This window comes from Panthera tigris, chromosome C2 (genome assembly GCF_018350195.1).
Source record: "Panthera tigris isolate Pti1 chromosome C2, P.tigris_Pti1_mat1.1, whole genome shotgun sequence".
Classification (NCBI taxonomy): domain Eukaryota; kingdom Metazoa; phylum Chordata; class Mammalia; order Carnivora; family Felidae; genus Panthera; species Panthera tigris.
This window is the reverse complement of record NC_056668.1, coordinates 120966423-121254780: the sequence shown is the minus strand read 5'-3', so window position 1 is coordinate 121254780 and position 288358 is coordinate 120966423. Positions and strand designations below refer to the sequence as shown.

Below are 288358 nucleotides of genomic sequence, written 5' to 3'. Positions count from 1 at the left end.
TGCAGGGCCTCTACATGGAAAACTACAAAACATTTTCAAGAGACATTGAAGAAGCCCTAAATAAATGGAGAGATATACCATGTCAATCAGAAGATTCAATATTGTTCATATGTTATTCTTCCCAAAATGATCTATAGAGCCAATGCAATAGCAATAAAAATTCTGAGTTTGTTGTAGAAATTGACAAGTTGATTCTAACTTCATTTGGAAATGCAAAGGACCTAACACAGCTGTAATGATCTGAAAAAAGAAAAGCAGAGTAGGAGGACTTATGTTATCAGATACTGAGAGTTGCTATAAAGGTAAATTAAAATGGCTTGTCAGTGGCATTAGGATGAACAAAGAGTTCAATGACTAGACTAGAGGTCAGAAACAGACCCACACTTGCCTGGTCAATGATTGTGTCACTGAATTTCAGTGAGGGAAAGATGGGCTTTTTCAATAAGTGGTGCTGGGTCAGGATGCCTAGGTGCCTCGGCCGGTTCAGGGCTTGACTTTGGCTCAGGTCATGGTCTTACAGTTCATGGGTTCGAGCCCCACATCAAGCTCTCTGCTGTCAGCGCAAAGCCAGATTTGGATCCTCTGTCCCTCTCCCTCTCTGCCCCTGCCCCCCTCAAAAATAAAAATAAATGTAAAAAAAAAAATAAGTGGTACTGGGTCACTCGGATATCCATAATGGAAAAACCATGAATCGTCACCCCTGCCTCACATCACAGACAAAAATTTACATTGAAAGTGATTAGAGGCATAAACACGGAAGTAAAACAACAACATATGTTTTCTAGAGAAAGCAAGCAAAGCTTTCTTAGAAGCACAGAATGCAGTAGCTATAAAGGAAACGATAAATATATCATACTTGATGAAAATTAAGAACCCTTCTTCATCACGGGACAGCTTAAGAGAATGGAAAGGCAAGGCACGGTCTGGAAGAAGCTGGTTGTAACACACAGAACTGGGTGCATCGTGGCTATTCTTAACAGGCCCAAATTGGAAAAAAAACAAATGTCCATCACCGGAAGAGAAAAATAAATTGCGTCATATTCATACAGCGGAATAGTATGCATATAATGATTTTTAGTAAAAAAAAAAATGGACTATTGCTACGTATGACTGAGTGGATCTTGTGACAATGATGAATGAAAGAAGCTAGACACAAAAGAATACATAATTTCAGGGGTACCTGGGTGGCTCAGTCAGCTGAGCATCTAACCCTTGATTTGCAGCTCAGGTCATGATCTCACATGAGTTCGAGCCCTGCCTCAGGCTCTGCATTGACAACACAAAGCCTGCTTGGGATTCTCTTCCTCTCTTCCTCTGTCTCTCTCTCTCATTCTCTTAAAATAAATAAGTAAACATTAAAAAATACATGACTTCATTTAGGTGAGTTCAAAAACAGGCAAACATACCTCTGACTGTACAAGTCAGAATAGTGTTGCCGTCATACAGATATCCAAAGGAGGGGATCGGGCATGCCACCTGTCTTGGGGATAAGCATGAGAGAGCTTGCTGGGGTCCTGGAAAACTTCCACATTTTCACCTAGGTGATGGTTACACAAATATATACATACGTAAAAATTCACCAAACTATCTACATAAGATTCACGTACTTTGTTTATATATAGGATACCTGAATTTAAAAAAAAAAAAAAAAAAGGAGAGAAGGAGCTTAATGCCCCCAAAGCAACTTCCTTCTCATTGAAAATGCTTTGGATTCAATGCAATATTTCCCTTGACATCAACTTGTATGGTTATCGCATCTGAGAAGAAAAAGGAGGAGGAGGAAGGAGAAGAGGAAGAAGGAAGAAGCATAAGAAGAAAAAGAAAAAGGAGGAGGAGGAGGAGAAAGAGGAAGAAGGGAAGAAGGAGGAGGGGGAAGGAGAAAGAGGAAAAGGGAAGGAGAGAAGAAGGAGAAAGAGAAGGTGAAGAAGGAGGAAGAGGAGGAAGAGAAAGAGGAAGAAGGAAGAAGGGAGAGAAGGAAGAGGAGGAGGAGGAGCAGGAGGAGAAGGCAGTTGCTGAGAGATTTGAAGGTTTTAAAGAACAAAGAATCCCATTGTCTCGTGAAAACATTTTCAGAGAGCTGAGGTCCTAGAAGCACTCCCAGGAGCGCAACATCTGTTCAGGGATCTCCCATACCTAGTGGCCTCCTATAAAAGCAAGTGTGGATGCCCTTATGAGCCCAAACGCACACAGGGGAGAGGTTGCACGTTTCCATCTAAAAATGCACATTTCTTTCCTGGATAATAGTCATGTTACCTAACAGCCCCTGGGACTGTCACATAGAGCTTAATCGGATATCACTGCCCACTAGCTACAGAAAAATCCACCTTTTTTTTTTTTTTTTTTTTTTTTTTGTAAACAGAGAAAACCAGCCTTTTTCCTCTCCTTAAGAAAAATGTCTTGAAATCGCTTCTCCTTTATCAATGTGTGGGCAGTCCTGCATTCCTCCCAAACTCCTCCAAGATTTTCAGATGAAGTTGCCAGGACTGGTTCTGAATTCTTAGAAATTTAAAACAGAGACTGAAAATAATCTTTTTTGGTAGAAATACAAACAAATAGTTCCAGATGGAATCGCATGATGCTGGGGCTGGAGTTACAGGGATATATAGATGAGACAAAACAGGCAATGAGTTGAAAACTGTTGAAGCTAAGTAATGAGAACACGAGAGTTTATTATACAGTGTAGTCTACTCTTATTGTTTGAAATCATCTACCATAATAAAAAAAAAAGAACAGATTCTCTGCAGGTGAATTGATTTGGATGGATGAACATTTACATCTGATCACATGAATTAACAGGGAGATTCTGACTGCTGAAAGCCACTTGCCATTTCTCATCCACCTTTGAAAATGCAAGTGACATTTCCTGATTTGCACTCCAGGTCACTAATAATTTTCTACCATCCATGTGTCCTTCACTAACTGGAGTCTAAGCCTGGGGTTTAAAAGTTTGCAGTTTTCTTTTTTGATCATTCAGATATATTTGGTTTTTATCTGCTCTTTTTTATCTGGATTCTTTCATTCAGCATAATTATTTTAAGATGCATCCATACTTCTTTTTTTTTGTTGTTTGTTTACTTATTTTTGAGACAGAGGGAGACAAAGTACAAGTGGGGGAGGGGCAGAGAGAGAGGGAGACACAGAACCTGAAACAGGCTCCAGGCTCTGAGCTGTCAGCAGAGAGCCCGATGCAGGGCTCGAACCCACAACTGTGAGATCATGACCTGAGCTGAAGTCGGACTCTTAACCGACTGACCCACCCAGGCACCCCCTCCCCCCTTTTTTAAGATGCATCCATGCTTTTATGTGCAGCAACAGTCCATTCCTTTTTCCCACTGAGTAGCATTCCGCTGGGTAAATACACCACAGCTTGTTTATCCATTGATGGACATTTGGGTTGCTTCTGGATTGGGGCAATTACAAATAAAGCTGCCACAAACATTTATATGTGGGCATATGCTCATTTCTCTTGGGTAAATACATAGGAGTGGAAGATTGGATCATATGGTGTATAGGTGTATGTTTAACTTTTTAAAAAACTGACACATTGTTTTCTAAGTTGGTTGGGACATTTTACATTCCCAGTGTGTGAGTTCCAGTTCCTTCACATGATCGCCAACATTTGATATGATCAGCCTTTACAATGTTAGGTGTGCAGTGTTATCTCACTAGGGTTTTAATTAGCAGATCGCTAATGATCTTGAGCTTCTTTTCACATGCTTATTTACCATCCATGTATCTTCTTTGCCGAAATATCAGTTCAAATCATTTTTACATTTTTAATTGGCTTGCTTGGTTTTCATTATTAAAATTTGAGAGTTCTTCACACATTCTGAGTGCACATTCTTTATCAGATGCATCCTGTATTTTCTCCCAGTGTGTGGCTTGTCTTTTCATTCCCTTCGTAGTGTCTTTTAAGAGCAGAATTTTTTTTCACTTCTAAGAAGTCCAAATCATTAATTTCTTCATGTATAGTTTGTGCTTTTGGTGTCTTATTTAAAAATCTTTGCCCACACTTACAAAGGTTTTATTCTATGTTTTTCTTCTAGAAGTTGTATAGTTTTAGGTTTTACATTTAGGTTTTGATCCACTTTGAGTTAATTTTTGTATATTGGGTAAGGCATTGATCAGAGTCATGCTATTGCATATAGATATCCAAATGTTTCAGCACTATTTGTTGTAAACATTATCCTTTCTCCACCCAATTGCCTTTGCATCTTTGTAAAAGTGCAGTTGTTCATAAATGTGCGGTATTTTTCTGGACTCTGTATTCTGTTCCATTGATCTATTTGTCTATCTTGGTGCCAATACTCTACTGTCTTGACTACTATAGTTTTGTAATAAGTCTTGAAATCAGTATTAGTTCTCCAACTTTGTTCTTTATGAAATTCATTTTGGCTATCCTAGGTTTTTTGTAGTTCCATATAAATTTTAGAATCAACTTGTTCATTTCTCCACAAGAAAATTTGCTTGGATTTCAATAGGATTGTATTGAATCTATAGATCAATTTAGGAAGAAATGACATCTTAATACTACTGAGTCTTCCAGCTCATGAAAAACATATATCTGTCCATTTATTTAGGTCTTCTTTAATTTCTCTCAAAAGTGTTTGATACTTTCAGTGGATAAGTCTTGCGTATCTTTTGTGAGATTCACCCTCTCAGTATTTAATATTTGTTGCTATGTTGTAATGTTTAAAAACAATTTCTACTTCAGATCACTGGTACCTAGTGTATAGAAATACAATGGATTTTTTCGGGGCGCCTGGGTGGCTCAGTCGGTTAAGCGGCCGACTTCAGCTCAGGTCATGATCTCGCGGTCTGTGAGGGCTGTGAGTTCGAGCCCTGCGTCGGGCTCTGTGCTGACGGCTCAGAGCCTGGAGCCTATTTCAGATTCTGTGTCTCCCTCTCTCTGACCCTCCCCCGTTCATGCTCTGTCTCTCTCTGTCTCAAAAATAAATAAATGTTAACAAAAAATTTAAAAAAAAGAAATACAACGGATTTTTGTATATAGATCTTGTGTCCTGCAATATTGGTACACTCACTCATTAGTTCCAGTGTCTTTTGTAAATTTCAAGGTACGAAGTTGAATAGAAGCAGTGAGAATAGACATTCTTGTTTTGTTCCTGATCTTAAGGGCATAAGTATCAAGTTTTTCACCTTTTAAAAAAAATTTTTTTAATGTTTATTTATTTTTGAGACAGAGAGAGACAGAGACAGAGCTTGAGCGGGGGAGGGGCTGAGAGAGAGGGAGACACAGAATCTGAAGCAGGCTCCAGGCTCCGAGCTGTCAGCACAGAGCCCGACGCAGGGCTCGAACCCACGAACCGTGAGATCATGACCTGAGCTGAAGTCGGTCGCTTAACTGACTGAGCCACCCGGATGCCCCAACACCTTCTTATTTTTCTCCTTCATCACCCCAACTCCGTGGCCCTGATCAGGCTGGACATGCAGTAGGTGTTCAGTGTGTTATTGGTCTATGGCAGGAAGATGTATTGGAGTGTTCACTTCTCATATTCTCTTTGTGGTAGGAAACTCTCCCAAGGAGGAAAAGGTCATTTTTCTCTCTTCTCTTGCCTCTCTTAACAGATAAGAGCAGACAGGGTCTAGACTCCTTCGCCTCTGGAGGTATTGATAGATTCTGGGTTTTAGAGCCCAGAACAGAAGCTGCCAGGAATTTTAGTTTGGAGTCCCCAGAAGCAGACCCCAAGACGAAGATTTGCACACAATCTAGGAGATGATCCCAGGAGTCACATGTCGGGGAGCAGAGGGAAAGGGAGCCAAAGTGGGTATGTTAACGAGTGGGTTACCACTTGGGACACCTGGGCTCATCCTACTTGGACCTGTGGGAGATTGTGGGGAACACAGACATGCACTGTCTCACCCCAGGGGCCCAGAGCCGGTGTATTTACCCACCAAGTGCTATTCATCACTGGTTGAAGTTGTTCTCGAGACATTAGCTTCTGGGTACTTCTGGCCCGCACCCTGGGCCAGGCACACCCCTGTGCCAAGCAGCTGGAGAAGTCCCCGGGCAGAGTGTCGGGGGCCTGCAGGAAGGTGCTGTTGGCTTCCCCAGAAAGGTGAGCTCTGGGGTTAGGGGCAGTGTACCTACAGTGACTGCTACATCTAAAACCTAGAAGATGGCCCCTCCTCACTGAGGGGTTAAGCTTGGTTCTGCCTGGTGGGAAGGAATGGAGGCTAGAGCTTGGGGCTTTGGGTGACTTGTGGGGACAGAGGGGAGGAAGGTGAGTCCGTGCAAGGTGAGAATGACACCTCACGTTCACAGCAGGGCCTCTGGGGGTGGCACACAGATGCTGGGTACTGGGCCCTCACGGGTATGACTCTGGGGAACAACAGCGAACAAACGCTGTGCCCAAGCTGGAGGAGGAAGGAACACCACCCATTGTTTGTTTGTTTTTTAATGTTGTTTATTTTTTGAGAGACAGACAGAGATAGCACATGAGCAGGGGAGGAGCAAAGAGAGAGAGAGAAAGACAGGATCAAAGCAGGCTCCAGGCTCTGAGCTGTCAGCACAGACCCTGACACGGGCTCAAACCCCTAAACCATGAGATCATGACCTGAGCCACAGTTGGACGTTTAACCAACTGAGCCACCCAGGCGCTCTGGAACACCATCCATTATAAATGGGCAACATAGGCCATGAGAATCTCAGTGGTGGCCGTGATGGCCTGAAGACCAGAGATGCTTCCTCACGTTTCCAGAACTGTGCAAGTTCCACTGGCTCCTTGGGTGACCCCGGGGAAGAGAGAGTGTCCCCAACAATGGGTGATGTTGGGCATCTCACTGCCCTGGTAAGTAGGGGCTGAGATGCAGATTGAACTTGATCAGGAGAGGAGAAGTAATGTGATGCTTCTTGCTTTTGAGTGTTGGGGAGCAAATGCAAACCGATTTCAGTGGTTGTAGTGAATAAAGTTTTGAAATCAGAGGGGAAAGAAGCCTGAAACATGGAACCACAACCCCAAGGGTGAGCAATTAAAGTTAAATGCTGTGTGTCCAGCACATACACACAAAAAGAAGGGTCCCCTCTTCAGCAAGTAAAATAACATCCTGGGGCCACAACACACGGCAAGGCGATTTTTAAGTGGCAGAGACCAAAAAAAAAGCGCCTCTTCATCCTTAAAAACTCATGAAGCGTGTGTGAAGTCATGGAGAAGATGAAGAGTAGAACTTGGATCTTAGGACAAAGTCTAGACACCCAAGGGAACTTTAAAACACAGAGTAGGACATCCTGTTTCCCCAAAGGCAGCCTGTCACTTTGACAGATGGCACAGGCTGGAGATGGAGACAGGTTCAAGAAAGGCTGGAGGAACTCACAATTCACAAAGGCTGGCATGTTCCTTGGGGAATGAAAAGTGTAGGGTAACCGTGCGCGATTGAAGGACATTCCTGACCTTCACAAAGCCACCACAGCCAGCAAAGCCACATGGAAGTGGCCCTGGGTGCCAGTCTATAGGGATATCACTCTATATCCATGCTAAGATACCAATGGAATAAATTGAAAATATGATACCGGGAACTCAGATGTCCACACTTGACCAAATGTACCGCGGTCCTGCTTTTGTGGAGGCACCCAGCACGCTGGAGGGGAAATTAAAAATACCCATAGACTGCATCCACCTGCTACATGTGGAACAAATGTTGTTAAACTATCCAAGGGGTCCCTGCGTACCAGCCTCTCTGAGACACGCACATGTCTCAGGCCAGCCCCATTATAAAAATTCCAACCCCTGAATGGTGGCAGGATCTGTGTGGAAGCAGGGTCTGAAAGGCATCCATGCTCCCAGCGGGGCCACAGTGGTGGGGGGGATGGTGGTGCAGAAGAGAGCTCTAGAAGCAGGTGGGGTCTGGTCGGGGAGGCTGGGAAATACAAGAAGTTCGGCGTGGGTGAAAGTGCAAGTTGGAAGTTTCAGGATATGAAGTTAGAGATATAAAACAAAGGTCAGATCGCAGTGGGCCCTATCTGATGATATGATGCTTTCAATTAGGACACTTCTTAAAAACTAACTTTTTTTATTTTGAAGTAATTATAGATTTATATGCAGTTGTAAGAAATAACACAGGCAGGTCCTGTGTACCCTTTACACAGTTTTCCCCAGTGGTAATTTTTACACAACCGTCGTACAACATCACATACAGGATATTGACCTTGATACAGTGAAGCTCAGACCGTTCCCATCACCACAAGGACCCCCAATACTTCCCTTTTGTAGCTACATCTGATTCCTTTCCACTTACTGTCTCTTTAACCTCTGCCAACCATTCATCTCTTGTCTATTTCTATAATTGTATCATTTTGAGAATGTTATATAAGTGGAGTCATACAGTGTATAACCTTTGGGATTGGCTTTTTGCATTTAGCATCATTCTCTGGAGATTCATCCAGGTTGTCACATGGATCGGCCATTCACCGTTTTTTAAAAAAACTTTTTTTTTTAGTTTTTATTTATTTTGAGAGAGAGAGAGAGAGAGCAAGCAGGGGATGGGCAGAAACAGAGAGACTCCCAAGCAGGCGCCACACTGTCAGCACAGAGCCCAACATGGGGCTCAATCTCATGAACCATGAGATCATGACCTGAGTCAAAATCAAGAGTCAGATGCTTAGCCGACTGAGCCACCTGGGCTCTGTGACAGTTCACCCTTTTTTATTGCTGAGTAGTATTCCATGTTTATTTACCCATTCACCTGTTGATGAACATCTGGATTATTTCCAGGTTTTGACTATTGTGACCACAGCTGCCATAAATATTAGTTTAAAGGTTTTTATGTGAAAATGAGTCTTTATTTCTCTGGAATATACACCTAGGAATGCAACTACCAAATCTTAAGGAAGTTGCATGTCTAGTGTTTTGAGAAACTGCTGAAACTGTTTTCCAGAGTTCAAGGAACTGTATTTTATTTTACATTCCCAACAGCAAATGAATGATCTAGTCCTGCACCCTCACCAGCATGTGGTGTTGTCCTTATTTTTTTTTTATTATTGAGAAAGAATTTACATAGAGCATCATGTAAGTCTAATGTGTAAAACACATTGATTTGACACATTTATAGTGTCATGTGATTGCCATGTAGTGTTAGCTAACGACTCTATCAGGTCACATCATTATCATTTCTTCTAGTAGTGGGAACAATTAAGATCTTGTCTGTTAGCAAATTTAATGTTTATGGTATGGTTTTGTTGCCTGTAATCACTATTCTGTGTCTTAGAGCTCCAGAACTCATTTGTCTTCTAGCTGCAAGTATGTACCCATAAACAATACATCCCCAATCCCTCCATCCCAGCCCCTGGTAATCACCGTTCCATTCTCTGCTTTTCCAAGTTTGTTTTCTTTAAGATTCCGCATATAAGTCATATCATGCGGTATTTGTCTTTTCTGTCTGACTCATCTCACTTAGCTCAGTATCCTCGAGGTCCATTCATCTTGTTGCAAATGGCAGGATTTCTCTTTTCCTCATGGTCGCATAGTATTCCAATTGTATATACAGACCACATCTTCTTTATCCATTCATCCATTAATGGATGTTGTTTCCAAATTGTGGCTATTGTGAATAATGCTACAATTAACATGGGAGTGCAGATATCTCTTTGATAACCTGTTTTCATTTCCTTTGAATAATTACCCAGAAATGGGTTTACTGGGTTGTATGGTATTTCTATTTTTAATTTTTTGAGGAACCTCCTACCGTTCTCCATAGCGACTGAGCCATCTTACAATGCCACTAACAGTGCACGAGAGTTCTCTTTTCTCCGAATCCTCGACAGCGGTATTGTCCCTCATTTTTATTTTAGCCACTCTGGTAGGTATGCAGTGCTGTTTTATTGTGCTTTCAACTTGTACTTCCCTAATGGCTAATAATGTTGAATGCCTTCTCATGTGTGTGTTTGCCAATTACATATCTGCCTCAGTAAAATATCTGTGTATGTCTTTTGCTCACTTTCAACGGGATTGTGGTGGTTTTTTTAACTGTTAAGTTTTGAGGGTCTTTATACATTCCAAATACCAGTCCTTGGCTAGATACGTCATTTGCAAAGATTTCTCTCACTCCGGAATTTGTGTTTTTATCCTATTGTGGATCATGCTTTTGGTGTCGAGTCTAAGAATTCTTTGCCTAGCCTTAGATCCACCCAAGACGCTCTTGAGAGCAAATAGGAATAATGGGAATAAACCACAACTGTGCAGGGAAATCAGAATGCATGGTGACATTATCTGCAAGGCACGCTAAATAGCCTGTGCTTAATTCTGTAGCTAACAGGACATAACAAGATAAGATTTAGGTAAATGGATTGGCAGCTCCAAACCTGAAGAGTCAGCCCCTTGAGGGGTCGGGAGAAGGGTTCTAAAACTCAAAGAACCACAGGATGACAGTTTGGGAAGAGGCCTCAGAAATCATTGATTCAACCTTCCCAATATACGGATGAGTACATTGGGGCACAGAGATGTGCCCCATCAGCAGATTCTCAATCACACATGATGAAGAACTTCTATGGATCGTTGAGAAATCTGTTAGAGCTTCATAACTTCAGTGCAAGATCAGGCCACTGGGATCTTGTTAAAATACACATTCCGACTCAGTAGGTCTGGGGTAGGGCCCAAGAGTCTGCATTTTTAATAAGTTCTCAGGTGATGCCTTTGTTGCTTGTCCATGGATCACACAGAGAGGAGCAAAACTTAGAGAACATGAATAGCTCACAGGGGCGCCTGGGTGGCTCAGTCAGTTGAGCGTCTGACTTCGGCTCAAGTCATGATCTCACGGCTAATGGGTTCAAGCCCTATGTTGGGCTCTATGTTGACAGCTCAGAGCCTGGAGCCTGCTTTGGATTCTGTGTCTCCCTCTCTCTGCCCCTCCCCAGGTCCCTCTCTCTTACTCTCCCTCTCTCTCTCTCTCTCTCTCTCTCTTTCTCTCTCTCTCTCTCAAAAAAAAAAAAAAATAGCTCACAGAATTTCCAGGGGAACCAGAAAACCAAGCAAGGTGGCTTCATGGTCAGATGGACTCACACTGGGGAACAGGCACAGGCACTGTGGGGGCCCTATTGGGGCCATTGTTCCATTGGGAACAATGACACTGAGCCCCCCATTGCTGCCACCTTGGCTGAGTGGATTGCATGGGGGCCTGTTTCTTTACACCATGAACTTCAGATTCCAGTTTGCCATGGGGCATCTGACTGGCAGAGTGGGGATCAAGCTGGTCCCTCACTTCAAAGGAAGCTGGGAAAGAGACCTCCCCTAGCTCTTGTAGTCAGGAAGCCCTGACCCACACAGTGGAGGATCGCCTAAACTCAGTTCAAAGGCACTAGGTGGCCAGAAAGAATGACATCCCCCTCTTGGGGACAAAGTGTACAATCCCCTAAAGTCCAATAAGATGTAAAACACTGAAATTTCTGGGAGGAAGGACACATTAACTCAAAGGTGTGGGGGCCAATAGTAATTTTTTATTCCTCTATTAAACAAACATGTGGCGGGGCACCTGGGTGGTTCAGTCAGTTAAGTGTCCAACTTCAGCTCAGGTTATGATCTTGCAGTTCATGAGTTCGAGCCCCACATCAGGCTCTGTGCTGATAGCTCAGAGCCCAGGGCCTACTTTGGATTCTGTGTCTCCCTCTCTCTTTGCCCTCCCCCACCCCCTGGCTTGCGCTCTGTCTCTGCCTCTCTCAAAATTAAATAAACATTTTAAAAAATTTAAAAAAGAGAAGCATGTGGATATTTACTGAGCGCCTACTAAGAGCAAATCACCAAAGGGGCAGTATTCTGTGTTCATATTACTATCTTGCTAGGAACTAGGCTCCAAATATCTCTCCACAGTTTTCCCAAGGTTTATGATTTTTCTCTGACCTGCAGAAATATGCGAGTGGTCTCTTTAGAAAAGAGAAGTTTCCCTAACATCCACGATCCCCTTGAACTTCTGTTCAGATGTCAATTCATTTGTGCCCAATTGTTAAACTCCATTTTTTCATCTTATCAGCAGGCTTCTGGCACATTCTCTTTCATACAGAGGGTAGAATGTGCTATCTTTCTAAAACATTCCAAAGCATATTTGAAGAAAATGGTGATCTTATAGAAATCAGAGAGGGACATGACACATCACAGATGGAAAGAGCCTCAAGATGTTCAATGCTTGCAAAGTAACAAACAATGGAAAGAATGAAAGATAGAAATGGGATTTGCTAACAGATGGTCAGTATGAAAATATGCAATCCTAATTCAGATATGCAGATCTGTAACTTTGTGAAGAAAACTGGAAATGGTAACTAAAAGGGTAAATATGTAAGATTTTTTCTTATTTAAATCTTATTAAAAGATAATTATCCAACCAACAACAACAACAATAACAACAAAACACAATGGTTTGTGGGGTTTATAATATGTGTATAAATAAAATATATGGCAACAAAACACAAAGACTAGAATGGGTAAAATGAGAGCATAGGATTATAAGATTCTTATACAATATAAGTAGTAAAATATCACTTGGAGGTACAGCATAAGTTAAAAATGTATAAGCCTTAAAGCAACCACTAACATAACAAAATAAAAGGCTATAGTTTATAAGTCAAAAAAAGGAGATAAAATGAAGCATAAACAATACTCAAGTCATCCAAAAGAAAGCAGAAAAAGAAGAAAAATGGAGCAAAGAACAGATGGAACATGAACTCCCCTTAAACACACACACACACACACACACACACACACACACTTCTGGTAGGCAGTATAATGTTTAAAGTTGGGCTTGCTTTTTTACCCACAGGGAAGAATCCAGGCATGGATGAATTCACTGATAAATTTTATGAAACATTAAAGAAAGAAATAATACCAATTCTACACAAACTTTTCTAGAAAATTGAAAAGGAGGGAATCCTTTCCAGCTCATTCTATGAGGTCAGTATTATCCTGACACTAAAACCAGAGAAAAGACATTATGAAGAAAAAAAAAAAAGGTACAAACTATACCCCTCACAAAATGAATGCAAAAATTTTAAACAAAATGTTAGTAAATCAAATTCAAAAATAATTAAAAATGGATAATATATCACTGGTGAGTTTGTCCCAGGAATGCAAGGCTGGTTTAATATGTGTCAACTGATCGATACAGTTAACCATATTAATAAACTAAAAAAGAAAAACCATATAATCATCTCACTATAGGTGGAAAAACATTTGACAAAATTTAACATCCACTCCAGACAAAACTCACAGCAAATAGCAATTCTAGATGGAACTTTTTCAACTTATTAAAGAACATTTATGAAAAACCTATAGCTAACATCTTAGTTGAAGGTGAAAAACTTGGGGCGCCTGGGTGGCTCAGTCAGTTGGGCGTCAGACTTCGGCTCAGGTCATGATCTCACGGTTCGTGGGTTCGGGCCCCATGTTGGGCTCTGTGCTGACAGCTCAGAGACTGGAGCCCATTTCAGATTCTGTGTCTCCCTCTCTCTCCATCTCTCTCTCTCTCTCTCTTAAAAATAAACATTAAGAAAAAAATTTTTTAATGACCCAGATCTCAGGAAAAGAAAACCAACATTCAGGGATTAGGAATGAACATTTGGGGAGAACCTAGTTTCTGTCATGTGTCTTACGCTCGCAGTCTCAGGCATTTATTGGGGAAGTTGGGGCTCAGAGGAATGCAGGCACTTGCTCAAGCTGACAGTCACGCGGTCCAACCTTGGGGTGACTAGACATTGGTCAGCTGCCCTGATATGGGGGATCTGGGCCACTAGGAGGGGACATTGCCAACGGCAGGCCCCACCTTGGACAGGACAACAGCAGGATTTCTCTGCCTTGACTGAGCTTTTTCAAACCATGCACCCCAGTGCCACATCCTCCTCCCAGGGAAAGTGTGGTGCAGGGAAGATGAAATGAACACTCATGAAATGCGTAAACGACAGCGTGGGTAACATCTTATTCATTGCCCACCTGAGTGATCCAGGGATTCCTAGGGGTCATACAGAGCAGAGAGAATTGGTGGGCACCCTCTCTGTATTTAAGTCAACAGGGTCAAAGTCGCTGCAGTTAGGGACCCAAAGGCCTCCCAGACCCATTATCCGTGGCCGTCACCTTATTCTGCTCTTCTCACCTGTAAGTTGCACGAGAGGGCCTGGCGTGGTTGAAAGGCCTCGCTGAGACAAAGCGCAGGCTGTGTTTGTTTGCACGGTGAGCACCATCTCAAAGACACAGTCTGTTTGGAGCTTGGTTTCCCTGGCTTTCCTCTTCTAAAGGCCAAGAGCTTGCAAACACTGCAATGTGAATGATGCATTAAAGTTTTATACACTAATATATATTTTACTGAACTTTTTAATAACCCGGGGAGAAATGGCTTTAAATAATTCAATATGGTGTTGGCCCCGAGCTGAACCATGCTACAAGTAACCATGTATAAAATATGACACTAATATAGCATACCTTAATATAATAAATGTTTATCTTGATAATAAGCCATTTGAATTCTAGTAATGTGGGAGTTACGGTTGCCATGGCATGGTCTTGTTAAGTTTTTAAATGAGACGTCAACAGCAACAGCCACATAAATGCATACGTTCACCTACTTGCTGTTTATAAACGAACCAACTGGACAGTGAATGGCTTATTCATCAATAAAAGTTTTAAATGCTATTTATGAAGCAATTGAATGACTGGAGGAAGTGTGTTGCCATAATGTATGTTCCTTCTCAGAGCCAGCTTTGGGATTTTACAGAAAGTCCGGCACGAGGCCCGAGGTCACCCTCCCCGCCCGACAAGAAGGCCATTGTCAAAAGAAGGTGCCACTGGCACATAGTAGGTGCTCCATAAATCCTTGTGGGACAGATCTTTCAATGGCTGCCTCAGGGAAAAGAATTCAAGAATCTGAGTGGTTTCCAAACCTGGCATTGTATCAAAACCACCTGGACATTGCATTAAAAATACAGACTTGTGAGCCCCACCCAGACGCAGAGTCAGAATCTCCAGATTTGCAGCCCACGAATCCCACCCCGAGTCTATGGTAAATTTGCCTTTCATTAAATTTCTACAAGATTTTTAGGCAGAGGATCTTAGAGTTGGAAGAACCCCTGGAGATGACCTAATTCAACCCTTAAAATCACATAGCAAGTTTGTGGGAAAGCTAGGACCCAAATCCAGTCTTCTGGCTCCCATGCCAAAGCTCTGAAATTCTTTCCAATAGGCCTGGCCTCCAAACTGGAGCACATCTCCACCAGTTGAATGAGTCAGAACGCTTTTAGTTACACGTGAAAGAAGCCTCATGCAAACCAGTTTAACCAAAAAATTACCTGGCTTCGGGTGCAGCTAGATCCAGGGACTTACATGGCCCATTGGGACTTTGCCTCTTTCCATGTTTCAGCTCTGCTTTCCTTTGGGTTGGCTCATTCCCAGGCAGCTTGACTAGGTGGCCTCAAAGCTTCCAGGCTGTCTCCCAGCAATTGAGCCATCCCAGCTGAAATAGGCCTTCTCTGTCCCTACAGCAGCAGCCGACCTCCCCAGGGTGATACTCATTGGCTCACCTTTGGCCACGTGTTCACTCCTGACGCAATCGCCATGCTCAGAGGAATGTCACCTAACTTACAGGTCCACCCCTGTGACAGAGGGCACTGTGGAGGGAGAATGGGGGGATGGTTCCCTCAAGGGGAAACCGAGTCACTGGCACCAGAAAGGGATGGAGGCAGGGCAGGAAAAACAACAGAACAGATGTCTTCTCACTGAGACTGTACCGACAGAAAGCAAAGTCACAGGGAAATTCAGGCATCTCTCTGCAGCTTCTATTTTACTCACAGAAAGTAATTTCACATGCGATGTTACATTAAAACGAGCTCAGAAGTAGAGTCAAAATTCTCATGAATTTTTAAGATGAAACAGGTAATTTCAAAGAGCCCTCGAGCTCGTAAGCGGCTGAGGCTCACCCAGACTCCCAGGGGCCCCAGGAGGGAACTCAGTGGACACGCTCACTGATGGAGTCTGGGAAGCTTGAACACAGGGTCTGGCCCTGAAATGATCCGCAGGTTTGAATTATTCATTATTTGTTCTCATGATGGATCTAATATCTCCCCTGCTCCCCACGCCAGCTAGAAGTCCCCAGTGGTCATGCCTGTCCCTTATCCCTCCTTGGCTATGGGGAGCAGATCTTCCTTTGGGTAGAAGGACCTGGAAGGCTCCACTCCCACCTCTGGCCTCAGGTACTTTGGCAACACTGGGTCCCATCAGAGGGCAGAAATGGCATAGTCAAGTGGCTCTGAGCCCAAGCAGAAGAGAGCTAGAGGCCAAAACAAGTTTAGCCTTGCCCTACCATGCAGGCTATGCAGTGCAACTCCTGATTCCTTTTCCCTAACCCTGGCAGTTGAGCTGGAGAACATGAGTGTGAGGCCATCCATTCATCCTGTTGAGTAGCAGACCCTGTTCCGGGGCAATGGGGTGTCAGAGATGAGTATGATAGTGTCTTTGCCCTAAAGGTACCCCTAGGCTGAGCAGAGAACAGTGCAGGTTCTCAACCATCAGGATCACCATGTATGGTTGTGCAAGTTGAGCACTGAACAAAGACCTCCAGCTGAGGGGTGAGTGGGGCTGAAGCCCGGTCAGCACTCTGCTTGCTTATCTGCGACCCCCGGCACAGGGCTATAAAGAGGCACAAAACCAGTCTGTATGCTAGTGGCAAATAGGAAGGGTACCATGTTCCCAAGACCTGAGTCAGATCTGAGGAGGAAGCTGGGAAGCAGAATTGTGGGGGTCTGATGTGCTGGCCCCAAAACTGGGTCTCCAAACCCAGCGGCAGGGAGAGCAAGAGCAACTGTGTGTCAGTGACAAAAGTAAAAGCCGTAGTCAAAAAGACCCTGGAAGCTGAAAGAAACAATAAGGCAGAGGAAGCAGGCAGTGGGGGAAGGCTGGAGCAATCTGTCTGGGAGGTAAACTGCCCATGTGCTCTCTGACCTATGCCCTGGCCTTCACCTGCCCTGCTCTGTGTTGCAGGGACTGCCTTCCCTGGGCCCCTTGCCCTCTGGCTGCTAGATGGTGTCCTGTGCTAACTGCCATTCGACCCAGACAGCATGCCCCTCCCTTCCTCTAGATTACCCTTCTCCACCAAGCCCAGGTCCTTCAGAACTCAAAGCAGAGGTTGCCTCCTCTAGGGAAGCGGTTCGTTTTGCACAGAGGGAATGGCACGGCTCTCCTCTGGCTCCCATAGCCCCCCATGCTTCCCTGGAGTAACAGACATGCTGTATTGTTGTAAATCAACTGAGATGTATCAGTCCCGCCTCCCCCCCCCCTCCCCCAACCAGGGCTCTGCACTCTCAGAGGGCAGGGTGTCATCTCCCGGTTTCTGCATCCCAGCATCTGTACTGGTGCCTGAACAGGAGGAACAAATCATGTCTGAGGCTCTCTGTTTGTAAAAGGATTTGCATACCTTCTCATTGAATAATCAACCAACCTCTCATGGCAGAAACTGTCATTCTCATTCCACACATGAGGCTAAGTGACTTGCTCAAAGTCACCCTCTTAAACAGTGGTTCTTGAATCTAAGTCCCCTCTCACCCTGTCCTCAGCTCTTCCTAACTCCTGGACAGCTTCTCCTGCTTGAATATTTTTCTAAGACCTTTTAGAATAAGCACAAACCCTCCCCAGATGGATAGCTTAATTGTTAACCTCAGTCTTGAGACCTAAGAGTTTTCTGGAGTCAGATTGCCTGACTTCAAATCCTAGGTCGGTTCCAGTAATCTTAAAACAAAATTTTTAAGTTTATTTGTTTATTTTGAGGGAGAGAGAGAGAGAGAATGGGGGAGGGGCAGAGAGAGAGGGCGGTGGGAGAGAGAGAATCCAAAGCAGGCTCCTCACTGTCAGTCCCCAATGTGAGGCTCAAACTCATGAACTGTGAGATCATGACCTGAGCCGAAACCAAGAGTCAGACGCTTAGTGGACTGAGCCACCCAGGCGCCGCCCCCCACCCCCCCAGCCCCCAGCGATCTTAGGCAAGTTGCTTGATCTCTCTGAACTTAGCCTCTTCATCTGTAAAATGGGTTCAGTAGGGTCCCTACTTTGTCAAGTTGTGTGAAAGTTGAATAAGACAAGACATGCGAAGTCTTAGCACACAGCCTGGATCACAGGAAGGATTTTTTAAATGTCACCTAGTAGTAATAGGGTCAGTTGATTTAACAGATGATGTATTCTAACTCCCTGCTTCTCAATGTTAATGTGCATGTGAATCACTTGGGAGCTTTCTTAACAATGCAGAATCTGTTTCCAGAAGTCTGGAGGGGAACCCACGATTCTGCATTTCCAGTAAGCTCCCTGGTGATGCCTGTGCTGCTGGCCCAAGGACCACACTTTGAGTAGCAAGGCTCTAGGTCAGGACGGAGCAGGACCTTGAGGGCTGGGGTTTGCCTGAGGAGTAGTGGTGTGTTATTTTGGAATGGGGGACCCTGCCGAAGGTGGGAGGAATCTGAGGACCTGTGTGGGGTTTGGGGTGGGCAGAAAGGCGAGTAGTAGAGGGGGCAAGAGGGGGCCCTGCAGACCAGTATCCTCAGCTCTTCAGATTGGGGCACAGGGGAGGAGAAAAGGATCGGGCTTCCCTTCCGGGGGGATTGGCCCTCCCCCTACAGATGACAGTCTTTGTGCTACATTGTGTCTGCCTGCCAAATGCTACCTCCATCTGTCCTCAGGGAGGAATGCTGAGACCGTGGAAGGGCCCAGGGGCTGGGAACAGCTGGTCCAGCAGGCAAGTAGCTCTGGGTTCCTGTTCACTGAGCAAGAATGACCCTCCCCCTGGGTTCCCCCACCCTACCACCCAGCTAGGGCTGTGCAGGACCTGTGGGACCCCTGGATTGCTGGGCTCCCACTGTCCGGGATGCGATCTGGCTCCTGCCCTGCCCCCCACAGACAGCACACATCTGCCATCCAGGGAAGCATTCTCAATCCCCTTCTGACCTCGACAGCCACCTTCTAGCTTTGGGACTCCGCCTGGTCACCCCTCTCAGACCTCACCTGATAAGATCCAACAGGGGAGAGAGGACAGGTTTTTTAGAGAGTCTGAATCACAACAGATTTCTAAGCAAAGCGTGTCTGTCAATACGTTTTAAATTTCAAGAGCCACTACTGAAGGGACTGCTTTTAAATAGTTCCCCACCTCATGCACTTTAATCATGAAAAAGCTCCTTTTGCTGGTTTTAGGTTTTTAGCAGATGCACATAGTTGATAAAATGTCAAGGAGCACGGAAAAGCTTGGAAAGGGAGGCCCAGCCACCCTCGCCACCTGCTTGCAGTGGGGCCATTCTGAACCCTTCCAGGTACTTTTGCTGGGGGTTCGTTCCTTATCTCAAGACAATAGGATTTTCTTCTCTGCATTGACTTGTGGACTTTGTTCTGCCAGAGTCCTCTCCCGTTTGCTCTCCAGTTTATTTACTCAGATGTGAGTGGTATCTTGTTGTAAACATGGGACAAGGTGAGTCTAGAGTTCTACTCGGCCATCTTTCCAAGCCTCTTTGAGACAATATGACTTTAACATGCTTTCTAGACTTATCAATTTTAATTTTTTTTAATGTTTGTTCATTTTTGAGAGAGAGAGAGAGAGAGAGCAAGTAGGGGAGGGGCAGAGACAGGGAGACACAGAATCTGAAGCAGGCTCCAGGTTCCAAGCTGTCAGCACAAAGCCCGACGCGGGGCTCGAACTCACAGACCATGAGATCATGACCTGAGCCTAATTCTGACGCTTAACCGACTGAGCCACCCAGGCACCCCTAGACTTAACAATTTTCGACATTATCTGTTAGCTTCCTGATTAACCCTAGCTTAAATAATCTGAGGCATTCCTCATTTGAATGCCTTTGTGAGTGTAAATACTACCTTTATATGTCTGCTCTTAGGCCCATCAGCCTTCCACAGTATATTTCGACTCTCCATAGGTCAAATGAAGACACTGATTTCTCGCTTTATTCCTTCCTATCAACCCTGGTCAGCTTTACTTTTTACTTTCCTTCAAAGTTTATTTATTTGTTTTGAGAGAGGGAAAGTGTACATGCACAAGCTGGGGAGGGGCAGAGAGAGAGAATCCCAAGCAGGCTCCATGCTGTCAGCACAGAGCCCGATGCTGGGCGCAATCTCATGGACACTGTGAGATCATGACCTGGGCAAAAATCAAGAGTCAGACTTTCACACGATGGTGGCACCCAGGCACCCCTGGTCAGCTTTGCTTTATGTTTTCAAGACTGACGTGCTATTACACAACTGCAAATCAGGTTTCTGTTCTTTGTTTACAGGCTGAATCTAAAAATTGAAAATCAGGAAACAGTGTTTACATGATTATTACTAGGCAAATATTGATGGTGGCTCAGCCAATTATGGTAACAGACTATAAGCACACTGTCTTTCTTATAAGTTTTTTGTTTGTTCAGGAGTTTCTTTTCTATTTGCCTTTCATTTCTTCACCCTATTTGCCTACATCATATCCTAGTTTTCTTTCAAACTTTCCATCACATCAGACATTCTAACAAGCAGAGAATTATACTAAAAATATTTAATCACAAACCAACTGAATTTAATTCAATATATGGGGATGATTCATAGCAGAGAGCAATCAATGGACAAAGCATGAGCCATCAAAGCACAGGGTAGGTACTGGGAGCCTCCTGCCATGCTGAGCATGAACTCCTCAGCACCTAGACCACGGTGAGGTCCAGGGGACCCAGTAAGAGACTGGGCGGTGGAAGAAGGGTGGCTCATGTCAGCTGCTATTTAACAAGCAATTCAGAAGTACTTCAACTGGCACATCAGGCCTGCTAACAAGTCGTTTTCCTCTGAATCATTCAGCCATCAGCTTCGTCTGAACTGGCTGCTTTCTGGTCCTGCTGCCTATCAGCCATTCTGGACCTCCTTCCACCCTGCCGTGCTATGGGATCCCCCGTGTCCTAGATCCCGTGTGTTCTTCCTTGTGTTACCCCCTTGTGTTTTAGCCCCTCGTTTTGCTAAATGTAATACCCAGTTTTGCCATTTGATATTAAATTCAGGGTATGCTATTAAACATATTTAACCACCGGGGCACCTGGGTGGCTCAGTCGGTTGAGCATCTGACTTCAGCTCAGGTCATGATCTTGCGGTTTGTGAGTTCGAGCCCCACGTCAGGCTCTGTGCTGACAGCTCAGAGCCTGGAGCCTGCTTCGGATTCTGTGTCTCCCTCTCTCTCTGCCCCTCCCCCACTCACATTCTGTCTCTCTCTCCTTCAAAAATAAATAAACATTAAAAAAACACATATTTAACCACCAACTCACTCAAAAATTTTAGTCACTTGACATCTTGTTACAAAGTGACACAAAGACTCTGATATTTGAAAATTTCACTTTTCTAAAATGAGCATCAGTGACATACTATAGTGGAAGTACCATATTTGCAATTGCTTGAAAGCCAGCAAAGGAGGGCGGGGCCCTCAGGAGTCCATTTGACCTGCTCTCAGGCAGCCTCAGGTGCCAGGAGCAATGCAGGACCGTCCAACACATCAGCTGTGTCATTAGCAATCTAGAGATAACTAATTATGTTCTTATTATTTAATTAAAAAAATTTTAAGTTTACTTATTTATTTTGAGAGAGCACACGCATGTGCGCAAGCAGGGGAGGGGCAGAAAGAGAGGGGAGAGAGAATCCAAGGCGGGCTCCCACCTGTCAGTATGGAGCCCCACGTGGGGTTCAAACCCACGAACTGCGAGATCATGACCTGAACTGAAACCCAGAGTCGGTTGCTTAACCAGCTGAGCCACCTAAGCACCCCTTATTTAATGAAAACTTAAATGAAAATAGAAGTTCTAAAATTGTCCTCCTGCATGCCAGTGGATTGTCTTGCACGAATCCTGAGGTACCCAGCTCTCACTTTGGGTGCCACTGCTTTATTCAACAAGTATTTGCTGAGTGTCTCTACCACTCCAGTCTCCTGTGCTCAGAAAGCTCACTGTTTAGAAGGGAATATAGGTAAGAGAAGAGAACACTACAACCAGAGTGATAGGTGATGGGATAGAGGGAACACACATGACTGTGGGGCACTAAGGAGGGACTTCACCCAGAGGAAAGATCATCTAAACAACTGCTTAGATGGATGTACAGGTAAGTGGGTGGATGGCTGGCTGGATGATGGATGGATGAATACACAGGTGGGTGGATGGATGAGGGGACGAATATGTGGGTTGAGAGGTGGGTGGATAGGTTGGTAGATGGATGGATGGATGGATGGATGGATGGATGAGTGGATGAATGGGGGGATTGGTAGGAGGGTCCACGAGTGGATATATGGGTGAGGTGACATCACAGAAGGCAGTGGGAAATGACAGCACAGTCCTGATTGGGGCAATCATCCTTTCCCTCAACTCTGCACATCTGAAAGATGGGGAAAATATCTGAGTCATCTCTGTTTTTCTGTGCCTGACAGAGGCCTAATACACAGTAGGTATTCAATAAATGTTTGTCAAGTATGTGAATCAATGAAAATTAATAATAAGCACCAGCCAGTTCAAAGAGGTCATGTAAGTCTCTTCCCCTTTCTGGGCCTCAGTTTTTCTCTGTAAAATACCTGCCACCCAAACTTATAGTGCCGTCAGTGCTGCAAAGGGAGACTGTGCTTGGGGACCTATTTTAGATATCACCATGTGACAGACCTCAGGTACCTGGCGTCTTTAATTTACCACTTTAGTGTTCACACTGTGCCACTTTATGTGCATGCATGATTGTATTCAACACTGGCATAGGTATTGTTATAATTATGTCCATGTAGCAGACAAGGCTGCTGAGGCTCAGAGAGGCTAAGAAACTTTGAAGTCGGTTTGATTGGGATTGCAACCTTGCAAACTTGGCAAGTCACTTCCCTTCTCAGAACCTCTCAAAGATGGAACGGTAAAATGAGATAAAGCATGTAAAGCATCTGCACACATGAGGTAATTAGTGGTGATTCTCTTTGTTGGTCAAGCCAGGTAGTTGCAGAGAGGGGATTCAGTTCATTCTATCAATCGTGCTGAGGACCTCAAGTTAACTAACAAAAAAGATTAGGGGTGCCTGGGTGGCTCAGTTGGTTGGGCGTCCGACTTCAGCTCAGGTCATGATCTCACGGTTCGTGAGTTCAAGCCCCGCGTCAGGCTCTGTGCTGACAGCTCAGAGCCTGGAGCCTGCTTCAGTTTCTGTGTCTCCCTCTCTCTTTGCCCTTCCTCTGCTCATGCTCTGTCTTTCCGTCTCTCAAAAATAAATAAACATTTAAAAAAAGAAAAAAAGATTAACGTCCTGCTTAGTGTTCCAGTGTATGTAAGGAAGAGTCCAAGAACACATTTTGTAACTTGTATTGTGTAGCGTAACTAAAATAATCATGGTGATGGGCATTAAGGAGGGCACTTGTTGGGATGAGCCCTGGGTGTTATAAATAAGTGATGAATCACTAAATTCTACCCCTGAAACCATTATTACGCTGTATGTTAACTAACTTGGATTTAAATTAAAAAATAATCAGTGAACAGCTGTGGCCTTCCCCAGTCCTAAGGCAACGAGTTTCCCTAGCCATTCAGGGTTCTGCCGCCTCCTGTGTGGCCTTAGGTGTCATTTCTTTCCCCCGCCTGTCCCCTGGTGGTAAAAATGGGCACCACAGGCTCAGCTTCCAGCCAATATTCCATCCAGAGTAGCCCGGCTCGCCGCTGTCTCGCTACGCCATCTAGTGACTGTTGTTAACACTGCAGAACAAGAAAGGGATTCTAGGAGTTGGACCCCACTCCCCTGCGCCACCACCCACTGCGCGATCTTGAGCATATGGCTTAACTTCCCTGAATGTTAGTCTCCACATTGGTAAAATGAGTAATGCACCTACCTCAAAGAGTTTTTGTGATAAATAAGATAATTGGGGTAAAACACCTAGCCAGAAACAATGATCCATGGAAATTTAGCCCCTCTCAATAAAATGAAAAATTAAATTGCACGATTAGATTCTTACAAGCTGGATCATTGGCTTTGTAAAAGAATAAAGGGTCATAAAGCAGGTGAGTTTTGAAGGCATGGAGAAAAGGGCAAAGGGAATTGTTAGGACGATGTGGGACGTAGGCCATGACTCAGGAGTGTAGATGTGGAGTCAAGTGGACATTCAAGAGCCAGTGGATGACTTTGAGAAGCAACCTATGCTTGTGTCCTTAGGATGCAGATATGTGAAGGTCACAGGACACAGCAGAGCAGAAGCCATGAACAACAGCAAATTTTCTAGTGGGGCCAGGCCAGTCAAGGAGGGCTCCCTGGAGGAGAGGATATTTAGTTAGGGTAGGATCTGGAGAATGAGGAAGGGCTCAGGGATGGGCTGGTGGTTCTAGACCAGGAAAGGGGAGAAAGGAGAGGTGTGAGCAAAGGGCCCAGGGGCTTTGTGAAAGAGACCAGCCAGAGAGAAGCAGGAGCAGGAAGTCAGACTAGACCACTCTAGGGCCAGGAGCTTCACCTGGACCCTCTGGAATGGGAGGAGCCCACAAAAATATTCAAACACAGACTGACGTAAGGCAGATGCTGTGTACAAATTTGACATCTCCGTGCAAGGTGAATGGCAAGAACAGTTAGATTGGTCGAATGCACAAAGAATTCAAAGCAACAATCCCTGAAACGGGTATTAGGTGGGAACAGCCGTCTGGTGGCACCAGCACTTTTCAGCAGGCTCTGCTGGCCCTACTGCCGGGTAGGATTGTTTCATACTCAGCCAGAGCCCTCCTCAGGCTGCAGCTGCCTCCTCAGAGCTAATCAAGCGGCCCATCCTCCCTGCCGTATTAGGAGAAGCGGCAGCTCCTATCAGCCAGAGGCGGCCAGACGATGTAGGGCCAATCCTACACCCGCTGAGCATCAGAATTACCCGGAGACCAGGGGCGCTTGTGAAAAACCAAATTCCCCAGCTTCAGCCCAGAACGGATCGGGTAGAATCTCTGGGGTTTGGTCCTAGAATCAGAATTTTTAATAGCTCAGCAAGTGTTGGAGATATGTCTCCAGGCTTAGGGGTACCGGTGAGGAGAAAGAGCAGGGATTTGGAGTCAGACAGACCCAGGGCAAATCCCAGGCCCATTCCTTTGCAGGGAAAAACTTCTTTACCAAAAAACTACTTTAAATATAAAGACATCAATAGATTAAAGGAAAAAGGATAGAAAAGGATGTACCATACTAACCAAAAGAAAGCTGGAGTGGTTGTGTTAATATCAGATGAAGTAGATTTCAGATCAAAGAATATTTGAAGGGATAGAGAAAGTGTTTTCATAATAATAAAGGGACAATCTATCAAGTATCCATAACAATCCAAAACATGTATGCATCTAGTAACAGCTTAAAAATACACGAAGTAAAAAAAAAGTACACAAAGTAAAAACTAATAGAAGTGAAAGGAGAAAGAAACAAGTATGTAATTACGGTAGATGCAACCTCTCATTCAATAAGTGATAGAACAGGGGCGCCTGGGTGGCTCAGTCAGTTAAGTGTCCGACTTCGGCTCAGGTCATGACTCACGGTTTGTGGGTTTGAGCCCCGTGTTGGGCTCTGTGCTGACAGGTCAGAGCCTGGAGCCTGCTTCAGATACTGTCTCTCTCTCTCTCTCTCTCTGCCCCACCCCTGCTCACACTCTCTCTCTCTCTCAAAAATAAATAAAACATTAAAAAAAAGAGACATATCAGGGTTCGTTTCAGCTCTCAGACCCAACGGATTCAACAGGGGCTTAAACCCACAGCCATGTTCTGTTTTATGTTTTTCTTCTCCCAAAAGAAGTCCAGGTGGGCACTCCGGGCAGGTGTTGAGGCTCTAGCAAGCTCTCCAGCACCCAGACCGCCCCCCATCTTTTTGGCTCCACCGCACGTGAGTACGATCGTTATAATTGCCTCAAGATCCAAGACGGCAGTGGAGTTAGTCATTACATCTCCTTCCAGCTAGTGGAAAGGAAGAAGGGGGAAAAGGAAGACTGGATGTGAGTTAAGCGAGCCTCTTTTTAAGTAACCTTCTCAGAATTTCTCCATGATGTGTTCACATCTACTGGCCAGAACCAAGTTACATGGCCACAACCACTTCCAAGAGAACCTGGGAGATACCTTCCTTATTGTGAACAGCCATGTACCCAGCTAAATACCAGGGATCTGTTACTACCTAAAAGGGGGGAGGATAGACTGCCCAGAACTTTCCAGGGAGAGGTGTGGCTTACGAAAAGATGGTTATTCACTGCAACCTTACTCAGGAGAGTACACATACTGACAAGGTGCCTGATGTCAGTCCTGCAGAACTACCACTTCAGGGACCTTCCGAGGAGCCTGCGGGAGAGCCTGAGGGAGGAAGAGCTGGAGCCCGACCGGGAGGAAACTTCACAGAGCTAGCGAGCCAGAGGAGCTGGGGCGGGAGAGGAAGGGCATGTTCACAGCTTGAAAAGCAACGCAGACCTATAGAAGCACGGGCTTCTGAGCAGCTGAAGGATTTCACTCCGGAGCAGTCACCCGAGCTGGAAACGGAGCAGGTCTCAGGGTGGGTGGCATCGGAGGAAGCCAGCTGGAAGAGTCAGGACAGAGAATGCCTCCACCATGAGCAGGGATGACTTCTCCAGATCCCGGAGGAGAACAAGAGGAGAAAGGTAGGGCAGTGGTTGGAGATGGAAGAAGAGATTGAAAGAGGAGTTTTTTCCTTCCCCAAAGGACTGAAAGAGAATTAGGAGCAGATGGGAAAATGGGGCGCCTGGATGGCTCAGTGGGTTAAGCATCAGGCTCTTGATTTCCGCACAGATCATGATCTCACGGTTTGTGAGATAGAGCCCCACATCAGGCTCTGCGCTGACAGCACAAGGATCCTCCCCCTCTTTCTTCCCCAGCCCCCATCTCTCTCAAAACAAATAAATAAACATTTAAAAAATAATAATAAATGTAGATGGGAAGAAGCCAGTGGAGAAAACAGTTAAATAAAACCTGGAGAAGAGGAGAAAAGTTGAAGTCTGGAATTCTCCCCTCCTGTCTTGCCCGCAGAATTCCAGACTCAAGTGACTTGCTTCTAGGAAGGAGGGCACCTCTCCACTGGGGACTGGGGGGCAGGGGCAAGAGGACAGACCTGGGCAGGGGGACACAGGACACAGATGTTACAGAGAAAAGCTGACTGTGATTCCTTTCCCACCACCACACTCTCAGATCAGAGGGTCAGAGAGGAAAGTGATTACTCCCCTCTTCCTGGCAGAGACTGGTGGTTAAGAGGTTAATGGAGACTTTAGAGGCTCCTGGGATGTGCCCATTGTTTTGCTGACTATATCAATGGATGTAAAGGGAGGCCTGGGGCAATCTAGGTGCAGAGGCAAGAATGGGCTACATTGCTCTGAACCAGAAGGTGTGGAGGTTGTGGTTGCTGGACTGTGAATAAAGACAAAACAGGGCAAGGAAGAGGTGGGGTCCAACTGGCGAAAGCAGCTGAGGGAATTTTTAAGAACAGGAAATTCTAATGTTTGATTTTAGGCTGTTTGCGTTTCTGTGCTGTAAATTCCACTGGTCTCCAAAATGATCGGTAAAATCTGCCATACCTGCAAATGCTTTGTCTGAGTGGTGAGGGAACCCTCTGGGATCTGGATCTCCCTTAGACTCCTGAGGAGGTTCTGGCAGGATGCTGAAAGAGCCCCCTCTGAGAAGTGGCGGCAAAGTCACCTGCTGAGAGTGTGAGTGGGGCAGGGCTGGAGCCCGTGGAGGGATTTGCAAAGAGCTGCTGTGGCACCTTGGGGAAAGAACTCCTGGTGGCATTGAGGACCCAGCTGAGTTGAAGTCACAAGGTTATAGTCTCCCAGCCCGAGACCAACAGCTCTAGGCCACATGGAAGTGGCACAAAGGGGCAGACAATTGGGTTTCTTAGGAACTGGGGACCTTGGGGGATGGATAGGACAGCTCGACAGAGGGGCAAAGAGTTTGAAGTTACCACAAGAGGTGGAAAGCTTGGCCTGAAGAGCAGTGGAGCCTGGAGGGGTTGACAGGGAGAAGCTCAAGTCACATCAAAGTCTTCCAGATCTCACTGAGGAGAGCCAGAGGGACAGGGACTGTCTGTACACTGGGCAACATGTGGACTTAAGATGCTCATGGTCAGGGGCCTGTGGCTCTGTGATGGAGAGGTCTGGAGTATAGTCGTGGGAACCAGTGGCTCAGGGAGAAGAGGGGTGAAGATTCTGGGAAACATGGCTGTCTAGGGTCCGAGAGGCTAGGGCACATGACAGGTCATCCGTGTAGGCACTGGAGTACCCCGGGTGAGGAGGAAGGCAGTGAGAGGGAGGTGCCTGGCAGGGTAAGTCAGCCCCCAGCAGGGGAAGAGGGCTGCATGGTTATATGGCAGAACCCCCAAGGGAGCGGGGGATTTCTTGCGGCAGGGGTGGGGGGCTGGGGGCAGGGGGGCGGCAGCTTGGTAAGGGCATGGAGAATAGGGAGGCCTGGGGTATCAGGCACAAAGGAGAATGCATCAACGGCATTGAGGGTTTCTGCAGAGGAGCAGTGTCCTGGGGGCCAAACGGTGAAGGCAGATGGTGCAGGAGGTCTTTGGTAAGAGGGTTAAGGACAAAGGGTTTCTTTTCCCCATGAAACAGGAGTAAGCAAGGGCTCATTTTGAGGGACAGGGTACTCCTCACTGCCATGTAACTGCCTGGCTGCTCGGTCCCTCTCTTAAGGCAGACATAGTTAGGGGTCGTTACATGGAAGGGTCGTCCCCTTCCATGGGGGACCCTGAAGGGGCCTCCAAACCCTCAACACCGCTTTCCTGGGGAAGTCGCCACCAATGGATTAAGTCAGGGGTTGACAAATTACAGTCCACCAGGCTAAATGTGACCTGCCACCTGTTTTTTGTAAATGAGGTTTTATTAAAACACAACCAGCCCATTCATTTATGTAGTGTATTGTATGCATGTAATGTATTATCTGTGACTGCTTTCATGCTACGAGGGCAGAAATGGTACAGATATGATACAGCCCATAGAGCCTAAGATCTTTACTATCGGGTCCCTTAAAAAATGTAGCTCAATTAGAATCTAGGTGAGACATTAAATGCACTTGTTCTCCCTGGATCTTGTTTTCCCTGATCAAGACTAACTGCATTCCTTAAATGAAAAAAAAAATCCTATTTTTTTTCTTTGTCAATATTCCTGTCTTGTAATAAATTGCAAAACAGCATGCTACTTTTCAAAGTTGAGCAAATGAATTTTTACATATTAATATATTCATGTAGCCACCACCCAGACCGTGATAAATTATATATCCAGCCCCCAGGAGGTCCCTTTGTGCTCCTTCTTAGTCAATATCTCCACCTCTGTTGTGACCTCTATCACTGTTAGTTTTGCCTGTTCAAGTTCATATGAACAAAACGATACAGCAGGTAGCCTTTTGTGCCTGACTTCTTTAATTCAATATGTGTCTGTGAGATTCATCCCCATTGCTGCATATATCCATACTTTATTCCTCTTTACTGCTGTGTGGTATGCCATTGCCTGGCCATCCACAGGCTTGTGGGTTTTTTTTCAATTCATTCTTCTATTGATGCACAATTATTGTTTTGTTTTAGTTTGGGGCTATCATGGAAAAGGTTGTGATGAACAATCATATATGTGTCTTTTGTCAGACGTATGTTCATTTCACTTGAATATATGCCTAGAAATGGAATTTCTGGATCATGGAGTAGGTGTTCATCTTTAGTAAATATTCCATACAGTTTTCCAAAATTGAATCAGCTTATACCGATCTGTAGACTGCATTTAAATGGCATGAGAGCCTTAGCTACAGGAGTGATGGCTCCTAAGAGCAAACTCTCTGGTGTTAGCGAAGAAATAAGGGAAATACCAGAACAAAATTTCCTGGAAATCATAGCACGAAGGTTTGTGGTGCTCAACTGGTGCAGATATGGATCAGCGGGATGTCATTTTTTTTTAAGTTTATTTTTATTTTTTATTTGTTTATTTTTTTAAATTTCATTTTTTAAAAATTTACATCCAAATTAGTTAGCATATAGTGCAACAATGATTTCAGGAGTAGATTCCTTAGTGCCCTTACCCATTTAGCCCATCCCCCCTCCCACAACCCCTCCAGCAACCCTCAGTTTGTTCTCCATATTTATGAGTCTCTTATGTTTTGTCCCCTTTCCTGTTTTTATATTCTTTTTGCTTCCCTTCCCTATGTTCACCCGTTTTGTATCTTAAAGTCCTCATATGAGTGAAGTCATATGATTTTTGTCTTTCTCTGACTGACTCATCTCACTTAGGGTAATACCCTCCAGTTCCATCCACGTAGTTGCAAATGGCAAGATTTCATTCTTTTTGATTGCCGAGTAATACTCCATTGTGTGTGTGTGTGTGTGTGTGTGTGTGTGTGTGTATCACCTCTTCTTTATCCATTCACCCATCGATGGACATTTGGGCTCTTTCCATACTTTGGTTATTGTGGATGGTGCTGCTATAAACATTGGGGTGCATGTGTCCCTTCGAAACAGCACACCTGTATCCCTTGGATAAATGCCTAGTAGTGCAATTGCTGGGTCATAGGGTAGTTCTATTTTTAGTTTTTTAAGGAACCTCCCTACTGTTTTCCAGAGTGGCTGCACCAGCTTGCATTGCCACCAACAATGCCAAAGAGATCCTCTTTCTCTGCATCCTCGCCAACATCTGTTGTTGTCTGAGTTGTTAATGTTAGCCATTCTGACAGGTGTAAGGTGGGATCTCATGGTGGTTTGGATTTGTATTTCCCTGATGATAGATGATGTTGAGCATTTTTTCATGTGTCAGTTGGCCATCTGGATGTCTTCTCTGGAGAAATGTCTATTCATGTCTTTTGCCCATTTCTTCACTGGATTATTTGGGTTTTTTTGGTGTTGAATTTGATAAGTTCTTTATAGATTTTTGGATACTAACCCTTTATCTAATATGTCGTTTGCAAATGTCTTCTCCTATTTTGTCAGTTGCCTTTTAGTTTTGCTGGTTGTTTTCTTGGCTGTGCAGAAGCTTTTTATTTTTATGAGGTCCCAGTAGTTCATTTTTGCTTTTGTTTCCCTTGCCTCTGGAGACGTATTGAGTAAGAAGTTGCTGTGGCCAAGATCAAAGAGGTTTTTGCCTGCTTTTTGCCAGGATTTTGATGGCTTCCTGTCTTACATTGAAGTCTTTCATCTGTTTTGCGTTTACTTTTGTGTATGGTATAAGAAAGTTGTCCAGGTTCATTCTTCTGCCTGTCGCTGTCCAGTTTTCCCACCACCACTTGCTGAAGAGACAGTCTTTATTCCATTGGATATTCTTTCCTGATTTGTCAAAGATTAGCTGGCCATATGTTTGTGGGTCCCTTTCTGGGTTCTCTATTCTGTTCCATTGATCTGAGTGTCTGTTCTTGTGCCAGTACCATACTGTCTTGATGATTACAGCTTTGTAGTATAGCTTGAAGTCTGGGATTGTGATGTCTCCTGCTTTGGTTTTCTTTTTCAAGATTGCTTGGCTATTTGGGCTCTTTTGTGGTTCCATACAAATTTTAGGATTATTTGTTCTAGCTCTGTGAAGAATGATGGTGTTATTCTGATAGGGATTGCATTGAATATGTAGATTGCTTTGGGTAGTATCGACATTTTAACAATATGTGTTCTCCCTATGCAGGAGCCTGGAATCTTTTTTTCATTTTTTTTGTGTCTTCTTCAATTTCTTTCATAAGCTTTCTATAGTTTTAAGTGTATAGATTTTTCACCTCTTTGGTTAGATTTATTCCTAGGTATTTTATGGTTTTTGGTGCAATTGTAAATGGGATCGATTCCCTAATTTCTCTTTCTGTCACTTCATTGTTGGTGTATAGGAATGCAACCGATTTCTATACATTGATTTTATATCCTGCAGCTTTCCTGAATTCATTAATCAGTTCTAGCAGTTTTTTGGTGGAATCTTTTGGGTTTTCCATTAGAGTATCATGTCATCAGCAAAGAGTGAAAGTTTGACCTCCTCCTGGACAATTTGGATGCCTTTTATTTCTTTGTGTTGTCTGATTGCAGAGGCAAAGACTTCCAATACTATTTGAATAACAGTGGTGAGAGTGGACATCCTTGTCTCGTTCCTGACCTTAGGGGGAAAGCTCTCAGCTTTTCCCTGTTGAGGATGATATTAGCATTGGGTCATTCATACATGGCTTTTATGATCTCGATGTATGACCCTTCTATCCCTACTTTCTTGAGGGTTTTTATCAAGAAAGGATGCTGTATTTTGTTAAATTCTTTCTCTGCATCTTTTGAGAGGATCATATGGTTCTTGTCCTTTCTTTTATTGATGTGGTGAGTCATGTTAATCGTTTTGTGGATACTGAGCCAGCCCTGCATCCCAGGTATAAATCCCACTTGGTTGTGGCGAATAATTTTTTTAATGTATTGTTGGAGCTGGCTGGCTAATATCTTGTTGGGGATTTTTGCATCCATGTTCATCAGGGAAATTGGTCTATAGTACTCCTTTGTAGTGGGGTCTCTGTCTGGTTTTGGAATCCAGGTAATGCTGCCCTCATAGAAAGAGTTTAGAAGTTTTCCTTCCATTTATATTTTTTGAAACAGTTTCAAGAGAATAGGTGTTAACTCTTCCTTAAATGTTTGCTAGAATTCCTGTGGAAAGCCATCTGGCCCTGGACTCTTGTTTTTTGGGAGATTTTTGATTACTGATTCAATTTCCTTACTGGTTCTGGGTCTGTTCAAATTTTCTATTTCTTCCTGTTTCAGTTTTGGTAGTATATATGTTTCTAGGAATTTGTCCATTTCTTCCAGATTACCCATTTTATTGGCATATAATTGCTCATAATATTCTCTTATTGTTTTTATTTCTGCTGTGTTGGTTGTTATCTATCTGTGTTGGTTGGTTCTATCTGTGTTGGTTGTTGTTATCCACTTTCATTCTTGATTTTATTTATTTGGGTCCTTTCCCTTTTCTTTTTGATCAAACTGGCTAGTGGTTTATCAATTTTGTTAATTCTTTCAAAGAACCAGCTTCTGGTTTCATTGATCTGTTTTACTGTTTTTTTGGTTTCGATAGCATTAATTTCTGCTCTAATCTTGATCATTTCCTGTCTTCTGCTGGTTTGGGGTTTTATTTGCTGTTCTTTTTCCAGCTCTTTAAGGCGTAAGGTTAGTTTGTGTATCTGAGGCCATTCTTCCTTCTTTAGGAAGGCCTGGATTGCTATATACTTTCCTCTTATGACCGCCTTTGCTGCGTCCCAGGGGTTTTGGGTTGTGGTGTTATCATTTTCATTGACTTCCATATACTTTTTAATTTCCTCTTTAACTGCTTGGTTAGCCCATTCATTCTTTAGTAGGATGTTCTTCAGTCTCCAAGTATTTGTTACCTTCCTTTCCAAATTTTTTCTTGTGGTTGATTTCGAGTTTCATAGCATTGTGGTCTGAAAATAGTTTATTTATTTATTGTGAGAGGGGGCAGAGAGACAGAGAGAGGAGAAAATCCCAAGCAGGCTCCACACTGTCAGCACAGAGCCTGACATGGGGCTTCATTTCATGAACCATGAGATCATGACCTGAGCCAAAATCAAGAGTCAGATGCTCAACTGACTGAGCTACCCAGGCACCCCTAGATGTCATTAATGCCACACAAAATGGAGGATGCCTCCCTGGGCTACCAGAACTGGGAGAATGCAGGCTTGGGCTGAGGCCTCACAGGCCACTCAGAATGATGTCTGCCAATGTTTGGCTTATGCTAACCATACTCATAGGAGACTGATGTACCCCCTTCTCCAAGAAGGAGGTGTATTCACAGCACTGAGACCCTAATCTGGAGTCAGGAAAGTTCTGAATGTGTCAATGTGCTAAGATGGTAAAGTATTAGTCATTCAGCTGCTTAGGAACTGTGAGCCCTGAACCAGAATGTCCTAAAACAATCTCTTACTCCAGGGCTGAGGTTCCTCTCTGGTGGCAGGACTCCCCCGAACCTCTCTATCCAGGGTCTCTCCTTTTTGGACAGTAACCTACTTTTCTCTCTGAACCCCAGGTTTTCTCTGCTGCATGATTCTTGAGGTGGGTTCATGCCCCTGAATTAGCTGTAGTCTCTCTGTGCTACTCTGCCTATCCCAAGAGACATTCCCTGCAGATTCATCAGATCTTACAATTCCAAGGACTTGCTATTGTATTTGCCTTAAAATTTGGTTTAGGAGAGACTCAGTTTCTATATCCCATATGAATCTATCAGGAAAATAGACACACAAGTCAAGAGCTTAGGAGATCTTGTTGGACTGGATTCAGACTTGATAAAAGAAGTAGATGAGCTCATTGAGGTACGTAAAGCAGAAGGCTTAGAAGTTAACCTCAGGGAACACATCAAAATTTTAGGGCAGATGGAGCAGAGTACCAAGATCTAGAAAGAAACACATATTTTTTGAAAATAAGAACATAATCCTGCCAACATGCAATACTGTTCAATAGATTGGAATATTTGTTTCAGAAGGCTTTGTGCTGTAAGTATTGGTACCTATAAGAGCTTCCCCAGGACTTAAGCCCCAGAAGGACTTTGGAGTAGATTCTGAGATCTCTGACTACCTGCTCTGACCACATCCATCTCAGAGAGTTCTTTGAGGGTATCTCTTGGATTCTGCCTCTGCAAGCTGGGGAGCAACATTTACCTGGACATCCCCTAGCCAGTGTGAGATGTGTTACTGCAGAAATGAGAGCTCAAGGGTAGTGGAGGAGATGGTGCTTTGGGATCATACCCAACTTTGTGTGGAGAACAAAGTTTAGGCTAGATGAGGACAGTGGCCAAGTCTGCCTCATCTCCACTTTTCTATTACAATGTTTGGCTCTGTCGGGTACTCAATACATATTTGTTGAATATATGTATGGATAAATAGATAAATGAATGGGTGCGTGAATTAGTGGATGAATGGATGAGAGGATGGATTGATGGATGGATGGATGGATGGATAGTGGGTGGATGGAGGGTAGGGTGAGGTTTCAGTCAATATTGGTTTTCCAATATCATTAGGTTTGCTGCCCTCCCCCTTTCCCACCGCCCAAGCCAGCAGGACTCCTCTGAAAAAATATGGAGGTCCTTTACTTAATCTTTCAAACTTCAGGGATAATAATACAGATTTCTCTTTCAACCCTGAGGTTTATGTTTACTTAACAAAAATATTGTACATGTGGACTCAAACCTTACCAGAAAATAAGATCGAGGGATTGATATATGTGGATTTATAAAACTTCTAATATATTTAAGTAGCCTCTACAAAAACACAAGAGTATCACTCAAAACAACAACTACTACTACCATCTTAATGGCATTTAAAATATTTTTTTATTTAAAAAAAGTTTTTTTCATGTTTATTTATTTAAAAAAAAAATTTTAACGTTTATTCATCTTTGAGAGACAGAGAGAGACAGAGCATGAGCAGGGAAGGGGCAGAGGGAGGGAGACACAGAAGCAGGCTCCAGGCTCTGAGCTGTCAGCACAGAGCCCGATGCGGGGCTTGAACTCACAAACTGCGAGATCATGACCTGAGCCGACGTCGGATGCTCAACCGACTGAGCCAACCAGGCGCCCCAATGTTTATTTATTTTTTAGAGAGAGAGAGAAAGAGCGAGTGGGGGAGCAGCAAAGAGAGAGAGAGACACAGAATCTGAAGCAGGCTCCAGCTCTGAGCTGTCAGCACAGAGCCTGACATGGGGCTTGAACTCATGAACCGCAAGATCATGACCTGAGCTAAAGTTGGCTGCTTAACTGACTGAGCCCCCCAGGCGCCCCTAAAACATTTTAGATTGGCAATAATGTGCCATATATAATTAATTCACAAAAAATATTTTCAGGATCTTCCTTCTCTAAAATTTCAAAACAATAAAAAGTGGAGGTGGGAGGATTCCTATACATCCACTTGCCTTGCTGCAAATACTATGCATCTAAAAGCACTATTTTTTATCTCCATGCAAATATTCAAAGCCTTTCTGACATTATGATATGGGTCCCTAAATCATAACTGGAGTGACTCACCGTTCGTTCTGCCTCCATTGTAATGGTTTCTGATTGTGAAAAAAGGACTCAGACATCCAGCCACGTAGTTCAGCATTTTGATCTAGAGGGATGCAAAACTGAGGAGGAATTTCTGTACCTACCCCGTCTACTTTACAAGGTTTCTAGAAGAATCCCCAAAGAAAAATAGATGAGAGGCCCTTTGTGACTCTCCAGGCTCTGTGTAGCTTCATGCAATTCGTGTTGTATGTATTAGAAAACAATCAACCTTCCACAGAGACTCTCACAGGTCAGATCATGTCACTCACCTGCTCAGAAGGCTCTGGCACCTCCACTCACATGGCACGTTTGAGCAAGCCCTGCCCACAACCTGCAGGGCTACCTGTGATCCAACCATCCCAACCATTAAGCTCAGCTCTTACAATAACCCTTCTACCAAGGGATTCGACTTGCCAAACTTGATCCCACCCCAGGACCTTGGGACTTGCCATTCCTTTTGCCTGGCATGCTCTTCCTCCTGATATTCCTACTTCTTCAGTTCTCTGATCAAATGCTTTCTCTGCACAGAGAACTTTCTTCACCAGCCCCATCTAAAATACCATCCATGGGGCTCCTGGCTGGTTCCATTGGTAGAGCATGTGGCTCTTGATCTCGGGGTTGTGAGTTCAAGCCTCACATGCAGTATAGAGATTACTTTAAAAAAATGTTTAAAATACCATCCACCTCCTATTCTAGTCCCTCACCCTGATTTTTTTCTCTTCATGGCAATAACTTATTAATTTATTTATTATGTGTCTCCTCAACTAGGAGGGAACATCCACAAAGGCAGAGAATTGTCTGTCTTTTTCACTGGTGTGTACATGGCACTTAGAACATCAGTAGGTGTTTTTATTAGTTATCTGTTGCTGCATACACAAAGGTAGTGGCTTAAAACGACACACATCTATTACCTCAGAGTTTGTGTGAATCAAGAATCCAAGCATGGCTTAGCTGAGTCCTCTGCTTTGGGACTTCTCATGAGGCTGCAGTTAAGGAGTTGGCTAGGAGTTGGATTCTTATCTGAAGATCTGATTGGGGAAGAATCTACCTCCAAGCTCATATGGTTGTTGGGAGGATTCAGTTCCTTTGGGTTGTTGGACTCAGAGTTTCAGTTCCTTTCTGGGTATTGTCTGGAGTCTGCCCTCAGTTGCTTGCCAGAGGGTCTATCCACAGCTTAGCTCACAATATGGCATCTTGCTTCATCCAAGTGATCAAGGGAAAGAGTCAGTTAGCAAAACAGAAGTTACGTGTTATGTAATATAATCACAGAAGCATCGTCTTGTCACCTTTGCCATATTGGTTAAAAGCAACTCACAAGTCCTGCTCACCTTCAAAGTGAGGGGGTTATACAAGGGTATGAATACTAGGAGGTGGAGATCATTGGGGACTATTTTAGAGTCTATCTGCCACATTACTTGCTCAATAAACACTGAATATTTTTAATCCAATGTACAAATTGACACTGGGGAAGGAAAGCTGTAAGATTCAAGATTCTTGCAATTTATTTCTTGCACAATGTAGAACTTCTGTGAAATTTACTTATCCTTTTCCCAACTTCCCTCTGATGTTCTATGACCAGCCTGGTCTGCTTGCCTGCATGAGCTGCCCCAGGCTTTGAAGATTCACCCAAGAGAAGTGACCCACACACAACCCAGACCCTTCAAGAATCTATAATCTGAAACTCACCATTCACAGAGTTTATTCCTTATCCACAAGGATCCCTGGAATTGGTCAGTTGCGTCCTTATACATTACAAGCTGGAAGTGGTGTCCTTGAATGGTTACTTTGCATTTATGAGGTCTTGCTGCTAGCCAAGTTAATAATGCATCTAATAAAAAGAAAGAAAGAAATATATTGTTCAGTAAGGTAGATATTATTAATATGATTCTGTTTTAAAAGGGCCATTACTTCAGAGTCTTGATGTCTGGCATGCTGTTAAGAAGTTTTTTTTTAACGAATCGCCATGACAACAGAGAGAGCCCCACTTCCCCTGAGTCGATTACAGATTTGTCCATGTAGGGAATTGGAACACATCCAGCTTACTGGGAATCCTTTTCTGTCTCCTTTGGCAAAAGCCCTGGCTTATCATCCAGAGTGAGCAGGAGTCTCAAATCCATCAATATTCACTAATGAAGTCGTCGCCATTCATTAACAGAGACTTGATCAGCAGACGTTTATTGATTGCCAGGCACATGCAAGGCACTCTGGAGGATTCAGAGACATTGCTGTCTGAAGGATTGATGTGTCCACTGCGTGACAAGTTCCAGCCCCTCCAGGCAGAAGGAGCCATGTGGGACTGAGCTCTGGGTGGGACAGACCCTGCTCAAGGACCTGGGACTTAAACGGTGAAGAACCGTGATGTCATGATGTGCACATTGGACAGTTCTGACCTGTGAGGGGATTCCTGGTGTGCAGGGTTGGGCTGCATGGATGAGAGACCTAAGACAGTGGGTGAAAACCTGCCCTGGGTCTTAATTTTATATAAACTCTAACTCCAAATTGCTGGGTCACCTTGGGCATGCCACAGGACCTCTCTAGCCATTACTTTCATCCCTTACATGAAATAGGATTACATTTCTTCTTGGTGAACCTGCAGTGATCACATTGTGATCTGTTGCTTGTTTGACCAGACAGGCCTTTGAACCTGCTCAGGCAGTGATGACCCACTGTTGTCTTAGAGGTGCTCAACACAGTGCTGGGCATGCCCTAACACTCAACAAGTGAATGAATGAGAATTGAAGCCTTCCTGCAACCACTCCATTCTTTGCCAACCCCTCCACACTGCTATTATACTGGCCTCTCACTCTTCCAAAGGAAATCCAGGACAGTAGAAAGCACCCTAGTGATCCCAGGCCTGCTTCCCACCCCAACCTATGGCGCAACTCAACTTTTCTACTTTGGATAATTTTTCAACCCAGGAAGGGTCCAAAGGAATGGGATAAGGTGTTGAAGCCAGGTATGATGGATAGGGAGAAGGGGGCAGGGGAGGAAGGAACAAGTCAGAACTGTTTTGCTTCCTGTAAGATGTGTGAGAATATGTTGGATGCTCTGTGCAGTGAGGGAGCAGCTCCATACTCAATTGGCAAGATGAAGAAACAAAAAATGGAATGGTACAAATAAAAAGCAAATAGTAAAATGGTAGCATTAAACCCAACCAAATTATTAATCTCATTAAATTAAAATAGTTTAAACACTTCAAACAGAAGGCAGAATGTCAGATTGAATAAAAAAGGAACATACAACTTTATGATGCTTACCAAAAACCTACTTTAAATATAAAGACATCAATAGATTAAAGGAAAAAGGATAGAAAAGGATGTACCATACTAACCAAAAGAAAGCTGGAGTGGTTGTGTTAATATCAGATGAAGTAGATTTCAGATCAAAGAATATTTGAAGGGATAGAGAAAGTGTTTTCATAATAAAGGGACAATCTATCAAGTACCCATAACAATCCAAAACATGTATGCATCTAATAACAGCTTAAAAATACACGAAGTAAAAATTAATAGAAGTGAAAGGAGAAAGAAACAAGTATGTAATTATGGTAGATGCAACCTCTCATTCAATAAGTGATAGAACAGGGGCGCCTGGGTGGCTCAGTCGGTTAAGTGTCCAACTTCGGCTCAGGTCATGATCTCATGGTTTGTGGGTTTGAGCCCCGTGTTGGGCTCTGTGCTGACAGCTCAGAGCCTGGACCCTGCTTCAGATTCTGTGCCTCCCTCTCTCTCTGCCCCTTCCTCACTCAGGTTCTATCTCTCTTTCTGTCTCTCAAAACTAAATAAACATTAAAAAAAATTTTTTTTTTAATAAGTGATAGAACAAATAGAAAATCAGTGAGGATTGGAAATCAGCTGACTTAATTCAGTCAATCAGCTTGACTTAATTCATATTTATAGGACACTCTACACAACAACAGCAGTAGGGACATTCTTTTCCAGAACATTATCAAGTTAAACTATATTATGGGCCATAAATAGGTCCCAATAAATTTCTTAAGAATCAAAGCCTACAAAATAGGTTCTCTGACCACAATGGAGTAAAATTAGAATTCAATAACAGAAATATAGCTGGAAAATCCCCACATATTCAGAAATGAAACAGACTATTAAATAACCCATGGCTCACTCTCTGCCTCTCCCCCGTTCATGCTCTGTCTCTCTCTGTCTCAAAAATAAATAAACGTAAAAAAAAAAAAAAAAAATTTAAATAACCCATGGCTCAAAGAACAATCAGAAAGTATTTTGAACTGAATATAAATGAAAACAACACATCAGAATTTCTGAAACACAGTTAAAGCAATGATTAAAAGGAAATTTGTGCCACTAAAAGCCTGTATTAGAATATAAGGAAAGTCTTAAATCAGAGACCTAAAATTTTACCTTAAGTTATCAGAGGGAAAAGGAGCAAAGTAAATAAGAAAGTAAATAATAAGTGTAAGAGTAGAAATGAATAAAACAGAAAACCAAGAGAAAACCAATGAAAGCAAAAGATCATTTTTGAAATGCTCAATAATATTGATAAACTCTAGCAGAGAGAAGAGACAGACAAAATACAGAAACAAACTACCAACAACAGGAATGAGAGAGGAGAAATCATTACAGATCCTACAGATATTAAAAAGATATGAAGGGAATATTGTGAACAGCCTTATGCTAATATTTTTGACAACTTAGATGAAATTGACAAATTACTTCAAAGACACAAACTACTGAATCTCACTGGAAAAGAATAGATATTTTGCACAGTCATATCTACTTATGAAATCAAATTCATGGTTTAAAAAAATCCCATAAAGGAAACTCTAGATCTACATGGCTTTCATGGTGATATCTACCAAATATTTAAGGAAGCAATAACACCTGTTTTACACAAAAATTTCCAGAAACCAAAATAGGAATGAACACTTCCCAACTCATTCTATGAAGCCAGCATTGGCCTGACATCAGAAACAGAAAATTATTTCACAAGAAAATTATTAATATCACTCATGAACATAGATGCAAACATTTAATTTTTTTTAATTTTTAAACATTTATTTATTTTTGAGAGAGAGAGAATGAGAGGGAAAGGGGCAGAGAGAGAGAGGGGGACAGAGAATCTAAAACAGGCTCTGCACTGACAGCAGCAAGCCCAACGTGGGGCTCGAACTCATAAACTGTGAGATCATGACCTGAGCCAAAGTCGGACGCTCAACCAACTGAGCCACCTAGGTGCCCCAGATGCAAACATTTAAAACAAAATTTTAGCTAATCAAATTCAGCAATGTATTAAAAGGATAATGTATCGTGATCAAGTGGATATTATCCCAGGAACCCAAGGTTGGTTTAACATTTAAAAATAATGAGTATAGGGGCACCTGGGTGGCTCAGTTGGTTGAGCATCTGACTCTTGATTTTGGCTCAGGTCATGATTCTAGGGTTGTGGGATGGAGCCCCACATCAGTTTCCATGCTGAGTGTGGAGCCTACTTGAGATATTCTCTCTCTCTCTCTCTCTCTCTCTCTCTCTCTCTCTCTCTCCCTGTCTCTCTTCCCCACTTTTCCTTTCTCTCTCTTTAAAAAAAAAGTATAATTCACTATATTAACAGAGAAGAGAGAAAAAATTGTATGGTCATCTCAGTAGATGGATAAAAAGAATCTGACAGAATCCAACATCCATTATTGGCAACAACTCTCAGCAAATTAGAAATAGAAGGGAACATCTTCACCCTGATAAAAAGGAAACTATGAAAAGCCCCTAGCTAACATCATACTTAATGGTGAAAGACTCAAAAACCCTTTAAAATCATAAATATTTCCACTCCTCTTTTTTAGCATTTTACTAGAAGTTTAAACCAGTACAGTAAGAACAAGAGATTTAAAAAGCATAGAGTTGGAAAGGAAGAAGAAAAACTGTCTTTATTCACACATGACATAATCCTCTCCATAGAAAATCTTAAATGGATCTACCAAAAAGCTGTTAGAACTAATAAATGAGATTAGCAAGTTTGCAGGATACAAGAGCAATATATAAAAATCAATTGTATTTATATCAACTACCAATGAACATTTGGACATTTTTTAAACAACACCATTTATAACAGCATCAAAAATATGGAACCATTGGGGATAAATTTTTTAAAAATGTGTAACACCTGGGGGAGGCTGGGTGGCTCAGTCAATTAAGCATCTGACTCTTGATTTTGGCTCCGATCATGATCTCACAGTTCAAGCGTTCAATCCCCACATCGGGCTGTCAGCACAGAGCCGCTTGGGATTCTTTCTCTACCTCTCTCAAAATAAATAAATAAGCTTCAAAAAATGTGTAATACCTGTACAATGAAAACAATAAAACATTGTAAGAGAAAGTAAAGAAGACCGAAACAAATAGAAATATAGGGTGTACATATTTCAGAAGACTTAATATTGTTAAGTTCTTTAACTTTCCCAAAGTGATCTATAGATTTGTTGCAATCCCAATCAAATTCCCAGCAAGTGTTTTGTAGAAATTCACAAGATGATTCTAAAATGTATGTGGAAATGTGAATGACCTAAAACAACACGATTCTGAAAAAGAAGAACAAAATCAGAAGTTTGTGCTACCTGGTATTATGATTTATTATAAAGCCACTATAATGAAGACCATGTGGTATTGCCATAAAGATAGACATATAGATTAATGGAACAGAGTAGAGGGGTCACAAAGAGACAAGGACATATAAACCAATTGATTTGCAACAAAGGTGCCCAGGAAAATCAACAGGGAAAGGATAATGTCTACACATGATGACAAAACAATTGGAAATCATACACAAAAACTTGGACCTCCACCCTGACCTCACACTCTATACAAAAATTAACTTGAAATGGATCATAGACCTAAATATAAGAGCTAAAACTTCTGGAGAAGTTATAAGAAAATCCTACTGCTGCTGGGTTTGGCAAAGATTTCTTAAAGAGAACACAAAAGTCAAGAACTGTAGAAGTCAAAAATCAACAAATTAAGCTTCATCAATGTTTAAAATTTTGCTCTTCAAAAAACATTGTGGGGCATCTGGGTGGCTCAGTGGGTTAAGTGTCAAACTCTGGATTTCAGCTCAACTCACGATCTCAGAGTTTGTGAGTTTGAGCCCCACATCGGGCTCTGCAATGACAGTGGGAGACTGCTTGGGATCTCTCTCTCTGCCTCTCTCCGCCCTCCAAAGGGGAAAAAAAAACACCTTAAAAAAACATTGTCGGGGCGCCTGGGTGGCGCAGTCGGTTAAGCGTCCGACTTCAGCCAGGTCACGATCTCGCGGTCTGTGAGTTCGAGCCCCGCGTCAGGCTCTGGGCTGATGGCTTGGAGCCTGGAGCCTGTTTCTGATTCTGTGTCTCCCTCTCTCTCTGCCCCTCCCCCTTTCATGCTCTGTCTCTCTCTGTCCCAAAAATAAATAAAAAACGTTGAAAAAAAAATTAAAAAAAAAAACAAAAAAACATTGTCATGGAAATAAAAACGCAAACAGTAGGCTGGGAGAAATTATTTGCGCAGTGGACGTCTGACAAAGACTTGTGTCTAAAATATATAAAGAACACTCACGACTCAATAATAATAATACAGACAACCCAACTAAATAGTTAAAAGGTTTGAACAGATACTTCACCAAGGAAGATATGCACATGGCAAATAAGCACATGCAAAGATGCTCACCATCATTAAACAGTAGTGAAATACGCACATTTAGACCACAGTGAGATACTACTACACACCCACCAGAATGGCTAAAATTTAAAGTACTGACCATATGTATCAGGTGTAAGGATATGGAACAACAGGAATTTTCACACACTGCCTGAGAGAATGTAAAATGATATATTCACTCTAGAAAACAACTTGGCAGTTTCTTAAAATGTTAAACATAGGGGCACCTGACTGGCTCAGTCAGTAGAGCATGCGACTCTTGATCTCGGGGTTGTAAATTTAAGTCCCACGTTGGGTGTGGAGATTACTTAAAAATAAAGTCTTTAAAAAAATTTAACATATGCCTACCCGATAACCCAGCCATGCCACTCATAGATAGTTACCTAAAAGCGACAAAAGCATGTGCTCACTAGAACAAGTACCAAGTCTTGTACACAAATGTCCATAGCAGGTTTATTTGGAATAGCCCAAACTGGGAACAACCCAAATGTTCATCAACAGGTGAACCGATAAGCAAACTGTGGTATATCTTTAAAACGAAATAACTTCCTTTTTCTTTTCAAAGATTTTTTAAAATGTTTATTTATTTATTTTTGAGAGTGGGGAGGGGCAGAGAGAGAGAGAGAGAGAGAGAGAGAGAGGGAGATACAGAATCAGAAGCAGGCTCCAGGCTCTGAGCTGTTAGCACAGGGCCCACTTGGGGGCTCGAACTCACGAATCATGAGATCATGACCTGAGCTGAAGTCAGACGCTTAACTGACTGAGCCACTCAGGTGCCCCTAAAATGGAGTAATTTTTTTTAACGGAATAATATTCAGCAAGAAAAAGAACAAATCGATACATACATCAGAATGGATGAATGTCAAACTAATTATGCTGAGTGAAAAAAGCCAGCAACAAAACAAAAAGGACGCATTCTGTGTGATTGCATTTATATAAAATTCTAGAAAATGCAAGCTACTCTCTTGTGATAGAGAGTAGATCATTTGTTTGGACAATGGCGGTGATGGGGAGAACCAAAGTGGGCAAACTGGGGGAATATTTACACAGGGTATGATTAACAAGAGTTGGGAAAGGTAGATGTGGGGGTTGAGGGAGAGAGAGATGTCTCCCAATCTCTGGTTTCCAGACTAGGGAAGGTGGGTTATGTGCAGTTCCCTAAGATGGGAAACACCACGTTAAACATCAAAGTGTTCAGTTTTAACATGATGGAGTTTGTGAGCAAGCAGTTGGATGTTCTTGTCTGCTGCACAACAGAGGTCTGGGCTGGAGGCAAAGAATCTCAGAACGCAGGTCATCTGAGCCCGGGTTAAAAAATATAAGTAACCTGAGTACACTGAGAGTATGGGTGACCCCAGTGGGCTTTGGAATGCAATTTCCGAAAAAATTCAAACTCACTAGAAGATAAATTTGTTCAGCTCCTCTCTGGATAATACTTTGTTTCCTTTTCATGCAGTGGTTTAAAAAATAGAGAGATAGAGGGGCGCCTGGGTGGCGCAGTCGGTTAAGCGTCCGACTTCAGCCAGGTCACGATCTCACGGTCCGTGAGTTCGAGCCCCGCGTCAGGCTCTGGGCTGATGGCTCGGAGCCTGGAGCCTGTTTCCGATTCTGTGTCTCCCTCTCTCTCTGCCCCTCCCCTGTTCATGCTCTGTCTCTCTCTGTCCCAAAAATAAATAAAAAACGTTGAAAAAAAAAAATAGAGAGATAGGAAAGAAAACATCTTAGTTCAGTGAAAAGGGCCCTGAAATGTTGAGGAAGCCCAGGTTCTAGTCCTGGATCTCCCCTTATCTCACTACGATTGATTTTGGACAAGCTGACTGTCCTCTGTCCCGTTTCCTCTGGGCACAGAATTCTGCATTGGCAATGACTTTCTTTTGGCATTTTAAAGTTTTCTAGCTTCTATCTTTTCTGTTTTGGGTCCTAACTGGAAGTCTGGAGTGTTAAGTGGGTCCCACCTCTCTCATGAACATGATCCCCAGTTCTGGTCTCCCAAGAGGCCCTGAAACTGCAGAAAGGTCCACCAGGTTCCCACTTTCTCTTGCCCCCTTTCTGATTGGCTTCTAACTGAGAGGGAGGGACTGTAGGTCCATTCATCCATCCATCCAATATTCATAAAGTATGTGCCAGGTACTGTGGCAGATGAAATAGATTGCCAGAGGGGCGCCTGGGTGGCGCAGTCGGTTAAGCGTCCGACTTCAGCCAGGTCACGATCTCGCGGTCTGTGAGTTCAAGCCCCGCGTCGGGCTCTGGGCTGACGGCTCGGAGCCTGGAGCCTGTTTCCGATTCTGTGTCTCCCTCTCTCTGCCCCTCCCCCGTTCATGCTCTGTCTCTCTCTGTCCCAAAAATAAATAAAAAACGTTGGAAAAAAAAAAAAAAGATTGCCAGAATCTTTTGTTGTCCTTTTAGGATTTCTAAATGGGATTCGTGTGAGTTCATCCAGTGCTTGTCTGTCTCTTTTTTCTTAGAAACCTCTTTTAGTTGAGCTCAGAATTTAGAGGATGAAAATGAATATTTAGATCTGTGATTCAGCAAATTACTTCGGTTCTTTTGATCTTTTTTGGCTCTAGGTCAGGTTCAGAGCCATCTCTTAGTTTTATTTAACGTGGTCATTTGTGTTCTGTTCTTCCAGATTTGCCTCTCTGATTAAATTTTAACCAGATAGACGGTAAAATGAATTTGCCCTCCCTAGTTGCTCTCAGGAGGGGAAGGGGCTTATATAATAAAACTGTGGTGGGGAGAAGGGATGGCAGCTGGTGGTAAGTAAAATGAATCATGCATACATAAATAATAGAGAACAGACCACCCTGAAGCTGAGAGGCTCCCACTGCATTTTTTCAAAATATGCATGTGTTATAGGGAGAGTACATTTTTGCAAGAACCCCTGAAATAACCTTCAGCCTTCTGTAAGATATTTATCTCCTGAGGCCCCAGGGTTGCCAGCAGTGAGGTGGAAACTTGCATGGGGCAATCTTCTCTCTTTATAGCTTAGTTTGATATTCTGGACTGTAATAATAAAATATATTATGCATCATTTTTATCTTAATGCTTATTTTTGTGTACTGCGTATTTTTTCCAAGTTTCTACAGTGAATGGGCACTCCTTTAATAATCAGAAAACCAAAACCCATGATAAGTGGAATTTATAAATAGTATTTATAACCTAGATATTATGGTGGGCACAAATGAAATATTTTGTGTGGATGTATAATTCTTTTGTCAGGCAGGATTGCAGGCAGCAGACCTTTGGAACTTGGAACCTGGTGCAAACAAACCACACTACCTCCTCCTCTAGAGGACTCCCTGGTATTATGTTTCATCGGTTTCTGCTCTCCACAACTTGTCTGCCTCCTGTCATAGGGTTCCACTGGGTGAGGCAGTGGCCCATTGTTTCTCTAAGTCTGCAGTGCAAGACAAAGAAGGCTGGACAAATATTTGTTCAATTTTTGCTTAATGAATTGAAACTGAATTGAAGATGGGCACCTGCTCCCAGCTGCTCCTGGTCTAGGGAGGGATTGATTGTGTGAAATGGCAGCAAATGGCAGCTGCCTAGCAGAATATTCATAACTTGGGTGAGCCTGGGACTGTTTTTATAGGTTGCATGGGTTCAGCTTTCACTGAATTTTGATAGTTTCCCTGGAGGCCAAAATGTGTGTGGAAAGGACAAAGGAACAGGCTGAGAAAAGAAGCTGAGACCAAGGTTGTGAGCTGATGGCACTGCATGTTTTCATTTCTACTCTGTTTTACGGTCATCGATGGGTATCACTTGTTCCTCTACCAGATGAATAATGATGGTGACAGTTCCTATTGTGTAGGAACCAATGTGCCACGCACTGTGCTATGGGCTTGTAGTACTCAGGACTCTCTTGCTTGCCAGTGACAGAAAAAAACCCAATTCTAATTTGTTTGGGGGAAGTAGGGGATTTATTGAACAATGTACTTGACAAATCCAGGTCCTGGTTTCAGGCATGACAGAAAGCCACCTGTCATTCAATTCTGCCTCCTTCTTTGTCAGCTAAGTTTCTGGCACAGCCTCCCTAGGTGCTGGCTAGATGACCACTGACAGCTTCAGGCTGATGACATCTTATCTCCTCAATAACCACAGAAGAAAGAGGTTTAATGGGGATAGTAGTCTTGGGATGCTTCCCCATATATATATATATATATTTTTTTTTTCCCCATAGGAGCCTTTTCTTTTTCTTTCCTTATAGACCCTTCTTCCTTGTGGCTCAGCCATGAGGTGTTATTGTCCTAGAAGCAGGGCAGCGTGGATACCACTCTGAACCTAAAGTCTGGAGGGGGATACCTCCTCCAGAATGGAAGGTAGCATAGAAGCCCTCAGGGAAATGGCAATGTGAGCAAAGAGACTGGAGAGGATGGGTCTAGGGAAGAGTATGATGCCCAGTTCCCTGAGGGGCCCAAAGCCACCTCTGTGCCATGTCTTGGCCTAGGAAGGGGTAGAGTACAACAGAAATCCCAGCAGGTTGAGAAGAAAGCTGAAAGCGAAGACAGCCAGTGCCCACTTCCTGTTTGGAACTCTGCCCCAGAATGCCCTGTGCCAACACAGGAGGGCTGTAACAAAGTGAAGTGGTTGTGTGACATATTTAATGGGAAATGGCTCCAGAAGATGCCCGAGTCACCCTTAGTCCTCCTGTGACAGAGAAAGGATCCAGAAGCACCCAGATGTTCCCTGTGGGGGGTGAGAAGGTAGCTGAAAGAGAGAGGAAACCAACTTCCCACAGTGGCTGGGAGAACAGGATGGACAGGTGACCGACTCCTGGCAATCGGAGTCAGGCCCAGGGCTTGTTGGTATGGCTGGCAAAGAGAAGCTATTTCTCTGCCGGACTTGGCGGCTGTGAGGTTGTGAGCCTCGGGCTGCTGGGGTCTCCTTGTGGAAAGAAGCAAAGCTGACTAATGGAGAGTCTCTGGAGTCTTTAGTCTCTGGAAATAAGTCCAGACACGAGGCAGAAGTGCCCTGGGCTTTTCATTCGCATAAGTCAACCAAAGTCTTTCTTTGTTTAAGCAAGTGAGAATTGCATTATCTGTCATTGACAGCAGAAAGGGCTCTAACCCAAGTAAGGTATAGAGAGGCAGCGCCAGCAAAGGGGTGGAGCCTGGAATCAGTGGGAGGACAGTCAGAAGGAGGAGCCTGTAGACCAAAGGAGAAGTGTTAGGTGAATGCGTGGGCTGAGAGCCAGAGGAGAGTGAGAAGGCACAGTGAAAAGATTTTGTGGTGAGCAGTACACGCTCCCGGGTTCATGACTGGGAGGGGTTGTGTCAGTCAGGGCAGGAAGGAGCTCAGGACAGCAGGGCATCAGGGGACTAGGGTGAGAAGAATGCCTTCAGGGGAGGAAGGCATCCTAAGTGGCTAGGGGAATGGAAAGGTGAGACCACACAGGTAGATGGGGTTGAGAGCTTGGAACAGAAGACTTTGGTGCAGGAAGTGCTGATGTGAGATAGGAAGTTCTAAGCAGAAAACCAGAGAGCAGGCAGAAACATGGGTAAGATATCTGGGTGTACTGTGGATTTAGGAGCCCTCAATACACGAGTGAAAGAAGAGGCGAAGTGATGAGCTCCTCCAGAAAGTGCATCTCAAAAGTAAATAGTTAAACAGCAGTGTCTATTTTGCTCAAGGCCAGTTATGCTAGGGCACACAGGGGTCATTGACACCAAAAGCCTGACAGTCACAGTTGGTGAGATCATCACCCACAGAGAAATCGTGTAGAAATTCCCTCCAGCTGGAAGCCAACATTGGAAGAAATGACCCCACGAATGCATTATCACATCAAGTTCAACCGCATGCCTTGAGGCTAACAGCGCGTTACAGATCAGTTTCAAGTAGCTCGCTCCTAGGAAGCCACGGGGTCGGGAGAGGGTGAGAGAGAGGCCTTGCGGGACGCCTGCAGGCCATCCTGAGACCCAGCAGCCGCAGGTCTAGAGTTGACCTACAGGGCCGGATGTGGTCGGTGCCGGAAGAGAAACGTGAGGAAGGCTGAACGAGGCGGGGGCATGGTGGCGAGAACCGTGGGTTTGGGTCCACGCGTCAGCAGTGACCCGGCGGTGGAGGATCCCAAACACGCGTGCCCAACCCAGCACCGGGATCGGGGCGGTGCCTAGCCAGGCACAAAGCCCAAAAGCACCCACACTAGGACCCGGGGCGAGTCTGTGTACCCCGGGATAGGCGTGCGTCCGCGTAGTCTGATCCCAAGTCCGGCTTTGTGAGGCGCGCGGCGACTCTGTGTGCATGTGGCTGCGGTCCCAGTACACTCACGGTGCCCGTGACCGTGGCTTAGGCACGCCGGAAACTTGGTGGACTGGCCTGTCTCTGGGGGCTCTTTGGCCCTCCAGGGTCGGCATCCCCTCCGCAACCCCTTCCGCGCGCTTCTCCCCGCCGGGGCCGCCCCGCATCGGCGTCTCCGGGGCGGAGCTCGAGGGCGCCCGGCGCGGGGCGGGCCGAGCCCGGCGTGGGGCGGGGCCAGCAGGGGGCGCTGCGGCATGCTGTGCTGCCCCGAGGTCGGTGCACGCAGCCCTCGCCTCCCCCCGCAAAGGGCTGAGCAGGCGGCGAGTGCCGAACCGGGCGCGCAGCGGCGGAGCCGGAGCCGGAGCCGGGCCGGGACCATGGACGGTGAGTGGCAATGGTCCGGGGCCCGGCTGGTTGTCTTTTGGGCTGAGCGGCGCGGAGGCTCGGAGCGGACAGGCGTCCCAGGGTTGAGAGCCCGAGGGGATCCTCGGGACGCGCCCAGGCCGGGACGACGGGACTGAGTCTCCGGTGGGAGAGTGGGGCTGGGGCGGGCTTCAGAGCACCGGGTCTGAACCCCCCAACTGAGCTTCCTCCTCCATTCCCGCTCCTTCCCCAAACCCCAGCCCCCGACTCGCTGTTTCTCCCCCAGGCCACCCCGGCCTCCGCCCCGCCGCCCCCTGTCTCCAAGCCTCAGCACCCTCTAACTCTGCCAAGGATTCCGGCGCCCTCTCCCGAGCCCTCGCCCCCACCTCCCTCAAACCCGCTGCCTCGGGCTTCCTCCGCCTCCAGCCCGTCGCCCCTCCGGCCCCGCCTTCCTCCACCGCGTCCCCGCCCCTCCAACCAGCTCCTGCCCGGCGCCCGCGCTCCTGCGCCTAATTCCAGCCCCAGCTGGACCTCCCAGGATCCCGGTTCCCGCGGCGCTTCGAACCTGCTGGTCTCCAGGTGAGAAGGCGGCGGCAACTTCTCCGCGGCCTTTCTCGGGGGTGAGGCTGGCACCCCCGCAGCCGCCTGCGCCTGGCGCCTGCGGGAGTCCCGGGGCCCCGCCGAGGAACCGCTCCGCGCGCGGGCTGGCGTGCCTGGGTGCTAAGGTTGGGGCTGCGTGCTCCAGATCCCACGGCCTTGCTTTTGCTCGTCTGGAGCGATCTAATAACGAAGCCGGCTTTGTCACACACCAGAAATGGAATTGGCTTAGAGCAGGTTGCTTTCTTTGTGGCAGCAGCGGTCTTTCAAGTTGTACCTGTGGATGGTTCAAGGATTAGCGGTGCAGGAGGACGTGGAGCCATATTTTCCCGCTTCTCTGGGCGTTCGGAGGCTGTAAAGGGGTCCCCCCGGGGAGCGAGGCTCTCACCGCCTGAGTGGCCAGTGCCTTCGTGGGAAGGCAAGGATGCTTTGTAGGCTTTCAAAAAGTAAAATCAGGAGAGATGTGAAATTAGATCGATGCAAATGGGGAAGCGTGGGGTGGATGGCCAAGGGGGCCTCAAGAGGGCTTCATAACTTGGGGACATTTGTTGCCTATGATGCGGAGGGCCCCCGGTGAACCCGAGTATAGAGCAGACCGTGCCCAGCCTAGGCTTACAAACGTGACGTGACTGCAAACGGAGCTTGGCAACAGTTCCTTCTCCTTGGAGGTGTTGGTGCTCAGCCTGGACATCTGTGGGAAGAGAGTTCAAAGCAGATGGTTTGAAAAGCCTCGTGTTCCCTAGAGAGGGGTGGAGATGCACTGGTTACAGCCTGAAAAGCCAGTGCCTGAATCTCCCCGCATCCCTTCTCCTGGCTTTCCTTAAGTCTTGTTTTAAATTAATCGCGCATTTCAGAGAAAGGACACATAGGGGATACTTCTCTTTCAGGAATTAACTCCTGGCCAGTCCACCCTCACTAATGGTTGGGAGGCTGCTGTGGGGCACCAGGGACAGGATGGGTCACTGGGTCTCTGAAGCCTAAGGCTCTGAGCATTTGTGAAACTTGCAGTATCCATAAGTTGTTGTTGTTGTTGTTGTTGTTGTTGTTGTTTTTCTATTGATTGGCCTGAATAGTAATTAGCTCAATATTCTTTCAGCATTGAAGAGTGAATTAATGAGTAATTAGCCCAAGGTCACACTGGGGCTCAGTAGGCTCCCTCTAAGTGCCCACAAATTGCTGAGGGCACCTTCTTAGTCCTCATCATGCTGTTCAGTGGTGAGTTGTTGACTGTCAGATGCCCCACTAGCCAGGAATGCCTTCAGCGGGGACCATCTCTGTCAGCACGCAGCCTGGCACCCTCTAAGTGATAGGTACTCAGTGTTTTCTCTAGTAAACAAAATGGATCCCCCTCTTGAATCTAGTCTGAGTCCATGACTCTTGTTTTTCCATTGTGCTGCACTGTTTTCAAAATATTGTCCTTAAATTCATCAATTTTTTAAAAAATGCATCCTGTCACTGGAGACAGACTCCTTTTTGTGTTTATTTGGGAGCAGAGCACTCGGTTTATGGGTCAGGCTCTGATAGCTGGGTCTCTAACCTCAGTGGGGACTCCAGAATTTCCGTGAAGGAAATCAGCTGTCCTCAGCCTAGAATTGGGGTGAGGGGGTGATGGGCACTCTGGGGAGCTAAGGCTGTTTGCTGAGGGGTGAGGCCCTCGCAGCTTAACCTGTAGGGCCCTGAGTTGTGACTGAAGCTCCCCCCACCGCATCTCTCATCCATGTCTATAATGGGAAGGAGCACTCAGGGAGACCAAGCAGTGCTTGAAGAGCCCTGCCGGCCGCTTCAGATTGCACCATCTTTAGTCCAGTGGGTACTGTTCACCCCAACTTTCCCATGGAGAGCTGGGAGCAGTTTCTGGCAATGTGGTTTGTGGCTCTGTTGGGGCTGGTGGTTTAGGATGGGGTTTCTGTTTGTTGGAGGTGGCTGTTACCCACCAACAGGTCAGCAAAGTCCAGCTCTTCTTCCTCTGTCAAAGGCCGGCCCTGAAGAATACGACCAGAGGCGGAGGGGGTGGGAATGCCCCGTGCCACCTTTTTTCAGGAATCCCGCAAGGCTGCCATTCAGAATGTTACTTGGATGTGGGAACCGGCACTGCCCACAGGTTAAGGGTTGTCATGGGCTTATCTTTCTTCCCCAGACTGTCTCAGTCTCCAAGCCTGGCTCCTACCCAGAATTCCTGCCGCTGAAGATGAAAAATCTGTTTTGTAGAGGAGGTTTAATTAATGCCTGCGGTTTGTGAGTGAGACAGGGAGGGAGGGAGAGAGAGGGCAGTGGTGCCTAGTCTCAAGGTGGGTAAGGAGAAGGATGGGAGAATATCCAGGGTCCTGGAAAAACAGCAGGAGTAGACTTCAGCCCCAGGGCATTGCCTTGGGACAGGGCTTTTGGTTGGTGGATAAGGATGTATGCCCACATTCTGGGATAGGGGTTACCAGTAGGAGAAGAGTCACTGAGATAGGAAAAATAGCTCGCAGTAGCCTGAAATACGATTTGTTGGGCTCACTGTTCACCTTTCCAGAAAACCTTGAAGGACAGCTGAGAGCTGGACTTAGCACAGTGAGAGTGCAGAGCTATTTTAAGTTTTTGAATGAGGGTTGTGCTGGGCCCCTTTGGAAATGGCTTGAGTGACATTAAGCTGGGGTTGGCCCTGGGGAGTCACCTCACACCTGCGATACTGAGGGAGAGAGCCCAAGAGAGTGGCAAAGGAGAAGCAGCTGGCAGAGTCCGTGTGCTGCACTCAGGGGTGAAGAAGAGGCAACAGCTGCTTTCTGGTAGGATGGTGGGCCTTTTGACAGAAGCAGCCTTCCAGGGACCTTTGTTTTAAATGTTTTTATTTTATTTTTGAGAGAGCATGTGCGCGTGCAGGGAAGGGCAGGGGGTGGGGGGGTTGGCTGGGAACAGAGGATCCCAAGCAAGGTCTGCACTGACAGCTTTGGCACTGACTGCATTGAGCCCAGTGTGGGGCTCAAACTCATGAACCTCAAGATCATGACCTGAGCCAAAGATGGCCCCTCAACTGACTGAGCCACCCAGGCGCCCCCCCACCCCCACCCCAGGCACCCTTCTTGAACCTGTTGGGCAGCCTGGCAGATGGAACAGGGCCTGCTGAAGCCCCCCTCCCCGCCCAACCTGCAGATCCTGGAAGGCAGCCACGCACGAGGAGGCACCTGTGAACCGGGAATGAATTGCGGAGTCTGCTCTGAGTTCCAAAGGCAGGAGGGTCAGGATTATTTAACTGGACCACAGACTCCAGCCTGCTAGCCTCCACCCCCAGAAGGCTGCTGTGAAGGTTCTTGGGCCTTGGTTAGGGAAACCCCGGGCTTTTGGAAGGTTACAGTTCAATCAGTAATGAAGAGAGGAGCAGTCCCAGGAGCATGGATGTAGATAAGTGATTGAAAAGGCATTGAAAAACTTGGAGGGGCCTTGAGGAGTAGTTCCTGCAGCCAGGGGTAGCCTTCAGTGTGTGCTCTGGGCTGGGTCATCCATGCACCTGCCCTCCCTTCCTTTGTCCCTCCCTCCTCCTCTCCTTGCCCAGTCTCATCCTTCTGTACTGCAAACCTCGGGGAGCTGCCTCTGTGCTGGCACCCTGGGGTAGAAGAGAATTGGGGTGACTCAAACATCTAGTAGTAGCAACTAAGAACTTTAAAATTCTGTTTATGTTTGCCCACTTGCCTCCCCAACTTATACATTGATGTTTCTGTATTATGGGGCATCCTTTTGTCATGTGCTTACCACTCTGGGCCTCTGTGTGTAACCGACTTCCTCAGAGAGAGCTGTAATCAATAGCATGGAAACCAGAGCTTTAAAAAACAAACAAAGATGAAAATTATTGCACCTGGTTTTGACAACCCCTTCCCCTCCTCTCTGCTTGTTTGTGGTTAAAGTCATAATTTACACCAAATTTACAAATAGTTTGAATACTATTTGTCCTACCACTCAATTAGTAGGAGACCTGTGTCTTTTCCACTAACAAAACCATAGCTTACTTTCCTAGAACTACCTCATTCTTGGATCCCGTACCGAACTTTAGGCCTTCAGAGATACAGCCATATCATTTTGAGCTTTTAAACTATAAAATAAGCTATAAAATAAAATGAAGCTCTTGCTTGCTAATTTTGTCATCTAATATGGGAGAATCTGAAGTTAGAATAAAACATGTTACTGCCTTGTTAACTCTTTATGCTTCTAAAATGAAAGAAGCAGTTGGATTAAGGTGGAAGAACGTTATTATGGTAGAAATGTCTGGAAACTCAAAAATAATAAAGGAGGGACACAGTCTTACAGAAATAAACTGTTAAATTTTAAACATTGTTACTAAAATGTGCAGAGGTATAAATAGGAATTTGTATAGAAGTATAAGCAAGTATAGAATTTTAATGAGTATAGATAAGTATAGAAACTTTAGTCAGTCATTTTGTTGAAATATTTAATTAAGTATTTAATATTATGATCATACATTATTATGCTTATGCAGTACCTTACCATATAAAATTTTTTTTTAATGTTTATTCATTTTTGAAAGGGAGACAGAACACAAGCGGGGGTGGAGCACAGAATCTGAAGCAGGCTCCAGCCTCTGAGCTATCAGCACAGACAGAGCCCGACGCGGGGCTCAAACTCCTGAACCTTGAGATCATGACCTGAGCTGAAGTCAGATGCTCAACTGACTGAGCCACCCAGGTGCCCCAGTACCTTACCATATAAATAGGCAACTGAGCCTGTGATCTTAAGTCCTTCCAGCAAGTCTGGGATCTTAGAGATGAGGAAATGGGACCACAGGGTGTTTCAAAAGGCTTCTCCTAGAATGTAGAACTCTTGAGAAGAGAAATATTATGTAAACTTAGGTATTCCTGCTACAGTTGCTTGATAACCAAATGTGACTACATAGTTATTTGAAAATTACAGGTAGTCTCCTGCTTAGGGGTAAAAGTGGGTATTGGTTTTCTTTAAAATGTTCTGCAGGTCAAATAGACACAACCAGCATGTGATCAGCACCACCAGAAACCTCCTGGAAGGATTTCTCAGGGTTTGTGGATGTAAGAGGTTCTCTGCTGATGACTTCCCAGTACTAGAGTACCTGAAGACCTGTGTATTCAGCATAGTACAGTAGTGAAGAGTATAGACTCTGAAGCCATTCTGGCTTGGAATCCTGGATCTGTCATTACTAGTCTTGTACACTTGGACAAGTTACTTAACTACTCTGTGCCTCAGTTTCTTCATTTGTAAAATTGAGATGATGATAAAAATTGAGATGCTATTATTGTGAGGCTAAAATGAGTTCATATATGACGAGGACTTGGAACGGTGCCTAGCACATGATATGCTTTAAAAATGTTAGCTGTTGGGGCACTTGGGTGGCTCAGTCGGTTAAACGTTAAACTTAGGCTCAGGTCATGATCTTCTGGTTTGTGAGTTTGGGTCTCGCATTAGGCTCTGTGGTGTCAGGGCAAAGCCCGCTTGAGATCATCTGTCTTCTCCCCCCCACCCCCTCCGAAAAAAGAGAAATAAACATTTAAAAATAAATACATTTTTTAAAAGTAAAAAAATGGTAGCTGTTATTACCATTCATTCATTCCTTAAAAATATGTTTTTGGTGCCAACCAACCTCACCAAGTTGATGGATATAGGAGAATGGACAAGACACACATAGCCTGTCCCAGTGGAACAGAGGACTTGATGCTTAAGTTCACAGTGAAGGACCTGAATGGTAGTGCAGACATTTCCCAGACGCTCACCTACCTCTTCGCCACCTATTATGATCATGAGGGCCTAGGGCAGGCCTATGAAGGGTTGACCATGGCAGGGGGTGGAGCTTATTATCTTGATCGGGTACACTCAGGTGTGATGTTGCCTTGCCCGCTGTTTAAGATATGCCCTCGATTCACAAGCACATGCTGGTGGTTAATGTTTTAACTATCACTCTTGGCCTCAGGTTGTTAGTGGGAAGTGTGATAAGAGACTGTAAACTCAGTATTTACTCACCTGCTTTGCTGGCACTGCTCTTGGTCCTGGTGGACAGCATACTGCCCTGACCACTGGTTCAGACTGGTGTTTCCGCAGCCCTAAAAGCCCCCCCAGTACTGTGAGAGACCCAATTCTGAGTGAGCAATAGCACGGCTGCTTAAGGGTGGCCGGGGGATTTGCACTGGGGCAGAAGGCCAGACCATCATGCTTCCTGTATCTGCCATAGTCAGAACCTTCTGGACATGAAGATCTCTGGGGGACTGTATTGATAGGCTTGGATTTAATAACTGGTTCTGGAGAATGGAAGTCCTCACTTGCTCTGTGTGTCCTACAAAGAAACTCCCACGTGGAAGCCTGCCCAGCTAGCTAGCGCCTGCCATCACGGCCTGGCGCAGGCCTCTAGCCATGGACTGCGGACCGGAGAGCCCGTGATCGCTGCCTCAGGAACTTGAGCGCCTCTGCCTTGTGTGAATGTGATTGCTACAGCCTTGGCTTCACACTGGAGCACTTCGTGTTAATGTGTCGCCTGTCAGACTGAAAACCTAATAGCTCTCTTAGTGAGGAGCCTGCTTTTATTTGTTTTTGAACTACTGGAATTTGAAGTCAGGGAGATTTTGTCTTTTTTTTTTTTTTTTTTTTTTTTTTAAATACTTGCCCCATGCTTGGAAAATAAAGAAATGACAAAAAATGTCTTTCACTTTTAAAAGCCATTTATTTGTATGCAGACAGAACTGAGTTAAGCAGAGGGGAACCTTTCTTTAGTTTCCACGTGGTTCCCTGGGTGCTCTAACTTTTCTGGTCTTGGTTGCCTCACGATTTCCCAGATGGGGTCATCTTTTGTCACCAGTTTGTCTGTCTCCATCACAGTTCCTAATGGAGACCTGAAAATCAAAGCTTGGATATTTATGGTTGAAGGTCATCCCACTGACAGTTGATTTTTTTTCTTGTTGTTGGCTCTGTCTTCAAGGTGAAAAATAACTCTTGTCTTTGAGAAAGGCGTATTTCAGGAGATGCTAATGTCAGGCAGGAAGATGCAGGTATGTCTGCCTCGTTCTTGGTTCATCTAATTTCCATGTTAGTAGCATATGATTTTTTATTGGTGCATCTTGCTCTAATGACTGCTGATTATCTTGGAACAGCTGCATTAATTGATGGTGTTTAACAACTCAACGTACAGTAAGTAATTGCAGTTGGCTTGGCTGAGCAGAACAGGTTCTTTTTTACTGGCTTTTTAGCTCAAGGAGTGTTTTCTCTGTGTGCTGAATGCCAGAAAGGGAGTTGGGGACGCTTTGCCCCAGTGCCTGCCCACGACTCAATGCTCACACTCCCCTGGGACACTGCGTGCCGTCCTAGCATCTTTTCCCACTGCGTGCACATTGTCTTTGCACGGGCCTGTCTCCTCAGCTTGACGGGGAGCTCCTGGAGGCCGGGGCTCACATCCAGTACGTCTCTCTGACTCTTCAGCCCTGAGCACAAGGACTCTCATGGAATATGCCTTAGGAAAGGTTGGGTGAATGAATGATTGGCTGGTTGCAAATCCGTCAGGTTTGCTTTTAGCTGCAAGTAACAGAAAGTCCTACTTTAGTGGTTTAAGCATATAATGGTTTCTTTCTTTCATGTAACAAGATGTCCAAATGTAGGTGGTTGCTAGCATTAGTTTCAACAGCTGATGTCTGTCTGGACTGACATTTCTGTTATTTTCTTGGCCTGTCCTTCATGATGGTGAGATGACTACGGCAGGAAGGAGGCGCCAGCCACACTGGTACCTTTGATCAGGAAAGCAGACGTTTTCCCCAAGACACTAAGCAGACTTCCCCTGACGTTTCACGTGTCACATGACCAGTCCCAGTTTAAAGGGCCATGTGACTATTTAGCAGGGCACACTGTTGCCAAGAATCGTTGGGTGGGCTCACTGCTAAACAAATAACCCAAATATGCTTAAAGACTCAAATATGGTAGACATTTACTTTTTGCTGACAGAAAATCCAAAATGGCTGTTCCTAATTAGTGGGGAGTTCTCTTCCAACAGGTGATTAAGGGACCCAGGCTCTTAATTCTGCCATGCTTGTTTACATCAATCAGAAGAGGAGGGAGCCTGGAGGATGGTGTGTGGGAGAATTTTATGGGCCAAGCTTGGAGGTGGTGAATTAATTCCAGTGATATTCCATTGGCAGGGGCTCAGACACATGGCCACACCTCCTGGAAGAGAGGCTGGGGAATGTGGTCCAGTGCCTAGGAAGAAGAGGAGTTGGGTTTTATGATTAGCTGGCAGTCTCTACCACACTGTCCCTCCCACCCCCGCCCAAATCAGAAGTCTCTTAGCAAGGAAGAAGGCATGAATGTTGAGGGACAACTAGGGGTGTCTGTCCTAGAAGGAAATAGTGTGCTAAGAAGGCTACCTCCCAAAATAGTCTTCATTTCCAGATCATCTGTCTTAAATCCCTGCTTCTGTTCCTACCTTTCGGAACTGGACCAGAACAATAGAAGGTCCTCATTATCCCTGTTTCTTGACCCCAGGCCTGTTCTTAACAGCTTTAAGGGAATGAGTCATAATTGATCCCCCTCGGCAGTTGAAGATTACCCCACGGGAAATGGGATTCAGCACCCCTAGGCCAGAGGAGTTCTGAGCCTTTGAGACCTTCTTGCCAGTGAGCCTTTCAAGTGCCTCCACTCACCTAGCCTTCCAAAGTTTCTCTTCCTCTTCAGCCCCCAGCCTAGCCCACCCACATCCAGAAGGGAGCAAGGGATGCAGCACAGAGTGACCCCTGCTTCCCACTCAAATGATTTGAGAAATCTTTTCCCAGCCACTTCCTGCTAGTTTTTCTCTGTAAACATTAATAAATGACCCACTTATCTACTGAGTTAAAGTGTTTTGTTCCTGTTCCGTTTGTGGTAGGTTTCTGTGACACGTGTTTCTCCATCCACAGTATCTTTCTTGGTCCCCTTCTTTACTCCCTCCCTTCCTTTCTTCCCACACACACCTACTGAGCCACCTGCTGCTTCCTCAGCTCTGTGTTCGCCCAGCCCTGCAAACAGTAGGCGGGGAAGCTGACCTGAGCCTGTGTGTTGACGCATGTGATGGGAGGGCTGTGGTCGCCCAATACTGGGGGGGCCTCACCTAGCATTGGGGTCAGGGAAAGCTTCTAGGAGGGGCTGCCTTTTGCGCTGCATTTAAGGATGAGTAGGAGTTAACCAGGTCAAGAAGGCACTTGGGCCAAGTGAGTGGGCACAGACACTGAATTACGAGAAGGGGCATGTGGCGGTTGGGGGAGAACGGTAAGTCCAGTGCGCCAGAGTTCGGGTCCAGCACTGTGGTCATTTATTCGTTTAACAGAGAGCTGTGAACGAGGCAGATAAGGTCGCAGCCCCAAGGGAGCTCAGGGTCTGGGCTGGAAGAGGGAATGAGGCTGTAGGGGAGGGTGGGCGGGAATCCGAGGTGGGCTTGGCTGCTGTCCCAGCCACTGCCCTGAAGGGTTTGCTGTTGCAGGCTGAGCAGGATGTGGGCCCACTGACTGTGCTGTTCGCCTCTCCTGCCCCGTCCCTCTGTTTCCGATTCATTTCTGGTCCTGTGCCCGGGCATTACTCAGGCCATGGAAATAGAGCCTGGCACAAGAACACCAGCGTGTAGTCGGTGAGGAAAGTTGAAACTGTCATCACATATCAAAGTATATATGCCAGCTGGATTTTTGACGGAGCGCTTTCTCGGAGCCCCAAGGATGAGGTCCTCAAGTTGGTTTACGATTTTTTTCCCTCTCCTTTCAACTCCTACCAATACTTCTGGCTACTTGGCTCAGAATATGACCTAGCTGTGTCTGTTACCCACCCTGTGAACACATTGAAATCTGAGGTTTGCCCTTGCCGTGGGCTGGCCTGTTGGGAGAGGCCGGGTCACCTCTACGGGCCCATTGGGTACTGCTCCATGGTCCACGAGGGTGTCCCTCCAGGCAAGGACTATGTGAGCACCCCCTGAGAAGGGAACTGTTGTCACCAGCAGGCAGGTCTGCTCAATTCCCCGAGGAAATGGGGGCTGTCAGCTGCCTTCATTGTGACGAATGGCCCCAGGGTGCTTTCCTTCTTTCTCTCTACCCATCCCTGTTCGTTATGGTGGAATTGACGGTGCTAGGGAGTGGGGTGCAGAGAGGAACTTTTGTGCTAGTCTGAGCCCAGGGCTGAATGTATGGCATTGTGTTTCCAGGTAGGGAAATCTCAGTCCATAGAAGGAAACTCCACCAGCCCCATGGTGTCTACTGGGTGCCTTCTTGGTGCTAAAGGCTGTAGGGAATATATAGTAATAAAATGAGAAAAGGAGGATCGTTACTACCCGTGATGTGATTTATAATAAGAAATATATGTTCGTTCATCCCTGTTTCTGGCGCAGACCCCCTAAACTGTGCTGGGACCCAGGAAGGTGTCTTTTGTTATGTTAATGAAGTGATGGTTTTTGAAAGCCCCCAGGTAACTAAGGATGGGGACCGGTTGCTGGGAGAACCAGCCTGTGATTAGAAGGTTGGAACTTTCAGTCCCATCCCCAGACCTCCAGGGAGGGGAGAGGGGTCGGAGGTCAAATCAGTTGTCAATGGCCAACGATTTAATCAGTCATGCCTATGTAATGAAGCCTCCATAAAAACACAAAAGGACGGGTTTGAAGAATTTCCAGGGAGAGCACTTGGGGGTGCGGGAGACTAGCACCCTGGGAGAGAGCATGAAAACTAGGTGACCTTTCCCACGTGCATATTTTTCCCTGTGCACCTCTTCCATCTGACTATTCCTGAATTCTGTCCTTTTATAGTAAACCGGTGATCTAGTAAGTAAAATGTGTCTCTGGGTTCTGTGAGCCACTCTAGCAAATTAATTGAACCAAAGAGGGAGACAGACCTCCAGTCAGAAACACAAGGGACAACCTGGCTTTGCCATCGGCCTCTGAAGTGGTGAGGGCTGAGGGGAAGCTGAGCCCTTAACCTGTGGACTCTGACGCTATCTCCAGGCAGGTAGGGTCAGAATTGAGTTGAGTTGTAGGACACCCAGCTAGGGTCAGAGAACTGCTTGGTGATGTGCGGGAGAAACCCGTACATACGCTAGACTTAGGTACGGAATCCTTAGTACCCTAAGTGCAGTCCCTTCCACAACCCCAGAAAGTGGGTGATTTTATATTCCGCTAGAATATAAGCTCTGTGAGGGAAGGGATTTTGGACTACTTTGGTCACTGCTGATCCCCAGCTTCTATAACTGTGCTTGGCGTATTGCAGGGGCTCAGTAAATATTTGTTGAGTGAATAATCGAATCACCATTTACAGGTGAGGAAACCAGCTCAGAGAGGTTAAGTAACTTGCCTGAGGTACTGCAGCTGGTAAGCGGTGGAGTAAAAGGCCCGGCTCTCAGTCCCAGGGAGGCACCATGAGCTGTGACTTGGGGTCCCAGCCCCATTGCCCTTGGAATGTGGGCTCCTTCCAGGGTAGCCCTGGAGGAAGGCCTGCAGCCTGTCTGGCTGATACTCTGCCCAAATGCAGCACAAGCTTGGCAGAAGCTAGCATTTGTATGGTGACGAGCCGCAAGCCCCCAAATGTCAAAGCCGGCAAGGTTGTCTGCATTCTTGGCTGCCAGTGCCTTGCTGTAAACTCAAGGGTGAGATGTATATACAGGAGTGTATCTGTCAGCTTCTGAGTGATGTTTCTATGTTGCCGCCTTCATCCTGTCAGGCGTGTGTTCAGGAACCTTCTGTGGCTCCCTCCTCCTACAGCAGCCTAGTCTGGCCCCACTCATTCTCCACCCTGTTCACTGATGAGTGACTGCATAAAACCTGTCATCAGTCAACAGTGTAGGGAGGGGTGGATTCTGCCTCTGCATGTGTACCACTGTATACATTATTTATCCTCCCTGAAATGCCTGCTCACATCAGGCATGCCCACTAACATCCTACCTGCCCTTGTAGCTTTCGCAGTTTCTGTCTCTTCCTTAAAGCCCCATCTGACCATTTAGCACATGTCCCCTTCCCTAACCCTGTAGCCTCAGTCTATTTATATAGTGCATTTCCTAATGGAGTTCCTGGAGCCCTGGTTTCTTTGGGTATGATGGGGCTTCTGCTGAGTGGGGCGCCAGACCCCTCCCAGTAAACTATGATTTTATCTTTCTTACACATCAGGTTTCATGTTGCATTAGTTTTGAAAGCAGGTACTCTTTCAAAACCACTGGTCTCTCAATAGCTTAGGTACCTGCCTTGTGACTTCTTGTTTAACTAACATTGTTTAAAAAATAATTTAAATAGGGGCGCCTGGGTGGCTCAGTTGGTTGGGCGTCTGGCTTCGGTTCAGGTCATAATCTCACATCTCGCAAGTTCAAGCCCCGCATTGGCCTGTGTGCTGACAGCTCAGAGCCTGGAGCCTGTTTCGGATTCTGTTTCTCCCTCCCTCTCTACCCTTCCCCCACTCTCACTCTCTGTCTCTCTCTTTCTCTCTCTCCCTCCCTCTGAGAAATAAATAAACATTTAAAAAATTGTTAATTTAAATAAATTCTACAGCTTTCTTTTTTTTCTGATTTTAAAAGTCATAAATGTTTAAGAAAATTTGGAAAATGCAAGACTATAAATGAGAAAAGAAGTCTTCCAGGATGCTACCACCTGCTTCAAGAGTTGTAAACCAGTCTTTCACCCTTGCAGTTTGTTTCAAAGCAGAGTAAAATTACTGTAGTCCCAGCCATAACCACTCCTAACACTAAGGGTCTATTTTCTCTTTCCAGGGTTTCTTTAAGAATTGTCACTTTTATTGATTTAAAAAAATAGCACTAAAGAGTATAACAGTAAAAAGTCTCACTCTTCAGCCCTGTTTCAGATGACTCAGTCCAGTTTTGTAATGTATCTTCTTTATAACGTAATTGAGCTCAAACTGTATATGCTGTATTATAGCTTGCTCCTTTGACTTAACATAACATTTTCTGTCATTACTAACCGTTTGTTATTTGTACCATAACACACTGTAAAAACAAAGCATTAAATATGTCAGTAAATATTGAAAAGTCCACAGTAGAGATAACCACTATTAACTTGGGGACTATCTCCTTCCACACCTTATTCTGTAAGTTTACATGTTTTCTTAAAATTTCCTGGTATATGTTGAGTTGTGCAAATGTTTGTTTTACCTTCAGAGACACCTATACAATAGATAAGCACTGTATCTATTATGCTGCTGAAATAGAGAACAAAGGCAAAAGAAAAAAATTAAATTTCTTTACAGTTTAGAGCCCATTGACAAGTCCTTGACACGGGCAGAGTGACCTTCCTGTAGGAGCTCAACCCCCTCGATGATGACACTTTGCTAAGGGCAAATGGCAACCTTAGCTTAACAGTGGCCTCACCTCCAGGATCCTGTAAGTCTACGTTAACATATAAAAATTTCCTTGGAAACTTCCTTTATCTCTGCTCCCCAAGATACATGTTAGCAGTCATCCTCCAAGCACATGGCCCACAGATATGCATCTAAAGGGTCTCATGACTGGGGTTTTACTAGACAGTAGTAAAGGACCTTTTCCTAACAGCTAGCCTCTTAAGGTCCTGGAAACCTTGCTTCCAAAATTCCTTAGAGACTTATGCTATCCCTAACCCTCTCTTAATCCCAGTACAGCTCTTCCAACCCATAGGCCCTAATCCCCATGCTTTACTAAAACCTCCTGTTTGCACCGAAGAGGATTCAAGAATTCTTTCTTAACCATTCACTCCGAACCCCACCATTTCCACATCACTGCCACTTGCACACTCTCTCTCATTCATTTTTCACTTGGCAGAATCTGGAGGTTTGTCCACATCCACACCTAAGCCCATCTCTTTCTCCTTTCCTGTCCCTTCCCTTCTTTTTTTAAAAGATTTTATTTTTAAGTAATCTCTATACCCAACGTGGTGCTCAAATTCACAACCCCAAGATCAAGAGTCACATGCTCTACCAACTGAGCCTGTCAGGTGCCCCCCTCTTTCTTTTTAAAGGCTAAATCCTGTTCCATTATATGAACAAACTGTAATTTTCCAACCATTTCCCTCTGGGGTACATTTCAGTTTTCAAATTTTTATATTTATTCTTACTGCTGCTTTATATACATGAATAAAAATTTTTGGGGATTAGATATCCAGAATCCAAATTCCTGGGGCAAAAGGTATGTGTGTTTACTGTTTTAATGAGACCACAGTTCTTCTTCACAAATACTGTTCCACTTAACCCTCTTACCGACAGTGTGTGAAAGAATGTATCCCCACCCCCCCCACCCATTGGGACTAACATCCACTAGAGACGGATGATCTTTTTATTTTTTTGCCAATCTGAAGGGTGAGACATACGATGTCATTTTTAAATTTGTATTTCTTTCCATCCAGCTTTTCCAAGCATATACATACACACATTTAAAAAAAAAAAATTGGGTCGTGCAGGGCATGGCTCTGTATCCTTTTTTAGTTTTTCACATTAAGTCACATTAAAATGTTCACATTTTCTGGGTCATTGCATGGTCTTCAAAAGCTCACTTGTTCAGGGGTGCTATTTCACTGAACGGTGCAGATGACCTGGAATGTTCTTTATCTTAGTTTATTTAAGTCCTTAATCTCCAGCAGCCTGGGGAATGACAAGTAATAGAAAAGAAGGGAAAGCAGAAGGAGCACCTTCTGTGGGGGATTGTGGGATCTGCCCAGGAAATGAAGCAAATTAAAATCTGAATTAGATGTTTGCTCAGGGGCTCATCCCTTAGGCATTTGGCAGGGAGGTGCCTAAAGTAAATATCACCATGAGCTCTTGTTTTATAGGGACATTGAATACTATCTGTTAAATATTAAGAAGCTTCACCTGTTTCGTGTGCTCCATTAAAAGTGCACAGCTTTGTTTGTTGTTGTTTTTGTTGTTGTTGTTTTGGATAAGGAGATTATGATGCTCCCAGAGCATCTCACATCGGCGGAAACATCCGGGAGGCAGGGTGGTGTGAGGGACATCGTGTTGAACTGTCAAGTCTGAAGAGTTGGCTTCAGATTCCGGCTCTTCCCCCGACAGCTGTGTGTAAACCTGAAGAAGACACTCAGACCAGTTCCCGGGGGTCTGTGTGGTGTGAATGACCACGGTGTGAGTGGCTTTGGACAGCCTGATGGAGGGTAGGCTAGTAGTTAGAGGCCAATTCTAGCTCAGTATTATTGAGAACAATAAAAATGAGCACCGTCTGATAGCAGGATGGTATCATAAAAAATAAATATATGGTCTTTGCCCCCCAGTTCAGGGCACACAGCTCCTGGAACACGGAATCTCCAGAGTGCTAAGAGTATCTTTTAGGTGCTAATGACTGCTGGTCTGGGGGTCAGGAGAGGGGGTTAGATAAGCTTCTGGATGGGAGCTGGTTGCCTGAAAGGCCAAAGCACCATTAGAGGTTTGGACTTTAAGCCCCACCAATGGCCTATGATTTAGTCCGTCATAGATGAAAGGAGACCTCTATAAAAACCTCTAAACAGCTGGGATTTAGAGAGCTTCCGGGTTGGCAGCACATCCGCGTGCTAGGAGGGCAGCATGCCTGGAGAGAGCATGGAAGCCCTGCGCCCTGGCCCCACACCTTGCCCTGTGCATTCCTTCCATTTGGCTGTTCCTGAGTTGTATCCTTTATATAATAAATCTATGGTGACAGCAAGTAAAATGTTCTCCAGTTTTGTGAGCTGTTGTAGCAAATTATTGAACCTGAAAGGGGGAAGGGTTGTGGGAGGCCCCACCTCTGACTTTGTAACTAGATTAGACAAAAGTGGGTAATTTGGGGACCCTGTGCTTGTAACTGGCATCTGAAGTGGGGGCAGTCTTTGGAACTGAGTCCTTCAACCTGTGGAGTCCAACACTAATTTGGGATAGTCGGTGTCAGAATTGAATTGTAGGACACCCAGCTGGTGTCCACAGAGTTGGAGAATTGGTTGGTGTGGGGAAAAAAAAAAAAAAACAACAACGTTTGGTGTCAGAAGTATTGTGAGTCAAAACAGCTGAGCTGTATATGTTACCAGTCTCCAGAAATGTTCTGACACACAGTCAGCCAGGTCTGTGCTAGGCTTTGTCCACCAGAGGCACGCTTGTGAACAGACAGACCCTATCGCTGCCGTAGGGTGGTTTGTAGTGAGTCCCAGGAGACAGCCAGTCAGCTTTTCAGTGTAGTTGTTTGATTATGTACTAATAGTCCCGGAGAGTGTCCTGAAGGAGAGATACAGAATGACTTGAGAGTGTCAGACAGGACCCTGATCTAGACAGGGGAGTTCAAGGGCAGCTTCCCTGAGAAAATGATCTTTGAGCTGGGGTCCGAAGGCTGATGGTGAGTTAGCTATGTGGGAAAGGTGGAAGGGCAGAGGAGAGATAGCAGCCTGCTGGCTGGGGAAAGGCAGAAAGGATGGATTGCCGGTGACTGTAGTGAGCCTCTCCTCTGCACATTCATCTGTCCATTCAGCCATCCAGCAGACATTGATTGATTACCTGGGCCAGGTACTGTTTTTGGTACTGAGGACAGAAGAGTAGGGAGCAAGACAAAGCCTCTGGCCTCATCACTACTGCTGCGTAAGAAATCATCCCCAAATTTGGTGACTTAAAACAGCCATCATTTCACTGTTATCCTCATGGTCTGGAGGTGGACAGGGCCAGCTTGTGTTTCTCACGCGGGTCTCTCACAGTTATGCAGGCAGTGGGTGGTCTAGAATCATCCAGATATTCCCTGACTCACATGTCTGATGCCTGGGCTGGGAAGCCTCAGTGGCTGCCTGGGTGTCCCTGTCTCCGGGTGGGCTCTCACATGGTCGCTTCAGGCCTCTAAAGCAAATGGTCCAAGAGAGAGCAAGCCAGATAGAATCTCATGGACTTTCCTGACCTGGTCTTAGAGGTCACACAGCATCATTTCTGTCCCATTCTATTCACTAAGGTAGTCCTGAAGCCTGATCAGGGGAGCTAGAACTCCCTCTTGATGGGAGATGTGACAGAAAACTTGTAGATGTGCTCCAGAACCACCACACCCTCACCTTCTGCTCCTCCTAGCTTCTTATCCTTGGCTTTAAACCTACCCACCTGCCTCAGCTCACCAGCGTCCTCCAGAGAAGGCAGTCTTATGGCCTGCATCCTGGCTCCAGCATGCCCCTTGGGGGTCCCACCTTCTTCCCCTGCCCCAAATAGCTCCAGAAAGGAGAGTTTTCTCCATCTCCTTTCTTGGTGGGGGATGGGGTGGGGGGTGGTTGGTGCCTTTTGTGGACTCGAACCCCAGGCATCTACCCAGCTGACCCACCTCCTAATTGGGTCATCAGAGGACATGCATGGACACAGGCACCAAATCCCCAAGGAGCAAGGCTGTTTTGTGGGGCTCAGAGATGGCCAGGATGACTGGTAGTCGTACCAGTGAGCCCGGACTGACAGTGAGCCTTGTAGGCCTTGGGCAGGGTTTGATCAGCATCCTAAGAGCATTATGGGAAACTGCTAAATGGCCAGAGTTTTGTTGACCACCTTCCAGGAGGATTATAGAAGACAGTCCTATGATCTCACTTACACGCGGAATCTTAAAAAAAAATGAGGTCATAGATATAGACAATAGATTAATGGTTGCCAGGTGGGGGTGGGGCTGGACAAAATGGGTGAAGGAGGTCCAGAGGTACAAAATACCAGTTATAAAATAATTAAGTCATGGAGACGTAATGTACAGCATGGTGACTATAGTTAGTAATACTATATTGTGTATTTGAAAGTTGCTAAGAGTAGATCTTAAAAGTTCTCGTATAAGAACAAAATTGAACTATGTATGGTGATGAATATTAACTATGGTGAGGAATGTTAACTAGGCTTATTGTGGTGATCATTTTGCAAAACATACAAATATTAAATCATTATGTTGTGCATCTGAAACTAATATAATGCTATATGTAAATTATACCTCAGTGAAAAGAAGACAGACCTCTGGGAAGACAAGATTTTGCATTATGTCTTTAAGTTAATGTTAGAATTATTTATTACAAAGGACTTTCAGTATGTTCCTAGTTTCAGAAAAGGAAGCATAGATCTCCATCCTGATTAAACGAGTTATAATAACACCAATGATATGGCAGTCTGTGGTCAGTTATCATAAGGTAGGTGGGCAGAGCCAATCTTCCGTAGCCAACAGAGTTCACAACACTGTCAGCTGAACAGAGTTTACAGCAAACATAACTACCATTATGATGTCCTGTAACACCCAACAAATAGTGCAACAGTTAACAATCAATAGTGCCCAAGTAATAAAACAGCAAACCTTGGAAGATGACTATTAAAACAAATCTCTAAATGTTACAGGATAGGTCTTTGCTCTCTTTAGTAGACATACTCAGAAACTCAATGTAGAAACTTATTTTAATGATGATAATACAGAATAAGTATTGGTTCATTTAGCTTACGTTTGTGGAAACTGATACGTAAACAGAAGTCATCTATTTATTTGTTTGTTTTTTTGTTTGTTTGTTTATTTTATAGAACCCCTAGTGATTTACAGGTAAGTATGGCCTGCTCTGGAAAACTTGAAAGGACCTACCATCCTCCGAATGACATCTTTGTTGCAAGACCTCTACTTGTCTCAGCTTCAAGTTAGGTTTCAAGGTAAGTTACCATATTCCAGATGACAGAGTGGTTTTAAGATGTAAATGACCAGGTCTCTCCCCAAAATGTTGCTTGATGATAAGTTTATGGGGCTAACCCCAACCTGCACATTTATTTTTTTTTTCTTTTTCCAACCTGCACATTTAAAAATTCCTAGAAAACTCTTGCTTTGAGAGAAAAAAAAAAAGATTTTATTGGTATATTTTCAGATGGTAGCAGACCAAAAATGGAAAGGAATTAACCATTATTGAGCTATTATTGATAGGGTTTTGGAGTGGCGGTAGGGTCCGGAGCGTATGGCCAAGAAAGAAGTATTAAGATGTCTTTGGCTCAAAAAGGTGATTTTATTAAAGCATGGGGATGGGACCTGTGGGCAGGAAGAGCTGCCCCAGGACTGTGAAGAGAGACTGAGGTGGTAAAGTTAAAGGAAGTTTCCAAAGGGACCTTGATATGGTAAAGAAGATTCATGGATACTGGAGGCCTAGCTATTGTCAAGCGAAGGTTGTTTTTCCCCCTAGCAAGGTATTAACATGAAGACAGTAGGGAGTTCCTGGAGAAATGTCTTACTCTGCCAGCCTCAAGTATTTGTCAGTGGGCTGCAGGTTATAAGGAAATTTAATTTTATCTGCCATTTCCTTCTGCCTTTGTTTCCCACATCATTATGGTGTTTTATGTATATTGGTTTAATCTTATTCAAAAGCCTATATATACAGATAAGTATTAGTGTTAAGCTACTGTAACGAATTCCCAAAGTTCAGTGGCTTAACACAATAGATTATTTTTCCTTTATAAAAACAGTCCAGTTTGGCTCCAAGATGGCGGTATTAAGGATGGGGGTTCATGAAAGTGGTGGGACCTCTGCTCCACCCAGAAATTTGGGGACCCAGGCTAGCGGAATCCCCGCCTTCTATAATATGTTGTTCCTAAGTGTTTTTTCCTCTTTTCTTTGGATTACTTTATTTTTTTCTTTAATACTGCACATTTCTGTTTATTCAGTATCAAGTCCTATCCTATCTTCTTTCCTTTCCAGTTGTGTTGAGATATGATTGACATATAACATCGTATTAAGGTGTACAACATAATGATTTGATATATGTATATATGTATGTGAAATGATCACCACAAGTTTGGTTAACATCCATCTCCTCAACTATTTATAAGTTTTTTTCTTGTGATGAGAACTTTAAAGGTTTACTCTTTCTGGGGTACCTAGGTGGCTTAGCCATTTGAGCGTCTGACTCTTGATTTCGGCTCAGGTCATGATCTCAGGGTCGTGGGATTGAACCCCGCATGGGGCTCCCCACTGAGCATGGAGTCTGTTTAAGATTCTCTCTCCCTCTCCCTCTGTGCCTCTTCCTCACTTGTGCAAACTTGCGCTCTCTCTCAAATAAATAAAAATGAAAAAAAAAAAAAACCCAAGAAAAAAGATTTACTCTTTCAGCAACTTTCAGGTATACAATAGAATATTGTTAATTATAGTCACCATGCTATCCATTACATCCCCAGGACTTATATATCTTGTAATCAGGAGTTTGGACCTTTTGTTCACCTTCACCCATTTCCCCTACCCCATCCCCTGCCTCTGATAACCACCAAACTGTTCTGTTTCTATGAGTTTGGTTTTTTTTAGATTCCACATATAAGTGAAAACATAATGCTTTTAAGGTCCAGCCATGTTGTTGCATATGATAGGATTTCCTTCTTTTTTTGATGACTGAATAATACGCCATTAATCTTTTGCACATTTTCTTTATCTGTCAATGGACACTTAAGTTGTTGCCACGTCTTAGCTATTGTAAAAAATGCTGCTATGAACGTGGGGTACAGATATCTCTTCAAGATGCTGATTTGGTTCCTTCAGATATATACCCAGAAGTGGGATTGTTAGATCATATGGTAGTTCTATTTTTAATTTTTGGAGAGACCGCTATACATTTTTCTCCAGTGGCTGTGCCAATTTACATTCCCACCAATGGTGCACAATAATTCCCTTTTCTCCACATCCTTGCCAGCACTTAGTATCTCTTGTAAAATAGCCATTGTTTTGGTAATAGCCATTCCAACTGGTGCAAAGTGATATCTCATTGTGGTTTTGAATTGTATTTTGTATTTCTCTGTAGATTAGTAATGTGGAGCATCTTTTCATGTACCTGTTGGCCATTTGTACATCTTCCTTGGAGAAATGTTCATTCAATTCCTCTGCACATTGGTTTAATTATTTTTTTGCTATCAAGTTGTATGAGTTCTTTATATATTTTGGATATTGATCCTTTATCTGATACATGATTAGCAAATATTTTCTCCCATTCCATAGGTTGCCTTTTCATTTTGTTGACTATTTCTTCTGCTCTGCAGAAGCTTCTTAGTTTGATGTAGTCCCACTTGGTTATTTTTGCTTTTGTTGTCTTTGCTTTTAGTGTCAAATCCAAAAAGTTATTGCCAAGACTGGTGTCAAGGAGCTTACCCCCTGTGTTTTCTTCTAGGAGTTTTATGGTTTCAGGTCTTACATTTAAGTATTTAATCCATTTTGACTTGATTTTTGTGGATAGTATAAGATAGGGGGTTCCATTTCCTTCTATTCCATGTGGCTGTCCAGTTTTTCCAACACCATTTATTGGAGACACTGCCCTTTCTCCATTGTATATTCTTGGTTCCTTTGTCATAAGTTAATGGACTATATATGCATGGGTTTATTTCTGGTATTTCTATTCTGTTCCATTGGTCTCTGTGTCTGTTTTTATGCTAATACCATACTGTTTTGATTACTGTAGTTTTTGATATAGTTTAATGTCAGGAAGTGTGATCCTTCCAGCTTTGTTCTTCTTTCTCAAGAGTGCTTTATTTGGTTGTTTTGTTTGTTTTTTGTGGTTACATACAAATTTTAGGGTTGTATTTCCTATTTTTGTGAAAAATGTTATTGAACTTTGACTCTGTACATTGCTTTGAATAGTATGGCTATTTGAACAGTATTCATTCAGCTGATCATCACAGAACATCTTTCCGTTTATTTGTGTCTTCTTTAGATTTTTCCATCAGTGTCTTAGTTTGCAGTATACAGGTCTTTCATCTTGCTAGTTAAATTTATTCCTAGGTATTTTATTCTTTTTGATGCAATTATAAACAGGGTTGTTTTCTTAATTTCTCTCTCTGAGAATTTGTTGTTAGTGTATAGAAATGCAACTAATTTTTGTATATTGATTTTGTGTCCTGCAACTTTACTGAATTCACTTCTTAGCTTTGACAGCTTTTTGGTGGACTCTTTAGGTTGTTTATATATATATAAATATATATATATATCTCCTGCAAATAGACACCGTATTATTTCTTGCATCCTAATTTGGACGTCTTTTATTTCATCTTCTTACCTAATTCCTCTGTAAAGGGCTTCCAGTACTATGTTGAATAAAAGTGTGAGAGTGAGTGTCCTTTTCTTGTTCCTGATCTTAGAGGAAAAGCTCTCAGCTTTTCACTATTGTGTATGATGAGTACCATTGACTTTGAGGTTTATGTTTAATTACACCTTTAACCTAAGCCAAATCAAAGTTTTGGAGCTTATAACAGCGTTAGTCTCTACTCCATTGGAAGGGAGCTTGGACCAGATAGCAATTCAGCTTTCTTCCCGAGCTAAATGCCTGTGATTCTGTGTGACAGTGTTCTTAGCTCTGTTATTGTAGAGTTTGTAAGTGCAAAGGAGCTCCCTAAAAAAGGTTGAGAGCTTATTTTGAGATATGGACCAGAGAATCCTTGGGTCTCAGGTACATGAAGGGCTCCTAGAGGTCACTCACATCAGCCCCCCTCCCCCACACACACAGCATTGCCAGCAGGTGGCTGCCCACACTTGACCCCCTCCTTGAGCAGGAGGGCTCATTCTGTACTGATACTGATGCCGCCAAACCCCCTCTGGACTGTCAGCAGTTTTCTAAAACATATTTCAAGGGCATGGAGTTCCTGCCCTTGGCAATGGCAGTGATTGTCTACAAGGGACCTGGCACTCCATGCCTCATCATGATCAAGTCACGGAATGAGCCGGCAGTGAGCCCAGGGTTTAGTCAAAGCTCTGTCAGTAAGCGTGCTTCTAGCCTGAAAAAAAGCCCTCCTTGGGAAAAACCCCTTGATCTGTGGCATGCATCAGTGCTCTCACTCACGAGTCTGTCCAGAACAAAATCCTGTTTCTGTGTAGTATTGTTAACACAGACAACACAGCTTTCAGAAAGCAGAAGTGGCCTTGGCAACCTCCATTTCCAGGTGTGCCTGATTCACGTTGCACAGCTGTGATTCTCAGGCCCTTGTAAGCTCTTTTTATTTTCTGCCTGTGAAATTTGGCTTTCACCATGCAAACCTTCATTGTAGGCTTGTATTTCTAGTTTTTCAGCCTTGCCTATTTAATGTTCTGTGCTTTCCTTGACATTTTAACAAACTTTTAATTGACACAGTTTGCTTGCAAAATAAAAAAGAATCAGCTAGCTGTATTTTTAACGTGGCTTTGTGATGAGTAAATCATGCCAACTGCATGTTCTCCCTTTTTTTGTTGAGGTACTTATAGTTGCTCTTGACATTCTAACGTAAGAATATGCCAATTTCAGATGTCGCTACTTCTGCAACTTGAGGAGAAGCAAAGCAGTGAAGTTGGATGGAACACAGGCTTCTCCTACAATGTCAGAAAGAGATCACTGGGGAGTACATAAGATTGAAAATCCTGGCTTGATGAATTAGTTATTTCAATCTGTTCTGGTCCCGAGAAATGATCAGGCACCTTGACAAGTTTATCCTTTTAGAGCTGGAAAAAAACCTCAAAGGAGAGAGTGGCAGGAACATGTAGTTCAGAAATGGTGGGGGGGGGGGGGGGGGGGGGGGGCGGAAGCCTTTAATATTTCAAGGATTAAAAACACTAACTCTGCAGATGATCTGCCTCAAATCCTTTCTGGGAAGAAATGGTAGGTAGATAATTCATGTTGTATATTTGAACACATGTAAAATAGGGAATAAAAGGTCTTGATGCTGGAACAGGCACCACAGTCAGCAGGCTGAGGGATGCCGCTCTGCCATGTGTCACTGCCGAATTGCACCTGAGCAAGCCAGCGCTGATGTTTCTTAAACATCTAATTATGACTGTATGTGCTTTGATTGCTAGATCTGAAAAGTGCCAGTACTGTCATTATTTTTTAGAATAATTGTGTGTATTGTCAAATCTTCTCCAACGGTGGGTTTTTGCAGACAACCCCTTGCTCCCTCGTTCCTAACAGAACTCTGATTCTGTGCCTGCCTCCACCCTCTCCCTTCCTCTGTGGGCCTCTAGCAGGAGGTGAATCCCAGGTGTTTTCACTTACTTGCTGTGGCCCATTGCTGGAGCCCGTGATGGGTTTTTGCATGGGCTCCTGACACTATTCTTCAATGAGACATTAGGAGAAATCCACTGGGGGGTTTCTGGGAAAGCTTTCGTTGCTTCTAGTAGAAATGTGCAAGATTGTCCCTTCTGCCTCTTCAGATTGCCAAGTGTGGTGGTGATGGCTGTGAGTGTGGCCACCATCTCAAAACCCCTGGAGGAAGTCATCCTAGGGACAGGACAAAGACAGAGGATGGCATAGAGTCCAGACAGGGACAGGTTCTGGCTTCCTGATGATGCTTTTGGGGTTGCTGAATTAACTAACCTTGGAGCTGCTATTCCTCAACTATGTTTCATTATGTGAGAATATGGATGAGTCCCTTTGCATTAGCTAGCCTTTTTTTCTTACCTGCAGCCAAGCCATCTTCAAAGATGCATAAGCAGTTTTTTTTAAGCTTTTTTTTAAGTTTATTTATTTATTTTGAGAGAGAGAGAGCAAGCGAGGGAGGGGCAGAGAGAAAGGGAGAGGGAGAATCCCAAGTAGGCTTTGCACTGTCAGTGCAGAGTCCGACATGGGGCTCAATCTCTCAAACTGTGAGAGCATGACCTGAGCTGAAATCAGGAGTATGACACTTAACCAGCTGAGTTACCCAGGTGCCCCCAAAGATGCATAATTTAAGATAAAATAAAAAATAAAACTCAAAAAGAACAAAGGTTATCATAGCCATGATTCATTTATATCATATCTAAGAGTGACATTCTTAAAGTTTATTTATTTATTTTGAGAGAGAAAGAGAAAGAGCAGGGAAGGGGCAGAAAGAGAGAGGGAGAGAGAGAATTCTAAGGAGGCTCCATGCGGCTAGCATAGAGCCCAATGTGGGGCTCAAACCCACAAACCGTGAGTGAGATCATGTAAGAGTGATATTCTTAAATATGTGATGAGCTTTTTCTGTCTAATGCAATTTGTTATGAATGTGTGTGTGCGTGTTCATCATTACCTACAGAAGGAGCCCCCAAGAAGAGGACCAATGTCATTTAGTGCTGGTGGCAAGTTCTAGTTAGGATATTGGCTTGGCTGCTTTAACAGAGGTGAAACAACAGTGATTTTAGAAGGTTGTGAGATTATTTATTCTCTCCCAAAGCAGTTTGGGCTGACAGGCAGTCAGGGAAATGGGTAGCCTGCCCAATGAGGTCATCCAGGGTTCTTCTGTGTTATCCACTAGGATGTTATCTCCATGCGCATCAAGAAAGCTGGCTTACCACCCCACCAGTGATTCAGAGCATGGGAAATGGTGGAAGAAGGAAGGTCAGAATGAGATAGGACCGATAGCCTCCTTTTGACCCAGAATTGCACGTAATACTTGTAAGCATAAGTCATTGGCCAAGTTGATCATATGACAACAGCTAGTTGCAAGGGATTCTGGGAAATAGTATCCCTAGCTGAATGGCCATGTATCCAGCTAAAATGTAGAGGATTCCATTAGTAAGAAAAAAGAGCAAATAGACACCTGAGAACAGTTAGAAGTGTCTGCCACATAGTGTGTCCTCTACAGTGGAGAGGGAGAGTGTAATGAGGACAAAGCGCTGGGTGTCACTCTCTGTGAAGTAAGGATTTGAGTCACAGGTCCAGTCTCCCTAAGCAGCCTGGAGCCGTGTGCCGGTCCTGACCTGGCCTCTCTTCTGGTCAACCAAGGGACTTGAATCAGTGATGTTTAAAACCTCTTCAAGCTCTGACCTTCTATGGCATGGTCCTGCAGGCATTCTAGTTATAGAGCTGGGGCAGAGACAAAGTGGAAGTAGAGTGAGTACTTCATATGTGGGTGGCAGGTATTAAAACCATACAAGAAGTCACTGCTAACTTATTGAGCACTTATCAGGAGCCAGGTACTGTGCTGGGTCCCTTACACCTGTTAACCTCGTTAGCCCTGACACAACCTGTGAGCTGGAGCCTATGGTTGTTTCCATTTCATAGATGGGGAAACTGTGGCTCAGTAAGGGTGTGAGAAAGGCTCTAGACCTAGCCAACCGATCCCTGAGCCCCCATGCTTAACTACATGTTGTGGGAAGGGCTGGGACATGAGGTGGGATTTGTGGGGTGTGACCAGATCATAGTGAACCCTGCAAGTAGGGTTAAAGAGGCTTGGGCCTGATGCTACCCTTCATCAGGGCCAGGCTTGGGATTGATCTGCAGCATTGATTGGCGTCCCCACCGTTACCCCATAGCCAGGGGATGGCTGTTGCCACGTGCATCACATCTGGGCATGATCTCTCACTACCCCAGGGTAAAAGACAGGCTGTTCTTTAGGAGGAGAGTACCTGGTAAGAGATGATCCCCAGGAGGGTCAGCTTTGGGTCAGAGTGCAGGATGAGGCACACCACTTGCCTAACAGGCATCCTTTAAGGTGTTTGCCCCTGTGAGTCGAGCTGAGCCTGTGGCCTGCTCCTGTCCTGTATTCCCAAAGGCGGCCGGTGCCAGGAAGGCACAGAACCTGGCCCTAGAAAGTGAGAGCGGTCCGTGAAATTGGCCTGTCCTTTAAGCTGGCACTGATTAGTGGCGTGGATTCTGGGATCATGCTCCTCCTGCTCCGGCCTGGAAATTAGTGGCTTTGTACCCAAAGGGAGTTCCAGAGAGGGAGTGGGCATCAGTGCATGTATTGTCTTGGTGGTGGGACTCCTTGGGGTCATCAGATAGGCTGGTCTGGGTAGGGGGAGTGAGACCCTTGCAGCCCACCTGCCTGTGGGTGCCAGCCAGAGGTGAGGACTCCCTGGCCCGGCCCCATGGGGCCTCTGGGCAGCCAGATTTCCTTGGGCATAGCAGCCTCACTCAAGGTGCAGCTGTTGGGTGGTGCCTGGACTAACCCACCTCCCTTCTCTGGCTCTTGACACTCAGTACAAACAGTGCAAACCTTCCCATTGCCCCCCAGCAGCCAGTACAGTTTTACTTAGTGCTTTTTCTTTGGTTCATTCTGTTTCCTCAAATGCAATTATAAACACACCAGCTCCAATCTGCTTTTCAAGACTGAGTCCTAGGGGCGCCTGGGTGGCTCAGTCAGTTCAGCATCCGACTTCAGCTTAGGTCATGATCTCATGGTTCGTGAGTTCGGGCCCCACGTTCGGCTCTGTGCTGACAGCTCAGAGCCTGGAACCTGCTTCAGATTCTGTGTCTCCCTCTCTCTCTGCTCCCCCCACCCCACCCCGCCTCGCCCCGTGCATGCACGCTCTCTCTCTCTCCCCCTTTCTCTCTCTCTCTCTCTCTCTCTCTCTCTCTCTCTCAAGAATAAACATTTTAAGAAAATAAAAAAAAAGACTGAGCTCTGGCTGAGCCTCTTCCAGAAATCCTATCCGCTCCCTTTAGGTCTATGTGGTTCTCCTCCTCTCTCCACTCCCACTTCCCCCTGATGGCACCGGTTTCATATGGTGTAATGGTCTTTTTACTCATTAGTCCACTGACCAGTCTGTGAGCTTCCTTCCTTTCTTTTTTTTTTTAACTTTTAATTTCAAACATACACAAAAGCAGAGAGGATCATATAGTACATCCTCAAGAATCCCTTACCCAGCTCCAAGAGTTGTCAGCATGTTGCCAATCTTGATTTATTAAGTCCTCCTCAACCTGCTCCCACCCTGAATATTTTAAAGCAGTTCCTAGGTCTTGTATCATTTTTCCATATATACTTCTGGACCTTTTAGCTGTGAGCTTCAGGATGACAGTACTGTGTCCTGTATCCTGTGTCTTGTGTCCACAGCACTGTGGATGATGCCTGACACATATTGGCTCTTGAGAAATAATGTTGTTTTGAGTCGACTAATTGGGTGAATGAATTGGCTTCAGCCCCTAGAACTGAGCATGCATTCTGGATGCTGGAATTTGAATAACAGAATGTGAATAGCTGCTAGGAGCCCACAGCTTCCTTGGTGCCTGTCCTGCTGCCTGGGGTTTCCAGGAGTTTCTGAAATCTGTCTGTTATTTATGAGACTTTAAGGTTGGTTTATTCTTAGTCAAGCATCTTTGATTTTGCAATGAAACTCTACTTTGAGGTGACATGGGGTAGAGAGGACTATTAAGATGTAGCTTTTACCTTTGCTTGGTTCATATTTAGTTCACAATTATAGCCTTGGGGTTTGATTTTTTTTTTAATTATAATACCATATTTACTTGGGCCAAAGTGATTAAGACCAAAAAAACAAAGTATAGAATACATCTAAAGCATTTTCTTTAATAACATCTTTCTATTCCTGGTAATGGTATTTTAACTACGCAAATAAGAGATAATTGAATACACATTTTTCTTTCAAGCAGTTGTGGTCATGTTTAAAACCCTGAATTCTGTACACTTTGAAGGGAACCCTGAGACCAGAGTCACTAGATGTGGCATTTCTCACTCTTACGAGGTAGAAAATCAGGCCAGGGTTTGGGTTTTTGGAAATCTCTGGTGGTAGAATGGTAGTTTGTAAAAATGCCTTTGACGTGTTCCTTTTTACTTTTAAATTCAGAAACAGTATTTACCACAATATAATGGGAAGTGCCTATTGACTAGTCCTTTTTTCAAAATTATATTCTAAAATATTTTCTTTCACCATTCAAATCTGTTGTAAAGTTAAATTAAAGTTGGCTGGGTTTTCTGTTTGCTTTATTTTTTGCTGTTTCATCAGGAATTCAGAGTAATAATTCTGTTTCTGGATTTAAGATATTTTTACCATGTGGTTTTAGCGCAGGGAATAAGGCTGTGCCCAGTAGACAGCTGATGACTATGTAACTTATATGAAACATAAAACAGTTGTTTCTACAGAAGTATTTATAGGAGTTGGATTTGGTCACCATGCCATATTGAGTCTAGAGTGTCTTTTCCTTGGAAGGTAGGGGGTGGGACTTGAGGATGTCTGAGGACAAGGAGATGTGGATGCCGTGCTGAAGTAGGTCATGAGCCAGCATCTCATCCTGCTGCTGTAGAAGTGAATCTTCCCATGCACTTTATTTTCTGGGCTGTGAGTGAGCAGGCTGTGAGGTTTCTGCCATGGACCCAGAGACCTGGCTTTCACTTGGCATGACTTGGACAAGTCTGATGGAGTGTCTGGGGGAGCCACAGTATACCCCAGGAGTGTGCGCGCACACAGCCCCCACGGAAGGAATACGCAGGAACATGCCTGGAGGGAACCACGGATTGTGTGACTTCCTGAGCGGCTGTGTGAGCCTCCTCCCTGCAGATAGAAAAGAGAATGGGTTCTCTGGAGAATGGGCCAGAGCTCAGGCCACAGAGACAGAGCCCATTGGCTGGTAATCTTCATCTTCTTAGGAATGGGGCCCAACAGAAGCTGACATAGATGTTCCAGGCTGGAAAACCTGTGGCGGGGGGCGGGGGGCCACCACAGATGAGTCAGCTTGAGGGAAGGCTTGTCATGGTGGAGGAGTCAGGAACGGGGCTGCAGACGTGGCCGACTGCTCTGATGGCTGGGGCTGGTGAGTAGGGAAGTGGCCAGTGGCCAGTGGCCAGGATTTGGAAGAGGAACCACAGCACGGGGCAGAAACAGCAGCTCAGGGGAAAAGGCAAGTCTTTGTGTTTAGATAATGATGCAAGGATTCCTCCAAAGCTGGGCAGTCAAACACAGCATGTGCCTACTGCTGCTGCTGTGTGTATGTTTGCTCCTCACTGCCTTCCCGCTCTTACCCTTATTCCCAATCTTATTAACATCGGGATCCTCGACTCGGAGAAACAAAGTTAGTTGTCAAAGAGACACACAGAAGGTAAGCGGCAGAGGAGGGAATTGACCCAGATCTGCAGGTCATTGGAGCCTCCTTTTTGCCTCTCCATCATGACTCCTCTCAACTGAGGAAGTGTCCTCCCCGAAGGCAACTTTTCTCTGAACCATGCGCTCGGGGGCCCACATGGCACCTGCACGTGGGTACACACACACACACACACACACACACACACACACACACACACACACACATTGGGGTCCTAGCTCTAGCTGCAAACACATTTGTCTTCAAATCCATGTGAATTTTAGATACCATGTTTCTGTAACCATTTTAAAAAATGAAGAAAGGGGTGCCTGGGCGACTTAGTTAAGCGTCCCAACATCGGCTCAGGTCATGGTCTTCTACCCACGTGGGGCTCTGTGCTGACAGCTCAGGGCCTGGAGCTCATTTCGGATTCTGGGTCTCCCTCTCTCTCTGCCCCTCCTCTGCTTGCTCTCTCTCTCTCTCTCTCTCTCTCTCTCTCAAAAATAAATATTTTAAAAAACCTAATAAAAATTGAGAACAAAGCATGACCTTCCTCTCCAAGTTTTCTAGGAAAATAAGCCCCAGAAGAAGGCATGTGTTCTTCCTGGGGCTGGATGTTGCCACCCCTTCCCTCCAGGCTGTGTGCACAACCCCCCGGGGCGGTGATCACACCAGGCCTGTCCCTAGCACAAGTGGAAGTAATGAGACTCTGACCACATCCCTGGCATTTGCATTTGGTGGTGGTGCCATAGGAGAGTCAGAGAGGGAGGGTGCAGAAATCCTGAGAGCATTCGGGGGGAAAGCGAGGGTATTCCCAGATTGAGGCCCGTGTCATCAAATGGAAAAGCTACAGATATGTAGAGAATGTCAGTAGCCTAAAAACTAGAAGCAGTCAGGCAGTTACACAATCCCTGCCATCTGGTTAACGCGACACATCCTCAGTATTTTAAATCTGGAACTAAATATAGACCTTTCTGAAAAAGCACGCAGCATATTGAGGAATGTAGGCAAGTGGAGCTTTGCGTGTGCTTCCTGCAGATGACGATATGGAGCTCTAGAGCCTGGCTTAGAAATCCCTAGGAAAGACGTAAGGCATTTCTTCTTTGTCGTATCAATTAGCTTTCGTTTTGTATCAAGTCCCAAAACGGAGTGGCTTAAAACAGCAACCATTAAATTTGCTTTTGATCTGTGGGTTGGCCATGCAGTCTTTAGTCTGTGCTTGCTGACTTTCTTCGTATCCATCTGCTGGTGGCATGGCCAGGCTGGCCTTGCTCACATGTGTGGTGATGGGCAGGCTGGTTGTTTGAAAAGAACCTCAGCGGGGACCCCTTGCTTTGGTTCCATGTGGTCTCTCACGGCCTCCAGGAAGACAGCTGGTAGCCGGGTGTCTTTCCATGGTGGCCACAGTGTTCCAGGAGCAGCAAAGGAGGACAGGCCCCAGTGCATAAGTACTTCTCAAGCCTCTTCTTATAGCTGTTACTGTTGTCTCCACTGGCTGAAATAAATACCTTGTCCAAGCCTAGAGTCCATGTGGGAGGAAACGACACAGGCCATGGATACAGAAAAGCGTGAACAAATTGGGGACTATCACTACTACAGATCCACCATGCTCTAAGCCTGAGATTTAACTCCTTTGGTAGTGGTTGTTTCCACCTAATACCCACCAGAAGACAGCTCTGAACAGTATTGTGGTTCATCCTCATGTAAAAAAGGCAGTGTCAGGTAAAACCGTAGGTGGAGTACTGGTGGCCTCACCTGCCAGAAAGTGTGGTGGAAAATCCGCTGAGAGGCTGGAAGCAGCAAGTAGTTGAAGGGCCAGACCTGGCCCAGCACAAGAAGAAAGACCCTCGCCTCCCATACCCAAATGCAGAGCAACCAAGTGGCAGGTGTGGTCTCTGAGGTACTGAAGCAAGACATACCCCCAGGCTCAGAAGTCAGAGGTGGGTGATTTCCCAGAGCAGCAAGGTTGTTTCCCAGGCTCAGAGTGAAAGAGAGGCCGAAGTCAGCATTTGAGCAGGAGCTACAGAAGGAGGGATGTGGACGAGAACGGGTGAACGTTGAGTACTCGCGTACGTGGAGGAACCAACGAAACAGGTGAGGGAACTATTCCTGTTACCTAGGAGGAGGGAAGAAGTGGCAAAGTGAACTGAGAGAAAGATGAGATAGTAATGCTAATAACAACCATTGTCCTTTGAATGTCTGTCACATACCGGGGATTGTGCGTAGTCTTTCCTGAGGGAATTAGTCCTGAGTCACAGATGAGGAAACTGAGTCCTAGAGAGGTTAAAGAACTGGCCTATGTCACTAAGATGAGTGTTCTGGCCCAGGTGTGTCTGACTCCCCAGGGCTGTGCCTGTCTTTCAGCACCATGCTGCTGGTGGGGTGCACAAGAAAGAACATCTTTAGGGGGACCTCAGTGGCTCAGTCGGTTGGGCATCTGACTCTTGATTTCAGCTCAGGTTATGATCTCACAGTTCATGGGTTCACGCCCTGCATCAGGCTCTGCACTGATAGCACAGAGCCTGCTTGGGGTTCTCTCTCTCTCTCTCTCTCTCTCTCTCTCTCTCTGCACCGCCCCCCCCCCCCCAACAAACAAACAAACTTAAGAAGATATAAAGAACATTTTTAGGCAGCAAGGACCGTAGAGCCCTCTTAACAGTAGAGCTCAGAAACACCCCAAAGGCCATCTCCCAGGCAGGAACACTGGAAGATGTTCATGTAAAGGAAAAGATGGTGGCCTCAGAAGGTGTCATGGTAACAGAAGGGGGAGGAGGGCATAAAGAAAAGCTCCAGCGTATTTATTGTCAGGGGTACAGAGATACCCCACAGAAGACATTTGCTCCGAACTTCCTCCTCATTTTGTGGTCTAATCTCCACCCACACACCCCACTCACCTTCCCCAATCAGAAGGATCACCTTTTAAGAAGGTCATTGATAAAATGGAATAAATTGAATCAGGAATGACTGAGGTAAGGAGAGGGCTTTGAAACCCACAGGCTGTTTAACAAGGAGCTGCCAGCTGTTTTCGAGTATCTAAGAAGCCAGCACATGCCAAGAGTCACCTTGTTCTGTGTTGATCCACAGCTTGCAGCTAGAATCAGTGTGCAGACCTATTGGGAGACACTGCAACAAGTAAAAACAAACTGTAGAGGCACAGAGATCTTGTTTGTATCTTGTCGCCATGATTTAATAACGTGTGCTGTTGATTTGGTTTTCTGCCTGCGTATTAGAAGCACACACATCTGCCCTGCAGAGAGTAAAGGAGGTCATGTCAAGGGCCCCACATGGTGGCTGGTTCACATTGTGCTCTGTGAATGGAAACCTAGGGAATGATGGTTGTGAACAGTTAGAAGTTCCTCGTTCCAGGGCGCCTGGATGGCTCAGTCCGTTAAGCATCTGACTTCGGCTCAGGTCATGATCTCAAGGTTTGTGAGTTCGAGCCCCATGTCGGGCTCACTGCTGCCAGTGCAGAGCCTGCTTCAGATCCTCTGTCCACCTCTCTCTCTGCCCCTGCCCCCTCACATGCTCTCTCTTTTAAAAATAATTTTTTTTTTAAAGAAGTTCCTGGTCTCTGGGGAAGCAGAGCAAAGTTAGAAGGCTGCCAAGGGGCTCATACCTAGGTTGCAAGGGTGGCTGAGGGAGCATTGTTATTCTGCCCACGTGGGGTATGTTTTGAAAACACTGTGGCCACTGTTTGTAGGTGAATGTTGTCACCTTCCATGCTCATCCCCTGGGGAGCTGGGCCAGGCAGTAGAGGCTATCTAGGGTGGAGGGCAGAAACCTTGACTCTGATTTTCCTTAGGTTGTTTTCCTATGGGGAGGTTTACTGTTGAACAATCAGCTGAGCATTACCAAAGACACCCCCCGAGGTCAAGGTGGCCCAGAGCCACCCGGGCTTAACACTTTGTTTCTGGGATTGGGGTTTATCAGCATCAAGGGTTCACCCTCCTTGTTGCCACAGAAAGGAATACCTGTAGTGCTATAGTCCAGTGGACCCAGGTTCTGTCTCCTACTGTGACCTCACCCTCCTTGGGGGTTCAGTGCAGAAGTCATTGCCTCTCACCAAGCACAGATTCTGCTGAGCTGCTTTCAGATCCACGCGTGTCTTTTCAGACCCTCTCAGGTAGAGTTTATGAGGAGTTTGAATTTTGGAAACAGAGAACATTTATTTGGGGTCCCAAATACATTAAATCTGGGGTGGGATTAGCCAGGGTAGTATGCTGTTTTAGCCATGATGCTAAACTTGTGAGTCTAATGAGTCCACTCCAAGGCAGGGAGGGGGTGTCCCCAGGAGGCGTTGCAGGTCATTTTGGGACGCTAGGCACTGGCCCTTGGTTAGGGGTGGTGACTAAAGGGACAGAAGCAGTGCTTATTTGAAGGTCTAAGGTTGGGACCTGTTTGTTAACAGAGATGCTGGTTGTCAAAGTACAGGCTCACTTGTGAGGTGCAAGTGTATTTTTGTTAGTCTTTTAGCAAATGTTCTCTTTTTGTAGAAAGTCTGACAAATCTCTTTAAAGGAGTGGTTCCCAAAATCCCCTGCAGGGCCTTGCTGGGGTTAGGGGCTGGGAGATAAGGGACTCCAGCGCTCTGGATCATACTTCATTCCCTACCAATACACTTTTTTAAAAAAATAGGTGAGATGAGATAAAATTCACATACCATCCAGTTCACCCAGAGTGCGCAATTCAATAGCTTTTAGTTTGTGTTATTCGCAAAGGTATGCAACCCTCCCCACATCAGTAAATGAGTTTTGTCTGGTTGCGTCTCTTGGGGCTCTGAAGGAGATTGTATCCGAAAGAGGAAAAGATGCCGCCACTAAGAGAAGGTTTGAAATTTTTGTTGTCCTCTTACTGTACCACGTTGAATCTTTTCTGAGGAGAGTGTGGTTTTCAAGTTCTATCTGGAACCCCAGAGAGAATCAGGAGATAAACTGAATGTCTAAGACTGATGGGTTACCACCTAGAGCCAGCATTCACTTTTCTCACCAGTGCCCATCATTCACCATTTTTTTAATGTCCTTTTGCACTGCTGTGACGTGGTTAGAGGAAATAAGAATGGGTGGAATGGGGCTTTGGGAAGACCAGTGCACGTCGCTGAAATAGGGTCACCGGTCCAGATGCGAAGAGGCCTTTGATTAGCAGATGGAGCTATGAGTGTAGGGTCGAGTCCTCTGGCACACTCCAGCCATCCCCAAAGGCATTACTGCGGGACGTGTGACAGTGACTGGCATTCAGGTTAAGGATTACAATTTTAAAAAGACCAGAATCATATTAGCCCAATATTCACCAAAAAAGGTTGAAGATGTACAAGTTGGTTGTCAGCATTGGGTGAGTACGTGCTGGTCAGTAAACACTTGTCTGTCTGGCACACTGTAAGTGCTCGATAAATTTTCTTACCTTTTTCTTTGGAAAGGTCATGCTGGAAAGTATCTCATTTTCTTTTGATGTCAGATCAATGAAGCGTTCAGGAATTGGTTTCCTCCTCTTAATGTGAAGGGATCATTCTCAGCTGCTCTTACTTGGGGGCAAAGACGTAATCAACAGTGGGCTATTGTTCTCTGACTAGGATTCCCTGCTGGAGGACTGGGCTAATTGGATTATTTTCAGTTGACAAACTTGGTTTTCCACCTCAGAACACATGTTTATTGCCTCTGTTTTATTCACAGGATGTGTTCCCGATTGGAGGTGAAACCATGAAAGGAAAACAGAACGAATAATAATGCTTTTCCGCAATCGCTTCTTGCTGCTGCTGGCCCTGGCTGCCCTGCTGGCCTTTGTGAGCCTCAGCCTGCAGTTCTGTGAGTATCGCCTGGTGTCACTGGGTCGTGGTAGGGGAGGGGGCTTCATTCTGAAATAGAGGGCCCTTGTGGGGAGCAAACAAGTAGGCCCCAAAGCCTTTGTTTTTCAAATGAACAATGCAGTTTAAAACAACTGAGTCTTTTTATTGTTGGTACTGATGGTGAATGGTTGTGAGTACAAATCCCAAACTGCAGAGCATTGTCCTGAGTGTCTTTTTCGGCCATAAGGAACTAGGGTGCTCACTAGGCCTCATGATACGTCTTTGGCTTTTGCACAGATAACTAAATTGCCCAGTTATTCTGCCTTGGATTCCCAAGGCAGAGACACTGAGTGGCCCGGCTTGAGCAGGGATATTTGGCTGCTGGTTGGTTCTTTGAGCCTCGGGTGTCTGTTTTATGTTCGGTGAACTGTGGGGCTGCCGTTGTTGGAGAGGGTGGGGGAATTAGGTACCAAACTCTGTCTCCTGGGGCAGCAAGGACCATGCATGGGAAGTCTTGTGTGGTGAGGAAGAGCAGGGCCGATGAAGTCAGTCCACAGACCTCACCACCCAACACTTTGTCCTTCACGGGGAGCCTGTGCTCAGGCTGGGCCCTAAATCTGTGCACCCCACTGCTCCCCAAGAGTGGCCATCCTCTAACAGAGATCCAGCCCTGGCACGTCCTTGGTTGGAACCCCTCAGCTGTGGCCAGTGGTGTCTGGGAGGCTCTTTGCCCTCTAGGCTCCACTTCCACCCGGCGCCCCCCCTGCCCCCCTCCCCCGCCCTTGATCTCTGTGCTGTAGCAGTGCTGAGTTACTTGGCATTCTCTACATGTTTACTCTGTTCTCTGTGCCCAGATCCCATCAGCCCCTCTGTCTGGAGTGCCATCCTCCTCACCTCCCTCCCATCCTTTTCTCCACATGGTTCATTCAGTTCTTTTCTCCTCTAGGAACCTTCCATAACCCCCTCACCCCTAACTTGGTCTGGTGCTTCTTTGATGCACATCCAGGATGCCCTAAACCTGTTCCCCTCCTTACATTAACCATGTAGTATTTTAATGCTCAGTTCTTGTGTCTCTTCCTTCAACAAGACTGTCTGTTCAGGGGCACCTGGGTGGCTCAGTCGGTTAAGTATCTGACTCTTGGTTTCGGCTCAGGTCATGATCCCATGGTTTGTGAGTTCGAGGCCCAAGTTGGGCTCTGCACTGACAGCTCAGAGCCTGCTTGGAATTCTCTGTCTCCCTTTCTCTCCACCCCATCCCTGCTTGTGCATGTGTATTTTTTTTTTTTTTTGGCTTGTTCATAACCTGTGCGTGTTCTCTCTCTGAAAAATAAACTTTAAAATATATATGTATAAAACTCTGTGTTCTCTGAGAGCAGGGAACCATGTCCTGTTTCCCTCTATACCCTAGGAATTGCACTGCCAATGACACAGTAGGTGTTTCATGACTGTTTATTAAACGAATGAATGAGCTACACCTGCTCCAAAAAACAGGCTGATCCTAATTCCCTCTCCTGGTGCTGTGTACTTGAAGCTGACAATGTAAGATACTGGCATTTTTTTTTTAATTATTTATTTATTTATTTAGTTTTGCTGTCACCTGCCTTCCCTCCATTATACCAGCTCACCCTGATGGGTGGGAGACAAGTGGTTGGCACCCATCACTGCCTAGGACGGCTCTGTGAGGAGGTGGCGTTTCTGTTGCCATTTGAATGATGGAAAGAAGAGCAGGTGGTTCAGCAAGTGGGTTGTTCTGAGTGCACTGGGGAACGTGGGACAGACTTGGCACTTGGAATAAGTGGTTTGAAGTGAGGAGGCTTTGAGCAGGTTTCCCTGACACACCTCCATGTGACATACTCCATGCACACGTCCGGTACATGTGACAGGCTATCTCTAATACTAAAGACTATTAAAAATACTCCTTTTATCCTTCCAGAATAGGAAACGAGGTCAAGAGAGGGTGGGCATAGGAAGTTTAAAGATAGTCCAGATGGTTAATGAACCATAACATACGAATCCTTTCTAAAAAGACATGTGCTAGGACCCTCGGCAGTTTAATTGTTCATAACTCGTCATGAAAAATTTTTCCCTCCTTTGGTTGGAGAGGTAGGAGGGTACAATCAACCTTGAGTTTTATTCTGAGAAGCTGACGGGTCCCGAGACATGAATGTGGGTTACTTGTGTTCGCTGCGTTTCTTTTGCATGAGGTGGTTTCCACGTCACTGAATTGGCCAGTGTGTTTTGCTTATATAACTCTTCTGAAAGTAGCTTCTGTTTTAGGAGAGCCAATTTTCAGCCATACTTTTTTTTAAGGAAAATTTTGCAGAGTAAATTAGGCTGCCTGGGTTTGAGCTCTTTATTCTTGGCTACATCGGAGTTCGGGAAGATATTAAGATATGGATGTTCTTACTGCTGTTCTACTTCTAGGTAAACTGTAACTTTGGAATTTACCCATTTCTGTGGAAATGGAGTTTAATTGCTTTATTTAATTGCGTCGCAGGTTGCTGGTTATTATGGTGTGAGGAATGGCACTAATTGATAATACGAAGGTATATGTTTGACTAACGCTTGTGTGTTCATTCCTACCCTAAATTATATGGACTTTTTTTCATCATTTCTTTTGACTAATTTTTGAATGCCAAATTAGCACACGTAACTATTTTAGGTAATATTTTTGAGGCAGTCAAACATAACGTAGGTTTTCTCATGCGTTAAGTGAACAGTATGGTTTTATTTGCTTTCTGCAATGATCATGTATTTTGTCTTGTTGATAGTTTTCTTTTTCTGGTGTTTTGAATATGGGAAAGTTATGACCCGGGTTACAATTTAAAAATCATGTTGTTTAAATAAGCATTTCTTCCTCTTGGTGCAGAAAGTGGGTCTGTGAACCCGGGTATGTTTATTAAGTGCTTATGTGTGTTGGGCATTTTTCTACAGTGTCGGGGTGGAGGTGGTATGGAAAGGATATAAAAAAGGTTAAGACACAGTTCATAGTTTCTCAGAATATGTTTCTTTTAAATGGCGTTAATGCTAACAGCCTCTAATGAAAATCATTCATTTTGTATTTCCAAGTCCTTGATGCTTTTGAATTTGGAAATAGGGAAATTCTGAAATTCCTGATGTTTGAATTGTAGAAGGGAACAAGTAAGGCATGCCTATCTTTAGTTCTGGTTAAAATGTTTACAAGTGGAAAAATTACTTCTCGAATTAAGGCACTCCGTTAGTGCAACTGGGCAAGAGGACCAGGACGTGAAGACTTGTGAATGATTAGTTATTTTCTAATCATTAGTTATTTTAGATTAGATTAGTTAGATTAGTTATATTTCTGCTCTTTGTGCTCTTTTGTAATCGTCCATTTTCTTGCTTCGGCTCAGCCTTTCTTTAATTCTTATTTTACGCTCATTTCACCATGTTCCACCCAGCATTCCCAAGATGGCAGTGTGACAGGAGTGCGCAGGCTCTGGAATGACAGCCTTGGATTTGAATGCTGCTCTGACACCTACCAGCCGTGTGCCCTTGGGCAAGTTCGACTTCTCAGAGCCTGTGTTTCTTCTGTAAAATGGAATTAATTGCTGCTTTGCAATGCTGGTGTGAGAACAGACACCTTGCAGGGAAACCCTTGGCTTATGGAAGCATAGTCAGTGTAAACCTTTTAAGCAATAGCACGGAGTCCCGTTACCACATACCATCTTCAGGAACCAGGGCTCTTGGTGTCCCACAGGCTGCCAAGCCTTGTGACCTTTCAACCACTTGTCAGGGAGGAGGCTTTTGAAATATATCTTACATTTATTTGGTTTTGATTAGACTTCATTGGCCGAGATAGCAACCAGTCTACACTGGGCACATGGCACCTATATCTGGGGGCACTTTTCCTGGGCAGAGCCCCAGTTGACCAGAGCAGATTCTGAAGGAAATTCCGAAGACGGATTAGAGGTTCAGATCCCCAGGCAGAAGAGGGAAAGTTACCTGCAGTCGTGAAAGCCAGGGCTGTCTTCAATATCTGAAGAACCTTTTCTGCAGGAGTCACACCTGTTCTCTGTTGGCCCAGGTGACCATGGGGACACATTCCAGTTAGGCAGAAGGTGGAACAGCCAAAAGGTCAGTGTCATACAGAGGTGGAATGCATAGTGTGCAAATTCTGGAGCATTGCTCTGCAAAGAGGAGAATATTAGGTCATTGGGCCTGATTAAGGTCTCTTAAAGCTTAGAAGTTTCATGAATTTTACCTTTTTTGGTTGATCCAGTGCCATGAGTATGTATAACTTTGTCCTTCAGCAAATATTCCTTGAGTTTCCACCACGGGTTAGATCCTGGGCCGGTAGCTTAATCCCTCAAAGGCCACAGGAGCCATTTGTCTACTGGAAGAGAATCATGACAGACACTTGGAATATAGATTGCATTGTGCTAACACAGGTAAGAGGCGATACCATGTAAGGTGAGAGGGGGTAAGAACATGGCTAAAGAGTTAGACTGCCTGGATCAAATCACTGTCCTGCCACTTACCAGCTAGGTGATCTCAGCCATATCATTTACCCTCTTCATACCTCAGTTTCCTCATCTGTAGAATAGGGATAACGATGGTTCCTATTTCATAGGGTTAGTAAAGGATTAAGTGAGGTCATGTTTATAAAACACCTAGAACAGTGGCTGGCGCATAGTGATTGGTGTAAGTATGTTTGTTAAATAAAATGGATTAGAGATCATTTATGGCAGAGTGATATGGGAGGATAGAGGACGAGAAGCTAATTTAGACTGGGGTTCAGGGAAGACTCCCCAGCAGAGGTGACCTCCTTGAGGGATGAGTAGACGTTGGCCGTGGAGGAAGGTGAGAAGAGCATTCCTGCAGATGGAGATGGTGTGCAAAGGCAGTGAGAGAGCAGGACCAGTTTAATCACCTGTGTGTAGCTATTAACGTGGACAAAGGCTGGGGCCACCTCCATCCCCACGTGACGTCCTGAAGGCTGTGGGGAGCCACTGAAGGAGGGAACACACCAGCATATTTATGTCTTGGAAGGACCACAGTCTGGGATAGTGTTTGCCAAGTGTGGTCTCCTGAGCACCTTGAGCAGACTGGACCTGGGGACTTGTAAAGAGTACATATTCCAAAAACAAAAAAAAGGGCACAAAATTCCAAATTTTGACAGGAATGGGACCCAGAAATCTACATTTTTGACAAGTTCCCTGGGTGAGTCTAGTGAGCACAAATTTTGGACACTCCCTGTTTGGAGGCTGATGGAAGCACAAAGCCGGGAGGCAACTCAGGCCATTTCGCCTCCATAAAAGTCTGAGGGTGGCACCCTGAATGTGTTGGCCCAGGGAAGAAGAAGCAAAGCCAAAACAGCAGGTGATGGGTTGGTAGAGTGGGTCACGGCAATGGGAGAAGAGGGAAGACCCCACCAGGACACACGGGAGTCTGCCTGGGGTAGTTCGGTGAATGCCTTATTCACTAAACCATTCATGCGTTCATTCACGTAAACATCTCATCTCCCCCTGGGTTAAGTGTGCCAAAGGCCCATGACATGGCCTGCCCACAACATGGCCTGGGAGGTAACCACGTGGAGCTGATGGCTCCGTGGGACTGAATAAGGCCCAGACAAGTGGACAAGCTGGTCACAGAGCAGGACGGGTAGTTGGGGGGTGTCTCTGAGGTGCATGGAGGTCATTGGAGGTCCCCAAAGGCTGACTGGGTACTACGTACTGCTGGAAAGTGGATTTCAGGATCTGAGCCTAAGAGAGACTCTGTCCAGACCCCCTGCTGGGGCACTCTGTGTTCACTGTTCCTGAAGCCATGACTTGGAGAGACCAGGTCTCCTGGGGGCATGTAGAAGCCACTCCAGACTGACAGTTTTCTTTGCCCAACCAATGTTTTCACATGTTTGCTTTTATTTATGAATGTTTTAGAACTTAGGCAGTTTCACCTAAACTTCCAGCCCCTCTTTAAAAAAAAAAAAAAAAAAAAAAACACTTACCAGCAAGCTGAGACCCATGGTCCCTTGCAACGAGAGTAGCTGGAGCAAGCAGCGAGGTAGGGGCCGCTCCCCGTGGGGGTGTGCAAGCTCTTCCTTTCTCCACAGTCTCCACTTGCTAAGCCCTGTCACCTTGGAGTTTTTGCCCTGTCACACAGGTAGAGGAAAGAGAGGACAGGGCAAAGATGAAATCTGGGCAGACAGAGGAAGGGAAGCCATGAAGGAGACAGAATGGCAGCAGATGGGGCGCTTGGGTGGCTCAGTCGGTTGAGCATCCAACTTTGGCTTGGGTCACAATCTCGCGGTTTTTGAATTTGAGCCCCGTGTCAGGCTCTGTGCTGATAGCTCAGAGCCTGGAGCCTGTTTCAGATTCTGTGTCTCCCTCTCTCTCTCTGCCCCTCCCCCACTCATGTTTGCTCATGCGCTCTCTCTCTCTCTCTCTCTCTCTCTCTCTCTCTCTGTCAAAAAAAATAAATAAACATTAAAAAAAATTAAAAACAAAAAAAAGAACGGCAGCAGAGAGGTGGGGTTCCAAAGCCAAGGGAAACAGGTGGGCAGATGAGGAGCCTCAGCTTAATCACGTGTGTGTGCGCGTGCGCACAGTAGGCACCCCAGCCGAACCGGCTTAGTGTGTGAGTCATTTGTGTGTGCGTAGTATGAGTGGTGGTGTGTACGTGTGTCTTCAGTAGTTTCCCAGGTAACTCTCTTCCAGCAGGGCCACCATTTTCCCACAGCCTGCAGTCCTCACACCCCCTCCCCTTTTATATGCTACTTTGGATCAATCGTCCTCTGGGAAATGGAATAACCAAGTTTGCTGGAACCATGTGTAAATTAAAAGAAAATTGCCTCTGAGGAGGAGAGTGAGGAGCCCCCGACAGGTGCCTGGGTATTGTGACATTCGCCTTGATTGTTCACACCCCGGCCTCAGCCTGCTCTTTGTAGTTGACTGTTGACATTCACAGCTCCCGCTTTTTTGCACGCACCCTTGAAGGTCTGGGGTAGATGGGGGTAGGGATTTTGCTGAGGCACAAATTTGGATAATAATAGCTGGGAGTGAGCTCCTGGCTGCTGAGCAGGCCTGGCCCTGCCAGCCGACTGGGGGCCTTGCGGTTCCCTACCCTTCATCCTGAGTCCATTTTATGGAGGAAAGCGTGTGCCCCAGTGGTGTGTGTGAACTGGGGATTCATGAAGATTTTAGTGTTTTCATGACAAAGATTTGAGGATGCCAAGGGCCTTAGGTGCTATGTACTCTATTTTAAAAGCCACAGTAAGGTTCCTGCTAGGATTTTATTTTGGTGAATTGGAGTCAAAAAGAATGAGGAGTTAAATATGAGGGTTTGCATTTTTATCCTAAGTTCTGTTCCTAATATCCCAATCTCGACATTATCACTAAAGTTTTACATGTAGTATTTTTAAAATTTCAATCCTTTTCTTGGAGACTTGTTTTCTGTTTGATTTCTAAGAGGTTTAATTTTGTTTTTTCTCTGAATGATTCATATCCAACTACCACATAGAATGAGTTTCCCTTCCTGTCAATACTGTTGAATTGACACACACATGTATTCCCATATAAAATACCATATGTACTTTTAGTTAATATATTATGGACAACCTTCCAAGTGATTACAGATGGGTGTATATGTAATCATGGTGTAATGGCTGCAGGAGTATTTACCATTGGACACTTCTGCTGCCTTCCCCCTGTGTCTGTTATAAGCAATGCTTTCATAAACATCTTGGAATGCACATTTCCATCCTCTCACCTAATTATTCTTTTTTTTTAATTTTTTTAAGTTTACTTATTTATTTTGAGAGAGAGAGCAAGCAGGGGAGGGGCAGAGAGGGAGAGAGAGAATCCCAAGCAGGCTCCATGCTTTCAGCACAGAGCCCTACGTGGGGCTCAAACTGAACCGCGAGATCATGATTTGAGTCGGACTCTTAACTGACTGAGTCACCCAGGCGCCTCTTGCCTAATTATTTTTAAGAGAAATTCTCTAAGATCAGAAACTAGGAAGGAAGGAGAGAAGGAAGGGAGGAAGAAATGAAAGAGGAAGGGAGGGAGGAAGGGGAAAGAAAGAGAGAAACAACGCCCCCACTCTGGAAATGCCCCCCCACACATTAAATATGTCTATTTTTAGCTCATGGAAGGGCCTGCAATGGGATACTCTCACCCCTCCTCCAGTGTAACTACCACGTGAACATGTTCATCGCATAAGACATGTGACGAAAGTGGATTTGGCACACTTAATTTTGACACTTACCTACAGAATTTTTTCACCCACAAGGAAGGGAATCTCATTTCAGAGAAGAGGAGACTATCAGGGCTAGCCAGTAAGACTAGAAAACGTTAGCCAAAGTAGCCAGTGAACTTCGGAGCATATCCGAATACGCCAGGACTGTGTGAGGAGAGGAACAAAATAGGAGAGGAAAGCTGCAGGGTGTTTACATTGGAGTAACCGCTGGATGGAGGGGAGCCAAGGACACAGTACAAGTTTGCCCAGGTGGAGTTTACTCCAACTGCACTGATGAACTTGGGCCCACTCCCTGTTGCCTTGGCAACAGGGCACCTGCCCCAAGCTGATGACATTAAAAACCCCCAAAACTCAAGAAAGTCCACAGTGGCATGAGATAAGTCATAATCAGAGGTGGAGCCCTGTGATCTTGACGGCAGCTCTGCCCCGGGGGAAGGGGAGGCTGGGTGGCTTAAGAAACTACCAGGAATGAAGTCTTGACAGCAGAATCTGAATCTGGCATATGAGGGTGAAGTCAGGCTGCACCCAGGAAGAACTCTCTGACGGTCTCACTGTCCACACACAGTGCCTCACCCGCCTGGCAGAGCCAGGTTGCCCCCCACCCCGGGTGGGAGGGACAGGGAGTTGGCCATGATGTGTGGCCCCTCTCTGATATGTCTGGCTTGGGCTGCAGCATCACGTCTTGCGCCCCACTCCCCGCCGCCTCCCTTCCTGTCTTTCCTGTATCATCTGAGGGGCTGGACCCCACTGCCCAGGGGTCTGCCTCTTGGAGAATCTGGAACCCAGCCAGAGTTCTGCCTCTTCCCAGCCCCAGGTATCCAGCAGAGGAAGGGCTGGCTGGTCATTCCAGGTACCTGAGGGCACAGGTCCCTCCCTTAGCATTGTCTCTCAGTGAGGGGGGCTTCCCCAAAGCTCTCCCTCACCCCTGGCCATCTCTTCCTAGTGACCCTTCCCACAGACAGACAACCAGCTGCCTTCCTGCGCAGCTGGTTTGTTGGCCTCATTGGGGTTTAGTTTCCCTCTAAAGGTAGATCTTTGAGACAGAAAACTTACTTGTTCCTCTTGAGGGGAAGAGGAAACAATGTCCTTGGGCCTTAGTGACTCTCACCAGAGCAGGGATAGAAGCATGGATTTAACCTCTGGCAGGACATCCAGCCACACATATGTGCTAAAATGTAGACTGTGGGTTGTTCTAGGTGATTTTCACTTCTGTTTATACCTTAGTGTTGAATGGCTATTTTAGGATGAACACATGTTTATGTGAGTTGTACAGCTCCTTTTGCATTTTGAAAAAAGAAAAATCTCCTGTCAAGGGTGTTGAACTCAGAAACCTGTTTCCAGGCACCTAGGGTTGTTAGCCTGAGTCTGCAGATGTCCACATTGTCTCATTTCAAGGGTCCTTTGAACCCTGTGAACTGCCAGATTCAGAAGCTCGTGTATGCAGTCCTTTCTCAGGGTAGAGGAGCAGTAGCTTTTATCAGATTCTCAAAGGTGAGGCAGAGGGGATTCAGACTGAGAGATGGTTAAGAGTGGCTAATAGTTATTTTCACGGTTCTTTCTGGGAGCCTGTCCTTGGATGACTCTCCGATTTCTAGTTTCTGTCATGATTTGGCATCCTTTGTGCTTCTGTCATCTCATCCAAAGGACTCTGTTTGGGCCAAGCCAGTTATCAGTTGCCTCGGAGGAGAGTGAGGTTTCCTGGCCCCTCTGAGAGACCACAGCTGGGCTCACGCTCGGGCCATAGGGGGAACCCAGTCGTTGTGCTCTGGCAGTCCGTGGACTTAGGGTTCAGTTACCCATGTCAGAGGGAGGTCAGGCAAGGAGGAATTAAGAGCTTGGGAACAGTCTATGACAATACCTCCAGCCTGATCTGATGTGAGTCCCAACCCCATGAGCTACACCTGCTGTGGTTTACCGGCTCCCTGAATGGGACCAGGCTTATCACTGGGACAAAAGCACTTACTAGATTCCTACCTAACGGTGGTTCACCATGAGACAACAAGAATGAGGAATGAAGAATGGTTAAGAATGAGGAGAACAGGAAAGGTTGGTTATATTGCAGCCCAAACTGGATAGGTCGGAAAGGACAGATTTCAGCTATTTGATCAATCTTGTCCATGTAAAATCCAGTCTCTCAAAGTAAATGTGGACTTGATTTTCACCTTGCTTGATTTCTACTCCTGCCTTTAAAAGTAAATGGCCAAAGGCAGATAACCGAACTGGTCTTTGGTTGTGGTTCTGTCTTATATTTGAGAATTACATATAGATATTTATATATTCAGTGCTGGGTAGAGGCACAATGGGCCTTTAGGACAATTTAGTGGATTGGGGAGCACTGAGGGAATTGTGGAAATTGCCTGTGGAACAAATCATTATTTTCTGGCAGGCCAGTGAAGGAGAGAGAATTCAAGAGCCTTTGGATGATTGGGGAGTACAAGGACCAGGGGTATTTTAGCTTGTAAGAAGGTACCACCTTGGGGGCATATGGCTGGCTCAGTTGGTAGAGCATGCGATTCATGATGTTGGGGTCATGAGTTTGACCCTCACTTTGGGCATGGAGCTTACTTTAAAAAAAAAAAAAGGTGTCATCTTGGATATGCTGGATGTATTTAAAGGAGTCAGAAAAGCTCCTAAAATTGAGTAGTCGAGAGGAGAAGGGAGACTGGTTCATTGTGCTTCTGTGAAAGGTGTGGACACAGAGGGTCTGTATTGCTTCCAGATCCTGAGTTAAAGAGAGCACCTTTTAAGAGCCTGGAAGTAGCCAGAATAATCATTTCAAGGGGCCAGACATGCAAATAACATTTCTTATCCCTTGCCACACTGCAGGCACTATATGGTGTTCCACAGGCGAGGTCTTCGGTCATCCGTGCCACCACTGTGGTAGGGATGCCATTATCTTAATTTTACAGGTGAGGGGAATAAAACATAGTGAGGCAGGAACATTTGCCCAAAGTCACGCGGCTAGGAAGTAACAAAATTGGGACTTGAACCCAGGTTTGTGACTCAGTGGCCCCCAGTCCCGTACCACCTGTCTGCAGTCAGAACCATGGGCAGCAAGGGTGACTGAGGACAGACTTCAGTGGCCCTGGAAAGGAGGAGCCCCACAAAAGAGGTGACTGCAGTCCCCCAGGGAGATGACCAGCCCAGGGCTGATGGTGAGGCAGGCCCTGGAGCTAGGAGGGTAAAAAGGAGATGGAGGGGCCACTCTTTTGGCCCGATGAGGTTCTCTGCCGCTGCAGTCCGTGGTGTAACTCAGGCAGCTGAGCCACTGGTGGAGAGGTGAGCCAGCACTTCAGCCCTGCTGTGCTTCAGTCCACGCGGACACCTCTGGGTCTGTGACACCTGGGCCTTGGACCTTCCAGGTGCCCGTGTAACGAGAGGAAGAGCTGACAAATAAATGACACAAGCACAGGGACAGTAGGGGACATCTTACAGCCCAGGGCCTAGGGTAGGGATGGCAGGAGGCCACCTGAGTCCTTGTGAAACTGCTCCTTTCATGTGAGGAAGCCTTTCTTTCCTGGACAGGGCCCTTATTGGCACAGTTGGCTAGACTCAGGTCCCTATCCCTGGACCCCAGTCAGCTTGGCAAGGGCGGAGCCCTGGAGGAGCAGCATGACAGCCCCCCATCAGGCCACAGGGTTCGCATGGGGGGAGGTGCCACTCCACAGAAGGGAGGGACAGGAGGTGATCTGGGTCAGGAACACAGGTGCGGAGGGGAGGCACAGTACTCAGTCAAGTCAGATTTGAAGCACCTGTAAAGGGCTTGCATACAGGGGGTTAAGGCCAGACCTTGTGGGAAAAGGCCAAGTGTACAGGTAGATTTTTATTCTCTGCCCTGGGCCAGAGCCCTGATATGGGGAGATGAGCTAGAGACCATGGGCATTGGCTTGGTGCCCTCAAGGAAGGACACTAGCCTGTCCGTATGGAAGTCAGAGTGACTCCCAGGTAATGAGCTGGCAGCAGACATCTGTCTGTGAGACTACCTGCTGATCCTGTGGATCACTGAAGTTGTCAAAGTAACTGAAGCGGCCTGAGGCCCAAGGCCAGACAGGGGCTTACAGCCTAGAGGCCTGTGCTGGTAAGTAATGATCTGATCCTGACCCTGGGCCCTTATATCTCTTCTCTGCCCAGTGAGACACTTCATCAAAAGCAGAGAGCACAGTCCCTGGCTCAGAGCAGTCCTCCAGCTCAGCAAGCCATTTATGGAGGGCCTGCCCTGTGCTGGTCCGATGGGCAGTATTATAAACGGGAAAAAGACATAGCTCTAACCCTCAAGATGTTTGGGGTGGCAGGTTGACAAACTGTGGACAGCCCTGCTTATGGGTACTGTGGTGCGAGCCAAGATGGCAGCAAGAACCAGGTGGGCCCATGGAAGAGGGATGTCAGGGTGGGATTCCTGGAGGGGTGACCCTGGGATCCTTATGGAGTTGGCCAGATTTGGGGGGCAGCGGTGAGATGAGGGTAATTAGATGTAAAGGGGGGAGTGTGGTTGAGAAACACCTGTGGTAGTGGGGACAGCTCTGAGCAGTTCAGGACAGTGAGAACCAGGTTAGGGGCGAGTATGCAGGAGGGTGGATCTGGGGGAGATGTCTCACCCCAGGCTTCTGTGCATCAGAACCTCCCCAACACGTCTAGTGTGTGGAGGACCCGTCAAAGGGCCCCATGTGGCCTGGCCCTGCATTCTGATGATTCAGGAAGGTGTAAACAGCACAGGGTGCTATCAGAAGCTAGTGAGTGAGGTTGACAGGCCCAGATGTCAGAGGAAGAAGCAGCAGATACAGTCTTTCTGGATGGAAGGTCTGTGATTTTTACCCAGTCTTTCAAACCACTGCTTCCCGGGGTTATGAATGAGTCATTTGAACCCAGCTACTATGGTTCCTTCTTATTCCATGGGCTGCTTAGTAAAAATACCACAAACGGGGTAGCTTTTAAACAACAGAAATGTATTACTTTCAGTTCTGGAGACTGGGAAGTCCAAGACCAAAGCACCAGCAGATTCAGCGTCTGTCAAGACCCGCCTCTTAGAAGGCATCTTTTCTCTGCAATCTCATACGGTAGAGGGGCAGGGTCGGGGTTACTCTTTGGGGTCTCATTTATAAGGATGCTAATCCCATTTGACCTAATCATCTCCCAAAGGCCTCACCTCTAGATATCATCACACTGGGGGTTAGGATTTCAACATGCAAATTTTAAGGGGACACAGACATTCAGTATATAGCAGTTCCCAAGTGGTAGCCCCCATAGGCCTTACCCTATGTGCTTACAGATAAAGTAGCAAACTGTGGGGACTTTGGGATGCCCAGGGACCAATGGCCCCCAGTCTCTGTGTCACTTCTACCATCATGTGTCCTTAGCTTCACCTGTCTCTGACCCAGACTCCAAGGGAGTGTGCCCACAGGCAGGGTTAAGAAGCCAGAATCTGGCACCGTTCCGTAAAAGATCAGAGTTAAGGATTGAGGGCTGCCGCACGGCCAGAATTGCTGGGTCATTAAGATGCTGCCCTCAGACATATACTTTTCTCATTCGCTTGCTCTGGCACAAATTCCCCCAGAGTAAATTACCTCCAGACACCCGAGCTGTGTGTTAGCAGTTCTGGCCCCTTCCAGGTGCGGGGAAGAACGTTGCTGTAGGACCAAAGAGCTAATTTTGAATTGGGGAAGAGCCAACTCTGTAGCTCTGTGATTGTTGTTTTATTGTTGTTTTAGTACAAGTAATACAAGTAATGAATGAAAATATGCTGATAACTATGCTGATACTATTCTGCTAATAGTGTATCAAGACATTATAGCAGGATACATATATGTCTATACATATCGGATATGTATAACATATGCTTACTGTGAGTATGTGTGTGTGAAATACATAAAACAATATGGAAATTTATGGAAAAACAAGTAAAAATACTTCTTCACACCCCATACCCCTGTTCCCCAGAAAAAACCACTGCTGTGTTGTCAGGATGTCCTTATAGACATTTTTTATGCACTTACATAATATGCTTGTAGATTCATACATTTATGGTTTTTTTTTTCTTATCTAGTGACTTGGTTTATTCACTTCGCTTCATTTACCTTTGATTCTTTTCCATTCTGTTTAGTCATGGCAGAATATTCCCCAATATGGATGCAGCATTCTGTTCTGTTCATGATGGATATTTAGTTGATTTCCCTTTTTTGTTATTACAAACAGCACTGTGGTGAATTTCCGTGGCCATACCTGTTTGTGATTCGAATTGATACCTCTGTTGAGTAGCTTCCAAGTTGTAGAATAATGGGATCAGGGATAAAGCACATAGAACATTCTGGTGAATGCTGCCAAATTCTTCCAAAGGTTCCAGTTTCCACTGCCACCTGCAGCACGTGGAAGGCAGCTTCACACCCGTGCGGGTACTGACAGGATTATTAAAACATGATATTCTAGTCTGTTGGCAGGGTGTCACATCCTGTTGTTTTATTTTGTATTTAAGTATGAATAATGTTGAACATCTTTTCATATGCTTATTGCCATTGGTATTTATTTTTCTGTACTTGGCCCGCTTATATCCCTTGCTGATTTTATGGTTGCAGGAGCTCGTATGCATTTTGGATATTAATAATTTGTCTGTTAGGCATGTTGCATATATGTTCCTTTCCTTTTGTTTATAACATCGGTTTGCCAAAGGGAAGTCTAAAGTATTTATTTAGAAGAATTTGTAGGGGCTCCTGGGTGGCTCAGTCCTTTCCGCATCCGACTTCAGCTCAGGTCATGATCTTGCAGTTCATGAGTTCATGAGTTTGAGCCCCACATCAGGCTCTGTGCTGACAGCTCAAAGCCTGGAGCCTGCCTCGGATTCGGTGTCTCCTCCTCTCTCTGCCCCTCTCCCTCCCCCTCTCCCTTCTTCTCCCCTCCCTCCCACCCTCTCTCTCTCTGTCTCAAAAATAAATAAATTTTAAAAGAAAAAGAATTTTTAGAGTAAATTAGGGAATTTAAATGGATTTAGATTGGTGATTGGGTCCTGTTTTAGCTATTGTTCAAATGTATGTATGTATATTATGGTGGTGATTAATAAACCTTTTAGAAATGGTGCATGGACACACCTATTTCTGTGCATTTTCTCAGTGGGTGGATGCTAAAAATGCCACTATCATTGTATAGAGAGTTCCAGAAAATCTGTGATGCTGCAGAGAGGTTCCCCATACACGGAAAGGTTGGAGACCATTGTCCCAGAAGATGGACTTAATCCGCTTATAAGTAATTCATAAAAGTCTGTTAATCAGGACTCATTTGATTGAAAGTGTCGAAAACCCAACTCAAAATAGCTTAAGCAAGAAGGGTTATGTAAGATGTATATATAACTGGGACCTCTAAGAGAGGTTCTGCCTTCATCCACATCATCCAGGGTCTCAAAGGATGGATATCCTCAGGTCTCCCTCCCTTCCTCCCTCTCCTCTCTCTCTGTCTCTCTCTCAGTCTCTGCATTTGTTGGTCTGCTTGTCTGTACTTAGTATCATTAGCTTCTACAGCAAGCAGAGGCTGTCTGAGGATGGATAGGTGGTTGGGCAGGCCCAGGTTTCCATTCTTAGAGATCATCATACAAAAGAGACCCTTTTCTAGTGTTTGCACAGCATCTCTGCCAAGGAAAAGGAGACGAATTGCCCCATCACTGTCCTCGTTGACTCAGTCACATGTCCACCCCAGCCAAGGGTCAGAGACACTGTGATTGACAGTTCAGCCACAACCAGGAGAGGAAGGAGCAGTTCATCAACAGAAAGGGGGATGCTAGCTGGACAGACTGCAGGACCCATGTATGACCTACAGAAGATTGGTAGGGAGAACCTGGCCTGGAGGCAGAGGAGTGAGCTTGAGATGCGGTTCCATCCACCACATATGCCTCAGGCAGCTGCCTCAGTCTCCCCCTGGGCTCTAGGCTCTCTTCTCTATAAAGTGGACTTGTGAGGATTAATGAGTGATGTCTGGATCAGGCTCTTGGGAACCTCGAAGTGCAAAGCAGGTGATATCAAATGAGATCTGTCAGACAACACATCTCGCACTTCGTAGGCACTCCATAGGTGATGGTTTTCCTCCCTGGTATGTCCTAGAATTCAGAGGGTGTTAGGAATGAAGCATTCAGTTTGCATGTTCTTCCTTTACCACCGTGAGTGAGGCGCCTTTCTCTGGGGTGGCCCACCCGTGGTTGCACAGGTAATTATTGGTCAGAAAAAGATAATGGCATTAAGAAAGAGGCAGGGCACATTTCCTGATGAGAAGCTGACTTCTTGCTGGACTAAAGTCCACCCTAATGTTGTGGGAGAGCATAGTCGCTCAGTGAGAATCTAGCCACACCCTGGGCCCCTCCAGCCGGCCTGGTCCCTCCTGTGACTGCACGTGCCATGACCTGCCTTGCCTTCCTTGCAGTCCACCTGACCCCGGTCTCCACAGCTAAGAATGGAGTGAGTAGCAAGAGTCGAAAGAGAATCATGCCTGACCCAGTGACCGAGCCTCCCGTGATGGACCCCGTTTACGAAGCTCTTTTGTACTGCAACATCCCCAGTGTGGCTGAGCGCAGCATGGAAGGTAGGCCTGCCTGTGCCGCCTAACTTGGTACCCAGCACCCCTCTGGGAACTAGTTCTTCAAGCAGCATAGCGCCACGGTACGGAGCCAGACGGCCTGGACTCAAATCCTGCGGTTGCCACTAGGTCGTGCCCTTGAATGAGTTCCCAAGTTAGCTTCCTCCTCTGCTGAATGGGGGTAACCAGCAGTACCTATTCACAGGGCTGCCCGAGGCCTGAAGTAACTGTTTTGAACAGCACGTGGCTCAGGATAAGCCCTCTGCCAATGTTTGCCATCATGGCTTTCGGTGAGACACCAGAGATGGAAAGGTGGGCTTGGCGGGCTCTAGGGCATCACCCCCCCAGCTCCCCTCTTTTCCAGTAAGCTCTCTCAGGGCTTAGGAAATCCACAGGATGCTGGATGCTCTGTTGGTGCATTGTAGTAAACGTGCAGGAAACTATGATTTCTGTGTTGAGTTTTGCTTTTTTGAAAGTGTATCAAAGAATGATGTTGAATATTTTTCTCAACAAATCAGTGATCTGATTTGTTTCGTGGAGGTTTAAAGCAGAAGTCATCGTTTCCAGTACTTCTGTGGGCCTCCCCCTAGTCTGTGGATGTGAGGGAGGCCCCACGAATCGACATGCCCCCATTTCACTGGTCTCCAGCCCCCAGCCACACCCCCAGAGGCTCCCCGTTACTTCTGGAGGCCTGAGACATGTATAACCAGCCCTGTCATGTTCCTCCGCCTGCCTTGTGAGCCACCCCCACCCCCCAGCATGGCACCCTCTTACCATGGTCATCCCTCCCCACTTCTGCAGAGTGGAAAGGATCCACACTTCCTGCGCATTAACCAGGACACATGCTCCTCTCCCACAGGTCACGCCCCGCATCATTTTAAGCTGGTCTCCGTGCATGTGTTCATTCGACACGGGGACAGGTACCCGCTGTATGTCATTCCCAAAACGAAGCGACCAGAAATTGACTGCACTCTGCTGGCTAACAGGTAAATTGCACTTTTTCTAAAAGTCATTTTCAAGAATCTGTTCCCTCCGTCTCAGTCACAGTGCTGACTGGAGAATGACACAGGCCAGGAGTAACCTACACTCGCTGAGCACAGACCATTCGCCAGGAGCCTGATCTTTAGAACAATCCTGAGTGTTAATTGCCATTTCAGAGTTGCGAAGGAGGAGGCCCAGAGAAGCAAGGACACCTGTGTAAGGCCACACACAGCAGATAAGTTGAGATTTGGGTCCAGGCCTGTGTGATCTGCTCTCCTCACCTGTGCTCTTCAGTTTGAGGAAAAGCTGGGACACAGTGCAGTGAACACTGGGCTGGATGCCCTCAGGCTCAGCTGTTCTCTTTGGGGGCAGCAGGTAAGTCCCTTAGTCTCTGAGCCTCCCCCTCCCGTCTCTGCAATGAGAATGACCGTGCTAACCATGCAGGGTCTGGGTGAGGAATGAAGTTAAATAACAGAGGGGAATGTGCATTACCAGCTGCAGAGCCATATAAATGTAAGATATACTTCAACCATTTAATTGTTCGTGGGAATAGAGACAGCATGTTCTTGATTGAGAACCCTTAGGGTAAAAAATAATTCAACAGAGAGTGGAAATTTTGAGTATAAAAATAGCACAGCTCTAGGAGTGCCTGGGTGGCTCAGTCAGTTAAGCATCTGACTTCAGCTCAGGTCACAATCTCACAGATCCTGAGTTCGAGCCCCGCATCGGGCTCTGTGCTGACAGCTCAGAGCCTGGAGCCTGCTTTGGATTCTGTGTCTCCCTCTCTCTGTTTCCCTGCCCTCCCCCACTCATGCTCGGTCTCTCTGTCTCTCAAAAGTAAATAAAACATTTAAAAAAAAATGTTTAAATGTTAAAAAAAAGAAAATGGCAGAGCTCTAAAATGAAATGACGAGAGGCACCTGGGCAGCTCAGTCAGTTGCGTGTCCAACTTCAGCTCAGGTCATAATCTCATGGCTTATGAGTTCGAACCCCACATCAGGCTTACTGCTGTCAGCACAGATCCTGCTTCGGGTCTTCTGTCCCACCCCCCCACCCCCACCCCCACCCCCTCCCTTTCCCTGCTTTCTCTCTCTCTCTCTCTCTCTCTCTCTCTCTCTCTCAAAAATAAATAAAACATTAAAAAAATTTTTTTTTAATGAAATGACGAGCCAGGCCTCTGCAAATGTGTCTGGGGGCACACCACATGGCTTGAGATTTACTGAATGAGAAGAGGAGATGGAGGGCAGTGCCCAGTGGGGAAGACGTTATTTGGATGGAATGCTTCTGGGTGCCAGCCTGCCTCGGGCAGGGCTGCTCTGGCAGAACCATGGGTTGCTTGTCTGCAGCCAGGCCTGTTCTTTCTAGTGGATGGCGGTGTGGAGCCAGGGGTTTCAGGTTAACTATTTGCGCCTCCAGGCTTCTCACTGTCCAAGATCATGGGGAAGAGGGAGTGAACCATTCGATGTAAACACATCATGAAATACCATATGACTATAGGCTTCCATGCACTTTTTCCTTTCCTGCTGGAGGTCACAAAGCTCACAGCCTGGGCGCTTGTGTCATCTGTTGTGTGTTTAGCAAGCATGGGTGCAGGTCCCAGTGTCCCGTGAGTTGGTAGAGCCCCAGGGTTGAGGCTGGCCCTGTCAGAAGGCCATGCAGTCACTGGCTTTCTTCCCCCAGTCTCTAGCCTTCTGTGCCAACCCTTCCCCTGGGGTCTTCTGTACTGCTCTACCCACCTTTTGCCGGCCCCCCACCCCTGCAAGCCTGTGTACCTGCTGTTTAGCTTGCTTGCCCCGTCCCTGTGTGACCCACTCCTACAGCTCCTCAGGAGCTTCCCTGAGAAACTGCCTCCTCTGTGAAACCTCTCCTGGTGTGTGAGGACGGGTTTCTGGTTGTATTGGGCACTGCCACTGCCTCACTTAAAGTGAGAAGAGGGATGTATAGGAAGGGTCTCAAAGCAAAATATTTAATGACCAGACCTAAACTGGCCTTAGGATGAGGGCAAAGGTAGAGGCCACTTGCTGTGCCGGGTGTTAACCCTTTGGTTTCTGGATTGGGGGATTGGCTGGAGGAATAGGGTGAGGTGCAGGGAGGACAGCTCAGAGAAGGGGCTTTTCTCCACTGGCACAGACTTTGGATATCTGCCCTTTGAACTGCCCAGGAATGGACAGAAAAAGACCTCTGAGTTGGGCAACCTCAGGGCAGCCTCAGGGAGTTTGTGGACAGTTCCATGCTTCTACCCTGGTGACTCCCGGCTTCTGCTCCTCTTTTTCTGTCTGGGCTTCACATTCCCAGATGTGAGAATTTCAGTGGCTTGGCTCAGACCCGGAGTCTGTCCCCAGACCAGTCAGCTAGTGCTGCAGGGTCCCTGAGTACCTCAAGGCTCTGGAGGCTACCCTCGCTGTTCCTGGAGAAGGTACCCATTGGGCATAGCCCCCTGGCAGTGGGCAGGGCCTCCCCTTTGCACCTACATGCTTCGCAGCCTGTCTTCCGGCATGATTATCTGTGCCCTTCCCACATCACTGGCTCCTTAAGGGCATTGGGTCTTGCTCCTTCCTGTATCATTGGTGCCCAGTCTGAGCCTGGCATAAAGTAGGTGGACTAGGTTGGTTGCTGAGTGAATTCAGGACCTTGGTGAGAATCACAAGTCATAATTGCTAATCAAGTGCCTCAATTGATTTCAGCCTCTGCCCTGGAATCCTCTGAGGACTTTGTGACCTTTTGGTTGTAGGGAAAATCACTTCACCTCTATGAGCCTCAGTATTCTGTCCTGGCACATGGGGACAATAGTCCATCCCTTGAATAGTCCATCCTCATGAAGTCTGACTAAGGGGACGGACTAAGCACTGAGCTGGTCATACTGAGAGGTTTACAAACGATGATGTTTCATTTACTGCAGCAGCCTGCAGGCCTTCTGGGGCCCGGCCTCTTTCCCACTCTGAGTGGTCATGGTCATGAGGCCAGGCCAGGTCCCAAGGTCCCTCATTCTGTCATAGCCAGGACAGGGCCCTCTGACAGGCCATTTCTGGAGCTCCCATTTGAGAGACGCTATTCTGGGGACCAGCTGCCCTGGCTGCTTCTGCCCTCATTTTCTCTGGCCTTGATCTTTTGGCCTACTTTTATTGAACATTCTGTATCTTTAAGAGCTGCTTTAAGTCTTTTGTGGAAAGAGGGTGGAGTATGCATGTTTAATTAAATAATGTCATTTCATTAATTCTACTTTTAAAAACATGAAGTTGACTTGTCATTGTAAATACCCACTTGGGGAGCCTGGGTGGCTCTGTCAGTTGAGCGTCCGACTGGCTCAGGTCATGATCTCACGGTTTGTGAGTTCGAGCCTCGCATCGGGCTGGCTGCTATCAGCCTATCAGCACAGGGTCCACTTTGGATCGTCTGTCCTCCTCTCTCTCTGCCCCTCCCCCGTTCACACTCTTTCCTCCTCTCTCTCTGTCTCTCTCTCTCTCTCTCTCTCTCTCTCTCAAAAAATAAATACAATATTTAAAAAAATTATAGATACCCACTTAGAGTAAGAGTGAGCAGGACTCCCAGTGACAGAGACCCACTTTGAGCCTCTGAATCCCCTGAGACTGTGGGGTCTGGGTCACCAGTTGTGCCTGTGCCTTCCCAGGTGCTAGTTCAGCTTCAAGAATCATTAATTTTTATGGCATCTTAAAGGCGGTGGATCCTGGACTGTGTCTGCTACTTCAGTCTAGTGACAGGGTTTATCGGGGCCAGCAGGCAGGCTTGCAGTGAGCTGAGTAATCAGTGCCAATGTCGGTGCAAGGGAGCGGCCCCGTGTTTCCCTTCACGGTGACACATTCCATGGCTCTCCCGAGTCTTTGTAGTGGAAGCTGCCTCTTCACGAATGCCCTGTGCCTCATGACAAAGGTGCTGTTGTAACCCTCATAGGACAAGATTTAGCTAGCAATAAGGTTGTTAGCCATACATGTGCCATGTGTATTAAATGCTTTTTTTCTGCACTGAAGAATATGAATCAGATACTGTTTTCTATATTCAAGGAAGAAAAGAATATTCAATTCAACCAGTATTCAACACGTTATTTTATTATTTTTTTAAATTGTATTTATTTATTTTGAGAGACAGAGAGAGTGCACACAGGGGAGGAGCAGAGAAAGAGAGGGAGAGAGAATCCCAAGCAGGCTGCATGCTGTCAGTGCAGAGCCCGACCTGGGACTCGATCCCCAAAACCGTGAGATCGTGACCTGAGCTGAAACCAAGGGTCAGATGCTTAACCGATGGAGCCACCCAGGTGCCCCATTACATTTTATTTGAAAACATGTATTATGTGTCAGGTACCATGTCATGTAACAGGAGGTGACATGTGGGCAGGCACCTAAATAAGATGAAGGAGCCAGCCCTGTGCAGATCTGGGGGAATGGTGTTCCAGAAAGACAGAACAGCAAGTGCAAAGAGCCTGAGGCTGGAGGGGCTGCACATGTAGGAGAACAGTAAGACCAGTTATGTGGCTGGACTGGAAGACTAATGGGAGAGGGGGCTTCTAAAGATTCATGGAAGAGAGGCTGCTCCTGCCCCAGGGGGCCCACTCCCCTCTGAGAGACAGATCTGATGCCTAGCACATGGTGAGCCCTCGGGGAATGGTGGCCAGCATGAATGGTGACAGCAACGGCAAAGGTATTAGAGACAAAGAGGAAAACGTAGAAGCAGAAGTAGTTTTGGAACCATATTTAGGGGCACGAACCACAAGAGGGCAGCCTGACCCAGCTTGCGGCAGAGGGAGAGGTGGGATGCCAGGTCAGGGAAGGCCACCAAGAGAAAGGGACCTCAAGGGTGTGCAGGAACAAGTCAGGTGGCAGATGATGATAAATGATACCTGGGGCGGTGAAACCTGTGCAAAGGTGGGGGGAGGTGGACAGCTCAGCCCACAGGCTGGAGTGGAGAGGTAGCGAAGGACTAGGTTATCTGACACTTTGAATGCCCAGCTAAGGATTGTGGACACCAGGCACGAAGGCAGTGAGGGAGCTGGGAAATGGAGGGATGAAATTATGAAGATCTCTGACCGCCATGATGTGGAGAATGGATTAGACGCCGGCAGTGATGTTTACGTTCCTGTGGGGACAGCGATCCAAAAGAAAGATTTCCCGCAGAGTCCGAGCCGGAGTCCTTAAAATGACCTACAAGGCCTCTTGTGCTCTTCCTCATCCCCTTGCCCTGCTTTGCCCTCCGCTGTGGCTCTCCTCACCCTCACTCAGCCTCAGCCACACTGTCCCTAGCTCTCCTTCCCACTGACTGTGTCCTCTCTGCAGATAGCTGTTCCCCGGTGGCTTTATGGCTGGCCAGTTCCCTCACCTCCCACAAGCCTTTGCTTAAATGTCACCTTCTCAGTAAGACCACTCAGAAGACTTCACTTACAATTACAATGCACTTCTTCCACCCAAGTCTCCTGGGTCCCCTTTTTCCCTGCTCAACGCATCAATGCTTCATAGCATCCGTTACCTTCTAATGTGCATGCATGCATACATGCACGCACACGTAAACACACACACTCTCTCTCTTTCTAGTGTTCATTGTATGTCGTCTGTTTCTCCAGGCTCCTAAGCTCCCTGAGGGCAGTGTTCAATGCCGCTATATCCCAAGTGCCCAAGACAGTGCCTGGCACATGGGAGGAGCACGATTAAGTATTTGTTGAATGAATAAATGATAGAGGCTGAAACTCAGGGAGTGGCAGCAGAGTTGGAGAGAAGTCTTGGATCTGAGAGAAGGGCACCAGGTGGGGTCGGTAGGACTTAGTGACAGGTTGGATAGGGGTGAGACAGAGAGAGGATGGTGCCCAGATTTCTGATGGGGTGTCTGGCTCGTGGTGGTGCCCCTCTCTGGAATAGAAAATGCAGAAGGAGGAGGAGTGGGAGGTAAGTTATGAGGACAGGTCTCAGTGCTAAGTTTGAGCTGTCATCAGGCATCCAAGTGATAATTTCTAGAAGGTGTGTAGGTGTGGACTCAGGGGCATTGTCTTGCTGGAAGGTAGAGGTTCATTTGAGAGTTCACATGTTGATGGCAGCTGAAGCCGTGAGCTTGACTGGTATCACAGAGCCTATCGAGTAAGGGAAAGCCAAAAACAGTCCTGGGAAACGCCAACCTGTAACATAGCACAGAGAGAAAGGAGGATCCCGGGAGGAGGTGGTGACTGCAAACACAGTAGTGATGTTAGGAGAGCTAAGAAAGGAGAGAGTTTTAGGAAAGGGTGAGGGGTGAGTAATCATGTCAGTTAATGCACAAAGTTCCAGAAAGGCAGACTGAGAAAAGTATATTGAGTTTATCCTTGTAGAATTTCATTTCATTAATAATATAAATTCCTTTGCATAAATTGTAAAAATCTGTAGTATGAACTCACTCCAGTTTCTAGCCACGTAAACGTTCTTGAATTGTTTTCTGATAACAGTATCACTGGTATTAAACCTGTTCTCTGTTTGTCTTACTGTTCTGTGCAGGACTAAGAAATTGCTCAGATTATAGCTAAAGCACAATAAATTTTCCCATGGGTGTGTAGATTAGCCTCAGGGTTCTGTCTCGAGCTTTGTGGCATAGAGAGAAGTGAATAATGCATATAAAAATGTAAACAACTATTCTGGACGTGAACAGTTTGAAGCCTTAAGATAGTAACTCTTTTAATTCTTCCAGTTTTCAATATGAAAGCTGATTTCCAATGAGGCTACAATGACATGAGTTTTTCCCGAAGAAAAATTCATCGTCACAAATATCATCATTTCTATGTTAGTCAGAGTAAGGCTAGCCTTTTGTAACAAAGAGACTGAAGAATGCATTGCCTCAAATAACAAAGAGGTTTATCTTTTCCTTCTGTGAAGGTCTGAGATGAGTGAACCGGGTCATAGGACGGGACTCCACTTGGTCATTTAGGGCCCCAGGTTCCTTCCAGGTCATTGCCCCCATCGTGCCCTAGGGATGTCTACATGATTGAACTAGGACTGCTGCCATGTCTAAATAGTGGCCCGTGGGAAGGAAAAGAGTGTGAAGGGGCACCCCATGATCTGAAAACCTAAACCCAAAAGTGGGATACATCCTTCCATTCCATTGGTGAAGAATACCATGTGGCTCTACCTAACCACCAGGGCCTCAGACATGGGATCTAACCAAGTTCCCAAGAAGAGGAGAACAGATTTTAGTGTACAACTGTTAAAAGAAAAAGCAGAACCAGACAGTAGTAGTAGTAAAAACAGATTTTATCCAGGAACTAATGCAGTAGGAGAGCAGAGACCTTAACATAGAACTGGGCACTGGGGCACCTGGGTGGCTCAGTTGGTTAAGCGTCCGACTTCGGCTCAGGTCACGATCTCATGGCTTGTGAGTTCGAGCCCCGCGTCGGGCTCTGGGCTGACAGCTCAGAGCCTGGAGCCTGTTTCAGATTCTGTGTCTCCCTCTCTCTGCACCTCCCCTGTTCGCACTCTGTCTCTGTCTCTCTCAAAACTAAGTAAACATTTAAAAAGATTAAAAAAAAAAAAAAAGAAGAAGAAGAACTGGGCTCAAATCCAAATACAACATGGGCAGTGGAAACTTACAGCAAAGGATCAGGGTGGGGGTCAGTGGATGGAAAATGACTAAAGAGAACCCTCAGGTGTGAGGAGATTGCTGAAGGCAGACCAGGGTGAGCAGATATCACCTGGGAGATGAGGAATTTGATCAGGTATCAGGAGCAGGAGACTCTGGCTAAATTGACTTAGCAGGATGTTTTCTAAAACTGAGTGATGCAAAGAGGGACATAAGTCCAAAAAGAACATGGAAGTCCAAAGGTTGAGGCCTAGTTGGGAAGACGATTCAGAGGAGCCTACCTATAGTTTGCTCAAAGAGAATCACAATTAGCACAGTTAGCAGTTTCACTCATAGTACTTCCATTGAAATCTGAATATTTTAATAAACCACTGTAGGAACTTGCCATATTCATTGCTACAGATTATGGGAGGCTTATTCTTTTCATAAAGCATCTAAGGTTGGGGCACTTCCCAGTTGAACTCATTCACATGTGTTTTGGAGTATCTGCCACGTACTAGGTACCCTCTTGGCTGCAGGGGTGGAGCCATGGCCTTGGCAGATAGGACCTGGTCATTCAGATCCAGGACAGGCCTGGGACTCAGGTTACCTGGTCCTCTTCCTGTTAAAAAGATCCAGCCATCTGCCATCTCTTCTGTATATGAAGTTTTTCTTCCATGAATCACCTGTCTTTCCAGACCCAAAACAAGTATTCATATGTATAGTTAGATATTAACATACCATTAAGTAGTCAGATGCCCTGAAAACTTGTACCAGCTCTGCAAACACTGCCCGTAGTGAAATTTCATTCCTGAAATTGGCAGCAAAGCCTTCTCAGATCGTCAAAAATCACCAGCCCATAATAATGACCTGGAACAGAACATTTGACTCCTGTTGATGGCTAGCCTTTGTTTGTGTGGATTCATATTGGCAGCCTCATTGTCAGTCTGGAAACCTTATTCCCCAGTTTGCAAATGTTTATCTGTTTTAGCCTCAGGAGGAACAACATACCCTCTGTGTTTATGAAAAGACACAATGCCCTGCAGCAATCCAGGATAATTAGACTATTAGGATTAGCATTCTCTAATTTTAAAGTTTGTTTGTTTGTTTGTTTGTTTGTTTAGAGAGAACACACACACACACACACACACACACGGAAGAGGGGCAGAGAGAGGGAGAGAGAGAATCACAAGCAGGCTCCAGACCCAGTACAGAGCCCAACTGGGGGCTCCATCTTAGGACCATGACATCATGGCCTAAGCCAAAACCCAAGAGTCGGAAGCCTTACAGACTGAGCCACCCGGGCGCCCCAGCATTCTCTAATTTTAAAACATTTTTTTAAAGATGGACTTTTTTTTAGCATTATGTTTTTGAAAGATAATAGAAGCATTTTAGTAGTTACTTTAAAAGCATTGTCAAAGTTAACTGGGCTTTCAGACAAGAGAGATCTGCCATCGGGACAATTTATCCTTGCTTCCTTTTCATGCTGCTTTAGCTTAGCTGGAGACTCATCTTATCTGTTCACTTCTGTTCAGCTGGAGAATGGATATACATTCACAGGTCATTTCATTATTCGGGGAAATTGTATATCAGCCGTTAAAAAGATAAATCTTGATTTACCCATGTACTTCATGGCAAAAATATAAATGATGTCAGATATTACCAAAAAAAGATGTTTTTTAGCTCTTCATAACCACCCTCCCATGAAATGAAATACTGTATGTGCAAAATGCAATGTGAACTGTAGAGAACTATGGCGATCTTGGTTACCTTAATCAGTTAATTTTCTTGAAAGGAGATTTTCCCCGAGGTCAGTTAAGGATTACTGAGGGGCGGGTTGAGGTAGGTTTGCTAGGAGGAAGGGGCAGCATGTGGAAAGTGTTGGAAGCATGAAAAAACAAGATATGTTGGGGGTACAGGAGGCAGTTGGTTGCGTGTGACCAGAGCCCAGCATTAGAATGGAGAGGGTGGGGAGCCCTGAACCTCAAGTGAGGTAGGGTTGGAACAGGCAGATGGGCCACACACCGCTTCCATGGGAAGATGGCAGTGAACAAGAGCAGGGACAGTCGGCCTTGCCTTTAGGTCGATCCCTGGCTGTGAAAAAGGCAAGATTAGACGAGCAAGATTAGGCTAAAGTAGACCAAAGAGGAGCCCGTGCCATACAGACAAAAGCTGCAGGTCGTGGCTACAGGGATGCAGGAGAAGGGGGGGGTAGAGAAGCCCCAGGAGGACACGTCTGCAGGATTGGGTGGCAGATGGCATGTGTGGGAGCAGGGGAGGGAGAAGTCAAGAAGGGTTCCCAGCCTGGACATGGGATTCCGTAGCCGCCTGGGGAGGGAAACGGGAGGGGCGCAGGTTGGGGATCTGGGTGGTGGAGGGCAAAGGTGACACCCATAGTGCTGGGAATGATGGCTGCTTCAGCAGAGGTTAGGGGCTCAGGCTGGCCTTGTGGAACGTCAGTGGTCACATAATAATGGTACTGGAATTTAGAAGTGATTAAGCCAGTACCTATGACAGTGGGTGAGCAGGGCATGCCACACCTGAGATTTTGCTGACTGGGGTTGAAACCCTTGTGGACCGTTTTGGAGCACGGTGACCACTAATTCTCTGTGTTGTCTCTTTAGGAAACCGTATCACCCTAAACTGGAAGCTTTCGTTAGTCACATGTCAAAAGGATCCGGAGCCTCTTTCGAAAGCCCCCTGCACTCCCTGCCGCTTTACCCCAATCACGCACTGTGTGAGATGGGCGAGCTCACGCAGACAGGTATGCACAGCGGCCATTTGCTCATTCCTTCTCCTGTGTGCTCCTCCATTTGGCGTACATCGGAGCAGATGCGCCTGGGCTAGGCTCTAGGCTCACGGGAGTGAATAAGGGCTAGTACCTCAAGCAGCTCTGAGTCCACCAATGTCTCTACACACACGATTTCTAAAAATTAAAAATAACCCTTTTTATATTGCAAAAGCAGTATAGTCAATGGAAGAGAAGTTAGGAAAGACAGCAAGCAAAAGGAAGAAAAACGTAAAGTACCCATAACCCTCGTCCACTGAAGAAATTAGTATCCTGTTTTCTTTCGTTTATGTGCATGCTTATGCACACACAGTGGTAGCTTACTAAACACAGTGTTTTGTAACTCACCTTTTCGTTTAACAGTACATTGTGATAGTCTTTCCCTGTCAATAAATATTTGTCAACAACATCATTTCTTTTTTTTTTTTTTAATTTAAATCCACGTTAGTTAACATATGGTGTAATAATGATTTCAGGAATAGAATTTAGTGATTCATCACCTACTTATAACACCCAGTGCTCATTCCAGCAAGTATCCTCCTTAATGCCCCTTGCCCATTTAGCCCATCCCCCGACCCAAAACCCCTCCGGCAACCCTCAGTTTGTTCTCTGTATTCAAGAGTCTCTTATGATTCATCTCCCTGTTTCTATATTATTTTTTAACAGCATCATTTCTGATGTCTGCCTATTATCCCACTCTTGCTGGGCCATAATTTCTGTAACCAATCCCATGTCCTTCAATACTTCAAAGAAAATAACCTGATTAAGTTTGGATGGGAGAGATCTCAGGAACAAACACATATGGCAGATCCCCAGTGGGCACGGAGTTTGTCTGGCTGAGAGTGTTCCTCACAGAAGCCCATCTTTCTCTCTGTAGCCCTGTTCATACCACTACACAGCCAGTTCATTGTCATGTTAGGTTGGTGAGTTAACTGTGGGGTCACCTCTGTTGAGAAGAGAAGGAACTGGGAATCCTCCACTAGGTTCTGGTTTCTTCCTACTTCAGTCTGGGATCTCAAAGGACCTTTTGCATGGTCACCAGTCTTTTTGGAAGAATCGGGAGAACCTTCTGGCCATGTTGTCGCCTTGTCCCACCAGTACTGTAGGACCTCAGCTTTGATGGAAGGAAGGTCTCTGTCCTATGGTTGGCCCTGTGGATTTGTCACATATTTTTTAAAGTTTATTTATTTGAGAGAGAGTGTGTGCTCAGGTGTGGGAGGGGCAGAGAGAGAGGGAGAGAGAGAATCCCAGGCACCCCAGGCCCGTAGTAGTTTAAAACAGGAGTTCTCATCCTATCAGACCAAGCACCCCTTTTTGTTAACAGGTATTTTGTGGTGCTCCTTTAACCATCCTGAAGTGAAATTCAAATATAATATGACCTATTTTAAAGAAGGGCAATTATATCAGATACCCTAACTATAATATAAAGAAGAAACAAAAGGAAATGAATTTGTTACATAATTTTATGTCTCAATATAAAAGCTTGAGCACACCCACACTAGCAAATAGAATGACACAGTCGGTTATTTATGCGGACAACTGTGACAACTGTGACAGTTGTAAATGCAGTCTGACTGAGGGATATTCCACCAGGGACTCTAAAACCATGTTTTGGGACATGATTTTTTTGGCAAGTTCTGATCAAAGTTAAGATCAGACGTCCCTTAATTTATATTGCATATCTGGAAAAAATCAGTGGATGTTAATGGTATGTAAAAATGGTTTTATATTTATGACACAAAGAAACAGGTTGTAGGCTAAAGTATTTTAACAGGTCTTTCATGTGCGGGAATATTTTGTGGTACACAAAAGTTATGTGGGACAGAGAACAGTTCCTTGTGGAGACTGTCTAGCTCCGTGACCCCCACCCACTAAGTATCAAGAATGTTCTTCCCCACATTATTGTGACAACTCAACCCTCAAACGCTCCCTGAGACCAGAGCCATGCTTGCTGAGAACCACTGGTCACACTCTCTGGTTGCAAGCAACAGAAACTAACTCAAGCTAAAGAGGTACATTTAGGGGCGCCTGGGTGGCTCAGTCGGTTAAGCGGCCGACTTCGGCTCAGGTCATGATCTCGCGGTCCGTGAGTTCGAGCCCCGCGTCGGGCTCTGTGCTGACGGCTCAGAGCCTGGAGCCTGTTTCAGATTCTGTGTCTCCCTCTCTCTGACCCTCCCCTGTTCATGCTCTGTCTCTCCCTGTCTCAAAAATAAATAAAAATGTTAAAAAAAAAAAAAATTAAAAAAATAAATAAATAAAGAGGTACATTTATTGTAAGGATTCAGGGTGATTCACAGACTTAGATTTAAGGGCAAGAATATGACCAGGCCTCCAGAGACTGGAACCAGGAATAAAAAAAGCTGTCTGTCCCAGCTTCTGTGGTTTTGCTCTGTCCACAGAGTGACAGTCTTAGCCACACCCAGAGATGAACTGCAAGTCCAAATTCTTTTTTTCCCTCATGGGTGTCCTCTTTTTTTTTTTTAATTTTAGAGAGAAAGCACGAGCAGGGGAGAGGGGTAGAGGGGAGAGAAAGAGAATCTCTAGCAGGTTCCATACTCAGCATGGAGCCAGACACAGGGCTCATTCCCACAACCCTGGGATCATGACCTGACCCAAAATCAAGAGTCAGATGTTCACCCGACTACTAAGTGCCCCAAGTCCAAATTCTTGAGAGAGAGAGAGCGAGAGTGTGTGTCTGATGGGGTCCTTCAGGGTCAGTGCCTATCAGCTGGCTAGGAGGTCAGGGTGACTAGGCTTTGAGCAGTGGGGGCCCAGCCACTAGATCCAGGGGCTGTTCCCTGAAAAGAGGTTGGGGGAGGTGGCCCTTACACACTTAGAGACAATTGTTCATTCTGACCTCTCTTCTCAATTGGTCTATTATCTACATCGTTTTCTAAATCAACATTACTCTAGAAATCATTTTCTCAGTACTGTTTGTTCCTGTTCCCTTATTCTCTTTTTTAATGCTCACTTTTATCTTCTATTTTAAATTTCGTTAAAAATATATGGATGTTAGAATAACCATTTATAACGCACTTTTGGCACCCCCACAGTAACTATATAAGATTGATCATTAGTGCCTACTCTATTCAAGACGCTTTGGCAGCTGCTGAGTGTAGGAGAGAGGAGTGGCTGGATGAGTAGATGCTCCCCGGCTTGTCCTAAAGGAACCTGCAGCTGCCATGGGACAGCGCGCAAGAAGGCAGCTCACCATGCTGCTGCAAGCTGCACGGTTCTACAGAGTAGACCCAGGGCTGTAGAGTGCACAGGCCTGTGAAATGGGACCGTTGACGTCCACCCGACAGGGCCGGTGAGGCGGTGAGCGAGATTAGCGTGTGTAAAATGCCTAGCACGGTGCCAGCCTACGCTAGGCTCAGTGATTACAGCTCAAGCCCTGGAGATCCAGTGACAAATTGGAACAGGAAGGAATTTTTTTTAAGCTTATTTATTTTGAAAGAGAGAGCAGAAAGAGAGGGAGAGAGAGAATCCCAAGCAGGCTCTGTACTGTTAGCACAGAGCCGGATGCGGGGCTCAAACTCACGAGCCGTGAGATCATGACCTGAGCCGAAACCGAGTGTCAGACGCTCAACCAACTGAGCCATCCAGGTGTCCCAGGAAGGAATTCTTGATCTGACCTGGAGGAGGAGGAAGGAAGACTACAGAGAAGGCAGTATTGGAGGTAGAGACTGGATGAGGATTTCTCTAGGCAGAGCAAGGGGAAGGGCATGAACAAAGCCATGAAGAGATATATGTTGGGAGAGGATAAGAGACCCTAAATGGCTAGAACATAGTATTTCTTCATGAAAATGCAGGGAGAAGGCACTGTGAGCAGGGACTAGGAGGGTGAGGTTGGGCCTGCGGGGATATTGGGGGTCTTGAGTTCCAACTCTGCCACTTAACAGCTCGGTTTCTTCAGCTGTAAAATAAGGAAATTGGGTATGATGATAATATGCCTTCTTTATCAGGTTTTTGTGAGGATGAAAGGAGAAAGATCTGGCATGTGGGAAGCACTCAGCCTTGATGTATGTAGCCTAGGCATAGGTAGACCCAGAGGTGAATTGGGGCCAGACCCAGATTCTTAATCTTTGTCACTCATGGTTTGCCTCTTTATGCAAATCATTTTGGAAATAAATGCCTAAGACCTGTGTCAGCGCTGATCTCTGAAGGAATTCCCTCGATATTCTTCCTTCAGAACGGGACCCAGACACCCTTCATGATACTTTCCTGAGCTGTTCCCCTTCCCGGGCCAAAGCAGTTCCCTCTGTCTCACGCACCTCAGCCTTGAGCTGTCTCAGGTTTTCATATCATTTGGGCATCTGAATAAGTGACATTGGTCATGAACTGGTCATGGGGCCTGCATGTGGCTTACCCTCTCCGAGAATTCATATCTGTTGCTGAGATTCCATCACCCCTACATCCTACTGCTTGGAGGGTGAGCTTGCAGATTGTTTTCTGTTTGAAGATAAGGCTTTTCTTTTTTTTTTTTTTTTTCAAGATAATGTGTTACCATACTGTGGTGGTTCAAAAATAAAACTTGTTAAACTTTTAGTTAACAGGTAAATTTAAAATTTTTGTTCCTATGTTCCATTTATCCCATTTCTGTGCCCCTGTCATCCCCAGGTAACCATTGGTATTAGTTTCTTGCATGTCCTTCCAAAGGTTCTTTATGCAAAACACAGACACATTCTGTAGTTTATGCAAAACTACAAATATACATTCTTTCTTTTCCCTCATTTTTATTTAAAAGGGCTATAATAAATGTACTGTTCTGCACTTTGCTTTTTTTCAAGTATTCTATCCGGTATCTGAGCAATCATTCCATATCTGTGCAGACAAAATATCCTTGATGAGCTGGTAACCCTGCGGCAGGATTAGACGGAATGCTGCTAGAAGGTTAGCAGAGAGCCTTCGCTTGGGAGAGTAGGGAGAATGAGGGAGAGAACTCCCCGGCAGTGAGGGGACTAGGGAGCCAGCAAGCAACTTTTTCTCTTTACCTGAGTGATTCCCATGGGCCCTCACTGCATACTAAAGAATGCTGTGTCCTTGGGCAGGTTGGAGAAAGCTCTCCTTAGGCCCATGCCAATTACAGCCTTGACGTCTACCAGCAGAGCATTTCCTGCCTTCTGAGGCCCACCAGTCACGATGCCCCTTCCCAGGCAAGGGGCTGGGCAAGAAGGGAGGGATTGGTGCTCCCCAGCTCTGCCCATCCCTTCATGGATGATAACCCCAAGGGGCTCCCTTCACGAGCTGATGGAGCTTCCACACGCTGGGGGATGGTTTTGGTTATATTCTCAGGCACTGATATAAAGCATTTTAGAGTTGGCCACAGACTTGACTTCCCTTTGCTACTCCTTCTGCTGAGCTAGTAGTGAGGGCAGCTCGTGTCCCTTTGTTTCAGGAGTCGTGCAGCATTTGCAGAATGGCCAGCTGCTGAGGGACATCTATCTAAAGAAACACAAACTCCTGCCGAATAACTGGTCCACAGACCAACTTTACTTGGAGACCACTGGGAAAAGCCGGACGCTCCAGAGTGGGCTGGCCTTGCTTTATGGTTTTCTCCCCGATTTTGACTGGAAGAAGATTCATTTTAGGCACCAGCCAAGTGCTCTCTTCTGCTCCGGAAACTGCTATTGTCCCCTGAGAAACCAGTATCTGGAAAAGGAACAGCGTCGCCAATACCTCTTACGTTTGAAAAACAGCCAGCTGGAGAGGACCTACGAGGACATGGCCAGGATCGTGGATGTCCCCACCAAACAGCTTCGAGCGGCCAACCCCATAGACTCCATGCTCTGCCACTTCTGCCACAACGTCAGCTTCCCGTGCACCAGAAATGGCTGTATTGACATGGAGCACTTCAAGGTGATCAAGACACATCAGATAGAGGACGAGAGAGAGAGGCGGGAGAAGAAACTGTATCTGGGCTATGCACTCCTGGGCGCCCACCCCATCCTCAATCAGACCGTCACCCGGATGCAGCATGCCGTGGAGGGCAGGAAAGAAGAGGTCTTCGCCCTCTACTCTGCTCACGATGTCACCCTGTCACCAGTTCTCAGTGCCTTGGGCCTTATGGAAGCCAGATTCCCAAGGTTTGCAGCCAGGTTGATCTTTGAGCTCTGGCAAGACAGAGAAAAGCCCAGTGAGCATTCTGTCCGGATTCTTTATAATGGTGTTGATGTCACGTTCCACACCTCTTTTTGCCAGGACCACCACAAGCATTCTTCCAAGCCCATGTGCCCCCTAGAAAACCTAGTCCGCTTTGTCAAAAGGGACATGTTTGTGGGCCTGGGGAGTAGTACTAGTACTAATTATTATGATGCATGTCACAGGGAAGGATTCTAAAAGGTGAGCAGCACAGTGCTCATAGAATCTATGCCAATAGAGAGGGATGGGAAGGGTCTGCTTCTAGTTCTGTCTGTTGCCAAGGGTTTAAGATTATTGATTTATAAAGGCTAGAAATTGTGTTTTAGAGCCACGTAGATGGTTGGGTTGAACAGTAAGTACGTCGCTATAATTGGGTACACGAGTTAGTTACTTGGTACGTAATGGCCAGTTCACAGAGAAAGGGAAGGTACTTTTATCAGAGCCAGACTTTGCTTACAACACCAGAATAATAATTCAATACTCAAAGTTGGCGATCCACATGTATATTATTTTGATCCGCCATGGTACTATATGATGGAACCAGCAAACCTCAGCCCGCATTTTCTTCACCTGGGACAATTTTACCTTGTCCTAACTTCAAGAAAACATTTCCTGAAGTGATTTATCTGAAATAGGGGTCAGCAAATTTTTTCGGTACAGGGCCAGATAGTAAAGATTTCAGACTTTGAGGACCCAAAGGCCACATGCAGTCCTCACTGTTCAGCTCTGCTCTTGGAACATGAAAGCACCCACAGACAGCACATAGCCAGACGAGTGTGGCTGTGTTCATGGGCTGCAGTGTGCTGACCCCTGACCTCAGAAAACTGGCTCCTCTATACAGTTTGCACTTTCAGCGCTTTAAGAAGCAATTGAACGCAGAGAATTATTCAGTGGTGCCTCCAGTAACCTCCACTAGACACACCGAATTTGGTCTATATCTGGTGTTACAATAAAACTTGAGGGGAAGTAAATATCAAATCCGAATGAATCATAGAAAAATTGTTAGAATAATACTTGATGTTCATGATGATCGTGGTAGATGATAGTTTTAAGTGTGTTTTAAATATTTGTCTGCTGTAGTCTCTTTGCTGTATATGCTGAGATTTTTGTATTCCATTTAGTATTTTTATAGTCTGGGAAAATATTTTCTAAGGCCAGTTTTAGATGTGCTCTTATTCCTATGTGATATTCAATTTACTGTACCTGCTTGGTGGTTAGAAGGAAAGCCAGAAGCTGAATTCAGGCACTTTCTTCCAGTAAAACTAATTATGGCCCATTCCCTTTGAGCAGCCCTAGAATTAGATCCGTTTTTAAACCATTTTCGTCAATTTCAAATGGTAAATTCTAACTGATTTTTAAATAAGTTTTTGGAAGAACTTTGTTACTAGATAGTTAAATAAGCTTTATAAGGCATTTTATATATTAGAAGCAATTATAATGAAATCTGTGGTTTCTGAACTAAAATGGTGCTAGTTCCTTGTGAAGAAATGTAAAGTGCAGGTGAGACTTTCCTGTGTCGTTGGCATTCCAAACTTTTTGTTTTTGTCTAATGTTGCCTTTGGATACCTACGTCCATTTCTATAAATAAATTTTTGAAGAATACTCGTACATACAAGTCATGGTTTGTACCTATGGGTCTTTTCAAGTAAGTTCCGGTATTTTAGAAATGTATCCTTTTGTTGTTGTTGGTATAAGTAAAAATGTTGCAAATTAGAAAACTCTCCAGTACATGCGAGAAAAGAGAAAAGAGGCCAGGACCCGTGGCCCAGCTGCAGGCTGCGCATGGGGCCCAGAGGACATGCACAGCTAGTGGCCTTGGACTGGTTTGAAATCCATTTACACAGCTCCTTTCATTGCTGAAAATCGTGCTGTCTCTTGAGTACTTAGACCTAATCAGTTGGTTTTTGCTTCCACTCACGGTATATTTGAATTAGGACTGCTAAACACAGCTTGAAGATTTAAAACCAAAAGTGAATCAGAAGATGTTTTAAAAATCAGTTGGAAACGTCTCTTGATAAAAGTAAATATTTTGGATAAAAGTCAACATTAAAAGCATAGGTAAGAGGTTTTTGCCTCCCAAGACATCAGGTATGTACATCATTAATATACCTTCCTCAGCATCAAGTACTGAGACATCTCTCTCCATAAACAAACACTGAGCACTGAGCCGAGATTAATGCATTTAGTTCTTGGTTTCTGGGCAGTGGTCTTAATGGCTTAGTTCATGGCAGGTGTGGGTGCAAATTCAGCTTTCTTGTTTCTATGATTAAAATTAATACATGCTCACTGGAAAACAATCAAACTATACTGAAAGCGGCTTCAAGTGAAGTTCTCTTTTCTCACCTCCAGAGAGAACACTGTGAGCTGTTTGACAGATACTCTTCCAGAAATTTTCCATGCAGATGTACAAATATATGTAATTTTTAAATAAGATCACTTTGTATATATTGTTCTGTGATTTGCTTCCCTTAAAATATATTTCTTATTAACTTACTTCCCTTAACAGTATGTCTTGGAGGTATTTCCACATTGAGATAGATGATAGGTAGGTAGCTAGCTAATATTTGCATAATATTTAATGATATAGATGAGACGTTTTAAAAAATTTTTTTCATGATTATTTATTTTTGAGACAGAGAGAGACAGAGCACGAGCTGCGAAGAGGCAGAGAGAGAGGGAGACACAGAATCCGAAGCAGGCTCCAGGCTCTGAGCTGTCAGCACAGAGCCTGACGCAGGGCCCAAACCCGCAGACTGCAAGATCATGACCTGAGCCGAAGTCAGACGCTTAACCAACTGAGCCGCCCAGGCTCCCCTAAAGACATATTTTTAAAATATTGAATGAATGAAACTGAAACTTAAAACCAAGGTACTAAAATGAGACCACAGGCTTTTGAGGTACACAGAACAAGCAGAAGCCAGCGATTGTACACGTTAATTTTGTAGCCCAATTGAGCAGTTAACCCTTTTTCAGTACAGCTGCAGATATTAACATGGCTAAAGTGTTTCTCAAATTTCACTGATAAACAATTGGAGAACTTAATACTGCTATTAACCCTATTTGAGGATCTTCGAGGCTATAGCAGAATTAGGCTTTTGAAAGATGTGAGTGATTCCTTTGCCTAGGACCCCTAAAAACTGATACAGGAGAGGCAGGGATGCATGCTTCCATTTCTGTGAGTCTTCAGGAAGCCTTCTGAACAGATTTAGCAGCCCAAGCTAGTGTGGGTGTACCCGGGTGTGTTTAAACACAGCCCCAAGTACAGAGCTAGGGTTTTTACATTGCAGAGGCAGGGATGCATGCTTCCATTTCTGTGAGTCTTCAGGAAGCCTTCTGAACAGATTTAGCAGCCCAAGCTAGTGTGGGTGTACCCGGGTGTGTTTAAACACAGCCCCAAGTACAGAGCTAGGGTTTTTACATTGCAGTACTGGCTTCGATAGTGGCCAGAGTTCTGGCCTGGACCCCAGTTAACTCCCATTGCTCAAGGCCACTGAACTAAATGTTGGTACCTGCCCTGTAGCCATCTCATGAATAATAATACTTGTGCTTGAGAGGAACCAGCCGAATTCAGAGTGTCTGGTCAGGCTGTCCTGGGCCTCTGAAACCCACTTGCCAGCTGAGACTGGCCTTGATGTGAGGAGCAGGTATCACTGGAGGGTCCACTTGGCTCTTCCCAGAGCTGCAGGGCCCTTCAGCAGGGGGCGGCCTGAGGCCTGGCTTCTGGATACCTGGGAGCAGTAAAGGCACCATTTTGGGGTCACACTTTTCCTTGAGAAATGCCCCACAAGCATTTCTTTATCAATCTAAATGCTCTCAAGAAGTTCCTATTACCACTAACACAAATGAGGAAGCAGGCTGGAGGGGGGTACGGGGGTGAAGTCACTTTTCCAAAAGAAGAGCCAAGCCTAGTGTCCAACCCAAGTGTGTGTGACACCGGTCAACTTCATAGCACTCGTACTGTGTAACACATCATGGAAAAGTCTTTTCCTAGACTAATTTCACCCTCCCAATAGCCCTACAAGATACCGTATTTGCTGGTGAATATCAATGAGTACTAAAACATAGTGGGGTTACAACTGTTAAAAATTTAAATGATCAGGAAAATATTCCAGCTGTGCCTCTGACCATCTGTGGTTGCTGCTTTCTTATGAAAAAAACCACATAATATAAAACTAATCTTTGCAGTAATGTTATACTCAGCCATTAAGGGATGGCATCAAACATAATGTTTAGCCTTCAGGGAGGGCCCAGTCTTCCATCTGTAAAGGAGATAGGGTAGTTTGGGGGGCGTGTTTGAATAGGGAGACCAGCTGTCCCGGTTTGCCTGGGACTAAGGAGTTCCCCAGGATGAGGGACTTTTCATTGCTAAAATTGAGCACGTTCCAGGCAAACTGCGACAGGTTGGTTACCCCAGGGTTACAGGAGACATGTGTCAGGTAGTACCATCATTCCCACTTTATACAAACAGGTAAGTGTGATGGCGTGACCCATTTGAGGTTTCACACAGTATGCAGCAGAGGTAGGACTCAAAGCTCTTGCCCATTTAACTCAAAGGACCATGTTCTTAAGCAAGATACGACAGTGCCTCTCAAAACCATTTAGGACTTTGGGTGCCACAGAAACCTGAATACAATGGTTAAGCAAATAAAGCCTTTCATTTTCCCCAGTGGCCCGAGCGTCAGAAACCCAGACTGCTATTTACATCTTACCGGCTGGAACAGGATCCATTGGCCCACCTCCACTGCAAAGGAATCTAGGAGAATGAATATTTTTGTTGGGCACATTGCTGTCTCTTTTTTTTTTTTTTTTTTTTTAGTATTTTTTAAATGTTTATTTTTTTGAGAGAAACAGAGCGTGAGTGGGGGAGGGGCACAGAGAGAGGGAGACACAGAAACTGAAACAGGCTCCAAGCTCCAAGCTGTCAGCACAGAGTCTGACGTGGGGCTGGAACTCATGGACCATGAGATCGTGACCTGAGCTGGAGTCGGACACTTAACCAAGTGAGACACCCATGCGCCCCCAGGTGCCTCTTAATAAGGAAGAACGGGGAGTGGATATTGGGAAGACCACGACTCTTCCCCAGCAGCTGGCAGTGTCTCCTTCCTGGGACAGCCACATCCAATGAGTAGGCAAGGCAGGGATTGAAAACCCTGGGGACAATGCTGAGGGGCCATCCCTGTTTCAGCACTCCCCATGGCATCAGCGGAGGCCTCATGACTGCATCACAGTCCACTTCTGCCTCATCTCCTGCCTCCCCTTCCTCCGCAGCATTGGCCCCAAGAACATTCACGAGTAAACTTCCCACGTGCATCCCTCTTAGAGTCTGCTCCTGGGAACAGACCTGCAACAGAAGGTAAGCAAAGCCCAGGGCCTCTGCTAGTCTGGGCAGTAAAACTGGGGTCAGTTGCTTGAAAGGGATAGTATATCTATTGATGACAAATTTCTTCTATCTCTGCCTTTGAGGGGCTTAGTGTGGCAGTTCAGTAAGTGCACAAGAAGCAATAGGAGAAACTTGATCTTGAACAGCCCAAAGCTGATTACACAGAGCTGTTCTACCAAGACTTTCCATTTATTGAACACATACCAGGGGCTGGACACTGGCAGAGCCATTATGTCTCATGGGCTGTGTAAGCATTTATTATCTCCATTTTACAGGTAAGGAGACCGGGGCCCAGAGGTAGGCCTCTGCCCAGGATCCCACAGTCAGTAGGAAGTGGCAGATTCAGGACTGGAGGGTGGGTTTTCCCAGACAACAGACCTCTTCCAGCTCCCTTGGCGCTCCGCTTCCTCCGCCCCCTTACTCCACTACCCTCCTACAAGTGAATAAGCAAAGCCTGAAAACTGCCATACAGCTGAGTCAACGTTAGTCCAGGGAATGATCTCTGTTACATTCGTGATTCCGGCTCCCTCCATTTCTCTTCCCGCTTTTTTCTAAGGCAGCATTTCTAAGAAAGTAGGATCATCTTCTCATGGGTTGTTTTAGCCTGCGTTCTGAGAGCAGTCTGAGGGGGAAAAAAAAAAAAACCCAAAAAACCCTTAAGTGTAGGTGTTTATGAGGGAACGTTGTCCTGAAGACAGGAGCGAAGGACAGGGAAGGTGACAAAGGGAAGAGGGAAAGCTGCAGTGGGGCTGTGGGCCGAGCTGCCACGGTCACCGGTGGCTCCAGCCCACGCGACCTCCTGACAAACCTGAGACGCAGCTGAACCATTCACCCGGAGGAAGACCAGAGGGACGTTGACCCCTTGCTCCCATCCTTGGCCCTCTGCCCCCTGTTGCTGGGTCGGACGCGCAGGAGTGCAGAGGGTTCACCTGGGCACCCTGGCGTCCGAGAAGCCTTGAGGCAGAAAACAAGAGCATAAGATGCTGTCAGGTCAAGGCCTGCATGGACTCAGTCGCCACAACAGTGGGCGTACAGAGACGTTAGGCCAAGAGAGGATGGGGAAGGCAGCAGGAGACGTGTTCGAAGTGAGGAGGAGTCAGTGTTCACTAAGCGCCTCAGGGTCTCGGGCACTGTGCTGTGCTTTGCAAGCAAAGCCTTGTTTCTGTCTCATAGCAATCCTGTGGCCCTGAGATCATCCTTCTTGTCTCCCATTTTTAAGCTGGAGAAAGAAGCTGAGAGGAGAGGTCATCCTCCGAGGCCTCCCAGCAGGGAAGTGGCAGACCTGGGAGTCAAAGCAGCAGACTCCCGAGCCCTTGCTCATCATCACTCCACCTTCGCAGTAAACATTCCTCACAGGCCCCACGTGAGTGTGTGAGGGTTTACTAATACATGCTAAGTCCACACTCGATATTTCTCTCTGGTGCATGGACTGTACAAATCAAACCATGCCCCTCCTTGTTGAAACCCCTTGGTCCTCCCCTACCTTCTAGAGAAAATCCAAGTTCCCTAAGGTGACTCACAAGGCCAAAGGGGTTGTGCACAGACTGCCGTCTTTGACACGTTTCTCGCGTGCCTGGGAGAGAGAAAAAAGGCCAATGTCACCATGTGGGATGCCAGGTTTGTAGAATCTCTGAAGGGGACCGTCCTGTCCGGAGCCCCCCAGCCAATCTTCCTCAGGACCTAGCAACCTCCCAGTCTTTCACTTTCTTCTGCTTCCCCATTTGTGTCTGAAGTAGGATATCCCAGAAAAGGAAAGAGCTTTGGAACCACACAGGCTGAGTTCAAAACCAGTTCTGCATCGCTTCCTATTGTAAGCTGTGAGACCACAGATTCCCCGTCTGTAAACTGGAGGTGATACCTCCTGTGAGAGTGTACATAAAGTGCTAGGCACAAGGACACCTCTATAATCACTATTGTCCCCAAGTTATTCTTTCTTTTAACTGCTCTGACACAAGGAAACCAGCTGGAGCCGGGATATGCTCCTGCCCGTTAAGCCAGAAAGCCCATCTGGAGCCATAATATCATGCTCTAGGCATACAACTACCTGGGCTCCTGCACTTCCCTTTGGAGGTGAAAAGAACTCGAATCTTCTGAGTCCTGCCTTTGTGCCCAATGCCGTATTTGACACCTTACGTAAACATCTCAGCTATTCCCAAAGGGAAATTAAGCTCATAGCTCATCCTTTCCCCATGTTTCCTTCATTATCTATATCTAACCTCCCTCTTTGGCGTTAGAGTTACTGCCCATCGCAGAAGGAGCAGCTGATCAGAGTCCAGCAAAGGAATTGAGTCATCGGCTTTAGGTCAATTGGTCTAGCCCCTCCTTAGCCCCTAGAGAAGCAGCTGCTGAAGCAGCAGCCCGGGAAGTGGCACGCACCTCGACAGAAGACAGATCCTGCCCTCTGTGCTTCAGCTTTAGGGAGTTGCTACCCTCTGTGCCCTGGGAGAGACAGGTAAGATGCTCCTCCATTCTCCCTCCTCCCCCATGGCTGGTGTGCTCCTGGCAGTGGTGCCTAGGAGTGGCAAGTCCTTCTGGTCGTAGCTGGCTGGCTTCCTCCTAGCTTGGGAGTCAAGCATGTCTTGGTTAAGCACTTCCTAGGTGAGAAATCCTTTCTGGAGCCTTTCCGCAAGCTGGCCAGAAACTGAGCTGCCACAAGCCTGAGGTTTAGCTCTGGAGTGTGCAGGGCACGGTTGGGAAGGGGCGCCACACTGCCGTCTAGTGTCAACTCTGCCTGGCCCTTGTTCTATGGCGTTTCCTCTTTCCCAGCAAACTGAAGCTCCCTCTGGTGGCCTAGGAGTCACCTCTCCTCTCCACTTGCCTATACAGTAGCCCACACTTGTCCTTAAGGGATACATTCCAGGACCCCCAGTGGATGCCTAAAACCGCAGATACTGAACCCTATATATACGATGTTTTTTCCTGTACATACATGCACATAATAAAGTTTAATTTATAAATTAGCACGGTAAGACAATATTAATAATAGAAAAATTATAACAATATGCTGTAATAAAAGTTCTGTGAATGTGGTCTCTCTCTCTCCCTCCTTCCCTCAAAATATTGTACTGCACTCACCCTCCTTTCTATGATGATGTGAGATGATCAAATGATGAGATGAAGTGAGGTGAACACGTAGGCACAGTGATGTAGCATTAAGCTGCTACTGATCTGAGGATAACTCAGAAGGAAGATCATCTGCTTCTGGATCACATTTGACTGGGGGCTGAAACCATGGAAAGCAAAACCGCAGATAAGGAGGGGGGAGCGCTACCACATTGTCTTCAGGATGTAGCAAGTAGAAACACTCTGTATCCAAATGGTTTCACCCCAGCTGCCCTTTGGTCCCACTGGTGACCCAGCTGTTCGGCATTCTCAAAAACTGGCTCCCTGATGAATGGACTGATCATTATATCGACCTTCAACCGATGAATACTGACGGACTACTGTCCACCTAAAAAGTTAACGCTAAGTGACTGGCCATTTGGCTGATTAAGTTTCTAAACCACAAATCACTTGACCTACTGGCTTTTTAACTGACCTTCTAACACTAAATAAGTAAATATCTGATAAGCTTGAACTGCCTGTCTGCTAACTCTTCCACTAACCAGCTGAATGACTGATGGCCCAGCAGAGGACCTGCAGACTGACAGCCTGGCTCCATAACTAAGGGTAACAGAAGGACGGAAAGAGAGACTGCCCCATCCTCATGGCCTGAGACTTGATGAGGCCCAATGCTTCATCCGCTGGGGACTTGGAGCCCTACTCTATCTCCTTTAGCACCACTTCAAAACTACAGAAAGGGCAACCAGGAAACTGATCCTCTGATTTACTTCTAGTGAAGTTCTTAATTAGGGACCAAAAGATAGGTTCTGATTTTGTTTTCAAAATCGTGGTTACACAGCTATGTTTATCTGGGAAAAGTGTTCACAGCTTTCACTGGATTCTTAAAAGAGTCCAGCAGACACGTTCAGAACTACTGCTCTGGAAAAGGCCTCAGCAAACATTCAGATAAGCAAACCCCTTACCTGAATTTAAACTCCATCTATCCCTCCCATTAAGCCAGTGATAGGAAGGTAACCAGGAAGAGCCAGAGTCATAATCGACATGGATGTAGTAGGAAGGATAAAGGCTGAGCTGTGTGTGAAGTTCCCAAAGAGAGGCCCAAAGAAATCAACATGTGTTCTTTTGGCCTGGAGGCCACACTTAGCCCAAGGTAACCTCAGCTCTGGGAGAGACTCTTTGAACTGAGATGGATACATTTATCAGGGCCATTGTCTGGAGCATGGAGTATGTGTAAGTGTATGATCACGAGTAGCTATATGGCTGTGTGTATTTACACAGCAGTGTGCTCACAAGGGTGGGTATGACAGAGCTGTATGGCTATGGGAATGAGTGTCCTTTGGGTCAAAGTATGCATCTAAATGGCTTTGTGAGTAGATTTACACGTGTGCTCACTCCAGGATCCCTCCAGTGTTTTTTGGAGTTAAGACAGATTAGGAGCAAGAATTTCTTTCTTTTTTTTTTTTTTTTTTTAAATTTTTTTTAACGTTTATTTATTTTTGAGACAGAGAGAGACAGAGCGTGAACAGGGGAGGGGCAGAGAGAGAGGGAGACACAGAATCTGAAACAGGCTCCAGGTTCTGAGCTGTCAGCACAGAGCCTGACGCGGGGCTCAAACTCACAGACCATGAGATCATGAGCTGAGCCGAAGTCGGACGCTTAACCGACTGAGCCACCCAGGCGCCCCAGGAGCAAGAATTTCTTAAGGTGAGATCATCTGCAGACATGCCAGCAGCCCACATCAGAAATCTGAGAATCCTCAACTCCTTCCTCCCCCTGAGCCTTTATCACCCACTCAGTCCACACTGCCATTGTCACCATTGGTTATTATCACATCTCCCTAGACTACAGCTCGGTTTTCAATGCCCTCCCCTGGGGAACCTTCCCAACCACAACCACAGTGACCTTAATAAAATTAAAATAGGGTCGCAGTGCACCCCTGTCTGAAAGGGAGAACAGTTTTAAACTGTCAGGGGATGTCGCCATCTCATTAACTCGAAGGTCCTTTTAAGGTCGTTGCTCTGCTCGTTGGGGACTCTGAGCTCTCGAGGCCCCAGAATTTGGACGCATGGCCCCTCAGCCTGTTCCTAAGCCACACCCCCAAGGTTTTAGCTCCGAAGCTTCTTCCTCCAGGCCATGAGGCGCTGCCCCTACATCTGACAGCTCAGAGATATCACAAACCGCTGTAATTGCCTAAATGCAATTTGCAATTGTAACTGACAGAGGTCCCAAATCCGTTCTAACCCGGGACTCCTCCCCAAGATACAAAGAGCCAGAGCAGCACAGGCGTACACGACTCCCCCGTGGTGCGGAACCAGCAGCCGCAAAGTGAAAACGGAAATGTGCGTGCGCAAAGAGAACAGTAGGCACTACGACTCCCAGAATCCTCCTGACCAAGATTCCATTTCCCAGAAAGGCCCTCGGGGTCCCCACCCCGGAAATGCGCTCTTTTGCGAAAGCAAAACGTGGGACCAGCCTAGCAGTGGAGAAGGTTTCTGAATGGGTAGAACGGAGCGAAATTTGTAGAGTGTTTGCCTCCAGAGGTCGTTCGTGAGTCAGAGAAACCCGGACTTTGGAGGGAAAAGACCTGGCCACAGTCCTTCCGCGCTTCTCGGTGCGGTGTGCCGGTTCTTCTGCCGGCCCTTCTCAGCTTTTGCACTCTCTCCGCCTGCTCTGGCCTTGCCTGCCTGCGGAGGCTACAGACTCTCTGCCCACCCCCGGGCGTCTCTGAAGGTAGAGACCTATAGCGAGGCAGTCCTATGTACCCTTGTTCCCTGCATTGCCTGTCTTTCGCCGGGAATTCATACTGGATGGAATTCTTTTAACGACTTTTGAACATTTCTGCAGAATCTTGGTTGGTCAGTATTCCATTACATCTGCATAACGGCATTTTAAGGAATATGCAGTCCGGCTCAGCCTAGTTAAAAGGGACATCGAAGAGAAAATAATAGTGAAATATATAAAAGACTAATAATCCAAATATAAGTCAATAAGGAAAAGGTAACCCAATTGAAAAATGGACAAAGAATATGAACAGGCAATTCACAGAACAAGAAATAATTAACCAAAACAACACATGTTAAGATTTCCAACATTACTAGTAATCGAGAAAAATACAATATAAAACAGCAAGCTGTTTATTTTCACCAAAAAATGCTATCAGATAGTTAAAAGAATAATAGGGTTGCTGATGATGTTTCCGACATCAAGCCTGTTCATCGAATTCGATGTTGATGTGAGCGTAAATCGGCACAGTGCTTTTAGTAGGCAATGGGCTATGTTTATCAGCCTTAAAACGCCTGCGTTCCCTTTGAGGTGGGGAGGGGCTGACGCAGAGCGGTCGGGGCTACGGGAATAGACGTAGTGGGAGGGACTGGAGGAATGGGCGTTAAGGGGAGGGCATAAAGGACTGGAATGTAAAGGGCGGGGATCTGTAGGACCGGGAGTGATTAGAAAGGACTGGGGTTGGCGGAGAGGGAAAGGGACAAAGGCTTGGGGGAACCAAGAGGCACTTGAAGGGATAGGGGGAAGTGAGAACAAATGGCAGTGGGAGGATTAAGGGGGATTAGAAACAATGGAAGAAACTTGATGGGGACCGGCAGGGATTAGGAAGGTAAAATAGAAACACCTGGCTTTCAGTGAATTGACCTAGAGCCACTGGCATTACAAGACCTGCCATCATTGAGCAAGGCCGTTGTGGAAGAATGAGGTTTGTTAGCAAACAGGAAATACTGACTTTCAGAGTGCTACTAACTGCGCCTTGCAAGGTTCTTTTACTTCCTCTCTTCTTGGCTCTGTTTTCACATTGTAGTTTGTTTCTAAACGCAACCTGAGATCTTTAAAAACTCCTTAATCTGAAACTTCTGATGGTGAATGGCTTGTATCTTTCCCATGTGATCCTCAGATGCAAAATAGGCATTTCAGCTGCTTCAAGTAGAAAGTTACTGTGTCACTTTTAAAACTCGGAAATGCCCCAAATCCTGGGAAGGCATCAACAATGGGTCTCTCTGTAATAGAATGCAAGAAGTAGGCATAAAGGGGTGTAAGTCCCAAGACTCTTCCACTTCTCTCTTGGTTTGAGGCAAGCGTTCTTTTAGCAAATAGAGGGCCCTGTGGTCCCTGGCTTCTTCTGTGGTTCATGCTGTTTTCCACACAGTGAACCACAGGGCAACCAGATAGCAAGAATTGGCAAAGGGACAGGGCTGTAAAGGGCTGAATTTGCAGCCCTAAAAATGCACATATTGAAGCCCTAACACCCAGTACTTTAGAATGTGACTGTATTTGCAGATAGGGCCTTTCAAGAGGTATTTATGTTAGAATGAGGCCATTTTAGGTGGGCCCCAATCCAGTCTGACTGGTCTCCTTATAAGAATAATAAATTAGGACACAAAAAAGACACACTAGGGATTTGCACGCACAGAGAAAAGGCCATGTGAAGACATGGCAGAAGGCAGCCATCTGCAAACCAAGCAGAGAGGCCTCAGAGGACACCAGCCCTTGCTGACATCTTGATCTAACATCCTCCAGAACTGTGAGAGAATTAATTTCTGTTGATTAGACAACCTAGCCTATGTTGTGTTGTGTTATGCCATCCCTAGAAAACTATTAGGGGGCCTTCACAGGTCTGGGAAAATAAAAATTAATTCAAGTCCTCCAGTTAACTATTACTGGGAACTGTCTAGAAGTGCTTCCTTTGAGCATGGAAGAAGCCCCTTGCTGCACTCCCGTACACATATTTATTTTTTGTTCAGGAAATGTGGAGTCTGCTATTACAGGGCCTGAAAAGTTCCCAGGGGTGTTGCGGGGTCATCGAGTGCAAGGATCAAGAAAGAATTCTTGAAATGTTATGTGGTGCAACTTAGTTTATTTAAGCAGCACATAGGCAGGACCCATGGGCAGAAAGGACTGCGTTTTTTTGCTGTATGAACCTGGTAGTTATATACTTAGTGCTCAAGGGGGAGGGGACGTGCAGGGAGTGTTAGATCATAAATGTTTGCTTTGAATTTCTACTCCTAAAACCGCTTTTGTAACATTTCTCCAGTGCTTATCATTTGGTTTGGTATTAACTATGAGTGAGATGTATAGACTGTCATGAGGCCCTTTAAGAACGTAGCAGCCAGCATGTTGGCTCCTTACTGGAACTGTGCAGGCTGTAGATCAGCCAAAAGTGAACATTTCTCTGCTTCTGTCCCTCATCATTTCCCCCCTGGCCAATTTTCGGTCCTTAAATCTTGAAGGTTGTTGAAGGGTGCAGGCCTCATCTTCTGTGACTTCTTCAGGCTGACAGGGGTCATAGAGATGTCCCAACCTATGGACCAAAATTAGTCACTCTCTGTCCCTGCAAGTAACTATTATGGAAGGCTGTTGCTGTAGAGTCCAGAGTGGACATCAGGATGAATTTGTTTCAAGTAGTAAGGATCATATGTCGGCTGGGTGAAGGAGTCAGGAACTACTTGCAGGTATCTCAAGAATAGAGAACCAAGCAAACGAGACAACACATTATTATTATTATTATTATTATTATTATGAAAATAAGAAGAGCAATGAGAAGACCCTTTAGTGTGGATCACAGTCCACCTCCTGACCAGGAATGTAACCAGTCATTAAGTGACAATGTAGGATCTTTAAGAGCACCAATTTGATTATTCATATCAGTAAGTAATCTTCTTATATTTTTGTCATAATCCTGAATGTAGATGCAACATTCCACTTTATTTATTTTTTTTAATGTTTATTTTTGAGAGAGAGACAGAGCGCAAGCAGGGGAGGGGCAGAGAGAGAGGGAGACACAGAATCCGAAGCAGGCTCCAAGCTCCGAGCTGTCAGCACCGAGCCCAAGCCCGACGTGGGGCTCAAACTCACAAACCGTGACACCATGACCTGAGCTGACTCAGACGCTCAACTGACTGAGCCACCCAGGCGCCCCGCAACATTCCACTTTAATAACGGCACATGTTCCTCCTTGTGCTGCTGAGACATCTAATGCCATTTTATTTTGTAGAACTGCTTTATACATGAGTTATTTCAGACTTTAATAATGCAATATTATTTTAAGGGTCATTTAAGGCCTTAATTGTGTTTGTCAAGGGCCTCCATGTGCCATATGACATTTTCTAAACCTACTGATAGAAGAAAAATAGATGTCAGATGATCATACCAATGGAACACAGATCCTGTCCATTGTTGTTTTGATATGGAAGATTAGCTGGAATTGTGATAGTCTTAGTGCTGTGGCCATGCATCTAGCCATAATCTATAGTACATCTTCCATTCCAGCCTGGTGGAAGCCATGGCTGCATATTTGGCCCATATAACCGTTGTGTTCCATTAGGTGTTAGCCATCTGATGCCCGGTCACTTTGTCCAGTCAGTAGCAAACCAATCAATTGCCTATAAAGTGACAGTATGGTCACAGGCTTCTGGGGGAGCCATCCCATTTGGTGAGTATATTGAGCCATGAATCAAGGGTATGGTGTTTTCTGTTCCCAGCATAGGTCTTCTGGCTTAGTTGTCCTGTTGTGGTAATAAGCCACATAGATTCATCCCATATTTGATATCGTCCTTCCTGGATGATATCGATAGGAAGGACTGTGTAATTGGGGAATTTGTTGTTATGAGCCTACCTGTAGGTTGGCATATTCAGTTAAAATTTTAATAGATTTGAGGGTAAGAGAAAGGCATCTTATCGCCTAGAGAGTCACATGTAACATCTATCATAGGCCAGCAAGAAACATTCTTTCTAGTAATAGAAATATCCCTCTATGTGCTAGTGTGGAGGTGATGTATCATATCAGCTATGTATTGATGTAAATAATGCCAATCTGTATCTTGTAAAGTAGAAACCCACCAAGGAAGGCCTGAAGTGCTTGATACGGGCAGTGAGCTACAAATCCAGCATGAATACTGGTTTTGTAGCTCCATGTAATGTTATACCGACTATAAAAAAGAGTTACCACTTAGGTATGGTGTGTAGATGGCAGGTAAAAGAAAAGAGACCTTCATGTTTTCTTATCTCGTTGTTGAAAAGGAATTTGAGATCTGCTGGTTCACAGGAATATGAGGGCACATCAACCAGTTCATTGTCATTCTCTGTTGAAGGGGTATAAGTTTAATTCAAGAAATAAGAGTCTATGTTGAGTGACCTTCTAGTTTTACCGCAGTGGAGTGCTTAAAATGACCCTGTAAGGTCATTTCCATTTAGGAATTTGTTCTCCTGAGTTGTTTGCCTGCCAGTCTATTTTAAATAGACTAGTTCTCTGGGGTTTACTTGTAAAGAATTTTGAATTTCCTTAGGGTCCAGTTTTGGCAGTACTTTATTAGCATGTTTGTTAAGAGTTTTATGGACTAATCTAGTGTCTAACGAGAAGCGTAACATTACTTTAGTCTGGGACTGAGGATAAGTCAATGGTACAATGGTAAGGGTCAACCATATATTAATTCAAAAGGGCTTAACTCTAATCTTTCCTGTGGGGTAGTTCTTATTCCTAAGAGACCTATTTGTAAAAGAGTTACCCAGTTTTCTTGTGTTTCTATCCTCATCTTAGTAAGGTATCTTTTAAAATTATGGTTGGCCTTTTCAACTGTGCCTGGTGATTGAGGATGTCAGGCTATATGTAAAAAATATTTAATTTTATGGGTTTGGGCTACCTGTTGAGTTATTTGGGCTGTAAAGGATGGGGCATTGTCACCTTGAAGAGATCAAGGGAGCCCAAACTGGGGACCGATTTCCCTTAATAAAGTCTTTGTTACTTCAGTAGCCTTTTCTGTCTCACATGGGAAGACCTCCATCCATCCAATAAAGGTGTTTATATAGACTAATGAATATTTATATCCCTTATAAGGTGGCAACTGTAAAATCAATTTGCTAGTCTTCCCCAGGGTATTTTCCACATCTTTGGGCAAGTGTTAAAAAACGAAGGTGGTCATAGTGCACCTTCAAGGTTAACCTGGGCACACACTGCACAAGACTTACATGCATTTTATAAAATGGCTCTTAATCCTATTCCATCAAATAAGGGTTTGGTGAAATTCCATAAAGCTTCTCTTCCCATATGAGTAGACTAGTGCAATCTTGTTGCTAATTTGCATTGTTTTTCCTTAGGGACAAAGATTTTTCCTTTATCACTTCTTATACCATCCCTCAGCAGTTTTAGTAGATTTTCCCCCAAGTGCTCTGTTGTTCCCTTCCATAGTATAAGTGGAAACCACAGTGCTTAAGAGATTAGAGACTGGTCTAAGACTCAGAACTAGTTTAGTTCAAGCTGTCACTTGGGCTGCCAAATTGTCTAAATTATTTCCTTTAGATTCTAAATTTGTTCCCTTTGGATGTCCTCTAAGATGCTTTACAGCAGCTTCTTTAGGGAGGTGAACTGCCTCTAACAGAGTTACAAATTTAAGTCCATATTTAATAGGGGAATTATGACTAGTTGATAATCCCTTTTACTTCCAGATGGCACCATATGCATGAAGTGCAAGGAAGGCATACACACACACACACATACACACACACACACACACACACTCTTAGACCTTTTTAAAAAATGTTTGTTTATTTATTTGTTGAGAGTGTGTACATGAGTAGGGGAGGGGCAGAGAGAGAGAGAGGGAGAGACAGAATCCCAAGCAGGCTCTGTGCTGACAGCAGCGAGCACCAGGTGGGGCTCCAACTCACATGAACTGTGAGATTCTGACCTGAGCCGAAACCAAGAGTCAGACGCTTAACCAACTGAGCCACCCAAGCGCCCCAACTCTTAGGCCTTTAGGTAACTGAAGAGTTTGCATGAGAACTATCAGTTCTGCCTTTTGAGCTGAAGCATTGGTTGGTAACGGGTTGGCTTCAGTAGCTTTCATGAAACCAACAATTACATACCCAGCTTTACTTTGTCCTTCTTACGTAAAACTCCTGTCGTCTATAAACCAACTGTCTGTGGCTTGATCTTCTAGATCCAGACGTGGCTGGAATAGACTAATTCTATTGCCTCTTTGCATTCATGTTCAGGCAGAGTAGTAGCATGGCCTCGTCCAGGCATGAGGAATGCCGGATTTAGGGTTTGACAGGTTTGAGAACAGTACTGGGGGAATCTAAAGTATAGTTTGATCTTTAGTCATCACCGTGTCATTCACTGATGTCCTTTAGTTTCTAAAGGACAGTGATAAGAAGTCATCACTGTCAATGGCCTTCCCATTGAAAGTTTAGATGCTTCTAGCAATGCAGTGGCTGCTACTGCTCAGAGACATGCTGGCCATCCTTGGGCTGTACTTTCAGTGGCTTGAAAAAACATCCTATAGGTCTCAATTCATGCCCGTAGTTTTTGTGTTAGTACTCCTAGGGCGTGGCCCTGTTTTTCAACAATGAATAGGGTAAATGGGTTTTTCTAAGTTTGGTAGAGCCAGGGCCTGGCCAAAGATAGTTTAGTTTTTAGTTGTTGAAAGGCCCCCTGTTGTTCTTTGTCCCGTTTTAAAGGCTCTTATTTGGCCCCCTAGTGGCCTTATATTGAGATTTAGCAAAGACTCCAAACCCTGGAATCCATAGGTGGCAAAATCCAGCCATTCCTAAAAAGGTTTGGAGTCATTTTTTCTTGTGGCAGGAGGTCCCAATTCTATTATAGCTCTTTTTCTCTCAATTGACAGGAAATGATCTCCAGGAGTTAATTCATATCCTAAGTATTGTACTTTCTGTTTAGAAATTTAGAAATTAGAAATTAGAATTAGATATTAGAATTTCAGCCTTTTAGGTGATACTCAGTATCCTCTCTCTCCAAGAAAGTTTAGTACACAATAGAATTATAGCCCAAGGCCCCTTTTGTGGGGCTGCATATTAAAATTTCATCAACATATTGTGATATTGTTCCTTGAGGCAATGTAAGATATCTAAGTACTCTACTGAGTGCCTTGCCAAACAAATGGGGACTATCTCTAAATCCCCATGGAAGGACTGTCCATGTAAGCTGCCATGCTTGTTCTCCTAAAGGAGTCCATTCAAAGGCAAATAGAGTCTGGGCCTCTTCTCTTAAGGGGATACAAAAGAAGGCATCCTTTAAATCAAGCACTGTAAACCATTCTGTATTGCCCAGAATTTGAGTCAATAATAGTATAAAGGTTTGGTACTATAGGGTGAATAGGGACTCTACCGCTTAGTTTATTGCTTTGAGGTCTTGTACCATTCTGTACTCACCATTAAGCTTCTTAACAGGCAAAATGGGAGTATTAAAAGGGGATAAACAAGGTTTAAGAATTTCATATTTAAGAAATTTACCTGTAAGTGGTTGGAGTCTAGCTCTGGCTTCTCTCTTAAGAGGATATTGTTTTTTGTGTGGAATAATAGCAAGATCCTTTAGACCTACTTTGATGTCATGGACCCATATTGCCTTCCCTGGGATGTCACAATTCCATGCTCGTGGGTCTACTTGTTCCCAAACATTAGGGGGAATTCCAGGATGAATGCCTGGTTTTTCTTCAGCCCTCAGGGAAAAGAGACCATCCTCCTACCCAGTTAGTTTGAACTAGCTTCCCAACTTAATTAAACATGAAGTCCCTTCCCAGTAGGGAAGTGAGACAGGAAGGGAGAACCGGAAAAGAGTGGGTGATTAATGGTCTTCATATTTACAGGTTAAAGGAAAAGTTACTTAGCATGATTTAGGTTCTGCTTCTATTCCGGTAATTTTATGTTTAGAAAGACAGGTCAGGCAAGAGTGCTGAACAAGGGCAGAGTAAGTGGCTCCCGTATCAATAAGAAAATCAGTGAACTTACCTCCCACGTCCGGGGTAATCCAGGGCTTAGCCACCTTGATGTTCAGGGAAGCCAGACCAGCTTCAGCCCCATAATGCCATCTGTTCAGGTTGTTGCTCTCAGGCTGGGAAATGAGTTCCTGTCTTCCCCTCTCTCTGGAGATAAGGACAGTCCCTTTTCCAGTGTCCCTCTGCTTTGCAAGTGGGATTGGCCCCTGCAGAGAGCATTTATTCAGACATTCTTTACTCCAGTGTCCAGTTTGGCCACACCTATAGTATGAGGTCTTACCTGAACTTCTGTCTGAGACCAGTTTCTTCTGCTGCCCTGGTTAGCCTGGCATTGTTGGGGATACACAATAATGGCAGCCAATATTTGAACCTTCATTCTACTCTGTTATTTTAGCCCTGTGGTCCTTCTCCTGTTTTAAAGCCATATCTCTGTTTTTAAAGACTCCAGTGGCCGCTTCCAGCAGCCACTGGGTTGGAGTTTGAGGGCCTAGGGCCATCTTTGCCAGTTTACAGTGAATGGTGCCGACTGGCTCATAAAATGCTTATTTAGGATAGCCATCCCTTCTGGTGTGTTTGGGTCTAAATCTGTATTTATAAGTTGCTTCTATTAAACACCCCTGAAATAAGGCTGGATTTTCAGCATTTGCCTTGGTCACTTCCTTAATTTTATCAGAATTGACAGGTGTAGAAAATCCTCTTTACACTCCCTCCAATAAATAGGTGACCGTATAGTCTTGTCTTTCCCTGCCAGGTCTGTCCTCTTGGTAGTTCCAGTAAGACTCAGCATTAGGAACAACCTCTCCTCCTGCTGGATAATGGTTTCTACCCCTAGTTGCCAACTCATCTGCAAATTCCTTTTTTTTTTTTTTTATGTTTATTTATTTTTGAGAGAGAGAGCATGAGTGGGGGAGCAGCAGAGTTAGAGAGGAACAGAGGATCAGGAAGCAGGCTCTGTACTGACAGCAGAGAACCCAACGTGGGGCTCAAACTCAGGAACTGTAAGATCATGACCTGAGCAGAAGTTGGATGCTTAACCAACTGAGCCACCCATGTGCCCCTCATCTACAAATTCTTGTGCCCCAGTTCAAGTCCAGGCCTTTACTTCTGGGGTACAGCAATGTGTTAGAATAATATAGATATCCTTCCAGGTTAAATCAAACGTTAGAGACACCTGGTGAAAGCCATCTATAAACTTGGATGGATCCTCTGAGTATCATCCTAGCTTTGGTTTTATTTGAGCTAGATTTGACATGGAAAATGGAACATGTACCTTAATTGTGCTCATTTCCTCATTTGCTACTTTCTGAAGTGGATACAATCCTTCCTTAGTCTGAGTGTTTGGTAAGTATGATGTTCTGTTTCTAGTTTATGTCCCACTGAACTAGGAGTAGAAGGCTCCAAAGGTTTATGTGGAGTGGGAATTACTAGGGGACTGGGGCTTGCTTACAGGCTCATTTTCACTTTTTCTTCTGCTCATTGATTTTCTTGTTTGTCTGACTGAGTTGGTTTCTTTGATTATGGTGGTCTTTTTAAACAATCATTGTCTGAAATATCTAAAGGTGGGGAGCCTGGAATCTTGCCAGACACATCCTACAAGTCTCTCTTAGATTAAGATCCTGACTCAGTGCCACAAAGACCTGGATGTAGGGTATTTTGGTTCATTTTCCCTGTTGCCTGCAAAAAAAGGCAAATTGATAAATAGTATTGAAGCTTAAGGACCTGTTAATGGGCCATTTTTCATCATCATCCAAAGAATACTAAAGCCAGGCATTTTTGTAGAAAAAAGATGAAGCACTTCTTCTTTAAATCCTGTTGTCCAAATTGACTCCAGTGTGCTATGAGATGGCCCAAAGGGGAATCCCATGGGACTGAGGAAGTTGATTCCATAGTTAATCCCTATAAAACGAGGAGACCATATAACTAAAACCATTGCCAAAATCCCCCTCAACTTCCAAATAGCATCCCACCAGGAATATTGCTGAAGGTATCTGGGGTTCAGAGTGCTGAGAGGCGTCCCTCATTCCTAACCCTCTGACACCTTTGTACTACCTGAGAAGCGATGTCAACCTCCCTTTGCTTTCCAATTGCATTCTGGACTACAGTGGGTGCTGGTGAATGGACTGAGATGCTACAGACACTGGGTCTGTCTCCATTTTGAAGAAGTCAATATATTTGGCGATCAATAATATTAACCTTTGTAAGCGTCTAGGTCTAGTATTAATGGATGGGGTTTTCATGTTGTATTAAGCATCATATATCTAACCTGGAAGTGTATTCAATCTGAGAGCAGGACCGAGAATGTCAAATAGCCCTTGAGTAAGGACAAATGAGAGACATGAAAAAAATAAAAGCATGGAGTTCCTATCGAATCCAGGCAACTTACTCAGGATCTCTGTTTACAGTCCAGCTCCCCATTGGGTAGTTCTGACTGGTCTCTTTTGAGAAGTACATGGTCAGACATATCTTGGATTTTATGTTAATCGAGGGATCACACTGGGTTATATAGGTAGAAACCTTATGTGGGAGTTTTGAGATTGGTGGCCATCCTAAACCTGACGATAATATATGCATCAAAATAACAGGAAAAATAAAGAGAGTCTGATTTCTTTTTTAAAAAAAATTTTTTTAATGTTTATTTATTTTTGAGACAGAGAGAGACAGAGCATGAACGGGGGAGGGTCAGAGAGAGAGGGAGACACAGAATCTGAAACAGGCTCCAGGCTCTGAGCAGTCAGCACAGAGCCCGACGTGGGGCTCGAACTCATGGACTGCAAGATCATGACCTGAGCCGAAGTCGGACGCTCAACCGACTGAGCCACCCAGGTGTCCCAAGGAGAGTCTGATTTCTGAGCCCAAAACCATTACAGCCAAAGTAAAAATGTCTAGCTGGGTGGCAGGAGTCCATCCCTTTCCATAGTGTGGCCACGGGCAAGAGGTTTTCTCCTGAGCACTCAGGCAAGACTCATTCCCAAGGGTCATACTATTCAGGACATTTCCAGAAAAGAACAAGTAAGAAGTAGAGGCTGGAGAAGTAAAAGAGACTTACCAAGTTGCACAGAAGCTCTAGTATTCATTCCATAATCCCTGCACAGGCCACCAAAAATGTTATGGGGTTGTTGAGTGCAATGGTCAAGGTAGAATTCTTGAGACATTGTATGGTGCAATTTAGTAAACTTATTTAAGGAGGACAGGGGAAGGACCCATGGGCAGCTGGTGGTTATATGCTTAGTGCTCAAGGGGGAGGAGATGTGCAGGGAGTATTAGATCATAAATGTTTTATTTGAATTTCTACTAATAAAGCTACTTTTGTAGGACTTCTCTGGTGCTTATCAGTCAGTTGGGTATTAACTATCAGTGAAATATACAGGCAATCATGAGACCCTTTAAGAATGTAGCAACTAGCACATATTTGATCCTTATTGGAACTACGCAGTCTACAGGTAGACTTCTGAGCTAAATGCACACATTTTTCTGCTTCTGTCCCTCATCAGGTGGAGCCAGTTACCAATCATAAATTGGTAAGGAAAAGTAGGGATGTCTGGCCAGTCTGGCTGTATCTCTCAGCATGTCTTCTAACTGCTCAAAGATTTAGTCCTTGGCTTTGTAGATTCAAAAACTTTTTCAGTTCAGGTCCAAGTAAATTATTTCCACACTGGCTCTAAAAATCAACTGAAATTTTAGCTTAATAACGAGAGCTATAGGGGCGCCTGGGTGGCTCGTGGTCCATGAGTTCACGCCCCGCATCAGGCTCTGTGTTGACAGCTCAGAGCCTGGAGCCTGTTTCAGATTCTGTGTCTCCCTCTCTCTCTCTGACCCTCCCCCATCCATGCTCTCTCTCTGTCTCAAAAATCAATAAACATTAAAAAAAAATTTTTTTTAAATAATGAGAGCTATATTTTTCAAAAAAAAAAAAAAAAAAAACCCAGAAATATTCATGGTAGATTAGTCCTAAATAATCTTTTCCCATGAAGAAAAGCTAAATGGGGGGATGGAGGGAGGAGAAGAGCTAAGTGGAGACAAAAAATTCTTACCTGAAATGACCCTTGTTCTTTAGAACTCAACTGAAAGGTCACTTCCTTGGGAGAGTTTTCCTTGACCTTGCTAGGAAGTATTAGAGCCCCTGCTCTGAGGTCCTACGGAATCTTGTGTTTGAAAATCCAACTTGTGGTATTTTTCATGAGTTGTTTATAAGCCTGTATTTCCCATTAGACAATGAGCTCCAAGAGGAAAGAGGTTGTGTCTTATCACGGATTTATCTTCAGTAGTATTTGGACTACAGTATGTGCTCAGAAAAACAAACAAGCAAAAAACCCTAGGGAATGAATTTATTAATTAAATTATGCTATCACATGTTTCTTCTATGGGATCTGCCTTCCAAATGGACAATGAGACCAGTCAGTCATCTCCCCATCTGCACAGTTTTGGAGACACAATGATAAAACTTCCTCCTTGGCTTTTCCTTTTCTAGTCTTTTTAAGGATAGTCACCCTTCTATCCTATACCCTTTTTCATTTGATTTTACAAATGGTCTTTTTCCTGGTTTTATTTACAATGAGACCCCTTATTCTTATCACTAAACCACAACATAGGATGAATAAGTTCTGGGAAATCTTCTAGAAGCAACATGTCCCCTGTAGACTATGATCCTTGTGGACTACATCTCCTGATTCGGTCTCCAGACGTTTAACCCATCTCACTTTTGGGTTTACTCACCTCTGTCCACTGACTGTTCTCCCTAGGCATACTGACCTGGTTGTCATACTCCACATTCCCAATTCTTCATGGCTAGATTAGGGATTTGAGTGCATCATATAGATTGATGGGCATAAGTTAAACACAGGATATAGATAAATATTGAGTCTTTGAATTCCAGGAACTTGAATTCAATTTTTAGAGGTCAAAAACAAAAAATAAATCTGAAATTCAAGAAGCCAAGTGCAGAATAGCCAAGGGTCTCATGTTTCCTATTAGGGCAGGACTAGAGGTCTGAGTATAGATGAGCCTGAGCCTAAAGAAGTGGATGGTGACATGGTCTTGATGAGCTAAAAGAAAGAAAGGAGGGGGAGAAAACGAGATTAGAGAAAGGGTAAGGAAGTAGGTGACGGCTTTTTCCCCTGGAAGGTTCTTTGGTCCCTGCTATTCCAAAGAAACTAGCCAAACTTAGCAGACTCAAGTTTTAACATTGCCTTTTCTTTATATAATACCTACCTAAATTCCAGTTTGTTGTTCAATGTACCTCCTGCATGCTGGTGAATGTTAGAGTCCATGAAGGCATGCGCACTGCTATATCTTCAATACTATCCCTAGAACAGTGGGGCTCGACAAGTGTTTTCTGAATGGATCCATAGATGTATGTACAGGTAGGTGGTTGTATGTACGAGTCTGTATTGGTTCACTGTGCAGTGCCTGCTCCTACTTCCCACAGCAATTTGTGACTCTGTGATAGGTCCATTTCTCCATCCACCTGCCCTCTTACAGTTCTAAAGGCCCTTAGTCCTTTGGCTCAAATGCCTTAGCTTTGCAGACTAGCTACTTATTAACTAAACCGTTGCACCACTTGTTCTTATAGCCTTAAATTAATTTGGGTTAATTCTTAACTGTTTCCTTTCTGTACATATGTCATTTAAAGGTTTGCCTTTATCTGATTTTCCCCAATTTCCTGTGCATTTGTGGTTTCCTACAGGAGCTCTCTACCAGAGGCCTCAGGCAGCCACACCAAACGAGTGTGGGCATCTAAGTTTTCTAGGAGGACTCCAGCTGCTCTGGGCCTCATTCAACTGGTGTCCATCCCAACATTCCCACTGAAGGCTATTTGTGCTAGAGGAGGAAGAACGCCCTCTCCAGAGCCAATTCTTGGGGGGAAAAGAAGGATTGTTGATATAGCCAGAGCCCACAAGGAAGAAAGATTATTCTGCAGCAGCTAAAGGTGGGTAACATGTTTTTTCTCCAGTTCAGTAGGAGCAGTCCATGTTTGCTTTCTTTCCCATGAATTTCATTAGTGTGTTTTCATCCCGAGTGATCTTTGGAATAAACAGGAAGGAATGATTTTAAACCTATAGAATAAGGTTCCTCGGGAACCAAGAGTTTTTCCACCATTGACTCTAGCAATATCTAGCACAGTGCCTGACATGTAGATGTTCAATAAATGTTTGATGCAGGAAGGAAAGAACAGAAGGAGGGCAGGAGAGAAAGAGAGAGAAGAAGGGATTGGAGAATGGGCACGGCTGGAAAGAATGTTCATGTATTTTTTAAAAATAATGTGATGATAACATAGTTGTGTTTTGAAAGCTAATTAAGTGCACTATCACTGATACCTACAATCAATAAAACAAATTAAGTCACTTTGCAAAAGGAAGGGTGTATATATAAAGATAAAGTATTAGTATAAACCAGAATAACAACAAAGGTACTCTTAGGAGCTTATGAAGAAAGATAACATCAGTGATTACAGTTTAAGATAAATTCAAAACTCTAATGCAACAGCCATTTGTTCTGTCTATACCAATTCTCAAAACAAATGAAAACCAACAAGAACTTTATGGATAAATGCAGGCTGATCATGGAGTGATAGAACTAACTGCAACCAGTTGGTTTGGTATGTAGAAAAGGTCAACTAATCAGAAACGGTGCACTGAGGAAATTTACAAATATCTAAGCTTCCTGCTGTTGAGAGGGATTAACCACACAGTAATTCAGCAAACGCTCAAAAGCATTTAATTATGTGTCAAGGAAAAACATCTCAGTGCAGGGGGAGGTGAAAAGATTAAGGAAATTAGCATTTTTTAAAAGTATCAGTCTTTCATTTATTGAGATCATACTGGCTACACAGTTCAGGTCCAGCAAGCCAACTCTAGATGACACATACCTTGCAAAAGAACACATCAGCATGATGGAGCTAGAAGGGAATAATAAGACATAATTTTTATAAAATCAAGATCTCATAACTAAGGGATTGTTTCTTCAGTAAGTCAAATTGTAACATATGTTAAGGTTCTCAATGTTAGGAAAAGCCATAATTATTTTATATTATTTTAATTTGGGGAAAATAAAACATAACCTAGGAGAAAATCCAAAAACATCTCTAAAACAAATTCCGAGAGACTTTCTTTTGACCAGCTTTGCAAAGATTGTGTCAATGGGTGTCTAATTCGGTTTGAAAGGTTTGTCAGAGTGATTTAGACCATCATGGTCGGCACGATTGTATTATAAAAGAAAACTGTTGGTAATGTGACTAGCAGAAACAAGAAACAAAAAAAACAAAAACAAAAACAAAAACAAAACAAAACAAAACAGAACAAAAAACCCATGGACCTTATTGCTGTGAGTTGTTCCCGAAGTTATAATAATATAATTCCACTTTTACCTGTGCAATAAATGTCACCTCTGAAACTGATTATTTCAAGAGTTGAGTAAGTCCCAAACTTTAGCCAGTGATAATTTTTGCCCTACCTTTTACAAGTTGTACTACCACTGACATGTTTTTTCTTTAAGTCAAATTAGGCTGTTTTTTTTGTTTGTTTGTTTTTTAAGTAATCTGTTTACCCAACATGGGACTTGAACTCACAATCCCAAGACTAAGAGTCGCATACTCTACTGACTAAGCCAGCCAGGCACCTCAAGTCAAATTAGCTTTTTAACTTAAATATATTTAAAAGGAAACTTAGTGGATGTTACCACCTAAAATCATCTCAGGCATTCTTTGGAAAATATTTCCATCATGTGATGATAATGAGGAGAAGGAGGAGGATGGTTAATAATAATAGTAATAACAAGAATAATACTAATAATAATGAGAAGAAGAAGGAGAAGTTAAAGACTGTTTTCAAACTAATTCTGTGAAATAGAGACATATTGGTAGAGAAGAAATCAGAATCCTTAGAGCTCATGGGAAAATGTTAGGGTAAATCATATGCTCAGATTACAGTTTGTTCTTTGAAGCTTTATGTAAGAAGCAAGTTAATATTTACATGGCATTGAACTTCAAAGTCCAGGAAATAATCAGGAGGAAAAGAGAGTGAGAGAAAAACAGTTTGTGTCACTTCCTTGCTCCTCCTTACCCTGTGGCAAGGCCCCAAGGGGGCAGCAGGACACAACCACTGGAGGGAACCAAAACAGTGGGGTTGGGTCTTATCTTTCCAGAGTTCAATAGCTTTTTATTAAGTTATAAAAATTTATTATGCTAAGATACAAGTGCTATGTTTCCCGACTCACATGGTGACTATTCTTGATAGAGTCTCATTATGTCTTTAAATAATCATCTTTCCTTGGTGTGAAATTCTTTCCCTTACTTTTTTGTGGGATGTGATCTCTGGTTATGTTGTGTGTCTTTGCCATGATACTCTTGGCTTATAGAAGAGAGTGCTGTTATTGTAACGTGGTAGGACATTATTTATGTGTCCAGTACAATGAACATCATCAGTATTTTCTAGTACTTCCTTTCTGAATCTTCCTCTTGTTGGGGGGTTTTCACTTATTCCTGACTTTGAAGTTAGACCAGCCTCATCCACAATACCTACCAGCAGGGTGGACAAGGGGTGGGCCCCGTATCAGACACCGTTCCGGGCTTGCTTCAAAGGGAGTCATCCTGCCTGAAGCAGTAGTCAACCAGTGCCTACCTGGAGGAGAGCCACTGCTTGCATTTTAAAATTCTGGTCATGTGGTATATTGAGATTGCATGTATTTAGATACATTTAGAAATGTTGAGTCCCATAAAAGATCCTTTGAAGTCAGGCTCCATTGTTTGGCAGCCCTATGTGTTCTTAAAAGAGTATCTGGAAGACAGAAAAGGAAGCTGGAGAGAAACTTCCTTCAAATGAAAAGACAGCATGAGAATTTTTAAAGTTAACTGCCTGCTCCTTCAAGGAGGAGGACCATAATTCTGTATCCCTTAAGTGTGGGATATACACGTTGACTTCCTTCCAAAGAGTACATTACGGAAGGGAGGAGAGGAGAAAACTCTACAGAGGAGAAAACTGACAAGCATGACTTTAACCTGGCTAGCCCATGTCCAGTACATACCTTGATAGGATATGAATGAAAATAGCACTTTACCTCTATGGTCTTCCTCCCCAAAACCTATAATCCCAGTTTAATCACGAGAAAAACATCAGACAAACCCCAGTGGTAGGAAATGCTATAAATAATTGATCAGTATTCCTCAAAACTGTCCAAGTCCTCACAAACAAGAAAAATATAAGAAGCTCTCACAGCCCAGGGGAGCCTAAGGAGACATTACAACTAAGTGTAATGTGTTACCCTGGATGCTTTCCTAGAACAACAACCAAAAAAGGACATTATTGAAAAACCAAGGAAATCTGAGTATGGACTTTAGTTAAAAATGTTGTAACCGTTTTGATTCACTGGTTATGACAAACGCACCATACTAACGTAAGGCATTACCAATAGGGGAGACTTGGGTGTTGGGTATATGAGAATTCTCTCTTCCATCTTCTCAAATTTCCTCTAAACCTAAAACTAAAATTAAAAGTTTATTTAAAAAAAAAAAAAAAAGCTAACTTCCAGAGAAACCACTCTTTGGAAAACTACTGAGAGTCTTTATGACTCTCAATATTTCCTAAATATCTTAGGGAAAACTTCTGGTGGTTCTTGCCCTAAGATAATGGGGACAGGTTCTTGTTGTACAGTCTAGTGCTTGAAGGTACTTCAAGAGGGGAATCCAGAAGGAAAGGCAGGGATAAATAATTTAAGATACACATTCATTCATTCATTCATTCATTCACCCATACCCCTGCACTGAAAGAGTGATACCCATCCCCTTGGTTCAGCTCTTCCTGGTCTCCTTCATGGACTTCTTTGTATCTGTCCATCCTTAAAGGTGGTATTTCTCTCATACACTCATGTACCTATTATCCTACATTTCTGCATCCTTGGCTTTATATATCATTCATTTGCCAATAATTCTCTGATGTGTAAATGGATCCACCTGTCCAAAGATGTCCCCACTTAGGTGTCCCACATGCACAACATGCAGCAGTACGTAGTGCTTCTGAAAACTTGCTGAACCCATTGTTTTTCTTTTAATCTTTAATGTTTATTTATTTTTGAGAGAGAGAGAGAGCATGAGCCAGGGAGGGGCAGAGAGAGAGGGAGACAGAATCCGAAGCAGACTCCAGGCTCTGAGCTGTCAGCCCAGAGCCCAACACAGGGCTCAAACTCACAAACTGTGAGATCATGACCTGAGCTGGAGTTGGATACTTAACCGACTGAGCCACCCACGCACCCCTCTTTTAATCCTTCTCTTTGTGAATGATGCCACCACCCCGTCAGCCACTCAGATCAGGAACTCACCCTGTGCGAGCTATCCCATGAAGCCCCTCGGTTACCAAATTGTCCAGATTCTACCTCCTGAATTTTTCTCAGAGCTGAGCCCTTCTCTCCAACCTCAGAGCCTCAGTCCAGCTTCTCATTATGCCTCCTCCCAGAGACAGCTTATTCCCTAGCTGAACTCCCATCTCCAGCCCCATCCACCCCTGCCCCTGCCCACAGAGCTGACCACACTACCACCCTGCCAACAACCCTCCATGGTTCCCTAGCACCCTGGAATAAAGGCCAGGCCATCAGCCCTGCATACAAGTCTTCACACATTGCCTCCTCCTGTCATTTCACCTCATCTGCCACTTCCCAAACTCACCTCCTGCTCTTATGATACCACTGGGGATCCCTTCTCCTGATTTCTTCCCATGTCCTCCTCCTACTTCACTAGTCAACCCAAACTCTCTTTGGAAATGTTCTCTGAGCTTCAAGCCCACGGCACCCTCCAGGGCTCCTCCTTCGTGTTCTGGGTTCCCCTCCCAGTCCCAACCCCTTTCCCCAACCCACGCCGCCTCCACTGCGTGTAACTCAGGCATTACATTCAGTCATTCATTCAGTAATTGGCTTGTCTAAATACTAAAACTACAGCAGTGAACAAAACAGAATTTTAAAAACCCTGCCTTGGAGCTTCTAGTTGTTCTGTCTTTGATTTTCCTGGCTCTCCCTTGGAACTCTTTGAAGGTGGGAAATGCTTTTATATGCATCTTAAGTGCTTAGCATAGTATCTAACACATAATTGGTGTTCAAAAAGTACAGATGAATACAAGAATGAAGACCCCTGGTTTTGTTCCTCTCCTCCTTCAAGCCAACCCAAATAGCAGAGCCCCAGAAATGCCTTCAACATGCTGAGGAGAAAGAACTTTAATATCACTCCATCCCCTCCCCAAGTCCTCCTTCCAACTTAGTTAATTTCATTTTACTTTGAGCAGCACAAGTGTAGTGACTCATCCGCTCTTCTTCTCTGAGGGTCCTCACTTGCCTCTGGAGACAATAATAATTACACAATCAGTATATTATAAATGCTGGCGGTTCATTTTTAATTTTAAGAACTAAGCTCTAGGGGTACCTGGGTGGCTCAGTCGGTTCAGCATCCAACTTTGGCTCAGGTCACGATCTCACGGTTCATGAGTTCGAGCCCTGTGTTGGGCTCTGTGCTGACAGCTCACAGCTTGGAGCCGGCTTCAGATTCTGTGCTTCCCTCTCTCTCTGTTCCTCCCCTGCTCGTGCTCTGTCAAAATAAAAAATAAACATTAAAAAAAAAAAAAAAAAAGAACCAAGCTCCAGATGAAGCACAAACAGTTATATTTCTAGAACAAAACATAAAAGTTGTAAACCTCGGTGCCATGTAACCGTGATAGTAAGGGTGCTGGGCATTAGGGATTGGGCAGCAGAGAGTAGAAGTGGAAGGACACACAAAGTGGGTCAGTTTCCTTGTTTACAAAAATGGGAGTCACACAGAGCTTCTTTACACCGATGGGTCAAGAACTAGAAAATTATACTTAAATTTCTGTTGCTTTTCTTTTTACTGGACAGCCTTTGGTGCTGTTTGAATTTTTTAAAATCAGGTACACGTTATATTTATAAATTTTAGAAAGCTAGTTGGACCAGAAAATCACTGAAGGAGGGGCACCTGGGTGGATCAGTCAGTTAAGCGTCCAGCTCTTGGTTTTGGCTCAGGTCATGATCTCAGTTTGTGGGTTCGAGCCCACGTCGGGCTCCTCACTGACAGTGTGAGGCTTGCTGGGAATTCTCCTTCCCTCTCTCTTCCTCTCTCCCCCCCCCCCCCCACCTCCCTCCCTGCTCTCTCTCAAAATAAACTTAAAAAAAAAAAAAGAAATCAATGAAGGGGAGGTAGACTGTTTCATGGTGAGGGAGCAGTCACTGGGAAGTTAGTTGGAGTCCCTTATGTGTGGGGACGTGCCGGGAGGTGGACGTGTCCAGGGTTGACTGCAGCTGGTGACCTCAGGGAGGTCTGGCCTTCCCGTCAGTGCTGAGTCACTGGCTGAATTGCGGCTGACACGTTGTCCTGACTGTAAGGCCACCACAGGTGCCCCCTCCCGCTCAGTCCCCAAAGCCTCAGGGACAGACCTCTGGGAATACAGCGAAGGTGCTGGCAAGTCCAACACAACCTCCCGGAAAGCCTTCCTCTCCTGACAGGGAATGTGCCGTGGCTGTCCTCTTCTCTCTTTGTCCCCTTTTCTGATGATGTCATTCTCATCTGTCCCATGGAGCTGTTGGCAGAACACAGCCTCTGGAGCTGGGAGACCTGGGTGAGAAGGTGGCCACACACCGCCTTGTCCAGGGACCTTGTGCGGGACACCCAGACTTTTTACACCCTGTTTCCCTCCTGCCCTCCCGTAACATGCCCTTCCCACGTCTCTGGGTTCTTTGTTGTATAGGAGACAGAGACAGGCAGAGACAGAGAGACCTGGCTAGCCCAGATGTGTCACCATCAATAGGCATCTGGTGAGGGACCACCTTATACCACCTTCCCCTCAGAAGTTTGTAGCATTGGGCCTTCCTTCGGGGCAGACCACATTCAGCGCTCACGTTTACCCGGTTCAGCTCTGATGTTCACACCTTCTCCAAGAATGGCTGTGTGTGCCTGCGCATGGTATGTGTTGCTGGCAATGATTCTGGAGTGGTTTCACTGTAAGGCCGTTCTTCTCTGCATTCTTTTGGTAAGCGTGTGGTGATAAGCTGAGGCTGAGACTGGGGGTGAGTTTGAGTTTTTCCGTTCCCTGGATTTGGACAAGAGGAGAAAGGCCTGAGAAGCTCTGAGGTAGTTGGAGACTGCTCTCACCAGCCCCTGAGCCAGTGTCTTATGATCACTTGCTCTTGCTGGAGAGGATTTTTCTGGGAAGGCCTGTGAGTCAGGAGCCCCAGAGTCCTCGCCTAGATGACTTCAAAGGAGTCATGGGCTTCTCGATGCCTGATGAATAAGTGGAAGATGATACAGCTTGCCTTCACCAGTCTCAAAGCCTTCTGACCCTTTTGGGGAGAGGATCAGCAGTGGGGAAATGTGTCATCAGCGTTTCCCTTTGCTGACCCTTTGTCTTTCCTGCAGACCCATGTCTGATTCCGCATCCAAGAAGCTTGACGTCTGATTTCTGCTCTTATCTTGTTTTGCTTTTTTCCATTGTTTTTCTAAATTCTAAATCGAATCATTCAGGGCTCTTGATGGTCTCCAAAATGAGTTGATTTTTCCTAGCCTGTTATTCAAGTTCTGGCCCCTTCCCATTTTCCCATTTGCAACGCCCTGTCATCCCACCAAATTCATCAGCTAACCATTTCCTGAGTCCATCACAGACACTTCCACCCTTGTTTGTGCTTGTCCTCTCGTCTGGATGCACCCCGCCACCCCCACCCCTCAGATTTTACTTTCTCTTCTCCTGTAAGTCTGTTGAAATCCTGCTGGAGCCCCTCCTGCTGCTCTGTGGGGCCCTGCCCCAGCTGCTCTAGCCCTGGCCGCCCCTCCAGCCTCTGAGCCCATCGTCCTAACCGTACTTGTGACACCCTTGTACTTGGCATACGCTCTGTGTGATGGCCGTTAGCGTCTTATCTGCCCAGCTTTTCCTTTGTGTTGGGGATGTGTCTTTCACTTCACTGTATTTCCAGAGCATTTCCAGAGCTTGGGATGGACTGTGTGGTGTATCCCGAATATGCAGTGGGTGATCCTTGATGTTTGCCCAAGATAAGGATGAAACAATCTGCCGCCCTGAGCAGTGCACCAAGTGTTTGTTCCCAGAGCCCTTGGGTTTGATAGGAGCCTACAGCTGAGAGTTGGGGGAGGGGTGCAGGGAGAAGAAATCCAGAGTTGGCTGGGGTTATGTCTCTTCTGTATTGCTTCAAGTAGCATTAATTTGAAAAAGAAAAAAATTCAGTGCTAAAAATCTGAAAACCATTGGACTCGTTGTTGATGTCCGTGCCTAATGTGGTCAACAGTAGGGAAAATTCATGCTCGCCTTTGAAAGGAGTGCCAGTAGTACTGAGGAGACCATCAGGAAAGGAAGAATTTGATCCAAAGAGTGGGCATTTATTTATTTTATTTTTTTATTTTTTAGAGAGAGAGTGTGTGTGGGCAGCGGACAGGGGCAGAGGGAGAGGGAAAGGCTCGGCATAGAGCCTGACACGGGGTTCGATCCCATGACCCTGGGATCATGACCTGAGCTGAAATCAAGAGTTGGATGCTCAACTGACTGAGCGCCCAACTGCCCCAAAATGCCCCAAAGAGTGGACATTTTATACAGTGCCAAGAAAAAAAATTACTGTCCTACAGAAAGGGATTTAGTAGACAAATGAACTTGCCAAAACCATGTGAATTCTAGAAGTTTGCATTTTGGGTCACAAAAGGTCACAAGTGATTGAAGCTGCACAGTGGTTAGAAGACCTGTCTCCTCATGCAGGTCTTTGAAGCCCACAGAAAATAGTGGAAAGCCCAGTCAGTAAAGCTTTGTCTGTATGCAAAAGAAGCACCAAGGCCTACCAGCTCAATAGAAAGGGGATGAGGTGGTGTCAGGGCATAGGCAAAGGACACCTAGGACAGTGAGTCAGGTGCAGCCAGGCCCAGGAAACCTGAGGGGGAAAACTGTTCACCTGCTTGCTTGCTCATTTCAGGCGCCCCCTCCCTGTTTCTCTTGCCTGTCTCTGTTGTCTACCTCTGTGTGCTCAAGATGGCTACCGGCCCTGAATCTGCAGGACCTTGTGGCACCAGAGACTGCTACCATCTGACCTCAGACTGGCCACCCCTCGGATCTGGGTCCAGCCCATGCTAAGTGGTCCATTCCCTGCCCAATCAGTGCGTGTGTGGTGGGGGAGGGGAGTCACTGTGAGGTCAAGAAGCACTAACAGTGCAGGCTGGCTATAGGAGGCAGAGTATGGGAGCCTAGGCTCTCCAGGACAAGAAAGGTGTGACTGGCGTTGCAGTGATCGCTTGCCTAGTGCACACTCACGGACACAGAGACACCCAGCCCTGTACTTTGCAGGGGGGTGGAACACACACGTCTGCGGCGCAAGCCTGGTGATGATGCACTGACAGCTCCCGGCAACAATTGTAATGCTCTTGCTTCCTCTGGAGGCTGCAGCCTCATCTCCTGTCCTTACTGTGGACTTTACAACATAGGATGGGGTCTGCTTGGCCAGTTTCTCAGCCTTGGCAACAGAGAAAGTCAGAAAATATGAGGCCTTCGTGCACAGTGCAGTTACATCTGAAGTAAAGGGTCGTGTCTGAAATCAGCACGTAAGATGAAAACATTGTCTCTTGAAAATCCGTTAAATCACCCAATAAGTATGGGACACATACATCTCTCACTAAGCCCCGCACAGCCAGTTTTTCTTCTAGCATCACAGCAGGCCATGTTTTTTGGCTGTCAACCAGGCAGTGTGGTTGGCTCGCATTCAGGGGCTTTGTTTTATGAAAAATCTTTAAATATTAGATCCATTCTCAGCTAGAGGCAGCTATATGCCACAGAGGCCCATGGTAGCTGAGGACCCCAGGGAAATGCAGGCTCCCTCTGAGGCATCTCATCAGAGGAGTGTGGAGGGAATACCCCACAACGTTAAATCTCCCTACCCTGTTCCTTTCTTCCCTGCTCCTCCCCCATTTTCCTTCCTTCCTTCCTTCCTTCCTTCCTTCCTTCCTTCCTTCCTTCCTTCCTTCCTCCCTCCCTCCCTCCCTGCCTTCCTCCCACTTGCTTGCTTGATTTTCTTTCAGGGATATGTAGTTAAATAGATGACTCTTTAGTTGTTTGTGGGATACGATGTCACTGTAAAAGTATAGTACCCCTGTTTGTCTGTCCATCTGGTATTTATATATCATTTCTCCACAGGGGGATAAAGCACTCTTTCAGGCTGGGACAGTGTTTTATAGTTTGCGGCATCTCCGCTGTACCTTCCCCAACCCCAGGCACCCCCGAACCCAGCCCTTTGTACGTAGTGTCCTGCTTTCATGTTGTTTAGTTGTTTGTTTACTGGCGGACTCTAACCCTGCTATGCTTGGTTCTCCTACCTGAGAAATGAACTTTAACTAAGGAGGAAAAAGGGTGCATAAAACAAACACTTGTTGGAGTTTGAAGGATTAGCTAACCATGGAAGGCACATCCTCCAGATCATCTCCCAAAAAATGAAAACATGGACTGGATCAGTGGTTTTGAACTTGGCGATCCCTAAGAGTGATCTGAAGAAACAGATTCTGATTCAGTAGCTCGAGGGCAGGGCAGGAATCTGCATTTCTGATACCATGGCTGCTGATGCCTAGTCCTCCCCCACTGCTAACGTTACTGCTATACTGCATGTCATGGGGAAGGGCTGTGATTGGAGGAACAGTCCCACGTCCTCGTGCGTGAATGGAGGATAGTAATACTCCTCAACACCTGGCATGTAGGTTTCTTGTAAGGACAAAATGATTTAACATTTGCAAAGTGTTTTGAGCAGTGCCTGACACAAAGTGAGTGCCATGCATGTGTTTTTAAGTAACAGTGACTTTGAAAGCCCATGCCGGTTATCTGCCAGCACACCTCTGAAGCACATGAAATCAGCTTCCTCAGATGCAAGCGAAATCTTGGGTGGAGACAGCTGGAAAGCAAAATAAGAAGCAGCATGAATGTTACTCACGATAATTTTATCTGCCCAGGAGCACAGACAACCCACAGGACCTGGACCATACCTGCTGTCCCAGAGGGCACAGCCCTGGCTGAGCTGGAAGAGACAGGAACAGCTGCATAGGCACATGCCTTCCACAGTGGCCCCCCCAGCACCATCCCCCTCCTCCTCCCCAGGGCTCCGCCTGCCTCCAGGGGACAGGTCTCTGCTGAGTTCTATCATATTATTGACCCCCTCCAATTGCTAGTGACCACATCTCTCATGCTATTTAAAATGACCTGACTTATGTGGATCTGTTTATTTGTTTATTTATTTATTTATTTTATTATTTATTTTGAGAGAGAGAGAGCAGGGGAGGGGCAGAGAGAAGAGAGAGAATCCCAAGCAGGCTCCACACTGTCAGCGTGGAGCCTAATGTGGGGCTGGAACTCATGAATTGTGAGATCATGACCTGAGCCGAAACCAAGAGTCGGACGCACAACTGACTAGGTCACCCGGGTGCTCCTGATCTGTTTATTTATTAAGTTTTCACCACAGTCTCATTCTCTGTACACCCCGTACCTCGTACAGTGCTTGACACATAGTAGTTGCTCCATAAATACTTGTTGAATACACACACCACAACAGTGTCCTAGAGTGTGGAATTGAAGGGGGAATATAACACATTGTTTCTCTTTTTTCTATCATCACTTTTCCATCATTATTGTAGGCTGGAAGCTGCTTCTCAAAGGCAGGGGGGTCTGAAGGCAGACCGTCCTGTGTGAGAACTATGAGAAAAGGGACCTTCCCAACTTGTCCTGAAAGGTTCTCAGCCCTTGCCCAGCTGCTGGCCAAGGGGACATTTGTCTTTCTTAAAAAACAATTTTTTTTAATGTTTATTTATTTATTTTTGAGATAGAGAGAGCAGGGAAGATACAAAGAGAGAGAAAGAGAGAGAATCCCAAGAAGGCTCCGTGCTGTCTAACTGGAGGCTCAAATCCATATATCACAAGATCATCACCTGAGCTGAAATCAGGAGTCAGGTGCTCAACTGACTGAGCACCCAGGCATCCCTGGGACATTTGTCTTAAAGACTTAGTACAGAGTACAGGGTGGCTGGTGCCTGGACAACCCTGATTCTCAGAAATATCCCCATGCTCCAGATGGGAGGCATAAAACCCAAGCCACTTGTGCTTCCCATGCTTTTCAATTTACTTCTCTTGACCATTGATGATAAAATGTACTGTCTTATATATCGATGGAACATGGGCAAGGCATCTCAGTAGCCCAAAGCAAAGACAGAAAATTCTTAATGGGGGAGGGGAGTGGCAGGTCACAGATGAATTCATAATTACAACCAACCCTAGCTTTTGGGTAGTGTTCCTCACTAGGACTCCTTTCGGCATTTGGGCTGGCATACTATTTTGTGCTGTGGGACTTTCTCACACACTCGGGCAGTTAAATCCGTCATCCCCAGGGGACAAAATGCCAATAGCGTTGGAGTCTTTTGACAACCAAAAAAAAAACGCCACCAAGCACGACCACTGAGGGTGACCGCTCCATTTGAGAACTGCTAGTTAGGGGAAAGTAAATTACTTCATTTTACTTAAATGTGGTGTTTTAGCATCATCGTGTTTGGGCAGTTTAAAAAATTAATATTCAATTACAGAAGTAGTACGTTCTCTTTGTAAAAATAGATTCTAGATAAAGCTGGTCTCCCCTGACACCCATTTCTAGTTTTAGTCACCTCCCCACCTCTAGGAGGAAACGAGCATGACCAATATGGTTTCCACCCTTGCAGACCTCTCTCTATGTGTTTACATACTCGCATAGAAACCTGTACACACGTATAGCGGAGTGTTGCTGTATAGCAGAGTGTTGCTGTTCATGTATATTCTACTGTGTATTTCACCTGCAACTGGAGGTTTTCACTCGGCTACACGTGTGGAAGATCTTTGCATGTCAGAACACGTAGCAATGCCTCATCCTGTGCAGCAGCTGCACGGTATTTTACCATGTCGAAGAGCCTCTTAGCAGAAAGCTGCAAAGGAAATTACTACCCTGGATGAGGCGTTGCCTGCGGTCTGGTCACAGGACCAGATGAGACAAAAGCTGAGGTCATTTTGAATCATTGCCTCCAACCCCGCTGTTGTCCACAGAACAAAGCAGTGCCTTGACTTGAATTTGGAAGTAGTATCTGGAAGCCCAGCTCTTCTGGCTGGTGTATCAACCCAGCTTTCTGAGTCTTCGGCACTGAAATGGATTCATTTTCTTCCTTAGCCTCTAGTGTGCCATTTTCCATCATTAACCTCTAGTTCTAAGGGAGCCAGTTTGGTGATCGCCTCTGTCCCTTAACCAAGTAATGCGTGAAGAAGGATGTTAATTACAGGTCTGTGAAGTGAGCACCTAATGTCAGGCACTGTCATCCCTTATCTCTAAACCTCACAGCAGTCCTACACAGTAGGGATTACTAGCTCTTTTTCATAGATGAGGAAACTGAGGCCTGGAGAGATTAGATGATTTGCCCAAGGCTGTTCAGTGAGTAAGTGGCACAGCCAAGACACAAACCCAGGGCTTGCTCTCAGATGACAGATGATGATATCATCAGCTTATTTACTCATCCAGCAACATCTGAGTGTTTCTAATGTGCTAGAAATGGTACCCAGCACTAGGAATGCAGTAATAACAAAGGTGAGATCTCTGCCCTCATAGGGCTTGCATTCTAGTGGGGGAAAGAAGAAGTAAACAAATACATACTGTAATTTAGGGAATGTTAAATACCATGAATGAACATAAAACAGAATAAGGGGACAGTATGTTGCAAAGGGGCTTCTTTATTTTTTTTTTTAAATATTCTGTAATGTTTATTTTTGAGAGAGACAGAGAGAGAGAGAGAGAGAGAGAGAGCAAGTGGGGAGGCGCAGAGAGAGAGGGAGACACAGAATGCAAAGCAGACTCCAGGCTCTGAGCTGTCAGCACAGAGCTCACGAACCGCGAGATCATGACCCAAGCTGAAGTCAGATGCTTAACTAGCTGAGCCACCCAGGTACCCCTCAAAGGGCTTCTTTAGAAAGACTGTTGGGTAAGGCCTCCCTGAGGTGGAGATATTCAAGCAGAGATCTGAATGAAGCAAGAGAATAAGCCATGCTGAATCCTCAAGTGAAGCAGTGTTGCAGGCAAAGAGCAATATGTGCAAAGGTCCTGAGGTCAAGCATGCTAGGCATGTTCAAGGAGCATAAGGTGGCCAGCAAGGCAGAGAGAGAAAGAGGAGGTAAGATCAGAGAGGACGCCAGGCCCTGATCACCTGAGCTTTCTAGGCCATTGGTAGGACTTTGGATTGACTCTGAGTATGGTAGGTCTTGGGAGAGTTTTGAACAGGAGATTGGTATGAACTGGCTTAAGGTATTAGAGAATCATCCTGGCTCTTGTGCGAAGAAAACAGTGTAGTGGGGTAGAGTAGATTCAGGGACATCAGGTAGGAGGCTCCTGTAGGAATCCAGGGGAGAAAAGATAGCGGCTCGGGTCAGAGTGGTAAGCTGTGGAGAAGGTAAGAAGGGATCGGATTTGGGGTATGTTTTGAAGCTAGAACTGATAAGGCTTTTTGACAAATTGGATAACTTTTGAAGAAGAAGAAGAGCAGTTAAGAATGACTCCTAGGGCTCTGCCTGAGCACCTCTTTGGAGGTGGTACCACTTACTGAAATTAGAAAGCCCAGTGTGGGGTGGGGAGCCAGGGAAACAAGTTTGGGGAAGAGTGGAGAATCATGAATTCTGTTTTTGACACATTATGATTGTGATCATGCCTGTTGACCCTGCACATGGAAGTGTTGAATCAGCAAAGGGACCATCAGGAAAAGGAAAAGAGTTCAGGCCAGAGATACAGATGTGGGACTCACCAATGTATTTGAAGAGGTACGGGCTTACTGGGGACCTATTCACTCAATTTATTACCTTCTGTGTGTGTCACAGTACTCCATACTTGGAATGTAGCAGAGAGCAAGACAGACATGGTGATTATTCCAGGTGACTTCCTCTGAGCCCAGAATGCCACCAGGAATGGTCTTAACTTGTTATTATCAAACTTATTCAGTGGTAGAGTAGGAGCAAGCATAGAGACGATCACGCACGAACCCCAAAACTCCTCTCCAATTGGCAGCTGAGGAAATGGAGAGATTAAGTGATTTGTTAAAATCTGTTGTTTAAAAACCACTTACATTTTAGATTTTTTTTTTAAAGCATCTTTTTTTTTTCTTAACGTTTTATTTATTTATTTAGAGAGAGACAGAGACAGCGTGAATGGGGGAAGAGTAGAGAGGGAGGGAGAGAGAGAGAATCCCAAGCAGGCTCCACACTGTCAGCGCAGAGCCCGATGCGGGGCTCGATCTCATGAACTGTGAGATCACGACCTGAGCTGAAACTTGGAGTTGGACGCTTAACCAACTGAGCCATCCAGCCGCCCCACATTTTAGATTTTTTAAACGCATGTATCCAGCCCAAATTGTGTATGTTTTTCAGTTTTATTTGTATTTTCTTACACTCTAAGAAAGAAAGGTAAAATTGAGTGGAGAGTAAAATAGAGGGTCAAAGACTTTGCTAAAAAGACCTATAAGGAATTCAACTGGATTCAGTAAATATTTATTGAATACCCACTGTGCTGGAGCCTAAGCCGTGTCCTAAACCTCAAGAAACATACGTACGCACTCCACTCCCATGAGATTTTTTTAAAAAGCATCCTAGGATGACCTGCAACATGTTTACAAATCGTATCTCTGCTAAGGGATTTGTATCTAGAATGTATAAAAACTCCTACAACTCAATAATAAAGAGACAAATAACCCAATTTAAAAATTGGCAAAAAATCTGAATAGACATTTTTCCAAAGAAAATGGGATGCCTGGGTGGCTCAGTCAGTTAAGCGTCCAACTTCAGCTCAGGTCATGATCTCTCAGTTCCTGAGGTAGGGCCCCACATCAGGCACACTGCTGCTATCTGCAAGGAGTCTGCTTCAGATCCTCTGTCCCCCTCTCTCCTGTTGACCCTCCCTCCCCCACTCATGCTTTCTCGCTCTCTCTCAAAAATAAATAAATATTAAAAAAAGAAAGAAAATGTACAAGTGGCCAATAAGCCCATTAAAAGATATTCACATCACTAACTGTTAGGGAAATACAAATCAAAACTGCAATGAGGGGCATCTGGATGGCTCAGTCAGGCATCTGACTTTGGCTCAGTTCATGATATCGTGGTTCGTGGGTTCGAGCCCCACATCAGGCTCTGTGCTGACAGCTCAGAGCCTGGAGCCTGCTTTGGATTCTGTGTCTCCCTCTCTCTCTGCCCCTCTCCCACCCACACTCTGTGTCTCTCTCTCTCAAAAATAAATAAACATTAAAAAAAAAAAACCCACAATGAGATAATCACTTTGCACCCTCTAGGATGGCTGTAATAAAAAAGACAGACAGTAACAAGTGTTGACAAGGATGTGGAGAAATTGGAAACCTTATATATTGCTAGTGGGACTGTAAAACAGTAAAGGCACTTTGGAAAACATTTGGCAGTTTCCCAAAGTGTTAAACATAAGACTACCATCTGACCCAGCAATCTCATGCCCAGGTGTATTCCCAAGACAAATTAAACATTTGTCCACACAAAAACTTGTGTACAAATACAAATGATTATATACAAATGGTATTCACAGCAGCATTATTCATAATAGCCAAAAAATATAAACAACCCCAAATCCATAAACTGATAAGTAAATAAACAAAACGTGGTATACCCATACGATGGAATATCGTTCAGGAAAATTGCCTGGGAAATAAGTTTAAGGTGAGAATGGACAGCCAAGGACAGAGTTCTGTGAAGCACCAATACTGAAAATACAGCGACAAAGGAAGGGTGAAAACAGATGGTTAGGAGTAGACGATGACGAGAGAGTTGACATTAGCAAAACCAAGTGTGGACCTCCAAGAAGGAACAGCTTAATGGAGGCAAATGATATAGGGAGGTCACTGGTAAAAAGCAAGACACAACCACCACATGCAACGGACATTCACGATCGCTGCTTTGTCTGAACAAGCTAGCCTTTAAGACATATCTAGAACAGGTGAGGAAATTGAAATGTGGAAAACGTATATTCTAGAACTATTGTTTATTTTATTAGGGGTGATATGATCCTAGAGGCGTGTGGGGAAGAGTTCTTATATTTTAAAAGTGTGTACTGGATTATTTCAGGGTGAAATGTCAGAAGGTCTGTAATTTATTATATAATTCAGCAAAATAAAAGGAAACAATTATGGCAAAATGTTAGTAAGGGTTAAATCTAAGAAATGGGTATATGTGCTCATTATGCTATTCTACTTTTCTGTCCACTGGAAAACTTCAGAAAATCTAAAAAATTATTAAACAAACAAAACCTGAGAAGAGGCCACTAGAGTAGGCAGTTAGAAGAGTCCTGGTGACCCCCCAAAAAATAGCTGTGGTTGAGAAATGGGCATACTATCCAGATTATAGGAGGTGAGGCTGGGGAATGGGCATAAATACTCACAGTGGTGTATTTCTAGACACTTTTTGTCATCAAGGGATCTAGACTTGACTTTATATTGTGAAAAGTTAGCAACTTCCCCTAGATGTGCTACCAAGGACTTTTGCAAAAGAAGGAGGCTGGGTAAGACTGTGTTTGGGTGGGTTGAAAAGATGAGGCACCCATTCTGGATAGATGTCTGGCCCAGGAAGAAGCTCTGGTGGTTTCTATGGGAAAAGGAGGTGCAGTGCTTCTGGGATGACACAACATTAACAACCACAACAACAAAAAAGGGTTTGGGAGGGATGGTCAGGGTTGGTAAAGGTCAGTCCTGGGGACACAGGTGTAGAATCTGCAAGGGTTGCCCTTGCAGATGAACACATGGGCCTGGACAGGTACACAGCTCATAGTGCTGGGGAAAGTGAACTCTGCCCCATGGGGCACACATAGATATGAACTTTAAAGAACGGTGGAGTTCTGTTCAGGATGTCGCTCTTTCCATCCCACAGTATCTAAAGCCAAGCAGACCTTATGCTGTGAGAATAGGTTTTTCTTTTCCCGACCCCATCTGTCTGCATTTGAGATTCATAATGCTTCTGTTGACTGAACTTTGACCCTGTGCTGTGTGAGCTAATTATTTTGGCCCTATTATGCAAGGAGAGTATTCTCCCATCTCGTCCCTGGGTTCCACCTCTTAGCTGGCACATTTCTTCTCCCTAAACTCAGAAAAGCTGTATAAGGCTGTTGTGCGTGGATGGGGGTGTGCACATGTGTGTATTGGGGGTGGAGAGGTGGGAAGGTGGGGGCTCACACCTCTCAGAAGGGCCCATCAGAGTGCTTACCACACCAGAGGTTTCCAATGTTAGTTTTCTTCCCCACCCCTCCCTCACCCATCCTAACAGCTTAGTTTCTGTCCAAGCCCTAAACTATTCATCACTGTGGCATCTGAAAACACCCCCATGGAGTTCCCAAAGGCCACCCAGGAGACAAGATCACCCCCGCTGGGAACTTCTGCTCAGAGCATGTGAGTAGAAGGCAATGTCAGTCCTCAGCAGGGGCTGGGGATGGCAGTTTCTGGATTACTGAGCTGCTTTGTGGGAAGAAATTTCCTAGAACAGCCCCCAACTGGGAGCCACTGCTCTAAATAGAGACTGTGATTTCATTTTTCTTTTCTTTTCTTTTCTTTTCTTTTCTTTTCTTTTCTTTTCTTTTCCTTTTCTCTTCTTTTCTTTATTTTATTTTATATATTTATTTTGAGAGAGAGAGAGCGTGAGTGGACCAGGGGCAGAAGAGAGAGGGAGAGACAGAATCTCAAGCAGGTTCCTTGCTTGCCAGTGCAGAGCCCTATGCGGGGCTCAAAAATCAAGAACCATGAGATCTTGGCCTAATCCGAAATCGAGAGTGGGACACTCAACTGACTAGGCCACCCAGCTGCCCCCCAACTGTGATTTTTACCACTCATCTCCAGAATTCCTACTGTTCACCTCTGGCCATGTTATGCCCAAGGTGGGGAACATCCCCAAGGTTCTCCATCCTGGCTGCACACTGGAATCACAGGGATCTTAAAAATGCTGTCACCTGGGTCTCACCCTAGAGAATCTGGTTTAGCTGGTCCGGGGGGTCCCAACTATTTTAATGCCCCCAGTGATTAGCCAGCACTGATAACCAGTTACCAGAAGATACTCTTTGTGAATAAGCTTGAGGCTAGGGCAGGGGCAAGGGGAACAGCATTGAATAAATGCTTTCATTAACTGGGGAAGTGCCTTCATTAGCTCCTCCCCCTTTAATTTATTCTACTCTTTCTCCTCTTGTCCCTTCTACCCATTTTTATTATAATTATTTAGAATTAATTGTGCAGTGCCCTTTTGTCCATCCAAGCTATTGTTCCATTGCAACAAAAGGTAAGAATGGAAAAGACAGCCGAGTCTAGAGCTCCTTAATGTTTTTATTTCCTCTTGGCTTACAATCTGGCCAAGGGAGCAAAGGAAGGTTAGGGAGAGACGCTGAGACTCAGGGTAAATGGGAAATGATTCAGGGTCCAGCCACACTCGGCCCAGCCCCACCCACAGAGCCGGGCATCAGACTTTCTAGAAGGTACAGGCCAAAGGCATCTCTCAAACCCTCTGAGTTGTCTTTATAGCTTAATGCTCACATCGGAAAGAGACCAAGACTCAAGCCTTCTTCTTCTCTTCCACATACCCTGTGGATTGGAGTCTCTGAAAGAAGGCACTGTCTACTGTGAATGTTTTATTCTGCCATCTGCCAGGAGGAAATTAGTGTGGGAAAACAGCCAGTGCAGCACTTTCACTACTAGCTTTTATGAAGGAAGAATCAAAGAACTGTTTTTCATTATTTGTAAAGCCTATGTTTCAGAACTTTATTCTTTGATAGTCTCATGAAATTTACCCAAGAATCTTAAACTTAGGTGTCCCTGGTTTAAAAAAAACCACACAACTTGTGAGTTCTGCGTGGGTGGATTGCACATCGTTCATGCCATCACGCGAGTTGTAGCCCTGCATCTCAGACCACACACTCCTGGTTAGTATTAGACATAAAATGAGAGGAGGGAAACGGTTTGCATGTCCAAAGGTTGGTGATTGATGTGTTTCCTGATTTAAAAAACAAAAAGTGTCTCTTAGCCTTCCTTTTTGTTTTTTAAAGTAATCTCTCTACCCAAGGTGGGGCTCGAACTCATAACCCCAAGATCAAGAGTCACATGCTGTACCGACTGAGCCAGTCAGGTGCCCCCAAAACATCATTTAATTGACAGCAATATTTGCAATCGTTTATGGCTCTTTTGAAACTGACTTTAATCCATTAAGATATTCCTGGCTCAACTCTGGCTAAGATTATGGTTCCAATTTAACCTGAGTACAGACGTAACTGCAGAGTTGTACTTACATACATGAGACACCGGTGCTCGTCGTGTACTGAACCTAAGGAGTGTCCGTTGGTCTATAATACTCTGTACATGTTGTTGTATAGGTCGTGCGCCCATTCGCTTTCAGACTCATCGCTCACCCTCACCTGCTCTGCCCTGTGTCTCAGGGAGCTGACCACTGCAGACAGGTTTCCCTGACAGGCCGCCCTGTCACTTGGGTTCCAGCTGGGCTCAGCCAATGAGAAGCACTGGAGAGGACTGAAGGGAACGGCCAGGTTGTTTGTCCCTAAACCTCCTGCCCTTGGGTGGTTCTCTGACAGCAGCTGCAAGGCTCCAGCCCCTACTGAAGGGCCTGCTGTGGCTCCAGCTACTATTGGTGATCATAGCCCCTGGGCTCCGGCAATACCATCCCTCTGATTGTCCCTCTAGCCTCAGGGTTGTGACTGACTTTCCGCTGCCACTAACCAGAACTTCTCAGGTCATCCATCAAGTTGTATAAGCAATTCTCTGCATGAAGCTTCCTCTGTTAGAAATCCGTATAGTGGTTTCTGTTGTTCTGGCTAGACCCTAACTAATAACATATGTCATGGTTAAAATACATTTTCCTTTCACATGGATTAGCTATTAGCAATTTTTTAAATTAGGGTTGTGGTTACCAATCTATTATTTCTGTAATTATTTGTTTGAGGGATAGTTCATGATCTATTGAAGTTATTACTGCTTTTCTAAATGCTTAGATTTCACAAATGATTGTGAATTCCACCAACTTGAGCTTCAAAGCAGTGACCTAATTTTACCCATTATCTTCATATGATAAATGCCATGAAAATAGTGAATCATATGCCATTATTATGTTATTCATAATAGGATTACTGGTGCATTTTGCAGAAATGGCCCAAAATCTTCTTGAGCTAATATACATACTGACTTCCAGCAACAGCATCATGAAGGAATGATCTGGTGGTAGTTACAGTAAAAGAAATGCTCATAATAACTTTGGAACTTAGAAGTAATTTATATCTCACTCTTTAAGTGATTTATTTTTATTATTACTTGTAATATCTTTCCTGAAACTTTGCCTAAAACTCTCTCTCCTGCCGACTGCAAATTCAGATCAACTGGATCATTCCAGGAGAGGAATGCATTAGTAGACAGTTTTCTAAGGGACCTCAACTAAATCAAGTCACTTTGGCTACCACTTCCTTTCTTCCCTCCCTTCCTCATCTTGCCCAAGCTTAAAGGACCCCATAAGTACAAGAAAATTATATTAAAAGAGCCAGAAGTTCAGGGGCACCTGGGTGGCTCATTGGGTTAAGTGTCTGACTCTTGATTTCAGCTCATGTCATTATCTTACAGTTTCATGAATTCAAGCGCTTTGTGCTGACAGTATGGAGCTTGCTTGAGATTCCCCCTCTCTCTGCCCCTCCCCTGCTTGCACTCCCTTTCTCTCAAAATAAATAAATTAATTAATTAAAAACAAAACACAGAAGAGCCAGGATTTCAAACATGGAGCCTGGTACTGTACCTGCCAAGAGAGTTTAGCAGTGTCTGATTTAAAGATGGCAGATTAAGCGTGCTTGGTTTTATTGTCACCAAGGCCCCACTAAAATGAAAATTGGGTATTTAAAAAACGATAGATACCCAGTAATGGCAGAGGGACTCTCAGTAGATAACAGATTTCAAAGATTTTTCTGGAGGGTAAACAGTGGATGGAAGAGTGGTGGCTGAAGAAAGAGAACAGAGGAAGCTAAACTCATACTGCATGAGTGGAAGGTTAGAGGAGTATAGAATTGAGAAGGAAATCTTTTGCAAAGCAGAACTTGGGGCACTAGACAACTCATAAACATCAGCTGAGTGAGTGATGGACTGAAAGGGGAGTGATGGATAAAGTGGCACAAAGGAGCAGCTGGCCTCTCTCCCCACATGGCAGCAGGTAGGCTCTCCCCCCATCTCACCCCACTGCCAGTAGGAAACAACAACCGTATTCTTTTCTCTACAGAATTTAATGGCCACGTGGATAAGCCCCCTGACATGTTGGTATTTAGGCGTTCCCTAGCAAATAGCTGGGTTTCTGCCAAGTAATCACAGTAAAAGTAATACAAGTAGCAAATGGTTACATAGCACTGTCATGCCTACACTATGTATCAATTTATTTAATGTTCACAGCAACTCTAGGAAGAAACTGGTGAGATAACTTGCCTTAGATGTCACAGCAACTAACTGGCAAAGCTAGATCACCACAAGGTGAAGCCTCAGTAAGCCCCATCCGGATTCAAAAAACAAAAAGTACCAAGTAACATCTTACTACCTCATTGTGAAGTAAAGAGAACCAAGGATGACCAGATATTTGCGGAAAGGTCACAACATGAAAGATGGATACAAGTAAACACAAGAATGACCAGAGGAAAGAGTAAAGATAGGAAACAGAAGGGAAGAAAGAAACCTCCAGTTAGTATTCTCAGAGGTATTTGGGAAGATACTGCATCATAAGAGAACAGGATGCAGTGAAAGAGGAATAATCGGAGAAGTATGAATAGCCTCTGGACATTAAGAAATACATTCGTAAAATCTAAAAACTTCAACAGAAGCATTTACCAAATGCATATTTATGCAAGGCACAGTTTCAGACCTGGAGATGCAGGCAAGGTTCTTGCCCTCATAGAGCTTACATTCTAGGAGAGCAGAGAAGACAGATATTCAGCAATTTAATAAATAAATATATAATATATCAGGTGATAAATAAAAATAAAGCAGGGAAAGGAGCTAGGGAGCGGGCAGGAATGTTGCTCTTCTATGCAAGACCTAAATGAAATGAGGGACGGAGCTGTGTGGTTATCTTGAGGAAGTATAATCCCAGCACCTTGCCTCCCTTCAGGGATACACATATATGTATTTCTGTCCTTGAGGTGAGTACAGACTGTGAATGAACCAGGTGATAATTTGAATTCTCAGAATCTAAATTTCGTAGAATCCTAGAATTCAGAGTATGTTTAAAGTAAAGATTATAGATGAGGAGACAGCCAGTGGAAGAGCTTCAAGTTTAAAGGGAGATGCGGAAGGAGACAAGAATGGAAGAAGCATTCCATCAAGGGAGGGCTAGCTAGACTGGGCCAAAGGAGCAGCCAAGAAAACCGTGGAATCGACAGTGTATGTGGGTGGAGGGAGTAGAGAAGAACTTAAGGCCATGCCGCAGCCATAAAAGTCCTATCTATAATCATTACAGGCTCACAGGCCATTGAGCTCAGATATCAAAAATGCACAGACAAAGAAGCCTGAGGAAGCCTGACTGCAAAATCGAAGGTAGCAGGAACACCCCCAAATAAAACTAAGCTGCCTTCAGTCTTAGCACCAGTTTGCACTACTAACACCTGCACCCTCACCCAAAAGCCTTCAGAAGTATCCTAGTTCAGGCCACGGTCAAGGAGTTTCATTGCATAACACACAGAAAATTTCCTCCAAATAGGCAATAGTCTCTTTCTCCCAAATCCCTCTGCACATAAGTGCTGCTCAAACCCTCTCTCTCTTCCTACCCCCACCAATCTCTCTGTCTCTGTTCTTCCTGCCTCCTTCCCCCTCTCATTCCCTCTAAAGCAATCTCTCACACCTCAACCCAACCCAAATCTTCCCTCTTTCAGAAAGCCTAACCCCTTTCCCCTAAGGGTGATCCCCCTTCTCCAGCCTGTTCCATTTGAATCCCTTACATCAGCTCAGATAAACCAAAGAAATTTCCTTCAATTCACACCCCTTAGGAAGAAGGGAAAGTTAAGGAATTATAGAAACTTGTTAAATGTCTTCACCGTTGTTATTAAACAGAAAACAAAAGTTGACATTGGAACTCATCAAGGAAAATTGAGAGCCAATCAGCTACCAATACAACAGATATTTTAGTTTCCCAGAGAGAAGGCGTGTTCAGGAGGGGGGGCGGGGAAGGAGAGAACAACAGCTCTGAACTGCCATTATTCGTGTGCATGTTTTTCTCTCCCGCTGAAGTATAGAGATCATCTCATGCATTGTTGAAGTCTGCACCTTCCATAGCGCCTTAGCAGATACAAATACTTGAATGAATGAGAGAGTTTGAGTGAATAAGTGAATGAGTGCGTGAACATGGCAAGGTCAGACGGTGAGTGCAGTGAGGTTGCTCCCAGGTGTCATGTTACTCACCATCATCTGGGACAGTTTCTTGCCAGCTCTCCTGGGCTCCAGCATCTGTCTCCAGGGACCCTCCCGTCATTCCTCCTGCAAGTGTGCTCTTGCAGAACGGGGTCCTCAGCCAACTTCTGCAGTTTCTCATAACCACCTTATGAAGTCAGCACTTGGGCCTCTAGTCTCATGCTAGTTCCCAAACTTCTTCAACCCAGACCCTCCCGATTGTTGATTTCATAAGTCAATAATCCCTTCACTCTCTCACTAATAGTGTGGATTAAGTAGTATCAAGGTGTAAACCCTTCAGAAGCGTTATGCACAACACCCAATACTTGCATCTCAAAGTCAACTTTTTGTTTTAATACCGTAAGCATTATTACAAAGAAATCATTACTAACCCAAAGAATCTCTAATTCTTGGTATCTCCCATGGGAGCTGTCTACTAATCCTCCTTAAGCCCTGCTCTCATAATGTAACTTCTGTACTGGAAACCCAACTGCCTCATGCCTGAACTCCTCTTCCCAGCACTGAAAACCATCCACAAACTGGCCCCACTTGCCGGATGTAACTCCATGTATACCCCAATACCCCCAGCATGCATCATTGACCTCACAATCAGGCATTGACTATTCCTACCTCTGTCCCTTTGTCAAGGCTCTGGAACCTTCTTTTCCTTCCCTTCCACCTTTCTTCTCCAGCCAGCTAAAATCAGGAAATTGGATGGCAAGGTTTCCTCCTAGTGTCCCTTCTCCAGGGAGACTTTCTTGATTCATCCAGTCCTCCTGTCTCTCTGAGCTCCCCATGCCCTCTCTACCCAGCTCATCCTTTACTTCATGGCCTGTAGTCTTATCTCCCCAGTGAGCTGGTGCCTTCCTCCTGGAAGGGCCCATGTCTTTTACTTCCCTGTATTTCCAGAGTGCCAAACACATTGCCTTTTTGCACACTAGGTGTTATTTTGTAACTCTGAGTCAGAGGAAGTAAATCCATTTGTCTACTTGTTGTTCACCCAGTGGTTCCCCAATTGATTCCGCTGGGGACACAAGAGAATTTCTAGAGTAATCAAGATCCAGATCTAGGCTGGTGGGTCCCAATTCCAGGCCTCATTTTCATGATTCTTCTTAAAGATCCTGTTTCTGTCTTTTTTTTTTTTTTTAAAGGGGAGTAGAGCACTTGGGAAGATCGTAAGAACTCCTGTTTCCACTAAATTAATATATGCATATTATGAGCTAAGCTGTACATAGTGTTTAGACAAGAGAGAATTTCTAAGAGGTGAAAATTATGGTGAAAGGAAGGAGTTGAGGAAGCTCTGTTCAAAATGCAGGAGCCGTTGTCTTCCCGGGGGGGATTTCCATAGATTATACATAGAAGAAATAGCTGCATAATATTCAGCTGCAAGGAATGCCACGTTTCTGTATTTCTCTAAAATCAAATTAAACTTGGCTTCAAGGTCTTCACTCTCTCCAGCTGGGGAAGAGCCCAATATCGTAATCACTGAGTCTCCCTGTTTCTGTCCCCAAGGCTTTCCTAGGCCCAGGGAGGTGGAGATGTCCTGGTAGGTAGACCATGGTGGGGGCTTTGGTTTCCGCTGTTCCTTCTGCTACCCCACGTGCTAGTCAGGGATGATGCTGAGAGGACCATGGAGAAACTTCTTGGTGCTGTGTCTCTCTCCAGTGACTACAGGTTATCCATGGAGGCCCACACCCAGGCTCTCAAAGCAGGAGTGTTTAGTGTCCAACCTCCGTAGGCTTTCAAGTAGGCTCCCACCTGAGTTCCTACAGGGGTGTTGGGTCAGAGACCCCTGCCACCCTGGAAACCTGCACTTAATACCTCTACACGTGAACACACACACACATATGCATGCACGTGCACACACACACACACACACACACACACATGCACACACTTCCCCCTCTTGGGGAACCACCAGTGGAGCTGGGCCACACTTTCCTCCTTTAATCCTGAGTAATTCCTAAGTCTGGCTTGTAAACAAAGATCTGAGTGAAAAGTCTTTATCCTGGAGCCTAGAAACTTCTCTGTTTTAGACTGTGAAGCACAAAGGGCTGTTTCTTTTCCCCTGAGGACAGGAAGCCCAGAACTTAAAACTCAAGGCCAAGAAGAAAATTACCTTATCGTTCTTTTTTGCTGATAAGGCCACAGCAGTAAAAAGGATAAGACACCAGTTAACTTCTCCGTCACTCTGTTTCCTGGGTGAACACTTGAGCCTGTAGGATTTGTGTGGTGGAGGTGGGGGTGGGCTGGCTAAAAGCATTAACAAAGGAGATTTGGACACTTGATGAAATCTCAAAGGGCAGCTTAGGAGGACAAGCCAGGGAAAGAAACCTGAGCCACGTGCCTGCAGCATTAACTGCAGCAGGTGCCACTGTGTCCTGTGACCATTTGAAATGAGGAAACGGCAATTTGCAAAGACTTCCTGTGCGGCAGTTAGACTAGGACCGGTGTGAGGAGCAGGGCGGCCAGTGCAGGGGCCGATGGGGCTAGCAGGACTGAAGACCACCTGCGCTCCACTCACAAAGCGGTGCAGCCTGGCGTGGGGGCTGCACCCGAGGGGACACATTTTCCTAACTCGTACAGAGGTATCATAGGGCTCTTATGGCCCCACTTAGGAGGGACAGTGGGATAAGGGAATATGCCAAGCCTAGGAAAAGTCTGGGTATTTAGATGACTGTAACGATGGATAAAACTTTATGCCAAGACCCAACCTTATAGTAAAGCTCAAGCGAACAGCAGGGAAACAAAAAGCATGTGCACACCTGAACTGAACGCTGATCAGGAGAAGCCAGGGAAGGGAGATCAGGACAAAGTAACCCCTCCTTCCCTCCCCGCCCTCCCCCACCGCCGCCTCCACCCATATAGGCAGTGGTCTTGCACCATGTTAAGAAGTAGCCAGGTAACAGGGCTAATATCTATTATCAGTCCAGGCAAATGTGGAGAATTTTAAAAATAAATGCTCACTTAAAGAGTTGGAGTTTCAAGATGATTAGCACTACCAGACTTCCTTATTTAGTATTGAAGGCAACCCAAAAATTATCTTTAAAAGTGTTCTCCTGTAAGCCTCTTAGAATGGGGGGAATGGAAAAGAAAGATTTTGAGACTCTCCCTCATTACACAAGAATGGCTTTTTACAGGGGCGTCTGGGTATCTCAGTTGGATAAGCATCCGACTTCGGCTCAAGTCATGATCTCATGGTTCATGGGTTCATGAGTTCAAGCCCTGTGGTGCACACAGAGCCTGGAGCCTGCTTCAGATTCTGTGTCTCCCTTTCTCTGCCCCTACCCCGCTTGTGCTCTGGCTCTCTCTCAAAAATAAATAAATATCAAGAAATTTTTTTCAAGAAAGAATGGCTTTTTACAAATTCACTTGGGAATTATGAATGCAATAACTGTTCATGGCAGAAAATAATTAGATCCTACTGAATTGCTCTTTCAAAATTGTGTGTATGTGCAACACTCCTATTTATGTTTGGTCTTTTCCCCATACACTTGACAATTATGGATAGTCTCAGTCTTTTCCATGTTGGCCCATCTGAGAGGCAAATGATCTTCACTGTATTGTTCTCCATTTCCCTGATGCTAGTGATGTTGAACATCTTTTATATGCTGTCATTTCTACTTTTTCTCTACATACTACTTGTTCATATTCTTTGGCCTTTTTCTAGTGTGTTGTTTGTTCGGTTAGTGCCGATACTCATCCTTTAACTATTATATCTCTTAAAAATCTTTTCTTGGGGTGCCTGGATGGCTCAGTCAGTTAAATGTCCGACTCTTGATTTCAGCTCAGGTCATGATCTCACAGACTGGGCTAACAGTGTGGAACCTGCTTGGGATTCTCTCTCTCTCTCCCACTCTCTCTCTTTGCCTCTTGCCTACTTGCATACACATGCACATGCATTCTCTCCTTCTCTCTTAAAATAAATAAATAAGCTTAAAAATATATATGTTCTTAAAATCTTTGTTATCTGTCCTTTAACATCGTTTATGGTATCTTTTGCCATACAGAAGGCTTGGGTTTTTAGGTAGAGAAATTCATTGTTGATTTTCTTGATGGAATCTTGGATTTTGTGATTTATTTGGGACTGTCTCCTCTATCACCAGATTATAAAAATCTTCTCTTTTATTTTCTTATGGTACTTTCATTGCCTTTAAAAATGTTTGTATCATCAGTGTAGCTTTTATTTATTTGGCATACAATGCAGGGGTAAGACCATTCATTAAAACCACCTAACTGCATTTCCATGCATCCTAGAGAAAAGGGGAGGCTAAGTTCTTTCATCTGTCTAAGAGACAGTGGCAAAAACTCTACAAAAGACTAAAGGACACATAACACCAGTCTGTATCCAACAAAGACCATTTGCTCTAGTGGGAAAGCTGTTATGACAACCATATAATCCAAAATTTCTAAAGTGGTTCATATTCGCAATATTCTTTCATATAGACACATGATTACCATCCAACTTTTGATTTGGAAACTGGGGCTAGTATAGTCAATGGGATTGTGTAAACACAAGTAAAACTGGGACTAGTATAGTCAATGGGATTGTGTAAACACTTGCCTTGTCCAAGTAAAAGAGGACAAGGCAAACACCACAGAAGATACATTGAATTCTATGAATTCAGAGGTGCAAGCAACGTTTCTGCCTGGAAATATTAAGGAGAACATTCGAATTGGGCCTTGAATTAGGCAAGTTAGATTTTGAGAGACCAAGATGGTCGAAGAGGTCATTCTAGGCCAAGGTAACATAGGAGCAAGGGTAGAGAAGCAGAGAACCACAGGTTGTGTTTCTGCACTCATGAGCTATCCAATTGTCTGCTATATAGAGAGGTAGCCAGGGATTAAATTAGATGATAGTTTGAGGCTGGAGGATAGAAAACCTTGAATGCCAAGGTAACAAATTTGTGCTTTATTTTCTAGATAATGGATCACCACTGAAGGCTTTATTTTTTTAACAGCTTTACTGAGATCACAAACCTACAACTCACCTATTTAAAGTGTACAATTCAGTGGTTTTGGGTACATTCACAAATATGTGCTACCATCACCACAGTCAATTTTAGAACACATTCATCACCTCAAAAAGAGATGTGTACCCTTGGGATGCTTGGGTGGCTCAATCGGTTAAGCGTCCGACTTCAGCTCAGGTCATGATCTTGCAGTTTGTGAGTTTGAGCCCCACAACAGTCTCTGTGCTGACAGCTCAGGGCCTGGAGTCTGCTTTGGATTGTGTCTCCCTCTCTGTCTGCCCTTCCCCCACTGATGTATGTGCGTGCTCTCTCTCTCTCTCTCTCTCTCTCAAGAATAAATAAACATTAATTTTTTTTTTTAAAAAGGAACATGTACCCTTTATCTGTTACCCCCTAACCCTCCATCCTCATCCCAAGCCTAAGAAACCACTAATCTATTTTTTATCCTTATAGATTTCCCAGCTCTAGACATTTCATTTAAATAGAATCATATAATATGTGGTCTTTTGTGACTAGCTTCTTGTGTTTGGCATAATATTACCACTAATGGCTAGAGCAGTAGAATTCTCTAATCAAAGTGGCTCTTTAGAAAGAATGTTCTTGATGCAGAATGGTAGAAGGGGGCTGTGAGGCTGGGGAGTGCCATTAGGAGTCCATAATTGTGCGTACCTGTTATGGGGTCTTATGCATGCTCAATAAGCAAGCTTTTTGGCTGCAAGTAAGAAAACACTAAACTATAAATGGCTTAAATAGTAGGGACATAGTATCTTTGTGTGTATGCATGGTTTTTTTCTAATTTTTAAGTTTTTATTTTAATTCTAGTTAGTTAACATACAATGTTATATTAGTTTCAGGTATACAATGTAGTGATTCAACACTTCATACATCACTTGGTTCTTATCACCCATGACAAGTGCACCCCTTAGTCCTCATCACCTATTTCACCCATCCCCACACCCACCTCCCCTCTGGTAACCATCAGTTTGTCCTTTATAGTTAAGAGTCTTGATTAAGAGTTAAGTTTCTTGATTTGTCCCTTTCTCTTTTTTCCCCTTTGTTCATTTGTTTTGTCTCTTAAATTCCACATATGAGTGGAATCATATGGTATTTGTCTTTCTCTGATTGACCTATTTCATTTAGCATAATACACTCTAGTTCCATCCATGTCATTGCAAATGGCAAGATTTCATTCTTTTTTGTGGATGAATAATATTCCATTGTATATATATTCCACATCTTCTTTATCCATTCCTCAGTCGATGGACATTTGGGCTGCTTCCATACCTTGGCTATTGTAAATAATGCTGTTGTAAACACAGGGGTGCGTGTATCCCGTTGAACTAGTGTTTTTGTATTCTTTCGGTAAATACCCAGAAGGGCAATTGCTGGATGATAGATAGGGTAGTTCTATCTTTGACTTTTTAAGGAACCTCCATACTGTTGTCCAGAGTGGCTGTACCAGTTTGCATTCCCCACAACAGTGCACAAGGATTCCTTTTTCTCCACATCCTTGCCAAACGCCTGTTGTTTCTTGTGTTGTTGCTTTTAGCCATTCTGACAGGTAAGAGGTGATATCTCATTGCAGTTTTGATTTGTATTTCCCTGATGGTAAGTGATGATGAATATCTTTTTATGTATCTGTAGACCATCTGGATATCTTCTTTGGAAAAATGTCTGTTCATGTCTTCTGCCCGTTTTTAGACTGCATTATTTGTTGGGATGCCTGTCTGGTTCAGTTGGTAGAGCATGCAGCTCTTGGTCTTGGGGTTTTGAATTTGAGCCCCACATTGGGTGTAGAGGTTACTTAAAAATAAAATCTTTAAAAAAAATTTTAAAATTAATTTGAGTGTTTCTGGGGTGTTGAGTTGTTCTTTATATATTTTGTTACTAACACTTTGCCTTTTAGTTTTGTTGATTGTTTGGATTTAGCAAGATTTTGTTCATTATATTTGTAACTGTTTTTTTTCTTTTGGTAACTGAAATTCCTGAGAGGATTTGACATGAAATTTGTAAATGTTGTTTTAAATGTTTATGAATATTTAGTTAGGTCAATTTATATAAATAGTTACTTGTTAGGGGAATATAATCTTTTAAATTTATAAGTTAATGGAACATGAGTTCAAAGATAAGAGAAAATAATTATTCTTATTTTTATACTTTTGAACATCTATGTTTATGAATAAAACAACTATGTTTACAGGTGATTTTAAGTTTATGGGGGTTTTTTTCTTGAAAGAGTAAGAGAGAGGATGTGTGTGAGGGGGCGCAAGCAGGGGAAGGGCAAAGGGAGAGAGAATCTTAAGCAGGCCCCACACCTAGCACAGAGCTGGACACAGGGCTTAATATCACAACCAGGAGATCATTACCTGAACTAAAATCAAGAATTGGACACTTAAGTGACTGAACTATCCAGGCGCCCCTAAGCTTACATTTTTTTAACTTAAACTTAATTGAATATTGATTCAGACACATGTTAACATATATATTTCTTTCTGTGCTCCAAATTCTACTTTGGACCTTAAAAACTCAATTTGTAGAGGGGTGCCTGGGTGGTTTAGTCAGTTAAGCGTCTGACTTTGGCTCAGAGTATGATCTCAACGGATCACGGGTTCAAGCCCCACGTTGGCTGTGTGCTGACAGGTCGGAGCCTGGAGCCTGCTTTGGATTGTGTTGTCTCCCTCTCTCTCTGCCCCTCCCCTGCTTGTGCTCTGTGCCTCTCTCTCTCTCTCAAAACCAAATAAACATTAAAAAAAAAAATTTTTTTTAAACCTCAATTGGTAGTAAAATACCCAACTCATCTAGGTTTTTAGGGACTACTTTAGTTTTAAAACTGGAAGTCCCACATCCTGGGAAGCTTAGCAAACTGGGGCAGGAGGTTACCGTTATTGGCAGACAATCCTCTGACCTTCACAACAGCCATGTGGCAACCTGGTGTGAAATCTGCATGCAGGGTTTTTGTTCCCATTAACAGAAGCAGCAGCTGGGCTCAGAGATGTTAACATGTTTTGGCCAAGGCCATAGTTTGGTTTATAATTTATCCATCTTTCTCACGTCCTTTTTCTACTTAATGTGATTGGTTGATTTATTTCTGAGGTCTTTCCTCCCTCCCCAGTAAAGAACTTGTTTTTTTCTTTCTAGAAATGAGTTTTATTTTCACCTGGAGGAGCCATGGTCTAGGATTAACTTCAGCAGTAACCCCTAGAAATTCTTTTGTAGAGACATTCAGGGAGGTTGCCTTAGTCTTTGTAAGATGGGTAGAAACAAAGGTTATGAAGATGTTCAGTGCATGGATTACTGTGCATTTTAAAAATTATTTTGCTGATTATTTAAAATATATTAATATTGGGTCACCTGGGTGGCTCAGACAGTTAAGTGTCCAATTCTTGATTTTGGCTCAGGTCATGATCTCATGGTTTGTGAGTTGGAGCCCCATGTTGGACTCTGCACTGGTGATGTAGAGCCTGCTTGGGACTCTCTCTCTCTCTTTCCATCTCTGTCTGTCTCTCTCCCACTTGGTCTCTCTCTCTCTCTCTCAAAATAAACAAATAAACTTAAAAAACAGTAAAATAAAATACGTTACAACTTATAGTTAGCTTTTCAATGATGGTTTTATTGGGATATAATACACACACCATAAAATTCACTCATTTATGCTCTTAGCCCCTATTCTTAGAGTCAGGGAAATGCAAATTAAAGTAAAAGTGATGTGATGAGCACTGAGTGATGTATGTAAGTGTTGAATCACTAAATTGTACATCTGAATCTAATACTACACTGTATGTTAACTAACTCGAGTTTAAATAAGACTTAAACAAAAAAATAAATGACACGACATATAATATACTCTACTGCTCTTCCAAAAAATAAAGGCAAAAGTGAAATACCAATTTTTACCCATCAGAATGGTAAAATGTAAAAAAAAAAAAAAAAGTGATTACTATTCAGTGATGGCAAAGATGTGGGAGAATGTTTAGTCTCAGATATTAATGGTTGAAGTATGACTTGCTTCAGCTTTTTTGAAAATGATCTGAAAATATCTATTACTACTTTAAATACACAAAAAACTGAAACAATAATTTCACTTTGGACAATTTATTTCATAGAACTAAAATTATGAAAGGATAAGGATATTTATTGCAATATCTCTTTTGACAAAACAAACAAATATCTGGGGAAAAAACCCTTTGTCCATCAGAAGGGAATGATTGAGCAACATGGTTGGCCATACCACGAATGAGTTCGAGCACTCTTCCCCAAACTTAAATCAGTCTTACGCCATTAAAATATTTTTATTTGACTTGGCTCCAGGATTCTACAGAGAAACAGAATTAATAGGATTCATATTTACATTATATGTGCATATATACATAATAGGATACATATACACAGAATATTTATTATGAGGAATTGGCTTACATGATTATGGAGGCTACGCAGTCACACGCTCTATCATCTGCAAGCTGTAGACCCAGGAAAGCCTGTGGTATAGTTCTGAGAAGCAGGAGAGACCATGGTGTAAGTCTCAGTCTCAGGGCAGGAGAATACCAGTGACCCAGGTCATCAGGCGGAGTGAGACCAAATTCTCCCTGCCTTCGCCGTTTTGTTCTAAGCCCTCAACAGATTGTATGATGCTCACCCACGTGGCAGAGGGCCATCTGCTTTACTCAATCTATAGATTCAAATGCTAATCCCACCCAGAAACATTCTCACCGACACACCCAGAAATAATGTTTAGCCAAATAACCAGGCACCCCATGATCCAGTCAAGTTGACATAAAATCAATCAGGACACGTATATTTGTTATAAAATGAAGTTTTATAGTACCACAGTCAACAGAAAACCAGGATTACTTACTATGCCTTGAAAATATCTATAATATTAAATCAAAGACAACAAAAGGATGTTACTCATTCCTAGTTAGATAGCATGGCCTATCAAAGATTCTAATCCTGAGCCCAGCGATCTACAAAAAAAGTGAAATGTCAAGTGTCAGAAATACTAAAGACACATACTGCGTGATTCAGGGTTATTTAATGTCCCTCATAGGCTATATTAGCTCCTTGGAGTCCACAGTACTGATCATTCCGAACTTCTATAAACATATAGGAGATTCTTATTTTCGACCTGAAGGGGTATTCACAATTTATTAGATAAAAAAAGCAAGTTGTAAAGTAATGTGTGTTAATTCAACGTTTATATAACAGGCAAAGTCAAAAGAAACCCCTGTGTGTGGATTGTTGCTTGTCTTGGTGTGCACATGGAGAAGTGGATGAATATCTCAAGTATAACCATAGGAAATGACCATTTTTATAAGTTAAAAATGATCTAAACCTGGATATTAATACAACTCCACCTAATAAACCACCAAGGCTGTTGACATTGATTATGGGAAGGAGTAATAGAAAGTCTTATAAGTCTTTTATTATATTGCTTTTAATTATGAGCATATATTACTTTTTAATTTTTCACAATTCTAAGAAAACCATTCCAAAAGAAATCAAAAGAAAGAGAGCACATAGCCCAAGCCATCAAAAGCTGTGAATAAAGCTGCAAGTCTTTAGTTATATGTCGGTGACATCTCAGTAAAGCTTTGGGGAGGGGAAGCTTTAGATCCTTGGGTAGATCACATATCATTAATCCACCTCAGCACTATTGACATTTGGGACCAGATAATTAAGATGTTGAAATAACTCGTAAGAGCATAATAGTAACACACCTGCAGGTGGTCTTTCTATTTGGATGAGGATAGAAACCTTAAGTCCCAGGGATGAAATTCCATCAGTAGTGAAGGACTTGGGGGCATCGAGGCCACTTCCTCCGTTGTGAGGGGTTGTCCCGTGTAGTATAGGATGTTTAGCAGTATCCCTGGATTCTACCTACCCATGATAGTAGCACCACCCATCCCCAGTCAAATGACAGCCAGAAATGTCTACACAAGTTGCCAGACATTCCCTGGGGGCAGAATCAGCCCAGGGTGAGAACCACTGCTCTAGTTTTCAATTTCTCATTACTGATGGGACACCTTGAACCAAGTTCCCTTAAAGATATAACACTGTCTGATTTCACCAATATGGAATCTATGAATGTTTTCCAGAAGCTGTTTTCCTCCAGAGCCACTAGAGGGGACACTCTGCAACACAAAGGACAGAAAAGACCTTGGGGAACCTTGTTTTCCTCTACTTGTGGACTTTGTTGTCTCTGATTTGGAGGGCCCAGCCTTTAATAAATAGTCTTTGATGTTGAGAGCTATAACCTTTACCCACAAGGCATGTAGAGCTGTTTGCCTTGTGGTTTGTGCCATAAAAGTCGGTGTTTTTAGATATGGTGGAAGAGAGTGAAGTGTTCTTTGCTTCTTTAAACATTCTTCATAAAGCAGTCAGATGAATAATATTACTAAAAAGAGGTTTTGTGTCTCCATGAAGAGAGCCCATGGGACAACCAGGAGAGGAGGTCAAAGACTGAGTTCTCTTCCTGGTCCTGCCACTTCCAGGCTGTGAGACATTGGCCAAGTCTCTTAACCTTTCTGGTTAGATATAGCAGCTAAGGAGATAAACCGAGAGATTAAGGTCACACATGGAATTATATGGTCAAGCAAGGGTTTGGATCTGACCTGTCAATTCCATGGAATACTTGTGAAAATCAAATGAGGTGGTGTATGTGAAAGAGCATTGAGGAATAGAAAGCCCCTTACAAGTCCAGGGTGTGGATTTTCAGGTATTATGAGGGCAAAAGGAGATGGTGACTAAGAGTGAGCATGGGGGGGAGGGGTGCATGGAGGATGGGTGGAGGAGGTCCGCAAAGGCAACAGCAATAATCCTCCACCAACTCTTATAAATTATAGAAAAAGGCCTTAACGCCCCCAAATCCTTCACTGCTGATGGAACTTCATCCCTGGGACTTAAGGTTTTGATCCCCATCCAAATGGACAGACCACTTTATGCTCTTAGGAGTTGCTTGAACACCTTAATGAAAGTGAAAGATCTAGTCCAACACTTGTTTCTCAGACTTTAAAAATCCTGAACCACAGTGACAAATATGTTTCACAGAGAGACCCAGCTCGCACCCATATTATAAAACCAAAACAAAAGTCTTGTAATGTACTTGAATTCTTCTGTTTTATTTTGTCACTTGAAGCTCACGCTGGTTCTGACCCAATAAATAGTGGATACTGACCTGCAGTTTTAAAAACACTGTCCTAGAAGTTTTTGTGGAGGATGGAGTCCTGGTCCTAGGCTGGGGAAGAAACAGGAGATACGATCACCAAACATTACTCAGGGAGCCTCAAGGATGAATTCTATTACAATTTTCTAGGAGCTGATTCTTTGGGGAATGGTTCAGGAAGAGGAAATGAAAACAATAATCCCAAATTCATCTAAATGAATGAGGATGGGCCACTGAGCAGTAGCCTCCCAGCTGGATTCTCAGAGGTCATGATCTAAACCCCGCTCCATTAACATGAAGTATAGATAGGTATAATATAACCAACACCATAATAAAAATTAAAACCCAACATTTATTGAGCCCTTATCAGATGTTGCACTGAGCACTTTATGTGAATGGTGATACAAACAAAGTTTGAGAGTTCCCTGGTTTCCTTTTTGTCCTGAACGCTAAAAAGAATTCTGGCTTTGCCTGTCCACTTTCTTCCCCTTACCTATCAGAAGAACAGGACAGAAATAGAAGAATTAGAGCAGCATTGGTTAGGGTGGGAGAAAAACTTGCTAGGGAGCTTGGGAGAAAGAAGGCAAGGCCAAAGCTATTGGGTATAAGGAGTTTGGATAAGACGGGGAAAAGGATGTTAAGAAGGCTTGCAGGGGGCTCTATATGGTGCTTGAGAAATGCAAGTATTGAATATGAGTTAATTTGAAATTATTTTTTGGTGACTGGACTGGGTTTCTTAGATTGTAACATCACCCTGAGACTGGCCCATGTGGGTTATGGTCTCAAGAGGGTCACATAAGCATTATCTTATTTAATTTTCATAACAAACCCAGCAGGTGGTATTATTATTTCCTTTTTTTCCAGATTAAGAAAATAAAGGAGGCTGATACAGGCTAAGTAACCTTAAAGTCATATAACTAAGAAATAGTGGAGCCAGTACTGAAACTTAGGTCTTTCAACCTCCAAAGCTCTTAACAAGTCCATGAACAAAGATTATTTCCAATATAAATAATATCAATTAAGAATAAAATAGGATAGGATTTAACGAAAGGAATATAAGACTTGTACGCCAAAATGGTAAAACATTGTTGAGAGAAAGTAAATATCTAAATATATGGAAAGGCTTCCCAGTTTCACGGATCAGAAGACTTAATATTGTTAAAATGGGAATACTCCCTAAACCGATCTACAGGTAGAACACAGTCTCTGTCAAAATCCCAGCTGGAATAGGGGCACCCGGATGGCTCAGTTGGTTAAGTGACCGACTTTGGCTCAGGTCATGATCTCATGGTTGGTGAGTTTGAGCCCCACATTGGGCTCTGTGCTGATAGCTCAGAGCCTGGGGCCTGCTTCTGATTTTGTGTCTCCCTCTCTCTCTACCCCTCCCCTGCTCACGCTCTGTGTCTCTCTGTCTCTCAGTAATAAATAAACGTTTAAAAAACAATAAAAAAAAATAAATAAACGTTTAAAAAACGTTTAAAAAAGAAATTGAGAAGATAATCCTAGAAATCAAATAGAAATGCAAGGGATCCAGACTGGCCAAAACAGTCTTTTTTTTTTCTTAATTTTTTTTTTTTTAACATTTATTTATTTTTGAGACAGAGAGAGAGCATGAACAGGGGAGGGTAAGAGGAAGAGGGAGACATAGAATCTGAAACAGGCTCCAGGCTCTGAGCTGTCAGCACAGAGCCCGACGCGGGGCTCGAACTCACGGACCATGAGATCATGACCTGAGCCGAAGTCGGACACTTAACCGACTGAGCCACCCAGGCGCCCCTGTGTTGTCATTTTAAATATTTGTTCTGCTTTCATGGACGTTGAAATAAATCTGGCTTATAAAATAAACTTGTTTTACAGAGGCACACTATTTATAAATGTATTCTGTCTATATTACGGTTAAGTAGTAAGAATATAAATCTGTGGTTTATTATATTCAGTTATTACTCTTATTATTTTTTAAATGTTTATTTTTGTGTGAGAGAGAGAGTGAGGGAGAGGGAGAGCATGAGCGGAGAAGGGGCAGAGAGAGAGGGGGACAGAGGATCCCAAGCGGGCTCTGTGCTGATAGCTCAGAGCCTGGGGCCTGCTTCCGATTTTGTGTCTCCCTCTCTCTCTACCCCTCCCCTGCTCACGCTCTGTGTCTCTCTGTCTCTCAGTAATAAATAAACGTTTAAAAAACAATTAAAAAAAAAAAAACCCAGCTGGATTTTTTGTAGAAATTGAGAAGATAATCCTAGAAATCAAATAGAAATGCAAGGGATCCAGACTGGCCAAAACAGTCTTTTTTTTTTCTTAATTTTTTTTTTAACATTTATTTATTTTTGAGACAGAGAGAGAGCATGAACAGGGGAGGGTAAGAGGAAGAGGGAGACACAGAATCTGAAGCAGGCTCCAGGCTCTGAGCTGCCAGCACAGAACCCGATGAGGGGCTCAAACCTACAGACCGCGAAATCATGACCTGAGCCGAAGTCAGACGCTTAACCGACTGAGCCACCCAGGCGCCCCCAAAACAGTCTTGAAAAAGCACAAAGTTGGACTCATCCTCTCTGATTTCATACTTATTATGAAGCTATAGTAATCAAAACAGTGTGGTGCCAGCATAAGAACAGACAGATCCATGGAATAGAATTAAGAGTCCAGAATTAGCAAATATTTATAGTCAGTTGATTTTTGACAAAGGGGCCGAGACAATTAAATGTGGGAAAGAATGGACTGTTTTTAAAATAAGCTTTGAGGGCACCTAGGTGGCTCAGTCAGTTAAGTGTTCAACTTCGGCTCATGTTATGATCTCACAGTTCATCAATTTGAGCCCTGCATCAGGCTCTGTGCTGACAGCTTGGAGCCTGGAGCCTGCTTTGGATTCTGTGCCTCCCTCTCACTCTGTCCCTCCCCCACTTATGCTCTTTCCCTCTCTCTCTCTCTCAAAAATAAGTAAATAAATAAAATTTATAAATAAATAAAATAAAGTAAAATAAAATAAACTTTGTATTTTAGAACAGTTTTAGACGTTTAGAGTTCTTGTGAAAATAATTTTTCAACAAATGATTCTGGATATCCACAGGAAAAGAATGACTTTGGATCCCTACCTTATACTATATAAAGTGGATCATAGACCTACATGTGAGAACTATAACTATTAATCTATTAGGGGTGCCTGGGTGGCTCAGTTAAACGTCCAATTATTGATTTTGGCTCAGGTCATGATCTCACGTTTGTGAGATTGAGCCCCACGCTGAGCGTAGAGCCTGCTTAGGATTCTCTCTCTGCCCCTCCCCTTTTCCCCTCAAAATAGGTAAATAAACATTTTTTAAAATAAAATAATACTGGGGCGCCTGGGTGGCTCAGTCGGTTAAGCGTCCGACTTCGGCTCAGGTCACGATCTCGCGGTCCGTGAGTTCGAGCCCTGCGTCGGGCTCTGTGCTGACTGCTCAGAGCCTGGAGCCTGTTTCACATTCTGTGTCTCCCTCTCTCTCTGACCCTCCCCCGTTCATGCTCTGTCTCTCTCTGTCTCAAAAATAAAATAAACGTTAAAAATAAATAAATAAATAAATAAATAATCAAATAAAATAAAATAATACTGGGGCACCTGGGTGGCTCAGTTAGTTGGGCATCCGACTTCAGCTCAGGTCATGATCTCAAGGCTCGTGAGTTTGAGCCCCATGTCAGGCTCTGTGCTGATAGCTTGGAGCCTGGAGCCTGCGTCTCCCTCTTTCTCTGCCCTTCTCCCGCTCATGCTCTGATTCTCTCTCTCAAAAATAAATAAACATTAAAAATTTTTTTAAATAAAATAAAACTATTACTCTATTAAAAGAAAACTTGGGTATAAATCTTTATGACCTTGGATTGGACAATGGTTTCTCAGATTTGACACCAAAAAGCACAAGTGATATAACAGAAGATTCATAAAGGGAATTCATCAATATTAAAAACGTTTCTCCTTCGAAGAATATCATAAATAAAGTGAAATGACAACCCACAGACAGGGCGATAATATTTATAAAGCATATTTCTGATACGGGATTTGTATCCAGAATGTATAAAGACAAATAATCCAATTTAAAAATGGACAAAGGATTTGAACAAACAGTTCTCCAGAGAAGACATGCAAATGACCAGTAAGCCCATGAAAAGATGCTCAACATCATTAGTCATTAAGGGGATGTAAATCACAAGCACAATGAGATAGCACATCAAAACCACTGGGATGGCTAGAATCAAAAAGATAGACAAGAATTGTGTTGTGAGGATGCGCTGAAATCAAAACTCTCACACATGGCTGGTGGGAATGTAAAATGGCGCACTTTGGAAAACAGTCTGACAACTCCTCAAGATGTTAAACAGGATGCTCGCTTCGCAGCCCATGTACTAAAATGTCAAACATCAAGTCACCTTACAACGCAGCCCAGCACTTCTACTCCTTGGTATCCACCCAAGAGACATGAAAACATACGTCCACACAAAAGCTTGTACTGGAATATTCATGGCAACATTATTCACAACAGTCAAAAATGGAAACAACTCAAATGTCCATCATCTGATGTATGGATGAACAAAATGTGGCACATCCACACAATGGGATATTATTTGGGCCTAAAAAGGAATGGAGTACAGGGGTGCCTGGCTGGCTCGGTTGGTGGAACATGCAGCCCTTGATCTTGGGGTCATGGTTCCCAGCCCCATGCTAGGTCTAGAGCTTACTAAAAAAAAAGTTAAAATAAATAAACAAACAAACTGAAAAAGGGGAATGAAGTACGGATATATTCTACAACATGGATGAATTGTGAAAATATTATGCTAAGTGAAAGAAGCCAGACACAAAAGGCCACATACTATATGATCCCATTTATATGAAATGTCCGGAAGATGCAAATCTATAGAGACAGAGAGAAGGTTAATGTTTCCCTAGGACAGGGGGGTGAGGGGTGGCGTGAGTGAGAGTGACTACTAATGGGCATGTAGTTTCTTTCTGGGGTGATAAAAAAGCTTCTAAAATTAGATTACAGGTCACACAATTCTGTAAATATACTAAAATCCATTGACTTGTACACTTTAAGTGGGTTAACCTTATGGTATGTAAATTATATCTTAAAAAATTGTGTTTTTAAAAAGTGCATGAGATGAAAAAAATTGGAGGCAGCAAGTACAGAAAAGTCTTTGAGGAATTTCTTGAACCTGTAAAGGTTTTATTGATGTATTTTTTGATTACCAGTATATAGCTGCATTTGTTGTAACAAAGGATTCTCTAGATGGGGTAGAGGTTAGGGGGTGTCACTGTACTTACTTCTCTGGGTCCCCCAGTAGATGTTTTGCCCAATTCTGATTTTATCCTATTAGGATCAATCCCAGAACACACAGTGCCAGGCTTTGTATCTCACTGAAGCTTACTCATCATTTCCCCTTTTTTTCCTTTTGTCTTCACATTATCCTGGCCCCACAAGGTAGAATGAAAAAATAATAAGCCTCTCTTTGTCTTATTAGAGAAATAAACACCTGTGTTTGTGAAGCAAGCAAGGCCACCAAGCCTTTGGGGAAGCAGAGTGGGGAGATGCCCAAAAGGCATTTTCTACAGAGAACCAAGGGGAAAAAAAAAAAACAAACCCCAAGCCTTCTGCCAAAAATGCCTGGAACTTAAAGTGCTCTCCTCAGCCCAAGGTCAGGCTCTGTGTGGATGTTGACAATGACCCTGATCAGTTGTTGCTGCTCCCTTAATTAAAAGCATGTGGCTTCCTCTCTTCCAAAATTCACCTTTGCTAATTCCACCTGCTTGGGGAGTCAGAACCCACAGCACAAGTGTAATTCCTCAGAGTGGCAACTGACAGAACTCCCAGGAACAAGGTGGCAACACTACGTCCCCAGCTACCAGAGGCATCGATCTCCTGAGCCAGGGAGAGGGGTCTCATAACCACAGTGGGGAGGAAAGCCATGGAGTGGCATTATTGAGGAGGCCACTGACATCTCCCTCCCTATTCTGCAAGGGGCTGGAAATTCCTGGCATTTGTCTTCCTCTTGGAATGTGACATTTACTCTAGGAGAACCATGGAAAAGTACAAACCACAATCATAAAGCCCAGAAGGAGAAGGTACCTCCAAGGTCATCTTTATCCTGGGCCCAGATACCCCCATAAGCAGATGTTCTCCTCTGGCCAACCCACCTCACCTTGGCTTGAACACAGCCACTGATAGGACTCGCACTCTGTCTCAGAAAGGCAGCTGATTCCTGGTAGAGCAGTGCTAAGGGCAGTCACTGCCCCTGTCAGGTCCAGCTCTGTCCCTGTCACCTCCAGCCCCGCCTTGTACTTGAAACACGCCTTTGTTCTAACTCCTTCTCTAGGCCTTGGAGTCTTTGAGAGCTATCTTGTTTTTCTTCGCTCTAGTCTCCTTGCCTGTCCCAGACAAGCAGTGCCTTTAGCTGCACTGACCCCCCACGTATCCCCATGAGTCCAGGAGGCAACAAAGACAATACTGGGCCTCAGCCCCTCTGAGATACCCAGTGCACGGTTCTCCCACACCCTGCATCCACCACACGCCGCCAGACATCCCTGACTTTGTCTCCCCATCCTAGCTTCTTACTCCCACTGGGACCTGACAATGAACCTGCCTTCCTGACCACTCTGGCTATCCCAGACCTTGTGTTGACCCATTGAGAGGACATGAGGCCTACTTCCCTAGACAGACCATCCCTAATTCCACTACTTCCTTGTGGAATAGTTTCAAGCCCCATCATTACCCTTTGCTCACCTGAACAGGCTGCCCTTGGTCATTGTTCACACATTCACTTCAGCCACTCAGCATGGTGATTCAGAACACAGGATTTGAGATCAGATGATCCAGGCTCTGCCATTAACTAGTGTGAGACTTTAGAGAAGTCTCTTAATCTCTCTGAGCATCATTTTCCCATCAATAGAATAGGGAAGAATAATAGTACCTAACCTCATAGCTTTGTCATGATGATAACAATAAATGAAATCATCTTTGTAAAGCACTTAGCACAGAGGCTTGAACATTCAGTGCAAGTATTCAGTATATGTTTTCTACTATTTTATTCTAAAATTATCATCTAGGGGCACCTGGGTGGCTCATTCAGTTAAGTATCCGACTCTTGATTTTGGCTCAGGTCACGGTCTCATGGTTCATGAGATCAAGCCCCGAGTCAGGCTCCACGCTGACAGCATGGAGGCTGCTTGGGATTCTCTCCCCTGCTCTCCCTCTGCCCCCTCCCTATCCCCTCCCTGCTCATACATGTGCACGTGCTCTCTCTCTCTCTCTCTCTCAAAAATTTTAAAAAGAATTATCATCTAAATGTATCAAAATTCATTCATTCACCATATATTTACTGAGTCCCATGCCAGCACTGGGATATAAAAACCCTTTTAAAGAATGGTCCTCTCTTAAATCCAGGAGGTGCAGGCTCACACTGGCACTCAGAGACAAGGAGCTGAGGTCCAGGGCCATGGCATAAAGGCACTGACCACCAGATACTGTCTAGGGAATGTGACAAGAGCACCTTCCATCTCTTCATATGTCTTTTAATACCGTCTCGACTCTCTGGTTAACACAGCACCACAAGGAAAAGGGGGAATGCCAGAGGGAGAGGTAAGAAATCCCCAGAGAAACGCCCTCTTCTGCTTCTCTCTTTGACAGAGAGTGGCCATGCCTCTGTCATGCAGGAGGGTGACGTCCCTTGGGGGAGGCCTTCTTGAATCTGCCTGGGACTGTTCCGGAAGTAGGAAGGGCGGCTGGGGGTGGAGAGACAGCAGGAATGTTCTCCTGGCTTGCTGCTCTGTACAGGCGAGTGTGCCGAGAGGAGGGCCTCTGGACATCAAAGGTTCCTTTTGTCCCCTTCCGAGTGGCAGGGCAGCCAGGCCGCTGGCGATGACTCAGGCCTGGCCCTGACGTCACCCACGCCCGGCCACTGGCCTCCCTCTGCAGCCAGGAAACTGGCTGGGGAGTGGCACTCGCAGCTGCAGCAAATCTCAAAATAAGGAGGCAACTGCCTCTCTCCTCCTCCTCTCCATCTCCTCACAACACACCTTTCTTTTCGTCTTCTTTTTCTTTTTTTTTTTTTTTTTTTAGCCTTATGGAAGGTTTTGCTTGTAGATCAACTTTCAAAATGTAGGAAGTCAGAATGGGTGACATCATCAGAAAAATATGTGGAGCTGATCTCAACAAGAAGTGAAGAACCCAGAGCAAGAAAGCGGTTTTAACTCCTGAGCCCAGGGAGTTGGCAGCGTTTGGGTTTCAGAGGAGCCAGCATCTCCGAGTAAGTGAAGGCCCACCCCTGCCCCTCTCACTCAGCACCCTACACTGTGTGGCGCCATCTTGTTTCCTGACACCTGCGGGTTGGCAGGCCGCAGCCCAGAGGGAGGTGGTGGGACTACATTTGGGAGGCCCTCCAAATATAGCACCAAAGCGATTTTATCTGATCTCTCTCTTTTCACAGGACCAGACAAGAATGTATTTCCTCTCAAAAAAAAAAAATATATATATATACATATATATATGTATATATATATATGTATATATATATACATACATACACATAGGCTGAAACCCTGGGGGAAATGGCTCAAGTCGTGCCTTCCCCGGTCAACCTTCTTGTTTTGTCTCCTCTTCCTCCTCCCGGAGCCCTGGTGCTCTGTTTTGGACTGCCAGAATGTTTGTTCAGAGTTCTGAACTCTTTGCTTCCTGGATCTTAAACCGAGTAATCAGACATAAAAAGAAAGCCTGTTCTAGGCAAATACGTCCCCTATGTCGTCCACTTGTAGTTTTGCACTTAACCTGGTAAAAGATGGCAGGTCTCATAAGAAAACATCCACAACCTGCCGCCTTCACAGAGCGTGTTTCTGGTTGCTTCTGATTGTTTTGGTGCGCGCACCTCCATTGTTTCATCACCGTGTTTATAGAGTGCTTATTTTAATTCCTGCTTGGGCTATTGCATCTGGAATGATACTAAACACAAAGACAGATCTAGTGTATCTCTGATATCTGTTTTAATGTCACCTAAAAAACTTAAGTCTTTGCATAGCCTATAATTTTACGAGCTCTGGAAGTTCCTAACCAAGAAAGTTAAGTTCCTGAGAGAGAAGTTTAAATGTGTACATAAGAACTGCAGAGCACATAGGCATAGAAATCATACCCAGTGCTCCTAGCCTCCAGTGTCATCCCCTGAGTCAGCATTTAGTCTTTGAATAGCTTACTTAGCAGAGTAGAATTTTTCTTTATAAATTCTGTTTTATAATGATTAGAGGGGGGTGTATTAAAAAAATAAATCTTATTTTAAAGGCAACGGAGAAGCTTGTCATTCACTGGAAAACAGTGGCAAATTCCTTTGTAGTCTGACAACACTGTTGGAAAGCAACCCTATATTTGTTTTGTAATTCTAATATATTCATTTTGTACATCTTACGTTTACTTTTTGTTTTAATTTAATGCATCAGGTTGTCGATGTGAGATTCTGCTAAATTACTGTTCTTCTGGCTGTAAGATCTGAATGCTGTGACCACTAATTTGGTGAGTGTCATTTGTCCCTAATGGCTGCTTAAATTTAAATTCACTAATTCTGTTCTCTTGGTTTATAGTAAAATTTAAGGAAAGGGGAGAAGGCATGGGAACTTCCGCACACACACAAAAACAACTACATCAAAAAGGACATGTAAGTGTTAGGATATGCTAATTGCTATAGTAGACTGAAAAATGTATAATGGCTTAAACACAACAGAAGTTTATTTCTTGCTCACGTGACAGTATAGTGGGGCAACTCTCTTTCACACATGCATTCAGAGATACAGATGGAAAGAGTCTCCACCTTCTGCAGCATGTGATTTTCAAGGCCATCAGGACTGTCTCCACTCCCCAGTGAAAGAGAAGAAGAGTGTGAATAAGAGCACAGGGGAGGTTTTCACAGACCATGCCTAGAAGGGATGTACAACACTTCTATTCACATTTGGTTGACTAAAACTCAGTCACATGACCATGGCTAACTGCAAAGGGATCTGGGAAATGTAGTTCCCAGGGAGGCAGCCACTTCCCAGCAATGGTCTAGAGAGTTTCTGGATAAGAGGTTTTCCTCTTTGGCACAGCATAATAAAGAGCTTAGAGATGCTCAAGGATAAGATAGCAGAATGAATTAGTGGGAGAAGCAAAAAATTATCAGGTATTTAGTATTCCCTGACTGACTCTCTTAGGTAAAATCTAGCCATATGGGCAAGGGGCAGTGGGTGAGATTTTTCAAGATGCCTCTGTTCTTTCCAACCCTGAGCCTTTCTATGAGCACTACCATGCTGCCAGTGACCAGTACATGAGGAAGGACATTCTTTCCCTTATTTTCCCCTCCAGGGTCCTCTTGGTCTAGGATCATTCTGGCATTGTTTCCTGCTTCTGGGTGTAGTCATGCTAGTTGGAATTGTCCAACAGAATTCTGTTCCCCCAACTTTGAGCCCCAGTAGTCTATTGGAAAGCTCGTGGTTTCTTTAGCTCATGGTTCTGTCTGCTTCTGGGAACTTTGGGAAGCTATCCTGCCTGATCTACTCCAGATCTTGGCTAGTGTTTTAATCTTAGGTGTGTGATCGGGGTAAGGGGTAGGATCCCTGACTGAAATGAGATCTTCAAACCAAGTTATTAGAGAAACATTTAAAAATAGATTTAAAAGGCTCAGGCTGGAGAGATTAGTGCAACCCTAAGGATTTGATACATAATTCTAGTTTTTTCTTTTCAGGGAAAGTTTAAAAACATGTACTGAAATGATGAGTGGTAAGGGTGTAATCCCTGTTTAGGGAACTCTGAGCTAATTTTATGTTTTATGTAGCTGTTTCACCATTGTTGGTCTTAGTGCAGAATTCCCCTGCTGGTAAATATCAGAAACCATATGGTGGGTACCTTATGATGCCCCAAAGGCAGCATAAAGACCTCCAGTAAAAACGGACTTCACATGCTTGCTTCAGCAGCGCATATACTAAAAATGGACTTTGCCTGAGTCTTTGCCTGAAATAGTTCTGTAGTTCTGTTGTCAATATCTGGCTAGATACCCTGGTTTCTGATTGTATTTTGCCCCTGGACTTGACATTTCTGAGGCCCACACCCACACCCTGAAGAGCACACATTGTCCATTGTGTGGGAAGGCAGCTACTGGCCAGTTTGACACAGCCTCTAGGGCTCTCATGGAGACTGGTGCCTGGCCTAGTCTCCTATCACTGCTGCCTCACCTCTACCGCTGCCCAGTGCTCTCACATCAGGAATGGTCTAAGGAGAAGTGGAGTAAAGTAAGTTGAATTGTTGCAAAAATGCTTCAGTCTCTCAGAGTTAATTTGCTGTGCCTTGGGTTTGTCCTGGAAGTATCTACTGAACTGAAAGCTGGCTGGGCTGGTGGAGGAAGCTAAAGATAAGACCAAGTTGAATGGGCCTGCTTAGAAGGGTGCAGCCAAAGGAGTAAGTTGAGAACAAATGCTAGGTTTCAAAAGCTAGAGCCAGGTGGGGATGATCTGTTGCTGGAAACCCCTGTCTAATGGAGTCAGCCAGGAAGGGCAAGGCCAAAGGCCATTCAAGAAGGAAAGATGTCACGGTCCATTTACTTGGGAGACTCAGCTGTCCCAGTTGATAAATTTCAACCGCCATGTGGTAGTGACTTCTCAGAGCACTAAGTATGTAGGAAGTGACATATGAGTGTATGTGTGGAGGGGGTGGGCTGGGGTCAATCTCCTGATTACTCCTGTCTACCTGTATTGATAGCATGAAAGGGAGGGGTGTGTAATCGCCATATCAGAATTTCAGTACTGTCAGTGTGACCCCTCCACAGTGTTGTTACAGCACGCTGAGTGACCTCACAAACACACCAACACGGCAGGGGTGACAAGGTATACACTTGGTAAATATTTTGATCTTCAACATTTTCAAAAAGGTGTCAAAGTAGACATCATGGGAAAAATTAGACTTTTCTTTAATTTTATATTTTCTTATTTAAAAAACTGTTTATTCCACGTGAGGGGTATAATTAAAATTTGGGGCACCATAGTCTTTTCAGAGCTTAGGTCACCTAAAGAGCTTAGCCTGGACCAATTAATCTGTGATAAGCAGGCATGGACGTGCACAGCAGGCTGACATAGATAGTGCCTAGACCAGTTGATTATTTTTATTATTTTTATTTTTTAACTCTATTTTTGTTTTATTTTTTTAATTTTTAATGCTTATATATTTTTGAGAGAGAGAGAGACAGAGTGTGAGTGGGGGAGGGGCAGGGAGAGAGGGAGACACAGAAATGAAGCAGGCTCCAGGCTCTGAGCTGTAGGCACAGAGCCTGACGCAGGGTTTGAACTCAGGAACCAAACCTTGAGATCATGACCTGAGTTGAAGTGGGATGCTTAACTGACTGAGCCACCCAGGTGCCCCTATTTATTTATTTTTAAATGTTTATTTTTGGCAGAGAGAGAGCATGTGCCTGCGTGAGAGGGGGAAGGGGCAGGGGGGTGGGGGGTGGGGGGAACAGAGCATCCGAAGTGGGCTTTGTGCCGATAGTAGAGAGGCTGATGTGGTGGGGCTCGATCCGTGAGATCATGACCCGAGTGGAAGTCAGACAACCAATTGAGCCACCCAGGTACCCCTCAGTTGGTTATTTTTAATGCCAGAGGTTTTATAGTTTTCACAGCACAGAAATACAAGCCCTCTTCTTACACTGGGTCGGCATTTATGAATGTTCTTTTACTCCACTTAGAGGATTTTGCAATAAGGCCACGTCATATTCACCAAAGCTAAGAATTCATGGTAATAGGGCTTTGTAATTGCTCATGCTGAAATCCCCCGATTTCTTGTCAAGAACGAAGTTGGAAAACACCACACTTGAAGACTTCACGGTTTTGTTTTTAACTCAAGAAGCCTCTGCTTTTCATCAGAACTTGAAAGCTTCCTCCCGCCTCCAAAATGGTATTTTTAAAGGATGTAAAACTGAGATTCTGTCAGAATAAATAAAGTAAAATATGTGAAATGGTTTGGGGGGGAAAATGGTTTGGGCAACTTAGAACAATGTATAGCAAGTCAAGATACTGATGAAAATAATTATAATAATGGTTAGCATTGGTGTTTTGACTTTTACTGTTGGTATTAATATTGTAAGTATCATCATTTAACATTTTTTGGTCTTTCTCAATTGACTTTCATCTGAGATCCTTAGCACCACTCACTAGCTAGCCACAGCATGTGGGATAAAATTTTCAAGGTCATTCGGAAAGGTTTGACTATAGGCCAGAAGCCTAACCAAGAGGCTTGTAATGTTACTCAGAGAGAGGTTTGACCCGGGTGGGGGGGGGGGGAGGGCGGGTACTGAAATCTGTGACACAGGATGGATTTGAGCTATCTCTCTGCCAAAAAAAAAAAACCAAAAAACCAAAAACAAAAATGGTGTTTCCTGGCATTTTAGGGGGCTCCCAGTGCATTGACCACAGGAGGCTTTGAAACCACTCCACAGAAGCACTGACGTCGGGTGGTGTCTCCCAAATGAGAAGGAGTCCATCGCCTGTCCCAAAGCCCCTAAGCTTGAGTGCAGTCTGTCTGTTTGGTGTTAATGGGGCGGGGGATTATACAGAGTCAACAAGCATGAGTTCAACCCAAGAGCAGTAAAGAAGGTATCATTTAAACTGTGAACTCCCCTCCATGTCCCAGATCCTGTCATCTGTTATCTTGGAATGTAGCGGGGAAAGCAGTATCTAGTGAAAGGATTTTCTCATTGATCCAAATTCCTTGGCATCAACTATTCCAAGGTACTTCACAAAAGAGAATGTAGCTTGATATCTACCCCAAGCACCAGCCAGAGTCTGAGTCCTTCTACTGCAGCCAGGCCATGGTTGGGCTGGACTCCTAAGAGGAGTCTCTTCCCTCCGTTTTCACCCTACATGAGGTGAATTCCTTTTTGTTTCTTTTAAAATACTTATCATTGTTTTTCAGATAAAAAGAGTCATAACTAGTTACTATACAAAAAATAGAAAATACAGAAAAATATCAAGGAGAAAACAACAGCTTCCAGTAATACAACAAACAAGCAACAATTCTGTATTACCATTTTGATGTATTTGTTTCCAGTTTTTCACATATAGAAATTATTTGACATGGTATTTTATGTTTTTTCTTACCTCACTTCCATTATGTTGTAAGTATTTCTCCAAGTCACTAAATGGCCTGTGAAAATTTGATTTTTTTTTTTATGTTATGTTATGTTATGTTATGTTATTTATTTATTTATTTATTTATTTATTTATTTTTGAGAGAGAGAGAGCGGGAGCACAAGAGAGGGAGAGGCAGACAGAGGGAGACAGAGGATCTGAGGCAGTGTTTCCTGACAGGCTCTTTGCTGACAAGCTGTCAGCAGCTAGCCCAAAGTGGGGCTTGAACTCACAAACCGTGAGATTGTGACCTGAGCCAAAGTTGGACGCTCAACCAACTGAGCCACCCACATACCCCTGAAATTTTGATTTTTAACGTCTGTGTTTCCCTTGCATTGATATGTCTTAATTTATCCTTTTTGGGGTTTTTTGATGGGCATTTTTTTTTTAAATGCTTATTTTTGAGAGAGACAGAGCCTGAATGGGGGAGGGGCAGAGAGAGAGGGAGACACAGAATCTGAAGCAGGCTCCAGGCTCTGAGTTGTCAGCACAGAGCCAGATGCGGGACTCAAGCCCACAAACTGAACCGGGAGATCATGACCTGAGCCGAAGTCCGACGCTTAACCGACTGAGTCACCCAGTCACCCCTTTGATGGGCATTTTGATTGGCTGTAATGCTCTGCTATTATCAATCTGTAAACATTCTTGTGGATGAATTTTTGTGGACATCTTAGGGAAAATTCCTAGAATTGAATCAGTAGGTCAAATGACCTGTTTCTAAATTTCCTAATGCACATCAGTAAATTAGCCTCCAGAAAGTCACCAGTGTCTATTTCAAAACCTAAGTCCCCTTCAGTTTCTCATGTTAAAATGCATGCTCCTAGGCCCGAGTGGCATCAGAAGCTCTAAGGACGGGGCCTAGGAATATGCTTTTCAATACACCCTCCTAATCCTTATACACGTTAAAGCCTCTTGATATGCTGCATTCAATTCAATAAACATTCATTTCAGCAAACACTTATTAGAAAACAGAGAGCCTTGAGATAGTATATCTAAACCAGAATTTAACTTAAAGGCTCCTTTTTTGGCCTCTGAAGTTTAGATTTTTTCTTAATTGTGGTATGGTATAGTTGAAAGACTTTCAGCTAGAGAATCGGGAAACCTTACTGTAAATATGAGATAATTGAGACCCAGAATGATTTACTTCCAGGGGGTTAGCCAGAGATTCAGTGGCAGCAGTAAAACAAGGACTTGGGTAGCAGGGCCTAGATCTCCCCAACCTCAGGGTAGCAGAGACAAGGCCCCAGTGAGAAGATAGACAGCTCATGTGAGAGACTCTGCCTCAACCAGGAAACTTTGATCTGCCTTCTTATAGGCAGGGCCATATCTCAGGACCTGTATGGGCAGCCCAGACCCTGTGAGGGGCCCAAGGGCCCACCTTGGTCACCTAATGAGACCAGGCCACTGTGTGCCCTAAGCCCTGAAGTGGTAACATCGAACCTGGACCGAAGAGGACAGGGGCAGCCACTCAGAGCCACGCACAAGAGCAGAAGAGGAGGCCGGGTCCAGAGTCAGAATGCAAAAGAGCAGAGACTCATATTGTAGTCAGATCTTAACTGCAAAAGAAGACAAAGCCAGAGCTAGAGGGGAGCTGTGTGACTCATTCTCAAGGATGGAGTCCCATCACATAACTTCACTGTCTGGGGAGGTACCTGTCCATAGCTGTGCCTGCCGTTTTAAATCTGAGAGGTGCTGTGCACCAGGCTGCCTTCTGACAGCAGGTGAGTAGTAGCACCTGGCCGAAGGAGGGGCAGTGGGTCAGAGAAGAGGCTCCTGAAATTGGGAAATCTGGGAAATTCTCTGTTAGAGCAGAAAACATAGTAAACAAACAACAACCAAATTAAAAAAAATTTTTTACCACCTTCTAAGGAGGTGTGAGCATCCATCCTGCTGCATAACCCTGCTCAAGCCCATCAGACCATGCCTATTGGTCACCTGATGGCATATGGCCGGCCTTTCTCATTCTACCACCCCAGCTTCTGGGGGAGTCACCATCATATCATTTGCTTTCATGCTCAGCCTCCACAAACAGCTGAGTTCCAGATGGTCCCTAGTTCATGTTTAGGTTCTATAAATCACTATTTAGATTCCTCCACAGCCAAGTCCACATCTTCCGCCTGTGACTGCACCAGGTGAAGTGCAAGAGCCAGAACGCAGAGGCACCAGGGAGTTTGCCTCTGATCACTAAGCTTTACTGCTTCTGTGAAGGGTCTTCATGGTCTCTTGGCTGTTCCCACATAGCATCACTGCTCTTCTCATTCTTGGCCTTCTGGTCCAAACTTGTAGATGATGGGTATGGATTCCAGGAAGTTCTACAACCTCCCTTCACTCAGGGGTACAACAGATGGAAGGTGACTTCCCAGACATGGCTGGAGCAGTTGTCATCACTATGATGTTGGCTCTATGCAAAGCCCATCTCCCTGGCATCCTTTACAACTTCTTTGGCTGAAGCACCTTCTGATGCTTAGATAGAGTTCTTTTTTTTTTTTTTTTAACATTTTTATTTATTTTTGAGACAGAGAGAGACAGAGCATGAACAGGGGAGGGGCAGAGAGAGAGGGAGACACAGAATTGGAAGCAGGCTCCAGGCTCTGAGCCATCAGCCCAGAGCCCGACGCGGGGCTTGAACTCACGGACTGCGAGATCGTGACCTGAGCTGAAGTCGGACGCTTAACCGACTGAGCCACCCAGGAGGCCCAAATAGAGTTCTAATTACTGGCAAGACCTGGATCCCTTGGCCAAGAAGGTCCATGTGGTGGTGACAGCAGTACCTCTAGATCTAACCCCCAGGAGATAGATGTTGGAGTTCTGTGACATCCAGACAAGGTGCCCACATGCTGCTGGCAAATCTGAGATTATCAACAGAGTAGGAAGTCCAAGGGCAGAAAGTGTTCAGTGGGGTCTGTGATCTGACGAGTGCTGCTGGTGATCCCATTCTTCCCTGTCTGTGCTGACTCCATGTCTACTCCCCACACACCTTGCTAATGAGTAGCTGACTTTAAGAATAAAAAGCATTCACACAGTCTCTGGCCAAAGCTGCTGGACGACCCTGGTCCAAGCAAATTCTGTCTCTGCTCCACGGCTGCCATATCGTGGCTTTTGTATCACCTCTTGGGAGAGTGTCATTGGTATCAAGTCTACCTGTTGGGCCAAGATGTACTGCCTCAAAGAAGCCCAGCATCCCCAGACTGTGATGTCCTACTATTGTAGTCAGGAGCAACTGGTCAAACCTAAAGACTCACCACATATCAAGAGCCCCATTTTCCATCACTGAAATGCCAGACAGCTCAAACTGCTATGTAGACAAGTATTATGAAATCTGGAACAGTGAGAGACATCAGAAGGCAACGCACCCAAGCTCTGAAGACACCCCCCAATTGACTGCCATCTTGACTGGACCAGCAGAAAGAATCCCTACACGTCTATCAGAATGCCTAAAATAACAAATTCTGATGTTCCCAAAAATTGACAAGGAGGTGAAGAAATTGGATGGCTTTTGCACCTCTGGTCAGACCATAAATGGTATAGCCACTCCGGAAAACAGTTTCCAATAAAGTTAAACATACATATATCATACAGTCCCACTCCTGAGTGTTTATACAAGAGAAATGAAAACTTATGCTAGCACAAAAGACTGTATATCAATATTCATGGCAGTTTTATTTCTAATAGCTTAAAACAGGAAACCAGCCAGACGTCCTTCAAGGGGAAAATGGATAACAAAACCATGGTACATCCATACCATGGAAAACTATTCAGCAATGGAAAGGCACACACTCTTTACATACAACTTAAATGGATCTAAGGGCATTATGCTGGGTTAAAGAATGCCAATCTCAAAGGGTTATATACTATATGACTCCATTTATAACAAACTCAAAGAGACAAAATTGTAGTGATTGAGAATAGATCAGTGCCAGAGGTTGGAAGAAAGCATAAATGACTTAATGACCTAAGAAAGTGTGATTCTAAGAAGGTTAGCACGGGTTGTTTTTTGGGGGGGGAGGTTTTTTTTTGTGGTGATGGAATAGTTCTGTATCTTGGTTGTGATGATGGCTATTCCAATCAATAACATGTGATAAAATTTCATAGAAACACACACGCACACATACACACACACACACACACACACACACACCCATACAAAAACTGGTGAAATCCAAATAAGGTCCTTGCCTGAGTCAATAGTATTATACCAATGTCAGCTTCTTGGTTTAGACAGTGTGCTAGGCTAGTGGATGATATTATCATTGGGGGAAGCCAGATGAAGTTATTTAGTTACTCTACTATTTTTTCCATGTTTTGTGATTCTTAATCTATTTCCAAAAATGTTGTTAAAAGCAATTTCTAAAAACTCTTTTGAAGCTAAAAAAAAAGGGGGGAGGGTGTTCCCCACCCCAGAAAAGGGGGATTCAGCCACTGGCCTCTCTTTTACGAACAACTCCTATTGTTTATTTTGCCACTTTCTGATTTACGGGTAGCCTTCTAAGGCCTCGCCCTCTGCTTTTCAGAGACAGCCCATCTTAGATGGAATAAAGCTCAAGTATTCCAGCACGGAGAGTGTGAATATGCCCCCTTTCCCCTCCCTGAGACTTGTAACTTCAAAGCGAGGTAAAGACTCAGAGATCTAAGAAATGGTCTCACGATGAAAATCTAGGACAAATCATCCTTCTTGCCCCTGCACGGTGATTTCTTTTCTGGAATGGCTCTTTGTCTTCTCTGCTCTTCATACAGATTATTCTCTTCACCTTCACCAAATGGGCCCTCCTCTAATGGAAGGAGATTAACCCTTCTTTGCCCCCTTTCAATCTCATTCAGCTGAGGGCTTTCTTATAGCTACACTGCTCTCTCTGAGCCTTGTGCCACAGCTGAATGCTGCAGCGTGAGATGGCCGTCTTCCCTTTGAAGATGTATGCCTCTGTCAAACACCTTTTTGCCAGATTTGGCCTTGGAAAGGCAGTTTTGAAATTAAACTTCTCATGAGCTGCTTGGGTTTACAGAATGGAATTGCACAAGGCCATGGGCATTTAGGTCAAGGGGTACTTGCTGAGCTCACTACCTTCAGGTCCCCATCTTAATGAAATGCTAGCATTATTTACTCCCTTGCTTTGCTGAGGGGTCCCCAACATCACCTAAGATTGAAGCTGAGCATATGGGACGGATTATGTGGCATCCTGTCCAGATATGACAATACACTCAGGCATAAGCCACTGTCCCTTAGGATGAGCCTCAGCCCCCAACTTCCTGCCGTGTGTTATTATGGAGATTCATCTCCAGGGACCATGGTGAGAGGGACATAGGTGCACCTTTCTTGGGCCTGGCTTTGGCCCATAGTTCAGGGCAGTGTGCTAGAAAGGTGTCAGTTTGAATTGTTGATTTTCAGTAGGCGTTGGTGAATCTCCTAGCTCTGCACCTTTTGGTTTCAAAACCATACTGAACAACGGAAAATGAAACCTGCAACTTATTTTTAGCTGCTCATGCTAACTCATGAGATTTCTTTTTTGCAAACCAAATAGGATAAAGCCTACTTCAGCTGGCTAAACTTAATCTGATTGACTTAAATGGCAATCAAACCTACTTCTCTGATACTTCTGAAGTGACCCTTGGTCTCAGGTGATATTTTGGCCATTTACTATTTTGCTTAAAATTATATTTAGTTGAGCTTTAAAAAAAATTAAACAAGTATACTATAACATTTTCTTGTGAGAGGAATTGAGAAATAAGTTATAGCTGTCTTACCAGAATCTCTTCATTAACTTGCTTTTCTATAACCATTTAATAAGTACCTATTTATTTATTTCTTAATTTTTTTAATGTTTGCTTACTTTTTGAGAGAGAGACATAGTGCAAGCAGGGTAAGGCAGAGAGAGAGGAAGACACAGAATCCGCAGCAGGCTCCAGGCTCTGAGCTGTCTGCACAGAGCCCAATACGGGGCCCAAACCCCTGAACCATGAGATAAGCCAAAGTTGGACGCTCAACCGACTGAGCCACCCAGGCGCCCCAATAAGTACCTATTTAAATGAAAGCCTGGAACTTTAATTGAGCCAGTAGGTTGCATTACAAAGGGCAGAGTACTAGAAATTAAGGAATAGGGCTTTTATCCTGTTTGCCGAGGTCTTCAGATATAATACTCTCTTTGAACGTGATTTTTTTTCCACCTCAAAGAGAGGGTTGAGATGGCATCTTGCAGACTGCCTTGCCCATCCTATAGTTCTACGAAACATGTTCTGACACTGAGGGCCCAGGAAAGGTTGAGGCACAATTTGGAGGCAATGGTATTGCTGTCAGACCATTCTTATTTCTGTCTCCCTTTTTCTGTTCTGGGAGGGACAGATTTAAACAAAGCCTGTGGTCTGCTTGCCAGACAATTTGTGACTCCCTTTGGGAAACAAGTGATTAAGTACTTGAAAGACTTCCATAGATATTTTCAGCCCCTAGGTCCATTCCTTAATTCATGGAGCAAGTTCCCCTATTTTGGGAAATGGCTTCATGAGACAAAGCTAAAGATTCCACTGGTAGTGATGGGAGCAGAGAGGGAACTCCCAAGTTGGTGTTGGTCAGTGAAGAGCATACCCATATGAGCCCCCTTCGCTGCATCAGACAACGCTCTGGGTGCCGCGGGAGATACACAGATCTTGCAGGAAGCAAGCCAGAGACGTGATTAAAGGTAGATAATTCAATCAACAAAAACTTATTCTGCCTTTATCTTCAGTCCGAAGGAAGTGAAGATTCACTGAGGTTTGTTAAAGCTGCTCTGGTGAGATGAGGTGCATGGTTATGGCCTTTCTGAGCCATGTCTTTATCTGAAAGAAGAGAAGACAAATGGCTTTGTTCCCAGGTTGAGTCTTGGAGTATTTGCTGCCCAGGATGAAGGGAAGATATTAGGAGAGGATTATGTTCTCACAAAGGGTGGCTTTTACCAATCTGTGAGAATTCTTCCTCCTCCACCCTAGTTTACATCCCCACCCTCCCTCTTCACCCTACTTGCCAGTCTCTCAAGAAAGAAGAAACTCAGCCATCTTACTGAATATGTGTCTTGCCAGTTCAGGATCTAGTAAAACCTTGTTGTTCTTTCCTTTAGTGCCATGTTGCAAATGCCCTGAGAAAAGCAGGAACTATTCTGCTGCTAACGTTGAGGTAGTGATATCAAAACAGTGGTGAGGAGTATGGAGGATAGTCCCACAGGAGAGCTGGATTGAAGTGGGGCAGAATGTTGTCGGTCAGAGTCTCCCTCCCAACCCTAAGTCACTCACCAGTTTTTCTCTCTTGAAAACCGCATGGTTCACATTTCCCGTCTCCCCTAGGTCTTTCCTAGAAGATAACCTCAGTTTGGTCCCCATGGTTTGCTGCCTCATCTTTGCCATCAAGTATGTACTCCGTTCCCACATCTTACACAGATCCTAATGGATAGAAGTAAGAAAACTCATGTCTAAGAATTGGAGGCTTCCCAGAGTTCAGATTCCTCAGTCCTGTCCGTCTACTCAACCATTCATTCTACTGCCTCATGAGCACCAAGCAACATAATCCTCCTCTCATATTCCCAGGCAGAGTGGAGCTGATTAGAAAGCCCCCTTTGAGAGCCATCTGGTTGGCATATAAAATTACTGCCAACGAGCAAGATAGTCAGCTGGCCACATAACCAGGAGGCAGGAGACTTGGAGTCTAGCTCTTGGCCTAGACCGACCTGGAAAGCAAGCTGGGCTAGATTTTTTAGAATTACAAACTTCAGAGCCGGAAGGGATCTTAGAGCAAAATGTACAGATGCTAACAGAGAGAGTTAATCACTAAAATCATGCATTTGAAACACTAACCATGGTTGAGGAAAATCTCTTACTCAAAAGTTAGACTTTTGAAAAATCCGTCTTCAATATATGTTGAGGAAGGAACTCATAATACCAATTTAGTTTATTTGTTCAGGACAAAAATACTATTCATAAGTGGGAACCTGGTCAGTCTTGATTGCTACACTGATTTTTCTTTAACTGAAAATTTAGATTAGAACACTCTAACAACCTGATAACAAATTTACTCACACATGCTGAATCTATTAGGTACAAAAGGAAACAAGATATACTTTTTAATATAACAAATGGGCTAACTTATTAAATGTGTGATCTTGGGCAAGTGACTAGATTCCTCTCAGCCTCAGTTTCCTCATCTGTAACATGAAAAGACACCTGGTGAAGGCTTTTGCTCAGGTGGAAATGTGAGCTTTCCCACTTACTTTGTCTCATAAAACATTTCCAAATTACGACACATCTCTGACCAAAATTGTTAATCTGCTCTCTACTCTTAACTTTTCAACCTGGTCTAATGAATTCCTCCTTTTATTTTCTTTTCCACCTGCTGGTCCAGCCTGTCTCCAGTTGATGGCCCTAGGTACCCACAGTTCCCAGGGCCTGGGAAATTAAGGCTGGTTCATATAAAGGGAATTAGTCCTGGCTTCAGAGAGTGGGGATTCCATCTACCAGGATTCTGACAGGAAGAAGTTTCCTACATCAGGACAGAATGTGGATGGAGGAGGTTTTATCCTCTGAAGATAGGTGGAAAGACCTAAACTCTGGAATTGGTCAGACTTAGATTTGAATCCTAACTCTGCTATTTCCCATGTGACTAGAAATCCCAATTAGGTCCTCAGCCAAAGTTGATAATAATTAATACTCACCTTGAAGCCTTTTGGGTTAGAATTAAATAATATAATATAGCCAAATATTGAGTATGTAGTAGGTTCTCAATAAATGGTAGCTATTATAGACTTAGCTCTGATTAAGATAGGAAACAGAAGTTCCTGCCCAGCTCCATAGGCAAGACATAGATGTTTAAAATAGCACCAGACTTTCAAAAAATTTTAAGTAAAAATATCATCCAAAGCCACTTTTAGTCCTTGATAAATTAAGTCACCATGTTGTTTCCAGGACTAAATACATTATAGACTGATGTAATAACCTCATAAAACTTTTTAAACTTTTTAATGCTAAGAATTTAAACAAAAATGTTGAATTTGCTGAACATTTCGTTTGCAAAAATTTAGATTTAGGATGGCCTAACCTGGTAACAAATTTACCCAGAACTTTGAATGTCCATATTAGGTGTAAATGGAAACCAGCTGTAATTTTTAACGCAGTGAATGTAGTAACATAGTGCAAACCAATCCAAATGTTTATAAACCAAGGTTTTCTCTGGGACTCAGTGCCCTGACTTTCCTTTTTTTTTTTTTTTAAATATACAGAGTCAAGCTTTGTTCATACTTGAATTATGCACTTTGCATAAGCCATGCAATTTAACTTTAACCCGCAGGACTGAAAATAAAATGAGCTAAGACTGCAGAGCAACAAAACTGTGGGCAAGGAAGAAGGTTAATCAGAGTGAAAAGCACACCCCTCACTGCTGTCTCTGTCCATCTCTGTCCTGTTCCTGCCAGGCTGTTTAGAGCTCCTTATACTTGACTCCTCAGAATGGCAGAAACAGGTCAAAATTTTTATCACGGAAAAGGGATTTGTCATTTATTTATTTATTTATTAATGTTTATTTTATTTTTGAGAGAGAGAGAGAGAGAGACAGAGCATGAGCGGGGGAGGGGCAGAGAGAGAGGGAGACCTAGAATCTGAAGCAGGCTCTAGGCTCCGAGCTCCGAGCTGTCAGCACAGAGCCCGACACGGGGCTTGAGCCCATGAACTGTGAGATCATGGCCTGAGCCAAAGTCAGATGCTTAACTGACTGAGCCACCCAGGCGCCCCAAAGGGATTTGTCTTTTAAATTAATATTTGTGTATGTGCCCCGAGGATGTTGATGAGGAGCATGCTATTTCTAAAAATCATAAGTGAACACATACCCTTGCCACTTGTAATCATGACAAAGCCTAAGTAATTCAGGCATGAGCGTGGTTTTGGTTTTTTTGTTGTTTTTTTTTTAAGTACAAAACAGGATTTACTAGTCAAGAATGTCTGCCTAAACAAGCTCATCAATCTGAATGCTTTTAACTACAATTCAGATTTGTTTAACCCAAGCAGGTTTGGTAAACGGGCCAAGTTTGCTCATTGCGCATATTTAGAATATCACAGAATAAACCAATATGTGGCTTTTAGGCTCATTTTGACAGAGGGTGGACAGGGAACCCACTGGGAGGTTTGGAAACCACTTGCCCTGGCATCAGGTTTACGAGTATCAGTAGGGGACCTGACCACATTCACCACCCTGCCCCTGTGAGGACATAACACTATTCGCTCATCTCATGGGAGCATGATGCGGATTACTGTCCTTGTCACTGTCATTTATTATCGCAGGCAGAGGAGGCAGCGACTTAGTTCTATGTGGTCACAGTTGATTCCATGTGGTGTATATCTAGCCTACCTGATAATAATTTGTGAGTATTTTAACATGATTGTCTAGCTTTCTGATGTTATTACTAGGGAAGAGCTGAACAGACGCTAACAGCACCAAATGTCTAGGTGTTCACTTCTACCTCTTCTGACCCCACCGTGAGGACCCTGCTTTCTAGATGACCGTGTATTAAATTGGTACCTTGTAACTCAGCCTGAGAGTCTAATTCTTGACCCCCATGGTAAAGGAGGAATTAGCCTAAGGACACTCCATTCTAATTTTCTGTCGCTGTCAATGCTAACCAGAGCTCATAGAGCAATGTTGTGGGGGTGGGGAAGATGGCTCCACCGCTGGTGTTAGACCAGGAGCTACTGTTTCTGTCAGAGCCACGTTTATTTCTGGAGTAGTTGTGGGGGAGAGATGTGCTCCAAAGAGAAGAGGATTCGGTGTGGTTCAGGTATGAGCGACCATCTGGACGTCCCAGCTCGGAGACTTTAAAGTGTATGGGATAGAGATGGGCTGGGTGCTTTCCACACATGGAGCTGAAAATCACTTGGGTTCTGGGAAACGAGATAGAATGAAAGCTAGAAACAAAAGATCCAGTTGTGAAACCTAGCACCTAAGTTAAGATGCTTGAATACAATTTCTCCTTTAAAAAAAATTCTGGGGAACTTGAATATTTTGCTAACCTGACTATTTTTAGCCAGTCCTTATAGAAGATCGAGGCACTAGGAAACTAGCAACCCCAGAAAATATGAATTCATTTTTGCACGTGTTAAAATTAATTAGCATTAGTATATTCAGTGACACAACAAGACAATTAAAGAATTTTGGAGAGATAAGAAGAAAAACGTAAATATATATTCAAAATAAGGCTCATAGCATTTTATAAAAATGTTGGCTTATGTCCAGGATCTAAGGGTGGGGGTGGGTATGGTTTCTTTGTAGCCGAAGAAAGTGGAAAAGAATCTGTTCTATTTTCTTAAAAATAAAAGACTTCTTGTTTTATACAGCATGGTAAAAGAAATGCTTTTCTGTTTTTTACCTGCCGGCAGTTTCTGGAGGAAATTTTTCTAGCAAGCTATGCTGTTTTCCTCTCTTTGGGGACATGGTGACACTGGTTTTGTAGCTAAACAGTATTTGCTTATTAGGCATTTCTTCAAAATCCTGAATAAGCAGCTCTTTCCACATTTTTTGTTCCACATGTTAAACGTTTCACTGCAATTTGAGCTTCAATTGTGTGTGTGTGTGTGTGTGTGTGTGTGTGTGGGTGTTGATAGAAAGGATTGAAAGGGGATGCATAAGAATTCTTAAAGGTTTTTTGTTTAAAAAATTAATTCCTACAATTATGTATTGGAGTCTCTACAGAAGGCAATTCCAATTTATTACACACAGCCAAACTAGATCCCATCAATCTTGAACAGCGGGGGTAGGGAGGTGGTATTGAAGAAGACATGAAATTTGGTGTTTGAGTAGATGAGATTTAATTTTCGGAAAACATTTCACTCATAAAACGGATGGCACCCCAGTGTCAGCCCTGACCTCCATGATGTCAATGTCATCGTGCAAGCATAGCTAAGATAAGCCTCAAAGTAAAACAAAGAAACATCACATCTCAGCACAACACCATTTCTTCTCTGACAGCATGTACAATATATACACATATAGCCTTTGGATATCCCTGCCAATGCCTCGTTACTTTACAGTTTAGCTTCTGGAGAGGGAGGGAGGACAAAAATCATTTTGCGTGTTCTATGTTCTGAGCAAATGCGGTAAGTACGCTGGTGCAGGTCTTAACATTATTTAGGTCAGTATCCTAAGGATGGCTTTTATCGTTCATGATGATCAGCTATACCGTACATCCAAAGGAATTCAGCATCAATTTATTTTTCTGTGCTGATTTTATTTGCTTCTAAGTTTAAGCAAATTCATTCACATTTTAATACAATTCCAACAGAGGAGGTATCTGCCGCTCTGTACTGCAGATACATTCAGCAGGATACATTTACACGGCTTGTGGTTAGAGGTTATAGCACCGATACAGACAGCCCGATCATGCATTCTTCTGTAAGCCTGCCGGCACCGTTTAGGATTTGAAAAATAAGCTAGAAATGCTATACCCTGTATAATATTATTTTTTGCTTCACAATAGCTTAATAGTTTTGGATTTTTGTTGTTGTTGTTGTTAGCAATTCTATGAAATTAATAGTCTATCAAATGCACCCCAAACCAGATACATACTGTATTGAAAGCTTTCTTCAAGAAGAAGATATGACAGTATTCATTCCGGCTTATTTTCTTCATTAGCAAAAGGATTGTTTGATTCTCAGAAGCAAAAGGACACATGCATTGTGCAGCAGCTCTGCTTAAGTGTACGAAATGCCTTCTACTGTCTGGTTGCAGAATTTGGAGTTTGCTAAACAGTGTTTAGTGATTGGGCTCATCTTGCATCACCAGTTGATGACATTTTTCTTTGTTCCCTCCTACCCAGTTGAACCAAGACTCTGAGGCTGATATGCAATGTCACTTACAACATTAATCAGATACTGCATTTAAGGTGAGCTGTCCCCTGCCTCCTCCTTCCCCAGTGCTCGTGTCTGCATGCAGTGCGTATCTTGCTTCTGCGAGCCTAAGATGGCAGGCAGGATTAGCCGTGCTTTTGCTGTGTGTGCATGCTGTGTATAGAATTCATTACACGTTGCCTAGTATTTCAGATGTGAGTATGTAAATGCTCGGTATGCCATATCATCTGGTAGCGAAGACTTGTTTTTGCCTCATTACAGCCTTAGATATTTCAACATCACCTTTCAGTTCCGATTCATTTGCCTCTGGATGTTTGCTTTTCATCACGTTCAAAATAGGATTTTACCTTTTTTTTTTTTTTAACAAAGCCAAAAAAAAAAAAAAACCCTAAAAACAAAAACAACAACAACAAAACTCTGCTACCAGATGGTGTCTCTCCTTTCTTCTTGCCTTTGCTGTCTTTTAAATAATGTATGTTGTATTGTTAATTAATGTGAATATCAAATTAAACACTTGAAACTTACATATTTATTATGCAGGTAGGAGGCAAGGTGGAATCTATTTTTAACTCGTATGCACTCCATGGTGTGCACACAAGTTGGTTCTCAAATTTGTATTTTCAGTGCTGGTATCAGTGGTTTGATTTTCAGCAAATGTGACAGTGGCCTTTGCAGTGGTCAGCTCCGGGCTTTGAACTCTCAGAGGAGGAAGGGGAAAAGAATTCAGCACAGCACCTCCTTGGTTGCAGCCTCAGAGAAACCTTGGAAGAGAAACTTCTTTTTTCAATCCTATTTTCCTGTTGATAAATTCAGTTCTCGTGATCACAGTACATTCAAGCTGTTCTGCGTATGATTTTTTTGTGTGTGTGACAATCGCATCTAAAACTTGTGAGCAAGAAGACGGAGAAATCAGTTGGTCTCCATCGCTTTACATAAAAATGGCTGAGTGTCTTGTCATGCTAGCACTGCATTAAGTGATACACACAGGTAGGTCGAAATTTGCATGTTTTATAGATTTTTTTAAGCCATGCAGCAAGAATATTAGAGGGATTAAAATATGACTTTTATAAGGAAAATTAAATAAGACAGCTGTAATTTTTTGGAGGGAGGGTATTAAATTGGATAGGCTTTCCTATTCAGATACTATATAAATGTACAGCTTTGCTAAACTTACAAAATGATTCTGCTATAAAAGTGAGCTGATTCCTTTTAAAAAAATTATATATATATGATAGGTGTGGCGCCATTAGACAACAAAAGAATTTTTTGAAAAGTCTGTTGATTCAGCTCCATTTTAGCTTGAAACTAAAAATAAATGGTTTTCTTGAGATAATTTTAAAGAGCGCAAACAAGCTTAGTAAGAAACATTTAAAATATTTAAATTTTAAGAAGCGGTCTTTAAACGTGTTATATGAAAGATGAAAATAAAAACTTACATGCTTCCAAAATCCATTTTAGATAATATACAAGAACAAATATACTATTGGTTTATCTATTATTTGGAGAGATGAGGAGTTACAATTTTTAAAGGGAGGTGGTGGATATTAAATATAGATGGCCCTGTTAGAAGAAAGAGAGCTTCACTGAAAGAAAAAGAGTCCCTAGAATGGTTCATTGCAGACCATACAGCTATGGTTCTGTAAGTACCAAATTCTGCCACTTTTCAAAATAATTTCATGGGCTCTTTCCTTTGAGCTTAACTTCCGAAATATATTTTAGTTTCAACTTAACACTGGGCCAGAACCTGTTTCCTTGGTAACCAAATCTTATTTAAAAATGCAATAACTGATATGCAAAAGAATGTCTTAAAAAAAGAAACAAATGGTTAATGAAAACTGTACAGTTCTTTTTCCTCCCATATAGAGTCTGCACTGGTTTTAGACGTTTTTAAATGCGGTCTTCAAGCCTTAAAAATTAAGCCATATTTCTACACATATAGAGAAAGCTTGCACAGGGAGAGCTTTTTTTCCCCCTCCTTTGTGCTCAGTACTTTCAAAAATTAAGGTTTTTCTTTGTAACGTGCTCCAGAATGCTGGTCAAGGTTTGTGTACAAAGGTGTAGTTTCATTATCACTGGTTCACCAGCGCCCCTGAAACAAAAGGCATCTCAGAAATTCTGAGAATCAGAAAATGCTTATGCCCTTGTTTTCCCCGATCCCTCCATCGGTAACCTCAGAGCTCTGGGTAGAGAGGGACCGAGAGCCAAGCCCACCCCCCCAATGATAAGTGCACATCGAGCCTTTGTGGAAACGTCTTTATAGATGTATTAATAGGAAGATACTGGCAAACCTGAAACCTCTCTGAGGTTTACTCCAATGTGAAGAACATTGAGACTCAGAACCCTCTGTGTTAATAGCTGCTTTATTCTAGCAGTTTGCCCGATATTCCAAAGCACTGTCTGTAAAACCAAACCTCTAATGGGCTAAAGGTTTGTTGCTGCTGTTGTTGTTGTGTTGTTTTGAGGCCAACTTGAATATTTTGCTTGGAGTCTTTCTCTGGCTCAATGATATTAGAACATGATTCACCTCATAGTGATTTCGTTCTTTGGGCTTGCCATGAAATATCCTTCCTGCAATACCTTTTTTTTTTTTTTTTTTTTTTTTTTGGCTGTTCGGGAGCCATTTTCCTTCTTGCCTGTGACTTAAAATGACTAAGTACATTTTGAATATAGCATCAATCAGAAGATCATAAAATGAAGGGAAATGTAGGACACCTGATTCAGTATTGCCTATTTATTTTAGTACCAGGAGCATTAACAGTTGCAGTAGAATCAAGCTAATTGTCATTCGCTCTCGAGCAAATAATGAGCCAGGCATTTGTAATTAAAACACTATTGCTATTCAGAAAGATTACAACTACAACGTCTTCCATTTTGATAGGCCGGAACAAATTAATCATTTTGAACCTATTTGAATCTTAATCTCAAGGTTAGATGGATGCAATGGAATTGTTTTACCATAAAAATGAATGCCTGATAGATTCAACAGTGTATTTCTTCTTTATAAAATGTTGGTCCTTTTATTGTTAACTCAAGCATGGTTGCGTCATCTTGTAGATTTTCATACCTAATGATTTTTTGTGGCATTATTCATTTATGGTGCTCTTGGTCTTGCCGAAAAGAATTTTAAACACAATTCAAGGAGGTTGAAAGCCAAGTAAGACTGTTAGGAAGTATATTGTACCATTGTCATTCTAATAAATAGACCAGCGAATGGAAGAATAATTATTATTTATTACTTTGTTGTGTTTCGCCTTAATGCTTTGCCTTCATATTTCACAGAAATATTTACAAGGCACAAAGCTTTTCTAAACTTACCCATTTACAATTATTATTGGATCTCCTAGTCTAGCCAAAAACACTTCCCGATGATTGCAGAGATGGCATTTACGCCCTCTCATTGCCTAAAAGGCTATGCTTAACCCATTTACACTTTTGGCTAAGGTGTTTATACCGGGCAGGCCAGAGCAGGTGCGACAAGAAGAATGTGCAAACAACTGCCTTTGTTCTCACCAAAACAAAATGAGCAAATCTGTGGTTTTCTACCTGAATGATTTATAGTCTCCGGTTCTCTACTCTTTTTCTTTGGAGAATAGGAAATGCTTTTCCAAGCCTTAACTCAGTGAGACGACCACGGTTGCATCTCTTGCTACTAGAGTGAGCTTGATCTACCTCAACCAGTTCTGTGGATCCCCCCGTAAAAAGACTGGTAGCCAGACCCTGTTTTAGAGCTGGTTGGTAGGGGAAGGAGGATCAAGAAAAAAGATCTAGCACTTATATCTTTAATACTAAATCCTGCTTAAGCCTTTGAGTTCCTACAACCATGTCGTTCATTCTAACAGCTCCCTTCCGGGGGAAATGCTGTTCTAAACAGCTTTGTTGGTAATGAAACATTCGACAAATTTATTGAGCACCTACTACAAGCCAGGCATTTTCCAAAGGCTGGAAATATAGTAATGAACAAGAGATCAGGGCCTGCGTCTTATGGACCTGCCTCCAATGGAGAGGAATGGTGGGGGTGGGGAGCTCAAAAATAAATATGTAAACAATTAAAGTAGACAAGCACAAAAGAGAAAAATAGAAATTTAAAAAGCAAGAGTGAAGGACTTCTGGGTGGCTCAGTTGGTTAAGTGTCTGACTCTTGATTTTGTCTCAGGTCACGATCTCACAGTTCATGGGATTGAGCCCCATTTTGGGCTCTGTGCTGACAGCAGGGAGCCTGCTTGGGATTCTCTCTTTCCCTCTCTCTCTGCCCCTCCCCGGCTTACACACACACACACACACACACACTCTCTCTCTCTCTCTCTCTCTCTCTCTCTCTCTTCTCAAAATAAAGAAACAAACTTAAAAAAAAAAAGAGAGCAAGAATGATATCTTGGGAGGAAGAGAGCCACTTTCGAATGATTGGCCAGGAAAAGCCTTCCTGAAGAGGTGGCATGTAGGCTGAGACCTGCCTGCAGGGTGAAATGGACCCAGCCAGGTGACGTTCTAAGGGTACCATTATGAGACAGAGGAGGCTCATGCTCAGACTGCAAACTCCTTTCTTTGTGGAGCTGCTGCCTAACAGAGCCAGGTCTGACGACTTTGCAGGTTCGGCCTTACGTAGGTCAGCTTCCTCTTATGTAGGTAGATGGCTGGTCTTAGTCAAATTCCCAGGATGCAGTGCCAGCGAAGTCACTACCTGTGACCCAGTCCCAACCTGAAACCACCTAACAAGGTGCCGTGGTAGTGATGAAACGCTGGCATAGATTTAGCGCTAACCCCAGAAATCCCCAGCAGAAAGGATTCTCAGAGCTTTGTTTTTTGTAAGAACTCCGGAAAGTAAATGCATGGCAAAACATTGAGACAGTCGTTTCCTTTCACTTTTTCAAAAGCACATGGTGGAAGGATCAGTCCCATACCGCCAATAAATTGTCTTTGTGCTCTAGTGCCTAAAACACTTCAGTTCTACAGGTCACTTTGCCCAACAATGGCTTTCTAAGGACCTCACTCCTTGGCGTGGTGTTTCTCTATTTGAGCAAGTAATACTAAAGAAATTCTTTTTAAGAACCTCGACTCTTTTATGCCTTTTAGGTTGGTCTGCTGATGAAGCTCTGAGAACAAAGGGATAGCTTTGCTGTATAAGTTAGAAACCATAAGACCCTATGAAGCCTTCAGAATGTGTCAGAGGCATCTTCTAAGATTGATTTACAATATAGTGAGTTTTTTTTTTAAGTTTTTATTTTTATTTATTTTGAGAGAGAGACAGAGAGCAAGCAGGGAGGGACAAAGAGAGAGGGAGACAGAATCCCAAGCAGGCTCTGCGCTGTCAGTGCAAGCCTGACTCGGGGCTCGAACTCATGGCAATGAGATCATGATCAGACCAGGAAATCAATAGTCAGACGTTCAACCGACTGAGCGTCCCTAGTGGGTTTTGCTTATCACAAGTTAGAGGTGGCCTGGCTGACTCCTTACATTTTGTTTGGTTTTGACTGGCTCGTGAAACTTTCCACTGCCTGAAGACTGTTCTAAACCTTTGTGGTAGAGTCTTGCCCACGAGTGTGGGAGTGGGCTTCACTTCCTCGAGCATCACTTGTTGAGCATGTACTGTGTGAGAGACACCGCTCCAACCCAGGCAGAATGGAATGTGACATGAAATATCCCAGGAAACTTGCATCCAGGTTCCTACACAAGGCTAGCGCATTGTATGGACAGGCACAATTGTGTGTCCTGTCTGTTCCAGAAAGAAATGAATGACATGCTGTTCTCTTAGTGGCCTTTTATACCGTTACCTTGGAGGCCAGCCTTCAGTTTGGGGGCATTTCAGCTGATGGCAGGGGGGCTTCTTCCTGGGACTCTATATCTCATCCTCATCACCTTCCCAAGATGTCTTGGCTCCTAATAAGCCACCGTATGTCTGGCTGCCCTGCTCCAAGCTGGTCTGCCTACATTTGCCAGGTGACTTCAACAACGGCTGCCACTCTTTTGCATTCATGAGCAGATGTTAAGTTGAGAGGCCCTTGAATGCAAAAATTTGAATTTGTGATGCAGGCAAGATGCTTCTGCCTTTTTACCTTCCCTGTCTGACAGTGGGGGTCTCCCTGCTGTCTGTCCTGCAAAAAAGGCTTGACGGGTAACAGGTATATCAAAGACCAGTTGCCAAAGCTCATGTCTCTGTTAGGTGATCTCGGTGTGGCTCTGCTATGGCCTCAATGTCTCATTGACCAGAAAAGTGTTCTTTTGATCTTGTAACTCATTTTGCATCCTTTCCCTTAATGCTTTCCTTGCTTCTGCAGCTTCCTGCTCAAGGTTCAAGACTAGCACTTGGGTCTACACTCACTACACTTGGCCTGCAGAGGGAGTTTGTTTTCTGGTTCTGTTTTGTTTTAAAATTGCCAGTGTAAATATTATTTCTGTGTTCATGAAAAGCTGTGAGAGCTTTCGTGATTTTCCTTATATAAAACAATAAACCTCTTCCTTCCCCTGTGGTCATTGCTGCCAAGTGGATATTTTGAAATTCCTTTTTCCTTTTTCCTGCTAAAATGTTCTACCCTGACTGAGGCCTTGCTCTAATTAAGGCCTAACAGTCCTGCCCATCTTCCCCAGCGCAGAGCATGACGTGCGTGCGGAGCGCCTGCCCCGAGGGCCTTACAAGCCAGTGAGACGAGAAAACAAAAGCCACCAGCTGAGAATGTGGTTAAATCCCAGAAGGGCAGTGCCCTTGTAATTTTTTCCCCCTTTTCTCTTGTTTCTTGAGCTGTGGAAGGGAAGAGGGGAAGCTTTAGTAGGGAAAGAGAGGGGCTACATCACTGAAGGATTCTCTAGAAACTGCAGGCTATTGCGGAAATGATGTGGAAGAGAATGGGGTGGTCATTTAGGAGGCGAAATGGGGCGATAGAGGGAACTGCAGACTGAGAGGGCTGCAGAGGGACTGGTGGGGGCAGAGAAAATAGGAGGAGACAAAGGGAGCAGTCAGGAGGCCGCAGGTAAACAAAAGGAGATGCTGTTTTGCCTACACTGAAGCTGGGGGTGCAGGGTCCAAGGGCCAAAGAGCGGAGAGGGGGTGCAACTAGAAAAAGAAGTCTAAAATGCAGGCTGCAGGCTTGCAGTATAGGGACTGGCACCATGATGTTCTGTCTGGCTTCCATGGTGATATTGGCCTTGCGGTTTAATTGTCCCATGTTGGTTAGTACAAAGAGCCTACAGACTGACATCCTTAAGGGTAATTTATCCCAGAATTTTTATGAAGCCTCCATCCCAAGGCTTCTATTCTCCATCTGAGAATGTCAGAGAGCCCCCCACCCCCTCACCCCCATTGCTCTGCTAGATCTGGATTGAATTTTAAATGAAATAAGCAGACTTCTCACTGCGTTGTGATCTTCTGCAAAGCCCAGATGAGAGAGAGAGATCCAAAATACCTGATTTAAGCTACAGATATTAGGAACTCTCTCCCGAAGTCATATTGCTCATAACAAGCATGCTGCTCTGTTTTTGGAGCCCCTGCCCCCCCTCAAAGCCTGTCCTTCCTTGTTCTTCACCAGTTTATCCAGACCCTGATCTGAGTGCCAGTGGTTACTCTCACGGAGTCCTTGCTCTGTAGGAGGACCACACCAGCTGGTGTGCCACCACTAAGTGCGGTCATCATCCCTGTACTTCTTGCTTAGCTCTTACAGGAATGTGAATCACAGACTTCAGTTGCTGTGTGGACCTTAGACACACTTTTTTTTGTCACTGAGAGAACTGTGGCCCAGAGACGTTGTGACTTCTCCAGGTCACTTGGAGAGTTAAGAGGCCATGCTTGACTCCTGGTCCAGTGCAGTTTCTACAATATGCTTCTTTTAGGTCACAGGGAAGCCCAGTCCTAAAGCACAGATAGTAAATATTTTAGGTTTTGTGGATTGAGGCACAATTGGGGATACCACATAGGTATTTATATAACAACAGAGAAAGCAAATTTCTATAAGCTTTTTAAAAAAATTTTTTTTTACGTTTATTTATTTTTGAGAGACAGAGAGAAACAGAGTGTGAATGGGGGAGGGGCAGAGAGAGAATGAGACACAGAATCCGAAGCAGGCTCCAGGCTTTGAGCTGTCAGCACAGAGCCCGTTGAGGGGCTCAAACTCACAAACCGTGAGATCATGACCTGAGCCGAGGTTGGATGCTTAATCAACTGAGCCACCCAGGCGCCCCTCTATAAGCTTTTTTTTTTTTTGACAAAATTTAATAATATATAACATTAAGTATAACAGTAATAAAATATGCACTGCCCTGCATTAGATATAGAAATGAATGACGGTGGCTATGTCCCGATAAAACTTCACTTGTGGACACACTTTCAGTGTTGAATTTCATGTAATTTTCAGATCATTAAATACTAGTCTCCTTTAGATTTTTTTCCCAATCATTTAAAATTGTAAGAAACATTCTCAGTTTGCAGGCTATACAAAAACAGGTAGTGAGCCAAATTTGGTCCACAGATCATAGTCTGTGGCCTTGTTTCCTAAGTCACAATCTGCAAATTGGGGGCCCTTTGGCCAGTCCAGTCCACACGTGTGTTTTATTTGTTAACAATTTTAATTGAACCAGTTACAATATTTCCATTTTCCAGTTGTTTTTTCTTAATTTTTTTTTTAATGTTTATTTATTTTTGAGACAGAGAGAGACAGAGCATGAATGGGAGAGGGTCAGAGAGAGGGGGAGACACAGAATTGGAAGCAGGCTCCAGGCTCTGAACTGTCAGCACAGAGCCCGACGCGGGGCTCGAACCCACGACTGTGAGATCGTGACCTGAGCCGAAGTCGGATGCCCAACCGACTGAGCCACCCAGGCGCCCCCATTTTCCAGTTTAATTGCTTCTAATCATAAATCCTTCTCATTATATTTATATAGTTCTAAGTATAAAAGTAATATATACCTACTGTGAAATAATTTGAAATGTTGACATTTTGGCATGTATTCTTTCAATCTTTTATCTATGCATGGTGATTTTTTTTAATACTTGAGATAATATTTTGTAGACAACTTTGTATCTTCTTTGCATTCACTTAATATCATGTCACTTTAAGGCCTTTCTTTACATAATCTTTTAAAACTTTATTATGAAAATCTTGAACTTTAATGGAAGGGCCAGATTAATGAAACCCCATGTTCTACATGAAACCCAGCTTCTACAATTCTCAATGGCTGGCAAACCTCGTTTTATGTAATCCTCTCCTGTATTATTTTGAAGCAAATCCCAGACATCACATCATTTTATCTCTAAGTATTTTAGTATGATTCTCTAAAAGACAAGGATACTAAGAGAAAGCCCTTTTGCTTAGCCAATAAATTCTGAAGTATGTATGGGCAAAAGAGAATAATGTCTGCAACTTACAAAAGGTTCAGGAGAAAATTAGGTAGGTAGGTAGGTAGGTAGGTAGGAAGATATGAGTAGAGTGTATATAGGAGGTTTTTTGTACTGTTCTTGAAATTGTTCTGTAACTTTGAAATATTTATAAATAAAAAGTCTTTAAAATGTAAGTTACTAAAAGAATACATTTAAAAATGTGACTTATTAAGAAAAATAACCACAGTATCATTATCATTGCCAACAAATAATAATTCTTTAATAACATGAAATATCATAGCATTTCTCCTAATATGGCCTAATTTGTCCAATTATGTCATTAAAAAAAATAATTTACTTATTCAAAGCACAATTCCAAATAAGGTCCTTACAGTACAATTGATACTCCCTTAAATTCCATTTAATTTATTGATTTCCTTCCTGCTTTCTTTCATCCTTGCTATTGCTATAAAAAAATTGTTGAAAAAATACTATTTGACCTGTAGGGTTGTCTACAGTCTAAAATCTGATGACTACATTCGTCGGTGCTGTTTTCCATGTTCTTCTGTTGCAGAAATTTCCTGTAAATTGATAGTTACAGCTGGAGACTTGATCAGATTCAGATTCCTTTGTTTGTTTGTTTAAGTAGTCAACATTTCATAGGTTTTCATATAAAAGTCCTGATTTTTGGCTTCATTGGGAAATTCTGCAGATCTGGCCTTCCCACGTGGCAACAATTGATCTGGGGCTGGGTAGTAACCACGTTTATTTCCCACTTAGGCGGGATATGAATTATTCTGCAGGCCCCAGTTCATATTACTTCTGCCTGGCTCCCAGGAGCCTTAGAGCCCCTGTTCTAAACACTGCCTCTTCAGGGACTTTGGTAGACTTCTCAACGCACCATCACAAGAGGCCTTTTTAGGAATGTGGTAGAGATTAGAGAAGACGATTCAGACACGGACTTTTTAAGATGCTTAAAGGGAAAAGATAAGCAGCTACATAAAGGGAGGCCAAGTGATAGAAATTTGGTGAGTGCCAGGATTCGGGAAAGAGAGAAGAAACGTAAAACAGCAGATTAACAAAGTGCTGCAAATATGGGAAAAAGAATGAGTTATAGATTCCTAACCCATGGCGGGAAATTAAGGAAGGAAATGGGTTTAAAAAGAGACAAACTTGAGTCTTTTTATACATTATGATAATATTGAAACCTTAAAAAAGGGAGAAAGAGAGAAAGAGAGAGAGAGAGAGAGAGAGAAGGGGGCAGTAAATGTTACATTGGTCAACAGTCCTAAATCAGAAAATGCAAGCATGTAGTTGTAGCATAGCAGAAATCATGTGGTGATTAAAGGAAATGAGGTAGAAAACGAGGAAAGCCTCCTAGAAAAAGCCACTGGAAAAGGACCGGCAGCCGTGGTTTGGAGATGTTGAAGAACTGGTAGACATTTAAGAGGAGAGGATCTTGAAAGTCTTAGAATTTTTTTTTTTTCGGATTTGCAAATGTATTGAACTGAAAAGTATAAAGATATAGAAAAACAAATCACGTTTAGTTGTTTGGGGAAGAGAACTTAGAGAAAAGAATAAAAGCTTTAGAGAAAAGAATAAAATCATAACAAGTTGGGATGTTCCTGGAAATTTCCAGATAGTTCCCCTTACTCAAAAGAATGATTAAGAGAGAGAATCTGAGACTGGTTATGAGGAAGCGTGGAAAATTTTGAAGGACAGGCTGATTATGTAAGTTTTCGGCTGTGGTGTTCAAAACTGTTGCCATGATGTTTTAGTTATTAATAACAATTTGGGGAAATCTCCTTGCTTCTGGAGAAACATTTGGCTCTAATGAGAGAGAAATGCCACTGTTTGTGAATTCCCAAGTGGATGTAAGGAGCCATTCACTTGCTAAGCCTCTTAGGAAAGCCAGAGCCGATTTCACCCTTAACAAGCTGTTGACAGTGTCTGATCAAGGTACCACCTGGAACATGTTAGCAGAACAGAAAGTGGACTGTGGAGTCAGACCTGTGTTTAAATCCCTTTATGTCACTTGCCATGTGACCCTGGCAGCTTGCCCATGGAAAATTTCTAGGGTGTGAAGGTTGCTGTACACATGTAGCTATGATTCTTACTGCTTGGATGGTAGGAATGTAGAGCTCTGAAATAATTGCCGTTCCAGCACTAGCATCCACAACAGTTTACGCTTAAAAAGCGCTTACTGTGCGCCCAACAGTATTGTAGATACTTCACAGGTATTATCCCATTTAATTATTTAAAAGCCCTATTAGGTAAGTGTAATCTTAAAAGTAGCCTCATTTTATGGATGAGGAAGCTGAGGCTCAGGGAGGTTAAGTAATTTGCCTAAAAGCCACACAGTGAGTGGCTTTCTAAGTGACAAAGGTGGGCTTTACACCCGGGCAGGCAGACTCCAAAAGCCAAATTGCCTTGTTCTACCACTTCCCATCTCCCAATCTTAAGAAAGCACAGACAGTCATGGCTCATACCGGCACTTTCCAACCCGTGGTTCTTAATTCACATGCCTCAATTTTCTTGGGGGGGGGGGGGTTGGTCGCCAAATGATTTTCAGTTTCCAAAAGCCTCAATGGAAACACGTAAACTTGCAATCAGACCACAAGTTTCTTTAGGTTGGAATCCACCAGTAACAGTGGATTGGCTCAAGTTTTGTAGAAGCTCTGATCGGTGGTTACTTACACAAAAACATTGCAGGGTTGTTGTTTTTTCAAGTGGGAAGATGAATCATTAGTTAATAAACGCAATTTAGTGGAATAGATCTTTCTAAACATGTGGCCTACAGAGAAAGGCTAGAGGGTACTTGGCTTTGGGAAGGTCGGGAACTGCTCATGTACATGTGTGTGCATGTTGCCCAAACTACCCGCCTTCAAAACCCTGCCTTTATTTTTAAATTACACGAGTCTTTAACTTGACTTCAAGTCAATATATTTTTCCTTGATTACATAAAATGTTATGCTGGCTGTGTATTTAATATTGAAATCTCCTTTATTCTTCACCATGATCCGGTTCTTCAAATATAGGCAGGAATGGAGATGCAGAACTGCAAACACTGTATTCCAAGCTGAAACCAGGATAACTGTAATGCCCCCAATTTCAAATCCGAGAGACCACCAAGGAGCCGATACCGATGCAAACATTCGAGGGTTTATTTGCAGGCTCGAGCTTGGGCCCAAGTATACCCGACAAAGCGGAGCAGGGACTTGGACCCCTAGGTTAAGAGGCGTAGCAGTTTTATAGGGGCCAGTGGCCAATGAGATTGTAACACACACAGAAAGTTGTATAGTCATGTCAGTCCACACGCAGGTGGCCAATTGAATTACAATTTACCCTGTAGTAACTGTTTGAACTAGCCTATCACTCTGGTCAGAATTGGCAGGCAAGTTTGGTGGGAAAAAGGCGGGTTTAAAAATTGGCGCGCGTTTGGCGGGCAAAAGGCAGGGTTTACATTCTTTGACGGTGAGGGGTTCCGCATTCCTATATGAGCCGGTTTCCAGTAAGGGTGTGCTCAGCGGCTTGACTAGGGTGAGGGAGTGTCTTAAGCAGTAAGTAGGTCATGTGGGGGTTATACATGACATGGTGGGTGTAGCACAAAATGGAGTTAGTCTTGCTCTGCTTGTCCAGGGGTAGGGGGTTTTTGTTAAATTCCTTGGGTCCCACATAACAGGCTTTTGATCCTTTTAACTTGTAACCTTGCAGTAAATCTTCGCTAGAGAAAAATTTAAAGTAAGACCCATACTACCAAAGCGCAGGGAACGTGGATGAATTTTGTTACAAAATCAAGCCAACAAAACCTGCGCATTACTGCTCCATCCAGGCTGATAGCTCCACGAGGCAAGCTTGTGGCAGGCCTCGGTAAATACTTTCTCAGGAGCAGTCCCCGAATCTTGGAAGAAAGATCCTAGCAGACAGTCAGTGCCCTTTATTTTGAGGAAGAGGACTGGCTCTTTTCCGTGAAATGCTTTTTTACGCCACGTTGGGAAAAATCTATCTAGGCCTCTCCTGACAGCCATGGGAAAGCACAGGTGACACCCTCTTTCTGAGAATTTGATTACAATAAAACTGCGCTCGACTTTCTCCGAATCCTGCCTCTCTGCAACGTGCAGGGTTTGGATGCCCTCTGGGACCTCGATCTGGAACCCAGGGTCCTTCTGCGGCCCCAGGCCTTGTTCTGATAGGCTCAGTGGCCCTTGGCCCCCTTAACGGGGTTGTCCTTGGGCCGGGTTCCTAGCTGTGTTCTCCCTCGGGAAGGAGGTGGAGGCCGCTGCCTCCCTGGTGGAGTCTGGGGCCGTCGTAGTTCCCCACCCCCAGCCCCCACCCCGCCGTCGCACCAGGTAGGGTCTGGGCCTCGCGGGGCCGTCGTGCGTCCGCCGCTCCCCTGTCCCGCCGCCACCCTCCCGAGGCCTCGTCCTCCGCGCGGCGGTTCTCCGGGCGCCCCGGCCCGCGGGCTGAGGGTCGGGCCGACCTCTTCCAGCCAGGTCGCGTCCGCTACCCCGCGCCGGGGGCGGGCCGGGCCGGCAGAGCCGAGCCGCCGGCGTCCATTTTCTGGGCGGTGCTGTGTGGCGCAGCGGCCGGACTCGCGGGTCCGGAAGAGCCATGGACCCCCAGGGAAACGCGCTCGCGCCGGAGCAGTCGAGCCCTGTAAGTGCCACTCGCAGGGTCTGTGTGCGTGGCTGGGTGGGCGAGGTGCGGCCTGCGGACGCGGGGCCCCGGGCGCGGCCGGCCTGACCCCTCCTCTGCCCAGGAGGGAGCCCCGAAACCTGGCTGGCAGAGGGTGACGCAGAGCCGTGAGCTCTGCAAACGCTGGAAAACCGAGCAGCTGCAGAGACCGAGCGTCCGCAGGTGCCCGGACCCGGGGGCCTGCGCCCCAGCGAGGGAAGGGGGTCAACTGCAGAGCGGGGCAGGTGGCGCCGCATCTAGTGGCCCAACTGCGCGGCTGTGCTAGAGAGCGGGGGGTGGGGGGGGGGGGGAGAAATGCGCACCCAAGGGCCGGGGACGTTATGGGCTCAGGTCCAGCAGGCTCAGGAACTGCGCTGACAGTCGCAGCTCCCCTCCTCCGGCCTACGACTGGGACCCCAGTCCTGACCGAACGGGAAGCTGATGATTTTCTTGGTTCAGCACCAAGCCCCTGAAATTGAATGGGACGTGCAAAGGCAGGACCCTGCCCCCAGGGGTTTGCAATCTCAGCCTCTTACTTCTGCAAGTAGTTAGGTCTGTTCTGTTGGTACAACACAACCGCCCGCTGTAAGCTGCTTCTTTGCAGAGTATATAATAAATCACCCGAGATTTCAGTCTGTCCGCGATTCCACTTTGTAAGTCCTTCTCTTCTGTAGGTAAGTGACTAATTGCATTCTGGACTTTGGCCCTAATTGAATATTCCTTTTAAGGATCCACTATAAATGATATATGTTATGGTGTCTTATACATATTTTAAAGGTTAAAGACTTTTCTCCTAATTACGAAGCTCAACTCCTCCAGTCAGGTTGGCATGGTTAAAAAGAAACATAGGAGGATTTAGTCCGTTGTTTCAGAGAAACTTCTGGTGAAGTACTATATGTAAGTGTAGTGTTTTTCCAACAAGAGTAGGGACCCATTAGAAGATTGTGGAATCAGTTTAGTGCATTACCGCAGGAATTTTTTTAAAGACATAAAACACATAATCCAATATGGAAAAGAATTGGACGGAAAATAATCAGAGTGCAATGCGAATAGTAAGTGTTGTTTTGAGACTTTGGGGTTTGTTTATATAATATAATTTTTTAAAAGGTGAGTCACTGTCAAAAGTTTTTAAAACCCTTATTTACAGGTTAATAACCCAGGCTTTGGAATCAAATGAACCTCGGTTTAAGTCTCAGGTCTAACATAAACTACCTGTGTGACCTTGAATAGATTCTGTGACCTCTCGGAGCTTCTTTTTGTGTAGCCGTAAAATGGGGGATGTCTCCTACATCAAGGGGTATTATGAAGACTTTATGAAGTCATGTATGGCAGTCATTTTGCTCGGTGCTTAACTTATAGTAGGTGCTCAATACACATGCTAATGATAATTACTGTTGTTGAAACATCAAATCCTGGCACCCAGTCATGGGACGTTGTACTTTTTCTTTTCTTTTTTCTTTTCTTTTCTTTTCTTTTCTTTTCTTTTCTTTTCTTTTCTTTCTTTCTTTCCTTTTTTTCTTTTTTTAGGTCTTGATGTGGAGGAGATGGAGGACTCAGAACCAAGAATTTCCAAGTGATTTCTTCCAAAGCACAAGAAACTGTTAGTGCTGGTGTGTTCTGACTGAGGTAACTGAATTTGCATCTCTCCTTAGTGTGTATGAAATAAGAAACGGTTTTTCTGAGGGACTGAAGGACTCCCAAGGGGCATATGATTTGTGCCAGCGATCCAGTAGATTTGGGGATTGCAAAATGACGACACTTCAGTGAACTGTTATTAAGGAGACATGACGCGTGAGGCCCCTGTGATGCAGGGGGAACTAAGTGAAACGAGGCTTCAGGACGACTGGTGTCTTGTTCCAGTTCTGCCAGTGACTGTTGTGGGAGTTTCTATAAATCTCTTCATAGATCTCTAGCTTCTCCAGACCGGAAGGGCCCGCAGACATCATTGCGGCCCAGAGAGTTTAAATGACTTCAGGGTGACCCAGTGGGCTGGAGCAGAGGCAGGACTGCACCTTGGATCTCAGCTGCTCGGTCATGCGGCCAGCTCCAGGCTGCAGAGTGAGCACCACGCTAGGCACTGAGAGCACACATGTGAAGCGCCCACCTCCAGGACACTTGCAGCGTGTGTTGGCAAGAACTGACAACCCAGCAGAGTGCTCTCTCTCTCTTTTTCTTACTTACTCCTCACAATACCCCTACAAGGTAAAAAAGAACAGGTGTGAAGGATTAAAGTGTGAAAATGCAGACAGGTCACGGAGGGCTTCATATCTCATGCTACATTTGTGGTGTACATTTCTGAATGCAGAACACTTTGCTAGGACCACAGAGTTCAAGGCAAAGTGCTTGCCCATGAGGAGCTTGCAACCTAAACTCCAAAGAGGTAGTCAGACGGTCAGTACCTGATGCTCACCCCTGCTTCTCCAGCAGTCGTAGTGGGATCTGTGATAGGAAGAAACCTGAGTAGCTGACATATCACAGTTCTTGCCTCTCAATGCAGTTTTTCATTTTTTTCAAATTTAACATAAACTTCCATCCAACTATTAAAACTTATACTTTCGGGGCATCTGGGTGGCTCAGCCAGTTGAGCATCTGACTCGTGATCTCAGCTCAGGTCTTGATCTCACCGTCATGAGTTCAAGCCCTGCACTGGGCTCTGCTCAATGCATGAAGCCTACTTAAAGAATAAAAATAAATAAACGTATACTTTCAACTTATAAATGATAGTAAGGTCTTCTCCAGATTAATTCATTGATTTGTTCATTCAACAAATGTTTCTTGAGCTCCCACAAGGCACGTGGGTATTCAAGACCAAACATGCTACTACATTTTTAAAATCATGATATTAATCACGTTAAATCTTTTAGCAAGGAATTATTTGTCCAACTATTGGAGATTTGTTATTGTTAACATGCTGGAATATCAGCTCCAAGAATGTTCGAGATTGACTCCTAAAGGATATATAGGTCTTTTTAAAAATCTTGAAATCTTAAGAAAGGAATTTCTTCTCTTTAAAATTTTGATTCTGCTGTTACTGTCACCTGCTTGTAGAAGTCTTTTATCTGTGCACTTAACCAGTAGACATAGAGGAAAGCAGTTTGGCAAGGGGGCTTTCTTTGGCTTGAAATTCTCCCCTCTTTAGCTTTTTTTTTAAATTTTTTTTTTAATGTTTATTTATTTTTGAGACAGAGAGAGACAGAGCATGAACAGGGGAGGGGCAGAGAGAGAGGGAGACACAGAATCTGAAACAGGCTCCAGGCTCTGAGCTGTCAGCACAGAGCCCGACGCGGGGCTAGAACTCACGGACCGTGAGATCATGACCTGAGCCGAAGTCGGACGCTTAACCGACCGAGCCACCCAGGCACCCCTCCCCTCTTTAGCTTTGAAGGCTACCCAGGACTATGAGTGTTCAAAAGTAAAGCAATGTAAGAGCTACTTTAATTTACAGAGTAGAGTTAGAGATAGCTCCAGTAATCGCATCAAGCAACAGAAATCAGTTGTAAGTCTTGACTACTCCTTGTAATAAACTTAACTCCAAATAGAACAAATGAGATGTTGAATGTGAATGTGCTTTGTAAACTTTCAGGAGTTCTATAAATGTTACGCAGCAAATATTTATTGAGTGCTCACATGGGTACGTCACCGTGCTAGAGAAAACAGATTCAACAGATCTGATCCCTTCCCTCTCAGGCCCTGTGATGTAGGTGAGGAAATAAAAGATGCAGAAATAACTGTGTGGTAAATGCCAAAAGATATAGTTTGGTAATTTGAAAAGGAAGAGGTCTCTTTTTCTCCTAGGAGTCAAGGGACTCTTTCTTGAGAACAGGCATTTAAGCAAGTCCTTGAAGGAAGCGGAGTTTCCATCAAAGAGACGGGGAGAAGAGATCATGGAGCATGTTCAGGGAAAGGTAGTGAATCAAGCTGAGTTAGAACTGGCCTATAGAGGCATCCATCCGGTGGGAAATAAAACTGAGAACATTCAGTGCCAAACAGTACGGTCTTGAATGTCAGACTGGGAAATACGAATGTATTAGCCAGTAGGAGTTACTGAATATATTTGAACAGCTATGCATCAGGGGCATGCTCTTGTGGGTAGCTCATGGGGAGATCAATCAGGAGGAAAGGCAGGGCAGAAACCGGAGCCTTGAAGACCAGTGAGAAAGCTTCCACAGTCCACCAAGGAAAGGTGAGAGCGGGAGAGGGGAAGACCTAAAATGGGCGATAGCAGTGAAATGGGAAAGGGACAGATGCAAAGGAGAGAATTGATATAATCTGGCAGTAGAGAACGAATAGCTAAAGCCGCCCCTGAGATTTCCTAAGCAGTGCTGCGCACGAGGGAAACTTCAGAGGTGGGAAGGGGCTGCATTTGAGAGGGGCTGAGTTTGAGGCGGTCACATCCCCCTGACAGATAGGGCCTTTGTGCTTCAGAGGAGGGCCTGGGCTAGCTTGGGAGTCATTAAGATACAAGAAAAGGTGGGAGGAGAGATTTTCTAGAGAGAGAATATAGGGAGGCAAAGGTTGAGAAAAGAAAGAAGGATGAAGGGAGGACCTAGAGGATGAGTCTGGCAAGAGAGCAGGACTCCAGCAGCCAGCAGAAGGGGGTTCCCGGTGGAGGGAGAACGGAAGTACCAGATGCTGGGGGGTGGGGGCTGGCCTCAGGATGGCCACTGGATTGACAAGGGCTAGATCATGTTTGTGATCTCCTTTGTGAGATGATATGACTTGCAGAATGAATATTAAATGGTTTCATTTCTAAGAGTTGGTAGCTTGCACAAATCAAGAATCACTATTAAATTTGACCCCAGCAAGGCCCAAAACACACTTCTGATTACTAAAATTCCAGCTGTTAAATTTGGTTTTGATAGTAGTCATACACTTTATTCTGTTGTGAGCAGGCAGACCAAAGAATAACCGTCGACAGAATAAATTCTTCAAAAACTCCCATTTCTGTTGATACAAGAGGTTTTCTAAAAGTAATTTAATTCTTTTGCCTTTTACTAAAAGGGTATTGTATGATGTATGTGTATGAGAGACAAAGAGCGAGAAAGAGTATGTATGTGGTGTATGTGTGTGTGTTTTCATGGGCATATGAGCTTAATACAATGGAATGAGAAGACTGGGGTCAGATAAATCTAGTTTCACAACCTCACCGGGCCATTTTCCAGGCTTGTGACTTCAGAAAAGTTATGTCTCGAAGCCTAACTTTTTCCATCTATAACTCAAATAAGATTATTTGAAGATTGAGTAATATATAATTTGGTCAGGATCGTACCATAGCAGGCAGTTAATAAGTGTTGATTCCTTTCCTCTTACAGCCTTGTATAGGTATGTAAATGTCTGTGTAATATGCATCTATACATAAAGCCTTATCCTTATGACTCATTTTAATGTGTTGATTTTATCACAGAAAGAGCATTCCTCCCACTATAGCTAATCTATCCTGTGATAATTCAAGTGACTAGCAACTTAATGGATACGATTCCACCTGGGGAATTAAAATGTGGGTCCCCAGGCCCCTGACTCAGAGATTCTGATTATTTAGATTTGGGGGAGGGTCTAGGAATCTTCATTTTATTTTTATTTATTTTTTTAACGTTTATCATTTATTTTTGAGAGAGAGCAAGAGAGAGAAAGACAGAAGAACGTGAGCAGGGGAGGGGCAGAGAGAGAGGGAGACACAGAATCCGAAGCAGGCTCCAGGCTCTGAGCTGTCAGCCCAGAACCCGATGCAGGGCTCAAACTCACTAACCGTGAGATCATGACATGAGCTGAAATTGGACGCTTAACCGAATGAGCCACCCAGGCGCCCCACAGAGATCTTCATTTTAAATAGGCAGTGCAAGATGAGGATTAACAAATGCCAGTTTCTAGGAAGCAGATGAAGGGAGAGACCTGAGACTTGATATACCGGTTTCAAATCCATTTTCTATCAGAGACATGTCTATTTTCCAGTGTTTTATATTTGTATCATTAATGTTTATGGATTGTATTTGTAATAAGATAAAAACAAATGAGTGCCAGATAGTCAAGGGATGCTAGCATTTGCACCCCACTGTCTCTGTCTGCAGCACAGCACATCCACAGCAGTACGGGGTGACATGCCTCCGAGTCAGCTTCTCTTCCTATGGAGTCAGTGGTAACACCCTGTCCCCGTGCCCAGAGTTTGCAAAAGCAATGTAACTTTAAGTGTGGTGGCAAATAAATAACATATTTAGTGGTGGCAGTAAGATGTATCTTAATGTATTTTTCTAGGGTTGATAAACATCTCTGCCATTTGATTACATTTCTCTGTCTGCATCTTGGAATCATATAATTTTTAAGCTAGTTCACATTGCTTGTCTATCCCAACGTCACTTAATCTATGAAAAAATAACTGATCCTATATTTCCTCCTAGTCCTAGTTGTTTTCTTTGCTTATTCACAAGAAAGGATCGAGACATATGTATATTGATGTTTAAGCTATGTATAGAGAATATAAAACATACTCGATTTGTTCATATTGAGTTGTTCTTTGTGCTCCTCGCACATAATTTAAAAATCAGATAACTGGAATATGTTTATTAAAATTATCCTTTTATAATGCTGTTGGCATTCTGTTGATGGTTTGCTTCTTTTGGAGGATGCCAGTGGCCTGGAACCTTCCTAGAGTTTCTCTGTCTGTTCTCATCGTGCCCAAGGGTAGAAGACAGAGCAGTTTTCATGAAGTGAATTCTATACCTTATGTGCAGTATTTTAGCCATTGTATTAGAACCTCAGAATAACCTGGCATGATGGAAAGTGGGGCAAAGAAGCTTAGTAGGGAAGCTGATGAGATTTTCACACCCTGAGGTCTGATTCCAAAGTCCAGCATCTCTCAGGGGTAGGGAACCCCCTGTTGTTGTTCCCAGCCATATACAGAGAGTACGAAATAGATCCGTGTTTCTGATATTAGCTCGAAGACTTAGAGACCCTTGTCCTTGATATTATTGTAACCTCAGAATTTTTTGCAAGAAGCAAGTGGAGCAAAGCTAACATGCAAACTTGAAATTGTTCAATAAATATTACCTATGTGCCAGGTGTCAGATTAGGACCCCACACTTGTGGCACCTCCCTGTCTCCCTCACCCCTGTCTCCCTCACCCCTGTCTCCCTCACCCCTGTCTCCCTCACCCCTGTCTCCCTCACCCCTGTCTCCCTCACCCCTGTCTCCCTCACCCCTGTCTCCCTCACCTATCCTTGTCTACTATCCATGTGCTGCTGCAAGCTTTCTTTTTAAAGTGAAAACACCAGTGGATTTCTACACTGATAAGATCCATCAATTTGTGTCTTTTTATAGCTGTTACTGTCCCTGTGCAGGGCTGAATGTTCCCAGAGTCACTGTGCCAGTTGAACGTTTAGAACAGTTCCTAGGGGGATTGCCCAGAGGTGCTCAGCAAGTGTTTGTTGATTATCCTCTGAGGCCCTGAAGCCTAAGGTGGGGAGAGGGAAGGAGCCCAGAGCCCTGCATAGGGAGGTTGGGGGAGACAAAAGACACCATGGCGTGAGAGACCAGACCAACCAGGAGGCCTAGGACTTGTCTCCGTGACCCACTGAGCCACCTTGGGAAGGAAAGTTGTAGAGCTTTGCTGGCTTGGTTTCCACATCTGTAACCATAGAAGGTTTGGCTCAGTGATTATTGAGGTTCCTTCTAGCTCTAAGATGCAGTAAATCTGTTCCCTCTCCAGCAGAAAAACAGAGGTGCTGGGACAAGCAGGTGGAAAGGGGAGGCAAGAGTTAACTCCGTGTTTAAGGTCTTCCAGGGATCCTGATTTCAGAGTTCCATCTGACTGTCCTCATAGACAGACTAGTACCAGCCAGAGTTTGGGTTCTGCTTTTACCCTCTACACTTTTGAGGCAAGTGTATGAATTTAAGGGTGGGAGATTGTTTGGGAGAAAATTAAGATTCTTACAAAAAGACAGAGCCTGGCTAGGAATCAATCAAGAGATGATAAAATAGGAGGTAGGGAATCATGGTTTTCAAATTTCTTCGCTAGAAAGAACCTCAGAAATGAAATAGCCCAACCTCCTCACATTCTAGATAAAGATATAGGAGTCCAGGGAAGTGCTAGGACTTAACTCAAGATCACACAGCTAGTAGCAAGCTGGGAACAGAACCCAGTGACCAGTGCCCAGTCCAGTATGTTCTCTGCAGAAACAGGTGGGTCCTGTCTTAAGGCAGGTTATAAGGAGAGCAGAAGATGGCAATGAGCAAGCAAAGCGTAAAGAGAGGCTGAACCTGTTCTGTTGGAGAGCGGACCATAATGCCTGTTGGCCTTGTAGTACACAGTAGGACACCATGATGCAAAACTTCCATCCTGTTGACCAGTGGACTCTTGTCAATTAAAGTAGTCGAGAAATTTTCTTTTTAAACTGGGAGAGGCAGAAGGTGGTTTCCTTTTTTTTTTTTTTAAGTAGTTTTTATGCCCAGTGTGAAGCCCAACACAAGGCTTGAACTCATGACCCTGAGCTGAGATCAAGAGTTGGCCACTTAACCAACTGAGCCACCCAGGTGCCCCGGTTTCCTTTTTTTAAAGCGTTTTTTTCTGTCTTACTCCAGTGTAAATTACTACGCTATAAAATAATTTAATTTTGATGGGAATTAAATATTTTCTGAATGAATATGAAGAGGAAGACCCAGCTTTCACTGGCCATTTCAATGCCTGTGTTTTGCTGACTCCTTTTGCTGGCCGCTTTTATACGTGTGTTTATCCTATGCTGCGTTTTCATGAGAAACCAGTGGCTATTTAAATCCTAGAGGAGCATCCTGAGGTTATTTCAGCAATCCATGAAGGCAGGCTTTGTGTAAGGTGAGATAGATGGGAGCTGTCACTTCCTGCTTCGTGAGTTGGATATTGTTTCCAGGCCCCGTTTTGTCTGTGTTATTTTTCCTGTTCATGTGTTAGAACAACTTCTGATTATTTGTAGAGTTGTTTACAATTAGATAATAAGACCACCAATTCAGTAAAGACAAAGCAGAATTTCTTATCTTGCCAGGCAAGAGACCCAAACTTGTATGCATTTTCATGTAGGCATAGAGATTTCTGATTAACTCTGATAGAACATTGATTCACTTCTAGACCAAAGTGAGGACTTCCTTTTTTTTTAATTAAAAAAATTTTTTTTATTGTTTATTTTTGAGACAGAGAGAGACAGAGCATGGGAGGCAGGGGAAGGGCAGACACACACACGCACACACACACACACACACACACACACACACACACACACACAAACTGAAGCAGGCTCCAGGCTCTGAGCTGTCAGCCCGGAGCCCAACTGGGGGCTCAAACTCACGAGCCATGAGATCATGACTTGGGCTGAAGTCGGATGCTTGACCGACTGAGCCACCCAGATGCCCCCAGGATTTCCTTTTTTAAAAATCTACTCAGCATTCTGGTCTGTCCCTGCCTATACCTGTTTATTCTGGTCTTGTAGTCCCTGACATGAGCTCAAAGAGCAAGTCTTCTCAAGGTCCCAGTGCTGTCTTTATGCTCATGGCTGGAAGCAGCTAGGACTGTCTCACAGCAGCCAGAGTTATACCTGCTTCCTGGGTGCCCGCTGCAGAACCGTATTTTCTGCCCTGTGTTCTCCCCTTACCTTGGACTGATGTGAGTTCCACCTTTGCTTTAATGGGAGGACCACCTTGAGTAAGCAGAAGGCACTAGGATAGATGATAGATGGAAACAGCAGTGAGGTGGCAAAGAAATGAAGCCCTGAATGGGGTTTTAGAGAACTGGCCTACCCTGAGTGCTGTAAATAGGGTTAAAAAAAGAACGTGACCTTTGAAATTTTTCCTGTCAAGGTCTAGCAATTCTGGAGTTTCTGTAGCCAGTATACACTGTAAGTTGACTTTTTGCACCGAAGCACCGTTAATTACCCGGGAAACACATCTTTTCTTAAACGAGTATACGCTACAGAGTGAGTCTCTTACCCTGTTTTGTTGTGTATTTAATATTCTTGATACTTGGTTTTGGTTTTGACATTTTCAGGAAATCACTCAAGAGCTTTTTGCCACATTTGAATCATCATCTATTTTAAGACTTTCTTTTCTATTTATTGTTATGAGTTTCTGATAAGATGATTTGCGCGTCTTTCTATTTTAGGAAATCCTTTTTGAGGCCTTTTTTTTTTTTAAATGAAGTTTAAGTAGGAGTCTTACCTCTAATCCTAGTAGCTACCTTACATTAAAAATGACCTATTTCCTCGCCCCATGAGGTTCCCTTGCTTAGGGAGGATAAAAAAAAAGTCGGGTGATTAGTCATTGTGGCGTTCCACAAACAAATCCTTTGGAGGCCATGATTTATGTTACTGATCGGGGAAAAAAAGGTTATATCTGTCTCTAGACAATTACTGTCGTGAAAGTTAAGTGCCGTATATTCCCAGAAGGTCCCCCGAGTGTCCTGTTTGTTGTGTTCAGGTTTCCGAACCCGGTGGCCATTTTCTGTGAGTTTGAATCCCTGTGTGAAGCCCCTCCCACTGTGGAGTCTATGAGCATTTTGTTTTCTAAAATGAAAGCACAAGCAGAAACTCGAGCTGTTCTGCAGAACAGCCTGTTCTTCAGATTTTTTTAAATCAGTATATTCAAAAGCATAGTTTTTTAAACAGCCTATTGTGGGTTTTTATCTGCAGCAGGTTTGGGTTTGTTTGGAGGAGTTTACTATTTTTTTTAGTGTAGAGAGCTTATTTATCGCTGTAACTGCTCTCTGTTTCCCCCCAGATACTTTCAGTCAAACAGGTGAGCGAGGGGGGAGGGAACTATTTTGATACCTGACTACGGCCAGAAACCTTCATTCAGTTTCGAGTTAGTTTCTTTCCGTGTGAGATTGGCAAAACCTCACTGGAACTCTCAGTCCCTTTGATATTCCTTCCTCCTCCTGCCTTTTCCACCCACCAGTTTTCCCCAGGCAATTTCTTTTGTCTCAGCCGCTGTGTGTCCATTTGTGTGACCAGCCAGAGTTTTTGTAGCATTTTCACGGTACAGAAGCTCTTGTGCCTCCAGTTGTACGCCAGACCTACGGACAGGCTTGCTTGACAGCTCTCCCAGTCACCTGTATCTCCTGGACCCAGGGAGGAGGTGACTGTTTCACAATCCTGTGCCACCTCGGGGATCTATGCTGCCATGCCTGGCCTCGCTCCAGAGATTGCAGTGTTTCCAGTGGTGGCTTCAGACTGGAAAAATGGGAGGTGGAAGAGAAGTCAAGGAAAACACAGGAGGAGGAAACGTGTGTGCAAGGAAAGTACGTACATGGATTCGAATATATGAGAGCTCAGGTCCATGAAAATGATCCCTGTGCATTGGCATTTCACCAGGGGGGAACATGCTGTGGACTGCGGACTGTGTGTTGACAGTGGGGAGCAAGCGTGGCGGAACAGGGAAGAGGCTCAGCAGCTTTTCTCCAGGAGGTCCCCCTGGTGTCAGAGACCAAAAGGATCAGCTCTGCACCCCCAACCCTATGCCCAGGGTCTCTGGAGCAGAATTTGCTTCCTTGGGTTGATCACCATTGTTCTGTTGAGCACTTTGCAAAAATTCCCCGGAGCCACTTGTGATCTTGGTAGATACGCGTTATTGTGTGGATCCCACTGTTTGAAGCCCAGACTGCCAGGTTGTCCAGGCTGCATTTCTGTGTCTAGCTTTTGGAATTGTTATTTGTGTGATACAGTGGTGAAGCACGGTGTCATTCAGAATACTCTGACCCAGGAAGGAACTACTGGTAAAAGCCTGTGCATTCTCAGCAATTATTGCTTCCCTCACTATATCATCTGCTAACGATGAATATGGAATCTCTTTTGGAAAGGAAAGCAGGGTGCCTCCAGGAGTATGAATCTGATTTTGAGGAGCTAGAGTTGACCTTGTGGTTGACGTGACTTTTGAAGCAAAGTGAAGAGTTTGATATCTGCCACTCTGCCCCCTAGGATTCATATATTAAGAAACTTTTGGGGCGCCTGGGTGGCTCAGTCGGTTGAGCGTCCGACTTCAGCTCAGGTCACGATCTCGCAGTCTGAGTTCGAGCCCCGCGTCGGGCTCTGGGCTGATGGCTCAGAGCCTGGAGCCTGTTTCGGATTCTGTGTCTCCCTCTCTCTCTGCCCCTCCCCTGTTCATGCTCTGTCTCTCTCTGTCCCAAAAATAAAATAAACGTTAAAAAAAAATTTAAAAAAAAAAGAAAGAAACTTTCCACTTGGGCATGAACAAACTGGAGGGATCCTGAAGAAATATTGTGTGACCCAAATACACTCCATGTTAAGGCTTCTCACCACCTATCCTTCATTAAGATGGAATACTTCAGTAGTTTTGGAAGCTTGGATACTGATACCTCACCATATAATTTTTAGGAGGGCATTGAATCACAGTGCAGAGATGGAAACGTTATAGGCAGAATAAAACTTTTAAGTGATTTCTACTTAGGTTATTATAGATTAGGGTCTAAAGTTCAGATACATATGGGGGCAAGAAGATAATATGAACGTTCAATGTGGGCTGGGTATAAGAAGATAGAATAGTGAAATTGGGGCAAACTGGAGGCTCGAAAATTTTTTTAAGTACTGGAGGGCCAAATGAAACATATCGACAGGCTGAATTCAGCCTCCGGACTGCTTGCCTGCCAATTATAGAGCCACACCATCTGACTCAGGCCACCAACCTGGATTTCCTCAGTGGCAGCCTGCCCAGTCTTTTCTTGCAGAGCATTGGGACTAAAGTTCTTTAAGACCCATCCCAAGGAAAGGTCATGGCCATTGAGCCTTCTCCATGTCACAGCAAATAAGGGAACCACTTTGAATATAAACGGTGTCTGGTCTCATACTGGCAAAGCCATTTGTCAGTAGAATCAGCAGCAAAACACAACATGTATGTCCAAGGACATCTGGGGGACATCTTGAGAGGCATCAGACATAGCAGCCTTGATTAAGCTGCCCAGTGCTCACTGTGCCCATCCCAGGATAGAACAGGAAGAACCCACCAAAAGCAGCCACTCCCTGTTCAGGCATGTTCCTCCTGAGGCGGCTGAATGAAGCCAAGACTGCAGAGGCTAACCTGGCTGGCATCAGGCCATGGGGTGACAGTGAGGGACAGCAGGCATTTCATGAAATAGTCTCTAGCATTGACTTGCTTAGCCCAAAGATGCTTTCTGAAATATCAAGCATTTAGCTACTGCCTAGCTAGTCCCAGACTGGGACAGTGTGAGAATTGGCCTCTCTCTGTTGACACTTGATTGACCTTCTGCACATCCTGGAATTTAAAATGCCTTGCCTTTTTTATAAATATCTTTTAACCACTCCTATTTTCCTTAGCTCTCTCGGTGCAGAGTGAATCATAATGTCTGTAAAGCACTTAGCACAGGGCCTAGCATGTAGAAAGTGCTCAGTAAATATTAGCTCTTCCTGTCATTGGCATCATTGTCATCACCATTATAACTATTATAATTTCACCAGCAGGTAAAGGAACTTAGTTTCCTTAAACCTGAAATCCAGTTGTACACCTCAGCCATCTCCACCCTGACATAAATGAAGATGGACCACATACATGTGACCCACTGTATCTGAAAATGCACTTGACAAGATGCCCGGCTGACTCATGCACATGAATGTTTGGGGAACACTGCTCTAGATGCTGTGGTAAAGCAGAGACAGACTTGTGTAGAGATTGGTCCTTGTGGGTGTGCTAGCTAGAAGATGCTTTCGGATAGTCTTAGAGGGTAGGGACATCTTGGGGGATGTACCTGTTGCATTATACTGCAAGGATGTATGATGGGGTGGTTTTGACCACACCAGGAATCTGATTCTGAAGGCTAGTGTTCCTGAGCCATGACTTTAACCTCAGCCTAGCATGTGGTTCCTTTCCACCTGCCCCACGCCCCACTGACCTTCTGGCCAGGCAAACCATGTTGCCAAGAAAGGAAATTCCTATGTTAAGAGGCCAGAAAACCTTTACGTGTCAGGGAACCGACACAAGCAATTATGGTGTAGGACTTTAGTGGTGGAACATGTATCAGTGTAAAAATGAGGAGGGATGTGGTCTCAGTAAAGGTGCGGGGACCCCGGGAGGCATGAGAAGGAAGGTGTAACTGAACCTTGTTTAATGTTGGTGACTGAGAGTTTTGCCTGCTCCTAAGGAAACATTTGGAAAGATAGAAGTAACCAATCCTGTGCTGCCTCGGTGACTTGTCTGGACTGAAAGCTACTAGAGTGGTGAGGACAAAGTGGCCACAGTATCTGAGATAATGAAGCCTAACTTCATATCAAATTAATTTAGTCTAGAAAGTGAATTAATGAAAAGTCTTTTCAGCCCTTCAAAGCTTTCACTTGTATTTTGAGGGAACCATGGTCTAGCATTTGTTAATTTATGATTGTGGTGATTTTTTCCAGTCTGCATAGTACTTTCAGATGGCCTTGTGCGCTGCACTCTTAGCAGCCCGGGGTCCCTTGGGCAGCGTAAGACTTGGAAGTGTAGCTGCTGATTTTAGTCCCTGAAATAGTTCTCTCTCTCCCTCTTTCTTCCTCTTCTTCCTGCTACTGTCAGGGAACTTAGCTTGGAGTTCTGGATCTCAGTCCCCTCTCCCATTTATCCAGATGGGTTTTTGCCATGGGGTCAGTAGTAGGTTGAATGGTGGCCGCCAAAAGAGGTGTTCGTATCCCGATGCTGTGCATATGACCTTATTTGGAAAAAGGGTCTTTGCAGATGTAGGTTAGTTAAGGATGTTGAGATGAGTTCATTCTGAATTGTGGGGTGGGCCCTAAATCCAATGACAACTGGCCTTATAAGAAACACACAGAGGAGCAACCCATAAAGAAAAGTCCATGTGAAGACATAGGCAGAGATTAGAGTGACACAGCCACAAGCCAGAGAATGCCTAGAGCCATCAGAAGCTGGGAAAGGCAAGGAAGGATTGTCCCCTAGCATCTTCAGAAAGAACACGGCCCTGCTGATACCTTGAGTGCAAACTCCAGCCTCCAGAACTGTGAGAGAAGAAATTTCTGTCGTAAGCCACCGAGTTGGTGGTAACTTGTTAACAGCATTATTAGGAAACTGATGCAGTGTCCAGTCCTAGTCTTGATTCAGAAATGCCTGGGAACTTGTGAAAAATGCCTCTCTGGGGCTTTACCCCCTGACCATTCTGATTCTGTCAGTCTGGAGTGGCACTAAGAAACTAAAGTTTTAATGAGGGCCTCCAGGTGATCCTGATACATCCATTACCCCTCAGGAGTGGTATTCCTCAGGCTCCTTCTGTTCATCCACTTTACTTTCCTTGGGCAGTATCCCTGCTCATGTCTGCGACCACCTCCTCCATGCCTGCCAGTGCACTGCACATCTGAATCTTCAGGCCGGCTTGCTTTCAACAGCAGAGTCTGTTTTGGAAGCCTGTTGACTGAGAGCATCGCCTGCGTATTCCGCAGGCTCCTCAGGGAGCACAGACTTTATTATCCTCCTCCCAAACCAGCTCTTTGATCAGGTTCCCTACCTGCCAGTGGCACATCGAGGCAATGGTATCGGGGTGTAAACCCTTCCCTCTCTCTTTCCTCTCATTTCCGGTGAGTTGATTCTTCCATCCAAATAGCTGTCAGATCTTTCTCTCCTCTTCCCCACCTTCCCTTTGCCTTCTTTCTACACTCCCTGTAGACATCCTTCTTACCAAATGGTTTCCAGAATGATCTGCCTGCAAATTTGTCAAATGATTCTCACTTAAAATCTTTTAAATGATTCACGATTGTCCAGGCTGCACATTAGAATCATCTGGAGGGGCGCCTAGATGGCTCAGTCACTTAAGCACCTGACTCTTGATTATGGCTCAGGTCACGATCTCACAGTTTGTGAGTTTGAGCCCCCTGTGGGCTCTGCGCTGACAGTATGGAGACTGCTTGGGATTTTCTCCCTCTCTGTGACCAGCCCCACTTGCTCGCTCTCTGTCTCTCTGAAAATAAATAAATAAATGTAAAAAAATCTCAGTAGTCAGTATTCACCCAAGACCAAACAAACCAGAATCTCGAGTTGGAGCCTGCTTGTTGGTTTTTTATCCAGTTCCTGTGGGTGACTCCAATATGCTAGGCTGGAGGATAAAATCCAAAGTCTTGGTAACATTCAGAACTCTTGACACCTGGGTCCCTGCCAGTCTGTCCCTCTCTGTCTCCATCAGGCCCTGTCCACACCCTGTGTGGCAGCCATTCCCCACCTCTTCGCCATTCCCCAAATCTATCATTCTATCTCATGCCTCCTTGCCTTCGCTCAGACCTCTGCCTGGAGATAGAATGCCTTTTTCTCTTTTCGATTTCAAAGAAATGCTCTGCATCTTTCAGGACTCCATTCCACCTCTCTTTCCCTGACTCTCCTTCCCCCAACTGTTTAAGCCTGCCTCCTTCGGAGTCCTGGGCACACTCACTCGAGTGTGATCATCACGGAGGAGCTGTTTGTGTGCATGCCTGTCTCTTCATTAGACTGTGGGCTCCAGGTGGTTGCTGAATGAGGGAAGAAATAAAGGATTAAACAAAGCTAAGGGGTTGAAATAGTGTTTCTGCTTCTCTGAATTATTGGGCCCATGCTGCCTTACACCTCATCAGACACCTGTTAAGAAAACAAAGGTCTACTTGGTTTTAATGACCGTAATGAAGTTTTAGTAGAAGTAGAAATAGTAGTATGTAATACCATTAATTGAACACTTCCTAGCTAGGTTCTCTATAGTCGTTACTTCGTTTAACTGACCCAATAATCATCTCAGGTATCATTCCCATTTTACAGAACGAATTAAACAAAATGTTGTGCCATCACATAATGCAAGGTGGCAGAGAATACAAAGTGGAATGCAGACATGGTCACCTGGTTGGCAGGTGTTAATGGTTTGTAGGCCGGTCAGGAAAAACTGGATCTGTTGGTCAAATGGCTATTGATATATAATCTTTTGAATGGCATATTCACATTTGACACTGAATTTGGCACACACACACAAAAACACAGCCATTAAACATAATACTCAAAAGATGAGATGGTGATTCATATTTATTAATAGCATTTGGAATCACGTAAATACAGTCTTCCTTTTAAGTATGCTAGAAGGAGTTTGTGACCCACAGTCACAAGATCAGGGTCAAAAACCCAACCTGGCCAATTACATGATATGTGGTGTTAGGATTTGGCTTAATTTTTCTGAGCCTCGGTGTCTTCATCTTTGAAATGGAAATAGTATTTCACAGCCCAGAGTGGTATTGTGAGAAAGAAAATGAAATGGTACGTATGAAAGTGATCTGTAAATGGCCTAAGGCTAAGCAGGAGTAAAGCTGAGTGTTCTTGTCCTTCTTCTGCATTTGGGTCCAGAAGATTGGCCTTTAGAAAAGTGTCAGGATGGAGAAGGTGGTGTCCTGCTGGGTCAGTGAATATGGGCACCGAGGCAGTTCGTTGCAGGTTGTCTGATTTCCTGGTGGGGCAGGGTATCAGGAGGCTGGGTTGTGAGCCCCAGAAAACCAAATGGCACGAGCTAGTTAGGGAGGATGTGGGAATGAGGAAGAGTGGTTAGAAAATTAGAGTCTTCCGCTTACTGAAACAACAGAGCTGAGAGAATGTAACTGGTCAGGGTTTTGCATTGGTTCACCTGTAACTGAGGACCAGCCCAGGGATCATGGATCGACTCCAGGGAGCTGGTTCTTTTGAGCAAAAGGTTTTTTTTCTGCAGCTCAGAAGTTTTCTGGATCTCAGCACAAGAGCTCACTTACCCTGAGGTCTCAGTGTCTTGATTCCAAACATATTAAGGCATTAACACAGACGGAGATGTTCTTCACAGGGCCACTTCCTCATAGTGTAGATTCAACCTGCTTCCTCACCAAAAATGAAATCAAGGCTTTATCTGTTTTATCCTGATAGGTTGAAAAATATTTTCCAAGTCCCAGTCTTGAAATATGATGGGCGGTGGGGGGAGAGGCTAGAAGAATGACCACATTCTGCCACTCGAGGTGAGCATAGAAAACAGCCCTGCCTTTTTTGTCACAGACATCACCATCCTAAACTTACCTGTAAATTTCAGGAGGAGTAATCTGTGTAACATGTTTTTAAAACATCAGTAGATCCATTTTAAGTCAGAATTTACATTCTAAAATATCCCAGCACACTGGAGATGATGAATAAAATGAATATGATTAAATTTAATCAGAATAAATGGGTGTGTTTGAGCTTTGGTTAAAAAAACTCAGCCTTGGAAGTTTGGAAGCTGAGAAAGAAGAAGAAAACAAGGGAAGAAAGGAGAACTTCATGCCAGAAAAAAAGAAGCATGTGTGTATCCTAAATAAAATCAATTATTTGCTCCCTATTTGCCCTTGCTGAGTGCTCAGGTACTCTCACTGAATCCTCCTAACACCCTGTGTGGTTTTAGGGAGGTCAGGTCCTTTCTGTGGTCCTGCTGTTAGTAAGCAGGTCTCAGCATCTGCCATTTGAGTGTGATAGAATGAAGCACATGGAATCGGAAGTCCAGAAACCAGTTTTGGTCACACCATGAGATCTTAGACTTTTCCATGCCTCAGTTTACTTGCATCCAAAATGAGAGGATTGGACCACATCCAATGCTCTTTGTCTATTAAACCCTCTTCACAGTGGACTAGTAGAGGAATTTGAAATGTTCAGACCAGGAAGGGGGGACATGCTAAATAAACCTTCAAAGGGCTCTCGTAGGGCCGAGGCCACCATTGAGGGCCCCTTCTTTGCTCCTGGTGAGGACTGCCCCTCCAAGGAGGAAATTCCTGCACTGGGCAGGGCGGTACCCACCCTTTATCTGAAGACTCCCTAGAAGCCATTTGTGGCAAATTGAGAACGAGTTAGAGTGCAAACTCCATTAAGAAGCTGGCTCTCTTTGTTACCTAAAACACTCAATATCTATTTCTTTTGGAGCAATGCGTACTCATCTGCCCATTGAGAGAAAGACTGAGGGGACAGGATTACCAGCTACCCAGGACACTGACCATTTCTCTGTGTGGACTCAGCACCATCTTGTGGACACAGCGCTCTGGACTGGGGATGGGCTGTGGTCATCAAATGTAAAAGAACCTCAAAACACAACCCGGAAAAGGCTGCTGCCAAGGCAAAACTCTGTCTAAAGGATCATGTTTGTAACAGGGCTGTCTAATCTCGGAGCTAGGAACTGCCTTGGGAAATTTACTTTTATGACCATAACCCTGTTATTAAGCCCGTGAAACCTGGAAGAGCAGCGTGGGCAGGCTCAGTGACAGTAGCCAGACCTTCCCAGGAGTTGTGTTTACTAGGAAGTTCCTCAGTGCAGAGACCTCCTTGGGAGGGAGCCCCAGGCTCTTTCCTCCATGGTCTCCCTTCCCCATATCCTGCATCCGGCCCCACCCCTTCTGGTACAGAGCACCCTCTGCCCTGCCTCATCTCTTCCTTGCTGGTACTGATTGCCACTCCGGGCATGACTTCTTTATTGTGCTTAAAGGCCCCCTTCCCAGTGAGGTGAGGATGCAACAGAAGGGAGCTGTGAAAAGAACAGAGCACTCAGGTTGTAAAATGCTTTGCCTTCCCTCCGTCTGCTAACACTGGTGGGGCTGGCCATGTGGATGTTTTTGCCATTTCTGTGTGTGAAAAAACTGAGTAATGATCTAATCTGGGGCTAAGATGATAGTCTGAGGGCACTCTTGCTCAGCATCTTTACCCACAGTGGGAAGAGCAATGTGTGGACCCAAAGAAGCCACTGGCCTCTTCTCTGCTTATTCTTCACAGTAGGGTTGTGGCGGGTGTTATCTTCAATGGGCATATAGAACCCCCCCCCAAAAAAAAACAATAGAGTCACTAATTTTCTATTTAATACAGTTAATACAGTTACTGATTTTATTTATCATAAACATCATGATGCATGTACTTTTTCTTTAAAAGTAGGCATTGGTTCTATCAGTTACATTACTGTACCTACATTAACATATTCTCGCAAGACTTTGATACAGGAACTGTTACTGTTATTACCCACATAGTCCCTTATTTTGCTAAATATTTGTTTTTGCATTTACCTTCCATGACTGTTTTGTAGCTAACTCCTTTTCTTCTGGGGTCGGCCTGGCTCCTGACTGCCCAGCCTGTCAGAACTAGTCTTTTTTGCTCAGGCTCACTGGAAGCCCTTGAAGCCTGAAACTCTCTAGGCCATTCATCTTTCCACTTCAGCTTCAGAGAAACCCCTGATTCCAACCTTTCAAGCAGCAAGCATTAAATTGGTTGTTATTATCAAAATGAGATGGGCTAAAGAAAAGAGTTGTAGGTATTGATTTCTGGAATTTTCATGGAAAATTAGAGTGCAAAGAGCAATAGAATGAAATGCACTTTATGTGTAAGTTGCCCTATTGTATCCATTTTGTAGATTAAAAAAAAACAGGTCTGGAGGTGTTAATTAACTTGTCCAAGTTCATACAGCTAGTAAGCGGCAGAACTGGAATTTAAACCCAGGAGTGTATAAGCAGAGACCCTGCTTTAACCTCTAAGGATGAAGATGTAACTATACAGACAGAGAAAAGACAGCCCAATGGAACAGGAGAAGGAGAGTTTGCAACTACTGACTACATCTGACAGTTGTCAAAAATTTGCCTCCAGGGTTTCAGTGGAAGCTTGAACCAGATCCAAATAAGCACATAAACATGTTAAACCCCAGACTGAACCCAAAATAAAAAAAAAATTTTAATGAACAAACCACAATCTAATGAATCCATTAAACTGAGACATAAACTAAAAAAATTCTAAAATCAGAAAACCAAAATGTTCTCTAAAATAAGTCCTACCAAACTGACAAGTTACTAGGTTCCTAGTTTAAAGTAAGAGGGAGGTCCCAGGACATGGCCTTGCAAAAGTCCCATGGTATGAGAGGAAAGGAGCAAATGTGGTCTGCTAGGAGTCTGTCTACAGGTAGAGGCGGAGCAGCAGAACAGAGGTGGAAGAATGTTGCTCTCCAGAGCAGCCTCATCACCGAGTAAGCTGACAGACAGCACCCTAACTTTGCCTTGTAGAGCGCAATTTGAGTGATCTTGCTTAAGGGGACAAGGACAGATCATGGAAATTTGTGATTTAGGTGTTTGTCTTAAACATTAAACATTCTAGTCTCCTTCCTATTAAGCTTTTTACCAGAATTGCTAATAAATAGCTAACTTGAATGATTTTTTTAATTTAAATTTTTAATACCTTTTTTCCACGTGCTGAGAAGAATGCTAACAAACGATGCAACTAAAGAAAGAAAAGAATTTAAGATGGTACTTGTAACTAAATGCCCACCTCTGAGCTAAGGCTCAGATGTAACTGCTGTCTGCATTAGGGAAGAATGATTAGTTGATGAGCCCCTCTGGGGTATTAAGTACTGTGAGGGGTGATAGGGACCTCTGGACACACAGTGAAATAGAACATATGTCCCTGCCATTGAGGAATTTCACATTCCTTATATTTGGGGCCTGGGGCCAAGGCTTGCAATATTTGTTCCTACTGACATTTGCAACTAATTATTAATTGGTAATAGTAATATTAATAATAGCTCATGGTTAGCAAGCTTGATTTTGTTCCAGACACTACACAAAGCACTTTCTAGGTATTATCATTTAATCCTCATGTTAACCCTGATAGATTCTATTTAAAAAAAAAATTTTTAACGTTTATTTTTGAAGGAGAGACAGAGCATGAGCCGAGGAGGGCCACAGAGAGAGGGAGACACAGAGTCCAAAGCAGGCTCCAGGCCCTGAGCTGTCAGCACAGAGCCTGACGCAGGGCTTGAACCCACGAACTGTGAGATCATGACCTGAGCCGAAGTCGGACACTTAACCGACTGGGCCACCCAGGCACCCTGATAGATTCTATTTTTAGCTCCATTTTGCAGATGAAGAGGCTGAGGTGCAAAGAGCTTAAGAAGCGTGCCCAAGGTCACAGCCAGAATGTGACGGAGCCAGGTCCACCTGACACCAAAGTTTAAGCTCTCTGCCACTATCCCAGATTGGACGTGATCTCCCTCATCCTGAATTATCCTTAGGGAGAGCCTTGTTTCATGAACGGATTGATACAGGGCTTTGGGGTCTCTCAGTTCTCCTGGTTCAGGAGCTCTGATCTCCTCATTCACCCTTTCAATACCTGCTTCTTATGGTAGCCCTGTGTTGCACTCAGTTACTGGTGAGTGGTAAGCATTTGATAAATATTACCTTGAAATAGAAGTGGATCAAAAAAATAACAATTGTGGGGCACCTGACTGGGTCAGTTGGTAGAGCATGCAACTCTTGATCTCGGGGTTGTAAGTTCGAGACCCACATTGGATATAGAGGTTACTTAAAAATAAAATCTTTTTTTAAGTAGGCCTCATGCCTGGTGTGGAGCCCAACACAGGGCTTGAATTCATGATCCTGAGATCAAGACCTGAGCTGAGATCGAGAGTTGGACGCTTAACTGACTGAGTCACCCAGGTGCCCCATAAAAATAAAATATTTTAAAAAATAATATTTATGAGTGCCATATATTACTTTGAAGTTTACTTTTTTTTTTTTTTTTTTTAGGAACACAAATTAAAAATAGAATGTTACGGAAAATTCTGAATTTCCCCAAAATGTTCACCCCAGAGCCACCTGGTGGTCCATATGGTATCTTTATGCATTTTAAAGAAACAGCCCCGTCCGTATGGCAGGAGGATGCAGCCCTCCCCAGTGTACCTGCCTGGCCAAGCAGAGCGTGAGCTGGCTCTCAGCCTCCCCTTCTTGACAGCATATCACAGGGCATAGCCTGTCCCCCTGCATTTGGCAGCCCTGCTCAAGTCCAGTTGAAAGTTTGCCAGGCACTCACACACGGGTAGGTAGGCTGCGGTCGTGAGCCTAGGAGCCTTTGGTACCAAGAACTTATTCTTTATTTCTTGGCGCTTCTGAGCCTGAAATGGAGAGTCTAGTCTTTGAGTTCTACTGCTGAATCTGAATCCCAGCTGTGCTGCTCACTAGTGAAATGACCCCAGTCAAGTGACACAGCCTCTCAGAATCCTCAGTTTTCTCATTTGCAAAATCAGGTTGCTGTGAACTTAATCGGGATGGTGTGTACACAGTGGGTAGAATGGTACTGGGCACGTGGATGTGCCCGTCAGGTGCTGAGGGCACAGCATATGGCTGGCATAGGAGGTGAACTTCCTCCTGTCAGATGAGCAGGTCTTGTTGGGGACGTTGATGCACTTGTAGTGGGATGTCAGTGTGACACTACACCAGCCCTGAGGAAGGCTGCCCAGAGGGGCTCTCGAAAGAGCAGGGGACAGCAGCATAGTTAGAAGTCATGGGCCAGTGCATGTGCACAACGTAGCTCAGTAACTTTTTTATTCTACACCCACATGTTAACCACTTTGAAGTTTTAGTATTTTTTTTAAGTTATTTTAAAAGTTTGTTTCCAGCTTAGCTTAAGCACTCAAGAGACAAAAGCCAAATCTCTGGAGTTTAAACTATTTAAGAACAAAATTCATCTGAGTAAATTTTAAAGATTTTATTGACTTTATTCCATAGTTTGTGAATTGAGCAGCATCCAATCTAGCAGATAAAAAAAAAGGAGCGCCAAAGCACTATGCAAGGCAAGAGATTTTATAGGCAGATGGGAGCAGAATACGGAAGTTACACTAGGCAAAGAGGCAGATTGGTTATTGCAAGGTTAGTCTCCATATAGCGGACGGCAGGGCCTTATTAGCAGGGTACTTAATGCTGATAAAAGTTGATTCGTGATTGACTGGTTTAAGATTCCATTTCTGGAAGAGGTAAAACTAAGTTAAGTTTCAGTTTGGTGACATGGGGCTTAGCTTAGCATAAGGAATTCCATTTTGGGCCTGTTGTCTATAACAGAACAAAGCATATCAGGGCATAAAGGGTTGCTCTTCTCCCTTTTTTTGAGCCAAAGCAGTAATAGTAAGCCATTTCTCAGTGTTTTGAAGCTGCGTTTCAGCGTTTTAACTTGTTTGGGCAGTGACAACTTTGTGGGCAATAGATAGATGGCCCTGGCTTGTCTTATCCGGCTCAGGTTTAGGCTAGCAGTGTTGATCTGGGGTGTGTGTGTGTGTGTGTGTGTGTGTGTGTGTGTGTGTTTCCTTATACCATGTCAAAACAGCCTTCTTGGCTTTTTTTATGTTCAACAAACATACTCACCCCTTTTAGCATAGGTGACAAATAGCAGGGCGGTTTCTGTTGACCTAACGCTGGATCCAGAAAGCTTGGTAACAGTGCCCGGTATAGTGGGCTTTAGAAAGCTTAATGTTTGGGTACTTTTTGTTTTTGCATTCATTCAGTAAAGGTTTGTTAGCACCTGTTCTGTGCCAAGTACAGTGCCAGGAGCTAACGATACTGGTAGACAGTCTTAGCTCTCATAGAATTTATACTTTTGTGGTAAAGGCACACATTTGTCATTGTTTAATTACAGTCGTAACGAATGCTATGAAAGAAAAGTATGTTGAGAATAGATAACAGATGAACCTAATTGAGGGGGAAAGGATTGTTGGATAGAGATAAAAGAGGACTACTGCCTGGGCTGGAAGGGCATTCTAGGATGCAGAAGCAAGACCCTGAAGTGACAAGTTCCTAGGCATATTGAATGAACAGAAAGAAGGCTGATGCATGTTAGAGTGGCAGGAAATGCGGTTAAGTCGCAGAGGACTTTATAAGCCTTGGTAAAGATATTGGAATTTGGGGGAACCTGGGGGGCTCAGTGGGTTAAGCATCTGACTTTGGCCCAGGTCATGATCTCATGGTTTGTGGGTTCCAGCCCCACATCGGGCTCTGTGCTGACAGCTTGGAGCCTGGAGCCTGCTTCGGATTCTGTCTCCCTGTCTCTCTGCCCCTCCCCCACTCATACTCTGTCTCTAAAAAATAAATAAACATTAAAAATTTCAAAAAAAAAATACTGGAATTTGGATTTAGGGTTTTAATGAGCCTCACTGACCACCTCTCAGTTCTGTGTTTGTGGGGGGACTCTCCCATCTGTCATGGGGAAAGCTCACACCCAAAGTGACCCTCCCCTGGAGATTCTCTTTTGCTAGTGCTCCCCTGATACTTCATACTCATTGCTCTCATGCTGTACCCTGACTGATAGGTCTCTAGCATGAGCTTCATGATCCCTGAGACTGCATCATGCCCAGTCCTCTAATGAGCGGGTAAATCTAAATACTCATTGGGGAGGGGAAGCAAATTAAAATTCATTTTCCTGATACATACATACACTTCAGAGTAACAAATCCTGGCTGTGCAAATCCTTGGTCTTTGTCTTCTGAGTCCTTGGACTGAATTGGACTGAATAGACTTTTAGAAAGCAACTTCTTTTAATACTGAGATTTTAAGTTGGCCACACGTGGGTATAAAGCCTTGGTGTTGAGTGTTTAGCAAATTCTGGGCTGTGGAGCAGGCACCATGACTGACTGTGTTACGTGTTCAGGTGGCACCTAGAGAATGCCTACTGCAGCACCACTGTTTGCCCGACCAGCATGCAGAGTCCCAGGCCGGGGCCCATTACATGTAGCAATGCTCAGGTTGCCCTGGTGACTGCTGCCCATGGCAAGGGGTCTGCTTGCCTTAACTCCGATCCTCGGCTGCCCTTCTTGGCTACCACTCTTGACAGATTCTGCTTCATGACAGGCAGCATTTCTTTGTTACTTTTTTTTTTTTAAAGCTTATTTATTTTGAGAGAAAGAGTGCACAGGAGAGGCAGAGAGAGAAGGAGAGAGAGAATCTCAAGCAGGCTCCACACTGTCCATGCAGAGCCCAATGTGGGGCTCAAACTCACAAAATGTGAGATCAAGACCTGAGCCCAAACCAGGAGTCAGATGCTTAACCGACTGAGCCACCCAGGTGCCCCTCTTAGTTACTTCCTGGTGTGTGATCTAGGCTGGCTGCCCCCAGTGGTTCTAGCTCTTGAATCTTGGCCTGGGTCTCTTCCTGCTATGGGCTTCCACAGTAGTGATCCCATACAGTACGCCTGCTGTTTGGAGTCGGTGCAGGGCAGTTTTATGCTGCTCTGTCTTCACTCCTGCTGTGTGTGCACACGCATGTAAGGTGGCAGTAGAGCGCGGGGGACTGAGCACCGTGCTGCCATCAGAAGTGACAGCTCTTCTGTAAGCACGGTACTGATCTGGGCTCAGTTTCCACTTGATACCGTGGGCACGATAATATCAGCTTCCATATACTGAGCACAAACTCTGTTTGTTAATTCACTTAACCCTGTGAGTATATAGTAATATCTCCACTTTACTTTCCCACTGCCCGGGATGCTGAAGGGGATTAAAAGAATTAATATTTGGGGTGCCTGGGTGGCTCAATCAGTTAAGTGTCTGACTTCAGCTCAGGTCATGATCTTTTGGCTTATGGGTTCGGGCCCTGCATCGGGCTCTGTACTGACAGCTCAAAGCCTGGAGCTGCTTGGATTCTGTGTCTCCCTCTCTCTCTCTGCCCCTCCCACCCTCCTCAAAAATAAATAAAATGTGGAAAAAAAAAAAGAATTAATATGTGAAGTGCTTCGCAACCTGAAATACATCAGATAAAAGCAATTTTATTCTAAATTGATTAGGGAAATTCAAACAGATGGGCATTGTATTTGGCAGTATTTATGGTGCCTACCCATATCTAATGCTGATTTAGAAACATGTATCTATTTACAGTGCGGATTGTTTATTCAGTAAGTGAGTATTTACTGAGGGCCTACTATGTGTCAGGCACTTTTCTAGGTGCTTACGATACATCAGTGTAGAATATCGAAGTTTACTGCCCTTGTGGCACTTCAATTCTAGCAGGCAGATGGACAGTAAGAAGTAAAGGGGTAAATTGCGTAGTATATTGGAATGTCATGGGTACTGTGGAAAAAATAAAAGCAGAGCAGGGTACAGGGCATCGGGAATGCAGGGGAGGGGGGGCAGGTTGCTCTCTCAATCAAGGGGAACCTCGTTCATGTTTTTTATGCCTAGCCATTTCATGTAGTCATTCAGCAGATGTTTCCTGAGCACCTACCATGTGCTGCATTCTGTAGACATAGCAGTGAACAGGACTCACAAGGTCCTTTCTGTCCCAGAGCTTACCTTCTGGTGGGCAGAGCAGACAATGCACAAGCAGGCAAACGCATGTGATAATTGCAGGATGAGGTAGGCGGTATGAAGGAAAACCGGGCATTATGAGGGCAAGTGAAAGCAGAATCAGACAGAGACTTGGGATGATCCCCCCGGATGACACTTGAGCTGGGCCTGAAGCACGAGAGTGAGCCAGCCCTGGGCAGTACTGGGATCAGTGTGTTTAAAAGCCCTCGAGGCTGGAAGACACCTGGCAGGTGGAGTAAGCAAAAGGAGGCCTATGTAGTGAGCACAGAGAGTGGGGTGGAGGGGAGCAGACAGGTCTGGAGAGAGCAGCCGGGACCTGTGGACGATACCGGGCCTTGCAGGCCACAGTGAAGCTTCTGGATTTTGTGCTGATGTCTGGAGAACACCGCCAAAGGGTTTTAAGCAGGGGTGGACTTGATCTCATTTGTGTTTATAAAAGACCATCCCGTGTACTGTGTGAAGCATGGACTGCATAAGCAGTCCTCTCCAAACCACCAGCTGAGCAGGACATGGTCAGTTCTCAAGCTGATTCCAGCCCACACTCACGGAACCAACCCCACCGTGGGCCGAGTGCTGCTCTTCATGCTGTGTGTGTGTGTTGTGTGCTCGCTCCTTCCTGCCCAGTTTCTGGCTCCTCCAGAAAGAACCAGTGTAAGCTGGGATTCCTTGTCATTCAGTAGTCCTGAGAAACCTGGGGGACAGAGGGAGCAGGGGGTGGAGAGGGAGGGTGCCAGGGGAGCTGGGTTTAGATGGTTTAACACCAAAGCAGCAGTTAGTGTTCAGTCCATCTTAGTTCTTGTGACCAGCTGGAGGGTGATTGTTGTTCAGTAGCCAAAAATTTCTGACAGTTCTTCCTTGTGTCCTTCCCAAGAGGAAGCAGTCACCTGAGAGGAATAGGGCCATTAAATCAGTTGGCCCTTCAGGCTTCCAAAATATTGGTATTTGGTTTTTTGAGACCAACTCTTTATGATAAGCTCACCTGGAAATGAGAAGTCCCAGAGGACAGGAACCCTGTTCTGGTCTTTTTGGTAACTTGGTTTCTGCAGCATTCATATTTAAAATGCCTCCTGCATTAGGGACGCTGAGTGTCAGTGGAATTTGGTTGAGATCAGGAACAAACACAGCACCGGAGGGCTTAGAGGTACACTCTCTAAGCAAGCAGATATCCGGGCATGCATGATCCTGAGGTGAACCCAAGGTACATGGACTACCCTGAAATACTGTTGTGTTTCAAAAAGGAAAAAGAAGCCAAGGACCTTTTCCCCCTTTCATCTTTCCAAACAAGCAACTTGAAATATTTAACTGAGCACATTGCATCATTCATGAATCTGATAATGCTCGTTCTTACAATCCATATGCACGCAACTACAAGTCTAGAGACCAGATGTTTACCTTTTCAAAAGAATATATTCAGGTAAGGTTGTTCAAGCCAGCCTTTCTCTGTTGAATACACCCTGGAAGCTTCCTGATGTTAGCCTTTCGAACGGCCTGAATTTCAGTTGAAAAAGCAAACTTTCCTCACCTCACCATGCTTTCTTGAATCTGATAGTTTAAGTGCGTTAAAGTCTGATAAATGCAGCTCTTCTCTACCCCTTTTGGACTGCGTTTAGAAGAGAAATCAAGAGGATTTTCCTTTTCCTAGACATAGCCGAACTCTATAAAGGGCTTCTGTTTTGTAATCTGTTTTTGAGATCCGATGCGTGTGTTTCTAACACCTTGTCATGTGAGGGTGTGACGTAGTCACCCAACAGGACTGTGAGAAAACGTACTGCAGGGATGTGTGTGGGGTGGTGGACCAGACTCACTGAAGCTGTGTCCTTTGTCGGAACACTCTCTGCAGGGACTAGCAGACCCGTGCAGTAGTTTTCACTTCGACATGGGCCCCTCACTGCCCCAAAATGGACTGTGCATTTGACTTTTGCAGAATTCCAGGTCAGTATCCTAATACAGTGTGTTCTTTTTTTAGTTGGGTTTTATTTCTAAGTTTCTTTTTATAGAAGGAGCTGTGCAGTAGAGAGAAGCAAAAGTTGCTCTGTTGATTCAGTTTTGTTGTTCTGTACGTTAGGAATTGGGTGGTGGCCAGCGGCTGCAGGAGGGCCTTGGGCCTTCTCCTCTGATCAGAAGATTTAGAAAAATGGGCCTCAGTCTGGCCCCGGAGAGTAGCCTTACTCGACGTTGCATTGCTTCACTCTTTGTCATGTCTTAAAGATTTACTAATAAAAGTACACCAAATTTTATTAACAAGCCCTGTAAAGTGCTAATAATAGATGTGTTATTGATTAATGAAGAGGTTTTCCAAGATTTTTTTGTACCATGAGAGTTAAAATTTATATGGAAACTCTCATTTTATGTTTTTTGATTTCTGCATATTTCAGTAAAGTTGCCTTGACTAATTGAGGAGGGAAGATTTAATTAAGCTGGAGGGGCGCCTGGGTGGCTCAGTCAGTTAAGCATCTGATTTCAGCTCAGGTCATGCTCTCACAGTTCGTGGGTTTGAGCCCCATGTCTGGCTCCGTGCTGACATCTCACAGCCTGGAGCCTGCTTCAGATTCTGTTTCCCTCTCTCTCTGCTTCTCCCCCACTTGTGCTTACTTGTGCTCGCACTCTGTCTCTCTCTCAAAATAAAAAAGACATTTAAAAATATAATAAACTGGAAATAGAGAGTATTAGTTGGTCAGATCATTGCTAAGGATTGTTTCCCTTTTTAAAAAAAATTGTTAATGTGTATTTTTGAGAGAGAAAGTGTGAGCAAGGGAGGGACAGAGAGAGAGAGAGAGGGGACAGAGGATCCAAAGCGGCTCTGTGCTGACAGCAGACAGCCCAATATGGGGCATGACCTGAGCCAAAGTCAGACACTCAGCCAACTGAGCCACCCAAGCACTCTTCCCCTTTTTTAAAGTTCAGTTGTAGAATGAGTGAACCAGTGCCTAAAAGCAGTCTCCAGAATCTAATGGGGTGGGGGCTAATTCAATAGATGAATGGTTAGAATTGTTATGAGCACACAAAATTCTGTGAGCAGGCTAACCTTTGAGATTTGGAAGGCAAGAATGTGAGCAGTGCTAGATTGTGCAAACATAAGACGGGCCACAGCCCTGCAAATCAAGGAACAGTTGTCACCTGAGCACCTATAGTGCGGAAGTCCTGTTTGGCCCCCTGGTTTTTCAGCCATGCTCAGACTCCAGAGGTTTTAGTAATGACTTCAAGCTTGGGAAATTCATGACAGCTATAGAATGTGTGTCTCTGTGACTGTGGGTATGTCAGTCTGTGTCTGTATCCCTCGGTCTCCTTCTCCTGGGGATTTCTGCTTGTATTTTACCACATTCTCATTCACTTTGTCTCTCATTCTTTTAAGCCTGTATCTGATTTCTCTTATTGAGTAAAATAATTTTTAGGGAACAAACATTTTGAACATCTTCTTATAGGTTAGAGTAGCATTTCTCAAATGTTTTGGTCCCAAGACCTCCTTACACTCTTAGAAATCATTGAAGACCCAAAGAGCTTTTGTTTATCTGAGTTAAATATCTATCAGTATTTGCCATATTCAATATTTAAAAGGAAATTAAAAACAACAACAACAACAACAATTAACTCGGGACACCTGGGTGGCTCAGTCAGTTAAGCATCCAGCTCTTGATTTCAGTTCAGGTCATGATCTCACAGTCATGGGACTGAGGCCAGCATCAGGCTCAGAATTGTCACTCACCCCTCTCTCTGTCCGTCCCCTGCTCATGCTGTCTCTGTCTCTCTCTCAAAATAAACAAACATTTAAAAAATAATAATCACAATTCATGAAAAATAGCTGTGATAAAGTCATGATTAAATAACATTTTTAATAACATTTAAAAAAATAAATTTTTCTAAGGCAAAAAAATGTAATGAGAGTGGAATTATCTTACATTTTTGCAAACATATAATGTTTAGCTTGATAGAAAGGAAGTCAGATTTTCATATCTGCTTCTGAATTCAATGGCAAGTATGTTGTAGTTGAAGTATGTGAAGAAAATCTAGCCTCATACAAATAGGTCATTGGAAGTGGGAGATGTTTTCTAATAGCTTTTCATTTAATTGTGGATATTCCTTGATAATACACCAAAACTTGACAGGTAGTTGGTTTTTTTAAAGGTTAGCTGTGACATGGAACTTGAACCAAAGCAATGAACTTTCCATATGTTGTCACAGTTAAATCTACTGATCTTACACCTTTTTGCCTGTATGTGCGTGGTTTTTTGTTACAATATTTGGCAAATGTTAGTTCACTGAGCTATGCCTGTCTTCCAAACTCATTGCACGATATACTAAAGTCACATTCATTAACATCACCACCAACCTCTGTAGAAAAATCATTATGTATTGAGAAATGTAGAGCTCATGGCGGTGAATGCCAAAGTTTGTGTTAAATACCAAATTTTCCAGAATTGCGATTTTCATCTGAAAGTCAAATTTTATTACTGGGAACAAAATGGGTACTTCCTTGAAGTGACAGTCCCGCTTAGTTCATTTTCAAGAAAATGTTTGCCCAGATATCCACATCTGAATAACCATAGTTTGTCTGTCAGTCGTTTTTGAATGTAAAAATGGTGTTCCATGAAAAAAAAGTTGGCTAGTTCAGCTCACAACTCTAAGAACCACCCAAGTGCTCAAGGCAGACATTGGTTTTTCAGTGCAGTGGAAGTGTTTTGTGTGTACCTCCCATTTTATCACACAAAATAGTAAAAAAATGTATATTCAATAGCCAAGATTTAATAAAATTAGTAACTTTTACTTTCTTATCTGGGTGTTACTGGCTTGATGCTTGCTACAGTGTTGGCTCTTTTGCCCATCATTGCTTTTGTACCATTAATGCACATATTAGCATGGCTGGGTGGGGGCAGGGGGGAAGGCAGATGACATCTTTATGTTATTATGAAAATAGTTTTGACCTCACGAACCTGCTGAAAGGGTCTTGGGAGACTCCAGGTCTATGAAACACTTGGAGCCAACTGCCACATTAGGAGGAAACTAGGAAGAAAATGGACAGGAATTAATTTTTATTTTCCTAGTTACTTGTGCTGTCTACAGAGTAGAATTTGGGTTCATCTGGTTCTAATTTTGAAAACTTTAAATCAGGAACTTTTCTAAATACAGAGTGTAATTTAAGCTGTTTGCTGCTCAGGGTCTGAAGAGCCAGCTCCTCTTGCTTATTGTCACCATCGTCGACAACGTACTGTACCCTACAGGTGTCGCGAGAACAAAGATGAGTTAGATTGGCCTTGTACTCAAGGAGCAAATAGGGAAGGATAGAAACATGAACAAATGCATAACACTTCACGTTTCATAAAGGTGGGAGCCAGAATCTAGGCGTTCCAGAGGACGAAGGGTGCCCAGGTGGGCTGTCACCTGAGATGGGTAAGTTTAAGGAATTGCCAGGCAGAGGAGCTAGAGGCTAGGGTAGAAAAAACTCAAGAGGAAATAATTTTTCTCCTAGAGCTTTTATACAGATGTAGTGTACAGATCTTCCAAAGTTAGAAAAAAGGTATCCATCTAGGGAGGATGCATGCTGTGGGTGCCGTAGGTGCATCGATGTGGGGGAGGGGAGGCTAGGACAGAGAACAGGCCTTCTGCTTTGTACTTTAATACACTTCTGCACTGTTTGAATATTTTACCATGAGCATAGATTTATTTTATTGTTTTAAATATAGTTCATTCTAAAAGCTGGTGAAGTGGGCACCTGGGTGGCTCAGTCGGTTGAGCGGTCGACTTTGGCTCAGGTCATGATCTCGCTGTCCGTGAGTTCGAGCCCTGCGTCGGGCTCTGTGCTGACAGCTCAGAGTCTGGAGCCTGTTTCAGATTCTGTGTCTCCCTCTCTCTCTGACCCTACCCCGTTCATGCTCTGTCTCTCTCTGTCTCAAAAATAAATAAATATTAAAAAAAAACCAATTAAAAATTAATTAATTAATTAATTAATTAATTTTTAAAAAGCTGGTGAAGAAGTGGTAATTTAATCTTCAAAAGCATCTTATTTAAGTGTTCATCTTTGCATTATATGTATGTGCATGTGTTAGATAAGGTTGAAATATGGCAGGAGACGAAAGGATCAGAAGATTCTAAATATGTGAATGAACTAGAATTTCCCAATGGCATTTATGTAAAGTATAATTATAAAGTATGTTTATCATACTTTCTGTAAACATATACATATGTACTTGTACTATAATACAGAATTTTATGTTTACATAGAGGTTTAGGTTTTATTTTTATATATAGACATACACATACATATATATACACATGTATATATATGAATATATGTATAAATAAATAAAGGATGAATATTCATCCTTATTTCCTCAAGTGCAGTCCCAATGTATACCTGTTTCTCTAGCATAGTTATTAGCTGCACCCCTTTTGTCTTTCAAATGTCCACGTATATGTGTATGTACACATATAGAGATATGTGTATATCACATACTTATGTTGTATATATACATATAGATATCTACGTGTGTGTTTTTATAGATAAATATGACTGTGTAAGTATTTTATATAGCATATGCTCATATATTTATAAAGTCACTTAATTATCTAATTACAAATTAGTTTATGTGGGGCCTGGGCAGCTCAGTCAGTTGAACGTCGACTCTTGATTTCAGTTCAGGTCATGATCCCAGGGTTGTGGGATCAAGCCCCACATCGGACTCTGGGCTAAGCACAGAGCCTACTTAAGATTCTCACTCTCTTTCCCTCTGCCCCTCTCCCCCACTCTTGGGCACTGTCTCTCTAAAATAAAAAATTAGGGGCACCTGGGTGGCTCAGTCAGTTAAGCATCCAACTTTGGCTCAGGTCATGATCTTGTGGTTCATGAGTTTGAGCCCCGCATCTGGCTCTGTACTGACAGCTCAGAGCCTGGAGCCTGCTTTGGATTCTGTGTCTCCCTCACTGTCCCTACCCCGGTTGCTCTCTCTCTCTCTCTCTCTCTCTCTCTCAAAAATAAATATTTAAAAAATATGTAAAATTTAATTTAATTTAATTTTTAATTTAAAAAAAAAGAAATGTAGGTAGGCCCACCAAAATTTTTGCATCTATAACATTTGTTGTTAGCCTTTTTCATGCTTGTCTATCCCATCTCAGTAATACTACTGAGAGAAGTGAATGTATTGCATGAAGCTTGCTGTTTAGAAAACATTTTAAAAAGTTACATGTAAATTAAATCTCATCTTCTTTCCATCCTACATTTCTTTTTCTGAGGTCTTTTGTGGGCTTTCCATTGGCAGGAATTCCTAAGGCTTCAGTGTTAAGTTACTCTCTATAAAGAAATATAGTAGAGAAGGTCAGTTAACTTTTTTAGGTCAAAGAATACTGTTTTTGCCGAGGATGACTACCCCCTCCACCCCAAACACACAAAAACTCATTTATAAGTCTGAATTTTAATTTTGGGGGGATCTTTAAGTAAGTATGTATGATAAGATCTGTGGGTCTAATGTTATTTCCCTTTATGTTCTTATCAGTCACAACAAAGGAAATCAGCTAACGGGGCCAGGCTGGTCAGGTTACAGAGAGAAGTCACTTGGCGGTAAGAGCATGGGCAGGCAGTGTGTGAGTGCAGGTGGCTGTGATGAGGGGACACAGCTATGAGGCACCCAGTCCTTCTTGCCAGGCAGACAACAACCATTTTGCCCACTCTTCCTGTTGTTCAAAAAAGGTATATTGGTTTTTATGTTAAATCTTACTCTTTTCAACGTCAGCCCGGTTTTTCAAAAACGTGGTTCCAAAAACCAGATTGGTCAGAAAAACCTGTGGGGGCCAGATTTGCCTGTGGCCTACTGTGGGTCTGTGGGTCTACAGACTTTGAACTGATTTCTTTATTGCCCTTTGAACACGTAGGATATGGCTTTTAGCTTTGGCACCATCTGAGATGACCCCGTGACTGTGGTGGGAAGTGGTTCAGGTGGGAGGTAAAATAAAAAAGGAGGTTCTAGAGGGTTCTAAAGTCTTAAAGACTTTAAGGTCCACCTTCAACAACTTTCACTGCTTTTTCAATTTGCATTTGCAGATTTAGATTCTTTGAACTGTTACACTGACTCTTGGATTATAAGCTTTTTGAGGGCATGAAACTCTGTGCCTCTTTCTGAGTGAGGTTCCCTTCCCTTTGTTTAGATCTGCAGAACTAAATTCTACCCTCAAGATCCACTACATGGCACTTTCTCCTCCAGGGCTTTGCTGAGTGTCTCCCTGTGCCTTCCCTCACCGCCATTCCCAAGCTCCTCCCCAGAATGCCACTGCCTTCTTCCAACCTGCCTGCTTGTGTGATTCCACACATTTGTGTGTCTTTGTTATGCAGCGTTTCATAAACACATCTTATACCCCTTGCTACACCACAAAGCTTTGAAGGACGAATTTGTATATATTTTATGGCACAGGGTTTTGGTGTCAGCCCACTGGGCCTGGTTCTAGCTGGTTGATAAAAACTACTTGAAGAGTCTCTGAGACAAGGTGGGAAAGAGACTCATCAAGTTTATGTGTTGTGTCTTTTGAATTTGGTATCATATTAATGTTTTCCTTATTCACTAAATTAGTGCAAATACAAAACATACAGAGGTGCCTGGGTGGTTCGTCAGTTGGGTGCTCAACTTCGACTCCGGCCCTGATCCCACAGTTCATGGGTTCGAGCCCTGCATCGGGCTCTGTGCTGACAGCTCAGAGCCTGGAGCCTGCTTCAGATTCTGTGTCTCCCTCTCTCTGTACTCCTCCCTCCCTCTCTCTCTCTGTCTCTCTCAAAAATAAATAAACATGAAAAATATTTTTAAAAAATACATTGGATTCCAGGGTCTTTCCCCAGCTGTTCTAAACCAGAATTTCTGTGGGAGCAGGGGAGGGGAAAATCTATCAATTTATACTATTTTAAAGCTTCCCAGGTGACTGTGATGCATAGCCAGGTTTGGGAACTACTGTCCCAAAGCATATAGTAGGTATTCAGGAAACATTTGTTCAAATGTGGAATGAACTCTTGTCTTCCTCTAACATTTAGTCTGATACCATGTACTTAACAGTTGTTCCATAAATGTTGGTGGAGGGAATGAAAATCTATTCTAAGTCCAGATACCACCCCCCACTCCCTTCCTTAGCTGGCGGTAGGGCTGTCTGCTTGCCCCCGCCTCTCACTCTGTCTGGATGGATGGGCTGCTTCTCAGCTGGACCATGGATGGCCTACCCACCTGGTCTCCTGCAGCCAGCTTGCCCCTCCCCTCTGATTGTTTCAGCACACGGCAGCCTGAGTGAGTGGGGTTTGTTTTTTTTCCAGGTCAAATCTGGAATAGATTATGACTTTCAGTGGTTCCCTCTTAACCTAGAATATAAAATTTACCATGAGGAGTACTTTAGAGCCTTTATGACCCTTCCTTTCCTAGCCCATGTCATTCAACAGAAAGGTGTTGAGGCCTGCCACATGTCTGGCACTGCTGGGGATCCTGGGGACAGACCATGTGCACACGCTCTCCCGCCATCACACAGACCCACTCATCAGTCTCTGAGCGCATATACCCTTTTATCATTTTTTGTTTGTTTTGCCTGTGGTGTTCCTTCTGCTTAGAATGCCTTTCCCACACTCCTGTTTTTTTTTTTTGTTTGCTTGTTTGTTTGTTTGTTTTTTATTTTATTTTTTCAATATATGAAGTTTATTGTCAAATTGGTTTCCATACAACACCCAGTGCTCATCCCAAAAGGTGCCCTCCTCAATACCCATCACCCACCTTCCCCTCCCTCCCACACCCCATCAACCCTCAGTTTGTTCTCAGTTTTTAAGAGTCTCTTATGCTTTGGCTCTCTCCCACTCTAACCTCTTTTTTTTTTTTTCCTTCCCCTCCCCCATGGTCTTCTGTTAAGTTTCTCAGGATCCACATAAGAGTGAAACCATATGGTATCTGTCTTTCTCTGTATGGCTTATTTCACTTAGCATCACACTCTCCAGTTCCATCCATGTTGCTACAAAGGGCCATAGTTCATTCTTTCTCATTGTCACGTAGTACTCCATTGTGTATATAAACCACAATTTCTTTATCCATTCATCAGTTGATGGACATTTAGGCTCTTTCCATAATTTGGCTATTGTTGAGAGTGCTGCTATAAACATTGGGGTACAAGTGCCCCTGTGCATCAGTACTCCCGTATCCCTTGGGTAAATTCCTAACAGTGCTATTGCTGGGGCATAGGGTAGGTCTATTTTTAATTTTTTGAGAAACCTCTACACTGTTTTCCAGAGCGGCCGCACCAGTTTGCATTCCCACTAACAGTGCAAGAGGGTTCCAGTTTCTCTACATCCTCGCCAGCATCTATAGTCTCCTGATTTGTTCATTTTGGCCACTCTGACTGGCGTGAGGTGATATCTGAGTGTGGTTTTGATTTGTATTTCCCTGATCCCACACTCCTGTTTTATTGATTGATTGATGCCAAGCTTTCCAGGGCCCCTGTAAATAACAAGTTGGCCCTTCATCCTTTAACACTTTGTACATACCTTTAGTATAAAGCCTACCATCATGGATTGCAATTATTAGTTGACACTTCTCTTTCTCCCCCTAGACTCTGAGCTCCTTGAGGAAAGAGACTTGTCTCCTATTCCTCAGTATTTCCAGCTTTGAGTACTGTGTCTAGCCATGTTAGACATTAACACATGTGCTGGGGAAGAGTGACACAAGAATGAAGTTTTTGTGTGTGTGCCAAGAACGTAGATTGAAGTGCTGCGTAGTTACTCTGATTATAAAAGGATTTCTGCCACACCGTGGTGGATCATCCCCCTTTTGAATAGTGTCGTACGTGGATATTCCATAGTTACAACAGTGTGTTAATGACCTATATAATGATACTTTCTATTAGATGCATTATTCTAACTGTGAGTATGATTAAGATATTATTAGATGTGGGGGTGCCTGGGTAGCTCAGTCGGTTGTGTATCTCACTGGCTCAGATCGTGATCTCATGGCTCATGCCTCACATCAGGCTCTCTGCTGTCAGTGCAGAGCCTGCTTCGGATCCTCTGTCCCCCTGTCTCTCTGCCCCTCCCCTGCTCACACTTTCGCTCTCTCAAAAACAAACGTTAAAAAAAGATATTATTAAATGTTAACATTTGGCCTTTTACTAACCATCCTAATTGAACAACCTAAGAGAAGAATCAGAGAATCCTACAGAAGTGAGGGGGGGGGCTTATCATCTAACATCCTGGAGTGTTCATTGGCTTGATGTGAAATACTGTAGTCCCCAAGTGGAGGTAGGGCCTAGTGGGAGTTTAAGAGTGCTGTGAATTGGAATGTTTTGGAAGAAGCAGTAGTTTTGAGGTGGAAGGACAAAACAGATGTCAGCATGGAACTAAACTGAGAGGGCAACCACCTTTTAAAATCATACAGTATGTGTTTTGCCAGATCTCAGACTATCCAGTCAGGCTGGATAAAGAATTGAAATAACGTATGGGCTTCAGAAAAGCCAAACAGGATGTGAATAAATGAAGCAGGAGAGAAAGTGGATCCTCCAGGGCCCAGAGCAGAGAACTCATTGAAGACAAAAGAAGCGTCAGCAAAATATGTCATTGATCTGTAACCAATGAAGAACGGACTCCTGCCACCTGTTCAGGGGTGACCCCCTCTCCTTCAGGGGCATAGAGGAAGCTGTAGGTTCCATTTCATTTAATTCCATTTCTATTTATAGACTTAATCCCTCACATTTCTAAAAAAGATTCATGGACGGTTACAATTAAAGGCACAGTACACAAGTAGAAAAGAACTAATATTAAATGAAGAAAATGAGACACTAGTCACACCAGAAATCCAAGCTAACAATGGCTACAACAGTTGATGATAAAAGTTGGTTCTAAGCTTCCTTGTCTTGGAAATAGAAGCATTTATTAGTATTAATGCACTTTTTCCTGTGGCTGGATGAGATCAAAGAATGAATCAAATGGATCCTAAAGTATAAAGGACACTAAATAACATAATGGGCACAACTTATAACAGCTTCAGAAAAGGGTAAAAAGAAATTCTTCATTTGGCCATCTGGTCTCTCCACAGCTGAATGAATGCTGTGAGTTAAATGTTGTACTTCAGTGCTAGGAAGACACTGCCACTAGAGAGGCTGGGGGTGCTTGCCTGGTTGGCTCAGTCGGTTAAGCATTCAACTTTTGATTTCAGCTCAGGTCATGATCTCATGGTTCAGTTCATGAGATCAAGCCCTACATCTGGCTCTGTGCTGACAGTGTGGAGCCTGCTTGGGATTCTCATTCTCTCTCTCTCTCTCTCTCTCACTCTCAAAATAAATTTTAAAAAAGAGAGAGAGAGAGGCTGGATGAACAGCTCATTAGTATGACCTTTAGACTAGAGGGGTTTTTTTTGGTTTTAACTGCAGGAGTGATCTGTTAGTGTATAGTGAAATTAGTTGAGTGAGTTGCTATTAGCATTTTTAAAATGAAACAGAACAGAATACATGACACAGAGTAAGGTTAAGTTTGAATTTAATTTAGATCTCTACATACTAACATACTATGTATTTCTTATATAATATACTATCTCTTACTGGAATATTAGTTGGTAGGCTTTGGCCATTCCAGTCTTATGGTTTAAAATATATAGAGAAAATACCAAGAACTAGGAGCTGGGAAGAACAGAGATAAGATCCTTGAACCAGAACAAGAGCCACTATGCCTTTAAATTGTGCCAATTTAGGAACCTGTGACTAGACTCAGTATTTTTTTAATGAAATACAATTAACATACAGTGTTATATCAGTTTCAATTCAACAATTCTATACATTGCTCACTGCGCATCACATTTGATCCCCTTTATCCGTTTCATATATCCTCCCACCTACCTGCCCTCTGGTAACCACCAGTGCTCACTGTACTTAAAAGTCTGGTTTTTTTGTTTGTCTTTTTCCCCCTTTGTTCACTTGTTTTATTATTTTTTTAAGTTTATTTATTTATATTGAGAGAGACAGAGGCAGCATGAATGAGGGAGGGGCAGAGAGAGGGAGAGAGAATCCCAAGCAGGCTCTGTGCTGCCAGCGCAGAGCCCAACACGGGTCTCAAACTCATGAACTGTGAGACCATGACTTGGGCTGAAACCAAGAGTCGGATGCTTAACCAACTGAGCCACGTAGGTGCCCCTCACTTGTTTTATTTCTTAAATTCCACATATGAGTGAGATCATATGGTATTTGTTTTTCTCTAACTTATCTCACTTAGCATTATACCTTCTAGATCCATCCATGTTGTTACATATGGCAACATGCATGTTTTTGACTGAGTAATATTCCTGTGTGTGTATGTGTGTGTGTGTGTGTGTGCGCGCGCATGTGCGTGTGTACCACATCTACTTTATCCATTAATCTGTCAGCAGACACAGGCTGCTTCCATATCTTGGCTGTTGTAAATAATGCTGAAATAAACATAGGGTTGCATATATCTTATCAAATTCGTGTTTTTATTTTCTTGGGGTGAATACCCAGTAGTGGAATTACTGGTGCTGGGACAACTGGACAGCCACATGCAGAAGAATGAACCTGGACCATTTTCTTACACCATGTACAAAAATAAACTCAAAATGGATGAAAGACCTCAATGTGAGACCTGCAACCATAAAAACCCTTGAAGAGAGCACAGGCAGTAATTTCTTTGACATTGGCCATAGAATCATTTTTCTAGATATGTCTCCTGAGGGAAGGGAAATAAAAGCAAAAAATCAACTGGTGGACTACACTAAAATCAGAGCCTTTTGCACAGTAAAGGAAACCATCAACAAAACAAAAAGGCAACCTGCCAAATGGGAAAAGATATTTTCGAATGATATATCTGGTAAGGGGTTAATATCCATAACATGTAAATAATTTATACAACTCAACACCAAAAACCCACAAATAATCCGATTAACAAAAGGGCAGAGAACCTGAATAGACATTTTTCCAAAGAAGGCATAAAGATGACAAACAGACATATGAAAAAGTGCTCAACATCACTAACCACCAGGGAAATGTAAGTCAAAACCACAATGAAATATCAGCTCACACCTGTCAGAATGGCTACCATCAAAAAGATAAGAGAGAACAAATGTTGATGAAGGGTTGGACAAAAGGGAGCCCTTGTGCACTGTTGGTGGGAATGTAAATTAGTACAGCTACTATGGAAAAGAGTATGGAGATTCCTCAAGAAATTAAAAATAGAACTACCATGTGATCCAGCAATCTCACTTATGGGTATATGTCTGAAGGAATTGAAATCAGGATCTTAAAGAGATACCTTCAAATCCAAACCACAATGAGAGTAGACTCAGAGACATGCTTTCTTGGTTTTGTGCATTGTTTCTTTTTCGTGTGCCTTCAGTACGTCACCGAGCCCTTTTTGAAAACCCTAATCTACTTTGGCTGTAATAAAAAGGGAAATTAGAGAAAGTATGAGATATGGCCAGTAACGCAGAGCGGCAGGGAACCCCTGGTGGTCAGACTGGGTCATGCAGACTGAGGGTTTCCATTGAGAGACCTTTCAGAGCCACAAATTAGAATGGCTTCTCCAGTTCTTCTTCTCTGAGTGGGCAGTACCTCTGTATACAGGTACTGCTTACTTAGGGAAAGCTTTTTTTAAAAAAAAAATCATCTTCCTGCTTCATAAATGATGTTTGGATCGGGTCCTCAGGGTTATCTATGAAAATAGGACGTTTGTGGCAGGACCATGGCATTGCCCAGCTCTAGGAGTTCAATGCAGCAGCCTTGAGTGATGATGAGACCCTTCACATTTGGGGGGGAAACCCTCCTTCTCCCAAATTTGGACGTGTATATATAGCTACGGCTTTGGAGAAAGAGTTCTGGGAGGATTTCCAACTATAACAACTATTAGCAATGGTATGAGAAACAGGCTGGGGCTAGATCAAGATTTAGTTTCTAATGTTGACTCCAAGTCTTGCAAGTAACAGCAAATGAGATAAAAACCTGTATTTTCATACAAAAAAAAAAAGTTTTTCAAAAACATTGAAAATTGTCTAGAAATAAAGAAACTACTTGTTGGGGCGCCTGGCTGGCTCAGTTGGTAGAGCATATGATTCTTGAACTTGAGGTTGTGAGTTTGAGCCCCACGCTGGGCATAGAGCTTACTTTAAAAAAAGAAGGAAGGAAAGAAACTAGTTTTGGAAGGGTCTCTGACCATTTCTCTCCTCTTGTTTCAGATGACAGTCATGTCCCTTTCCAGGGACCTCAAGGACGACTTGCACAGTGACACAGTGCTCTCCATCTTAAATGAGCAGCGCATTCGGGGCATTTTATGCGATGTCACTATTATTGTGGAAGACACCAAATTTAAAGCCCACAGCAATGTCCTGGCTGCTTCAAGCCTTTATTTCAAAAATATCTTTTGGAGCCATACAATCTGTATTTCCAGCCATGTCCTGGAACTGGATGATCTCAAAGCTGAAGTGTTTACAGAGATCCTTAATTATATCTACAGCTCCACAGTTGTCGTCAAGAGACAGGAAACAGTCACGGATCTTGCAGCTGCAGGGAAAAAGCTGGGAATATCCTTCTTGGAAGACCTTACTGATCGCAACTTCTCAAATTCCCCTGGTCCCTATGTATTCTGCATTACTGAAAAGGGAGTGGTTAAAGAAGAAAAAAATGAAAAAAGACACGAAGAACCTGCCATCACCAATGGGCCAAGGATCACAAATGCATTTTCCATCATTGAAACAGAAAATAGTAATAACATGTTCTCTCCACTGGACTTGAGAGCAAGTTTCAAAAAGGTCTCTGACTCCATGAGAACCACCAGCCTCTGCCTGGAGAGGACTGACGTGTGCCACGAGGCAGAGCCCGTCCGCACGCTGGCGGAGCACTCGTATGCCGTTTCCTCCGTGGCCGAGGCATACAGAAGTCAGCCCGTACGTGAACACGACAGCAGTTCGCCTGGTAAAACAGGTAAAGAAACCTGTGAAGCTCTAGCAGCAAAACCGAAAACGTGCCGAAAGCCAAAGACAGTCTCCATACCCCAGGCTTCCGATTCAGCTGCAGAAAATAGACCACCCCCTCCAGCAACCAGCTCAGAGGTTAATCAGGAAAGAAGTCCAGAGCTGCCTGCCGTTCTTCCTCGTTCAAAATCTCCCAACAACGAAGGAGATCTCCGTTTTTCCAAGGAAGATGAAAATAAATCCTCTGACGTCCCTGGGCCGCCGACGGCAGAGGTCCCACCTCTCGTGTACAACTGCAGCTGTTGTTCTAAGTCCTTTGACAGTAGCACTTTGCTCAGTGCCCACATGCAGCTCCACAAGCCAACCCAGGAGCCGTTAGTGTGCAAGTACTGCAACAAGCAGTTCAGCACCCTGAACAGACTGGATCGGCACGAGCAGATTTGTATGAGGTCCAGCCACATGCCTGTTCCCGGAGGAAACCAGCGCTTTTTAGAAAACTATCCAACCATCGGACAGAATGGAAGTTCGTTCACAGGTCCAGAACCGTTGCTCTCTGAAAACAGGATTGGTGAGTTTTCCAGTACCGGAAGTACCTTGCCAGAAACGGACCACATGGTTAAATTTGTTAATGGGCAGATGCTCTACAGCTGTGTTGTATGCAAACGTAGTTACGTGACTTTATCCAGCCTCCGAAGACATGCAAATGTTCACTCGTGGAGAAGAACATATCCGTGTCATTACTGCAACAAAGTATTTGCACTGGCTGAGTACAGGACAAGACATGAAATTTGGCATACAGGGGAGAGGCGCTATCAGTGCATTTTCTGCCTTGAAACTTTCATGACCTACTATATTCTCAAAAACCATCAGAAGTCTTTCCATGCCATAGATCACAGACTTTCCATCAGTAAAAAAACAGCAAATGGAGGCTTGAAGCCTAGTGTGTATCCATATAAACTTTACAGGCTACTGCCTATGAAATGCAAGAGGGCTCCTTATAAGAGCTACCGAAATTCTTCCTATGAAAATGCTCGAGAAAGCAGTCAGATGAATGCGTCAGCATCTGGTCCCTATGTCATTCAGAATCCACACAGCTCTGAGTTACCGACGCTGAATTTCCAAGACCGCGTCAACACCCTCACCAGCAGTCCAGCCGTCCCCTTGGAAACATCTGCACGCCAGGACATGCCCGCTTCTGCCAACGTACAGAGCGCAGAGGGGACCAAGTGGGGAGAGGAAGCACTGAAAGTCGATCTTGACAATAACTTTTATTCTACCGAGGTGTCGGTTTCTTCCACTGAGAATGCTATCAGTTCTGACCTCCCAGCAGGGGACGTGCCTGTTTCGTCTTTGAGTGGTGGCAGTGAGAACGCAGCCTCTGTGATCAGCTACAGTGGCTCAGCACCCTCGGTCATTGTGCATAGTAGCCAGTTCTCATCAGTGATAATGCACAGCAACGCCCTTGCCGCCATGACCAGCAGCAGCCACAGAGCGCCTTCGGACCCAGCAGGCAGTCAGCCCCTGAAAGACGACAGCAAACTCGAGCCTGACAAAGCGGGCAGGGTCGTCAGCAGACCCAAAAGCATTAAGGAGAAAAAGAAGATCGTGCCGTGTAACAAGGGGGAGATAGCAGAGGAGTCCAAATACGTCGCTGATCCCGGAGGGTCATTGAGCAAAACCGCAAGTATGAAAGAAACCAGTAAAATTGAAACCTACATTGCAAAGCCTGCTCTGCCAGGAACCTCCACAAACAGCAACGTGGCGCCCCTTTGCCAGATAACGGTGAAAATCGGAAACGAAGCCATCGTGAAAAGGCACATCCTAGGATCTAAGTTGTTCTATAAAAGAGGGAGAAGACCCAAGTATCAAGTGCAGGAGGAGACCTTGCCACAAGAGAGTGACCCAGAAGCCAACAGAGACAGCCCACTCGGGCTCTGCCAGTCCGAGTGTGTGGAAATGAACGAGATGTTCGATGACGCCAGCGACCAGGATTCCACTGACAAACCTTGGCGTCCTTACTACAACTACAAACCCAAAAAGAAATCCAGACAGTTGAGGAAAATGAGGAAGGTCAACTGGAAGAAAGAACATGAACACAGGAGCCCAAGCAATAAGTGTAAATACCCAGCAGAACTGGACTGCGCTGTGGGGAAAGCTCCTCAGGAGAAGGCCTTTGAGGAAGAAGAAAATAAAGAGATGCCCAAGCTGCAGTGCGAACTCTGCGATGGAGACAAAGCCTCGGGGGCCGGCAATCAAGGAAGGCCCCACCGGCATCTCACTGCTAGGCCTTACGCCTGCGAGTTCTGTGCCAAGCAGTTCCAGAGCCCTTCCACGCTCAAGATGCACATGCGGTGTCACACCGGAGAGAAGCCGTACCAGTGCAAGACCTGCGGGCGGTGCTTCTCGGTGCAGGGAAACTTACAGAAACACGAACGCATCCACCTGGGCGTGAAGGAGTTCATCTGTCAGTACTGCAACAAGGCATTCACGTTGAACGAGACGCTCAAAATCCACGAAAGAATCCACACCGGCGAAAAGCGTTACCACTGTCAGTTCTGCTTTCAGAGTTTTTTGTACCTTTCCACAAAAAGGAATCATGAGCAGAGGCACATTTGGGAACATGATGGGAAGGGCTATGCCTGCTTCCAGTGCCCCAAAATTTGCAAAACAGCTGCTGCCCTTGGAATGCACCAGAAGAAACACTTATTCAAGAGCCCAAGTCAGCGGGAGAAAGTCGAAGGTGACATGTGCCATGAGAACTCAAATCCTCTGGAGAACCCACATGTCAATGATTCAGAAGACAATGACCAAAAGGATAATGTGCAAACCATTGTTGAAAATGTCCTTTGAGTGGCGATACTTAGAAAAATCTTCAAAACTATAAGTTGGTGGGTTTGTTGTTTTGGGGTGTTTTTAGCTGTTTCTTCTGGTGTGTTTTTTTTTTTAAGTTTAGTTTTGTTTTGTTCACACAACAGTCATGAAGGAGTGAAATGTAAAAAAGAAAATCTCATTTGTGAAAATTCCAGAAAAAGGATCCTAATATCTACTTTGGGTTTTAGCATTAACTTCATGCAAAGTGCACAAAAATGAAATAGCTGAATCCTCCAGTATCCCAAGTATCTTGTGGAAGTTTATGAAGTTCTTAGCTGTGGTATTTCTGCCAGTGGAAAAAAAAAAGAGTCTAATGTTAGCCTAATTTAGAACTTTCTAGTAAGTGCTAATAGGAACTGGCTGCTGAGCTGTCTTTAGTCACTGGAGAAAACGAGGGTCGGATATCATGAAAACATCATCTTCATAAATATGTTAGAAGGTAAACGAGCTATGACAGTCATTTTTCCCATCCAGCTTCTGTGCTATTAAAAATTGTTTAAATTAGTGGATATATAAGAAATATTTAATATTATAGCTGAAAATATGTGTGAAATTGAGTAACTTAAGTAGGACATTCATACATTATCTAGAACTACTTTTCTGCAACACAAGCCTTGTAAAATACATATATAAATCACTATGACTTTTAACTATCCATGTCCCCTGTAGAGAATTATAATGACGAGCAATAGATCTGCAAATAATGAGGACTAATGGAAAAATCAGTAGAAAGCATCTTGATATGATTTAAGAGCACGTTGTATGCTTTTAGATGGAATGCTGTTCCCTTGAAGTTCTGGCTGAGCTATTACTAGAACTGGTCTACTCCAGTCACAGAAAAAATAGGTCATGCCTTATCTATGGGGGAGAGCCCTCCCAGAATTTTTCTCTGATCACCTGTGCTGTATATTACTTTGCAGTGGCCTCACTTCAGAAAATAAAGAAGGGTCAAATTCTTCTGAAACTCCCTGCAGTCTTCCATCCATCACAAGGCCATGGATGTAGAGGTCTATTTCAGACAGACTTAATCAGTCTCCAGGGTTTAAGTTAAAACCTGACACATCCCATTCCACTGAAGGAGTGTCCAGGAAATTTAGTGCAAAGCATGCATATGGTGGTGAATTCCCAGGCACTTGAAAATGACAGAAAGCCTAATCCCAGTGATTATTAGCCTTCTTGGAGATTATGCAGCCCACAAGTATATACTAATATAAAACAAAAGGGCATCAGAAAGACACCTCCCACCTCACCCATTAATGACTTGAGTGGGCAAGAGGAAGCGATGACCTTCCTTGCCTCAAACAGTAGCTTTGTTTTGGGGGAGGTTGGAGGAGAGATAGACTATGGAGTAATACGATTCCATCACTTACTTATATGACTCAGAAACCTATCCCCAAAGCCAGATGCCTTGTCTTCATGTTTGCAGACACCTGGCTCCCTTGCTAAAAACCCACTTAAGTTGTTTCATGTTCTTTTATGCTGCCCCACACCATCACCATTGCCCTCCAAGTCTAATTGCCCTGTAGGATATTCCATCATGTGGACTAGGTTCTGGGAAGCTGGAACTCATCATTCTTAGGTTATAAACTGCCAGAATAGGAGGGAGAGAGAAAACATTCCCATCCTTTGATCACCAGTGTGAGCAGAACCTGGAACCTGGTTTAAGGGTGACCTACAGCTATTCATGTTCATGGGATTTGATAGATGGAAGCCCAAGGTTATTCAAGGTTGCAGAGTCACCATAATGAAGAAGTAGTTCAAAGGACTCCGGTTTCTCTCTTCAAGTATTGTGATGTCTCCATGAAGAAGACTTAATACGGATTTGGGTGGGCAAGAAAGCATTTAAACACCCAGAGAAGGACACGATCAAAGCTGACCTTTTTATACAGTAGTATTTTGCTGTTAAGTAACCCCAATATTGCATCTGCATTTATCTTTTGTTGATCTACTTTCACTTACTTACATACAGTATTATGTAATAGAGGAAAATGGGGAAATGCAAGCAAATTCATCCTTATTTTATACGTTGTATATATGTATACCTGCACTACTCATTTGGGTTTTGTTAAAGGAGATGGTCACAAAGGGCTTATGAAAATCATTTCTGAATTGATAATTAGAATATTGAATAGGTAATTTGTGATCTACTAATTTATTTTATCTCAATTGGGATTATTAATCAAAGAGAATTACTGTGTATTTCAGTCATTTTGATTTGAGGTAACTCCAAATATAAAATTATTACATGTAGTGATGTCTCCTAGCCCTTACATGTGGAAATTTTTTAAGTGGACTTGTATGCTGATAATTCTAGACCAAAGTAAATATGGCAGAATATTTATACATGAAAAAATAATTTTGCAAATATTTTCTATAATTGTATTATTCGTTTAAAATGTTGATAGCTTGTGTTAGTTTCAGGGAGGGGTGTATATTTTGATAAAAAAAATACTTGACTTTGTAATTCTGTATATTCTATACAATTTATAGCAGAGCCGTTTTAAGACAGCCTTGTCACATTTTTGTTAATTGTGAAAACTTTACCATGAGTGATGTTTATGCATTGAGTACATAACGACCAACTAGAATTAAAGTAGGTGTAAACAGTGAACATACTGTATGCTGTACAAGATATATTGTAATTTGCTGTTTTAGCATCTGTATTTTGGTTAGAAGATATTATTAAATGCAGATGTTAAGGGTTGGAAAAGTCTAATTTTATTTTTAGAAATAATGAATATAAATTTGGTTTTGCTTGATTAAAATAGCTTATTCTATGTTAAGTCTCTTAAATGTTTTAATGTTAATTCTTTTGTGCAGTCAAGCGGCTATTTCCTCTTTGTGAGTCACAGCATTGTTTCACATATTATTCATTTAATATATTTCTGTTTCCTTACTTGTTTACGTTCCATGATACCTACTTACATGCTTAGGACTCAAATGGAATATGCATTAAAAAAAAAAAGCAGAAATAAGAGAGATTGAAGTCTTCTTATCATTTAATGCCTTGGCTAGGCCTGACCTTGTGATAAATCAGAGAGCGTTGAAAGTGTTCTGTCTACTCTACTCATCCTCGGGAAACAAATTACACTTAGTACCAGGAATCTGGCAAGGTTCTTCCCATGGGCTGTTTCATTCAGGTCTTTCCCAGCAACCATGGGAAGTAGACTTCATTATCTACATTTTGTAGTGATTTTGAGAAGATCCCACAACCAGACAGAACCAGGATTCCAAGCCAGATCTCCCTGACTTCAAAGCCCACGTTTTTGTTTCTTCTCAACACCTTAGAGAAAAATACTTAATGTAAACTGAACGGGCAGTGAGGCAAAGAGGCATGACAAATGAATGCAGCTTTATGATGATAGCTGTTACAGTGATGGCCTTCAGGAGGCCGTACTGGTCTCAGCTTTCCCTGACACCACCGCTGCTTTATTTCTGATGCCTCTACACTCTGGGCATTTGCCTTCTCTTGTATGTTGGGATATTGCCTTATAAAATCATTTTTTAAATCTGTACACTTTTTCTTTTCAAGAATATAGAGTAAAATCGGGCGCCTGGGTGGCTCAGTCAGTTAAATGTCTGACTTCGGCTCGGGTCATGATCTCACAGTTGTGAGTTCAAGGCCTGTATCAGGCTCTGTGCTGTCAGCTCAGAGTCTGGAGTCTGCTTCAGATGCTGTGTCTCCCTCTCTCTCTCTCTGCCCCTCCCCTGCTCCCTCTCTCTCTCTCTCTTCCTCTCTCTCTCTCTCTCAAAAACAAACATTTTAAAAAAGGGATTAAAAATAATATGGAGTAAAATATTTAATACTGTTTTAAGCTAGTAATTTTTCACATAAAAAATGTCCCCTCATCACAGACTATATTCCTAACTTTAATTCTCTTCAGATGCATGCAGTTAGTCACAGTAGCTAGTGTGAAAGGGAGTGCCAGTGGCTCAGGCAACATAATCCATCACCAACACAGGGAAAATAACGCAAATTTCCAGTCCTACTAATGTCTGGCCAGTAAGCATCAGTTTTGTATTTGAAGGATAATCCAAACCAAATCCAAATCAAAAATTTGATAACTGCTGCCTGCTGAAACTAACTTCACTTATCTAGCAAAACAGATTAAATATTGAAAGAATTTTTAATAATTGAGAAAGTAGCTCGATTAAAAGCATCAAAACAAATCCTGCAAGGCAATCCTACTTGTGCATATTGTATTAATCACTTTGGGTTTTTTTACTCCTGTTTCTCACCTTCCTCTTTTCTCATTACCCACCCCCCACCCACCCCCCCGGTTGACCGGTCCCACGCCCTCTGTCTCCCCTCAGTAGCTCTTTGCAGAGGCAATTTCCTCCATATCTGAGAACTCTTCACCTTTCTCCTCCCCAAATCCTGGCCGGCTATCAGTCTCCCTTCTGGAGAGAGGAACCCCTTGCCTTGTCCCCACTCCCCCTCCCCAGTATACTCCCATTGATGCTGATTCTCCGAGGAAGGTCATCAGTGAGCAGGTGAGTTGGCTTGGGGTGCAGATTTTAAAATGAAATTCTCCCAAGTTTAGACAACTCCTGGAAGAACTGGTTATAGCAGAAGTATGATTACATTTCTTAAGGTTTTGTAAATTATGATTTCATTCTTGATGTCTAAGACCTCAATTCTATTTACTTAGAATGTTTTGCTGAGAAGTGAAGAGCACTTTTTTCCCCAATAATTTTAAAAACTCTGACTTGTATGTCACATAGGGGTCAGGATGTTATTCTTTGTTATAAGAAACTTCGGTATACAGAGATTTAAAAGCTGGAACAGTGCTAATTTATGGAGAATTTTAATTCATTTATTCAAAATATGTTTAATTTGGGGTCTCAGGTGTTGTGTCCAGGCCAGGGCTATAGAGTTATAAGAGGTAGCCTGTGCCTTTGAGGAGCCGGAGACCGGGGAAGGAGACTGATGAGGCAAGGCACGATTACAAAACGAAACCCTGAGTCCCTAGTTGCTCAGAACCAGATCGGATTATGTTGGGTTCTGATAGAGAGAGGGCACTGGGCTGGGCCTGACTGAGCCTGGGCTTCCCAGTGCAGGCAGGTCCAGGTAGGAGTGGCTAAAACACAGGAGCATGGGTGAGTGCATGTGGTTCCGCAGGCCTGGGGTCCGGGTGGTGAGCCAGGAGAGGTACACAGAGGACACATCACCAGGGCCTCGTGTGCCTTGCCAGAGATTTTGTATTTCTGACACAGACAGATGATGGGGGAGCAGATGAGCTGCTGAGTGCTAGGAGGGAAGGGCAGAGAGTGGTTCCAGAAGGTCCAAGCGAGAGGCCGTGTGAGAGCTTCAACAAAAAGGAAATGATTTAATGTGTTTAAAGGATGACTGTCACTGCAGTATAGGGAAGAGACTGCAGGTCAGTGAAGAAGGTCTCTGGAGGGACTGTGTGGTTCAGTCAGTTAAGTGTCCAACTCTTTTTTGTTGTTGTTTGTGAGTGACTTTATTCTCTTTTTTATTATTATTTCTGGGGCGCCTGGGTGGCTCAATTGGTTGAGCTTCTGACTTCCGCTCAGATCATGATCTCACGGTCTGTGAGTTCAAGCCCCTTAAGGGCTCTGTGCTGACAGCTCAGAGCCTGGAGCCTGCTTCAGTTTCTGTGTCTCCCTCCCTTTCTGCCCCTCCCCATTCACACTCTGTCTCTCTGTCTCTCTGTCTCTCTCTCAAAAATTAAAAAAATTGTTTTCAATTTAAATTCAAGTCAGTTAATATACAGTGTAGCCTTGGCTTCAGGAGGAGTAGAACCCAGTGCTCCTCCCAACAATTCCCTCCTTAATGTCTGTCACCCATTAACCCATACCCCCACCCACCTCCCCTCCAGCAACCCTCAGTTTGTTCTCCGTATTGAAGAGTCTCTTAAGGTTTGCCTCCCTCTCTGTTTTTATCTTATTTTTCCTTCCCTTCCCCTATGATTATCTGTTGAGTTTCTCAATTTCCACATAAGACTAAAACCGTATGGCTTTCTCTGACTTATTTTGCTTAGCATAATACACTCTAGTTCCATCCACATTGTTGCAAATGGCAAGATTTCATTCTTTTTCGTCACTGAGTAGTACTCTATTGTATGTATACACTTTATCTTCTTTATCCATTCATCAGTTGATGGACATTTGGGCTCTTCCCATAATTTGGCTATTGTTGGTAGCGTTGCTATAAACATTGGGGTACACATGCCCCTTCGGATCAGCACGTTTGTATCCTTTAGATAAATTCCTAGTAGTGCAATTTCTGGATTGTAGGGTAGTTCTTTACTTAGGGTTTTTGGTGTTTTTTTTTTTAAACTATTTTCCATAGTGTTTTCCAGGGTGGCTGTACCAGTTTGCATTCCCACCAACAGTGTAAGCGTCCAACTGTTGGTTTCAGCTCAGGTGTTGATGTTGGGGTTGTGAGTTCAAGCCATGCACTGGGCTCCACGCTGGGTGTGGAGCCGACTTTAAAAAATGTAAGTAACCAATGACTCTCACTGCAATGCAGTGAAGAAACTATTTTTTCTTCTCTTGCAATATATTTTTGAAGAAATTATGTTGTTTGTCCTGAAGAGTTTGTCACAGCCTGGGAATTAACAAGACAGCTTCCTAAGTTGGGTTATGTTCTTCCATCAGGAGGTACATACTGTCTGAGATACTGGATGTACTTTGAAGGTAGATCTGATAGGATTTGTGAGTGGTTTAGGTCCCAGGAGGTGAGAAAAACAGAGAGGTCAAAGATGACTCCCAGTTTTTGGGTCTGAGTCATTAGAAGAGTGGAGTCACCTGTAGACCACTAGCTATGTGGACCAGAAGTTCGGAAGGGGGACTGGCTTTGGGTATGAAGCTGAAAGTTGTGTTTCATTCATTCAAAACATATTTGAGCTAGGTGCTGGGAATACAAAAACAGAAAAAACAAATTGTCCCTGTAGCTTATGATCTAATGGGGAACACAAAAAGCTAACCAATTACAATTTCAGTAAGTAATGTGAAGAAGAGGTGCCATGAGGACATTTAACAGGGGGCCTAAGCTAGTCTGGAAGTTCGAGGGAAGTCGTCCTTGAGGAAGTACCTTTTGAATGAGATCTGAAAAAGGAATAAAGTTGAAAGAGGAGAGGAGCACCTGAGTGGCTCAGTGGGTTAAGTGTCTAACTCTTGATTTCAGCTCAGGTCATAGTCTCACGGTTGATGAGATCGAGCCCCACATCCAGCTCCATGCTGTCGGTCCAAAGCCTGCTTGAGATGCTCTTTCGTTTCCTCTCTGTCTGCCTCTGCCCTGCTTGTTCTCTCTCTTGCTCTTCTCAAAATAAGTAAATAAACTTAAGAAAGAAAGAAAAAGGAAGGAAGGAAGGAAGGAAGGAAGGAAGGAAGGAAGGAAGGAAGGGAAAGAGAAAGAAAGAAAGAAAGAAAGAAAGAAAGAAAGAAAGAAAGAAAGAAAGAAAGAAAGAAAAAGAAAGAAAGAAAGAAAAAGAAAGAAAGAGAAAGAAAGAAAAAGAAAAAGACTTTCCGGGTAGAGGGAATAGCACGTACAAAAGTCTGTTTCTAGGGGGAACACAGTGCATTGGAAGCCAATGGTGGCCAGAGTGCTAGAGAGGTGGGTCTGAGAGGAGACTGGAGGCTGAAAGCCATACCCTGCAGTACCCCCAGGTCATGCTAAGGATTGGGATCTTACACTAAGAGCAGCAGAGAGCCATTGGATTGTTGGGACAAGAAGAATTTTTTAAATCAGTTTTGTATTGTGAAATGTCACTGAAGCTGAACTGTGGGGAATGACACAGAGGACAATAATGGCCAGAAGTAGAGCAGGCAGGAATCTGTTGCAGTGGTCCAGACTGGAGATGATGGTGGCGTGGGTTATGTATTGACAGTGAAGATGAGAGAAAAGAGGAGAGAATGAGTGCCATTTAGGAGACAAAATCAGCAGAACTTGATACTGGATGGATATGGAGAAGTGAGGGCTGGGGAGGGGTCAAGGATAACCTTTTGTTTTCCTATTTGTTGACACTATGGGAATGTAAGATGTCTCCTATGAAGCTTGTATAGCAAAAGAAGACCGAATCCTGGAAAACACCAATATTTGGTGATTGATATTTGATGAGTAAATAAAAGTCTGTAAGAGGCTGGCACAGAGAAGGGAACAGAGAAGTAGGAGGAAAATTGGAGGAGTGGCATCTAGGCAGCCAGAGATGAAGAACCTCTCAGAAAGGAGAGAATCATCAGTTGTGTCAAGTGAAGATAAAGCCAAGTAAAGAAAATCTGGAAAGTGCCCTTTTGCACTTAGCAACTAGAAGGTCACTGGGAGCGATGTACTGGTAAAACAATTAACCATCACCTTGGAGAGCAGGAAAGCCGGATTTATAGTACTTGCCAATGTCTGTCGTGTAAACACTCCTGCCACAGATGATTTTAAGCTGCCAACGTGATGTCACTGAATGTGGAGTTGAGAAGAGAGACATCCAGTTGGATCATGAGAGCTGGAATGAGCCTGCTGAGTGGTTTCAGTGTGGTGGTACAGGTGGAAACTGGGGGGCAGATGCAGGAGCAGAGAGGAAGAGAGTGAGCAAGGGTTCTTGTTTCCAGAAGCTGAGCTAGGAAGGAGAGAGGAGAGAGAAAAGGAGCTGTAAGTGGAACCTGACGCTTGGAGACCAGGATTCCACCACGTGGGGTGAAACAAAGGATGAGGAGGCAAGAAAGTTGAGGGTATTGGTGAGAGACTCAGTTGTAGCCAAGAACTAGAAAGCCTGGGTTTAATATAAGGAAGTACAGACCTCAGTGTCTGATAGACACACACAAATGGAGGAGGCCTGAAGGCTCTTTTACAACTACTTTCATATTTGTCTCTCACCATCATCCTGTTGTGTTGCCAGTGATTATTGTCTTCATCTGAGGGCTGTGGGCACAGAGCATAGAGAAGCCAAGGGGCCCAGAGAGACAGGGCCAACACCTGTCAGTTTTCAGGACATGGTTCTCACTACCACCAGCTGACTTCACATCGACTAAGAGATTTTTTGGAAGGTGGGGCACCCTGGTGCCCCTGTATATCGGTTTTTTAAATGTAATGCTATTGCACAATTAATGGACTATAGTATAGTATAAACATACTTTTACACGTACTAGAAAACCAAAAAAATTCAATTGACTTGTTTTTTCGTGATACTCATTTTATTGTGCTGGTCTAGAGTCAAACCCACAATATCTCCAAGGTGTACTCCTGTATGACCAGGCACTCTTCTAAGCATCTAATTAATGTTAATTTATTTAATCCTCATATCAATCCTGTGAGATAGACGTTGATATTATCATCCCCATCAACGTTTAATGTGGTCATCTTTTGCTGTACAGTGCCACAAAACTTAGTGGCTTAAAACAGCCATATACAGTGTTCTCGGATCATATGGTTCTGTGGTTTGACTGGGATCAGCTGAGCGGGCCCCTCGTGCAGGTATAGTCAGATGGTGGCATCGTCTAAAGTCTTGACCACCCTGGGCATCCGAGCAGTCCCAGCCCAGCTTGGATTCAAGGGTGGAGGGATGGACTATACTTCTCGATGGGGGAGTAGTAGGCACATACAACGAGGGAAAGGATTGATGGCAGGCATCTTTAGGGACAAGTTATTCTACAAGAGCTAATCCCCAATGAGAAAACCAAGCACAGAGAAGTTATCTTACCCAAGGTCATACAGCTGGTATGCGGAGAAGCAGAGTTCCCTGGCAGTTGAGTTCCAGAGCCGGCTAATAGAGGCAAAGGGCACTGAAGCCCGAGAGCACAGACCTCCTCTCACCACAAAGCTGTGGTGGGTAGGAGCACAGCATTATTTGTAGTAAAACTGGAGAGTTCCTGGGATTAGCTGTCAAGGATTTGGGAGAGCAGAAGAAATTCTGAAAATAATTTAATTGGAAATAATTTAAATGGAAATAAATGAGGAGGGTACAAATTGAGTCAAATTTCAAGGACTATCTAAACAAGACTCTTTTCATGTTGGGGGTGAAAATGGGGTCTTGTGTGGCCCAAAGCAAATGGAAGACTTCATACTTTTGCTTGCCTCTACCCAATCAGGAAAGAATAGAAGTATAGCGAGGAGTGGGGGAGGGGTGTATTGTTTGTTTGTTTGTTTTTCTTATAACTAATCAAAATCTGAAACTTTTAGTCAGCTACTCCAAAGGGTAAAATATGGGGGGAGCCTATGACTGGACCAAGGAATTCGAATCTGAGATATAGACTGGCCCCGAAAGGATCTTCATGCCCCTTCTGTGCCCCCCGTTGTATAATGTCTAATGTATAATGCTCTGAAAATCTAGGTCATCACTTAACTTTTATACATTGCGGACCCTCTGATGGAAGAACGTCTTCCATTAGGAAGGCCATCTAAAAGAAATTGCCATCTCTAATTCAAAAATTTACTCACTTCACATAAGCGATAGGCTACTGCCAGAGAGAAGCTGACTCAGCTCTGAGGCTTGGCCAGTTTCTCTCCCAAAATCTGGCCAGCTGAGATACTGTGTAGCTTAGGTGCTGTTCATTTCTAGCTTCTCAGTTTTATGGGACTAAAAGGCCACATCCCACACCTTGACTGGAACATGCCCAATATCTGTGTAAATGTGGTTATAGTGGGAAGAGCAGCAAGCCATTTCCCAGGTCAGACCCCTTCATTTCTGATGTTTCTCTTCCTGAAGAGAAACCCAGGGCCACGATTTTTGTCATCATGATGGGAACCAGCCTCCTCTGCTAGTGCTCATGTGGACTGTGGCAACATTCCAGCCAGCCACTGGGAACTCCTCACCATTCAGTGGCATCCTTACACCTAAGCAGGAAGGCCCCACCCTGGCCCTCCTCCGGAGGTCCCCCCTCCCTCCAGGCAGAGTCTGCACGCAGGGCCAACAATGAGGTGCCCACCCAGAGTGCTCAGGACCTGAGAATTCTCTGCCCACTTGCAGGGCCTGCTCGGGTCTCTTCCCTGCCAGGGTCACTCCCCTAGACCCCAGGGACAGGCAAGGAGCAGGTGTTTGCAAGGGATGTGGACGGAGTTTGTGATGAAGTTTCAGGATCACACGTGTATGTGCCCAAAGCCCCGGCAGTGTGGGAAGGAGCAGGGCGGAGAGTAAGAAGAAATACAAGGACGCCCTGGGCCCAGCCTTTCTCATGCTGTCTCACCCCAGTCAGGAACACCACAGACTGGGTCCTCTAAATCCAAACCTGGCCTCCCAGATTGTTAGGAAGGTATGTTTACCGAAAGAAGAGAATAGAGCATATTTAATTAAGAGCTTACTCACCTGACTTATAACCTTCAAATTTAGATACATGATATACTGCCATTGACCCTCAACCAACACGAGTTTGAACTGTGTGAATCCACTTATATGCAGATTCTTTTTATAAATACAGTACAGTGCTATAAATGTATTTTCTCTTTCCTATGGTCTTCTTAATAAGATTTTTCTAGCTTACTTTATTATAAGAATACAGTCTGTAATACATCTACAACATATACATAATTGACTGTTTATATTATCAGTGAGGCTTCTGGTCAACAGTAGGCTATTAGTGGTTAAGTTTCTCGGGAGTCAAAGGTTCTACACAGGTCAGGTCCCCAGTCCCTGCATTGTTCGAGAGTCCACTGCATAGGCTTCCATCTGTACTCTTGCCTTTGACCTTGTTGAACTTAGGGGGGCTGTCACCACTCCCCAGAGAATCTGGCTTTTCATCACACTGTGTCTGAGTACAAGTTCCTAGCAATACTGAAAGGTCCGTTCTCACGCCACTCCGCCCCCACCCACAGACATGATCATTTCTCAATGTCTAGGTCAAAAGTCCCTTCTAAAGAAAGCTTCTTCCTTGAGGTGTTTTGTGAGACCAACCGTCAGACCTCGGCTTGCCTTTGCCTCAGTCCGGCCCCACAGCTCTCTGGCAAAATCCTTTTTCAATTCCACCTTCCCACCTTTCAATTCCCTCAGACGGCACGCTCCTCCAGGCAGAGTCCAGAGCTTCCTGATTTAGCTGTGTTTCCAGCATCAGCACAGCAATGCCAAACATGAGTCCTCTGCTAAGGGTGCTGATTCTCCATTCCAGGGTGACCGACCGTCACTGTGTGTCCAGGAAGGAGGGTTTTCCCGAGAGGCGGGGCTTTTCAGTGCTTAAACCAGGTCAGTCTTGGAAAACCCAGGATGACTGGTCACCCTAATGGGGAAGAGTTTCTTCAGAATGGGAAGGGGCATCAACAGCCACAACAGAAGTAGAACTAAGCCCCCCATCTGTCCTGCTAAGTGTGGTGCACAGCTCTGGGTTTTCCTGGTGGACATCTCTGGGGTTTTCTGCTGAGTCCTCTTCTAGTCTGATGGTGAAAGCACCTGAATTTCCTTTAGAAATCACCTCTCCCTCGCTTCTCAGCCCCACCTTCAGACCATATCGATCAGGTTGGGGGTGGCTGGTAGGTGGGCAACACATAACCTTGTTCTGGTATACTGGATTTCTACTTCTCATCACAAGGGCAAGGAAACTGAGCCACGACCCTCTCAGCTGCCACGGACAGAATAGTTGGCTTTAAGCAAAGCAGGATGTGAGGGCTTAAGAAAAATGGTACTGTCTCTTTCCTCTCTCTCTCTCTCTCTCTTTCTCTCTGTCTCTCCTATCTCTCCCATTTCTCTCTGCTCTACTTTCCTCTCTACTGGCTTCAGTCTCAGACTGGTTCTCTCCAACTGACGGCAAAGATGCCTATGCTGAAGGGAATAAAGTCCCCACTCCCCGCAAAATCTCCAAAGAGAACAGAGACACATTTTTTTTTTACTTTTTTTTTAAGTTTATTTATTTTTGAGACAGAGAGAGACAGAGCATGAACGGGAGAGGGGCAGAGAGAGAGGGAGACACAGAATCGGAAGCAGGCTCCAGGCTCTGAGCCATCAGTGCAGAGCCCGACGCGGGGCTCGAACTCACGGACTGCGAGATGGTGACCTGAGCCAAAATTGGACGCTTAACCGACTGAGCCACCCAGGCGCCCCGAGACACATCTAATAATAACTTCCTCTAAACAGCAGTCTGAATTCAAACCCAGAACATCCAACATCATCGTAATCTCTACGAATAGAGGTTTTATGCCCCTCCTTCTGGGACATGCTGAAGAAAAGTCCATCAAAATGACCACAGAACACACTGTGTTTGGCTAAAACTAACTGAGCAAGGGACTTGTGCCAAATGCTTTCATCTGGGCAAGAACCGGGAAAGAAGGTATTGTTTTCACCATTTAATAGAGGCAGAAAGGCCTGCGCCCAAGGACTTCACTCACAGTGATGAGAATCTACATAGGAAATGAGAACTCAGTTTACTAGCAGATCCTCAAGCTGGGATATTGTTTCCTCTGCAACTACACCCCTGCCTGTTCCACTCCCCGCCTCACTCGTGCTGCCCGAGGAACACCGAGCCTTCACTCCTCACCGCTTATGTTTGATCATTCAATGACTTTTACAGATGAATGCAAACATATCAGAATAGGTGAGCCCAGGAATTTTCTTGGTTAACAGAAATGACTGCTCTCTGCTTAATAAAAGGGGAAAGCAGGCTAATGCATTGGTAGGTGTTTATTCATTATGTACGTATTTAATGAGCTGGTACATGGTAAAAGAAAATTTTTTTTTCAAATACAGTGAAAGGGGACACAGAGAAAAATAAGTTATCCTCGCATTCTGCCCCAAGGTTTCTCCCAGGAGGCATGCACTGTTCTAGATCTTGGGTAGTCTTCCACAGACATCCTATGCATATCCAAGCATATGTGTATATTTTATATATTAGCTATATATATTATATGAACTTATATATTTTTGTTTCCTTCCTTTTTTACACAAATGTGAGAACTCTACACATAGCATTCAGTACTTAATTTATTTAACAATAATAATATCCAATAATCTCCAATATCATGGAGAGCCTTTCGGGAGACACGGGGGTCTGTCTTCTTCTTGTTATGCCTATATCGTATTCTATTGTATGAGTCTCTAATGTATGTATTGTTATGCCTACATCGTACTCTATTGTATGAGTACTCTATTGTATGTATTGTATAAGTGTCCTACATTTGTTTCCAATCTTTTCTTTATTCGTGCATTTTAGACCAACTTTTATAACAAAGATGGAAACAAACAGGAAGAGAGTTTTCTGCTTAACTCTCATCTAGAAAATCCAATGAACAGAAGCTGCAATCCCTTCTGAAACTCCTGGTAGCTTGAATCAACATAATTCAAATTCTGAGCTCTCAAGCGTAAGTCTTCAGAACATTTTGCTCTGTATTCAATGCAAACTAAACAGAAGTGCCTCTGTCTTCAGGGTCTTTTGTTGTTTAGGCAAAAATGGGATGTGGGAAGGAAACAAGGGAAGAACCTAAGATGGATGGATGAAAGTTGGAACCAGGAAGCCCTCCACCTCATCTCTGAGCCCCCTTCGTGCCACCTTAATTCGTTCTCTCTGTGCTCCCAGCCTTCTCTGTGTCTCCCTGCCCACAGTGCAAGGTGCTGGCCAGGCCCACAGGACCTCACAAAGCGTCTATCAGAGACTGACTGCCGTCCCTGTGCACTAATTGCCAATTCTGGAAAAGAATATCTGATTCCTGCCCTCCCCCAACCCCCGTGGAAGAAATTGGTTCCCTTTGGTCAGTTTAGTCTGGATCCAATTAGCTCTGGTTAAAGGGACAGAGCCCTGTCAGAAGATAGCTGCAGAGGCCCGATCCTAACCGGAAACGCAACATTCAGAGAAGGGAGGGTGGGCTAGGAGAGGTCAAGTGCCCACCACGAGGTCCTGCAGGGGCAAGAGCTGCTTAGTCAGTGACTGTATCAGCATGACCCTCGAGACCTGTCATGATGGCTTCGACTTCGCCATCCAGCTTTCCAGCCCCAAGTCTCCAATTACGGACGTACCTGGACAGTTGTAAAAAGGTCTGCCTGGCTTAGAGGCAGGCTCAGGCCTTGTCCCACAACAGCGTTTCACATGTTTTTGTGCATGAGATGGCACGTGGCGAGGTGTGCGATTTGGGAAGGTGCTGGGAAAGGATGTCTCAACCCACCCCCACACCCCCCACCCCGACACATACTACACATTAAAAAGTGAACTTGTTTTGACAGTTGTTTCCACCTCCCTTTGCCAATTTGCAAACATGTTCTTAAGACAGTTTATAAACCTGTTTATGCGAAACTTGTTTTTGAATGCGTTCTTTTTGAAAGCATATTTATTTAAAAAAGAAAGCATGTTTATATTTGGAAAGCGAGTAACATAAACAAGCTGTCAGTGTTTGACAGAGGGCTGATGGAGGCTGGGGTAGGATCTGTGCCTAGATTGCTGCCTGCTGTAGCCTCCAACCCCCAGTAAAAGTTTAGCATGAAAGCCCAGTCTGCCCTACCCCCAATAGACATAAATCTCATGGTTTCTCTCTCAAGAACACTGAACCGGACACATGAACCGTGCAGGGGACTCCATCCTTTCTGCAGAGCTGAGGAAAAAATCTTGCCAGCAGAGGTCACTGACGCTCCAGCTTGCGATTTAGCAGCAGCCCAGGCAGGAGGCCAATCCCAGTAAGGTTGTGCCCACTCTTCTTCCAGCTCCTGTCCATTCACTTGCTCCCTGCTTTGCATATTGAAGGAAGTAACGGTCAGTGTTGCCATAACAAAAGTGTGTGCATGCTATCAACAGTTTTCCTAGGTAGTACCTACCCTTTCATATCCCAAACCTAAGAGTTTTTAGTTTAACATTAAGTTAATACTCAGGATAAGACGGGCAATAACTTGAAACACAGAACATCAGGTTCTGCCTCAACCTTGGTTTGCACTTGACCAGGTGTAGCCCATCCCATAAACCACTAATATCTGCCTCTTGCCTGAATTACTGGGAAGCAACCCTACCACACACACAGGTAAACACACACACAGTGGCCTGAGGTAATATGCAAAGACCCCTGTAATGCAGGGATGGATGCTGTGGTATGGCATGGAGTCAGACAACCCAGTGAGAGGGGTGAAAAGAGAAGGCACCTGTTGACTGCCTGCAAAGAATGAGGGGCATTTAGGAGCCGCCGATGGGCCTATAGCTACCCTTGGACTAGCTGCATACATCAGACCTACTTGCCAGCATTCTGTAGTGGCACGAGATGCTATGAGTGGTCATCTGTCCATTAAGGGTGGAGGGGAAGAAACTGCATCTATAGGATGGGGGAGAGAATAGTAGGGCCAAAAACACAAAAAAAACAAACTATGACCTGCCATATGACAGCACCCACCTTATATACTGGCAGGGGCTAAGATGCTGCCAGCCTCAGAGGCCAAGTGAGAATACTAACTTCTCAAGCCATTAAGATACATCGTATGGCCTGGTCTCCACCCCGGCAGCCATGGAATTGCACCTCACAGCCACCAGGCCACAGATGTGTGATGGTCCTGAAAAACCAGAAGGAGGTACAGGGGTACAGTGGCAGCAGGAACCCCCAGTGAGAGGAAGGAAGCCGCCCACTAGCCTGGGAAGAGGTCTGAGGAAGAAGCATGTGACCTAGGCCTAAGTCAATCAATTGCATTTTCCACAGTCACAGCGATTGGCTCAGCAGTGTGCATGTGACTCACCCAGAGCCAATGAGACTTAAGATTCCCGGGAAAGTTGTAGGAGAGAAGGTGTGTTTCTACCCCCGGCGAGACTTGGAGCTGAAAAGATAGAGTCCAGAGATACTGGATTCTTCTTGGCAGCTGAGCTTTGTGGGGCCACCTTGAAGCTCCTGAATTTATAACTGATATGGTGTAAGAACCTCAAGTGGAGAGAAATTGGGTGCTGATAACATTGTTTGAGCCCTGAACGCAGCCATACCTGAAGTTAATTTTACTCCTAGGTTTTCCGTGTGCCAACAAACTCCCTTTGTGCCGATTAGAACTGCACTCCCATGCCCCCTGGGGTGGAAGAGATGAGGTAAGTGTTCTTGGAGCCACTTCTGCCGTCTGATACCCTTAGGGTTCTTTGTGTTGAGGTTGATCCGAGATAAACCCAATTGGCCAGAGCAAGCTGCTCCTGCTTCAGGAGTCCCCTGAAGCTTGCTCCCTCACAAACATCTGGACTATTCTGAATCTTTCTGACCATTCCTGGCTCCAGAGTGGGAGCCAACAACTTCAAGGCATGAATCTGAACTCTTAAGATCAACACAGGGGTACCAGCATTCCACTGCATGTCACCTACAGAAAACAGTACACATTTACAAGCATCTCATTGACGTTGAAGTTAAAACTTCAACTTTAAAAGTTTTTCTCATGTTTGTTTGTTTTTTTTCAGAGAGAGAGAGAGACAGAAGCAGAGAAAGGGAGACATAAAATCCAAAGCAGGCTCCAGGCCCTGAGCTGCCAGCACAGAGCCCGACACGGGGCTTGAGCCCACGAACCATGAGATCATGACCTGAGCTCAACTGACTGAGCCTCCCAGGTGCCCCTAAAACTTCGACTTTAGATGTAGAAGAGCTTCTAGCAGGAGAGAGATGAGAAATTGGATCATTCCCATAATCACTAATTTAGATGTGTAAAGTATCACTGCTTTCCCCTTTCTTTATTCAAAGTTCTGCCTTTATTCCCTTCCTTAAGTGATGCTAAAAAACAGGGTGGGGGGCGCCTGGCTGGCTCAACTGGTAGAAGTTGCGACTCTGGGTGGTGAGTTTGAGCCCCACCTTGGGTGTAGAGATTACTTAAATCAGTAAACTTTAAAAAAGTATATCTAGGGGCTCAGTCGGTTGAGCATCCGACTTCGGCTCAGGTCATGATCTCATGGCTTGTGAGTTCGAGCCCCGAGTCGGGCTCTGTGCTGACAGCTCAGAGCCTGGAGCCTGCTTCCGATTCTGTGTCTCCCTCTCTCTCTCAAAAATAAATAAACGTTAAATTTAAAAAAAAAAAAGTGTATCTAGGGATCATTTCTGCTTTTGATCCTTTTTGGGTTTTTTAACTGAAGTTAAACATGCCCGCAGCACAGAGCACAAATCTTAAGTGTACAGCTTGATGGATTTTCATATGTAGAACAAATGATCTGTTCCCTTTGGGTCTGTGTCCTCATCTGTCAAGCGACTGTTAGTGAGGCAGCAATCCCCAGAGATTTCCTCCAAGCCAGTGACCCCATTCTGGATGTTTCCATGCAGTGGCACCTAGATCCCTGTTGCAGTGTGCCTTTCACCCCACACCTGATGCAGTGGCTCTGCGTGGTTGGCCGCGGCTAAATCTTTTTAGGCTGAGTTTCCTCAGGACTGCCTCTGACGGTGCCTCCATGGCCCACAGCACTGCCACGGTCATCATTGTGTCCTCAGCACGCGCTGGTAAATGAGCACGTGGAGAGGGTTTAATAGATACTTACTGGAGGGGTGGATGGATGGATGGATCGATGAGTGGGTGGATGGGTCTCAATTCCAAATCCTTCAGGGAGAGTAAAAGAACTAAACAAAGAAGAAAGCTGGTTCTGAGGAAATCGGGCTGTTGTCTTGACAGGAAAGAAGATTCCCTGGCCATCCAGCCAGATGCTTGTTGTTCAAATCAATTTCTGGTTCCACTGTAGTATAACTGCACAAACTGCTTAGAAACCCTCTGGAGTCCAGCATACTGCTTTAAGCCACGAGGAAAGCAGAGTGTTTATAAATTGTTGGCTGAAGGGTTTGTGTTATGCCTGATAATGTTAAATCAGGTAGGGGGAAAGCATGTGTATCATTTAAGATGCTTTGGACAGCAATCCATAGAAAAGCCAGCTTAGCAAGATGTCCCCAAGTAGGCATCTCTAAATCTCAGTTGTATCAGTAAGGACTTGGGCCTTTATTCACATCTGTCAGCTCTGCCTATGGTACCTACCCTCAGAAGATGGCCAGAGCATCAGACCCTCACACAAGTCCAAAAGCAAGAAGAAAGGGCAGCATGGCAGCACTTTCTCCCTGCCTCAAAGGCCCTCAGCAGTCCACAATTTAGGCCAATCGCCGGCAAGGAAGAAAAGCATGGCTGCAATAAGGGTTAGCCTCTGGGATTGACTCATGGTCACCAAATAACTGTACAAAATCAGGGTTCTTTGAGCATGGGAAGTGAAGACAAAAATTATGAGGGAGCAACCAGCATGTTTTCTATGGCATGGACACATTGGCAGTCACTGGCGATCATCCAGACTGATCCAAATTCAACTAAATAAATTATTTTTTAACTTTAAATAATCCATTTCCACAGTAAAATTGGATGATAGCCATTGACCAGGCAACCAAGGGCCCTGCATATAAAGCTCTAGTAGCTTCTACAGGCTATCGGTGACAATGAAGGCCTTCTTGCTCTGTTTACCACAGATTCTCTCCAGCAAATGTAGAGACTTGATAAGTGTGTCGGCCTCTTCCTGGGTAAAGGTCATGGCTCTTGGAGAAAGCGGCTCATTGTGTGGCCTGGCAGAACAGCCATCACTTGTTCCTTCTTAGTGAAACTCAGCAGTCTGGGACCAGGACTGAGTACCCTTCAGCTTCCC

At 44.3% G+C, this 288358-nt stretch overlaps 2 protein-coding genes and 1 long non-coding RNA gene across 19 annotated transcripts; 2 read left to right on the top strand and 1 right to left on the bottom strand.

Annotated features, from left to right (window-relative positions):
* Positions 1-50138: 50138 nt before the first annotated feature.
* Positions 50139-120681, top strand: PXYLP1 (2-phosphoxylose phosphatase 1). 7 transcript variants are annotated; one of them, XM_042956341.1, is made up of 7 exons: positions 50139-50222; positions 69224-69346; positions 86057-86188; positions 102778-102936; positions 103790-103916; positions 114057-114196; positions 119619-120681. In XM_042956341.1, the coding sequence occupies exons 3-7, from the start codon at positions 86110-86112 to the stop codon at positions 120557-120559; spliced, it is 1446 nt and encodes a 481-aa protein (XP_042812275.1). In that variant the 5' UTR covers positions 50139-50222; positions 69224-69346; positions 86057-86109; the 3' UTR covers positions 120560-120681. The 7 variants fall into 7 exon arrangements, with proteins under 7 accessions (XP_042812275.1, XP_042812278.1, XP_042812276.1 ...); XM_042956344.1 differs by lacking the exon at positions 50139-50222 and adding an exon at positions 50736-50780; XM_042956342.1 differs by lacking the exon at positions 50139-50222 and adding an exon at positions 67000-67058.
* LOC122230523 lies at positions 65087-68246 on the bottom strand. The gene is made up of 3 exons (XR_006207511.1): positions 67799-68246; positions 65576-65788; positions 65087-65347 (listed from the first exon to the last, which is right to left on the bottom strand). It is a non-coding gene; the product is annotated as an uncharacterized LOC122230523 (long non-coding RNA).
* Positions 120682-128177: 7496 nt separating the features above from the next.
* On the top strand, positions 128178-271874 carry ZBTB38 (zinc finger and BTB domain containing 38). Of its 11 annotated transcripts, XM_042957263.1 has the most exons (9): positions 131217-131659; positions 145221-145463; positions 190202-190388; positions 191566-191638; positions 209085-209150; positions 209740-210102; positions 224618-224716; positions 251965-252056; positions 265292-271874. In XM_042957263.1, the coding sequence occupies exon 9, from the start codon at positions 265292-265294 to the stop codon at positions 268874-268876; it is 3585 nt and encodes a 1194-aa protein (XP_042813197.1). In that variant the 5' UTR covers positions 131217-131659; positions 145221-145463; positions 190202-190388; positions 191566-191638; positions 209085-209150; positions 209740-210102; positions 224618-224716; positions 251965-252056; the 3' UTR covers positions 268877-271874. The 11 variants fall into 11 exon arrangements, with proteins under 11 accessions (XP_042813196.1, XP_042813197.1, XP_042813193.1 ...); XM_042957262.1 differs by lacking the exons at positions 131217-131659; positions 251965-252056 and adding an exon at positions 128178-128193; XM_042957259.1 differs by lacking the exon at positions 251965-252056 and having other exon boundaries at positions 131217-131534.
* The last annotated feature ends 16484 nt before the right edge of the window (positions 271875-288358 follow it).

Bases quoted from the DNA above. Each gene is read 5' to 3' on its own strand.
- PXYLP1 (XM_042956341.1), top strand. From the start codon at position 86,110: ATGCTTTTCCGCAATCGCTTCTTGCTGCTGCTGGCCCTGGCTGCCCTG. The intron at 102,937-103,789 runs GTAGGCCTGCCT...CCTCTCCCACAG, and splicing joins GGCTGAGCGCAGCATGGAAG to GTCACGCCCCGCATCATTTT. The intron at 114,197-119,618 runs GTATGCACAGCG...CCTTTGTTTCAG, and splicing joins GGGCGAGCTCACGCAGACAG to GAGTCGTGCAGCATTTGCAG.
- ZBTB38 (XM_042957262.1), top strand. From the start codon at position 265,292: ATGACAGTCATGTCCCTTTCCAGGGACCTCAAGGACGACTTGCACAGT.